The sequence below is a fragment of the Dermacentor albipictus genome, unplaced genomic scaffold (genome assembly GCF_038994185.2).
Source record: "Dermacentor albipictus isolate Rhodes 1998 colony unplaced genomic scaffold, USDA_Dalb.pri_finalv2 scaffold_14, whole genome shotgun sequence".
In the NCBI taxonomy this organism is placed as follows: Eukaryota; Metazoa; Arthropoda; class Arachnida; order Ixodida; family Ixodidae; genus Dermacentor; species Dermacentor albipictus.
In genome coordinates, this window is record NW_027225568.1 from 8,752,149 (window position 1) to 9,018,084 (window position 265,936).

Sequence of the window (265,936 nt, forward strand, 5' to 3'; positions counted from 1 at the left end):
CTATAGTATACACGTAAGTGTTCTACGATGTTGGGTGGCTCTCATAGTTACGTTCCTAAGCCTGCATGCAACTCACGCAACACTAGTGACCTGCATGGTGACATCGGGTGACGTGGTCAGAACCCCGTGAATCGAAGTTCACAAAGACATTTGCTGTTGTCATGCCCATTGCGTCGATATAATCCCGACAGCCGCGATGCGATGCTGCCGACAAATACTGAGTAAAATAAAATGAGCGTCACAAGGTGACCGATAGTGCTTGGCTGAACCTTGGGTATCGAAGGGGACCTGGACGTCTAATAAACGCGGAAAGATTATGAGATCGCTGTAGGCTTGCGGAGACGCCATGATATTAGGAACAACCGCCTAGCCCCCCTGCAGGCCAACTTGAAAGCAAAATAGGTTCAATACTCAGTTTCGGCAGCAGCTCATCACAACGCCCAATACATATTAGCGCTCTCTGTGACAGCACCTCTGGTGGCGCCGGTGTGTCTTTAGCGGAATAGTGTGGACAGCTTTTCAAGGATCTAGGCTTTGCGATTGCCCAATCCACCCTCCCCCTGGTCTCTCGAGATTCTCTGTGCTAAGTTAAAATTGAAATGACATTTAATTACGTGAACCCGTTTCAAGGGTCGCGTTCAAGTGCGGCTGGAAATTGTCTGAGTGAGGTTATTTATAATAAGTTTTGATTCGCATCTCTTTGACAAAAATAAACATCCACATACGCCGCACCAGCAGTAGGCGAACAGATGCCCGCCTTAGCAACACCGCCACCGAAGACGAGCAACTGGAAGCTGATATGCTGAGTGGACGCTGCATGCCACCTGCTGGTGCAGTATATGCACTGCCAAATGAACTTGAGTGCTTCCTAATGTACGCTAACAGAAATAAATAATAAATGTAAAAAAAGACATCAAGCAGCGTAACACTTTTTCTTAGTGTAAGACCGATATATGAGGTAACACACAAAGGAGCTGCAAGTCGATCTACGGAACACAGCTACAAGTAAATCCACCGAAAACGTGTAACCAAAACAAACTAACTAACAAGAAACGAGAACAAATAAACAAAGAAAATGATAAATTACAAGCCACGGCGCAGTAGAAGGCGTAATGCCCAGAATTTCTATATGCAGGGTATCCCACGCAACTTTATCCAAACTTTAAAAGTAAGCGAATGCCACATAGCTGGATAGAATGTTGTTTGCCGTCGCTTGGAGATGCTCAGATTATTTTTTCATTCTGCCTAATTACATTAGTCGTAATATAAATATACAACTTCTCATATATTATAATTAGATGAAAAGTGTCAATGAAAACATTGTAGAGCGACATGAAAAACTCCAGATGCAGCCTTCGGTTGCTCAAAACGCGCTACATAAAGGGGATTTTCTGAACTAGAAAGAAGTCCTTAAATGCACGCAATATTGCCACGCGACTGGCAGCTCGAGGCACTTTGCGTGTATTCGCGGGCTTCTTTCACGCTCCGAAAAACACTTTTATGTAGCGCGTATTGAGCAAAAGAAAGAGGTATCGCTAGTTTTGATGTCGCTCCACAATTTTCTCATTGGTTCTTTTCGTCTAGTTATAATATTTGAGAAGAATTTATTATCACTCTGGACTATTTAGGTAATTAGGCAGAATGAAAAACTCATTTGAGTATCTCCAAGCGAGGGCAAACAACATTAGCTCTGTTCTGTCAAGCCACGTGGCATTTGCATATTTTTAAAGTGTGGTTAAGGTTACGTGGGACACCCTGTATGTTTTAGTATGTAGTCAGGGGCAGAACATGGTCAAACCGCTCGTCCTTTCTGCCCTCGTCCGCCCGCGTGCGGACTGGGGCGGATGCCCAAAAGGCGGATCGTGTCGCAGGATTCGGTGCACGCTCAATCCACACGTGCGGATCGCACGCGCACTCCTATTGGACGACACGGTCTGCTGACAGCTGGCAACCATTCGGCAAAGCAAAGGTGTTCAAGGTTGGCTACTATCTTTGACAGCGGACAGCGCCTCCTTTATGTAGAGGAGGCGCTGCAGCAGACACCACTGGCATATTTTTTTTTCCAGATTTGATTCAAGTTTACGCGTAGCGGTTAAAGTGAGACTCTGTGGCGGCCACATTCTGTTCTGCAGCCGCATGTGTTGCATGGGCACCGTCATCTATGTTCGGAACGCTGCACAGTTATCTCATCTGCGCCACCTCTTGAAAATGTAATGCAATAGCATCATGTCGCAACGTGCGATGTATTCTCGGACGATTAGTTTCAGTGCGCGTTGCCTTGGCTGGTTGGCCAAAACCTCTAGAATTATCCAACGTGCCGTGTTCTACATCACACGAAAGCGAAAGTATCGCCGCAAGTGATTCATCCTAAATCCCCGTGTTCGGCGCGATGACACACTTTTCGCAGACCGCTTGCAAGAATACGGAACGCACGCACATCTGTCGCGGTATAAAGCTGCGTAGGTCGCCAAGACACCCCTCTTTACCATTGAGCACGTATGTGAGGCTCCGAGTACAACTTGCTAATATGCTTGCATTTGCTTGCTCGTGTTTTAAAGCGACAGCGTTAAGGAGCTCTGGCGCAGAAAAGCCGGTGTCATCGGCGTTGGCCATGAGCGAAAAATCCCGGAAGGCAATTCATTAATAAAAACAACTTGCAAAATGGGCTAGGTGGGAACCGAACCAGGGTCTCCGGAGTGTGAGACGGAGACGCTACCACTCAGCCATGAATTTTTTTTTCTTTATTGGCTCAGCCATGAGTTCGATGGTTCAAAGCGAGACAAAAGCGCCTCTAGTGAATGCGGTGTTGCCTTAGAAACGTGTCGTAGAAAGTTATACTGCATTGTATATCGGTAATTATGAGCCTGTAAATTACTGAAGTCGGAGTTAAACACGTAGCAAAGTACGTTTCCGCTACATTTCTTCGGCGCTTGCCGCACATGCCATCTTGCGGCAAACACAGAAGACCCCCTCCTCGCAATTTACCGCGCTGCCCTGACAAGTGGTGCGCCACTCGCCCGCTTCTCGCCTTCCTCTCATTTGAACGCATTGGGGCCGTGCGGGGACCGGTGCGAGGCGCGTCGCGGCCTGGTTGTCCGTGCCGATCACGTCGTTTGGCTCGCGTAGATTGTTTCTCCCTCCGAGACACCGAGTTCTTTGTTTCGTTCCACTTGCTCAGGCGCACGTTTCGTTGCCACGCCGAACGCTGCGTTGCTCGGCGCTCACCATGTGATTGATGGTTGCAAAGTCCGATGCGGGGCGCCTCGGCCTCGTAAGTGACCGCTGCGCCGTAGCGCATTGTCTTACCCCCCTTAGCGGGTCGACGGAAACGCTGTCACGTTCCACTCTTCGCTTAAGCGTCCTCCAATTTTTTTTCACTCTGCCAATTTTAACAGTGCGCTGAAAGCAGTTCGATGCAATGGAATGCCTATTCTTTCTTTAGATATATAGAAAGCCACCAAAGATGAAGCAAGGCATCAAACATGCATATAAGAAATTTAATACTTGCGACTTGTAAAATTTACAAACAAAATATAACCTTAAATGATTTGCTCAGTCATGGATGAAGTTTACACTGTGTGCAAAAAGATTGCGCCTAAGCGGTTAACTTAATGCAGCAAGGAATTGAAGGTTAAGCAGTGAGTGTGCAATTTATTATGATAGGCATGAAAGCAATATGCACGTATAGCAGTGGCCTCTTCGGCAGATATATACTCATGAGATGTTTTCAAGCAGAATATTTATCTGAAAGCAAATAATTTGTATTGCTGATAATAAACAACTTATTTAGAGTGAAGTCAAATATTTACATTCTTTCTTGCCGGCCTAGGTGACCAATCTGTTGCCCCCTTACTATTTAGATGTACCTAATTATGCACTTAAACAATGTAAAAAACATGACCAAAGTGCGCAAAATCAAACAGTACCATAACGGGCATGCTCCCTCTCTCAGTCATGGCAGCAAACATGGATCACGACTTCAGATCGTTTGATACCGTCAGCATCATGCATGCGTGTTCTATTTTCATTACATATAAAAAATGAGCTCACACAGGATGCACATGATAAGTGAATTACTGTAAGCTGTGCTCAGGTTATTTGAGTTCGATGGGCATGGGCTACTTGTTGTTTATGTATTTATGTAGTAACAACCTAGCTAGCTGATGCGCAGCCATATTTTAGGAAAATGCATAGCATAACATAAACATGTTTTCATCAGCAGCAGCAGCAGCCTATCTTATGTCCATCGCAGGACGAAGGCCTCTCCCTGCTATCTCCAATTACCCCTGTCCTGCGCCAACCGATTCCAACTAGCGCCCGCGAATTTCCTATTTTCGTCGCACCACCCAGTCTTCTGCCTTCCTCTGCTGCACTTACCTTCTATGGGGCCCATTCTGTAGCCATAATGGTCCGACGGTTACCTAATCTGCACATTGCATTACCCGCCCAGCGCCATTATTTTCTCTTAATGTCAATTAGAATATTGCTATAGCCGTTTGCTCTTTGATCTAAACCAATCTCTTTCTGTCTCTCAAGGTCATGCCTAGCATTCTCCGTTCCATCGCTCTTTGTGCGGTCCTTAACTTGTTCTCAAGCTTCTTTGTCAGTCTCCAAGTCTCTGCCCCATATGTCAGCACCGGTAAAATTCACTGATTGTACACCTTCCTTTTCAATGATAATTGTAAGCTTCCAGTCAAGAGCTGACAATGTCTGCCATATGCGATCCAATCTATTTTTATTCCGCTATGAATTTCCTTCTTATGATCAGGGTTCCCTGACATTAATTGACCTAAGTAAACGTACTCCTTCTGGAGATCCTGAACTTTTGTTCCCTTGCCCGGTTATTCACCATTATCTTTGTCTTCTGCATATAATCTTCAACCCCACTCTTACTCTCCCCACTCTCTGTTCCCCACTCTTCAACCCCACTCTCTGTTAAGGCCCTTAATAATTTGTTGTAACTCGTCTGCATAGTTGCTGAACAGAACAATGCCATCGGCAAACCGAAGGCAGCTGATGTATTCGCCGTCGATCCTTACTCCTCAGCCTTCCCAGTTTAATAGCTTGAATATTTCTTCAGGCACGCAGTGAATAGCATTGGAGAAATTGTGTCTCCTTGTCGGACTCCTTTCTTTATGGGTATCTTCCTACTTTTATTGTGGACAATTAGGGTAGCTATGGAATCTCTGTAGATACTGTAAATATGTAGATACCTGTATTTTATTTGAAAGCTGAGCAAGATTATCAGTTGACTTAGCTTAGCAGTCAGTTCAGTGACCTCTCGTGGTGTGAAAAGGTAGATGTAGTAAGTGGCTTTGTGTTTTTATTTCTTAAATAGTAGCTGCTTTAACACGCAAATGACAATGAAATGAACACTCATACGGCGGAAACCAGGCCCGCACAAAAAGTGAGGAAACGTTCATCAGCATTTTTTTATTTTCATGACAAACTAACGACTCGTTCCTTGGGTTCAGCTTTGTGAATAATGCACAACGTGTTCAGCGTAAAACTGTAAGATTGGTGTGCTCCATTATCCACATTTCGAGTAGACAAATGAATGATACCCCCATGAGCATTGTGAAAGGGAGTACAGAAATTTGCAGTCAAGAGGCCCCAGTGGCTCAGTCTCTGTGCCAAACGTAAAATTGTTCTATAAGAAAACACACACAGTGGTGAATTGAGTATGCATTCACAAAACATTCAAATCCGCACATCACAAGTAATCTTTCATTCCTTGCCGCATCGCTCACCATTGTACAGACTTTGTTGCAGCGCTGTGTGTGCCATAATATAACTTGACAAATCAAAGCTGTGATACTTCAGCACACCGAAAGGAACTTTGTGTGTGCCTTAGATAATCTAATGCTCCTGCATATGGGTCAGCTTAGTAGTATCAGCCACTTTGTTTACTAGCTGTCCACTGTTACGCCTGGAATATACGGTACCACTGAGCACGGCTACATTCCTGCAGGCACGCTAGAATAGCTTGGCTATGCACAAACGTCCCTTTACATCGCGCTTAAATTAAGGTGGTGCAGATTTGCTGTCAGAATGTGCTTATAAGCATACATGACCAGGAATGGTGGACATCTCTGAAAAGCGCCTCTAGCGGCCGCTTCTGCAAACATACGTGTTTTCTATGGGAGAGCGTCGTTTTTCGCTAATTACTAATCATAGATGCCACCTTTTAAAATATTCCCATGGAAATAGGCTCTACGCACCTAGCCCCACATCTCATGCAAGCATACCGTTATTTACGGCCGAAAACCCGTTCGCAATTGCGTGCGAAGTTTGAAGTATGAGAGTCGATGGAGACGTCCAAATTTTGGACGCTCCTTTGGCCAGTTAAAAAGCGATTTGCGATGGAACTATTGCATCGATTGGTATATTCCAGGGGATTTATCCAGTTAATCTTGCTCAGCTATCAGCAGATTGCAGCAGCAGTTCTTGAAATGGCAAAGAAGTAGTTCCAAAATCGCAGTTTTCTTAACAAGGTCGCGGAATTTACTACGGTCGATATATAAACCTGGTTTTTGCCTGCCGCAGCCGGTCGAATTGATACCAGAGCGTTCTGAACGGCGACAGATAAAAACCACTGATACCGCGAGCGCGAGTACCCGGCTGCACCTTACCTTCTTTTTTATCACTTGTCGCTGCTTAGTCTGGCAGTTCTCCGCCAGATGGCACATTACGATATGCAGGTCATTTAGTTAAGGTTCTTGTTTTGTTTCTGCCTATCTAGATCAACATTTTCGTACAAAATATAGCCGGCTAGTTTCGTGAACGTGTGAAGGTGCTTCCAAACTTCTTTTGAACTTTAGGTAGAACGTATTTTTGACAATAACTCCCGATAACGTGTTTTGAAAGTTCATTTATTTCTGAAGTCGAAGATATCACCAAAATATTTTTGCTTCTGCAGCTGTGTCAGGGGAAAGGCGTATTTGTGCGACTCTTGTGCTGCTTGAAACGTACCAGAAAAAAAGAAGAATTTGTTGCCTAGTGTGCACAAATAAAAGACACAATATTAGCAACGCCAGGAGCCGCGCACCTAGTATTCGTATAAAGGAATATAGTTGAAACTATTTGATCGAGTAGATTTGCATTACATCAAAGCAGGATTTTTCGCACCTTATCTTGGGTGCAAATGAAGGTTGTCAGAATTATTGCACGTTTGCTTGCTTAGTACAAACCGGTACTAAAGGCAGTACCTCGAAACCTAAAAATTTTATCCTCAATATGCAGCGCACGTGTCTTATCGTTTGAACCATTCCCATACAGCTTCACAAAATTTCAGAAATACTGAAGGACTTCGTATCTTTTTACCACGACACACACAGAGGAGCATTGGAAATTCTATGCAAAAAGACACCGGGCCGTGTTAGTGCAGCTTGTTGTGTAAAAAGAGAGAACGATTCCAACCGCAGACCCTTTTTGAGTTATGCCTACAAAGTTATGCACGAAGACCTTGTCCTCGGCTACAATGACCACAGATGCTATAGCATTCTGCTGCTCAGTTATTGACTCACTCTACTGATCAGTTACGTCACAGCACCATGATATAAGTACTGGTGCAATTCTTTCGTGATTCCGTGAGAATATTTTTCTACCCTGAATTTAACGTGTTTGAACAATTGAAGAAACATGAGAAACGATCGTGAGGGTTTACTAGAAGTGTTCCCTCATTAGAATCGTTTACGATCCATATCGGTACAGTGGTCTTGTCATGATCCTGCCAGCGCCTACTGAGCACCATGTAAAATATTCTCAAATGCCTCTAAATAAAACCCAAAAGTGTCGTTCGTTGCCCATGAGTAGCACAATGGCAGCTGGATCTTTCACGTGGTCCTACTAAGCCATACATTCCCAAACGTTCCCAATCCCAACCGTGAATAACATCCTCAGTAAGTACTACCCAATTCTCACCAGCAACCAGAAACTTAAGATTTTCCCCGACCCTCCTAGAGTAGCCTACAGACGCAACACTAATTTTAAAGATGTTCTTGTACACGCCAAACTAAAGACAAAGAGGAAGTTGGGAACCAATCCCTGTGGCCGCCCCAGGTGCTCTACATGCAAACATATTCAATCTACTACTACAGTAAAAAGTACAGCGTCGAATTATGCACACAAGGCAACTTCGGCTTTCACCTGCACATTAAGCAACGTAGTCTACTGTCTAGAATGCGCCGCTTGTAGCAAACAATACATAGGTGAAACTGGACAACGAATTCATACAAGACTCAACGGTCACCGCGCGGACACAAAAATCAATTTACCCAAAGCACTAGCCAGCCACTTTAATGAACATGGTCATATATTTGACAAAGCAAGGCTCTATATACTACAAATTTTCGTTCCCCTCGCGAAAGCAAGTATACGGAATCATACCTCATGCACAAGTTTAATTGCCTACACCCGACTGGAATTAATTTGGCACGTGGCAACTTAGAATCTTTGAAAGCGGTAACTTAAATCTGAAATTCTCATATCATCAACCAAGACACAAAACACATTATGCCACCAGCTAACCTTAATTCTTAACCTCACCTACTCATCCATTTCGATTTTTTTTCCTGCCTACTACTCGATTTAATATACTATTTCAGGTTTTTACGCCTATATCAACTGTACGAACCCCTCCTCCCATGTACACTTGCCCCGCCCGCTTCTGCGCAGGTCACTCTCCTGTTTGTTATTCCGGTTTTGGTCCCCCCTCTCCTTTCCCTTCTTTTTTCTTTATATATTTTTTTGAAACCCCCTCACCAAGACATTCCGAAGTCAATATGGCTTTTTCGGCGCCGCAACCCAGGGTATCGCCATTTCTGGATGCTGCCGTAACGACCCCTACGCTGAGCGACTGGGGCAATGCCCCTTGAAAGACCATACCGCTGTCTTCCAATCACCCCATACATTGCACCGCAAACTCCTCGTCGCCATCTTAACCACTTCAAAATTACTTGACGTATTGCTGCTATGCTACTCAAGTCACTCTTTCAACTCATGTTTTTTTTTAAATTTTTATTTTGTGTTACTCGCGCACTGACCGCCTGACCATCTCTTCTAATGCCACAAGAACATGTCACCAACGATAGCCCTAAATGCTTCCTAACCTCCCGCATCCCCAACGCGCTCCCAGGCCCCCGTCTTTCTTAATTAATTCACTTATTCGAAACCTAGGGGACGAACAGGCGGAACAACTCACCGCCTTCCTCAACAAACACTGGGCTGCGGAAACGGTACCAGAGGAATGGAAACACGCCGACATCGTAATGATTCCCAAACCAGGTAAAAAGCTACAGGTCACAAACTTACGACCAATCTCCCTCACATCGTGCTTAGACAAATTATATGAGAGGATAGTAGCAAAAAGACTGCAACATTGCATGGAGGAAAACGAGCTATGCCCCCATAGTATGTTCGGTTTTCGATCCAAGCTTTCGACACAGGATGTCCTTCTCCAAATTAAACATGAGGTTCTCAGCAACATACCATACAACGGAGAACACATTTTAATGGCACTAGACATAAAAGGAGCTTTTGACAATGTAAGCCACGCGGCAATCCTGGAAGGCCTTAACAGCGTAGACTGCGGGAAGAAAGCACACGGATACGTCAAAGCCTTCCTCTCCAATAGAACAGAAACAATGGGTTTGGGAGAGATTCGATCGCAAATATTCGCCACACCAAACAAGGGGACACCCCAAGGCTCAGTAATTTCCCCGATACTCTTTAACATCGCAATGATTGGCCTAGGGCATAAACTAAGCACAATCGAAGGCATAAAACACGCCATTTATGCAGATGACATCACCATCTGGGCCACTAAAGGCTCGCTGTGCCAAAAAGAAAGCTATCTGCAAGAAGCAGCCACTTGCCTGGAAGAATACGTCGGGAAAAGAGGCCTTGAGTGCTCCACGGAGAAATCCGAGCTTCTGAGAATTACACGGGGCACGAAAAGCAAAGAAAGCCTTAACATATGGCTAAAGGGGCAGCCGATACCGGAAAGCCAACAAATCAGGATCCTTGGAATGTGGGTGCAATCCAACCAGCGCTGCACCCACACGCTGAAAACACTCAAGCAGTCAACAACCCAAATAGCACGCATGATCACGCAGGTGTCACAAAAGAGATATGGGATGAAAGAAGGAGACACACTTAAGCTGGTTGGCAACCTGGTGGTCAGCAGGGTCGCATACTCACTCCCGTATTTCAACTGCACCAAACAGGAAATACAAGAAGCGTACACAATTTTACGCAAAGCGTACAAAACAGCACTTCACCTGCCGAACAATACATCGACAGAGAAACTAATGACACTTGGTTTAAGCAACACCTTCGAAGAACTAAAAGAAGCCCAAAGTATCGCACAGCTCATGAGACTCCAGCAGACCAAAACGGGAAGGGAACTGCTAATAAGGCTAGGCTTCGCGGAATCAATCAAAGCAACCCAAAGAACGGAGGGGATTACTGATGTATATCGGAAAACATACACTGTTAGCCCCCTACCCAAAAACATGGACCCAAACCTCCACACGGCGCGAAGGGACGCATGGGCGAAATACGTCGAAAAGTACCTGGCCACAAAACACACAACAGTATACACAGATGCTGCAGTATACGCCAAGCAAAGAGGCACAAGCATAGTAAAGACAGCTGCGATAGTAATAAGCCGGGACTACAAAGAGATCAGGGGACGTATTCTGAAACGTTCGCCGCGGCGAAGTTTTCGCACTGGCCACGCCTCCGCCGTTGCGGCGCGCTCTGAATGGCTGCTTTGACAAAACCGGAAATTCACTTGCGCCACATGAATTTCCGGTTTTGTCAAAGCAGCCATTCAGAGCGCGCCGCAACGGCGGAGGCGTGGCCAGTGCGAAAACTTCGCCGCGGCGAACGTTTCAGAATACGTCCCCAGCAGCGCGTCAATGAAGGACTGCTCGGTAACGGAAGCTGAGGAAATAGCCGTAGCTCTAGCGGCAGTGGAGGGCTACCGATCCGAAAGGTCTTTAACAATACTCACCGACTCGCAAACTACGTGCCGGAATTACATGAACGGCAGAATAGGACGCAGAGCGCTTCACATCCTCCGCTCCTGCAGGGCTAACAACAAAGTCAGGCATACAATTTTCTGAGTACCGGGACACGCTGGAATAGAAGGGAACCTAAGGGCGGACAAGGCAGCTCGAGAGCAGACAAACCGAGCGGCCACAAGCACTGACCCTGAGGAACCCATACCAGTCAACCCAAGCTGCTCAGACATGTTGAATTACTATAAGGGGTCTGAATCAAATACCCTCCACCCCACAACAGCCTGTTTGGATTTGTTCAGCTTGTTTGGTATGTTTGGTATGTTTGTATGTTTGGTAGCTTGTTTGTATGGTAGCTTGTTTGGTAGCTTGTTTGTATGTTTGGTAGCTTGTTTGGTATGTTTGGATATGTACAGCCTGTTTTTGGATATGTTCCTGTTTGCAGCCTCCTCTTGGAGGAGGCTGCAAACAGGAACATATCCAAGCCTAAACACACTAAGCAAGATGTTTCCCACCCAGTATAGAGACATTTGCCCCTGGTGCGGCGCCAAGCCCACCTTATATCACATTACATGGGAATGCGTTCAGAATCAACAATTCCTTCAAATAAAAGACCCGAGTGTGAAGCAGTGGGAGAGGGTGGTCTCCAGCAGCGACACGAAAGTCCAGCATGGACTAGTAAGGCACGCTCGCCGAGTAGCCACCCTCAGTGGTGCCCTGGAATAGGGGCGTCGACCCTGCGCAGATGGGGAAGAAGACCATGAAGATGGCCGACCACATCTGCCACCGCTAATTTCTACCTAATTAGAGCAAATAAAGTTTTTCCTCCTCCTCCTCCTCTCTTTTTTTTCTGTCTTGGTGCCGCCCCGGCTTTCCCCCCTTTTTTTCTTATCTTTTTTTTTCTCTCGTCTCTTTCTCTCTTTTCTTTTCTCCCCACGCTCCCACTCTTCCGCTCTTGTCCCCCCTCCCCCCCCCCTTTCCGTCGTGGGAACGAAGCTCACAGACGTCGGACGACAGCGCTCGTTTCCTCTGAAGTCTCTCCCTTTAAAACCAGCCGCGAGCGACAACACCCGCACGTGACGTCACTGCACTGACCCTTTAAAACTAACAATGCCGAGGATGACGAGGCCGCCTTCGACGAAGATAGGTCCTCCTATCGAAACGTTGGCCAGCCTTTCTGAGGCACCTTATCCCTGTTTACAAACTTTATACCACAATGTGCTATTCCATCTGTCAGCCCCTTTCTTGATTTTGGACGTTCCCTCTACTGACATGGTGCCGCAAGACCTGTCAATTTAGCTCTTGAATTTCGCCCTTTCAGTTTCCCAGACAGCTTATGGAGGTACACGAGATGATAGGTAAAGTTTTAAGTAGTCCTGACATTGCAGTGAAACTTTATGGACAATTTTATTATCCTTCATTTCTTTATACATTCATTATAGATAATTTGTGCAAATAATGATGTAATGCATGAGAGTTGAGTTGCTATACTTAAAATACATCCTGTTTACGATGGCTGTGCTGAAAATTAGCCAGGTGTAAACTTTGTATGACGTTGACTGGAAGGCCATTCATTTAAAGAACTGTGTGCAGAATAAAGAAAATACTGGCGCTCACTGGCACAGTAGCCGTCAAAAGTTTACGCAGCCGAAGTTCTTCGAATAAGTTCGTTTTCAACGCAGCTGGGCCCACAGCCAGTAAAAGTACGGAAAATTGTTGTTTACTCTAGACCAGTCGATACTATACATCCCAATACTATGGTGCGTACCTAGGTGGTAATAATATAAACCTTTTTTTCCTGAAAATTCCGCGAACCATAAGCTTTTAACGCTGACTATAGGTTCGGAAGGCGAGCGGAATTTTAGCTTATACGCCATTACAAGCGCCGAGCTCTTGATGATATAATTGTGGAAATTGTGCAAGGTCGGGCGACTTCATGACCCAAATCTAGTGATAGAAGCTCAGCTTGCTTTTCGTTTAGTAACATTCATGATGAAGGAACACGTAGAGTAAATGAATTTTACTATCTAATTCTGGATAGACTCGAATTATTGCAAAGGTCCTGTACCGCTGAGTATTCCATACTCATTTCGTACCACGCATTCCTATTCGAATTTTGGCTTGTCCTACGCCTACCGAGTGTTTAGAAATGAGAAGAGGTTAGTCAGGCAGTTGTTTCTTGGGACGTAGCCGAGGCCATGGTAGATGTCATTAGTAATGCTGTGTATGTGAGTAGGCTGACCGGAATTATTAAATGAAGTACCCCAAGGTACCTACGATAAGCCACGGTGGAAATTACAGATCCCCTTATTGTTAATATTACAGTCACCTGAGAGTGTCTCCAATAAAAAGTAATACGTTTATTATTATTAGGACATCTTGGCCTCCTGTTAAGGTATTGGTAAAAAGACTGTGTACGAAGTTCTGCTGTGTGTTACGTTATCATCGCTTCCAAAAGAAAGTGACTGTATAAGTAGATCTTTCTCGGGCATAGTTCATTTCGCCTGGGTACCACCGCTTGACCTTTATATCTTTTAATCTGCTCTGATTACGTAAGCCAAGTCGCGTATCAAAAATAAATACTGTTTATAAAGAATGAACAATCACAGCATCACGAGAAAGCCCAGTACGTTGGCGCCCGTCGTCATCTGTGATAATTATAAGAGCGGCAGCCCATCGTTCAAAAATGTCCTGTCACTACGTTTTTTTTTTTTCTGCAGCTTCGGCTCGTCCAACTGGCTGAAGAGGCTGCTGGGACCCAAGACCTCCCAGGCTGCATCTGAGGCGGCGGCACTCGCCCCCCGACCTGCGTGTCGGGGGTGGGTAGATCACCTTTTTCCGTTGGACAATAAAGTTTATTCTATCTATCTATCTCAAGGACGCAACTAACTCGTAGAAAGGCAATTCCAACCTTGAGATGATGCTTGCAACCTTTCAAGTGCCGGATGGGCGCGTTCAAAGTGGATATATCTGGCGCATGATACCGGATAAAAAATAGCGCAATGATTAAAGAGTACCCTTTTAATCCTACAATTTTAGACGATGGTAAAAGGAAAAAAAGTCAGTGCGTATCAGGAAGGCAGCTTTACAATTGTACAATGTTACCTGATATTGCAAAAATTATAAAAGAACATAGTCAGTAATAAACGAATTCAGATTACACAACGTGTGCCAGTTAAGGTATGAAAATTACGTTTATTAGTAGTCCTTAGGAGTTATTTGGGGAGGCGATTCTATTCAACAGAAGTGCGAAGCCAAAAAGATCTTAAGTAAATCATTGTGATTAGATTGGATATCTACTTTATATGGCTGATAAATACGGTGCGATATGTTGCGATGGAAATTTCTGTTTAAGAGTTTGAAATACAAGGTTATTTTTATGTGTGGTTAGAGTAGGCATTCGATCATAAGTTGAACAACTAAAACGAGTGGAACAATTTCTAGAATTTCTAATGAGGTAATACGCTTAATTGAATTTCAAGCGGTGGACGACTGGACTCAACACCATTCTCCGAGCCAAAGATATTCCGACCGTGGCCACACCCGTCACTGGCACGAAAAGTGATTCATGCACTAGTACAATACTTGAAGTGCACCGGCTTAAGAGACCGTTTATAGTGTCCCTGTGCATCCTCCCACACGCATTCAGTGTTTACTCTCTCCTTTTTTGTTCTTGCTATTCCAATTTCCTCCATCCCCAGCGTAGGGTAGCAAACCGGGTGCTCGCCTGGTTGACCTCCCTGCCTTTCCTGTCCTTGCTCTGTCCCTCTCAAACGGTGGATGCATACTCTAATTTTGTTTGTATTAGTATTTTCTATAGCACTACCGTGAGAGAGAATGGCGGCACTTTAAATGTAGCGCAGCAAATAACTCAAGGTTCGATTCGCATTGTTACGAATGTCCATATAAGTTGACCAGGGGAGGCTAGCGGTAATATGAACGCGTAATTATTTTTATGAATATACAGGCTCTAACATAGTCGTATTAATTAAGAACCTCGAAGAGCTGTTTTGAAGGGGTCTTGCTCATAATGTCGGTGCTACGTCTGGGTGCCGGAAGGCTGCATTTTGGGGCCGATTCTGTTTATTATATTTAATAATATTTGTGCTGCTTTCGAAACCGAGATACAGTTCTTGCGGATGATAGTGTAAGTGTGAAAGGGCATCTAACGAGATACTGTTTCCTATTGGCGGCCAGCCTGAAGCAAAATTAATTGAATTGAATTCTGGGGTTTTACGGGATAAAACCAGGATTTGCTTATGAGGCACGCCATAGTGGGGGACTACGGACTAATACTGACTAGTAGAAGACTTTAGCGTGCCCGCAATGCACGGGACACGGGCGTTCTTGTATTTCGTCCGCATCGAAACGCGACCGCCGTGGCCGGGATTTGATCCCGTGAGTTCGTGCATACCAGCGCAATACTATAGCCGCGAATTAAGCCACCGCGGCGGGTAACCTGATGCGCATAGAAAATTATTGTGCCACTAATAGCATGCCTTTGAACATAAATAAATCCGTACACAGTAGCGTTACTAGCAAAATCAAATGTAATACAAAATTAGATATAAGTATTTCTTAAGTGGTGAATAAATAAAAAAATATCACTCAAATATTTAGTTGTTATGGCGTCAGAGGATGGCTCTTGGTCATAACATGTTAATGCCGTAGCTAGAAGCGCAGGGCATATGCCCTTGGCTTCTTTCAACAACGCTTAAAACACGTAAGCATTAACGTAAAAGAAGCAGCGTATAAAACAAGTTTTTACCAATTGTGGAGTAGGCTTGTTTTGTGTGGGATGGGGAGGTACAACGGCCTAAACTTAGAAAAGTGAAAGAGCAAGGAAAAGAGAACTTGACTGGATCATTTTGCTTGAACAACGAAGTAGGATACGCCTTAAGCTGTTTTACTCAATCTTCCGTAATCATATGGGAACCTGATCATCAGGCTATCCGAAGTATAGCACTGCACGGGCCGGTTTTCCAGGCCCGGGCCTGGCCAGAGCTCGAAAGTACAATGCGTTGGCCCCCCGAGCCTGCCCGGTGCTTTTAAACGTGGCTCGTACCCGGCCCGGGCCCGATAGATCCCGTGCCGGCCCGAGCCGGCCAGGCCTGGTTCTGCTAGACCCATTGGCCCTTGAGCCTTTACGAAGCTAGGCTAAGTTCTCTGTTATTGTGACGATACTCTCATGTGATAAACGGTCGCTTCAAACCGCATCAAAGCAGATTTCTGCCCTGCGTCCCCTATTGCTGGCTATTTTATCTATGTGGGAAATAAGCGCTTCATTTCATTTCATTGCTAGCCGAACAAGCACGAAATATTATGTGAATTCTGGTATGAAAACGCGCATGTACAATGGACAGCTAGGAAAATAGGGAGGGATCAGGCGGGCAACAGCAATCTGGAGTGGCACAACGCCGGCTTACGTTTAGGGAACAAGGTATAATAACGTACGTCCATTGTTCACCATGCTCGTGCTTTAAAGTGTGGTATGAATGGCCGTACTACGTTTCCTAAGTAGTTGTGTGGCCATATACTATAGCGAAGGCATAGGTGAAAACACCCATACACGCCACCAGCCATTTCATCTCACTTTTGAATCTCATATAATATTCGGATGTACAGTGATGTAACTCGAGCCAATGAGTTTGGCACATCTGTAAATTTATATACGACGATCTATTGGCTTTCAGGAATACCGTAATGCACGGCCACCGGAAGCTTTTCTCATTAAACAAAAATCATGTTCCGCAGGGCTAACGCTCGCGTGCAATCACAATTTCACACGCGGCACACCGTTTTTAATTCTTTTCGACTTCATTATAATGATGTCATTTTTTTCAATCGACAATACGCATCCTTGTTTTGTTAAATGTGCAAATTTGGACTCTGCCTGTTTTTGCTTCAGTACAGTGTATGTGCAATGCACGCAACGTATTTCTTTTTTCCCGTCATATCAGAATATGATCTGTTTGTTTGACAATGACAATTATTTTTATCTTTCGCATCAGTACAGTGTAAGTACTGTGTAAGCAAGTGTAAGTGTTTGTTGACGGAAATTCGGAGGGAAGCCACTTAGTGCTATAAGTACATATACAAAGCTACGAACACGAGGGCTGAGCCATTTAACATGTGAAAATAGCGTCAAAAAAATGCACTGCGTTCTGCTTTTCTTTTAACATCCATCACTCCAATGTTGAGAAATTTTGCAGCATCCGAGCAGGTTTAAAGTATTTATCTAGAAACAATGGACGTTTGCAAGTGTAACGTTAATAAATATATAGTAGTTGGACTAATAGGGGTTAAACTATGGCGGAATATTCAACTGGCCTGAAAAATGATGAAGAAAAGTAATGGAAACGATGGTGTGTCTGACTCAACCCATGGCCCACAGTCCCCAGCAGCTGCAAGGCATCTGATCAAGGCGGTGGTCAGATCTGTAAGGCAGCAAATGGTGCTCAGAATCGCTCGACCCGGACAGGCCGACAATGGAAACTGACCCTGGCAACCTTTAACAGCCGACCTCTGTCGACTGAAGCTATAGCTTAGCAGGACCCTTTCAGGAACTATCAGATATTGTTTGGGTTATCATTGACCTTAGAGACATTCGAAGAGCTGGTAAGGCTTATACAGTGCTGAATAACGGCCATGTCCCCCTATATAGAGGTCTCCTAGATAAGAAGTAATACGGGGTAGGATTTCTAATCCATAAGGACATAGCGTGCAACATTCACGAATTCTACAGCGTTAATCAGAGGGTAGCAGTAGTCGTAATCAAACTTGTTAGGAGACACATATTAAAGGCATTACAAGCCTACGCTACAACATACAGTGACGATGATGATAAAGTAGATCAGGTTTATGCAGACGTTCAATTAGCGATGAGAAAACTGCAAACTCCGTATACTGTAGTAATGGGCGACTTCAATGCAAAAGTGGGGAAAAAGCAGGCTGGTGAACAAGCACTTGGCAACTATGGCGTCGACTCTAGAAACGCTAGAGGAGTGGTGCTGGTAGAATTCGCAGGAAGGAATAAGTTGAGAATAAGGAACACCTTTTTCAGGAAGCGTGGCAACAGATTGTGGACCTGGAAAGCCCTAATGGTGAAACAAGGAATTAAATTGACTTCATACTTTCTGCTGATCCCAGCATAGTGCAGGATGTATAAGTGATGGGTAGGTAAAGTGCAGTGATCCTAGTTTAGTGAGAGCTAGGATTCACCCCAATTTGAAGAGAGAAAGAGTAAAATTGGTCAAGAAAAAACAGGTCAATGTAGAGGCAGTAAAGATAAAAGCAAACAAATTCAGGCTGGTGCTTGCAAACAGATATGCAGCCTTAAAACAGAGAGATGAAGATGACATAGAAGTAATAAATGAAACCATAACTAGGCTGGCTTCAGCGGCAGCAACTGAAGTGGGAGGCAAGGCACCAAGGCCACCTCTTTCTGTCTGACCTCTTCTTTATAGGTATCTTCCTACTTTCTTGTGGAGAATTAAGGTAGCTGTGGAATCTCTGTAGATATTTTTCAGGATATTTAAGGAAGCAGTCTGTACTCCTTGCTTACGTAATGCCTCTATGACTACTGGTATCTCGACTGAATCAAATGCCTTTTCGTACTCTATGAAAGCCATATAATATAGAGAGGCTGATAGTACTCTGCGGATTTCTCGATTACATGATTGATGAAATGAATGTGATCCATTGTAGATTATCCCTTCCTGAAAACTGCCTGTTCCCTTGGTTGACTAAAGTCCAGTGTTGCCCTTATTTTATTGGGGATTATTTGGCGAACATTTTATATAATACTGGGACTAATATAATGGGCCGATAATTTTTCAATTCTTTGACATTTCCCTTTGGTGAATTACTATAATGTTTGAATTCTTCCAACTTTCTGGGACCCTTGCAGGCGATAGACACTTCGTATAGAAAGTCGCCACTTTTCAATGCATTATGTCTCCTCCAACTTTGATTGAATCGACTGTTACTCCATCTTCTCCTGCCTCATCCTCCTCCAGAAGTACTGCACACCCTACATGATGATTCAACCGCTGGGCACCTCGGATTCTCCCGGACGCTATTGATGATACATGAAAGGTATTAGTGGCCGTGCCTGACCACCGATGTCACCTGTTACGTCAAGACATGCCGAGACTGTCAGCGATGCAAGATAACATCGACAAAGCCAGTGGGATTACTACAGCCAATCAAGCCTCCTTGTCGACTATTTCAGAAGATCGGGATGGATTTGTTGGGACCTTTTCCAATGTCAACAACCAGAAATAAGGGGATTGTCGTGGCGACGGACTACTACAACAGTTCTGGCGAAATTTTTTGTCGAGTACATCCTGTTGCGACATGGTGCCCCAGAAGTCCTGATCACTGACAGCCGAATGGCCTTTATAACAGAGCTCGCCCAAGCCATCCGGCAACACAGCAAGACAAGCCACAAGAGGACAACTGCCTATCATCCGCAGACAAACGGTCTTACGGAGCGCCTGAACAAGACCCTCGCCGACATGCTAGCAATGTAGGTAGATGTCGAGGACAAGATGTGGGATGTGGTCATGCTGTACGTATACTCTTCACTTATAACATGGTAGTGCAAGAAACAACTCAAATGACGCCGTTCAAGCTGGTTTAGAGAAGGAACCTAACGATGACTCTCGACGCCACGCGGCTGCACGTTACCGACGAAGAGAATTTTGACATCGCTGCTTATCTCCAGCATGCCGAAGCCCGACAGCTCGCCCACCTGCGCATCAAGAATCAGCAGAGGACCTATAGCTGACACTACAATCTTCGACGACGATACGTGGAACAAGAGCCTGGTGACTTCGTTTGGGTTTAGACCCTAATACCCAGGTGAAAATATTCAACTGGAATCCAACTGGTTCCAACTGGTATTAACTGGGAACAACTGGTTCCAGTAGGAAACCAACCTGTCCCAGTTACAGGTCAACTGGTCCCAGTTAGAAACCAACTGGGATGAAACTGGTTCCAGTTGGGATCCAACTGGAACCATCTCCAGTTGTACTGGGAGCAAATGGTCCCAGTTGGTATGCAACTGGAACGCAACTGGAACCATTACCAGTTGTACTGGAAGCAAATGGTCCCAGTTGGGATCCAACTGGAACCTGAACCAGCTGTACTGGAAGCAACTGGTTCCATTTGGATTCCAAGTGGAACTTTGACCAGTTGTATAGTAGCAACTGGTTAGTAGTTGGGATCTGTACTCGTACAACTGTTAACATAAAAAAGTTGAGTTAAGCGATATGCTGCAACGAGTGCGACATTAGAGATGGGTTTTATCCGACACAAGATTTATTTATATGGATAACTGAATCATGCAGGATCCTCTTGCGTAAATGTGGAGCACATTGCCTTGACACGTACGCGTGCTTTAGTTTCAACGCACTAAATTTGTGAATGTTGGCCCTAGTCTTTAGTTGTCTAATGAGGCATTGGTTCGTCTCATGACGTTACCGTTGCGTGCCTGACCGACATCGCGGTGTTATGGTAATGTTGCACCAACTTTGTGCCGCTGACGTCGTTGCCTAGCTAAGCGCTAGTGAGCTGTATGGCATTTGGTGGAAACAACTGGTGTTTGCAGCACGGCGATATTACTTCCCTACGACAAAAAAAGAGAGAAAAAGGAAAAGAAAATGCTGAGCAGCGCATAGAGCTACACAACGCACGCTTACTACGCGTCCATGGCTAGTCTAGTACAGTCTTCCACACGGTGAAAGAATATTATGATGCTTACACCGACAGTGCTCTACCATGACTAGCCACTGTACCATGACCACAACAACCGCCATTTTGAAAAAAAAAGAAACATTAGTTGCGTATCTCCTCATGATCGGCTGAAACCTCTATGGCTCAAACAATAATAATGATATAGCAATAAATTTAAATTATGTCAAATAAAAGTGAAATAAAATTCTTACCTCACATAGATAGCGCAATATTTATTAATAGCGAGAAACTTCATCACAAATACGAAACTGTGTAAACGTGCGGCGTAGTTCGGCAGCCATATTAACAGCAAGCTATTCGAGCGAGACATGGAGCGAGGCGTGCGCAGCTGAAAAGATTTTTCTAGAGGAACCTGTGGTGTCATTGCCTGTGTAACCTCATTTAAGTAGTATTAGTGTTGGACATTTTCACCTTTGGAAGACGGCATGATTACAGGCCAACGGATGACACCTGTTTTAACACCGACTACGCGGCTTTGTGGACCCATCGTGTTTGGATTGACGTGCGCACTTTTCCCTGCTCTTGATTCTGCCATTTGGAGGTAATTATATATTGAACTTATTTATGTTTCGAGTGCAAGTGGTTCTTTATCACAAAGGTGTCAATACTGCAGCACATTGTCGTTGACTCGAGTGTTCTACTACGTGACGTTTGTACACATCAATGCTTGCGAGCTTGGTGCTTGTTTTTGAGCCCCATTATCTGCGAGTCAGACGCGTCGTTTTTTTTTTTGTTTTTTTTTTTCACGTAACTTGCCGTAGGTTCCGGCGTAAACGATGGTGCCCGCATTACTTCCAGAAAGTACTACACAGTTCGTGTCGCGCATACAATCTGATTACTCTAGGTTCAGCGATAACATATATACACAACAAATAGTCAACAATAGCATTCGAGTAAGCTACAGCCATGCAGGTGCGTCTTGTGCAGAGCGATAAACTTAAGTGGCCAGTGGGTGAGTGCAGTTACCGAGAAAAGTTCACGTGTCAATACGAACCAGTGTCGTGCAAGACTTGTGCTTTGAATAGCACACAGAAGTATCTGTAGCTCTGCATAATAACGTGTAGCAGAAGTGCATACACTACTGATACACATGTCTGTATGATGTATAAGTAGAATTGCTTGTACGAAGTGGTTGCCTTTTTACTGAATGCATATAAATATTTCTTTCAGATGGTGATGTGCAAGAGTTACGAAATGTGTAAACGTGTGCAAGGTCATCAAGGGAGCATTCAAGATGTTTCATCGCTAAACACAAGCTCAAGTGTCCCAATAAATGTCCAATTTCAACACCAAGCTGCTTCGGCTGCATAAAGTTCACTGAATCGGCTGGTTCTTTGCGACACGCGATGGCAACCACAAAAAGCATACAAGCTATGGCCAGCTTGAATCCCACTTGTGTGTAAACGTTTACCAGTGGTTCCTGCTGGCCATGGCTCACTACCTCTATTGCACAATCGATGCCAGTTGCAATAGGAACTGGAACCTGTTCCGATGTGGACCAACTGGGACCAGTTGCAAAGGGGCCAACTGGGACCAGTTGCAATGGGGACCAACTGGGACCAGTTGCAATGGGGACCAACTGGGACCAGTTGCAATGGGGATCAACTGGGACCAGTTGCAATGGGGACCAACTGGGAATTGTTCCATAAACCAGTTGAACTGGAACCAGTTGCATTCCCAGTTGGAAATTTTCACCTGGGTACGCTGACGAGGACTTAGCGAGAAGCTTTTACGCCGCTATTTCGAACCCTACAAGATCATCCGACGCATTGGTACACTGGACTAGGCGCTCGTGCTAGACGGCATTTCACAATCATAGTGCCGCCGCTCACAACCTGAAATACTGAATGTTGTGCAACTTAAGCCATTGTACGTGCGCTAACAAATTTTGGGACTTTGCATAGCTGAACTTTGGACTTTCTCTGAACTTTGTTTCTTTGTTGCTTTGTTACATTTTCTTTATTAAGTATACTTTTGTTTTTCGCTCTCCTTTTGTTTGCAGCATCGGGACGATGCTTTTCGAGAGGGGGGAATAGACACGTGTATTTGTTTATCTTTTTTGGGTGACCGCTTTTCATCATCTAACAAATGTTATTGCTCATCGCGCAACGCGCCCGCATGTATCAGAATTTTCTCAAATGTTATCAGTGTTGCCTGTTGTCACCGAGGCTTGTGTAATCTGATTGTATATGCGACGGGAATTGTGTAGAATTTTCTGGAAGACACGCGGGCACCAGTGATTACTCTGGAACCTTCGATGGCCCATGTATAAAAGCCAATGCACGTGACCGGCAGATCTGATTTTCGCCGATCACCAACGGCGTTCGCCACTATCGTTGTTTCTTGAGTGTAGCCTATATTTGAGGGCACAGGTTCACCCAATAAAACACTAGTTTAGTCATTCACACTGTTATGATATGTGGTATGCGGGAGCGCGAAACAAAAATACGAAGACAGTGCGCCGTGCGGGGGCGAAGAGGACGAATCTTGGCAAATACCCGCAAGAGAGTCATCATCATCATCGACGCCGACTTGGGAGCGTCGGCAGTGGCGCCTCAAAAAGCGTGGCGCGAGAGTGTGGCCGGCGGCGTGAGCAGTGCGCGAGGTTTGGCGGTCGACGGAAAACAGCTTCCTCGCTGGGCGTCTGGCCCATAGGAGCTATCGCCGCCCGCGCCAATACGCCACACCCGAAGCAACACTGTCGCCCGCTGAGAGGTTACCTCACCCCGCTCTTCCACTGGGCACTGGTCCAGGAGGGCTGGCGGTCCGGAACCGGGGCGGTCGAGCGTTTGAGTGAGCGGCCACAGGGCTACCCCGCCAGCTGTGGACGCGACCCGGTGACTGCGGCCGGCTACCTGAGCCCCACGAGGCGGTCCGACCCGGCTGTCCGTCGCGGCCGTCCGACCCAGCTGTCCGACCCAGCCGTCCTACATGGCTGGCCGACCCGCCGGCCGACACTGTTGTCCGACCCCGCTGGCCAGCATCGGTTCAACGAGGTCTCAGACACGGCGACACACGCTTCCGCCGGAACTGTAGGCCAATCATATTCCACCGATCCATAGATATAGTGCATGTCACCTATGAGGTATTTTGGAAAATTGTCACGTGTGTGTGCCGTTATCTGTGTCGTGTACGTTAATACAAGTCTGATGTGTGTTTGTGCTTTTGCGTGCTGCTTCTCCCTTTTCTGGAGTGATCCGGCCCCAATAACTTCGCAAACTGGCGAGCCTGCCAGGATTCACTCGTAAATACAGTGAAAGGGGGCAGTTTCGCTTGAGCGCAGACACACATTAGTAGACGGCACCATGGATTTAGAGAAAATCACGGCTATAGGACTCCAAATAGGATTGTCAGGCGCAGAACTTCGCAGATGGATTGAGGCCGAACAGGCAAAACAAAGGGACGAGAGAGCTGCTGAGCGAGAGGCAACCAAGGAAGCTGACGAGAGGCAGCGTGAGATCCTCCAACTAAAGCTTCAGCTTCAGGAAGGAGCTCGGAATGTGCCGGCAGCAGCTTCTGAAATTTTGACTGCGCCAAGCACCTCCTCGTCATCCCTCAATCCACAGAAGTTACTTCCTTTGTTCGACGAGAAACGCGATGACTTACACGCGTATTTACAGCGATTTGAGCGCGTAGCAACAGAGCAGGACTAGGCACAAGGAAAATGGGCTCTTGCTGTGAGCATGTGCCTAACTGGTGAAGTGTGAACTGTGATCGGTCGGATGACTGCCGCCGATTCATTAGATTACCCGAAGGTAAAGAAAGCTTTGCTACAGAGGTTTCAATTCACGGCTCAAGGCTACCAAGAGAAGTTTCGGAAGGCACGAGCAGTAGAGGGCGAAACTGGAAGACAGTTAGCAGCAAGAATTTCAACCTATTTTGACCATTGGATTGAGATGGCTAATGTGCCTAAAACATATGAAGGTCTACGAGATCACATGACCTCTGAACAGTTTCTGCGTTGTTGTGAGCCAAAGCTAGTCATTTTCTTGAAGGAGCGAGAGTGAAAATCCCTTGACGAACTTGCTAGCTTGACGGATCGCTTTCTTGAAGCGCAGAACTGGACAAACCTAGGAAAGGGTCCCGACAACACAAATGATTTCGGTGGGAAAAACAAAGAAGCTCCCAGGAAACCGCAACTGATGTGCACCCTCTGTGACCAGTTTGGACATTTGGCTCCTGACTGCCGTGCGCCACCTAAGCGTATGCTGAAGTGTGAGTTGTGCGACAGAACGGGACATACAGCTGAAAATTGCCGAACTCGGTACGGGGACAACAAACCAAGTTCTGCGTGTGCATTCATCGCATCTCGACCAGTCCGGACTCGTCCAGTGAAAGAATCAAAGCGTCCAGGAAAGAAGACTCCCCGATCAAGTGACAGCGAGGACAAGAACCTTGGGACTGCTGTAACTTTCCTCATCGACGGGATGCCAGTGGTTGAAGGCCGGCTGCTGGGAAGAAGTGCTCGTGTACTACAAGACACCGGTTGTAATACCGCAATTGTCAAACGAGAACTCGTTCTAGAGATGTACATGACGGGAAGAACGAACAACGTTGTTCTTCTGGACGGTTCAACAAGTTACCTGCCTGAAGCTGTCGTACAAGTGAACACGCCGTATTTTTCAGACAAGTTAGCAGTGACATGTATGGACGAGCCCCTCTACGACCTTGTTCTGGGAAATCTTCCAGGCGTCAGAGGGCCATATGATCCAGACTCTGACTGGAAACCCCCCGATGCTCCCAACGAGGAGTCGTCGTCGATAGGGATGAAGCGTAATAAGGCGCGTAGGAAGCCTCACCATGTATCGAGCGTGGCTGAAGTAAAAACTGAAGAACAAGAACAAGGCAAGATTCGTCCCTTGTGCGTTCCAACAATTGTCTTAGGTGACGTGACAAAAGACCAACTCATTGAAGAACAGTGCAAAGACCCGACGCTGAAACATAGTTTCGCCAAAGTGAGCAAGTCGTTTAACTCTGGAAAGGGTCACAGCTACGAATTCGTCGAAGAAAAAGGATTGCTATATCGCCTTTACCGCCTGGCCACTGGCAGAACCTTTAAGCAGGTGGTCATAACAAAAGCATTTAGATCTTGCATATTAGAAGTGGCACATGAGAGCATCATGGCAGGACACCAAGGTATCAAGAGAACAACCGATCGCGTCGTACAAGAATTGTATTGGCCAGATGTACACGGAGACGTCAAACACTTCGTGAAATCGTGCGACCAATGCCAAAGGACAACCCCTAAAGGGAAAGTAGGAGTCGCTTCTCTGGGCAACATGCCTTTCATCCATAGACCTTTTGAAAGGGTGGCTGTTGATTTAATTGGGCCATTTTCACCAAAGTCGGACCGTGGGAACCGATACGTTCTTACGTTGATCGACTTTGCGACTCGTTATCCAGATGCTGTGGCACTCCCTGCAATCGACGCAGTTCGTGTTGCAGAAGCGCTGATCGTGATCTTTTCTCGCGTCGGCTTGCCAAAAGAAATAGCCACGGACCAAGGAGCAAGCTTTACCTCAGAATTAATGAAAGAGGTTAGTCGATTACTCTCAGTGAAGCTACTCAAGACAACACCCTACCATGCGATGGCGAATGGTCTCATCGAGAAGTTTAACGGCACTCTAAAGATGATGCTAAAGAGAATGTGCCAAGAGAGACCGCGATCTTGGGACAGATACCTTGCTCCTCTGCTTTTTGCATATGGAGAGGTGCCGCAGGCAAGCCTCGGATTCTCTCCCATTCAGCTCATTTACGGCCAGCACGTTCGACGACCATTGATGGTATTACGAGAACTGTGGACGAACGAGGAATTGGATGGAGAAACGCGCACGACATACACTTACGTCTTTGATTTGCGTAGTCGCCTGGAGGAAACATGCAAGATTGCACATGATCAGCTAGAGAAAGCTCGCGACAAACAAAAAACTTACTATGACAGGAAAAGTCGCCCTAGGAAATTATATCCAGGCGACTAAGTGCTAATTTTATTGCCAACTGACTCGAACAAGCTTTTAATGCAATGGAAAGGACCGTTCCAGGTTAAGGAACGGAAAAATGACGTTGATTATGTAATTGAAGTTTCTAGAAAGAACAAGATATTTCATATAAATATGCTCAAGAAGTACGAGGAGTGGAAACCTGAACAACCACACCAAGTCTCTTTTGTTGCAGAGGTCAACGAAAGGTCATCCGAACTGAAGGCGACACCAGGGAAGAGCCCTAAGTGAAGCAAATGCCTGTCTTAAGCCTTCATCGAACACAGTTTTTTACTGACTTTAAGTTGGGCAACAAATCTTACGGATGAACAAATTCAGGAAATACAGGAGTTATTTGAAGTGTATGCAGACATTTTTCTCTGACATACCTGGGAAAACTGCGCTCTTCGAATGTTCGCTTCGTCTAACCACTGATAAACTAGTGCACGTTCCGCAGTACCCTATACCCCTTGCTTTGCAGGAAAGAGTCGAAAAAGAAGTACAAGAGATGTTGAAAATGGGTGTCATTGAGAGATCAAAGTCGCCGTACCACGCGCCAATTGTAGTCGTAAAGAAACCGGACAACACTACTCGGTTGTCCGTCGACTTCAGGGAACTAAATAAGATGCTCAGCCCGGATTGCGAGCCAATACCACGTATTGATGTAGTACTTGCGTTTGTGGGTCAAAAGAAGTTTTTCTCCAAGTTTGACTTCACTAAGGGATATTGGCAAGTACCCATGTCTACCGAAAGTCGAGAAAAAACTGCTTTCTCCAGCACGTCTGGTCTCTAGCATTTCATCTACATGCCGTTTGGAATTAAAACGGCCCCTGCAGTATTTGCGCGCCTCATGAGATCCGTACTGGGAGACTTGGCGAACATCCATCATTATTTCGATGACGTTGTCGTTGCCACCGATTCATGGCAAGAACACATAGATACCGCCAGACAAGTCTTTGAGAAAATCAAACAAGCCAACCTCACAATCAAGCCGAGTGAATGCGAAATAGGAGAGAGCAGCATAGCATTCCTGGGTCATCGGATTGGGAAGTCTAAAGTTGAACCACTTCTCAAAACACTAGAAAAGATTCTTGCTACTAAGCGTCCTGCCAACAAGAAAGCAGTGCAGTCATTTCTTGGCCTGACCGGCTACTACAGGAAGTTTATACCGAACTACGCCGAACTGACCAAGCCGTTGACGGACCTTACAAAGAAAGGACAAAGCAGTACTGTTGTGTGGGGCCCAAGTCAAGAAGAAGCGTTCACGACACTAAAGAGCAAGCTCAGTGAGGCTCCCATCCTCCTTGCTCCCAACCTTTTGAAAGAGTTCGTACTGCGCACGGACGCCTCCAACACAAGCCTGGGCGCAGTATTTCTCCAAATAGGAGACGACCAGGTGCTGCACCCTGTTGCTTACGCTAGTCGTAACTTATTACCCCGAGAAACCCGGTATTCGACAATTGAACGGAAATGTCTAGCACTCGTTTGGGCTGTACAAAAATTTCACATTTACCTATATGGCAAGCCTTTTGTTGTTCAGTCAGATCACGAACCCTTACAGTACTTAAATTCCGCCAAGCACGTCAACAAAAGAGTGTTGCGTTGGAGTCTCATTTTAGAGGAGTATTCCTTTACTGTTCACTACATAAAAGGTTGTGACAATGTCGGAGCTGACTACTTGAGTCACGCGTAATCACATGTTATATAACAAAATGCGATTGGACAATGCGACCACTCAAGTGCTTAGTCTTATTTGAAAGCGAACAGACCTCTGCTCTTTAACTGAGCGCAGTGCCCTGTGAACAATGTGTCATGTGCCCTTATGAACAATTGCACAAACGTACGTGACATTTTTCCTTTTCTGTTTCTCATCCCGCGTCCTTGTGTAGAATAGTTGCAATCAACTTTCTCGAAATGAGGGGTATTTATTTATTTATTTATTTCATACATACTGCTAGCCTCCATTTTGAGGCTGTTGCAGGACATGGGAAAATACAATGCATCAAAATAAGAATGACAAACTTATACACTTGTTAGTTTTGTAGTTTACAAGTAGACGTAGTTGAGTAATACAACAAAGGGTGTGACCTTCCTGAGTCAGGCCTTAAAGGTTAATGAACAGAAATACAGAAGCATAAGATAAACAACAAAAAAGTACATCAAAACCAAAAATGCGGGGTCTGCAGGCGATACTGGTAAATCAAGATGCGCATTCATAGACATATTTTTCCAGCATAGGAAGGAAATCGTCAGGTGAGCAAATTATGATATCACTAGGCAATGAATTCCAGTCTCTGATTGTCTGGGGAAAGAAAGAATACCTGAATGTGTCTGTGTGGAACCTGTATTCAATTAAATGTTTATGATGTTTAGTTCTAGTGTTTCGCTGTTCAGTGAAAGATACATATGCACCACTGTTTAATTTGTAGACTCCGTTAAGGAGGTGGAACAGAAACTTGAGACGTAAGTATTTCGCACGCTTGTAAATAGTCAGGAGACAAGCTTTATCAAGGAGTTCTGTCGGAGAATCATTACGGTTGTACCTATTATAAATGAATCTGATGGCTTTTCTCTGTATTGTTTCTAGGCGTTTTATGCACTGTTTGGTATGTGGAGACCAGCAGGTAATACCATATTCTAGTATAGGACGAACGAATGAGGTGTAGGCTAGCATCTTAGTGTCTGGTGAGGCAGATTTTAAAGAGCGTTTAAGCGAACAAAGTGTTGTAAATGCCTTAGAAGATATGTGTGACACATGCTTGTCCCATTTCATATCAGATGATAGGACAATGCCCAAATATTTATAATCATCGATTATCTTTAATTTTTGCTGTTCGATCGTGTAGGTGAATTCTAGTGGGGTTCTTTTTCGGCTTACTCTCATAAAAACAGTCTTGTCTAAATTAATCTTCATTTGCCATGCCTGACACCAATTTGCTACTTGCGCAAGCTCGTGATTTAGTATTACTTGATCATTATGGTTCCTAATCTCCCTATATATAATGCAATCATCTGCAAACATGCGCATCGTTGATTTTATGTTATCTGCCATGTCATTGATGTATAGTAAAAAAAGAATTGGTGCTAAGACTGTTCCTTGTGGTACTCCGGATGACACTTCTACCCAATCAGATTGCTGACTTTCGATTTCTACGTACTGTTGCCGACCTGCAAGATAAGCTTTTATCCAGTTTATTATGCTGCCAGATCCGAGAATGTGTTGTAGTTTGCCCAGGAGTTTAGGATGGGATACCCGGTCGAAGGCCTTCGATAGATCTAAGAATATTATGTCAGTCTGCCCGCGGTTATCAATTGTTAGAGCGAGATCATGCACAGTTTGTGTCAGTTGCGTAACAGTAGACAGTCCTTTTCTGAAACCATGTTGGTTGATGCTAAGCAAGTTATTATCTTCCGCAAAGGTTACGATGTGTTTTAGTATGATGTGTTCGAGAATTTTGCAAGATGTGCAGGTTAGCGAAATCGGTCTATAATTTGATGGGCTTGTTGCGTCACCAGATTTGAGAATCGGGACAATCTTTGCTATTTTCCAGTCTTTGGGCACGTCAGACGATTCTAGAGATTTTTTAAAGATAAGTAAGAGGTATTTAGAGACCCATTCTGCGTATCTCTTGAGGAAAGTATTGGGGATCCTATCTTGGCCACAAGATTTTTTAATGTCGATGTTAAGCAGCAGTGAAAGTATACCTGATTCTGTTATCTCTATATCACCAAGTATGTCGCCGGTTCCCCTCGGCTGATGGTTTAAGTCTGGTGAAATTCCGTTGTCTTGTGTAAAAACGGATTTAAAAAAGTTATTAAACTGATTTGCTCTTTGGAAAGCATCCTTCTGCGGCAAATTGCTTTGCTTATGCACGTTCGCGTTAAAATATCTCCAAAATTTTTGAGGAGCCGTCTTGATGAAGTTGCTAAGTGTGACGTTCATGTACGTGTGTTTTGCTTGCTTTATCACTACTTTCAACTCATGTGCCAATTTTCTAATTTTGTCAGAGAAACAGGGATTTGATGTCTTACCCTTAAGTTTCCTCAGCCTTGACATTTTACGTTTCATATGTATTATATTCCTTGTGATCCAAGGGTTTCTTTTGTGCACTTTCTTTTTTTTCATGGGTACGAAGTTTGATAAACATTCGTGTACATAGGTCTTAAATTTCGCCCATAATTCATCTACTGTCACAGAATTATCATGGAAAAGACAAGAAAAATTGGGGTAGTGATAATCAAAAAAGTCAAGAATGCCGACATCATCTGCGTTTTTCCAATCATATATTCGTGTGATCAATTTTTCTGAGCGTGCTGGCGACGGTAGTGATAGACAACATTTGGTTGCCTTGTGGTCCGAAATTCCGTCAATTATTTCCCATGATATGTCCTCTACAGGAATGTTTTTACTCACAAAAGTTAGATCAAGGATTGTGCTGCTCGACAAAGTGACACGTGTGGGTTGCTGAATGATTTGCTTTAAACCACTATTGAAGGCCATATCAAGTATCGCCTCAGCGCTGTCCTTATCGATAACACCAGCATCGTACGAATCCCATCTTATACCTGGTAGATTGTAATCCCCCGTAAGGACAACCTTTTTGTCCCCTTGAAGGTGACGCTGCATGTAGTCAGACAAGATATGTAATGGCTCCGGGCCAGAATTCGGTGCTCTGTACATTGTACCAACATAAAGGGAATATACGCCGATCGTGATCCTACAAAACAGTGCTTCTGCGCCGGTAATGTTAGGTAGCGGTGTGGTCTGAATGTCGTCTTTCACTAAAATCGCGACGCCACCGCCACGTGTACATCTATCCTGACGAAGAACTATATAACCTGGGGGAAATATATTGTTGGTCAAGATACATGATGACAGCCAAGTTTCACTAATGGTTATGATATCAGGTTCATGTTCAAGAGACAAGGCCTCAAGTTCTACCGTCTTATTAACTATACTCCTGGCGTTGATATTAAGAATAGTTAGTTTTTTCTTAACTTAGCAGGTTGCCGTTCGGCAATTCGAGGAGACACTTTTTTTACTGGTATTTTCTCGCCTAATTCTTCATCCCATGCAAAGAGTTCATCATTTACTTTGATCTTATCGTAAACGAGTCTGACCTTTTCGTGCTTTTCTCTATTAAGTTTGCAACTATCCCAAAGTTTTTTTCTTATATTGCGTACCGCCAGAGAAAAATCTTCGCTGACAGAAATTTTGGAACCCTTCAGTCTAAAACAGTTCTTAAGTATCTTGGCTTTGTCTCTGTAATCGAACAGCTTGAAGATCACGGGGCGCGTTTTGTTAGCCTTCTTCCCTCCCAAGCGGTGAATTCGCTCGAAACCGGAAAACGTTACACCAAGCACTTCTTTATAATTAGTTTAGTGCTAACCTCGTGTTCTAGGATTTCCGATGTTTCATCCTCGAGTTCGCTTAGTCCGTAAATAATTAGGTTCGACCGTCTGCTTCGGTTTTCTAGGTCGTCAATTTGACGCAGAAATGATTTCATGGTCTTTTCCAGTTGCATGAACTTTTGGCTGACATACGACTTTCAAGCTGTCCTAAAAGATATAGTTTGGAGTGAATACTTGCTAACGACTCACTTGAACCCTTATTTTCGTTTCTGATAGCGGTGATGTCGGCAGCCATTTTTCTAATTTCAGCAGCAAGTTCCTGCATGTTGGGACCAGGGTTGCTCTCTACATCCCCTCCCAGCAACAACAGGTATCTTAAAGACACTATGCAGTTTCGAAGCAAAGAACACATTTGCCTTGGGCACGGCAGCACAAGAAGAATCAAGCAATTACTACGGTAACATTTGCCAAAACGTTTGCTCACCTGGAGCATGAAGACAAAGGGGTTTGTCAGCCACATATTCATTCCGATGCGACCGTGCCCAATGCTGTACTCGTGGAAGCAGCTGCTATTTAAAGCGGTTGATGTCGATAAGGTTGCCGATGTCGCTGCAGCCATGAAGAAGTGGTGATCCAAACGGAACGGAACGGAAGCCTGAGCGTCGTTGCGCAGACGTTGTCGCGCAGCCCAGTTATCGTCCGTGAACGCGTGGTCACTGCTTTGAGGCTCGTCGATGTGGACTGGAGGGGAGACGACGAGGGCACTCGGTCCAGCCACCAAGAATACAGGAAGCGCCTGGAGCATGAAGACAAAGGGGTTTGTCAGCCACATATTCATTCCGATGCGACCGTGCCCAATGCTGTACTCGTGGAAGCAGCTGCTATTTAAAGCGGTTGATGTCGATAACGTTGCCGATGTCGCTGCAGCCATGAAGAAGTGGTGATCCAAACGGAACGGAACGGAAGCCTGAGCGTCGTTGCGCAGACGTTGTCGCGCAGCCCAGTTATCGTCCGTGAACGCGTGGTCACTGCTTTGAGGCTCGTCGATGTGGACTGGACGGAAGACGACGAGGGCACTCGGTCCAGCCACCAAGAATACAGGAAGCGCCTGGAGCATGAAGACAAAGGGGTTTGTCAGCCACATATTCATTCCGATGCGACCGTGTGGTAATATAATATGTGGTATGCGGGAGTGCGAAACATAAACATACGAAGACAGAGCGCCGTGCAGGGGCGAAGAGGACGAATCTTGGCAAATACCCGCAAGAGAGTCATCATCATCATCGACGCCGACTTGGGAGCGTCGGCAGTGGCGCCTCAAAAAGCGTGGCGCGAGACTGTGGCCGGCGGCGTGAGCAGTGCGCGAGGTTTGGCGGTCGACGGAAAACAGCTTCCTCGCTGGGCGTCTGGCCCATAGGAGCTATCGCCGCCCGCGCCAATACGCCACACCCGAAGCAACACTGTCGCCCGCTGAGAGGTTACCTCACCCCGCTCTTCCACTGGGCACTGGTCCAGGAGGGCTGGCGGTCCGGAACCGGGGCGGTCGAGCGTTTGAGTGAGCGGCCACAGGGCTACCCCGCCAGCTGTGGACGCGACCCGGTGACTGCGGCCGGCTACCTGAGCCCCACGAGGCGGTCCGACCCGGCCGTCCGTCCCGGCCGTCCGACCCAGCTGTCCGACCCAGCCGTCCTACACGGCTGGCCGACCCGCCGGCCGACACTGTTGTCCGACCCCGCTGGCCAGCATCGGTTCAACGAGGTCTCAGACACGGCGACACACGCTTCCGCCGGAACTGCAGGCCAATCATATTCCACCGATCCATAAATATAGTGCATGTCGCCTAAGAGGCATTTTGGAAAATTGTCACGTGCGTGAGCCATTATCTGTGTCGTGTACCTCAATACAAGTCTGATGTGTGTTTGTGCTTTCGCGTGCTGCTTCTCTATTTTCTGGAGTGATCCGGCCCCAATAACATCACACACACTTGTGCTGCCTTCTTTAACGTCACTACTACATGACAATATCGTTAATATTGGCAATTTCGCAGCAATAATGTAGCCATGTAAATTTTGAGGGGACAGAAACAGAGATAGGCGCGCTCAGCTGCCAGTGACATAGAAACACGTGGCGGGCATGCTGCAAAAACTGCGGCATTTGTCTTCCCCACAATCCTAATACGGCACTTTTCTGCTAAGGGTGGGCGAGTATCTTAGCTTTGTTACAAGCGCTGGCGTATGAATAGGGTACACTTCTAATGTATCAATGTAAACGTGGCTAATGTCATTGTCGCTCGCGATTTGTTTGAAGCCCACGAGTGCAGACGAGAGGAATCAAAAGGACCCTTTTTTGTTGTTGTTGTTGTTGACTACAGCCATTATAAAGCCTACAAATAATAAAGTTGAGGAAAGTCTGGTTATAGATTTTTTCTTCTTGGAAGTGCAGAAAGTGACGAAGGGAATGAAATGGGGCATCTGTTTAAGAATCTGTTTAGTGCGTGCAGACCGATTGGCAAGTCTTGAATAGTCGTTCGCGAAGCATTCGACAGGTGGTAAGCACGATCATCATCAGCTAGGCATATCGCTGTGGCAAGTTCGGGGTGCGATCATTACGTGGGAAAGAAAAAAAAAACAAATTTTGATGACAAAATTCAGGGGTGCAATCATTACGTAAGTGCGATGATTATGCCAGCAAATACGGTAATTGCATGCAAACGGGTGCTGTGAAATGTAGTGTTAAAATAAACAAATATTTGTTCTCGCAATAATAAAACCAGTCATATGAAATAGGTCATCACAAATTTGGAAATTATTTCACAAAGTACCTTGCTGATTGTCACAGTAGTGTCACGAACAAAATCTTTTGATGTTTAAGTGTCCTAGGTTTTCACTTCCCTCTAGGACATGGACTCTGGCCTTGAATCCTCAATGTGGGTGACTAACTCACAGTTGGAAGCGAATATTGAAAGCTGAAATAAATACATTCATCACACCACCACATGTCTGTGCTATGTCATCAGAAGAAGCATTTATTTATGGGCATATAGTCTGTTAAAGTATTGTTACATGAGCTGTACGATTACTTTTGCCCTGATAAATTCTGAAAACTAGAAAATATATTTGCCATTCGAAGCAGTGCTGTAAACCTTTGTGTGAGCCCTTACAAAAAAAATTGTTGAAAGGTTATTGAAATATCATTGGTCAACGTCAACAAATGACCTTGAAAGATCATTGGGGAATTGTTGAAACATCATTGAGGAAATTGTTGACAAGTGTTGATAATTGGCCCGCGACATTTTGTCGAAACATCATTGTGGCCTCTCAATTTGAAAGATCATTGGCATATCGTTGAAACGATGGTGTATTTCACTCTTGAAAGCCCATTGAAACAGTGTTGAAGATGTGTTGTTTGTCAATGTTGAAAGCCCATTGGGGTATTGTTGAAATGTGTTCTTTGTCAATGTTGAAAGCCCATTGAAGCATTGTTGAAGCTCAAAATTGAAAGCCCATTGAGGTATTGTTGAAATTTGTTGTTTGTCAATGTTGAAAGCCCATTGAAGCATTATTGAAGCTCAAAATTGAAAGCCCATTGGGGTATTGTTGAAATTTGTTGTTTGTCAATGTTGAAAGCCCATTGAAGCATTATTGAAGCTCAAAATTGAAAGCCCATTGGGGTATTGTTGAAATGTGTTGTTTGTCAATGTTGACAGCCCATTGAAGCATTGTTGCAGATGTGTTGAGTCGCAATTGAAAGCCCATGGAGGTATTGTTGAAATGTGTAGTTCGTCAATATTGAAACCCCATGGAAGAATTGTTGCAGATCTGTTGAACATCAACACAAATTACGTTGAAAGCCCTTTATGCCCCACTGGGTATTTAGCAGTTTAAACCTACACTTACCTTAAAATACTGCTGAGCTATGTTGCATATAATTACCTTTGATGTCACGGTGGTATGTCTGCTGTGAGAGGATAGGGATAAAATTTAAATACAGGCATTTTGTACCGCAGGCCTCTGTCACCCTGGGCTCAAAAGCATGCTCCTAGATTGCCTGTAATAAACCATATTGTAAAACTGCTAGCAGTACTGTTATGCCACTTTTTCAATTGTCAGAGTGAATGGTCCTCCGAAAAATCAAGAGTGCTGAACTGATGCAGACAAAAACCATTTTTCTAGGTGAACTGTTTATTTGTAACCACACATCTGTGTAAATGTACAACCATTTGTAGTTTGAGATCAGAAACTTCTTAAAAACTATCGCACAGTACAAACTTCCTGCAGCTTGACACCATAACAAAATTGAATACTGAAGATGTAGTCAGTGTGGCTCTCAAGTAAAACACATTTACCAAAAGAAATAAATTTTAAAAAATAACTGCCTAAATAAAAAAATGTACAAGCAGACTGACATGACTGTAAATAAGAACACTCAAAAAAGGTACTTGCTTTCTCTATTAGGTAGCCAGTGGTACTATAACCATGGCACAATTGCTTGTGCCCACAGCACTCAACTGAGACCTGATATGTAGGGTGGTTATCTTTAAGTTTCATGGAACTTATTGAAGACTGACTGTTGCAGCTAACATAATTCTAGATACAGAGTGCCAAACATTACTTGCATGAGAAACAAGACACCATAGTCAGCTGATTAACAAAAACTCAGTTCCTAATAAAGTTTTTACGAATTGTAGCCGGTAATTTTACAAGGTGAATGCACTTAGAATGAATTTCCAGAATGACACTAGTAACGAGACACATGCCATCAAACTGGCTGTAGAAATGCACTGCTGTAGCACTTACTTTTTTTAACAAAACGCACTGTTATGCATCGAAGCACAAAAGTAACCGGAATGCCCATGTATTTCTCTCACATTTATGGAAAAATTTCGAAATTGCTGTCATCTTGGAAATTAATTTCAAGTGAATGTCTTGAAAACTCACTGGCTACAATTTGCAAACTGAAATATGTGCTGTGATGTTATAAGTGAATTAATAAATTTATGACAATCAGTTTAATGTTTTCATTTCTTGTGTTAGTAATGTCCACCTCTGAACAATCCAGCTCAAGAACAAGAATTATGCTACCTGGCAGACAACTTAAATATCTGTAAAACTGAAAAAGGATCACTGTACAATCCTTATATGTTGGTTGAATGGTGTGCGCCAAGTTCAGTAAACCTTACATACTTTTGAAACATGGCAATCACAATAAGTGATGCTTATGGGAGCAGTTTATTATGCTGCATTGCTGTTGCATGATCCAGTTGTGTTTTCTGCCATGATAACGTTCCTGCACAGGTAATTCCATATCAAGCGACTTATTCATATTAACTGCTTCAGATTTTCATATGAAACAAAGACAGCTATTAGAGATGTGCTGGAATACAGCAAAGTTGCTCCTTGTGCGAGTTCCATTTCAATTTTATTCGCTGCCACAAAAAATAACGAAAGAATTCAGAAGATATGGTTTTATGTAAACATGAAAGGCACATCATCGCCATTACTGGAGATGTTTCGTTGCATATTAAATTTAAGCCGACTTATACCTATTAATTTTACTCATGTATTTTAGATAGCAATAAACCATTTTTACAAAGTTATGTAAAATGCCGTTTTTACTGAACTCTAAAAATGGCACAGATGCACTTGCAGGTATGCGATTCCATGCCGAATTGACAAGCATTTTTTTGACACCGCACATATATCTGAAACATTGCCATATGTTTACTAGAGTTCGAAGCTCGTTACCCACTTTTATTTATTTTTGCCAGATATTTTGTAGCATTTTAGGTGACAGTTTAGTTTTCCTGTTCAGCTGAGCTAGAGGACATCAAATGTCCTCTAGCTTTTCATTTTTTTTTTCAAATGCTTCAAATGCTTTTTTTTTCAAATGCACATTGTATTGATCGAGGCCTTCAAATGGTGTGCGTGGAAATACGGTGAAGTGATGAAACTGCCAAAATAGCCAATTTTTCAAATATTTGAATACTTCAATTGCTTTTGGCACCGGCAAAAATGAGTCAAATTGCAATCCGTTAGTTTTTTTTCGTCAGAAAAAATTCACAGGACAGAAATTAAATACAGAATGGTAGCCCAGGTGACATAGTATAGCAGAAAAATGTATGAAGCTCTGAAGGTTCAGCTGATCGCCTGTAAAAAAAAAATTCTAATCTTTTGCAAGAAGCTTCATGTTCAAGGAAAAAACAGCCTTCGTAGTTGGCGAAAAAATGTGATACATTATTGGATAGCTCTACATGTCTGCTATGCATGTGTGAAGTTAAAAAAGGCATTTTTAAATGCGAGAAATTCTTTTTTGAAATTTTGTCAGCACCGACTTTTCTCTGAGGTGCGCACAGCTTGCCGGCCGGGAATGAAAACGACAAAGCCGGCTTCGTATGCAACACAGATGACAAAGAAGCGGTGTTAGGGTCTGCATTTTATTGCCAAGGGACACATGCTCTAATGCAACGAGGCTTGTGTTTGGTGTGGGCCAGGTAAACCATACAGCCATTGCACATAAAATATCAATACGAGGTCTGTTAGAAGAGCATCCGACCTTTCGCTGAAGAAAAAAAACTGGCATAACTGAAGCGTTGGAAACTTAATCACCCTCAAAGTAGTCTCCTTGGGAATCCAGCCACTTCTCCTAGCGGTGCTGCCATTGTTAGAAGCATTCCGAGAAGGCCTCTTTCCAAATGGACTTTAGCTCAGCTGTCGTTGCAGCCATAATGTCTTCTCTTGTCTGAAATCACGCTTGTTTCAATGGCCCCTTGATTTTGGGAAACAGCCAGAAGTTGCAGGCCGCCATATCAGGAGAGCAAGGAGCCTGTCGAACTACAGGAGTCTGGTTTTTCGCCAAAAAGTCTGAATCAAGTGCGAGAAAAGCATTGTCGTGATGGATGTGCCAATTTCCTGTTGACAACTTCGGTATCTTGCTCCATACAGCATCACATAGGCCATGGAGGACATCCCTGTAGTAGTCTTTAGTGATTGTTTGACCCTGTGGTGTGTATCCGTGGTGTACCACACTGCGGGAGTCAAAGAAAGCAGTCAGCAACACTTTGACGTTGCTGCACACTTAGCGGTCTTTGGTTGGTGACGTGGAATGCTTCCACTGTAACGACTGGGATTTGGTTTCCGGGTCGTAAACATACACCCAAGACTTGTCACAAGTGATTATGGTGTGGAATGCTTCCACCGTAACGACTGGGATTTGGTTTCCGGGTCGTAAACATACACCCAAGACTTGTCACAAGTGATTATGGTGTTCATGAAGTTGGGGTCACTGTTTGTGGAATCCAGCATGTCTGTGAGACTTCAACACGAAGTTGCTTTTGCTCCACCATGAGCAGCTTGGGAACGAATTTCGGCGCAACTCTCTTCATGGCCAAATCTTCGGTGATAATGGAATGTGGATAAAATGTGCTGATGCCCACCTCTTCCGCAATTTCTTGGATAGTTACACTACGGTCCCGCATCACCACGGGGTTCACTTCGGCAATGACCTGGTCATTTCGGCATGTTGATGGCCGACTGGAGCGTGGCTCGCTCTCCACCGATGTGTGGCCGTCTTTATACTGGTTGTACCACTCCTTAATCTGTGTGCTGCTCATAGCATAGTCACCGAAAGCAGTCTGAATCTTCCGGATGGTTTCCACTTGGCTGTCGCCCAGTTTCTGGCAAAATTTGATGCAGTAGCACTGCTCCAGTCGCTCTGCCATTTTCCTTGCAATAAAAAACCGACGAGAGCACTGTACTACCTCATTCAAACGCTGCGTCTCAGCAATTCACGATATTGGCAGGTGGGAAAAAATTCGTGCATGCGCACAAAGGTTCAAAGGCGGCTGTTGAAAACGTGCTAGTTTCATATTCATCAGGTGTTCGCAAAAAAAGGTCGAATACTTTTCTAACAGACCTCCTACGTAATAAATATGTGAGGGAATCCTGCAGTGCTAAAAGATATGTTCCATGCAGTTTAGAAAAAGAAATATCAGCTATTATGTAGACAGTAAATCCAGAAAGAGCACTGATATTGTTCATACAAAGCATCTTAAAGGGCGTGTCGCATTGCAATGCAACATAGAGGGAGCAGGACACTTTGTGCCCTGCTCCCTGAAGCCCAATGATGATGCAAGTAGAAAACACCTTCATAATTCAGACTGAAAACCTACATAAGTATGAACAAATTCTTGTGGTGTTGTTTGCTGCCACTGTTTCAGAGCTGGAACATGCTCATCTATGAAAGTCATATGTGCTATGTTCAGTCTGATGTGGTCAGACACCATTGGCGACCACTTTTTGCGTTCATGTAAAAAAAATACGAGTTGAGACTGCAGCAGCAGCGCTTGACGTCACCTGCTTTCGTAATGATAAAAAAGGCAGTCAGGTTGTTGAGTAGTTCTTGTGGCTAATATATTAACAGCCTTTCCTTGCTAGATGACATGGCTTCATATATTCATGCTGTATGTGTGATCCACAAATGAACATTATAAAAAATAATTTATCGCACTTAAAGAATAATAACTTTTTGTTACTTGTCACATGCATAGCAGACATGTACGGCTGTGTAGTGATGGGTGACATATTTTTCTGCCAACCACCAAAGCTAATTTTTTACCTTCAACACGAAGCTTGCAAAAAATTTCAACTTTAGTTTTTTTAGCTGATCAACTGAACCTCCAAGGCTTGAAATATTTTGCAGTTATACCAAGTCAACCAGTGTGATTTTATATTCATTTTGTGCCTTCTGTATTTCCCTACGTCAGAAGAAAATTCAAACTTTGCAAATTTTGGCAGTCACCACTTCATTCTCTTGACATGAACACCATCTGAATATCTAGATCATACAATTTCCCTTTCAGAAGAAACGTGTATCAGTGGCTTCTAGCTTAGCTGGGCAAGAACAATAAATTTTTGCCAAAATTCAAAATTTTTGTGAAGGAAAATAAATGGGGAGCAAGAGTTCGGAGCTTCAACTATATCTGTGATGGCCAAAAAAACGCTGGTTGGTTGCCCTGGAATGACTTAAGAGTATGTATGAAAGCAAATTTTCTCGAACATTTTCTCGCTGTACCTACTCAAAATCAAGCAAACTTGAAATGGTTTGCCATAATGGAACAGTTCTTGAAAAAAGTGTTGGGTGGTTTGGCATGAAATGACTTAAGATACTTAAAAAATATATTAATAAGGAAACACTATCCTTACTGGAACCATATCAAAAACTAACATAAAAATGTAGTGAACTATAACAAAGCACAGCACTTGTATTCTGGATTGAGCAATCCAATGTGGGCTTCTCAGGAGACTGGCATAATTAACATAAATAATATTAACATAAAAATGTCAAGCCATAGAAAGGCACAACATTTGTATGCTCATTTGAGAAATCCAAATTGGGTCCTTCAAGAGACTAACATAAAACATAAGAATGTCGAGAGTTACAAGAGCACAACACTTGTGTTTTGGTTTGAGCTGTCCAACTTGGGCTCTTCAGAGATGAAGGGGCAGGGGCAGTTGCTTCAGGGGCAGGGTCCCATGCGAGAAGCGAGGCCAGAGTTCTTTAAATAGGGCATGTTGGTACCAGGAAATTTGCGACACGTGAAGCCTGCAAAAACAAGCCAGAACAAGTTTTAAAAAGCAACTTCCACATGCAAAAGAATGGCATGCAATATGCCCTCGTTATAATGAAATTTATTTATGTATTTGTGTTGCTTTATTCCAATTTTCCACGGGTACAGCTTTACAGCATGACCATTTAAATTTATTTAGTGTGGCACAGGACTCCACTAAGTGTCAAATGCAGGAAAGGGCAAAGAGGAACAAAACCCTATAGCAATATAACTTTATGAATATCTTCAATGTCAAAGATGTGAACTTTGGTTGCTGAGAAACAAAATGGTGAAAAAAATTCATGTTGTTCATAAATAAACCTGAACTGACAACAAAAATTATTTCTTGTAACTTCATAATTAAAATGTGCAGCACTTCACTGCTTTTCCATGCTACAAATACAATAGTGTCATGTCACTAGAATTGAGTGTAGCTTCATTTGATGTTAGGTTTCCTGCGTTCACATGCAATCGGAACGTACTTCTCGCCTTACAATGACTTAGGACTTTCTACATTAAAGAAGACACTGCTTACAGCGAAGTATGTTTTCTGCCTCAACGACTGAATTACTGTTATAATGAGGATACCGTGTAGTTGTGCACCAAGCTGCTTAGCATGACACATGCAGAATGTGACAGATACGAAGAAATGCTGTCTTTTAAGAGCCATATGCCATAGGACTGACTTCTTTAACCCTTTTAGAGTTCACTGCCATACATCTGTGGCTGTGATGGAACGTTCTGAAAAAATATGCCTTTTCAGAACAAAGTGTTGCCTAGCATCCCACTGGAGGTGCTGCAACCTTCTGAGACTTCTAGAAAATATTCTTATAGTGCTGTCGCTCCTTGGGTTTCTCCCAAACTGATTTTTCACTTAGCTCCTTGGTGTCTGTCATTGCACTAATTTGGGAGTGTTGCCACAAGTTTTTGTAAGTTTCATTACACAAAAAACTATGCTGCTTTATCCTGCATAAAAAATAAAACATGTAAAACTGCAAATACTGAAATGGTATTGCCACTTTATTGTTATTTAAAAACATTATTTACCAGTTTATTTTCTCGGAAAGTCGCCCTGAAGAACTTAAATCTGCAATAAAAATATTAGGGATGCGCGAAAAGTGATTTTTGAGACTGAACCGAAAATGCCAGAAGCAAATCAAATATTGGATAGCTTCTGAATAATGAATAGCTGATATCACAATTAATGTAAGATGAGGTTCACATACTAGTATTCTTAAAGTTAGCAAGTTTCTGTCATTGTTATGTTATGAAGAGCTGTTTATTAAAAGCACAAATGGAGCAGCAAAAAGTTTCTTCACATGCACAGGACTCTTCAGTAAGCATAAATGATTGCTGTACAGCCTCTAAAGTATAGCTACTTTAGTAACGTAGCCTGGTCTGCTATTCTTACAAGTTCTTACGTTTTATGTCTATACTATGTTACTGGAGGTGAAAATTTACGGTACTTTGGCTCAAATTTCATGTTTTATTGGTGTTTCAAAATATTAGAATAATACTCACATTTACAAATAGTGACCATTCAAAGACTAAATTGAATAGGACACTATTCAATTCGAAAGTTTTGAGTATGTGCACACCACAAAAGATATATAACTCCTAAATTAGAGGCATATTTCTCCCCAAAATGTGATCCTCAACGGGCTAAACAAGAGCGACAGAAAAGCCCATTCATCTTTTTGATAAATTTAAGCCCATAATCTACTTGGCAATGGTTCATAACCCTGTTATAACCCTGTTAACAGGTAGGTGAAGTAAGGAAGCAGGAAACAATTCTAATAATTTCAGAATGGGAGTAGTGGACATGTCCGACGGTCTGTAAGAAGCTTTATACATTAGGCCCCAAGAGCCTATTCTCCATTTATTGAAGTATATGGGGAAAAGCCACATAATATTTTTTTCATATCTTAGAATACAAAGTGATAAAGTGCATGTTAATAAATACGAGTCATAGGTTAGGTGCTTAGAATAAGTAAGCATCCACTAAACATAGTACTGTTGACAGTGAAGCTGGCAACTCTGTCCCTGTTGTTTCTTTGATTGAAACTACCAGAAGAAAATTGCCACACCACTCAGGTTCCCTCTGCTGAAAGGTTTCTGTGTCGGATCACATGGACCTCCTTCAAGATAGGAGCAACTTTGATTTGATGTGGTCTGTTAAAATAGGTGAAACTACTGTTTCACATCTCAGAACATGGAGAGCTGTTTTGATTTCTGCAATTTGGTGAACGTGCTCCTGCTCGAGCTGAGCAGTAACCACACTTGAGCATAGCTTCTCCACAATTCGTGTATTAGAATAACACTTTCAGGCTACTTAACCATGTCCTCCATGCCAAAAGATTTGGAGCGTGCTTCACAGACAACTATTCCTTGCAATGACAGCCAAGTAGCACTGCTAATGCACAAATGCAGCTCATTTTATTTGGTGGAGATGCTAAAAACTTTCGGCAGTGAAGGCAGCTGTTAAATTTTAGAAGCATTTGAGTATGGCGGCATTAGGCACTTAAGATCATATGAACAGTCATTCCAAATGGTAGGCTATTGTAGCACACAACTGCACACACGGGCTACATGAAAGGCGTTTGTTATGCCAATGGCAAGTTCATAATTTTAGAAAAAAAATGTGAATGTAAAAATGCAACCGGAAAGGATATATGGTACTTGCCTATAACAGCACTGACCCTGATGGGGTCAAGAGCCTCTGTTGCCCCTTGGTGTTATTTCCAAAGCCCAAATGGCCCATGAGCTCCTCCTCTGTGAACACATGGTGAAGCAAGGCCCTTGCAAACTTTCCTGGTCCACCATGGCAGGCCATAGTAAGCTGGGCCAGGATAACCTTCTGAATGTGCACTCTTACAGCCTATGTGAACCTGCATGTTTAAGTAAATGTTAGCAAAACAGTTTTAAGCCTTTCAAGTACATTCACACAACAGCCCTACTGCAAATAAATTACAAAAGTATCTGTTGCAAATCTAGAACGCTAAACTTGACTTCTTACAAGCTTCTGATGCTGTCTGGATGCCACATGTTTCAAAAAAACAATACAGCACAAACAAGAATAATAAACCAAAGTATCCAAACATCTAGTACTTGAAAAAGGGGAGTACCAGCGAAACACAAATGACACGCACACAAGGAAACGGCATTAGACATGGACGGACATTGGGACGGACCAGCGTTCGTCCCTGTCTAACGCCTTTTCCATGTGTGCGCGTCCTTTGTTTTGCTGGTACCCCCCCTTTTCAAGTTCATCATGCACCAACTGGCCCAAGAGCTTGCGTTAATGCACATCTAGTACTATTTATTGTGATTACCATACTTGGGATACTTCATATTTTCAGGTGTTTGTCTCGATTGTCCCATCCATTTGTGTGAATATGTAGCCCATGGTCTAATGGGGAGATTGGGCTGCTATGTTTAGGGAAGAGTTCAATATCAACCGTTGGAACAGCTTAGGTGACTGGGTATGCGACCCTGGGCATATGCCACTTTTCAATGAATCTCTTTCACGCTATCTTGAGCATATGCTGCTGCTTGTGTTGGCAAGCAGCATTAGGAGCTCGAAGTGGGACATGATTGTCGATCATTACTAAGATTACCACTACACATCACGTTCGCTTGCTGTGCTCCAGAAGTAATGCGAGATTCCACTCCACTGTATGAAATGTACATAAGCCGCAAGGACAGTAAATTAAATCTCAATAAAATTAATCTACTCGCAACGCACAGGCTGCACAAGATCACGGAGTGAACTCAGAAGTTTGTGGACAGTCAGTTGATGTCCATGTCAGGGACCTCTAGGGAGACTCGGTCATTTCCTCGATGTGCATCATCGTGCCGTCACACATTGTATTACAATTCTGTCTCGTTGTACCACTAATAGTCATCACGTATCACAGAATTCAAAATATAAATAGACACTTATATCTACTGTTTATTTAATCTTTAAGAAAAATACTTTAAGCATGAGTTTTTGCAGAGATCATGAATTCTACCGCTTAAAGGAGCACTAAAGTAAAATTAAATTAATTAAATTTCAGCGTTTTAAGTGCCAAAACGACAATCTGATGTTTAAGCTTGTTTCACATGCAAGCGATTCAGCGAATGGAGCGAACAGCGGCGCGGCGCTGCGAAGCTTTTCGTGAAGTTTCGTTTCACATGCATTGCCGCGGCGCATTTTCTGCTGCTGTGAATAGCAATGTTGCTGGCATAAAACGCAGGACTTTCAGCCAGTTTCGGTAGTTTGCGACTACCAACATAAGCATTGCTTTGTCCCTGCCTCTCAAATTTTTATTTTATAAATACATATCCTGCGCTTTGCAATTTAACAATTCGTTGAAAAGCTCTCTTGGCATGTTGCCTGTACCACGCGTAGCAAGTAAATAAACATCGTCATATGCGCAGGCTTTCCAGAACTAATCCTCCGCTGGTCAAGTGTCGAAGTGGGCCATTCGGAAGCAGTGCTGCCGCTCTGCCGCTGCGATGAAATTCCAACTTGCCCGAACCTTGCCGCTCCCGCCACCGCTTGAAACCGATTTCTGCGGCGCGGCGGCAGGATTTGCAAGAATTTCCGCTTGCATGTGAAACTGGCTTTAGGCACGCCATAGTGGGGAACTCTGGATTAATTTTTACCAAATCAGGCTGCAAGGTACATGGGCAGTTTTGGATTTCACCTCCATCAAAATGCGGTTGTTTGATCCTGTAACCTCGTGCTTAGCGGCGCTGTGCCAACACCCCTAAGCAACTATGGCAAGAAAGCACTAAAGAGAAAAATTATTTTAGATGTATCTGTAAATGACCTTTCTACAATTCGAGATTCACTCGTACCGTGACAAGAGGCTGAGTAAATTGTAAAAGCAGCTAGAGGAAAGATTGGTGGCAGAGCTGCCTTGAAGTTACCACACCCGCTTGCTATGACGTCATGGATTTTGATGATGTCTGTTCAGGTGCAGCAATTTTTCTTACACATAAATATGTTCTTCATCGTATTCCAAAAACTTAAAATAAAAACCGTCAGGAACTTTTACTGAAACAATACAACCCAAGTTTGTAAAAATACTTGAAATCCACGATGTGACAATGAGATGTCAGCACAAAGATTTTGGGGCGATACTCAGAAAATTGAACGTTGAGCTTTATTTTCTCTAATAATCAAGCAATTACCAAGAAATTTACAGAAATAGATATTTAAAATGATGCTTTATTTTAAATTCATTTAGGGTGTCATTAGTGTCCCCTTAATACAAAACAAGGAATGTACTTAGCTGCGTAATAGGTTAACATGCATCACTGGTTCTCATTAAGGTAGGATTATCAGTATAGCAATGGGCATGCACTGGCTGCTCCAGAGGGGAGCCCTGCCACTTCCCCTCAACCTCCCAATTTCCAATTTTTTTATGAGCAGTGATGCAATTTCTGTATCCTAACGAGGCATAATGCCAAGGAGATTCATGCTATGCTGGCTAAAGTATGTGGTGACCGGCACTTCACACCGTCCAGCTCGGCATCAATCGTTTTGGAATTTGGCCCTTGAAATGCAGAAAGCCCTGATCACTGCTCGTTCTTCACCCAACTTTCTCAAAGGGTGCTGCTGTTCTGGTTTGATACCTCTAGCAGTGCACTGCTGCATGACATAGGTTATACCTTCGTTCTGGTAAAACTAGAAAGATGTGCACTCACGTAGACCACTAATGTCCACACTAAGTTTCTGAACGCCCCTCTCATATCAGGCATATACCCTGAAGAAGGCACATTCTATCTTTAATATGTTCACAGGTGACATTGAAATTCACTCCCAGTCCCGGTGCAGTTGCAGTCTTTCAGCTGAGTGCTTAAAGGCACTGTCTCCTAATGAAGGCACTCTGCACCAATTGATCACTGGAGCAAATGCCTTGCAGTTGCATCAGCAATGTTGTTTTTTCTGCTTCCTGCAATACATTTTCACTGCATCACTGTATTTGATCATGGTGACGCTACAGAATGGATGGCCAAAAAATTCACCTTTAGCATTCCAGCTTGGGTGTCTCTCAGCTCATTTTGAATCTGAAAAAAGATGTCAGTATTAAAATGTGAAGCCACGATGCAGCAAAAGCAACAATCAAAAGAGCTACATGGACCATTAGGCTGACATAAATGGACGGATACAAATAACTAGTCATTGAATACACTAGTGTGTGGCCGCTCTTGCCAGTGGCAGTGTGAGCTTGTCAAATAATTTATTTCACATCCCTCTATTATTTTAAAAATTATTTCCATGCATCTACTGAACTGTTATGGCCACATATTCAAGGCAGCTCCTTCATATAAAACCACAGTGTTGCATTCTTTTACTCCCCGTCTACCTGATGCTACTGAAGTTTTGCTTACTCTCAAAGAAAGAATTTCACAGAACTGCTCTTTCGACAATGCCTTATTCCAAGCTTGTGGCAAAGCGTTGTCATTTAGTTCACAACTATGCGCTCCCCTTTCAATCTGTTCACTCTTTTGTGCTCGGATTCAAAGCAAAAATAGCTTTTCGACATAACTAGCTACTTCTATGGTCACAAGAAACAATGCTAATTATTGATGTTTATGTTGCCGATAACGTATACATGCCGCCTCGAAACCCAGTGGGACGACAAGGCAGATATGCCAGGCATCTCGTTCCTTTACTGATTTTAAAATTTTGTTAAATCAATCACTTACTGAAGTGCGAAAAGCTGCAATTTCACGAAATTACATTATTTTGAATGTTGTAGGACCTGGAGTGCCATGAAATCTGCCTTTCCGTGAATGCTAAGAGCGCCTACGCGAAGCCGTTTGGGGCGAAGCAGTCGATGGCGTCGAACGAAGATGAAAAAAGAAAGCTGAATGCGCGCGAACTGGTGGAAAACAAAACACACGCGGTTGACAAGGCGTATAACTCGATGATTTCGCAGCACTCTGTGGCATCCCCCTCTATTGTATCTCACGTATCGCATAGAATCACATGTACACCCTTCAAATTCTTTATTATTATTGCGCGACAGCCTCCTCTGTGTTTTCCGATTGCGCGAACATCGGCCGCACGGCGTGTCAGATAGCAGCCTTGAAGCACCGCGGAGGCACTCGTTCCTGAAGGGAACAGCGCAACAGAATACACTTTCGCCGATCCCACCGCCCCACGCCGCTACAAGCTCGCTCCCACGTCTTGTACTAGCGTGGCGCAAACGAAATATCTTCCGATTACAGTACAGATCGGATGGTTCCACGTCGCATTGTTTCGCGCTCATTAATAAGGCTAACTCAATCGGTGCTCGAACACCGTAACAGAAATCATGGCGTACAACATGCCCTGTTTTAGCTGGCAACACATAGCTGCCTTACGTCACCACAAGCGGAGTGCAAAGTTAAACCAGGACAAAGCTCCATGCTATATACCACGAATCTAGTGCTGTACAACCAATTCTGGCAACGGACGGATAGTACTAGGAATGAAAACTAGCGCGCGGAAGACACGCACAAGCGCTGAAATAATTCCCGCGCTTCCGTTCACCGCGTCGATCGCAATGCACGAACAAGGGAAATTCGAAACCACTCACCCTTAATGTCGCCGAGTCGGAGGCGATCATGGCGATCTTCGAGGCAACAAGCCCATAAAAAGCGAGCAACACGCAGGAATATTCCAAAGATGTCACAGCGAAGCACACAAAGAACGCAGAAACCGCAGGAAGCTCTCAAGCAAACAGCGTACACGCACTCGCCGAAATGTGCCAAGCAGCCACAGCCCAAACGCGCAATTATACGTGTACACTCATACAAATACACGCCTACATTATCATGAATTGTACCATTTGATAACACATTCTGTAATTTCATGTTAATACTGAACAATTGTTGCGATTTGCAAGTGTATGAAAGTTTTTTGCTTCGCTTCTTTGATGAACTACTTTCTTTGGCGCAGTAACGCAGTGTACCGGCCGGAGCTAATGGGATGCGCGGGAAAAGGCGCCAAATTCAAACGTCGCAAACGCCGTGCTAATTTTTGCGCGCACAGTTTTCGTCGTTTGGAATTTTTTAAAAAAGTAATGCGTGCCGCAACCATGCGAATTGAACTATTGACCACAAAAGTACAGAAACGTCGCTATTTGTGCTTCTTATTTCGACGTCATGGCCAACTGCAGGCGGTCTGTCGTCCCATTCTTTAAACATTTGTGCGTGTGCCTCTGCGCTGTGCGAGTTGTCACCGAGAACGTATAGCAGCGCAGATTGTGCTTGTTGGCCGAGCACATTCCCAACACATTCGCCAGCACTCCGTCTAGGTCACAGAAAAGAATTTGGCCTCCATGTGAAATATGAGCACCATGTTGTACATATCCGCCAAGCTTTTCGTTTCGTTCTGTAGCGCGCTAACAGGTAACATCTAAGCGAAACGCACTCTGTAAAAACGATGTTCACTGCTTTCTCCGCCGCACCCGCCGTGGTGGCGTAGTGGCTGAGGTGTTGCGCTACTAACCCGAGTGCTTGGGATCTAATGCCGACCGCGGCGGCTGCATTTCGATAGGGCTGAAATGCAAAAACGCCCTTGTGCTGTGCGTTTGGTGCAGGTTAAAGGACCCCAGATGGTCAAAATAAATATGGAGTTTCTTACTACAGTGCGGCTCATAATCAAAGCGTGGTTTTGGCCCGTCAAACCCCAGACTTGAATTTTGTTAACGTTCCCCGCCACCTTGACCATATTTAACATGGAGGCATGCAATGCCGTTTCCTAACACTCAGCCAGGGCACTGGCCCCTTATAATGACGCCGATAGAAATGCAGGATGCGTCCAATCATCGGTTGTTTATCACTGCTTGTAGCGACGTTTGTCTTCTCAAACTGTGTGTGTGTGTGTGTGTGTGTGTGTGTATATATATATATATATATATATATATATATATATATATATATATATATATATATATATATATATATATATATATATATATATATATATGTATATATATATATGTGCAGGGTGTTTCTGCTAACTTTAGGCCGAGTATAAACTCTATGCCCTCTATGACGACGCGACTAAATGCATGTTGCTCCCTTTGGTATGTAGCGTGTCGCGCTATTTCTATATATTGCTTAATTAGCTAATTAGTCAAGGATAATTAACCAACTTCTGAAGCAAGGAAGTTAGGAAAGAAATTCCAATTAGAAAGTTGCAGAGTAGTCGGCAACACGACCGAATAAGCAGTTTCTGTCTTTCTATCTGTTAAGTATTAGTGTTTTTCAGCTTACTGCGGATGCTCGCGAAATACAAAAAGCACCACGTGACATGCCCGCCTGCGAGTCATGATTGCACTGCTCCTAAGCCTTCTGCGCACAAACGAAAACATACCATTTAACCGGTGTGACACCCGTACCTGCTTATCGCCATCATGAACCGCAGTGAGGGAAGCACGTCGCTGGCGATCAATACCACAGCCAACGCCTTCGTCACTGCCCTGTCGCCTTTTAAGCGGCAATACACCCTGCTCGATGGTATGCTCGTTTGAGAGCGCTGCATGCAAGCACGGCGCGCAAGCGGGTATGTCAGGTGATATTTTTTGTATTTCTCGGGCATCCGCAGTAAGCTGAAAAACACTAACACTTAATAGATAGAAAGTTAGAAATTTCCTAATCGGACGTTTTGCAAAGTGCTCTAGAACTTTCTAATTGGAATTTTTCGCCTAACTTTGTTCATTCAGAATGGCTAATTTTCTTGACTAATTAGCTACTTAGGAAAAATACAAGAATAGCGTGACACGTACAAGATTGAGCAACATGCATTTGGTCGCATCGTCTTATGGTGCATCGGCATATTTTTAAACTCTGAGTAAAGTTAGCTGAAACACGTGTATATACGTCTATGGTTCAAGTAACGTGAAACAACACCCTGTATATATGCAATGGTGGTCAAGTGATCAGTAAAGCAACATATATGTGCAAAAGACGCACACATACATATGTGCGTGTGTTTTTCACATGTACTTCGAAACTCAATATTGCTCGTGACTCAGTGTTATTCAACAATAAGTTAACAGCATTTAGTCAACGACTTTATTGTTGGAAACTACTCAACAATGGTTCAATACTCAATACTTTTCAACAATATGTCAAGAGAATTTAGTCAACGACTTTATTGTTGAAAACTACTCAACATTAGCTCAATAACACTCAATACTATTCAACAATATATCAACAGAATATAGTCAACGACTTTATTGTTGGAAACTACTCAACAATGGCTCAATAATACTCAATACTATTCAACAATATATCAAGAGAATTTAGTCAACGACTTTATTGTTGAAAACTACTCAACAATGGCTCAATAATACTCAATACTATTCAACACTATAGCAACAGAATTTAGTCAACGACTTTTTTGTTGTGAACTGCCCAACAACTTTACTGTTGAATTAGTGCTCTGTGGTTTCAATAATTGTTGAGGTATTGTTGAAAGGCTATTGAGTCAACAGTTCGTCAACAATATGCCAACAACATTTCAACAGTCATTTTCATAAGGGAGAAATGCAGTACTCATAACGTTTAACGCTACCAATCTGCACATGAAACCTAGGATGCCTTTGGCATTCGTCAGTGTGGCAAACCTACAGTATAACCTCGTTACAACAGACCTTGAAAGTGAAGATTTCGCAAAAGTATGTAGTAAGAGTAATACTGTTGCAACAAACTTTTATGTAAACACTAAATGGAAACTTCTCAGCTTTGACTGCACTGTATGGTTAACAGCTTTGGACACTATGCATGTCTCCATCATTACAACGCTGTTCACTTCATCTGCTGCCATAGTATCTTGCTCAAAATAGTTGTTTAGGCCTTGGATGTAGTCCAAGGCTTGAGAAGTTACTTTCTCAGCTACAACCCCTCTGCTACTTTCCTCCTCTTCCTCTTCTACGTCTTGATCTACAGTAGGCACTCTGCAGACTTCAGCTACAATTTCTTCATCCGTCAACTGTTCTGTGTTGACCAGGTCATCATCCGCAGTCACATACTCCGAGAATTCCTAGCTCCCGAAGGCCTCTTCGACAGCTTCCCAGAGACAAGGATCTGGTTGGTCTTCCAATGGAAATATGGGGTCTGAGCAGTCGCTGTGACTGACTGAAAAACCAGCTTTCCTAAAGCCATTTTCTATGATAGTTGGCTGAATCTGCGCCCACACAGAAGAACCTGCACTGCAAATCTCAGGTCAATTACTGAGTCTCGCTTCGCTTGCACGGTGCCTGGACTTCACTGAGTGCACAATGGCCTGGTCGACAGGCTGCACTTTTGATGTTGTGCAGGGCAGAAAATACATCACCTTTGTGGCCTGAACCTGTGGAAGCTTCATGCAGCTCGAGCAAATGTCGAGGAATAGAAGCACATTCTTCTTCTGCTTCCGCATTTTGCTGTCAACCTCCAGCAGCCACCTATTGAAAATATCCTTCGTCATCCAGACGCTTTTGTTGGAATCACAGTTAATGGGAACGTGCACATTCCGCAGGCATAGCGATCTTCGTGACTTATCTATACCAGCAGCCTTGCTTTTTCCCTCCCTTCCATGTTGCAGCAGAAGAGAACACTTATACACTCCTTTGACTACTTGCCACCATGGCACCCGTCTTCGGGAAAACAGAACATCTTTTCTGGCCTCAACTTGTAGAAAATGCCATTTTCATCAGCACTGAAAACGTCGTGCGGTGCGTACATGTTGAGGCGCACTGGGAGAACCTCGGCTTTCCAATTGTCCGCAACAGTGTCATCAATGCTGGTCGACTCACCAGAAAGGCACTTGAAGGCGATTCCATGCCTCAATTTAAATAGATTGAGCCAACCTTCACTGCACTTGCACTCTTCTTGGTTCAGAATAACGGCAAGTTGATCCGCACGTTTCCGCAGAAGCAGATGGTTTACAGAGATGTTTCGCAAATGGGCGTCACGAAGACACACCAGTAGGGCCTCCTCAGCGTCGGCCGGGGAATAAAGCCTCGCGGAGTCGAAGCCTCCTAAGCTGCAAGTTGCCCGAGACTTTCTTTGCAAAGATTGCGTCCTCGGCACTGATGATAGTGTTCACAGTTTGCTTCGATAAGCCCACGCTACGGCAATATCTGCCTGCTTCTCGCCCTTCTCAACTTGTTTTATGATATCAAGCTCGTCCTTCAGAGTAACCTGCTTACGCTTTGTCATTTCTGGTGGTTTGCGATGCATGGCGTTGGCTGATCCATTCAGCTCCATCACACCGCTAACAGTACGCCCGACAGTACATCCGCACGCACAGGCTGACAGGATAAATGGGATAAACAAAGCACAAGCCATGCTGAACGTGAACTCCACAAAGCATTTTATTTCGAGAGGGGGCGCTACCATGTGACCACGTTTCTTTTTTCTTTTTAATTTTAATGCAAGTATAAGCGGTATGTAAATACAGCTTTCATACTCATTTTTTCTTGCGATTTGAGTCAATGGCCAACTGTTTGAAAATGCTCTGTCCGACCGCAAACAACTGATCATCGGTAGAACGGACATCAGCGACTTCCGTCTTTAACTATCGGTACTTCGATATTAACGAGTGACTGCTTATATGCAGTTGTGCACTCCAAATCTTTCATCTCTGTCTCTTTTTTTTCTATTCTGATGACGAGGGTGCTGAAGAAGAAGCAGAAGAAAGCGGATGTGCCCCGCATCGGCTCCGTCTTTTTGAATGATTCTGCAGGCACTTTTGGCAGGACCACGCATTGAAGCTTATCATCGGATTCGTGAGGCTAACCCGAATCGGTGGATACCTTTGGACAAGGCGGGCCAGCATTTTTTGGACTTCTACAGCCTCTTTTCTGTGCATCGCGCGTGGGCGCCACGCTGGGCCTAACGCCACGTAGGTCTCGCGAGCCCGCCAAGCCGGCATGTTCGATATGCGCATGGACGACGAACCCTCCTCGGAGACAGAAGACGGCGAGGAAAGAATGGGTTGGCAGGTGGTCACCAACCGAAGATCGCGATCTGCGAAAAAGACCTGGGCAGCTGGTGGAGCCGCCAATTCGTTCCGAGAATCACAAGGAAAGGAGATCGCCAACAAAGGTGCTGCCGGGGCCGACAAGCTCAAGCGCCGGATTGTGAAGGCGTCAAGAATGCCGCAACTGCCGGAGGAGCACAGGAAAATCATCGTTAGGCCTCGGGGAGGCCTCAACCTGAACAAGGTCAGCACAGCTATTGGAGAAGCGATCGTCGAGGCAGCCGGACTTACAGCAGATCAAGCGAGGGAAGACATCGTCTGCCCCAACTTCACACAGAATATTGTGGTGGTTAGTACACCGGACTCCTCTCATGCTGAAAGGTATGTGAGAATCAAGTCCATTACGATCATGGAGGCAGAATATGAAGTGAGCGCTTATGAAACAGCCCCCCACTCTACGTGCAAGGGGGTTATTAGAAGAGTGAACCTCAATGACAGTCAGAGTGTGATCACGAAAAAGATTGTGCATGAATACAACCCAACAGCGTTGGCTGCACAACGTATCAAAGCTACTGGATCGGTTATTGTCCTTTTCGACGGATTCAGGGTGCCCAACTTCATCAAATATGGGTCAACCCTCGTGAGGTGCTATCTGTACAGGAAGCAATTTGACGTATGTTACGCATGTGGAAGAATCGGACACAGATCAGACGTTTGTCCAACACCTGATGTTGTGCAGTGCAGGGGATGTGGTATGCAAGACCCAGGGGAGGCTCATATCTGCTCTCCCAAATGCAAGTTCTGCGGTGAAGATCACCCCACAGGTGACAGGGCGTGCAAGCAGCGGTACCAAATACCATATGTAGTAAGAGTAAGAAGAAGACAACGCTCCAAAGTGGAGACAGAGATGGAATCGGCCCAACCTACAAAGGAAACCCCTCCAGGCGCCGGAAGGCGCTCACGCTCGAGAAGCACATCAAGATCAAGACAGCGCTCAACATCGAGGGGAAGAAACCGTTCCAGGTCTCGGGAGGCGCAGGTGCGCTTCGAGGAGCAGGAGCTGAAGATAAACAAGAAAAAGGAGCCAGGAGCGACCTGGGCCGAGAAAGTCAAAGGTACTGTGAAAGTCACAGGTGCGCTAGCCTCGCAGGAACAGAGTAATGATGCCAGGGTAGAACAGCTGATCAGAGAGGTTATATCACTAAAGAAAGCAAATGAAGAACTTAAGCAGCAGATTCAGGAAATGAAAAAAGGGTTGAGGACAGAAAGCGACAGTGTGGCAATAGCTAAGCCGGTGTGTATAAGGAACAGCCAGGAAGAAGACACACCGGCGCCCAAAAAGAGAGCTGTAGTTCCGGAGGCAGAATCGATGTGCTCGGTTCTGGAGGAGATTAGGAATGCAATTAGGGACCTAAAGGACACGGTAGACAGCGTTAACCTTAAGGTGGATAAAACATGGAAGTGGAAGTTAATAGCCGAGAAAAGGTTGAAAAAGCTAGAGGCCCAAGGAGAAGATGAAGAATATATGCCCTTGGAAGCCGAAAGCGCAAGAACACCCCCAGGAGCGGCAGGTGGTACAGTCAAGCGAACAGTGACAGGGGGTAGCAAGTCAGGAGGCAACGACAATAATAATGGATAACAGAAATAGACTTAGTGTGTGGCAGTGGAACTGCAGAGGATTTCAGCAAAAAAGAGCGTCACTAGCACAAATAATCAAAACGGTTGAAAATAGGCCAAAATTAATAATGTTGCAGGAAACTCTAGCGGAGGAGATCGGGCTGTCCGGCTTCAACTCGGTCTGCAAAGGAAAAGAACCAGGCAGAGGAATTGCCACCCTAATTGACAAGAAAATTCCTTACATAGAGCACGATCTAAAATTAGGGGCGAGTAAAATTGAATACATATTTATAGAATTGGTCCTAAAACGGCACAGAGGTAAAGCGCAAAGCTTGTTCTGCCTCAACATATATAGCAGTCCCAGAGAGATGAGACAGAGCTTCAGAGCCATCTTTAATAAGACCATGAGGGTAGCCAGAACTGCGCCACTCATAATAGGAGGGGATTTCAACGCCCCACACCAATCTTGGGGTTACCGCTGGAGTAGTAAGAAAGGGGATGGAATCTGGCATCTCGCCACAGATTTAGGCCTTTCTCTTATCACGGACCCAGCCTTTCCTACCAGGTGTGGCAGTTCCACGTGTAGGGACACTACCCCGGACTTATCCTTTACTTATAACTTACCCAGGGCAGACTGGATAAACTCTGGCACGGACCTAGGAAGCGACCATTACATACTACACATAATGGTAGAAACGACGGGGGTGGATGTAAAGCATTTCACTTACATAGACTGGGATCACTTTAGAAAAATCAGAAAAGACAGAGCAGACACAGATAGAAAGGGGCGCATCAGACTACAAGAGTGGGTAGCTCAGCTTAGGGACGACTTGAATGCAGCAACTAAGGCTATAGAGACAGAGGAAGAGGTCGAACAAATTGATAGTAGATTGGCGCATTTGATCGAAGCCAAGCAATCGATTTTACAAAGATGGAAATCACAACGCTTAAACAGGAGACTTAGGAAGCGAATTGCTCAGCTCAATAAGAATATAGAGGAACACGCACGATACTTGCAGAAACAAAAATGGGATGAGGTTTGCAATTGTGTAGACGGAAGGATAAAACGTGGAGGCAATTGGAGTCTGCTCAGGCATCTGCTCAACGAAAAAGGCACTAAATCGAATAGACGCACGGCAGTGGCGAAACTGGTACACCAGGAAAGTCAGACTGCAAGCGCAGAGAGCATAATGGAGCGACTGGCTACTAAATACTTGCCTCTCAGGAAAGATCAGGATGTGAGTTATCCCGATTACTTAGGGTTAGAATGCAAATATATGGATCAAGAATTCACCGAAAGTGAGGTACGCACGGCACTGTATGATCTGAATAGTAGGTCAGCAGCTGGCCCGGATGGAATCTCTAACAGATTGCTTAAGAATTTGGACGACGAATCAATAAAATATCTGACCACATACATTAATGACCTATGGAAAGATGGGGTATATCCAGAAGAATGGAGGACGGCCAGTACTATCTTAATACCAAAGCCGGGCAAGCAACTCAACTTGGATAATCTGAGGCCAATTTCTTTAACATCATGTCTAGGGAAGACAATGGAGCATGTCATATTGAACAGGCTAACGAAATATGTGGAGGACAATGACATCCTACCGTACAATCTGATTGGTTTCAGATCAGGCTTGTCCACACAAGATGCCATGTTGTTAATCAAACATCAACTGCTATTGGCTAAACCAACAAACACTCGAGCTCTCTTGGGGTTGGATGTCGAAAAAGCTTTTGACAGAATTAAGCATAGAGCAATACTTGAAGTGATTTCCGAACTGGGATTGGGGAGAAAACTCTATGAAGTGATTAAAGCCTTTCTTGGCAATCGTTCAGCTCATCTTAGATTCGGGGATATTGTATCAAAGAAGATGGATCTCGGTGACAGAGGGACGCCACAAGGGTCGGTCTTGTCACCTATGCTTTTCAACCTGGCCATGTCAAAAGTGGCAAAGGGACTAAAAAGGATAGAGGGCATTCACTTTACCATTTATGCAGACGATGTGACGATATGGACCGCTGAAGGAAGTATGGGACATGCGGAAAGCAGACTTCAGAAGAGCATTTATGAGGTAGAGTCTATTTTAGAAGACATGGGACTCAAATGCTCTGCTAGTAAGTCTGAACTCCTTGTACTCAAGAACAGAAGAAGGGGTAGAAAACCGAGGGGATACGTTCCCGAAGAAGAACCCCGGTTAGTACTAACCACGAAGGCAGGCAAATCTATTAAGCAAGTAGAATCCATAAGAGTCTTAGGGTTATTCCTGGAGGCAAATGGGGCAAATGGAAGAACAATACGACACATCACAAGCAAGACTGTGGAGGTAATAAGACTGCTAAGGAGAATCACTAACAGACAAAGAGGGCTGGGAGAGGAGAGCGCCATGAGACTGGTCCACGCTTTCGCCTTGTGCCACTTCTCATATGTAGCTGGGATGCTCATTTGGACACAGACAGAGCTAAACAAGTTGAACAGATTAATTAAAAGGCTTGTCAAAACAACAGTGGGGCTACCGATTAACACCCCGGATAACAAATTAATGAAACTGGGGCTCCACAACACAATAGACGAGATAATTGAAGCTCAGCAAATTGCCCACAGAGAGAGGCTCTCTGGAACAAGGCCAGGTAGAGCAATACTAGAAGAGGTAGGATGGTGCCCAACCGAATCCAAAATTTCAGGTGAAGGCACAGTAGAACTAAAAGATAGCATAAGAGAGATAATCAAGACGACTCCTTTCCCCAGAAATATGCACCCAGTGCACAACCTGGAAAGACGAAAGGCAAGGGCCAAAGCTCTCCTGCAAGAGATAGAACACGACAGAGAACATGCGGCATTTGTAGATGCTGCGTGGGTCAGAGGAAAGAAAGCCTTTACGGCAGTAGTAGTAGATGCAGATGGTCTCACTCGGGATGCTATTACAATCATGACTAAAGACACGACAGTCGCGGAACAAGTAGCGATAGCATTGGCTTTAAGGAATAATAAGTGGACGAAGATTTACAGCGATTCTAAGATGGCTATTAGACACTTTACCAATGGCTTTGTAACCAAAAGGGCTGCCCAGCTGATCGGTGAGTTGGACAGCCAAGAGATCGAAATCCGCTGGTTTCCTGCGCACATGGGGTCTGTCGATCCATCTCGGAAGAATTTAAACGAGATGGCTAACGCAGCTGCACGAGGGCTTACTATCCGTGCACTACAAGACCAGGACCTTAATAATATACAGGTGGAGAACAGGGACCAATTACTTACATATAATGAAATCACAAGGCATTACTACATGAACAGAAGGGAATTCCCAGTGCCACACGCTAAGCTCAATAGAGCTCAAGCGGTGACTCTGAGATTGCTGCAAACAAGAACTTATCCAAGTCCAAACTTTATTAACAAGATATATCCTGAAAGAGAGATACCAATCAATTGCGAGAAGTGTAATGGCATCATTACTCTGGATCACATGCTTTGGCAGTGTCCTGTGACTTTCACAGACTGTGACAAGGAGAGAGACTGGTGGCAGCGAGTCCTACACAGTGGAGTTCTTTCCGATCAAGTACAGGCCGTCCAGAAGGCCCATGATACGGCGGTAAGGTTAAACCTTACTGTCCCGACGTGGGAGCCGCCTGCGTCAACCTAAGGGTTGATCTTCAGGACATTAATAAAGTTCATCATACCATACCATACCATACCATATTCTGATGACACTGCAATCACAGCAAATCATATGTCATATTAAATAAAAAAACAGGTCAAAGACAGCCCGATTTCAAACCAGTCGAGTCTAAGGCAAGTACGGCTGCCTCAGAATGGCCGCTACCTGTGTTGATTCTGCTGGTGTTGTTCCCGTTCGGAAAGTGTGATGATGATGATATGCGATGTTTTATGGCACAAGGGCCAGTCATGGCCAACGAGTGCCAAGCAATGTTATATTGCAGTCAGTGGTGCAAATAATGGCATCGTGGTTGGCTATAGCAATGCAACCTGCCTATATAGGGGCCTAAAAACAGTGGTAAAATAAATATATATCTACTAAAATTGTCACAATGACTTTTCAGATGTGCTGTGAATTTAAAAGATATGATCTGATGGAATGAGACAGTAAAATATGTAAATGCTAATAGCACTATTGCCCCAATGAGGCCCTTAAATGCAGGGGCTTGTGGGCACGCGCTCTACAAAATGCTACTATTGCAGCAGCCGCCTCTCGTAAGATACTGTGCTACGAATATCTTCGGCCTATAACTTGCAATGAATTAACATCTTGCAGAAAGTTAATAACTGATTTTCTGTGAAAAATTGGGTCAGCACCAAGCAACATTGGCAGATGAAAAGGAATATTCTGTTGGTAGGCTAGAGGGAAGTGTTTTTTCCTTTCAGCTTCCATTTTTCTACACTCCAGCAAGACATGGATGACGGTTAGTATCTCGTCACATCTACAGCATATGGGAGGTTCACTGCCGGTCAAGAGATAAGAGTGCGTGCCATACGTATGACCTATCCTAAGGCGGCAGAAAATGACCTCGATTCGCCATATTTTTGTTATCGGTGGCAAATTTCCTAACTGTGGCTCGATCAAACGGAGTTCATTAGAGGTTTCGATGTGGCATTTCTGTTGCCAATGCCTTCTAAGTTTTTTGCGCAAGAATTGCTTTAAGTCTGTAAGTCTGAGGCAGGGGTACCTACGGAACAGTTACCAGCTTTTCTTGCAATAAATGTGGCAATTTGATCTGCAAGCATGTTGCCCTTAATGCCTCTGTGCCCAGGTACTCAACATACTATAACGTGCTGATTAGATGTATATGCTGTGCACAGCAGTGAATATAGCTCATTGAGTACAGGATTGTTGCGTTTCTGGAGTGACAGAGATTTTATGACAATAAGAGAATCTGTGAATATAATGGCCCTTTGCAGTTTTGTTTTCTTGATATGTTTAACAGCTGTCAGTACAGCATATGCCTCAGCAGTGAGTATGCTTGTTTCTGGGTGCAGGACGTTAGAGTCTGAAAACGATGGGCCGGCGGCTGCAAACGAAACGCCGGCATGCGTCTTTGAGGCATCTGTGTAAAATTCTTGGCAAGAGTACTTCGACTGAAATTCAAGAAAGTGCGTTTCAATGTGTACCTCGGGAGCGTTCTTTTTTATTTCAACAAACGAAGTATTACACTCAACGAGCTGCCATTGCCATGGTGGACATAGCATGACAGAAGCCATTAGAGGATTTTCAAAATGTGGAACATCCATTTCTTGACAGTGACAGTGACAAGAACTTTATTAGAGTGTCCTGAGGAACTCGATTGGGGGGAACCGAAGGCTCCCTGATCAAGGTGGTGGCTCCACCCACGACGGGACAGGGAGGTGGTGACTCTCCGCGACGTCGCGGGCCCTCTGGACGGCCTGTAGTTGATTTGTGAAATCCGAGCTCTTCAGCAAGGCGTCCCAATTGGACTTATGAAAGTCGGAGCCCGCGTTGTACGGGCACAGCCAGAGCATGTGGTCGAAGGAGCAGCACGCGCGACCGCATTTGGAGCACGATTGCGGGAAGTTGGGGTCTATCCAATTAAGCGCTCTTGGGGTGAGGTAGGATCTCGTCTTTAAAAAGCTGAAAGTAACAGCCTGAGCCCTGTTCAGTTTCGGGCTGGGGGGGAGGGAATTTCTTCCTGCTGTATCTGTAAGGTGACGTAATTTCGTGAAAGGTCGTAAGATTATCTTTGAAGGGGCAATCCTGCGGGAAAGCCGGACCATTAGCTCGGGCGCGGTTCGTGAATTGACGCGCCAGGCAGTTGGCCCGCTCGTTAGGGTTGCAACCCGCTTGGTTAGTTACATCGTTCACGTGCTCCGGGAACCATGCTATGGTATGACCTCCAGTGTCTTGTCGCGTAGTAATACGAAAGGATCTGTTGACGATGTCGGCTGCGTGTTTACAAACTAGAGCGGACGAAAAGCCCTGACCGCCGTGCGCGAGTCGGAGAATATGGTCGCCGGGCCTTTTGTGGCTTGAAGAGCCAAGGCTATCGCGGTTTCCCCGCCTCGTTCACGTGTTTAGCGTAAATTGATGCGGCACTGATAAGTGTTCCGCACGCGTCAACGACCGTGATTGCAAACCTGTCTTCGCTGCCCTATTTGGCGGCGTCGACGAAGAGTGCATCTGCCCCGCAAGGATCGATTCGTCGAAGGATGGTTCTAGCCCGCGCTCTTCTGCGACCTCCGTTATATATTGGGTGGGTGTTCCTCGGCACGGGCTCAAACTTTATACCTTCACGGGCTAATTTAGGCAGGGGGTGTCTGTCAAGCGGCGCCTGTATAGGGAGTTGACCAGCTTCATCAAGAATTTTGATTCCTGGCTTAGTTGACGAAAGCCTGGAGATCTGTGCAATAAACTGTGCTTCAATTAATTCGTCCGAGGTATTGTGAATTCCGAGTTCAAGTAGTTTTACTGTGCTAGCGGATTGTGGAATACCGAGTATTCTTTTGATGCCGGACCTGATGAGCGTGTCAGTTTGTTCTTTTCAATTTTGCTCCATTTGAGGTACGGTGCCGTCTAAGTAATGTGACTGATGAAGAAAGCTTGGAAGACCCTGAGTAGGTTGTCCTCCTTGAGTCCCCCCTTTTGCTTGCGATTCTAGTTATGAGTCTTAATATGTTTTTCGCCTGCGCACCCAGATTGTCTAGAGCTTCTGCATTACAGCCTTCGGCGTTCATTAAAAGTCCTAAAATTTTGATGGAGTTCACCCTCGGAATGGAGTGCCCTTCTCGTGTTGTAATTTCGACTGGCAGCGTTTCCAGAGGCTCGAGGTTCCTAACGCCCTGTCTCGACTGTCTGTAGAGGAGAAGTTTGGATTTGGTCGGTGACAGCTTGAGACTCGTGCATGTAAGAAATTCTTCCGTTACATCTATGGCCGCCTGGAGAGATTGCTCTAGATCGGCCAGAGATCCCCCCTGGGACCAGATTGTGATATCATCTGCATAGATTGAGTGGCCTATTTTTGGGAGTGCGGCCAACCTTTCGGAGAGTTTATGCATGGCGATATTAAATAGCAGCGGGCATAGGACCGAGCCCTGAGGGGTTACGCAGTTGCCCAGTTCGTAAGGACCGCCCGAGACCATGCCCAGTCGAAGGAACGTTTTCCTTTCCGATAGGAACGAGAGTGAAATTAAAGAATTTCCGCCCTAGGTTGAGATTGGAAATTTCGTTCAAGATGTGTTCGTGAGCCACCTTATCAAAGGCCTTAGCGAGGTCGAGTGCAATGATAGCTCGTACATCCCGCGTCTCGTTATCGAATATAGATCTTTTCAGGAGGAGCATTGCGTCCTGTGTGGAGAGTCCCTTTCTAAAACCTATTATATTATGCCTGGATAGTTCGTGGTTTTCTACGTGTTCAACGATTCGATTGTGTACTGCATGTTCTGCCACTTTGCAAATGCATGATGTTAGAGAGATGGGACGCAGGTTATTTATGTGCGGAGGTTTCCCCAGTTTGGGGATGAGCACCACCTTGGCGGTGCGCCATTCCGACGGGACCTGTCCCGAGCTCCGCACCTCGTTTATCTCTGCCAATAGGATTTCGATGGCCTTGTCGTCCAGGTTCCGGAGGAGCTTGTTGGTGACCCCGTCTGGCCCCGGGGTCGTTCGTCCATTTAGGTTGAAGAGTACGTCTCTGATTTCTGAAATCGTAAAAGGTTCGTCTAATTCTGGCCTGTCTAGCCCCGTGTAAACCGCTCTCGCACTTGTGCCTTGCGAATCTTCTTCCTTGACGGGTAGGTAAGTTGGCGCCAGGTCGTTGACAATTGCATAGTTTGTGAGGCCCGAGGTGACCTGCTTATGCATGAGCCTATCGACGGCGAGATTTAGCGCATTCTGGGACTTTTTGTCGTTTAGGAGGCTTTTAAGCAGGTTCCACTTACTACCTCTTCTCACGCGACCGTCCGTTTCGTTGCACGTTCCGTCCCACTGTTGCAGGGCCAGTTGCTTGGAATAGCACTCTATTTCCTTGTTTAGTGACGTTAGTTTTGCTCGTAGTCGGCGATTTAATTTCTGTATCTCCCACCTCTCTCTAAGAGTGTGTTTAGCCTCCAGGAGATGCGCTAACCGCGAGTCCATTTTGGGGACTTCAAGTTCTGTGCTAATTTCATTGGTCGCGTTTTTGACGGCCTGTTTAAGATTGGTAATTAGTTCTTTGTAGGATTTGCTTGAGGGGGCCCTTATAGCTCGAATTTTTCGGAAAAGATCCCAATCGACGTATTCGTATTTGACCGGAGATTTGGGTTTGACCTGCACCGCGATATCGAGAATGTATGGTCACTACCCAAGTCCTTTTGGAGATTATCCCACGTGCCCTCGATATTTCGGAAGAATGTGAGGTCTGGCGTTGTGTCTTGACTGACCGAATTACCCCTTCTAGTGGGAAACCTAGGATCTTTAATAAGCGTAGGTTAAAATAGGCTGCACATCCGGTAAGTTAGTGCCCTTCTTGCTGTTAAACCCGTATCCCCATTCCGTGTTCGGAGCGTTGAAGCCTCCCGCAATTAAGAGGGGCGTGTCTCTGGCTGCCCTGATTGCGGAATGGAATGGTGCATTAAAGTCCCTGTTTTTATCTGCAGGCGAACTGTAGACGTTAAGAATAAAGACATTCGCGTTGCTCAATCTACTGGGCACGAGCTCGATCAGTTGTGCTTCTAGTCCGCTTCGATAATTTGGAACGGTGCGCTCCACAAAAGAGACGCTCTTTCTAACTAAGGCGGCGATGCCTCTCCCCGTTTCGCCTTTGTACGCTACTGCACGATACCCCTTCTCCGCGAGCGTCTCCTGCAGTAAAATGACTTGTGGCTTGTCTGTCACCGATCTGACGAGCTGACCTAACGCAGCCTTGCGCCTCTGAAAGCTAGCGCAGTTCCACTGCCAAATTTTAACGTTATTGTTATTTGTGATAGCCGTCTTGTTTACTGTGAAATTTTAGAAACCTTTAAAGCCCTCGTCGGGATTTGATCCGGTCGGGAGCGGTTCAGTATGTGCTGTTTGTCTACTTTTGGGCTGAGCCCTAGGTCTTTCTAATAGCGTTACTGTAGACTCTATGGCGGAGAGCATTTCCATAATCCTACTCTGGGTCTTTTCCAGTTTACCCTTGTTTTTGACAGGGGAAGCCGAGGCGGCGGACGGGGTCTCGTTGACCTCGGTTATGTCACCCTTTTCTTCCTCCTCTGTGTCGCTAAATGGTTCCGGGTTGAGCGCCTTGCGTTTCGACTGCCCGGCTAACGTGCCTGGTTTACTGTTGCTTACCTCATGCCGGTTTATAAGTTTTCCTTTCATGCTGTTAAAGGATTCCTTAAGCTCTGCGAGCTCGCGTCTAAGTTCCCTATTTTCCGCTTCGAGCGCTTAGATACGGGGAACGATCCTATGCTCTGGCTGTGCCTCACCTGTCGTTTCTTTGCTTGATGCATTCTTCTTCCCAGGAAGCTGCGTCGCTCCCTTGCCCTTGTCGGCCCACGTGGCCCGCTTGATGGACTGGGAGCGAGACCGGGATCTCGATCTGGAGGAGCCTTCCCCTTGCCTCGGTCTGGGTTCTCTCCTTCTCGAGCGTGAGCGCCCCGCGGATAGAGATAGGAAACCTAGGATGGAAGCACTCCGCGCAGCAGGTGCAGCCAACGAGATGTCGCCAATCGCGTCGGTGACGTCAGATTCTTCGTCCAGCTGTGCCTTCCGTGCTCTTTGTCGGCGTCTTCGGCGTCGGCATCGTACGATGTATGGGATTTGATAGCGCTTTTTGCACGTTCGGTCCCCGGAGACGTGGGGCCCGCCGCACGCCTCGCACTTGGGGGTGCACTGATGTTCTTCTTCGTTGTCCGATTTTGCTTTTCCGCAACCGCGACATTTTCTTCTCTCTTCGTCGCTGCTGATGCAAACGTCGGCACGGTGGTCTACGTAGCCGCAAGCATGGCAAACGTCGACTTGGCGTCGGTATAAAGGACATGGCAACAAGGCCGTGCCGCAGATCACGTGGCTGGGCACACGCATGCTTCTGAATAAAATCACGACTACATGCGAGCCCTTGATTCGTCTGGCTTCTAGTGCCGTGGGATTTCTTTCGTTCCCAATCATGTTTCTAAGCGTGCCTTCATCGTGAAAGGGGTCGATGTGCCTTATTACGCCTTTGCACGTATCTTCGGGGGCGGCGACGTACGTCGAGACTTAGTAGGCGCCGTACTTAGTATGGATTTAATTTAGTCTCGCATAGGCCATCGCATTAGAGGCGCGCGGAATGGCGATGATTAAAATATTCTGTACCTTGCTTGGGCAGACGGTGTCTTCCTTCGTTTGATGCTCAGGCAGGGCCGCCGCCATGGCCAGGGCTTGAACGAGCAGTACTACGTCGGCTTTTGATACGCCGAGGAATCCCATGGGGCGCACGATAACCTTGATCTGTTCCTTCGGGAGCTTCGGAAGTCGCGAAGCTGCCGTTACTTGCGACAACAATTTCTTGACAGTTTCCATACACGAAGCGAGAAAAGTTCTGTAACTGCCGGTCGATTCATAAATGAAGTTGCAGACGTCATGTTGTTTACACTTGCGTAAGAGGGATGTTCACGGTTTGCATTTACCTTCAGAAATACAGAAAACTTGAGCACGACCTCTGAAGATGAAGCGACCGCTCATTAGCTTCAACGTAAAGACTCTCCGCAGGACTTGTCCTGAAGGCACCGGTCGCCAGGCGGATACCTTGGTGATGAACAGGATCCAGCCTCTTCAATGCACTAAGGCTAGCTGATTGATAAACAATTGCCCTATAATCTAAGCGTGTTCGAATGAGGCTCTTGTAAAGGTTCATGATGCATTTCTTATCACTACCCCACGTTGTGTGTGACAAAACTGTAAGAATGTTCATGGTTTTTAGGCATTTGTTTCTGAGGCACTTCAGGTGTGAAATAAAGGTTAATTTCGTGTCTAAAAGTACGCTTAAAAATTTGTGTTCTGTGCTCACAGGTATGTCCTGCCCCTGAAGTTTCACTTCAGCGGCAACTATAAGACCTCTTTTTTGTGTGAAAAGAAGACAGGTGCTCTTGCTGACATTGAGAGTAAAGCCATTTTCATTGGCCGACTTAGACAGCTTCTTTAGACAAAGCTGCACTTGTCGCTCACAGATAGCGATTACATGACTTAAATCCAATCTGAACGTCATCAACATATACCGAATAAAGTATACTACGCGGTATTGACGAGCGCAAGGAATTCATTTTTATGATAAAAAATGTGAAGCTAAGCACGCCACCCTGCGGTATCCCAGTTTCCTGTAGAAATGTCATAGAGAACATTACCGATTCTAACACGGAATGTGCGATTTGATAAATAGCTTTTGATTACATTAAGCATTTTTCCGTGGATGCCCATTTCTGATAAGTCACGTGGAATTCCATACCGCCACATGGTATTGTAAGCCTTTGCCATGTCTAACACAGAAAGAAAGAACTGTTTGTGCATGAAAGTGTCACGAATATATGCTTCAATGCGAACGAGGTGGTCTGTCGTCGATCGGCCTTCCCTAAAACCACACATATATGGGTCAAAGAGGTTGTTTGATTCAAGGAAGTGTAAAAGCCTGAGATTTTTCATTTTATCAAAGAGTTTACATAGAGACAACTTGTGAGTGCTATTGGCCGGTAGCTTGCCACAGTGGACGGATCTTTACCTTGTTTCAAGACAGGGACTACTATCACCTCTTTCCATGCCAATGGAATGTCTCCTGTTTCCCACATAATGTTGAAAATAGACAACAGAGCTATCTGCTTGTCAGGGTGAAGAGGTTTTACCATTATGTACATGGCTCTGTCAGCTCCTGGTGCCTATTTGGCGCAGCCGCTCAAGGAAGCTCTAAACTCGGCAATGCTAAAAGGATGGTTGTACGGTTCAGTTACGCTACCTTTACGGCTCAGTGCCTTACTTTCAGCTGTTTATGTTTCGGAAATGACTGAGTAGTTCGCATAGCTAGAAACTCGCTCGAAGTGTTGTCCCAGAGTGTTCGCCTGGTCTTGAAGGCTGTAGCCTTGATCATCAACCAAAGGCATATTGTAGGTTTGTCAACTAATTAATTTTCTTAGCCTGTTCCAGACTTTTGCTTCTTGTGTTTAGGAATTTATGCTTGTGATATATTTTTCCCAGCTTTCTCTTTTAGCGATACAACGCATTTGTCTGCCCTTGGATTTCACGTGCTTAAAATTGACGCGGTTTTCTGCCATTGGAGACTGACACAGTAAATGCCAGGCTTTGTTTTGCTACTTACGCACATTCTTGAATTGATAATTTCATCACCGTACGTGCCTCTTTTTTGTAGTCCACTTCGTTTGTGGAATGCACTTTATTGCAGCGTCAATTATAGAAGTGGTAAAATAAGCAATAGCATCGTTCACACTAAAATATTTAAAAGCGTTTCGCTGGATCTGGGTGATTTCCTGAAATTTTTTTCCAATCTGCAGATGCAACTTTCCATTGAGGGGGGTGTGGAAGGAATTCATTTTGTTCTAAAGTTTTGAGGCAGGTGGGAAAATGATCACTCCCATATGGGTTTTTAACCACCTCACATTCTATGCATGGTACAAGTGTAGCAGAGCAGATATCTAAATCTATCGCAGAGTACGTGCCATGTGCTGTGCTATGGAATGTCAGCTCCTTTTTATTTAATAAGCACGCGCCTGAAGAAACAAGAAAATGTTCTATTAGGCGGTCTTTCACATCGCATCAAGAGTCTACCCAGAGAGTATGGTGCGCGTTGATATCCCCAAAGAGTACGTAGGGCGCGGGCAGCTCATCGATTAGACTAATAAATTCTGTTCTTTAGAAGTCGATAGTGGGGTGGTATGTACACAGAAGAGATTGTAACGAGTTTCCTAACAGTAAGGCTCGAACCGCAACTGCTTCGAGAGGCGTTTGGAGTTTCAAGGCCTGACATGCTACATGCTTATCAACTGAAATCGCGACACCACCGGACGAAGCGAAAGCATTGTCACGGTCATTGTGGAAAATGTTAACTTGTGGTAGAAAGCCTGTCTGTGTAAGTTTTAAATGGGTCTCTTGGACACACAGCACCTTTGGATTATATTTACGCAGGAGTTCCTTGACATCATCGAGGTTATGTAGGAGTCCCCTGATGTTTCATTGTAATATTTGTGTCTCCATGAGTGTGTGTATGCTGTGTGTTTAAAGAGGAAAGTTGATTTCAATTACAGGGCCTTCCCGGGCCCCGTAATGCGGAGTTTGTCTTTCTTGCCGCAGTCCTGAGACTGGCGGTGGCCCTTCGGCGCTTGCTGTGCCGTCTGGTTGGAGTAATGTCCATTGCCTCTTGAGAGGCACTGGATGTCCGCTCTCGTGAGCGGCGCGTTTGTCCTCAAGGCCTCACCTGAAAAGATGAAACCTTCGTGCCTACCAACCCTGAGGTCGATGGGTCCTCTTTCTGCGACGGCGAGGCAGCACTGGCTGCTACCGCTGAGGGGGCTGGTGGCACAACCGCGGCCACACTTTTTGTGGGCCGGGCAGATGCCGGAGTCTGCGGTGGCGTTGCCCCCTTATGCGCCGCACCAACACAGCCTGCGGTATGAATGAATAAAACACGTTTTCGCGCTTCTTGAAATGATATGTTCTCTTTAACTTTCAGTGTAATAATATCCTTTTCTTTTTCCCCGTCGGACATGATCGGGAATATGTGGCGTGATCACCATCGCAATTCACGCAGTGGGGCGCACCAATGGAGTTGTCGGAAGCGTGCTCTTTACCACATTTTACGCAAGTGAGACAGCCTCGGCCGCTTTGTGAGCCATGGCCACATCTTTGACATTTGAAACATCTACGTGGATTTGGAATGTATGGTCTTACTCGTGTTTTTGTGTATCCTGTATCGAGAGATTCTGGCAGTACACTTGTAGCAAAGGTGAGAATGAGATGTTTTGTATGAATTTCTTCGTTGTCGCGCTTGATCGTAATTCTTAGTACTTTGACAACATCCTGTTCCTTCAATCCTTCGAGTAGTTGTTCACTCAGATTCAAAAGATCAGCATCTGATACCACACCTCTGGATGCGTTCGTAGAGCGATGTGGCGTCACTGTGATTACGACGTCACCAAAAGCCAGAATATTTGAAATCTTTTCATGTTGGGGCTGGTTACGTATTTCAGTAGGTCGCCGCTAGCCATTCTAGCGATTTTGTATCCAGGACCTAGAACATCGGTGAGAACTCTTGCAACAGTGAATGGTGAAAGGGCTCTTACTGTCTTATCGCGGCACTGACTATGTATGACGTGGTAGCACGGGAAGGATTTCTTGAGTTGGGCAAAAAATTTAAAAGTTTTTTCGGTGCGCGCTCTTTTCGAAAGAGCGCGATCAGGAAGTCGGGGAAAGGTGCTTAAAGCCATCAATAACTTATTACATTTTGGCAGCTATGCCAGCCACCCACGACCGAGCCCAAGAAGACCCAAAGGCCCAAAGGAAACGCAGATTCCAGCTGTACATAGCTACTATAACCTACTATAATAGATCCAAGGTTGGATGAACTACACCAGGTTAACCCTTGCTGCCTGGATAATTGGGAGTAAATGAAGTGAGAAGAAGACAGGTCAGGTAGAAAGTGAGAGAGAAAGACGAAGGTTTGAGAGAGAGAAAGACAGGAAAAAGCAACTACCGATTTCCCCTGGGTGGGTCAGTCGAGGGTTGCCGTCTACGTGAAGCCGAGGTCAAAGAGGTGTGTTGCCTCCGCGAAGGGGCAGTAAAGGTCCAAACACCCGGCATCGGCTCCACCCCCAGGATCACCTTCTCCCCGCATACGGCTAAGCCGCGCACGGTTAGACGCGCAAGGATCCAACCCTCGCGTGCTCGGGTACGTGGTGTCGCAACACACCAAAAGTATGCCAAGCAATTTTTAAAATTGGAGGCTATTGAATTTAGGATGTCAGCGGTATAGAAGTCCGCTCTAGAGGGGTTCTGACTAGCTTGCTGTTCTTATAATTTGGTCAATTATGTCCAAATGTATGTTGTACCAGAATCCGTTGTATACAGTCAAACCTCATTATTATGTAGTTGGCCGGGAACGACGTTGAGCACCACGATACCACAACTGCAAACACACTGCCGAAGTGAAGAAAAAAATTCATGCAGGAATTTTTCTGGGAGTTGTCTAAGTATGCGTAAGCATTGTGCCGCTTGCTCATCTCAACACAGCCCTGTGTCATTATCAATGTTATAAAACTTGATCCAGCCAGTAAAAACAAACTACAACGCTGCGGCGACACGAACTGGTGCACACGGCGGTACAAGGTGCACTGATAATGCAAGCAAAGTACTGCAGGTGGCGGTGCCCGGTGCGCTAATGACGTTCCAATCATTATATATTTTATTTCGTTTCAATACTGCCAGTCCCATTAAGGACCATAGCAGGTGGACATACAAAAATGAAATACATGGTAATAAACGTGCACGTACAAACTGCGTGTCAATAAGCCAAACAAGGAACACGAAGGAACAAGGTAAGAATACATAAAAGTATATATAGATATCACATGTCTAGCAATACAGAGAACACATCATGAAAAGGACATACGGGAAAAAACAGTAAACATCTTCACAATAATCAGCACGGCTTACAATAGTTGCAAAGCATATTATGTGAATAAGACTGCGTTACTGATTGCTTGATATGGATTCTAACTGTGATGTGAACTGAGATAATGAGTCTGCAGAAATGACTGAAGGATCGAGGCGATTCCATTCCCTTATCACGAGGGGGAAATAAGAGTACATGAATGTGTCATTATGGCATGAATATTCTGTTAAAATGTGTACATGTTTATGTCTCAGTGATCGTGACTATGAAAAACATGCATTTTGTTAGGTCTATCTTATAATAGTTGTGAATCGAGTTAAATAAAAATTTGAGCCGTGCTTGCTTCGCTTTTGATAATAGCGTTGGTAAACCCGATATAGCCGCAAGGTTAGTGGGTGAATCTGCGCGCTTATACTTGTGACTAAACCGCAGCGCTTTTCGCTGTACTTTTTCCAATTTCGTTATAGTATTAGTTACTGAGTGGGGAAACCCAACTGTGTTAGTGTACCACAAAACAGGTCTAACGAAAGTAGTATACACGAGAAGCTTAGTCGACGTGGGTCTGAGGCGGAGACATTTGTGGAGATAAAATAGCTTGCGTAATGCCTTCGAGGTCACGTAGGCAATGTGCGCATCCCATCTCAGGTCAGAAGTTAGAGTGATGCCTAAGTATTTATGCTGGTGAACTTTTCATGCAAACTGATTTAGTTGTGTTTATTGTCATTTGCCGTTTTTTGCACCATTCATTTAGCAGGTCTAGTAAATTGCTAAGCGAAACATGATTTCGTAGGTGTTAATTGTTTAGCAGATGATGCAGTCATCAGCAAACAGTTTGATGTTACAGTCAATATTTCTGGCTATGTCGTTAATGAAAATTAAAAATAACAGTAGCCCCAACACGGATCCTTGGGGGACGCCTGATGTGACAGGCACTGTAGCAGATTCCACATGCTGAAATAGTACGAACTGAGTCCGGTTTGTTAAGAAATCTGTTGCCCAGTCTAAGATTTTCCCATTCCCAATAAAACCTCCCCATTTTGATAATAATTTACTGTAGCATACGTAATCAAATGCTTTCGAAAAGTCTAATAATATTATATCAGTCTTGCTACAGTTGTTGATGTTAAATGCGAGGTCATGCACAACTTCCGTAAGCTGCGTGACGGTTGACAATCTATCGCGGAATCCGTCCTGGTGTGGCGTTAAAAAGTTGTGTGTCAAGAAAGTTTGTTAGGTGTTTAAGGATGATATGCTTGAGCATCTTCTGAGCGGTGCTAGTGAGAGATATTGGTCGATAATTAGAGGGCAATGAGGTATCTCCTGTTTTGTGTATTGGGATGATTTTTGCATTTTTCCAGTCGTCTTGTAAGGATGATTGTGATAGGGATTTTCGAAATATCAGACCCAAGTATTGGCTGCACCACTCTGCGTATCTCTTCAGAAAATGATTTGGAATGTTATCTTGTCCACATGATCTTTTAGGGTCAAGGTTGAGCAACATGTAAGGAACAATAGCGCGACATACAAACAACAGAGTGAAACACCATACTTGACTCTGCAGCAGTGGCAACATGTGGACGCTTTTCTAAACGCAACACTACTTTTCGCAGCTCCGTTTCTCCCGCAATGCTGTTGCCTGGCCTGACGTGGGCGTCTACTTGGGCTTCAAGCATCGTAGCAGTGGCACGTGTTTGCGGAAACTAGCGACAAGCTGCAACAACGAGCGGCGCGGCAGGCTACCGGCTGCAAGGATAAAAGCAGGACTCGTGTACCACACGGCACTCGGCAGCAGTGGCAGCATGCGGACGCTTTTCTAAACGCAACACTACTTTTCGCAGCTCCGTTTCTCCCGCAATCCTGTTGCCTGGCCTGACGTGGGCGTCTACTTGGGCTTCAAGCATCGTAGCAGTGGCACGTGTTTGCGGAAACTAGCGACAAGCTGCAACAACGAGCGGCGCTGCAGGCTACCGGCTGCAAGAATAAAAGCAGGACTCGTGTACCACACGGCACTCGGCAGCAGTGGCAGCATGCGGACGCTTTTCTAAACGCAACACTGCTTTCCGCAGCTCCGTTTCTCCCGCAATCCTGTTGCCTGGCCTGACGTGGGCGTCTACTTGGGCTTCAATCATCGTAGCAGTGGCACGTGTTTGCAGGAACCAGCGACAAGCTGCAACAACGAGCGGCGCTGCAGGCTACCGGCTGCAAGGATAAAAGCAGGACTCGTGTACCACACGGCACTCGGCAGCAGTGGCAGCATGCGGACGCTTTTCTAAACGCAACACTACTTTTCGCAGCTCCGTTTCTCCCGCAATGCTGTTGCCTGGCCTGACGTGGGCGTCTACTTGGGCTTCAAGCATCGTAGCAGTGGCACGTGTTTGCGGAAACTAGCGACAAGCTGCAACAACGAGCGGCGCGGCAGGCTACCGGCTGCAAGGATAAAAGCAGGACTCGTGTACCACACGGCACTCGGCAGCAGTGGCAGCATGCGGACGCTTTTCTAAACGCAACACTACTTTTCGCAGCTCCGTTTCTCCCGCAATGCTGTTGCCTGGCCTGACGTGGGCGTCTACTTGGGCTTCAAGCATCGTAGCAGTGGCACGTGTTTGCGGGAACCAGCGGCAAGCTGCAACAACGAGCGGCGCTGCAGGCTACCGGCTGCAAGGATAAAAGCAGGACTCGTGTACCACACGGCACTCGGCAGCAGTGGCAGCATGCGGACGCTTTTCTAAACGCAACACTACTTTTCGCAGCTCCGTTTCTCCCGCAATGCTGTTGCCTGGCCTGACGTGGGCGTCTACATGGGCTTCAAGCATCGTAGCAGTGGCACGTGTTTGCGGAAACTAGCGACAAGCTGCAACAACGAGCGGCGCTGCAGGCTACCGGCTGCAAGGATAAAAGCAGGACTCGTGTACCACACGGCACTCGGCAGCAGTGGCAGCATGCGGACGCTTTTCTAAACGCAACACTACTTTTCGCAGCTCCGTTTCTCCCGCAATGCTGTTGCCTGGCCTGACGTGGGCGTCTACTTGGGCTTCAAGCATCGTAGCAGTGGCACGTGTTTGCGGGAACCAGCGACAAGCTGCAACAACGAGCGGCGCTGCAGGCTACCGGCTGCAAGGATAAAAGCAGGACTCGTGTACCACACGGCACTCGGCAGCAGTGGCAGCATGCGGACGCTTTTCTAAACGCAACACTACTTTTCGCAGCTCCGTTTCTCCCGCAATCCTGTTGCCTGGCCTGACGTGGGCGTCTACTTGGGCTTCAAGCATCGTAGCAGTGGCACGTGTTTGCGGAAACCAGCGACAAACTGCAACAACGAGCGGCGCTGCAGGCTACCGGCTGCAAGGATAAAAGCTGGACTCGTGAACCCCAAGGCAGTCGGCAGCAGTGGCAGCATGTGGACGCTTTTCTAAACGCAACACTGCTTTTCGCAGCTCCGTTTCTCCCGCAATCCTGTTGCCTGGCCTGACGTGGGCGTCTACTTGGGCTTCAAGCATCGTAGCAGTGGCACGTGTTTGCGGGAACCAGCGACAAGCTGCAACAACGAGCGGCGCGGCAGGCTACCGGCTACAAGGATAAAAGCTGGACTCGTGAACCACAGGGCACTCGGCAGCAGTGGAAGTATGTGGACGCTTTTCTAAAGGCAACACTGCTTTTCGCAGCTCCGTTTCTTCCGCAATCCTGTTGGCTGGCCTGACGTGGGCGTCTATTTGGGCTTCAATCATCCTAGCAGTGGCACGTGTTTGCGGGAACCAGCGACTAGCTGCAACAACGAGCGGCGCTGCAGGCTACCGGCTGCAAGGATAAACGCTGGACTCGTGAACCACACGGCACTCGGCAGCAGTGGCAGCATGTGGACGCTTTTCTAAACGCAACACTGCTTTTCGCAGCTCCGTTTCTTCCGCAATCCTGTTGGCTGGCCAGACGTGGGCGTCTACTTGGGCTTCAATCATCGTAGCAGTGGCACGTGTTTGCGGAAACTAGCGACAAGCTGCAACAACGAGCGGCGCTGCAGGCTACCGGCTGCAAGGATAAAAGCTGGACTCGTGAACCACACGGCACTCGGCAGCAGTGGCAGCATGTGGACGCTTTTCTAAACGCAACACTGCTTTTCGCAGCTCCGTTTCTCCCGCAATCCTGTTGCCTGGCCTGACGTGGGCGTCTATTTGGGCTTCAATGATCCTAGCAGTGGCACGTGTTTGCGGGAACCAGCGACAAGCTGCAACAACGAGCGGCGCTGCAGGCTACCGGCTGCAAGGATAAAAGCTGGACTCGTGAACCACACGGCACTCGGGGCAGCAGTGGCAGCATGTGGACGCTTTTCTAAACGCAACACTGCTTTTCGCAGCTCCGTTTCTCCCGCAATCCTGTTGCCTTGCCTGACGTGGGCGTCTATTTGGGCTTCAATCATCCTAGCAGTGGCACGTGTTTGCGGGAACCAGCGACAAGCTGCAACAACGAGCGGCGCTGCAGGCTACCGGCTGCAAGGATAAAACCTGGACTCGTGAACCACACGGCACTCGGCAGCAGTGGCAGCATGTGGACGCTTTTCTAAACGCAACACTGCTTTTCGCAGCACCGTTTCTCCCGCAATCCTGTTGCCTGGCCTGAAGTTGGCGTCTACATGGGCTTCAAGCATCGTAGCAGTGGCACGTGTTTGCGGAAACCAGCGACAAACTGCAACAACGAGCGGCGCGGCAGGCTACCAGCTGCAAGGATAAAAGCTGGACTCGTGAACCACAGGGCACTCGGCAGCAGTGGAAGTATGTGGACGCTTTTCTAAACGCAACACTGCCTTTTCGCAGCTCCGTTTCTTCCGCAATCCTGTTGCCTGGCCTGACGTGGGCGTCTACTTGGGCTTCAATCATCGTAGCAGTGGCACGTGTTTGCGGAAACTAGCGACAAGCAGCAACAACGAGCGGCGCTGCAGGCTACCGGCTGCAAGGATAAAAGCTGGACTCGTGAACCACACGGCAATCGGCAGCAGTGGCAGCATGTGGACGCTTTTCTAAACGCAACACTGCTTTTCGCAGCTCCGTTTCTCCCGCAATCCTGTTGCCTGGCCTGACGTGGGCGTCTATTTGGGCTTCAATCATCCTAGCAGTGGCACGTGTTTGCGGGAACCAGCGACAAGCTGCAACAACGAGCGGCGCGGCAGGCTACCGGCTGCAAGGATAAAAGCAGGACTCGTGTACCACACGGCACTCGGCAGCAGTGGCAGCATGCGGACGCTTTTTTAACGCAACACTGCTTTCCGCAGCTCCGTTTCTCCCGCAATCCTGTTGCCTGGCCTGACGTGGGCGTCTACTTGGGCTTCAAGCATCGTAGCAGTGGCACGTGTTTGCGGAAACTAGCGACAAGCTGCAACAACGAGCGGCGCTGCAGGCTACCGGCTGCAAGGATAAAAGCAGGACTCGTGTACCACACGGCACTCGGCAGCAGTGGCAGCATGCGGACGCTTTTCTAAACGCAACACTGCTTTCCGCAGCTCCGTTTCTCCCGCAATCCTGTTGCCTGGCCTGACGTGGGCGTCTACTTGGGCTTCAATCATCGTAGCAGTGGCACGTGTTTGCGGGAACCAGCGACAAGCTGCAACAACGAGCGGCGCTGCAGGCTACCGGCTGCAAGGATAAAAGCTGGACTCGTGAACCACAAGGCACTCGGCAGCAGTGGCAGCATGTGGACGCTTTTCTAAACGCAACACTGCTTTTCGCAGCTCCGTTTCTCCCGCAATCCTGTTGCCTGGCCTGACGTGGGCGTCTACTTGGGCTTCAAGCATCGTAGCAGTGGCACGTGTTTGCGGAAACAAGCGACAAACTGCAACAACGAGCGGCGCTGCAGGCTACCGGCTGCAAGGATAAAAGCTGGACTCGTGAACCCCAAGGCAGTAGGCAGCAGTGGCAGCATGTGGACGCTTTTCTAAACGCAACACTGCTTTTCGCAGCTCCGTTTCTCCCGCAATCCTGTTGCCTGGCCTGACGTGGGCGTCTACTTGGGCTTCAAGCATCGTAGCAGTGGCACGTGTTTGCGGGAACCAGCGAGAAGCTGCAACAACGAGCGGCGCGGCAGGCTACCGGCTACAAGGATAAAAGCTGGACTCGTGAACCACAGGGCACTCGGCAGCAGTGGAAGTATGTGGACGCTTTTCTAAACGCAACACTGCTTTTCGCAGCTCCGTTTCTCCCACAATCCTGTTGCCTGGCCTGACGTGGTCGTCTATTTGGGCTTCAATCATCCTAGCAGTGGCACGTGTTTGCGGGAACCAGCGACTAGCTGCAACAACGAGCGGCGCTGCAGGCTACCGGCTTCAAGGATAAACGCTGGACTCGTGAACCACACGGCACTCGGCAGCAGTGGCAGCATGTGGACGCTTTTCTAAACGCAACACTGCTTTTCGCAGCTCCGTTTCTTCCGCAATCCTGTTGGCTGGCCAGACGTGGGCGTCTACTTGGGCTTCAATCATCGTAGCAGTGGCACGTGTTTGCGGAAACTAGCGACTAGCTGCAACAACGAGCGGCGCTGCAGGCTACCGGCTTCAAGGATAAACGCTGGACTCGTGAACCACACGGCACTCGGCAGCAGTGGCAGCATGTGGACGCTTTTCTAAACGCAACACTGCTTTTCGCAGCTCCGTTTCTTCCGCAATCCTGTTGCCTGGCCTGACGTGGGCGTCTACTTGGGCTTCAATCATCGTAGCAGCGGCACGTGTTTGCGGAAACTAGCGACAAGCTGCAACAACGAGCGGCGCTGCAGGCTACCGGCTGCAAGGATAAAAGCTGGACTCGTGAACCACACGGCACTCGGCAGCAGTGGCAGCATGTGGACGCTTTTCTAAACGCAACACTGCTTTTCGCAGCTCCGTTTCTCCCGCAATCCTGTTGCCTGGCCTGACGTGGGCGTCTATTTGGGCTTCAATGATCCTAGCAGTGGCACGTGTTTGCGGGAACCAGCGACAAGCTGCAACAACGAGCGGCGCTGCAGGCTACCGGCTGCAAGGATAAAAGCTGGACTCGTGAACCACACGGCACTCGGGGCAGCAGTGGCAGCATGTGGACGCTTTTCTAAACGCAACACTGCTTTTCGCAGCTCCGTTTCTCCCGCAATCCTGTTGCCTTGCCTGACGTGGGCGTCTATTTGGGCTTCAATCATCCTAGCAGTGGCACGTGTTTGCGGGAACCAGCGACAAGCTGCAACAACGAGCGGCGCTGCAGGCTACCGGCTGCAAGGATAAAACCTGGACTCGTGAACCACACGGCACTCGGCAGCAGTGGCAGCATGTGGACGCTTTTCTAAACGCAACACTGCTTTTCGCAGCACCGTTTCTCCCGCAATCCTGTTGCCTGGCCTGACGTTGGCGTCTACATGGGCTTCAAGCATCGTAGCAGTGGCACGTGTTTGCGGAAACCAGCGACAAACTGCAACAACGAGCGGCGCGGCAGGCTACCGGCTGCAAGGATAAAAGCTGGACTCGTGAACCACAGGGCACTCGGCAGCAGTGGAAGTATGTGGACGCTTTTCTAAACGCAACACTGCTTTTTGCAGCTCCGTTTCTTCCGCAATCCTGTTGCCTGGCCTGACGTGGGCGTCTACTTGGGCTTCAATCATCGTAGCAGTGGCACGTGTTTGCGGAAACTAGCGACAAGCTGCAACAACGAGCGGCGCTGCAGGCTACCGGCTGCAAGGATAAAAGCTGGACTCGTGAACCACACGGCACTCGGCAGCAGTGGCAGCATGTGGACGCTTTTCTAAACGCAACACTGCTTTTCGTAGCTCCGTTTCTCCCGCAATCCTGTTGCCTGGCCTGACGTGGGCGTCTATTTGGGCTTCAATCATCCTAGCAGTGGCACGTGTTTGCGGGAACCAGCGACAAGCTGCAACAACGAGCGGCGCTGCAGGCTACCGGCTGCAAGGATAAAACCTGGACTCGTGAACCACACGGCACTCGGCAGCAGTGGCAGCATGTGGACGCTTTTCTAAACGCAACACTGCTTTTCGCAGCTCCGTTTCTCCCGCAATCCTGTTGCCTGGCCTGACGTGGGCGTCTACTTGGGCTTCAATCATCCTAGCAGTGGCACGTGTTTGCGGGAACCAGCGACAAGCTGCAACAACGAGCGGCGCTGCAGGCTACCGGCTGCAAGGATAAAAGCTGGACTCGTGAACCCCAAGGCAGTCGGCAGCAGTGGCAGCATGTGGACGCTTTTCTAAACGCAACACTGCTTTTCGCAGCTCCGTTTCTTCCGCAATGCTGTTGGCTGGCCTGACGTGGGCGTCTCCTTGGGCTTCAATCATCGTAGCAGTGGCACGTGTTTGCGGAAACCAGCGACAAGCTGCAACAACGAGCGGCGCGGCAGGCTACCGGCTGCAAGGATAAAAGCTGGACTCGTGTACCACACGGCACTCGGCAGCAGTGGCAGCATGTGGACGCTTTTCTAAACGCAACACTGCTTTTCGCAGCTCCGTTTCTCCCGCAATCCTGTTGCCTGGCCTGACGTGGGCGTCTATTTGGGCTTCAATCATCCTAGCAGTGGCACGTGTTTGCGGGAACCAGCGACAAGCTGCAACAACGAGCGGCGCTGCAGGCTACCGGCTGCAATGATAAAACCTGGACTCGTGAACCACACGGCACTCGGCAGCAGTGGCAGCATGTGGACGCTTTTCTAAACGCAACACTGCTTTTCGCAGCTCCGTTTCTCCTGCAATCCTGTTGCCTGGCCTGACGTGGGCGACTACTTGGGCTTCAATCATCGTAGCAGTGGCACGTGTTTCCGGAAACCAGCGACAAACTGCCACAACGAGCGGCACTGCAGGCTACCGGCTGCAAGGATAAAATCTGGACTCGTGAACCACACGGCCCTCGGCAGCAGTGGCAGCATGTGGACGCTTTTTTAAACGCAACACTGCTTTTCGCAGCTCCGTTTCTCCCGCAATCCTGTTGCCTGGCCTGACGTGGGCGTCTACATGGGCTTCAGTCATCGAAGCAGTGGCACGTGTTTGCGGAAACCAGCGAGAAGCTGCAACAACGAGCGGCGCTGCAGGCTACCGGCTGCAAGGATAAAAGCTGGACTCGTGAACCACACGGCACTCGGCAGCAGTGGCAGCATGCGGACGCTTTTCTAAACGCAACACTGCTTTTCGCAGCTCCGTTTCTCCCGCAATCCTGTTGCCTGGCCTGACGTGGGCGTCTATTTGGGCTTCAATCATCCTAGCAGTGGCACGTGTTTGCGGGAACCAGCGACAAGCTGCAACAACGAGCGGCGCTGCAGGCTACCGGCTGCAAGGATAAAAGCTGGACTCGTGAACCACACGGCACTCGGCAGCAGTGGCAGCATGTGGACGCTTTTCTAAACGCAACACTGCTTTTCGCAGCTCCGTTTCTCCCGCAATCCTGTTGCCTGGCCTGACGTTGGCGTCTACATGGGCTTCAATCATCCTAGCAGTGGCACGTGTTTGCGGGAACCAGCGACAAGCTGCAACAACGAGCGGCGCTGCAGGCTACCGGCTGCAAGGATAAAACCTGGACTCGTGAACCACAGGGCACTCGGCAGCAGTGGAAGTATGTGGACGCTTTTCTAAACGCAACACTGCTTTTCGCAGCTCCGTTTCTCCCGCAATCCTGTTGCCTGGCCTGACGTGGTCGTCTATTTGGGCTTCAATCATCCTAGCAGTGGCACGTGTTTGCGGGAACCAGCGACTAGCTGCAACAACGAGCGGCGCTGCAGGCTACCGGCTTCAAGGATAAACGCTGGACTCGTGAACCACACGGCACTCGGGGCAGCAGTGGCAGCATGTGGACGCTTTTCTAAACGCAACACTGCTTTTCGCAGCTCCGTTTCTCCCGCAATCCTGTTGCCTTGCCTGACGTGGGCGTCTACATGGGCTTCAATCATCCTAGCAGTGGCACGTGTTTGCGGGAACCAGCGACAAGCTGCAACAACGAGCGGCGCTGCAGGCTACCGGCTGCAAGGATAAAACCTGGACTCGTGAACCACAGGGCACTCGGCAGCAGTGGAAGTATGTGGACGCTTTTCTAAACGCAACACTGCTTTTCGCAGCTCCGTTTCTCCCGCAATCCTGTTGGCTGGCCAGACGTGGGCGTCTACTTGGGCTTCAATCATCGTAGCAGTGGCACGTGTTTGCGGAAACTAGCGACTAGCTGCAACAACGAGCGGCGCTGCAGGCTACCGGCTTCAAGGATAAACGCTGGACTCGTGAACCACACGGCACTCGGCAGCAGTGGCCGCATGTGGACGCTTTTCTAAACGCAACACTGCTTTTCGCAGCTCCGTTTCTTCCGCAATCCTGTTGCCTGGCCTGACGTGGGCGTCTACTTGGGCTTCAATCATCGTAGCAGCGGCACGTGTTTGCGGAAACTAGCGACAAGCTGCAACAACGAGCGGCGCTGCAGGCTACCGGCTGCAAGGATAAAAGCTGGACTCGTGAACCACACGGCACTCGGCAGCAGTGGCAGCATGTGGACGCTTTTCTAAACGCAACACTGCTTTTCGCAGCTCCGTTTCTCCCGCAATCCTGTTGCCTGGCCTGACGTGGGCGTCTATTTGGGCTTCAATGATCCTAGCAGTGGCACGTGTTTGCGGGAACCAGCGACAAGCTGCAACAACGAGCGGCGCTGCAGGCTACCGGCTGCAAGGATAAAAGCTGGACTCGTGAACCACACGGCACTCGGGGCAGCAGTGGCAGCATGTGGACGCTTTTCTAAACGCAACACTGCTTTTCGCAGCTCCGTTTCTCCCGCAATCCTGTTGCCTTGCCTGACGTGGGCGTCTATTTGGGCTTCAATCATCCTAGCAGTGGCACGTGTTTGCGGGAACCAGCGACAAGCTGCAACAACGAGCGGCGCTGCAGGCTACCGGCTGCAAGGATAAAACCTGGACTCGTGAACCACACGGCACTCGGCAGCAGTGGCAGCATGTGGACGCTTTTCTAAACGCAACACTGCTTTTCGCAGCACCGTTTCTCCCGCAATCCTGTTGCCTGGCCTGACGTTGGCGTCTACATGGGCTTCAAGCATCGTAGCAGTGGCACGTGTTTGCGGAAACCAGCGACAAACTGCAACAACGAGCGGCGCGGCAGGCTACCGGCTGCAAGGATAAAAGCTGGACTCGTGAACCACAGGGCACTCGGCAGCAGTGGAAGTATGTGGACGCTTTTCTAAACGCAACACTGCTTTTCGCAGCTCCGTTTCATCCGCAATCCTGTTGCCTGGCCTGACGTGGGCGTCTACTTGGGCTTCAATCATCGTAGCAGTGGCACGTGTTTGCGGAAACTAGCGACAAGCTGCAACAACGAGCGGCGCTGCAGGCTACCGGCTGCAAGGATAAAAGCTGGACTCGTGAACCACACGGCACTCGGCAGCAGTGGCAGCATGTGGACGCTTTTCTAAACGCAACACTGCTTTTCGTAGCTCCGTTTCTCCCGCAATCCTGTTGCCTGGCCTGACGTGGGCGTCTATTTGGGCTTCAATCATCCTAGCAGTGGCACGTGTTTGCGGGAACCAGCGACAAGCTGCAACAACGAGCGGCGCTGCAGGCTACCGGCTGCAAGGATAAAACCTGGACTCGTGAACCACACGGCACTCGGCAGCAGTGGCAGCATGTGGACGCTTTTCTAAACGCAACACTGCTTTTCGCAGCTCCGTTTCTCCCGCAATCCTGTTGCCTGGCCTGACGTGGGCGTCTACTTGGGCTTCAATCATCCTAGCAGTGGCACGTGTTTGCGGGAACCAGCGACAAGCTGCAACAACGAGCGGCGCTGCAGGCTACCGGCTGCAAGGATAAAAGCTGGACTCGTGAACCCCAAGGCGGTCGGCAGCAGTGGCAGCATGTGGACGATTTTCTAAACGCAACACTGCTTTTCGCAGCTCCGTTTCTTCCGCAATGCTATTGGCTGGCCTGACGTGGGCGTCTCCTTGGGCTTCAATCATCGTAGCAGTGGCACGTGTTTGCGGAAACCAGCGACAAGCTGCAACAACGAGCGGCGCGGCAGGCTACCGGCTGCAAGGATAAAAGCTGGACTCGTGTACCACACGGCACTCGGCAGCAGTGGCAGCATGTGGACGCTTTTCTAAACGCAACACTGCTTTTCGCAGCTCCGTTTCTCCCGCAATCCTGTTGCCTGGCCTGACGTGGGCGTCTATTTGGGCTTCAATCATCCTAGCAGTGGCACGTGTTTGCGGGAACCAGCGACAAGCTGCAACAACGAGCGGCGCTGCAGGCTACCGGCTGCAATGATAAAACCTGGACTCGTGAACCACACGGCACTCGGCAGCAGTGGCAGCATGTGGACGCTTTTCTAAACGCAACACTGCTTTTCGCAGCTCCGTTTCTCCTGCAATCCTGTTGCCTGGCCTGACGTGGGCGACTACTTGGGCTTCAATCATCGTAGCAGTGGCACGTGTTTCCGGAAACCAGCGACAAACTGCCACAACGAGCGGCACTGCAGGCTACCGGCTGCAAGGATAAAATCTGGACTCGTGAACCACACGGCCCTCGGCAGCAGTGGCAGCATGTGGACGCTTTTCTAAACGCAACACTGCTTTTCGCAGCTCCGTTTCTCCCGCAATCCTGTTGCCTGGCCTGACGTGGGCGTCTACATGGGCTTCAGTCATCGAAGCAGTGGCACGTGTTTGCGGAAACCAGCGAGAAGCTGCAACAACGAGCGGCGCTGCAGGCTACCGGCTGCAAGGATAAAAGCTGGACTCGTGAACCACACGGCACTCGGCAGCAGTGGCAGCATGCGGACGCTTTTCTAAACGCAACACTGCTTTTCGCAGCTCCGTTTCTCCCGCAATCCTGTTGCCTGGCCTGACGTGGGCGTCTATTTGGGCTTCAATCATCCTAGCAGTGGCACGTGTTTGCGGGAACCAGCGACAAGCTGCAACAACGAGCGGCGCTGCAGGCTACCGGCTGCAAGGATAAAAGCTGGACTCGTGAACCACACGGCACTCGGCAGCAGTGGCAGCATGTGGACGCTTTTCTAAACGCAACACTGCTTTTCGCAGCTCCGTTTCTCCCGCAATCCTGTTGCCTGGCCTGACGTGGGCGTCTACATGGGCTTCAGTCATCGAAGCAGTGGCACGTGTTTGCGGAAACCAGCGAGAAGCTGCAACAACGAGCGGCGCTGCAGGCTACCGGCTGCAAGGATAAAAGCTGGACTCGTGAACCACACGGCACTCGGCAGCAGTGGCAGCATGCGGACGCTTTTCTAAACGCAACACTGCTTTTCGCAGCTCCGTTTCTCCCGCAATCCTGTTGCCTGGCCTGACGTGGGCGTCTACATGGGCTTCAATCATTGTAGCACTGGCAGGTGTTTGCGGAAACTAGCGACAAGCTGCAACAACGAGCGGCGCTGCAGGCTACCGGCTGCAAGGATAAAAGCTGGACTCGTGAACCACACGGCACTCTGCAGCAGTGGCAGCATGTGGACGCTTTTCTAAACGTAACACTACTTTTCGCAGCTCCGTTTCTCCCGCAATCCTGTTGCCTGGCCTGACGTGGGCGTCTACATGGGCTTCAATCATTGTAGCAGTGGCACGTGTTTGCGGAAACTAGCGACAAGCTGCAACAACGAGCGGCGCTGCAGGCTACCGGCTGCAAGGATAAAACCTGGACTCGTGAACCACACGGCACTCGGCAGCAGTGGCAGCATGTGGACGCTTTTCTAAACGGAACACTGCTTTTCGCAGCTCCGTTTCTCCCGCAATCCTTTTGCCTGGCCTGACGTGGGCGTCTACATGGGCTTCAATCATTGTAGCAGTGGCAGGTGTTTGCGGAAACTAGCGACAAGCTGCAACAACGAGCGGCGCTGCAGGCTACCGGCTGCAAGGATAAAAGCTGGACTCGTGAACCACACGGCACTCTGCAGCAGTGGCAGCATGTGGACGCTTTTCTAAACGCAACACTGCTTTTCGCAGCTCCGTTTCTCCCGCAATCCTGTTGCCTGGCCTGACGTGGGCGACTACTCGGGCTTCAGTCATCGTAGCAGTGGCACGTGTTTGCGGAAACCAGCGACAAACTGCAACAACGAGCGGCGCTGCAGGCTACCTGCTGCAAGGATGAAAGCTGGACTCGTGAACCACACGGCACTCGGCAGCAGTGGCAGCATGTGGACGCTTTTCTAAACGCAACACTGCTACCCGATATTCACCAGTTGTGCATAGTGCTGTCTACGCCAACAAAGGAACAAAGTGGAAAGTGAATGAAATGTAGAAATTGCTGCATGCAGGTGCCTAAATACCATCCTGGCCATTCAACATAAGCTGAAGCCTCGAAAGTAGCGAGTCGACTCCTTGCGAGTAAAGCCATCATTGCCATGCTTAACTCACTACTCACTCCACCTATAGCTCTCGTCAACTAACGAGTTACTCTAGTTTACTTTAAGCACAGCATAATATGCGCGCAGGAACTTGAATTGCATCTCTTGCGGCAGTATTGACCAGCCTTTTAGGTGGCGCGGTAAGAGTAATTCCCTTCAAGCCAAAACAGCTACAAACTAAGACTGTCAAGAATTAAACTATCACACCGCTTTACGAAGTGAAAAATGAGTGAGACATTAATTAGCTGGAAATTTGTTTATTGGCGGCTTCAGTCCTCTGGGTTAGTACACGTATCTATGTGCGCTCTTCCGGGTACGGAGAATCGACGTGCTCAGTGGGACTTCCTGTGGACTGGTTCGCTTCATCCACACGCCCGGCGCCCGGCTTAGGCTCGCCGTCGGATGGGCTCGGCGAGTTGTTTGCGTCGAAGTCGAATAGTGGGCGTCGAACGTCGGATGTGTCGAATGTGGCATCGAATGGTGTGCGTCGAAGTCGCCTCGATACGTGAGGTGCCACCGGCACTGTGCGTGGCGGCCTACGGAATGGCGTCACCTCGCATGGCGCCTCGGAGCCAGCCGGCTGGGGTGGTTTTGACGCAGGTCCTTTTGGCTTTCGTTCGCGGTGGAGCCCCGAGGAGATTGGGTGGCACTTGGGGAGCTCCATCGTAGTTGGGTGCGCGGCGCCTACCTTCGCGCCATCGTCGTTGCCGAGATCTGAAGCGGAGGGTTCCATCGTCACCGAGCTGTACCCTTTTTCTTTTCGGATCAGCCAGAGGGGGCGAAAAAGTGCCACAATATATGATGATGACGATGACCTTGATGTGTTTGACGCATACCCACTGACGGGGATTGGCCAAGAGTCGGGCAAATTTTGCATATGTGTTAAGGTAACTAATGTAAAAATCTGTAATTTTGACGAATAAATTAAAGCGAGCAAAGTTCAAAACGATTAAGTAAATTCAATAAAAGATAAGGCATAATATAAATGAGGCAATAAAGGAGTAATGCAATGAATAATACGGTAAACAATCAAATCCGTTTGATTCAGTAATGAATTTTTCTACGGCGATGCACACATTCGTCTGTGAGTTCCCAAGCACAGACGCTGCGAAAGGCAGACGTACCAGAGTGTTCAATGGCAGGCCAAGCAGTTGCACTGTAATTTAGAATGTCAGTACATATTCTGAGGGAGAATAAATTCATAAGGCTGCTGTGCTCATCCTACAAATGGAGATGACTACTGCGCTGTGTAGATACTGTGCATGGGGGATTGGCCGAGAGTAAGTCCACCCAAGGAAGGTACGTTTAAACTATCTTTGAAAAGTTACTCGCCACTTTGAAAATTAGAGCAAAAGTTTTCAGCAGTCTCATAAGACTGGTACGGCAGAATGAAACAGTAGGGAAAAAAAAGGTATCACCATCAATAGAGCCAATGCCGTATATATCGATGTATTTTCAAGGACATTTTCTTTTCGCAGTACTAAGGCTCTTGCAACCTCGGCCCTAGTGTGAGAATTCATAAAAAAAAAGAACGACCGCTGCGTTGATGCAATTGTCGTACCGACATTCGAATTCGAGTATTTATTCTTGTGGTTTTACTCTTTGCCATAAGCCATTTTCGTTACCATCAGTTGGTCAACCCGACGACTACAACGCCGGATTTTCGCGTCATGGGGCTCATAATGTTTTCGCAGTAATAAGAACGCAACCATAGGGGTACATTTGGTCTGCTTCGTTGTACTTCAGTGACAAGAACACGGGCTAAAGTTCGGGCTAAAGCACAACGGAAAAAGAGACGCTACACAGGGCGCAGTTTCGCAGTCACACTTTACACCATGATAGCGCATGAGGCCGCTTTCCGCTTACCGCGAATCAAAGACCTCCGTTCTCTAGCGGCTTATTTTTCCGGGCTTCTGCTAGAGCAGCGAGATGCAAGACCACGCTCGCCTGATCGCTGCGCCATCACATCAATGAAAAGGCGGGCCACCGTGGAAAGTCGCCTTGTTCATTTGAAATCGTACCACCAAAGAAGCAATAGGTACCGATTGAAGAGCCACTCGTTTCTACAGAGGCCTCGAGCAATGTGTGGTTCGATCAAAACAGTGGGCCTATTCGATTATCTGTCCCTGACAGTCCCGGACTGCTTCGCACTGCTATGCCGAGTTCGATTTTGCTCGGAAAGCTTAGGAAGCTCGGCCCTGTTGCGCACTCCAGGGTAGCCTATCGTACTGATGCCGAGTTGTAGCGATGGTTGTTTATCGAAGCTCGACCGACGTTTTGGGTAGCGTGGCGTTGTCGGCGGGCTGCAGGCATCCGGATAGACCATAGCGACTAGGCAAGGACGAGACAATTTCTAGTGCGAAACTTGCTCGATTTACTCAAAGGTTGGTGAAAGATGACAAGAAGAGAAAGAAGTGATGAAAAGTACATTTCGGAGCCCCTTAAATTGGCTCTCTACAATCGTGGGAGGGATCTTGCTGCCGTCGACATCACGTGACAGGCACAGAGTCTGGATTGTGGATGGGCGTCCCGCCTCGGCATGTACCAAGCCGCAGGTCCATAGACGTTTTTCCCTTCTAGGCGACGTTAGTTCGCGGAAAGGGCGTCCCGCCACCGTAGATACCAAGCCTGCAGCAAGGAATAAGCGTCCCGCCTCCGGATATACCAAGCCGCAGGTCTGGGAATGTAGGCGCTTTTTCCGTTCCTATAGGCGACGTCGGTTCGCGAAAAGGGCGTCTAGTTGCGGAAGGGCAACTGATACTGATACGACTGATGGGACCATACGCTTATGCTAAATCACCTGTTGCTTATACTTAGGAGGCAACCCGCCGTGGTTGCTCAGTGGCTAAAAGTGTTGGGCCTTTAAGCACGAGGTCGTAGGATCGAATGCCGGCCACGGCGGCCGCATTTCAATGGGGGCGAAATGCAAAAACACCCGTGTGCTTAGATTTAAGTGCACGTTAATGAACCCCAGGTGGTCCAAATTTCCGAAGTCCTCCTCTAAGGCTTGCCTGATAACCAGATGGGGGTTTTGGCACGTAAAACTCCATAATGTAATTTTTACATGGTTGCTTCAGTTCCACTCCCGTTTAACCAAGTTTTACAGAAATGAGCGTTCTATTTAAACAGTTTTCTTATGGGTGGACAACAAAACTCTGTGCTGTCGTGCCTTTTATTCGGCATTTTCGTTTCATTGTGTATCGTTTACCCGGAGTTCATATTATTGGGTACAGCTGTGACGTGAATACATGCTAACGGAGAATGTGGGGCAATATTGTGTTAAATATACAACTGGCTCTCGCTTCATATAAGTGCAAGGCATGTAGTTTACAGCGCATACTAGACGGTGGGCGGGACAGTGGCGTTGATTGTCATGTAGCTTAACTGTGTTCATCTTGTTTGCGCCCGGGGCAAAATAGTCCATAAATTAAACTGGCCAGCCCGCCAGGGAGTGTCACTAATGAGCTTTTGCTGTTATTGTTTGCTGGCGCACTACTCGCAATATGTATACGAAATTCCATTTATTATCTCCCCCCCCCTTTCCCCCCATACACGACTTAACTTCCTGCTCATCTGCGCTTGCTGAAGTACATGACGTACACTGTACCGCTCACCGTAACAGTCCTCACCTGGAACTGCTTCTGCTTTAAGAGACTTGGATTTCATCTACGTGGTGGTGGCTTACGAGTTGGTTTCACCTCAAGTTGGTTTAAGCGCCTTTACAACGAGGACAGCCTAGTGAGCGGACGCAAGCGTTATAGCAACTTTCTTGTTTGTCCTCGTTGTCAGTGTGCTTAAAGGAATGCTATATGTGTTTCACGAACAAGGCTGACTATATTTCTCAAGTTGCTTTCACCGCTAATATAGTGAAATCAAGCGATATATATGTCTGGCATCAACAGTGTGAAATATAACATCTCTCTCACAATGCATTCCCATTTTTTTTTCCAGAAACGCCAATAATCGCCGAGCTGAACTGTTTTGCATTTGTGGCCGACGCGATAATCTTACGGGCCGTTTTAATGAGCATATCTGACGCGGCAGCATCGCCCCGCGATATCAATAGCACGTTGCCCATGTTCCTATAGGAATATGATGTCGATATACCTGAAGCATCGTCCAGTGCGCCGTTTTGGGCGACGAGTTTCAGGACGAATGATCCGGAGACCCTCAGCGTCCACCCGGGTGCTAATTGGCGCGGTGGGTGGCGAAGAACCTCGGACCTCCCGATCCAAACCTGGACCAGATTATTGCCTACCCCGCGCCTGCGCTGATCTGACGGGCTGTCCTTGGCGCCAGCCGGGATGAGCAGCAGTGGTGCACTGCCCCCATCCCGGCGAGTTGTTGGGAAATGGAATTGACTGTGCTCCGATGTTTATCGTGCCAAAAGCAAGATAAAGAGGCACGGCGGTGTGAGGAACTACGGATTGTTCTGACAACCTGTGATATTTGGACGCTCACCCAACGCAAACTGCACGAATGTTTCTTGTATTCGGCCCACATCGTAACGTGGTTGTTGCGGTCAGGATCTAACCCGCAACGTAGAGGTAAGCAGCGCTAGATCATAGCCACTACAGAGCTGTGAAGAATTGTCGGGAAAGCCACTGTACACTCTTAGCGATCATGACCGAAGCAAGAGAATCGCCGCAGTGGCATAGCCAGAACTTCGTTGCGCTGGTTTGTTTCTTCGTTCTGTTTATTTAAGGGGTGGATTCCGCTTGGCGTATACTTTCCCTAAGAGTTTATAGAGGAGTTAAGAAGTTCTGTGAGATGTTCAAGCAAAGAACGTGTCAGTGCAGAAACATTTGTTTCCAGAAGACAGCAAATAGCGACGTGCTTAAATCTCCTGAAGTTGTCAGTGCGAGGAACTCCTTTCGAAGCATCACCATTGTATGTTTTGCTTTTAGAACGAGGGTGTTCTTGAAACTTTTCCCTCGCGCTACGAAATGAAACATTGACACCGCGGCTGAGAAGATCAGAATTAAGCTTTGTGAAAAAAAGAATTCAATTACAGTCGGTGTCACTCTTGTGTAGAGCGCGGGAACGGCGGCCGTCGGGCCGCTCCGGAGACAGCCTGCGACGTCTAACGCTAAGTGCTGGGCTCGAGATAAGAAGTATCTGGGCACGCAGCGGACGGCGCATCTAATCTCGGGCACAGCCACTACCGTTAGACGCCGCTGGCTGGTTGCAGAGCCGCCCGGCCGCCGCCTATCCCACGCTCGCTACACAAGGGTCACGCCGACTGTGCATTCATAGAAGGTCCTTTAGGCAGAAGAAAATTGCATATCATCCACAGCAGAGCGTTGACCTGTTGAAGGGCACTGATCGTTACACTAGCATATCCCAGAATATGTATTTATCGTCATAAACTTCGACATTCGGTCATTACCATGTAATCAAAAAGGTCAAAATAATGGAGGTAAATTGTCCCATTCTTTCTATAGAACGGAGGAAGACACCTCGGTTGCACCTACTCCTTACTTCTCCCGGACACTAGAATCAACTAGTTTTTCCAAATGTCTTTTATAATAATTTACACTAGCAATGGTAATATCAACCACTTCAAGAATAAATTGAGCCTTTAAAGATAAATTTTGAAGCAATTAAACGAGATAACGCCTCCAAGACTGACCGAACCGCACCGTTGCCACTGAAGAGGAATCTATTTTCACAAGCGAATCACGACACAAAGCAATCTTAACACGAGTCATTGAAGCTATTGCATGATTGGAGAAGAATGCACTCAAGTGACACGTGTCGGTGAGATAGGTGAAATAGCTTTTAAGTAAAATATTTGACAGAGTGATTTTGGTGATATAAAGATTCAGGATTGCACGCAAACATCTATACGTATTTCGCCATTTCCCTAATACCTTACTTTCGTTGGATTAGCAGACAAGCTTTGATTTTGATATTCTTGCTTTGGCGGCATCTCTCTTTGCATTGGCGCACCTGAGGAGGTGGGGCAAACAGAGTGGGAATTTATTACCTCCATCTGACAAAGCCCCCAATTAAAGCTCGATGAAACACCTTAACAGATAAAGACCTGTAAATGAGATTGTATGGAGCGTGATATTAACAAAAGTGGCAAGGTATACCATGTCGTCATCTCGCATACAAGGTTAAGAAGCGTGCGCCAATAGCGCACCTGCGTAGCGGCGTCGGCAGTGCTTGGCGTCCAGCAGGAAGACTTGAGCGCCAGCGCATCCCGTAGGTGCGGCGACTCGAGACGCAACGGTTGGGAGCAGAGAGTTCAGCACACCTCGACTCGGGGCACTCGGTGTGGTTCCTTCCAGATGGCCGCGGACATCGGTGCGCTTGCGGGTTGTCGACGTAGGCCTGCAGCCGCGCTCCACGCCTGGCCTCCGGCTGCGTTCGCCATCTCTGTGTTGACGGTGGACCGGCCGGGCACGTGACCACTGCGCTACAGTAGAATACAGCGGATACAGTGGAAGGACCTGTGAGTGAATGGAGCAATCATAGCACTGTAAATCAGAAGCGGTATTTCTAGAGCTGACGCAGCAGGTACTCCTTTCGCCTGGGTGGTCGCGTGGGGCCAACGACTACAGTTGAGATGTCCTGTACAAGTGACTGGCTGAGCAGAATAGCACACCTGTGAACAAACAAACGCGACACTTGCCCCTCTGCTATCCAGAAAAGTCATTCTTGCGATAAGGTACAAGAGACAATATGATAAAAGCCTGCCATGAATTTCTCACTAGAGGCAAATGAATGTGATCAATAAGTCGGCTACGTATGTCTGTCCTAGAAGTTACCAATGACTGAAACATAAGAAAAGAAAAGCTTCGCAGTTTCTCCGGTTACTAATATTTCAAAGCTTATTATTTGGCGCTGTTTGGCATGTATGTATGCATGTATGTTTTCCATGCATGTGCACAAGGAAACATGACTAGCGCTATAATTCGGTGCTACACGAATACTGAGGCAGACCAAGCGGATCGCCGAGCGTGATCACGCGCTGGAGCACGGTAGAAAATGGCATAGTTTCGGTACCTGCGCACGTGGCCGTACGACCACGGGAACAAGCAGATGAAGCGTAAGTACATCTCTTTTGCTTCGCTGCGAAGTAAACGAAAAAAAACACGCAGATATTCCGTTTGTGTGTTTCATTATTTCCCTAAAGTTCAATTCCCCAATTCAAGCAACAGATCACACAGATAACAAATGTTGTCTGGAATAATTCTCGAAGTGACGTGTCACCACGAGCGACGTCACACTGCGGACACGACTACGTAGGTGCAGTGGCACGACTACGTCAGCGTCCGGCTTGGAGCGCGGCGGCCGCAAGGAGAAGGAAAAACGGTGTTCGATTTGAAGTTTCAGGTATTTCCGCGACGCATAACGATGTAATACTTTGCAGAGACGATGGTTATCGCTCAATGTATGCTCTCCGCTTGTCAGCTCAAAGTGGCCAGACCTGGTGTGGGTCCTTTTGAAACTGCATAAGGGTGTAAATCTGTCTACAACTCACACCCGTACACCCTTTGCAGATATAACGGTGCGACTTGTAGACCAATTTACACCTCGCTTGATATAGAGGGTGTCAAATATTTTACAGTGTAGGCCCGTTATATGTAGCTTGATGTGACGTAGTAGCCAAGGTAAAAAGAACACGGGATTGTGGCGGCTGTAAAGCTCCACAAGTCCATACACGCTTCCCACGAGCAGAATGCCACCCGAGACGGTTGTCTTCACAGATGCCGCCCTGGACTGAGACGGAGGCTCCATCTTTGTGGTAGTTGACGGGTGCGGAATAGAACAGGGCACAATATATACAAGCGGAAAAGACGCCATGGCAGCGAAGAAAACGGCGACCACCCTAGCGTGCTTCCGTACGGACGCGAGGGTTATCATTGGCGGCAGCAAATCGGCAGTAAGAAATTTCTGCAAATGCAAAATACTACCCCTAGGGCATAATATCGAAAGGCAACATAGACAGAGGGATTTCCCTAACCTGGGCCCCCGCTCACTGCAACATACCAGGAAACGAAGCCGCCAACGCCCTCGCCCGAGCGCTCATTACCCGGGGGGGGGGGGGGGGGCGGCGGCCTCGACCTAATATTAAGGTCGCGACGCTCGCTTCATAGAGGTCATAGAGGTCAAGGTCATAGAGCACTGTAGATTAGGACGCTGGAAAAATCCTCGCGTCCGCAGAGGTCCCTCGCGTTCGCAGAGGCAGTCACCTGGCACCCCCTGCATGCCAAGAACCACATGTCTCCCAGATGGAGATACCTCACGCAAACGGGAAATCCGGTGGACCAATTCTGCAGATTGTGCGATAAAATAGGAACTCTAAGACATGCCCTATGTGAGTGCAGCCAGTCCCCGGGATATAATTTATTCAAGGAGGAAGAAGCATGGGAGACCGTGCTTCACAGCGAAGACCCGGCGGCACAGGCCAACATTGTCCGTCTGGCAGCCGAGGCGGTAAACACACACACACACACAAACACACACACACACACACAAACACACACACACACACAAACACACGCACACATACACACACACACGCACACGCGCGCACATAGACACACACACACACACACACACACACACACACGCACACACACACACACACACACACACACACACACACACACACACACACACAGGGAGATACGAGAAGCAATCGCCGAACGATAGAGAGCATCCCGAGAGCACAGACAGGCAAAGAAGACGTAGTTACCGCAGGATGAAGGAGATATACCGCGAGAAAAAGTCTCTGGTTCAAATACTGGTACAAGCCAAGATAAAAAGTGAAAGTGAACGTTGTTTGCCAGAAATACGTGAGAAAAAGAAGGCCACACCTATAATATTTTGGAACAATATAAAATTATTAGGCATGGAATGAACAACACTACAACAACATGTGCTAGACGAAGATGGAAACAAACTGGAGAGGGAAGCGGCTTTAAACTACACCCATAATATAGAAGCCGAATCTTTCCAAAGCAATTACGAGGTTGTATTTGAAGGGAAAAAAAGCATGAAAGAAAACCAGGTGGAAAAGGAGCTGGTGCTGACAAAGTTCAACTGGAAGAAAGCGGAAGAGAAAATTCCTAAGCGCACAGCCACGGGGCTAGACGAGGTTCCCGTTAGGCTGGTTAATGAACTAGGACCAAAAAGTAAGGAAGCTCTTGAGAAAGCAGTGGAAAAAACTTTAAAATATAGAGGAATACCAGACAATTGGCGACAAAGTAAAATGAATTTAATTTATAAAGGTAAGGATGAGAAAGATAGAATTCACCCGTATAGAGCGTTGACCATTACATCGGTAATATAATACCTTGGACGCGCATGCGTGGTCCCCTTGGCCGAGCCCTGTCAACAATGGTATCGTCGATCTACCGCAGAACGAGGGAACGCCTACGTGGCATGCGGCACCAACACTGGCGGATGACGGAATCATCACCTGGCAACGCGGGCAATGCACCAGCACGAACATCGGATCCGGCGCGGGATATAAAAGCCCGCCACAACTGCTCTCTGCTGGGCACGACGCCGCTACGACAATGGGACGCTCACCGCTTCTGTTGTTACAGGTTAGTTACCTGGACAATACCAGTGGCTATAAGTGCAATAATCGCTGTCTAATAGCGGTGTCGTGCCCAATTGAGCTCTATGACAGTGTCAAACGCGCACTCTGCTGCTTTGTGCGACTTCATGCTTCTTTCTCTGTCTTGTTGCGATTGATGCTGTCTGGGGATGTCGAACTTAATCCTGGACCTGAAGATTCTGTTTGAGACATTGTACGCAGGATAGAAGCAGGCCAAACTGCAATTTTGGTGGAGCTTAAGGGGATAAAAGAGAAGCAGGACGCCACAGACGTTGAGGTGAAATGCCTTAAGGACAGAGTCGCCACTCTCGAGTCCACCCTTAGCCTACGTGAAACCTTTGGGACAGACACACCTGACGGCATCCAGTCATTTTCACGCCAGTTAAAACCATAACTTCAAGCTGCGAGGACGCCGAAAACAGATTACGTAGATCAAATTTATTGTTTTTTGGCATCAGCGATGAGTCCGGTGAAGATTGGACGACTTCAGAGCAAAAAGTCGTCAAACTCTGCGCTGAAAGGCTGGAGCTTACTTTATCAAGCGACCAGTTTGAACGAGTGCACAGAATTGGTCGATTCGCTCATGACAAATGCAGGCCAATAATCGCTAATCTTGTCACATTTAGAGACAAACAGAATATTTTGGCTTCTGCAAGGAAGCTAAAAAGCTCCCGCTTATCTGTCCGCGAGGCAAGCACTCGCTTAGCAAGAAAAAAGCTGCTAGAATATGCAAGAGCACAGGACAAACCGTGCAAACTTTCACTTGACGAGATGCGCATGAACAACAAGGAATACATGTACGATGTTGATAGAGACACCGTCGTAATATGTAACAGATAGCTAAAGAAATTTACGGGTGCTCAGGTCCCTAAACTTCCCTCTTCTACTGAATCATCTCGTTTGCTCACAATATCGTATACTAACATACGCAGCATACTAAATAAGCGCGATATATTTTGTTCCTTTATAGAAGATAGCAAACCCGACATTCTAGCTCTAACAGAAACGTGGCTACACCACGATGTTTCAGATAGCGAAATTTTTATAGAAAGTGACATATTCAGCATTTATCGGCATGACCGCAATGATAAAAAGGGCGGTGGTGTCTTGCAATAAAAAAAAGGATTTCTTCTTATGAAGTTGACACCTCCTCATCACTTGAGATTATCTGGGCTGCCTGTGGAAATGGGCTGCCATTTGTGGAAACATATTAGTTGGTGTCTGTTACCGCCCCCCTGAATTGTCCCTTCCATTTGTTGATAAACTACGCGAAAGCATTGTTACTGCCACGCAGAAATGTTCAACTAGTTATGTTTATCTCCTTGACGATTTCAATTTTCCCCAAATCAATTGGCCATGCTTGTCATCGTCGTGCAAGCACGCAACCGATTTCATTGAATTAACCTTGGACTTAAATCTTTCTCAGGTAATCAATCAACCCACCTGTGACAATAACCTTTTAGATTTGGCACTAACTACCGCACCTGAAACCATGTGTCCTGTATTAATTTCTGACGGTTTCAGTGACCATAAGCTGCTTCAGCTGACGCTCCGAATTCCCATGTTATTCACTGGGTTTCAACATAAAAAAATTCGGGATTACAACAAAGCTAACTACGTTTCCATCAACAGTGAACTTCAGTTATTTCTCAGTGACTCATTCTTGCCGTCTTTTTCCCAACGTTCCGTTAACGAAAACTGGATACTTTACAAAGACAAATTACTCGCTCTTGCAGACAAATATATTCCGTACGTTTCGGCAGCGAACGACAAATCTAAACCATGGTTCAATAAAAAACTTCGAACACTACACTCTTAGAAAAATTTACACCCTTTGTGGCTTATCTTGTCCCACAACAATAATCGTCATCCGTCTTGCCCGCGTTTCCTTTCTCTAACGCGGCGAGCCCGGTACTTCCCAGTCACGAACGGAATGCGCGTTATCAGTGTGACGCAGCATTCTCGACAGGAAAGTAGCGAGCGCCGAGTTTTCAGGAAAGGAAACGCAAGCAAGGCAGATGACGATTATTGTTGTGGGACAAATTTACACCCCAAAGGCTGCAACAGTTTTAAGAGTGTACGTAATAAAAAAACGCCTGTACCGCAACGCTATAAATCGGGCAAGCGAGTCCTCATGGAGCAAGTACAAAAATTTCCTTAGTGAGTACACTTTAGCCTTACGCACTTCTAAAGACAAGTACTTTGCTCACGAATTACCTTCTCTCCTGAAGACTAATCCGCGAAAATTTTGGCAAACGTTAACACCCGGTCACACTTCTGATATTTCTCTGCTAGACGACAAACAACAACCTCTTTCAGACGGGGAATGTTCATCACTATTTAACGCATATTTTTCTTCTGTTTTTACAAGGGAAGACCATTCCAATATTCCAGTGGTTCCGGATTACGATTACCCATTTATGGCACCCATAGATATCTCAACTGAAGGCATTGTTAGGCTCATTAACGGACTTGAAACCACATCTGCTTGTGGTATTGACAATATTAACACTAAGCTATTAAAAAACACAGTATCTACTTCAAGTGTCATCCTATATCATATCTTCAAGCAGTCCTTGTCGTCTGGTGTCTTGCCCGTTGACTGGAAGATTGCGAAGGTTGTCCCCATTTTTAAAACTGGAGATAGACATAGGCCTGAAAACTATCGCCCAATATCGCTAACATCTGTGTCATGCAAACTATTTGAACACATAATCGCCTCGCACATTTACACGCACCTGGAAAAAAATAACTTTTTCTTTCAGAAACAGCATGGCTTCAGGAAAGGTCTATCTTGTGAAACACAAATACTAGAATTTACCACCGATCTACATAGCAGTATGAACAACAGTCAACAAATAGACGCCATTTTCCTGGACTTTTCAAAAGCATTTGATCGCGTTGCCCATTGCCGGCTCATTTCTAAAATATCTCATCTAGGTATCGACTCACTAACCCTTTCTTGGCTTAGAAACTTTTTATCGCTTCGTCGCCAATTTACCGTTGTTAACAATTGTCCTTCTCCTGTCACTGAGGTCACGTCTGGTGTACCACAGGGGAGTGTGTTGGGGCCTCTGCTTTTCCTAATATTTATTAACGACCTACCTTCAAACATTTCCTCCTGCATGCGACTGTTCGCCGACGATTGCGTTGTTTACCGACAAATTAATTCTATTAACGATCATACCGCCTTGCAGCATGACCTTCACATTATTACCGACTGGTGTAATATATGGAAAATGTCTCTTAACCCTTACAAATGTAATAATATATCGTTCTCACGCAAGCGCACTAGCTCCATATTCACATACACCATAAATAACACGAACCTGTCACGTACCACTACTTACAAATACCTTGGTGTAAACCTCACTAGTAACCTTTCTTAGTCTCCGCATATCACTACAATTTGCGCAACTGCATCTAAAACCCTTGGCTTTCTGAGGCGCAACTTGCAAAATTCATCTGCTGACGTGCGTAAATTAGCATACCTGACATTCGTACGCCCGCAATTAGAATTTGCATCAGCTGCATGGTCACCACACCAAGAATATTTAATAACCATGCTGGAACGCATCCAGAACAGAGCTGCCCGATATATAACTAGGAATTTTGATCGAAAGTCAAGTATAACGCAGATCAAGCTCAATACTTCTTTACAGCCCCTAGACATCCGCCGGAAGATTGCTTCGCTCTGTCTATTTCACAAATATGTTCATTCCGATGAGCCATGCATATTACCCCTCGAAACCCCCGTCCGTACGTCCTCAAGATTACATAATCATTTTAGCTTCCAGCGCATTTTCGGTAAAACCACTGCTTTCAATTTATCTGCTGTACCTCGTGCCATATCCCACTGGAATGGTCTTCCCGATGATATCGTCACGATAACTGATCGTAAAATATTTCGTGAACGCCTGTGCGTGCTTTTTACATAATCTCCTTCCTTTTATATATCTGCTATGCTTGATCATGATGTGCTTCTTGTTTTTAGTTCAGCCCCTGTACAGTTGTCTTAGGTTTATTTTTGAGTTGTTTCCATAGCACTTAACAGTTCTTTGTTACATTGCTCCCCTTACTCAATGCCCGACAGGGCCTGTAAGGTGTTTTCTAAATAAATAAATAAATAAATACAGGGTAGCAATGCAGGCAATCAAATAAAAGCTTCAAGCATGGGCAGAGAATAATTGCATTTTGGGAGAACTTCAGAATGGCTTCAGAATAGGTAGGCGTTTAGATGATAACTTATTTGTTCTTACTCAGTGTATTGAAATATCAAAAGTAGAAAGCAGACCGTTATATGTGTCCTTTTTAGACATAGCAGAAGCTTATGACAACGTAGACCGCAATATTTTGTGGGATATTCTAGAAGGGGAAGGCTTAGGCGACGATTGTCTACAGCTTTTGAGAGAGATTTAACTAGAAAATACCGTTTGTGTTGAATGGTAAGGGATGACAAGTGAGGAGAAAGTTCATATCAACAAGGGACTGAGGAAGGAGTGCCCTTTATCCCCGCTGCTGTTTATGAAGTACATGGTGAGGTTGGAGAGGGCGCTAGAAGGAAGTAATATCGGGTTTAATCTCTCATACAAACAGGCGGGTACAGTAATAGTGCAGCTCCCAGGTTTATTTTATGTGGACCCCATTGTATTGCTATCTAACAAGCAAAGTGATTTGCAACGTCTGGCTAATATCTGGGGACAGGAAGGCAACAATTTAAGTTTGAAATTTGGTGTTAGAAACTCAGGTGTTATGGTATTCAATGAAAACAGTGAACAGACAGTGGCGATACAGGGCCAGGACATACCTCGGGTAAGAGAATGTAAATACCTTGGTATATGGATAAACGAGGACAATAGATACATGGAAACACAGGAAAAAACAATAACAGTGTAGGGGAAGAGAAATGCCGTCATAATGAAGCGCAGAGCGCTACAATAGGTACGCGTCATCGCGCCCGCGCCATCGCTCGTCTTACAAACTCATGTTCTCTCACCTGCACATGAAGTTGTCTTCCTTGGCGTCAAACTTGACCCCCAACTTAAATTTAACTTGCATGCTGACATGGTCTAAAAAACAATTGCCTTTGGAATAAGAGTACTAATCCTAACGCGTTCGTATTTTCCACAAAACATTAGAACTTCACTTTATTACGCATTTATTCACTGTCACTTGCAATACTGCATCTCAGTTTGGGGAAACACATATTGCTCGCACATAATGCATCTGCAACATTTACAAAATCAAGCCTTGAGGATTATTAATTTCTCTAGTTACATGTCACATGCAGTACCAATTTTCAGTTCCTTAAAAGTACTACCATTACGTTACATGCTCCAGCTCAAATTGGTTTTACTAATATACCGCACACTAAATCATGAAATAATTTTAGATGCATTTAATAACTCTGCGACCCGCCGTGGTTGCTCAGTGGCTATGGTGTTAGGCTGCTGAGCACAAGGTCGCGGGATCGAATCCCGGCCACGGCGGCCGCATTTCGATGGGGGCGAAATGCGAAAACACCCGTGTACTTAGATTTAGGTGCACGTTAAAGAACCCCAGGTGGTCGAAATTTCCGGAGTCCTCCACTACGGCGTGCCTCATAATCAGAAAGTGGTTTTGGCATGTAAAACCCCATAATTTAATTTTAACTCTGCTCTTACGAACACTAACAATACGAGATTTCCCTCTAACAACAATTGTTTACTCCCTCGAATAAACACTAATTATGGAATGTTTACTTCCCGTTTTACGGCCATTAAATACTGGAACAAACTACCACCCCATATTAAAGCCTGCCGCACAACATTAACATTCAGGAGAGAGACGAAGAAATATTTACTAACGACACTACTGGCTACTGATTCATTACTATATGTATACATTGTGTACAAATCTTTTTCCCAGTTTTCAATGATTGTGTACTTACCTATTGTATAAACAGCCTTTATTTATTGGTTTTCTATATCTTCCTCTGTCTTCTTTTTTATCCTTTCTTAGACATTTCAAATTTTTTGTCGCATAGTCTATATAACATTTGTACTTTGCGTATTGTAAGCATATATCTATTTCTAATTATCTGTTACATTAACCCCGTGTGCTTTGATATATGTCATTCCTATGCTTCCATAACGTGTCCATTACTACATATTTATTTATTCATACGCTGTATCGGTTTCATTTGCTTGTGTTTTGAACTTCAATTATTGTAAGCAACTTTTTGTATTTGTTTATTTTTCATTAACTTCGTGTTTTCTGATGTCTGTCGTTGCTATGTTGCCAAAATGTATTAATTCATGCAATGTTAAATTACTAATCGGAGGTCCCCTTGACAGTTCTTGTAACTCCGCGACGTCCTTCTGTACTAATGATGAATGATGAAATAAAGAGTACAAGCTTAATACTGTCGCAAGCAGCCTAAGGTGATCGTGGAAATTTCCGGCGAAGAAAACGGCGTTATCCAAATAAACAAGACACGTCTGCCACTTCAATCCTGCTAACACCGTGTTCATGACGCACTGAAACGTTGCAGGCGCCGAGCACAGTCCGAATGGCATGACCTTGAAATCGTAGAGGCCGTCTGGCGTGATGAAGGCGGTCTTTTCGCGATCTCTCTCGTCGACTTCTATTTGCCAGTAGCCAGACTTGAGGTCCATCGACGAGAAGTATTTAGCGCTGCAGAGCCGATCCAATGCGTCGTCTATCTGTGGAAGGGGGTACACGTCCTTCGTGATTTTGTTCAGTCGACGATAATCGACGCAGAAGCGTAGGGTTCCGTCCTTTTTCTTCACCAGGACTAGGAGATGCCCACGGGCTTTTTGATGGCTGAATGATGTCGTCGCGCAGCATTTCGTCGACTTGTTGCCTAATAGCTTCCAATCTCGCGTCGAAACTCGGTAAGGGCTCTGGCGGAGCGGTCGAGCGCACTCTTCGGTTATTATGCGATGATTTGCAACTGGTGTTTGTGGAATCCCCGATGAAGTCGAAAAGCAGTCTTTGTATCGTCGGAGAAAATTTCTGATCTGTTGCTGCTTACTCATAGGAAGACTTGGATTTACGTCGTAGTCTAGTTCGGGGACTATGCTCATCGGGGTAGAGCGGCATGATCCGAGAGAACAAAGGCATTGCTGATTTCCACAATTTCCTCGATGTACTCGATTGCCGTGCCCTTGTTGATGTGCTTGAACTCTTGGCTGAAGTTGGTTAGCATAACTTCCACTTTCCCTCCGTGGATCGAGCGATCCCCCTTGCGACGCAAATTTCACGGTCGAGCAGTAGATGTTGGTCGCCCTCGATGACGCCTTCTACGTCAGCGGGTGTCTCAGTGGCGACGGAAATAATGCTGGAGCGCGGCGGGATGCTCACTTGATCTTCGAGCACACTCAAGGCACGGTGACTACGAGAGCTCTCCGGCGGTATCGCTTGATCTTCCGACAGCGTTATCGATTTTGACTTCAGGTCTATGACTGCGCAGTGTTGGTTCAGGAAGTCCATGGCGAGAATGACGTCTTGTGAACACTGTTGGAGTATCCTGAAGGTGGCAGGGTAAGTGCGGTCATGAACGGTAATTCTTGCCGTGCAGATTCCAGTCGGCGTATTGAGGTGTCCTCCAGCGGTTCGAATTTGAGGGCCTTCCCATGCAGTTTTAACTTTCTTCAACTGGGCGGCGATGTGTCCACTAAGGCGGTAACTGCGTGGCCGTCGAGAAGCACGTCGAGGTCGGTGGTTCTGTGTCTGGCGTTGCAGTTAGGTCTCGGCGTCGGATCACGGCTGCGCCGCGTTGAACTGAAGTTGGAACGTCGCGTCGTCAAGTCATCTTTCGTCGGTATAGTCTCGGCTTCCTGACTTCGTCGGGACGGCGGCGTGTCATTATTATGTCGTCGAGATGGTCTCTTGGTCATCTTCGTCAGTTCGACTAACAGCAACCGCACCTCCATCGGTTGCTGCTTTTAGTTTTCCGGATATGGGCTCGCAGAGCGGCCCCAGGTTGGGCCGGTGTGTGGTCGGCGCTGCGGCGACAGGTAGCGGCCTGGTGACGGCGAACGGGACGGTCGTCGAGGGTTCCACTGAGTGGCGGCGAGGTAGTCTGCGATATCGCGAGGTCGTTCGCCAATCTGTGGTCGCGGCGCGTTAACGGCGAACCCTCGGAATCCCATCTCCCGGTGTGGGCATCGGCGGTAGATGCGCCCGGCTTCTCCGCAGTGATAGCAAAGCGGACGGTGGTCGGGGGTGCGCCAAACATCAGTCTTCCTGGGAATGCTGCGTAGGGCGATGGGTTGGCGTGGTATCGGCGGGGGTGGTGGCGGACGACGGAACTGTCATCACTGGGCCCTGCCGAGGGCGCGGAGGGGATACGTGACGGCGGGCTACAGCGGCGTATGTCATCGCTTGCGGCTGAGGCTGCGGCGATTCAGGGGCTACTCCGTGTTGTTGTTGGAGCTCCTCACGAACGGTGCCGGCAATCGAAGCCACTTGAGGCTGTGATGAAGGGAACAGCTTTTGTAGCTCCTTCCGCACGACAGCTCGGATAGTCTCACCCAGGTCGTCGGTGGCCAGTGACTCAACTCCGGCGTAGTTTGTCGAGTTAGTGCGTGCGGTTGAATTGCCGGTTCCGCATTTCCAGTGTCTTCTCGATGCTGGTGGCCTCGCGAAGAAACTCGTCGACGGCCTTCGGTGGGCTCCGTATCATTTAGGCGAAAAGTTCCTCATCACACCACGCATCAGTAGGCGGACTTTCTTTTCCTCAGACATTTCCGGGTCGGCGTGGCGGAATAGGCGGCTCATTTCTTCTGTAAAAATCGCGCTGGTCTCATTAGGCAGCTGCACTCGGGTTTCTAGAAGTGCTTGGGCTCGTTCTCGGCGTACGACGCTTGTGAATGTCTGCATGGAATCCGCTTCGGAAAAAGTCCCAGGTCGTTAAGGTAGCTTCTCGGTTCTCGAACCACGTCCTGGCAGCGTCTTCCAATGCGAAGAAGACATGTCGCAGTTTGGCGTCGCTATTCCAGCAGGTACATGCAGCGACCCTCTCATACGTCTCAAGCGAGGTTTCCGGGTCCTCGAATGTTGAACCGCGGAACGTCGGAGGCTTCCTGGGCTGCTGCAGCACGATGGGGGACGCAGGGGCTTCCATTGGGGCTGCCTTGGCCACAATCTTCTTGGTCTTCTCAGGTAGAAGTCCGTGCTTCGGGGGCAGCTGTTGAAGACGGCGGCTTGCTCGATGGTCCGGAACTACGTTGGTGTTCTCTTTGCGGTCCGGGCTTGGATCACGGCTTGTCGGGGGCGTCCGGTACATGAACGAAAAGCATCTCCACCAGATGTCACGAGGTGGTGCAGTCGAAGAACACAATAGCAATACTGTGAAAGTCAAAACTAACCTTTATTGGGCGAAGCTGTGCCCACAAAAACAGACTACACTTATAGCACAACGATAGCGGCGAACACGGTCGGCGATTGTCGAAAATCCGATTAGTGGGTCAAGCGCGTCGGCTTTTATACATCAGTCGTCGAACGTTCCCGAGTAATCACTGGGACCCGTGTGCCTTCCACAAAGTTCTACATTATTCACGTCGCGCACACATGCAATCAGATTACAGAAGGTTCGGTCACAGACAGCGGGTGGAGCCATCGATAACATTCCAGTAACTTCCGATACTGGCGCTTCCTGCGCTGTGCGTTAACATTTGTTAGGCGGTGAAACGTGACGCCCGATAAAGACAAGTACACGTGTCAATATTGAGATAATTTTTTTTTGCCTGTTCAGTTACTCACGTGCATTGCTGTGAAGATGGATGTTTCACGCACCCTCACAAAGATCGGAGACCGCTATTGGTGGCCGAAGATGACTGTTACTACGAAAGAGTATGTTGAAGCCTGTCAAGTTTGCCAGGTACACAACCGGCCTACCACACGTTCAGTTGGCACAATGTGTTACATGCCTACTACTGAGATTCCCTTCAGTGCCATAGCTCTTGACCACATCACAATGCCAGGAACAGAAGAGAAGTACATCCTCAACGTCATTGACTTCACAACCAGATACATTGTCCCAGCAGCGGTGCCCACAACCTGAACCAAAGATGTGCTGAAGCACTTGCATTCGTTGTTCTACAGATTTGGAGCTCCTGACGAATGTCTCTCTGACCATGCCAAGGCATTTGAGTCTCACCACTTCAAGAATTTCATGCGCATGCATGGTGTGAACATGCATTTTTCAGTAGCGTACCGTGCTGCCAGCAACGGACTTGTTGAGCGTGCCAATGGAACACTTGTGACAGTACTTCGGAAACTGTGCGATGGTGATCAGTCACTTTGGGTCACGAAACTAGAAGAAGCTGGTTTTGCTGTCAATACAACCCATCATCGAAGCACTGGCTTTTCGCCCTTTGAACTTTTGTTCGGGTTCATACCAAAGCTGCCACATCAAAAAGTCCGCCCACATCAAGCCTCTAACCTCAGCGAAAGGCTCCTGACACTGCCAGATTGGCGAAGCGAAGCAGTCAGTAACTCAAAACAAGCGCAAGAAACTCGGAAAACAATATATGACAGGACCCACTGCGATGCATCATTTAACATTGGCGACTTTGTATGGGTACGCCGGCAAGAGCCTATCCTACAGGGATCTGAAAAGCTTGCTCCCAAGTTCAAAGGCTTATACCAAGTTACACGCAAGAGAGCTCCAGTCACCTACAACGTTCGACAGGTAACAAACTCCACAATGACTAGACAAGATACCCGAGTTCACGTAATCCAGATGAAGAGGTATCGTCCACCATACTTCAACCCAATCCTGGCTCAGCCATCTGAGGGAGATGAACGCCCTACTCCAGACTCCGCTGAGTTGCCACCCGAGGACCATGTCCCTGTTCGCGCCACCACTGAACTATTAGACGCACATACCGCACCTTCACATGTAGATGAAGCCTCGGCCCACCCTGCAAGTCGACGCCCCCTACGTCATCGCACACGACCCCGACATCTACAAGACTATGTATGACCTGTTAATGCAAGAGTAGTTTTCTTTTCCAAGTGGACTTGGACTTCTAGATGGGGTGAGATGTGAGCTTCAGCTCTAAACATAGCTGTATTCAGGAACCAGGTCAGGCAACCCTGAGAGCCGTAGGACGTTTCGCGGAAGAAGAGCGGGGAGCCGGGGTTTTCTTCAGCCTTGTACAATGTGACCGTGCTTGTAAATCTGCCCAATTAAACGTTTTCCACCCTTTCCGCCCGCTTCCTCCGCTCACAGTGCCAAGGCTCACCCGACCATGTCTGAGGACGATAAGGTAAATCACGTCCTCAAAGGGATTGCTGACGACGCCTTCAATTTACTGGTGTTTACCAAAGTCACCAGCATCGATACGATCCTCGAGGAGTGCCGCCGTCTTGAGCATGCTAAAAGCCGCCGGGTATCCCAACACAGCTGCTACGTCATCCTGTGATGACCTCTTCCACCAACCGTCGCGATGTGACAACTTGACCCGCATCATTCGTCGTGAGGTCGAAGCGGCACAACCGGCGGCCCCTTCATTCCTGTCACCTGGTCATTCTCCGGTGACAATCTCCTTGATCCAGGCCGTCGTCCGTCAAGAGTTGTCCAATGTCGGCCTGCACTCCATTCGTTCCGTATGCTCGGAATCTCTCTCTCCACGCACGGCCCCACCGCGCCCTTCTTACTCTTATGGACAGCGCAACCCCTCCGAATGGCGAACCGTGGACGACAAGCCGATCTGTTTCAACTGCCGACGCATTGGACATGTGGCTCGCCACTGCCGCAGCCGCTGGACTTCCCCGACACGCTATTCTCCTAATTACTACCCTCACCCCTCTAGCGCGTCCTTTTCCTTCACCCCTTCTATGCCCACCCCATCATCTGACCCTGCGACGCCTTTGACACGACCCCGCTACTCCCGCCCGCCTTCTCCCTCCCGTCGTCAATCTCGCTCGCCCCCGTCTCGCCGTGTTCCTTCTCCGACCTACTCGCCGCCACCCCGACCGGAAAACTAGACAGTGCAGCTTCTGGAGGTGAAGCTGCATTGACGACATTAGCACGAAATCCTCGCTTCACCTTACCCACGAACAAGAATCTTTTGGACGTTCCCGTGGACAATGTTCCTGTTTGCGCGTTGATTGACACCGGGGCGCATGTGTCCAATATGAGTGCTGCTCTTCGCCGTCGACTAAAGAAAGTTCTGACGCCTGCCCCGAACCGAGTAGTACAAGTCGCCGACGGAGGGACTGTCGCTATTGTTGGCATGTGTTCTGCCCGACTCACCATTGCTGAGAGACACAGCGTCGTTCTCTTCACCGTCATCGAGCATTGCACTCACGAACTCATTCTCGGTCTGGATTTTCTTGCCCATCATTCTACCCTCATTGACTGTTCGGCCGGCTCACTTCGCCTCGACTTGCCTCTTCTTGCCGACCCTGTGGACTCGCCTCCCAGCCATCTGAGCTGCATAGATTTTATTCGCCTACCACCTCACTCTGTGACACACGTAGACTTGTCCTCACCAGCTGTACCTGACGGCAATTACGTGGCCGCACCAATTCCGGCCGTTATGCTTACACATGGTGTTATCGTGCCGCACACTGTGCTGAAAATTACTGGCAACCGCACCTACCTTCCACTTGTCAATTTCGCGCTAACCGCGCAAGTTCTGCCTCAGGGGTTCTCTTTGGCTATAATTCGCGCTTTGCAGGATGATGAGGTCGAGCCATTCACAGTGGAAGATCGTTACAGCTCAGCCCATACCGTGACGTCATCGCACGGTACTGACGTCGACATTAAGATGGTCTCCTCTGACCTTACACCTGCTGAAGCTGAAGTCCTTTGCTGCGTTATTGAAGGCTATCGCGAGATTTTTTACTTTGACAATCGACCCTTAGGTCAAACGTCCGTCGTGACCCATCGCATAAACACTGGCGATGAGAACCCTATTCACCGACGTCCATATCCTGTTTCTGCGTCGGAACGAGCTGTTATCCAACAGGAAGTCAAAAAGATGCTTACAAAGGACATTATCGAGCCTTCCTGTAGTCCCTGGGCTTCCCCCGTCGTACTTGTCAAAAAGTAGGATGGAACGTGGCGTTTTTGTGTAGATTATCGCCACCTGAACAAAATCAGAAAAAAGGACGTGTACCCTTTGCCACGTATTGATGACGCTCTAGACTGCCTGTACGGTGCCACCTATTTTTCTTCTATCGACTTACGGTTCGGATACTGGCAGATATCCGTCGACATGGACAGAGATAAGACTGCATTTGTTACCCCTGACGGCCTTTATCAGTTCAAGGTGATGCCTTTCGGTCTCTGTAACGCGCCCGCCACCTCCGAACGAATGATGGACTCTTTGCTTCAGGGGTTCAAGTGGTCCACCTGTTTGTGCTATCTGGACGACGTCATCGTTTATTCGCCCACATTTGACACGCATCTAGGCCGTCTTTCAGCGATACTTGACGTGTTCCGCCGCGCCGGTCTCCAGTTGAACTCGTCAAAATGTCCCTTCGCTCGCCGCCAAATCACCGTCCTTGGACACCTCGTGGACGCCAGAGGCGTGCGACCTGATGCGGACAAAATTCGCGCCGTTACGAACTTACCTGTTCCGAAGTATACCAAGGACGTTCGTAGTTTCGTAGGGCTGTGCTCTTATTTCCGACGCTTTGTGAAAGATTTTGCGACCATCCGCCCGTCCCCTTACCGACCTCTTGAAGAAAGACGCCCTATTTTCTTGGGGACCTGACCATGCCGCATCTTTTTCGCAGCTCACTACTCTCCTTACCACGCCTCCAATTCTGGCCCATTTTGACCCGTCTGCTTCAACGGAAGTTCGAACTGATGCCAGTGGTCACAGCATAGGAGCAGTATTAGCACAACACCAGCGTGGACATGATCGCGTTATAGCCTATGCCAGCCGACTTCTATCCCCCGCCGGGCGCAATTATTCAATCACAGAGCGCGAGTGCCTCGCTCTTGTGTGGGCTGTTGCCAAGTTTCGTCCATAATTGTACGGACGCCCCTTCTGTGTCATCACTGATCACCACGCGCTCTGCTGGCTATCCCCGCTCAAGGACCCCACGGGACGACTCGCTCGCTGAGCGTTACGCCTGCAAGAATATACCTTCTCCGTAGTATACAAGACGGGACGCTTGCACCAGGATGCCGATTGTTTGTCCCGCTACCCCGCCGACGACCCGGCTGATGCGGACACCATCGCTTGCGTTTTCTCTGTGTCCCAGTTGCTTGAAATCGGCAACGAGCAACGCCGCGATCCTTCATTACGAGCCTTCGACCATCTGAATTCAACGCCTGGCGACGCCTCTCTCCGGATGTTTCTCCTTAAGGAAGGGACAGTATATCGCCAAAATCTCGATCCACACGGCCATGACCTTCTGATCGTAATTCCTTCACACCTGCGTTCGACTGTCTTCTAACAACTTCACGACGCTCCCGTGGCTGGACATTTGGGCGTCTCGCGCACATACGACCGTGTACGCCGTCGATTCTTTTGGCCGGGTCTCGCCCGCTCCGTGCGGCGCTACGTTGCCGCTTGTGAGCCCTGTGAGCGCCGGAAGAAGCCCTCTACACCTCCAGCTGGATGTCTTCAGCCGATCGGCATCCCATCGGAACCATTTTTCCGTGTTGGTCTAGACCTTCTTGGACCGTTTCCTCTCTCGGGCTCCGGAAATAGATGAGTCGCCGTCGCTACTGATTATGCTACGCGGTACGCAATCACCAGAGCCCTCCCGAGAAGTTGTGCTACTGACGTTGCTGACTTTCTGCTCTATGACATCCTTTTAGTGCACGGTACCCCGCGCCAATTACTCACTGACCGTGGCCGCAGCTTTCTGTGGGCAGTCGTCGAGGACATCCTCCGCTCCTGCTCGACTAAGCACAAGTTCAGCACGTCCTACCACCCACAGACCAACGGCCTCACGGAGCGCCTCAACCGGACCATCACCGACATGCTATCCAAGTACGTCGCGACCGACCACCACGACTGGGATCTTCACTTACCATATGTGACGTTCCCGTATAATTCATCGCGTCACGACACCGCCGGCTATTCACCATTCTATCTCCTATATGGCCGAGAACCCGCGTTGCCCTTGGACACTTTGTTGCCCTCGGCCACACGTTCAACCACTGAATACGCCCGCGACGCGATCGCACACGCCGACCACGCGCGCCAGCTCGCCCGCACCCGTCTCGAGGCCTCGCAGGAGCATCAGAGACGCCTCTATGATTGTCACCATCGCGACGTACAATTTACTCCGGGTTCTCTGGTGCTTCTCTGGTCCCCCATTCGACGTGTGGGCCTTTCCGAAAAGCTGCTGTCGCGCTACACTGGCCCATACCGTGTGGTGCGACAAGTGACCGATGTCACGTATGAAGTCATCCCCGCCAACCTCTCAGCGTCATCGTCGGCTGCAAGTGACATCGTTCACGTGGCGAGACTAAAGCCATACCACATACCTTTCGCCACGGATGTGTAGATTAAGCACCGGGATGGTACTTCTACTGCCGGGGGTAATGCTACGGAACAGCCGCCACAGTGTGGCTGCACTGAGGAGAAAGAAGACGACGTGGCCACCGCTTGATGTAGCGTCACCATCCTTGCCACCGTTTGTCTACGTGTAAATATATTGTAAATAGACTTGTACGTCAGCTACACGTAACAATATTATTTGAAATACGTTTAAGAAAAATGATCGTCCAAAACATAAAAGACAACACCACCTGAGAGCGATGCAAACTATTAGCGCTAAGTAGGAACAAAATTTTGGACGATCATTTTTCTTAAACGTATTTCAAATAATATTGGTAGAACATTATAAATCTGCGACTTTTAGCACTTTCCACTATTACATTCGTATTGTAAATCAAGATTGATGACTTTTCACATCACCAGAGCACGACTACAGTGGCTTTTTTAATTTATAAAGAATAATATTCGCCAGGCGGTGCCTTGGAGTTTCGACTGATAGACAAGGTTCGCGTGAGGCTGACTAACGAACTAGGATCAAGAAGTAAGGAAGCTCTGGTGAAAGCAGTCGAGAAAAATTTAAAATATAGAAGAATACCAGACAGTTGGCGACAACGTAGAATGAATTTAATTTAAAAAGGTAAGGGGGGAGAAAGATAATATTCCCTCGTATAGACCGTTGACCATTACATCGGTAATATACAGGCCAGCAATGCAGGCAATGAAATTAAAGCTGCAAGCACGGGCAGAGAATAATGACATTTTGGGACAATTTCAGAATGGCTTCAGAATAGGTAGGCGTTTGGATGATAACTTATTTGTTCTTACTCAGTGTATTGAAATACCAAAAGTAGAAAGCCGACCGTTATATGTGGCCTTTTTAGACATTACAGGAGTGTATGACAACGTAAACCGCAACATCTTGTGGAATATTCTGGAAGGGGAAGGCTCGGGTGACAATTGGCTCCAGCTTTTGAAAGAGACTTACCTAGAATAGATCGTTTGCGTTGAATGGCAAGGGATGAGGAGCGAGGAGAAAGTTCATATCAACAAGGGACAGAGGCAGGGGTGCCCTTTATCTCTGCTGCTGTTTATGATGTACATGTTGATGATAGAGGGGGCGCTAGAAGGAAGTATTATCGGGTTTAATCTCTCATACAAACAGGCAGGTACAGTAATAGAGCAGCAACTCCCAGGTTTATTTTATGCGGACGACATTGTGTTGCTCGCAAACAAGCAAAGTGATTTGCAACGTCTGGCTAATATCTGTGGACAGGAAGGCAACAATTTAGGTTTGAAATTTAGTGTTAGAAAATCAGGTGTTATTGTATTCAATCAAAACAGTGAACAGACAGTGGAGATACAGGGCCAAGAAATACCTCGGGTAACAGAATATAAATACCTTGGTATATGGATAAACAAAGGCAACGGATATATGGAAACACAGGAAAAAAGAATAACAGTCAAGGGGAAGAGAATTGCAGCCATAATGAAGCACAGAGCGCTATGGGGATAGAATAGGTACGAGGTCCTCCGAGGTATGTGGAAAGGTGTAATGGTTCCAGGACTTACTTTTGGAAATGTGGTTGTTTGTTTGAAATCAGGGGTACAATCAGGATTCGACGAAAACCAAAGGTCAGTGGGTCGCCTTGCATTGGGCGCTCACAGAAGAATACAAATGAAGCTGTGCAGGGTGATATGGGCTGGACTAGTTTTGAAGTGAGGGAAGCTCGCAGTAAAATTGAGTATGAAGAACGGCTGAGGAATATGGAAGAAAGTAAATGGGCTGGGAGAGTGTTCAGGTATCTGTACAGGAAAAACATTGATTCACAGTGGAGGAAAAGAACTAGGAAGCTTAGCAGCAAGTATGCGCCCTGTAGGGTGGGCAACACAACAACAAAGAAGGTCAAGCGGAAAGTCAGGCTGAAATAATCTCATGGGTGGTGGCAATGGAAAAGAAACCTGCCATGAGTATCTACTTAAGAGGCAAAAACGAAATCAGGAGAGAAACACTTTATGATAACTCATAGGGAAGCGCATTACTTTTTGAAGCGAGATCGGGATGCCTTAGAACACGCACCTATAAAGTGAGATATAAGAAGGAAGAAGAAGCATGTGCTTGCGGCAGTAAAGCTAGGGAAACTACGGAGCATGTTTTGTTAGAATGTGAAGACGTCTACCCAGCGGTCGATTTAAGTCAAGTCAAGTCAATTTATTTCAGCATTTCTTTTGTACAAACAGAAGAATGCTAGGACAAGCACAAAAAGCTGCTAAGCTGTAGCTTGACTGGGTGCTTGCCCCATCACTTGGCAGAAACAAGAGACAGAAAATACATTTGAGTGAAAAAAAATATATATTTACAGATTTCAAATGGTCATGTAAAATCATGGGAAAAAAACACAAAGTACATCATATAAAATACTCAAAAATCTGTAGCGACTGCTCTGTTATAGTATTTATTTATTTATTTTTATTTATTTATTTATTTCAAGTACCCTCATGGCCCTGCGGGCATTATTGAGGGGAGTGGAACAAGACATACAATAATACAGATAACAAGATATGTAAATACATTCATGGGTCACAGCATTACATGTCATTGCATTATAGCATAGCATTGCATACATAACATTACAAAGCTCACTGCACTGAGTTTTACAGATTTCACAGATTTGAGGAATTGTGCACATTCATGGAAGGCTAAAAAAAAAACGAGAAAAGAAAACAACTAACAACGCAAACTTGAAAATCAGCAACACAGAGTTCATGAGGGACCACGAAACGAAAGGCACGCATGTCATGAAGAAGAAACGTAGACACTTGACTTATTCTTAAAGTGCTCGAGATCATCGGCGAGTGCCACATCTGCTGGCAAGTGATTCCACTCGGATGACGTAGTTGGAATGAAAGAAGTTAAGCGAGCGGTAGTGTGACAAAGTGGAACGCCCACTTTGCGTGGATGGTCAATGCGCGATGAAACATAGGCGGGTGAAAGGAGCAAAGCGTTTTTCAAAACAGGATTCAGATTGTAGATCTTAAAAAAAAGACAGAGTCGTGAAATTTTCCTGCGCAATGAAAGTAATGGTAGTGACAAAGTGTTTTTCATTAGTGTTACACTTGATGTGCGGTCATAGTTGTGGAGGATAAAACGAGCGGCACGGTTCTGAACAGCTTCCAACACAGATATAAGTGACTTAGCTTGAGGGTCCCATATCGACGCGGCGTATTCAAGCTTTGAACGAACCAGTGTTTTATAAAGTAGGAGTTTGACGGAAATGGGCGCATTAGAAAAGTTTCTTTTTATGTAACCGAGCATGCGGTTTGCGTTTCCAGTAATGTAGGTGATATGCTGATTCCAGGATAAATTTGATGTCAGATGTACACCGAGGTATTTATATGAGGTAACCGGGGCTAACGAAGCATTGTTGATGCTGTAAGAGGCTGGTGGTGACACACCTTGACGTGAAAAGCGCATGGATTTGCATTTTGATGTGTTTAAAACCATTTTCCATTTAGCACACCAATCAGTAACGCAGTTAAGATCTGCTTGCAATAAGTGGACATCATTAGTGTTTTTAATTTCACGGTATAGTATACAATCATCTGCAAAGAGTTTGATGGATGTCACTGAAAAATATATAATGAACAGTAGCGCACAGAACAGCAGAAAACAGAAAATGCTAAACACATGACGTAAAATAATTAGAAACCTTTCTACAAGAAAATTGAACAGAAGTACAACATAGATATTCCAATTCTATGTAGTAGTCTAATCATACAGTCAACGAACGGTCTATATCTTTTAAGAGCACCAGCGATTTAGTAGAAAAGTTTTCCATTTTTTTGCGGGTTAAGTTATCTATGTCGATATTGTTTTTTTCCAGGTCACCTAAAAGGGTAGCTATGCGCGATTTTAACCTGTTTGTTCCATGACATGTTCTTGAAAAGGGAGTCAGCCAAGTGCTTCGATTTCTGAGCGTATAGGGTATGTCGGATGGTTTTGTTAAGGTGCATAAAGTAAGAAAGGTGGTTTCGTTTTGCTTAAGACTGTTTTTGTATTTTAATAGTAGAGTAAAGTCATACAATAGCTGAAATGGAAGTATGCCATATTTTAGAAACAGATCCTTTGTATGCGCATCGTGTACTACATTCGCTATATGACGCAGTGCCCTTTTCTGTAGAGTACACATTTTCTGAATGTTCCTCCATGAAGTAGTTCCCCATATAAGAGTACAGTAGGCACCACTCGCCTCCTTGAAGCCCTTGGGTTCAGCGAGAGCAGTGGAAAAGTAAACATGTCCACAATAGGCATTAGTAAGAGGTGATTAGAGGATTAGTGGAAGAAAAGTAGGCAAACGACAAAAAACAGAGACTTGCAAAAGCACAGTTCGCAATAGGGTATCAGAAAATTTGGTTGTGGGAGTTCATAGTGTTTTTTTTTTATTGTTTAACCTAGGTAGGACATTAGGCAGTATAATAGCAAGAGCTTGGTGGCGCAACCCACTGACCCGTTCCAAAGGGGACACTCATAACATCCATCCATCCATCCATCCATGCATCGAAGGGCAAAGGAGAAATTCCGCAGCAGTACATGTCTCATACATAGCTTGTTTCGACAGTGGCAATACATTGTGTTGCTACATTGATTTAGTGCTATATGCATTATCGTCGACAGTGATCATGACATGAGTTACACTGCTTTTTGTTCTTTAGTTTAAAACCTGTATAAATTAATGAAAGGCATGCTGGGAATGCAGATTCAAGAACTAAATTGTACTATTTACCAAAATCAGGCACACTTTATTTTATAATGAATAAACCGTCATTAGGAGGAGAAGGTCAGAAAATTTCGTGTCCAATCTTTCTTGAAGTTGGCCTGATTGGTTTTAAGGGGTCCAACCATTCTTGAGCACAGGAGAAGGAAGCCAGCCCTTACTTGCGGACAATGAGTGTTGTCATTAGTCCTGCACATACAAAATAGTCAAATAGTACACTTAGCCTGCTGATCACTAAATGCCATACACCTGCAACACGCTAGATTTTTTAAAAGATATTTTTTGCATGAACAAATTTAAACACATCGTAGATAACACAACTCCGTCATTGAAAGGTACATTATACAGATTTTGCAGAATCTGCAGAACTGAAAGTGTCTGCCACTGTGAAAAGTTTTAAAAAGAACTTTTATATCCAAAAGATACCTTCACTATATGTACATGGATGTTTCCAATGCTACAAGTAAGAGTAATAAGAAATTGTATAGAAAGAATTTAGAGTTGGTCAAAAGGCTGAAAATAAAATGTGGCAACTTATAATAAAAATTCAGGATTCTAATAAGAAGGTATCTGTACTAAAGGCCTCTTATTAATTTATAACGGTGACCTTTCTGTATCTTAGTACTTCTAAGAATGAATTCAAGATGGGTATACAATTCAATTATGGCAAAGATCAATGGCTGAAAAGGCTAAAAGCGCAATACTTCAGTTCTCATATGTCAAGCTAACTAATGATTGAGCCGCGTACGGGTGGGATGAAACTAAATCCTCTCATTACCACATATTGATGAAATAGGCTACCTTGTTCCTTGCTGAAGGTGCTCAATCTTAATCATTGAAGCATAAACAAGGCTGTTTGAAGGACTTCTGCCGTCACATAAATCTGACATGCTCATTCTAAAAGAAACATGGTTGATTGATTACATTTATGACAGCTAAGCCATTCCACCTGGCTTCAAATGAATATAGAAAAGACGAACTCATTGGGGGAGTGATGTGTGCATTCTGTAAGGCGATAAGCTTGATAAAAATGCCAGACGTTTTCAATGCTGAATGCATTTTTTGCAAGAGTTACTGAAGTGACTGCATTACTTTACCTTGGCCTAATCAGTTCCTGATACTATGTGACAATGAGATGTACCTAACCAAAGTGGCAGTTGTGCTTTTTGGTGGCCCATTACGATGGCAACTCATCACAAGAATGCAGACAGCATGCCAGTTAGCCACACAAGCTACCAAGTTTGTATTTCATACGGGGTGGACTTACCGAGAATATATGCAGCGAAGAGCTTGTGCTCATGCCTCATAGGCAAGTGCGCAAGCAATGGATGGCTGTTGGTGTCACGTGCATCCTCAAGTGGTAGCATAAGCACGACAACACAGGCCAGCACCACAAACAGCACAAGTGGGTCTTGTCCAAATGCAGTCCTGCCTTTCTTCTGTTTCTGCTCCACCAATGGTTGCGACTGGGTAGAATCTGTGCAGCACACCAGTTATACACACAAGCAGGCAAGTTTGTATTTCGCAGGGAAGAATACTTGTAAGGCGGGTACTTTTCTGGCCCCTAAATTTTCTTGAATCTTTCAGGCAAAATGTCCCCCTCCTCTAAGAGGCTGCTACAGCAAAGAATGGACTGTATTACTGCTATGCTGTCTGACGAATGAGCAGAGAGATGATTTTTCAAGTTCAACCTCACTACAGCACTCTGATTATTAAGAAAACTGCAGACTAGTGCTAACAATGCATGCAAATGCATCAAAAGCCCAACTGATTTGGCGATTGGGCCTGATCATAAGGGAGCTAAGGAAACCTTAACGAGCTTGTTTCGACTCCAGATTTGTAAGTACCAGAGTGGCACTTGGTGGAAAAAATCTAATGTCTGCATGCTTTCTTACATGAATACCTTTTAGAGTTCTTGCATAGATGCATACATGCACAAATCTACACATCTATGTGACAGTACATGCTGCCTAGAGAAATCCCACAAGCACCTTCATGGCTGAACTTACCGTATTTATTCAAATCTAGGCCGATAGTTTTTTTCAAATAATCATATTCGGAACTCTAGGGTCGGCTTAGATTCGAGAATTTTAAAAACCGCGCCAGTTTTCATTTTTTCATTGAAACTGCTAAATATGGCACATAGCTGGCGCCATCTAGAAAAGTCAGTATCGCAGCTGCAATTAGCTGTGCCAGTAGCCAACCGTACACAAGCGAGGTCACCATTTTGGCCTGTGTCGTGTCGGTGTGCGGCATGGTATCGTGATGGCATCAAGCAGGAGATGCCACTATAGTGGCGCTTTCAAGCGAAAAGTTGTGATAGCCGCAGAGGCATCGTCGATCCTTCAAGCGAGGCGGGACTTCGGCATCGACGAGAAAAAGGTCTATCGTTGGAGGGGACAATGACAGCAGCTTTTTGCGTGCGCTGCAAAGAGGATGGCATTTAGCGGACCAAAGAAAGGCCGTCACCACGAAGTGGAGACAGTTTTGGCCGACTTTGTTCGGATGCAGAGAGCAGCTGCCCTTCCAGTGACAACAGAAGCGCTCTAAGCAAAAGCTAGGGAACTTTTGAGGGAGTGAGGCCTAACGCCAAAGGATTTCAAAGTCAGCCGGGGCTGGCTTCAGAAATTCATGAAGCGCTTCAGCTTCAGCCTCCGACGTCGCACTTCAATCACCCAGAAGCTGCCAAGCGATTTCGAAGAAAAGCTGATAGCTTTTCAGCGCTACATGCTGCGAAAGAGAGAAGCGGCAGGCTACCTTGGCCAAATCGGCAATGAATGTAGAGACAATCCTGGGAGTTGTGTATCTGAAAATGGGGAATGAGTCGAAAGAGGAGAATGCAAAACATTTCAAATGTATGGCCAAGGATATCAGGGAGTTAGCTATAAAACGGGAGATAATCATCCTAGGGGACATGAATGCACATTTGGAATACTTTGACGGGGCGACAGATGCAACAGGCCAGATGCTAGTAGATTTTTGTGAGGCCCATGATTTCATAATAGTTATAATACTAAAATAGTTAATACTGAAATTAAATGCGATGGAAAGATAACATGGCAAAGAAAGAACTCCCACTCAACAATCGACTACTGCCTAATGTCCCACAAACTGTATGAATGGTTGGGAGGTATGGAAATTGATGAGGAAGGTACAAAAAGCCTGGGGAGTGATCACAAACGAATCAAAATCAGTTTTGGAAAGACAGTACCACTGATAGAAACCAAAGAAAGGAAAGGTAAGAGCAAAGTGAAGGACAGGCAGCTACAAGAAGTGGGGAAAAACATTGAAAACATAGTATCCAAGCAAGCGCAAAAGGCATGGACATACGACGAGTTAATAGGTATGTTGAAATGAGGGCAAGAGAAGGGACAAATTAGGAAACTAGGAAGTAAGCAGGGAAAACATAAACTGAAAAGCTGGTGGGACCGAGAAGTTAAGGAGGCCATAGAGCAATGCAAAGAGGCGTGCAGAAAACACAGAGCAACAAAGAAAAGGGGAGCCCCACCAGAAGAGGTGGAGACAAAATGGGAGAATGACCTTGCAATGAAAAGAGAAGCATCGGCATTAATTCAAGCCAAGATAGCAAGGGTTGGGGTACAGTGGTTGTTAGAGATACGAAAGAAAAACAGAAATGCATGTAAGAAGTTTTGGGAACACATAAGGCAACAGAGTAAGAAGACAAAGGTGGTTCAGCACTCACTGACCACACCAGAAGGAACAAAGGTAGAGGGAGAGGAAGCTCAGGAATATATTAGGTTAACAATAGAGGCAGCATTTGCAGAGCCAGAGGGTAGCGAAACGGAGAACAACAACAAGAGCAGGACAGAATTAGAGGAGGAAAACAGAGGGATGACAAGTAAGGAATGGGGCAGAATTGAACACAAGGTCTTTGTGGGAACAGCGACAGGACCTAATGACACCCATGAAATTGATAACCATATTAGGCCAGAAAAGTAAATTAAAATTACGACAACTTATTGAACAGATAGTTGCAGGGGGAGATGTTCCACAGGACTGGAAATCAAGCAGAATGATATTAGTTTACTAAAGTAAGGGAAGCAAGGACAACATTAAGTCCTACAGGCCAATAACTGTCACATCAGTCATATACAGAGTAGCAACGCAGATGGTTAAAATGAGAATGGAGGAATGGGCAGAATGTGAAGAGATCTTGGGAGAGCTGAAGAATGGATTTCGAAGGAACAGAAGGCTAGATGATAATTTATTTGTTATGTACTGGAGAAGAATGAGCAGCAGGCACTGCTTCGAGAAAGACGACGACGACGTGTGATTGGAAGCCTTGTGTCTGCGTTACCGAAGCTTTGTGTCCTCTCGCTGCGTGCTCTGCTATCCGACCGTTTAATCAATTGAAATATAACACCTCCTGACATTTGGTGGACGTGCTGGGCTCTTCCCAAACCTGGAACTCCACAGCCGGACGCTCCCTACCGTTTCTGCCATGCCTCAGGACACCGCGCAGCCAGATCCTCCCCTGGCATCGCCTGTCGTCTGCTCTGGTGCTCTACGCCAACGAGATCCTCCGGTCTTCAGCAGCAACGACGACCATGACGTGGAGGATTGGCTCTTGTCATACGATCGTGTGAGTGCGCATAACAAGTGGGATGACAAAGCTAAACTGACTAACATCATCTTCTATCTTTCTGGAGTCGCTAATCTCTGGTTCCAGAATCATGAATCCAACCTTTCCACCTGGACAGCATTTACCCATTGTTTCAAAGAAGTCTTCGGTCGCCCTGCTTTGCGCAAGCTTCGCGCAGAACAACGCTTGCGTGGTCGCGCTCAGCAAAAGGGTGAAAACTTTACCAGCTACATTGAACACGTAATTGACCTTTGCCGGCGCATCAAACCCGCCATGCCCGACTCGGAAAAGATCAAGAATGTCATGAAGGGCATAGAGGATGACGTCTTCCAAATGCTCTTGGCGAAAAATCCTCAAACAATTGATGAGGTCATTACACTGTGCCAGAGCTACGATGAGCTCCGCTAACAATGCCTTACCATGCGCCGAGCTGCCGCGCCGGACGACATTGTTTCGGCTTTAACTGACAGTTCCAGCGCTGCTCCCACCCACTCTTCGTTCCTCGACCAAATCAAGCAATTCGTTCGCAAAGAAGTGGCGCGCCAACTGTCCCTGCTGCCTGCTACCCAGTCGTCTGAGTCTTCTTTGTCTCCGGAACTGCGACGCGTAATCCATTAACAAGTCAGCGACGCGCTACCTCTCGCTAATCAGCCACCTTCAGCGACGGTTCCGCTCACGTACGCTGCCGTCGTGGCCAGGCCAAGACCTCCGCCTGAAGTTGCGCATTACACGCCCACAAGCGGCTTCTACGCCTCGCCTTCTGCAGCTGCCAACTACTTGCCCAGAAGCGGCTTCTGCGCACCTCCACAGCCCCTACGGCCAGCTCCGACCAGTGCACCGCTACCTAGGCCCCCTGTTGATAATCCGTGCGTACCCAAGACAACCGGCCGATTTGCTTCGCGTGTGGCTTTGCTGGCCACGTGGCACGGTTCTGCCGCCGGCGAGGTTGGTATCCTCCCGATGCTGCGAGACTTCGAGGGCATGCTCCCGACTCCCAGTCCCACTATTCATGACCAGTTCTGCACTTCGCTTCTTCATCTCCTGCTACCCAAAGCTTCAACACTCGTCGGTCTCCATCTCCTCGTCGACGTTCCCTGTGCCCCATCATCTGCCGCCCTCCAGCTGTGAAGGAAAACTAAAAGGCGCAGTTCGGGAGTCAAGAACTGCGATCTCTTCAAACTGCTCAAGCCCTCGTTTATTCCCTACGAACGTCATTGAAGTTTTTGCCGAAGGTATCGCCGTTCACGTGCTTGTCGACACGGGTGCCGCAGTGTCCATGATTGCCGACCAGCTTCGCTGTACGCTCCGAAAAGCTGCGACGCCGTTTTCTGCCATTCCACTACGCACAGCAAGCGCTGAGCCACTTGAGCCCTTAGGAACATGTACCGTCCGTGTCGCCATACAAGACAGTTTATACCACATTGAATTTGTCGTTCTTCCCCGCTGCTCTCATGCCATCATTCTAGGACAGGTCTTCCTCTCATCTCATCACGCTATTTTTGATTGTGCCCGTGCAGAACTTGCGCTGACTCCATTTTGCGGCAGTCTTTCTGAAGATTTGCCTCCACCTTCTGCTCAAGTGTTCGTCGCCACCGCCACTGATATCCCTCCTTTCTCTTCCGCCCTTGTTCCCGTTTCCTGTGCTGCTTTCTACGATTCCACAGTTCTTTTCACGCCATCTCAACTTGCTGCACGCCGTCATCCCTTCTTGTTTCCCTTTGCCCTCCTTCCCTTTCACCAGAGTTCCAGCGCACTTTACGTTTCGAATCCGTTTTCGTGTCCATCAAGCTTACATCATGGCGAGTGCCTCGGTTTTGCAGATGAATTCGACACGAGCTCTGTCTACGATGTGCCTGATGACTCGACTTCTCTTCACGTTGACTCAATGACTCTCCCTGTCTCTGTGCCTCCGCCCGCATGTGACCGCGAGTTTGCTGCGTCTATCGATCCCAACGTCACTCCGAGTCAGTGCACGCAAATTCTCGACCTCCTTAACCAATTTCGAACTTCTTTCGACCTCCAGAAACAATGTTTAGGCCGTACCTCCACAGTCTTTCATCACATCGACACCGGCAGCCACGCGCCGCTGCGCCAACGTCCATACCGTGTGTCCGCGACGAAGCGCCGTGTCCTCGATGAGCACGTAGGAGACATGCTCCAACGCGGCATGATACAGCCATCACACAGTCCTTGGGCTTCTCCGGGAGTGCTGGTCAAAAAGAAAGATGGGACAATTCGTTTTTGTGTGGGCTATCGACGTCTCAACAAGATAACCCGGAAAGATGTCTACTCTCTTCTCCGTATCGACGACGCACTGGACTGCCTCCAAGGCGCTGCATTCTTTTCATCCTTAGACTTACGATCCGGTTATTGGCAGGTCCCGGTGGCTGATGCAGACCGTCCGAAAACGGCATTTGTTACGCCTGACGGCTTATATGAATTTACCGTGATGCCCTTTGGCTTCTGTAATGCGCCTGCAACTTTTGAAAGAATGATGGATAACATCCTCCGGGGCCTCAAATGGCAGACATGCCTTTGTTATCTCGATGACATTGTCACCTTTTCCCCGGACTTTTCTTCTCACCTGTTCCGACTCAAACGTGTGCTCACTTGCCTGGCCGTTGATGGACTCCAGCTCAACTTGAAGACCGCCCGACAGCTAGTCATCTTTGGCCACATTGTTTCGAAAAATGGTGTGCTACCAGATCCAACCAAACTCCAAGCCGTTGCCGAATTTCGACGACCTAAGAGCACAAAACAACTCCACAGCTTCATCGAATTATTCTCCTATTTTCGTCGTTTCATTCGCAACTTCGCCACCATAATAGCACCTTTGACACAGCTTCTCGCGGGTAACCACGACCTCTTGGCTTGGCCGCCAGTTTGCGATGCCGCACTCACGACGCTGCGCCGTCTTCTAACCTCACCCCCCATACTTCGACATTTTGACCCCAGTGCACCCACAGAAATACACACGGATGCCAGTGGCATCGGTATTGGCGCTGTTCTTGCACAACGAAAGACTGGCTTCGATGAATACGTTGTTGCCCTCGCTAGCCGTGCACTCATGAAAGCAGAAGCTAACTATAGCTTTTTTTACTAAGTTTCTAAGTTTCGTCCTAACCTCTACAGCTGCCCATTCAACGTCATCGCGGACCACCATGCACTCTGCTGGCTGTCGTCCTTGAAAGATCCTTCAGGTCGCCTCGCTCAATGGGCGCTTCACCTCCAAGAGTATGATATTCGAGTGCTGTACCGCTCAGGCCATAAACATTCGGGCGCGGATGCCTTGTCTCACTCCCCAGTGTCAGGCCAGCCCAATTATCAGAAAGTACGAATATGCGAGTCCGCCCTCACCGCCACGGATATGCTTTCGGAGCAGCTGAAGGATCCATGGATTGTTGATATGCTGGCTTTTCCGTCAGACCCATCAGCGTCTCACCCCCCATACTTCGACATTTTGACCCCAGCGCATTCTCAGTGGCCGTGCATTGCGTTGCCAAGCACACCACTTCGCTGTTCGTGACGGGCTCCTGTACCGCCGTAACTACCTCTCGGACGGGCGCAAATGGTTACTCGTGGTTCCTCGGCATCTACGTTCGGACATATGTGCAGCGTTTCACGATGACCCGCAATGCGCACATGCAGGAGTACTAAAAACATACGCGCGCCTGCGAATTCGTTATTACTGACGCGGTATGTACCGATTCGTCCGCCAATTGTCCGCTCCTGCCTCGCCTGCCAACGCTGCAAGAATACCCCTCATGCCTTAGCTGCTCCACTGCAACCATTGCCTTGTCCAGGACAGGCCTTTGACTGGGTCGGAGTTGATCTTTATGAGCCCCTTTCGAGTACTTCAGATGGCAACCGCTGGGTGATAGTGGCGATAGACCATCTCACATGCTACGCCGAAACTTCGCCTCTGCCCAACGCATCTGCGCGGGATGTTGCCGGGTTCCTTGTGCGTAGCATCATACTTCGCCATGGAGCCCCAAGAGAGTTGCTGAGCGACAAAGGCCGCGTCTTTCTGTCTGAAGTTATAGAAGCCCTGCTCAAGGAATGCAACGTAATTCACTGTACTACTACTGCATACCACCCGCAAACTAATGGCATGACTGAACACTTTAACCGCACTCTTGGCGATATATTAGCCATGTACGTCGCATCTGACCAAACAAATTGGGACCGAATTCTACCCTTCGTGACGTGCGCTTATAATACCGCCACGCAAACCACTACAGGATTTTCCCCGTTCTTTCTTCTTTACGGACGCGAGCCTTCCTGCACAATGGACACCATCCTTCCGTATCGCCCTGACACAACGGAGGCTACTACCCTGTCCGAAGCTGCTGCACACGCGGAAGAGTGCCGAAAGCTTGCCCGCACATTTACTTCGGAAGATCAGCAGCGACAGAAGCACCTTCGCGATATTCCCTCCTCTCCGGCACCCTATGCCCCTGACTCACCAGTCTGGCTTTGGGTTCCCGCTACCTGCCCTGGACTTTCACCCAAGCTTGTTTCCAAGTACCAGGGTTCCTACCGTGTCATCAGTCAAACGTCCCCTGTGAATTATTTGGTAGAACCCCTTGAGCCGCCTTCCGATAAGCGCCGCCGAGGGCGCGAAATCGTGCACATTCAGCAGCTCAAGCCGTACTTTGAGCCACCTGTGCTATCTTGCCCGTAGGTCGCCGAGACGGCTCCTCTTCTCCGGGGAGGTAATTGTACTAGAGAAGAACGAGGAGCAGGCACTGCTTCAAGAAAGACGACGACGACGTGTGATTGGAAGCCTTGTGCCTGCGTTACCGAAGCTCTGTGTCCTCTCACGAAGTACTCTGCTATCCGACCATTTAATCAATTGAACTATAACACCTCTTGACAGTTATAACACAGTGCATAGAGATAGCGGCAGCCAGGCAGAAACCACTACGGATAGCTTTTTTAGACATTAGAGAAGCCTATGATAATGTAAACCGAGAAAAGTCATGGAGCCAGTTGAAGGAATATGGTCTAGATAGAAAATTGATTGGATTCCTACAAGTTTATATAGATAATGAGGTAGAGATAACATGGGAGGGAGAAACTACAAAGCCAGCTAAAATAAGTGGTCTCGGGCAGGGCTGTCCATTGTCGCCCCTGCTTTTTATGATTTACACGAGCCAAGTGGAAAAGAGGCTAGAACAGAGCACAATAGGAACCGACATAAGCTATATGCTGGAAGGGCAGCAGGTAGCTCAAGTACTAGCTGGCCTGATATATGCAGATGATATTGTACTGCTTTCTCACACCCGAGTAGGGCTACAAGAACTAATGAGGATATGTGGAGAGGAGGGAGAAAAATTGGGACTGCAATTCAGTAGAGAGGAGTCTGGGACAATAGTATACAATGAAGAAAGGGGGGAACCATTGGAAATACAAGGCACTAAGATTGATCATGTTGAAAAATACAAGTTTTTGGGCATATGGCTAAACGAGGGCAAAAGGTACTTGGAAGAACATGAAAAAATTATGATTGAAAAAGTGAAAAGGAACTCAGCTGTAATGAAACAAAGGGCACCATGGAACTATAATAGGTACAAGGTTGTTAGAGGGGTATGGAAAGGGGTTATGGTACCTGGCCTCACATTCGGAAATTCAGTACTGTGCATGAAATCGGGAGTTCAAGCATGCATGGAAACGAGACAGAGAAGTGTAGGCAGGTTGGTCTTAGGAGCGCACGGGAACTCCCCTAATGAGGAAGTGCAGGGTGACGTGGGATGGACGTCATTCGAAGGCAAAGAAGCAATAAGGTAAAATATGAACAGGGACTCGCAGCACTGTGGGGAAAAGGTGGGCGGGAAAAGTGTACAAATATCTATACATGAAAAGTTTGAACACGAAGTGGACACTCAGAACGAGGAAGCTGAGGAATAGATACCTACAGCCGAGGGAGGGGGTCCAACATGGTTCTAGTCTGGGAAAGGAGGTGAAGGAGACGGAAAGAAAAAGGTGGGAAGAATGAATGCTCGGAAAGCCAGCGCTAGTTATGTATAGGACACAAAAACAGGAGATAAAGAAAGAACTCGTATTTGATAACTTGCGGGGCAGCTCGCTATTATTCGAAGCTAGGATGGGGGTTTTGAGAACGAAAACATACAGGGCTAAATTTGAAGACGTGGACCTTTTATGCACAGCTTGCGGAGCCGAAATTGAGACCACAGAGCATATAGCGCTGAGATGCACAGACCTTCGACCGACTCTGGCTGAGGGAACAGTGACAGATATGGAAGGGGCATTAGGTTTCCCCGGGGAATGAGGGCAAATAGACGAGAAAAGAGTGGCAGTAACGAAGGGGCGGCAAGAGGATTGGTGGAGGAAATCAAGGGAGAGATAATACCATAAATCGGGGAGCTAATGTTTTCTATACTATGTTAGATATTTATTTTGGGAGGAGGAGGGGTGTGAAAACTAGTTTAAGGAGACGGGGATATAAAGAAAAAAAATAGAGGGGGGAGCAAAAGGCTAGGTGGCGCCAGCCGCTGCCCATTACAAAGGGTGCAGCCGCCATCCATCCATTCAGCCGACCAGTACACTGTGAATGAAAATGGTGCCAAGGAGGTGAAGGTGCGCTCTGCGGGCTACGAGAAGCATCGCGCAACTGTGATGCTGTGCTGCACAGCTGATGGACATAAACTCCCTCCTTATATGATATTTAAAAGCAAGACACTGCCTGCTCGAGAAACTTTCCCAATAAATGTCATTGTGCAAGCAAATAAGAACGGGTGGATGACGGGTGCGATGGTGGAAGAGTGGGTTAAGATTGTGCGCCGACGGTGTCCAGGAGCCCTTTTGACAAAGAACTCGCTCCATGTCGTCGACTCGTACCGTGGGCACTTGACCAACGTGAAGGCTACGCTCGCCCAAGCGAACACGGACCTCGCTGTCATACCGAGCGGCATGACGGGCAAGTTGCAGTCACTCGATGTCTGCATCAACAAATCTTTCAAAGATTGTCCACGGAAATATTACATGGACTGGTTGACTGACGAAGACCAGATGCTAACGGCAACAGGCCGCATCAAACGTGCATCGCTATCGCAGCTGGCGGGCTGGGTAGCTGCAGCGTGGGACTACATCCCAGGTACTTGGATTGTGCGCGCCTTTAAAAAGTGCAGCATAATTAATGCGCTTGACGGTACTGAAGATAGTGCGCTGTTTGAAGGTGACAGCGACGACGACGTTGAATGAGCTCTGCACATTCAGATTCAATAAAGGATGTTTGCATTTTGTGAACGCTGTCCTCGTTTTTTCTGTTAAGCCTACATTCGAGGTAATATATTTTGTTTTGTTGGGGTCGGCCTAGATTCGAGTAAATACGGTAACTCTATGCTTGAGTGGCGTATGTGAGGTACTGGCAATGCTACATCCAAAGGAAATGCCTCATGAAACTACACAAGTGGTATGTAACAGACCAGTGTGGCTTTCTCTGGAAGAAGCACTGCGTCATCCTCGTGAGCTGGTAAAAGCAGAGTTCATTTGCTCAACTTCTACGGTGTCTCATTGCAGCATAGCATAGCTGTGAAATTGAGGAATGAGCTGAACAGAATGAGTTAGGTTGCATTGCAAGAAGAATAATCAGGTGGACAGCTTCCAGATGCTCAGCAATGAGCAAAAAACATGTGACTGGGTTAGTTGCACAAACTTGGGCTGTGCCCATCGGCTACTTTTGGACGAGAATGCCTCCGTACAGGACAGGCCTGTGAAATTCATTCTTAACCCCCACACAGCAAACACTTCAATGGCATGTATGCATATATCTTTGTGACTACTTTCACTGTTCCTGTAGCACTCGCTGTCATGTTGTGTGTGCTGTCCTTGATGCTGTGCGGTGCCATTAATGAAAGGACAACTAAGGCAGAGTGGAAGACACAGTGCTGCTGGTATGTGGTGGGCGGAAGAGAAAGAATTAAGGGACACGAAGCTGAGCACTAGAAATTACACTTAGCCCATCACACATGCAGTGGACTATACAAGGGGCATTAAAGATAAAGTTCATGATAATGACTGCATGAATGGCAAAGTAGGCCCAGCACAGTCTGGCCCCAGAGAACCATCAAGCAGGTGCCGTGCTGCAAGTGATGATGACCGCCAGGCAGGTGAAGTCGCGAGGCAGCAGTCCGGCTTCGAGCCCTGAACCTGACGAGCTCTTGCAGCCTAGAACCATTTGCTTCTGTGCTGCTGCATGAAGTCCTCCCAAAACTTTTTTTTTTCTCCTCCATGTGTAACTTTGCCATCGGTCCAATATGATTTTTTGTTATTTCCAGACTTTCTTTTTTTTTCTTCCTCCGCCCATCAAACACCAGCAGCAGTGTCTTCCACTCCTCATCGTCGTCATCGTTTTATTGGCACACCACACACACCACACACAACATGACACTCACTAACCACTGCTTCTGCAGTTACATAGTGTCTTTGACAAATAAAACAGCCCCAATATTTCCTTTCTGTTCCTGAGATCATCGTGCATCACTGAACTAATTGGCAAAGCAGTTAGTCAAGGCACAGATCAACATCCTATTCATGATGGCTGCTGAGTTCAAGAAATTTGTACTGTCAGATTAAGCGAGCAGCACAGATGAAATGTTGCATTCAATCGACAGTGATAGAGTTGCCAGAGACAATGATGGAGAATAAGCATGAATTCTTTCAAGGCAAACTTTGAATGTCTCACTTTATTGGTAACTGCAAAAATAAAAGGGATGCTACTTTTTTTCTTTTTTATTAAAACATGTTCATGTGCGATATTTACTGTACATTATTTTATTTTTACTACTAGAGTTCAGCCTCACAACAGATCACACATTTCCCTAGCAGTCTGTTGCAAAGCTTTAGAAAGGAAAATATTCCACCTATATCTCAAATTCCCATCTCACAAATGTTGCTCTGAATGTGCGCTACTGAGACGCATACTCTCAAGGGCCCACAAGTGTGCATGGAGGTGCAGCTGCAAAAACTGTTGTGGCACCTCAGAAAGGCAATCGTGACCAAGAAAAATAGCAGCAGTTTAAGCGACATTCAATTTGCATCACGCAGGTGTGAATAAACTGGAGTGCCAACATAAGAAACTGCGCCCCAATGAAGGTGCCTGCACATTCACCTTTCTTTTTTTTTTCAGAAAATGCTTATTTTCTTTCTATTACCAACTATCAAAAAGAGACACTAGCTTCCACTAAATGAAAGAAGTCCAAACAGCATTCCATCCCACATGTTGCATTCCTCACTTTTCTAATCACAGCTTTGCTTAAAGATTATTATGCTTTGTACCTAGTTACCAGAATGACACACTTTGATCACAGGAACTCCATAACTAGGTAACTGCCTTTCCTAGTATCGTTAATACGTAGAGGTAAAATGTTCATCAACCAGAGCCTCAATTTAAGCGCAAATGCTTCCATTTTGTTCACTGCACCCACAGGCTTTTTCAAACACTGGCATGTATCATGAGTATACAAAGGGCGATCATTTTTATAAGTTTTATGGAATTTTTAAGCATTGCCTATAGCAGACAGCATAATTTTTGTCCTTGAGCTGGACTATTTGAAGAGGCAGGCATTATTAGCATGAGAAATCAAAGCACATAATCATATAATTTAACTTCTTAATTACATATGCATATGTCATGTGCATTACATGTGCATATGTCAATTTACGAATTGTATGTTGAGCTTGCAAGATGTATCCCCTTGAAATGAATTTCCAGAAGAACACCAGTTTCGAGATACTGTTCCCCAAAGTATGGGAGGAAATATGTGGGCATTCCAGTTACTTTTATACTTCAATGCATAAAAGAACATTTTCTTTAAAAAGGTAAGTGGAACAACTGTGTGCACTTATGGCAAGGTTTACAATACATACCTCTAAACTGGTGTCATTCTGCAAATTTATTCCAACTGGATGCGCCTTGTAAACTCACTGGCAACAACTCTTAAAGTGCAATATGTACTGTAATGTAATTAAGAGGTTAGTTGGTGCATCTTTGTTAATTGGTTGAATATGTGTTTCAATTTCTCGTGCAGATGTCTGCCTCTCTGAATAATCCAGCTCAAAGGCTAGAATTGTGTTATCTGCAACAGGCATGTTTAAAAATTCAGTAAAACCTAAAAATGATCACTGCGTATCATGCACATTGAACCTGTATGCAGAATACACTTGTATTTCAATCAAACCAATTGAAAGAATTGCCTCAAATCACTGCCCAGTATCCAAGAAATATGCTGCACTGGAAGTAAAAAGCCTTCAGCTACTTTATTTTCAGTGTTTCAGAAGTGCTTGTGATGGCCTCCTCGACTACCATATACATTGAACAATTATTTTATAACTTTTTTTCCTGCTTGCATAGTACGTACTGAAGATAACTCACTTAATACAATCAGGCTGCAAATGTATCAGTATATTTTGCTTAGCATAGTTAGTCTCTATGGCAAGGCAAGCATTGAGATATATGCAAGGGGTGATCAGGTCGGCAAAACAGAGACATTCTTAGTGCAAAATAGTACCGTATGTGCCCTTTATGTATAAATATTGACACGTGGACTTGTTTATCTTTTTTGGGTGAGCACTTTTCACCGTCTAACAAATGCTATCGCTCAGTGTGGGACATGCCTGCACGTATCGGAAGTTTCTGAAATGTTATCGATGGTTCCATTCGCTGTCTCTTGTCACCGAACTTTGTGTAATTGCATTGCATGTATGTGTAACGCGAATGATGTAGAACTTTCTGGAAAGCACACAGGGACCAGCGATTACTCTGGAACGTTCGATGGCTCGTGTATAAAAGCCGACGCGCTTGACCAGCAGATCAGAGATTTTCGACGATCACTGACTGTGCTCGCCGCTATCATTGTTCTTTGAGTATTGCCTGCTTTTGAGGGCACAGGTTCACCCAATAAAACACCAGTTTCACCAATCCCAGTATTGCTGCCTTCTTCACTGTCCCTACTATGTGACGATATTTGGCATTACTTTGCATTAAAACTAGCACAACACCACAAACAGAAAACTGTAGCATGCATGCCATGCATGAAAGGAGGGTATGAATTTGCCTGAGCAGGTCAAACTGATTCTGAAATAACTTAGAGAAGACAGGGGCATTAGAGTGAAAGGCACACAGATTATAGAATTAGTACTGAGTGTTTTAGCTTTCAGTGCAGCAGGCTGCGACACAAGACGAGGCTGTTTGCTGCTGTTTCATAGGAAAAGCCAGGGCTTTCAATTTGCCTGTGCCAAGTGGAAAAAGCCAAGTGTGCAGCGAGCTGCTGTCACACTAAATGATTTCAATAACCAGAGGAAATCCGTAGGATATTTTTTCCAAAGACACCTTAATTTTGAAGTTTTGTTTCCAGCTCAGCTATTTGACAGGGTTATAGTAATTATGTGTATGCATAGTAATTATGCGTATAGAGAGACAAACGTGAAGAATCATTATGGCAAAATCTAACACAGCTCCATTCATGATGCCAGAATTTGCTTTTTTTCCTTTTTCATTCATCATAATCATCAGCCTATTTTATGTCCACTGCAGGACGAAGGCCTCTCCCTGCGATCTCCAATCACCCCTGTCCTGTGCCCACCGATTCCAGCTAGCACTTGCAAATTTCTTAATTTTATCACCCCACCTAGACTTCTGCTGTCCTCAACTGTGTTTTCCTTCTCTTGGCACCCATTCTGTGACCCTAATGGTCCAACGGTTATCTACTCTACGCATTACAAGACCTGCCCAGCACCATTTCTTTCTCTTAATGTCAATTAGAATATCAGCTAAGCCTGTTTGCTCTCTGATCCAAACCGCTCTCTTTTGTGTCTTAACGTTAGGCCTCGCATTCTTTGTTCCATCGCTCTTTGCGCAGTCCTTAGCTTATTCTCAAGCTTCTTTCTCACTCCCCATATGTAATCATCGGTAAAATGCATTGATAGTACACTTTTCTTTTCAATAATAACAGTAAGCTTCCAGTCAGGATCTGATAATGCCTACCGTATGCGTTACAACCCATTTTCAATCTTCTGAAGATTTCCTTCTCATGATCAGGGTCCCCTGTTAGTAATTGCCATAGGTAAATGTACTCCTTCACAGACTTGAGAGGCTGACTGGCAATCCTGAACTCTTGTTCACTTGCCAGGCTATTGACCAATAGCTTTGTATTCAGCATAATACCTAATCTTCAACCCAACTCTTACATTTTCTCTGTTAAGGTCCTCAATCATTTGTTGTAACTCGACCTAGTGTTGCTAAACAGGACAATGTCATATGCGAATTAAAGGTTGCCAAGATATTTGCCGTTGATCCTTACTCCTAAGCCTTCCCAATTTAACAGCTTGTGAATACGTCTTCCAAGCGCGCAGTGAATAGCACTGGAGAGATTGTCTCCTTGTCTGACCCCTTTCTTTATAAGTATCTTCCTACTTTTCTTGTGGAGAATTAAGGTAGCTGTGGAATCTATGTACATACTTTCAAAGATATTTACGTAAACGTCCTGTACTCCTTGATTACATATTCCCTCTATGACTGCTGGTATCGACTGAATCAAATGCCTTTTCGTAGTCTATGAAAGCCATATAGAGAGGCTGATTGTACTCTGCTGATTTTTCGATTACTTGATTGATGACATGGATGTGATCCATTGTAGAGTGTCCCTTCCTGAAGCCAGCCTGTTTCCTTGGTTGACTAAAGTCCAGTGCTGCCCTTACTCTATTGGAGGCTATCTTGGTGAATATTTGATATAATATTGGAAGTAAGCTAATAAGCCCATAATTTTTCAATTCTTTAACATCTCCCTTTTTGTGGATTAGCATAATGTTGGCATTCTTCCAGCTCTCTAGAACCCTTGAAATGGATAGACAGTTTGTATAAAGGGCCGCTAGTTTTTCAAGCATTGTGTCTCCACTGTCTTTGATTAAATCGACTGGTAGTCCATCTTCTGCCGCTTTCCCCCGTATCATGTCTTTCAATGCCCTTCTAACTTCATCGCTAGTTATTGAAGGAGCCTCTCTAACCTCTTCATTACTAATTTGAATGGAGGTATCGTGGCTGCTTTGGGTACCGTACAGGTCAGTATAGAATTATTCCGCAGCTTTTACTAGATCTTCGAGATTGCTGATGATATTACCCTGTCTATCTTTCAGTGCATACACCTTGGTTTGTCCTATGGCAAGTTTCCATTGCACTGCTTTCAGGCTGCATCCATTTTTACTGCTTCCTCAGTCTTTCTCACGTTATAATTTCGTATATCCCTTATTTTCTCCTTGCTGATTAGTTTTGACAGTTCCGCGAATTCTATCTGATCTCTTAAGTTGAACACCTTCATTCTTTGTTGTTTCTTTATTAGGTGCTTTGTTACTTGTGAGAGCTCACCGACTGGTTGCCTTAGCGCCTTACTTCCCACTTTAATTTCTAATTCTGAAACCAGCCTAGTTATGGTTTCATTCATTGTCTCTATGTCATCTTCATCTCTCTGTTCTAAGGCTGCATATTTGTTTGCAAGTTCGAACCTGAATTGGTCTGCTTTTACTTTTACTGCATCTAGGTTGACCTGTATCTTCTTGACCAATTTTGCTCTTTCTCACTTCAAATTGAGGTGAATCCTAGCCCTTACTAACAAATGATCACTGCACTTTACCCTATCTAACACTTCTATATCCTGCACTATGCTGGGATCGTCAGAAAGTATTAAATCAATTTCATTTCTTGTTTCACCATTAGGGCTTTTCCATGTCCACTTTTTGTTCGAACGCTTCCTGAAGACAGTGTTCATTACTCGCAGCTTATTTCTTTCTGCGAATTCTACCAACATCTCTCCTCGAGTGTTCCTAGAATCCATGCCGTAGTTGCCGATTGTTTGTTCACCAGCTTGCTTTTTGCCCACTTTTGCATTAAAGTCGCCATTGAATACAGTATACTGAGTTTGCACTTTTAGCATCGCTAATTCAACATCTTCCTAAAGCTGTTCTTTCTTCTTCATCATGACTGGAGGTTAGAGCGTAAGTTGGTACTACCTTTATACTGTACCTCCTATTCAGCTTTATTACGACTACTTCTCTACTGCTACCCTCTCATTAATGCTGTAGAATTTATCAATATTGCCTGCTATGTCCTTATGGATTAGGAATCCTACTCCAAACTGCTTATCTGGTAGCCCTCTATAACAGAGGATGTGGCCATTTGTCAGCACGGTATAAACCTGACTACTTCTTCTAACCTCACTAAGGCCAATGATATCCCAAACAATGCCCGATAGTTCCTCAAAAAGTCCTGCTAGGCTAGCTTCACTCGAGAGGGTTCGGGTGTTAACCGTTGCAAGGGTCAGTTTCCATTGGTGGCCTGTCCGGGTCCAGAGATTCTTAGCACCCTTTGCTGTGTTACAGGCCTGACCACTGCCTTGGTCAGGTGCTCCGAAGCTGCTGGGGACCATTGGGTTTTTGAATGAGTCATTAGGGAGGGTGTGGCCAAATACTGCACCAGGGAGGCTAATTCCTGTTCTCGTGAGGGAGTGTCTTGTTGGAGCTTAGTGGGTCTTCCTTATTTGGTTGTACCTGTGTTAGTATAGCCCCACTTGCTCTCAGCGTTTTTGTCAGTGTCAGGTGCCACTAGAAGCTTGGAGATGTAGTGTACTAGGGGAGGTGAATTTGAGTTTCCCGCCTTCAGGGAAAAAAAAAATATGCGCGAGGATTCGACCTTCTGACTGTGGCAACCAAGCATCCAGGCAAGCTCAGTCAGGTAACCCTGCGGGCTGTCAGGCCCCCTTATGCCGGAGAATTACAACCCAGACAATCCTACGTGCCTGACAACATGCTTGAATTAACCATGATATATGAGTTTTTCTGATGACGGCAGGTGGCATGACATAGTAATTCTCAATGGTTCTAACATCATGGTTTCGGAGTTTCTTGTACGCATACGGCCATGAATGCGACTAGATACACGGTATTCGGTGATTCCAGCGACTATAAACGGTGCGACGGTAGGTCGAAATGGCTGCCGAGATGGTGATAAGGCGATCTCGCAAGCGTGCGCACCTCGAGCAGCAAAGCATGTCAGGCCATCTGGTTTCGCTGCAGACCATACTTTCTCTCTCGCTAAAGAGACGCAAAGGTGTGTAAATGAAGACGAAGCTACGTTCAACATCGGTCACATCATATGCTGCGGCAGCAAGTCCATTAGAGACGACTTTTGTAAAGGGGACCACAGAAGCATTGCGGAAAAAGAAGATGTGGACAGAAAAGACGCTCACTGGTGACTAAGTTTATATTCAGAGACAAAACACCAGGAACGTTATTGTGCATGAGATGTAATCGAGAACTGTAAAAAAATGTGTACATTTTACATATTATATATATATATACACATATATAAGATTAGCTAAAAACGGGGCATACATGACTATCAATAATGACAGCTATAGTGTCATCATCATCGTCCTCTTTTATGTCCACTGCAGGACGAAGGCCTCTCCCTGCAAACTCCAATTACTCCTGTCCTGCACCAACCGATTCCAACTAGCGCCCGCAAATTTCCTAATTTCGTCGCACCACCTAGACTTCTGCAGTCTTTACTGCACTTCCCTTCTCTTGGTACCCATTCTGTCACCCTAATAGTCCAACGGTTATCTAATATACGCATTACATGACCTGCCCAGCGCCATTTCTTTCTCTTAATGTTTATTAGAATATCGTCTATGCAATCCAACACATTTTTATTCTTCTGTGAATTTCCTTCTCATGATCAGCGTTCCCTTCGATTAATTGACCTAAGTAAACTAGAGGCTGACTGGCGATCCTGAATTCTTGTTCCTTTGCCTGGCTATTTATCATTATATTTATCTCCTGCATATTAATCTTCAACCCCACTCTTACACTCTGTCTGTTGAGGTCTTCAATCATTTGTTGTAATTCGTCTGCATTGCTGTTCAATCAAACAATGTCATCGGCAAACCGAAGGTTGCCGAGATGTCACCGGCGATCTTTACTCCTAAGCCTTCCCAGTTTAATAGCTTGAATACTTCTATGCACGCAGTGAATAGCATTAGAGAGATTGTGTCTCCCTGTCTGACCCCTTTCTTTAGAGGTACCTTCCTGCTTTTCTTGTGTAGAATTGAGGTAGCTGTAGAACCTCCGTAGATATTTTCCAATGTATTTACGTAAGCCTTCTGTATTTTTTGATATTCTTGATTCTTGAATGGGCCTATAATTTTTCAGTTCTTTACTGTCTCCCTTTCTGTGGATTAGTATATTGTTTGCATTCTTCCAGTTTCCTGGGACCCTTGCAGTCGATAGAGACTTCGTACAGAGAGCCGCCAGTTTTCCTAGCATTGTCTCCTCCATCTTTGATTAAATGGACTGTTATTCCATCGTCTGCTGCTGCTTTTTCCTGTTTCATGCCTTCTGACCTCATCTCTAGTTACAGGAGGAGTTTCTGTATCCTGTTCATTATCGTTCTGAATGGAGTTCTCCTGAGTCCTCTGGGTACTGTACAGGTCAGTATAGAATTCTTCCACTGCATTTATTATACCTTCGAGATTGCTGATGATATTACCCTACTTATCTTTCAGTGCATACATCTTGATTTGTCCTATGCCAAGTTTCCTTCTCACTGATTTCAGGCTGCGTCCATTTTTTATGGCTTCTTCAGTCTTTCTCACGTTATATTTTCGAATATCACTTATTTTCGCTTTGTTGATCAGTTTTGACAGTTCCACGAATTCTATTTTATCTCTTGAGTTGGACACTTCCATTCTTTGTCGTTTCTTTATTAGGTGGTTTGTTACTTGGGAGAGCTTGCCTACTGGTTGCCTTGGTGCCTTGCCTCCCACTTCAATAGCTGCCTCTGAAGCTAGCTTCGTTATGGTTTCATTCATTACCTCTATGTCATCATCACCATATCTCTGTTCTAAGGCTGCATATTTGTTTGCAAGTACCAGCCTAAATTTGTCTGCTTTTACCCTCACGGCCTCTAAGTTGACCTGTTTTTTTCTTGACCAATTTTACTCTTTCTCTGTTCAATTGTAAAGGTCAGTGTGTCGTTACTAGCTTTGAAAATGCTCATGGGCATGAAGCCACATATTTGTGTTTTTGCAAACACTTAGTAAATGCAAGCGCATACCGATTGCTATAGTGTAGGTCATAGCAACAACGGCACGTGGAAGTGGCCTGACAATAGTCATTCCAAAATAACATTCGGGAGGAGAGTGACAGAGGAGGTGGCATAGAAACTTCAGCCAAGAGCGAGTAACATAAATTCCTTATCCATCAGATGCACTGACGGAGCATCAATACAAAGGTTAGCACGAGCGTGAATATGGCCTGCCTCGAGGATTTCCCTTTTGAGTCTGCCTCTGGATCTGCTTTTAATCTTGGTTTTATCGAAAGGGGGCTTACAGCCACAAACCCTGCAGTGCTCAGGAAGGTCCGCAGAGTTGCTCAGGGCCTTTAAAAATGAAGAATATTCTCTTAGCTTGTCATTTAAACAGCGCCCCGTCTGCCCAATGTAAACTATCCCGCAGTTGACTGGTATCTTATATACCACTTTGGTAGCACAGGAGGCGAGTGGTTTCATGTGTTTCTTTCCACAGGTCTTGTTCTTGTTGTGGCTGTTTTGCAAAGGCCCACAACCGAGAAAGCTTGAGAGGAGCTGTGAAAACGAGGCCAACGCTGTGGTTTTTCCTGATCTTTTAGGTAGTGTGAAATCGTTTTGTCTCTGAGTATATACTTAGTTGCAAGCGAACGTCTTTCCTGTCCACGTCTCCTTTCTTCGCAACGCTTCTGCGTTCCCCTTTGCAAAAATCATGGTAAACAAACTAGCATAACAGCTTACTATTCCATTAGAGACACAGAGATCAGCGTCGAATCGCTCTGCCTGCAGACGAGTGCAATGAAGGGCCCGCTGCACTGCGTTAACACTACAGTACGTGAAGGTACAGGCTCTGTAAACGTCAGTATGTCGTTACTAGCCTCGAAAATGCTTACAGGCATGAAGCCATATATTTGTGTTTTCTCAAACACTTAATAAACGAAAGCACATACCGGTAACAGATGTTAGTTGTTCTTGAAGTGCTCCTGTTTTCAACAAATTAATCCTGTGCAGTAAGAAACAAAGCTTAGTGCATTTCGAAATGTAAAAATTGAAAAGTGGCTGTATAATAGAACAATTTACAAAACTCGTAACGTACAGGGGTGATCAGGCTCATCTAGAGCCTTGAGCAGTGTACGGCGGAGCAAATGAAATGAAATTTAGCGTAGCTGTTTGACTAATAATAATAATATTTGGGGTTTTACGTGCCAAAACCACTTTCTGATTATGAGGCACGCCGTAGTGGAGGACTCCGGAAATTTTGACCACCTGGGGTTCTTTAACGTGCACCTAAATCTAAGCACACGGGTGTTTTCGCATTTCGCCCCCATCGAAATGCGGCCGCCGTGGCCGGGATTCGATCCCGCGACCTCGTGCTCAGCAGCCCAACACCATAGCTGTTTGACTAATGACAAAATGCTTGTGCCTGAACGGGTTTCATGGTTTTCCACTTGCATTTCGAGTTGTTTCTTCATAACTCGGTACCTCCTTTAAAATCTGTTTCTTCCTTGCGCAGAGCTCGGCTCAATCGCTTTAGACAAGTGGGATCACCTTTGTACGCAATTCAGTGTCATGCAATGTAGTGTGAGCTTCGTAACTGGTTCTAGCGCCTCAGGTCGTTACGCCTGTCTTGAAGTACATTTTAAAGACACGTTTGCAATGAACACTCGCTGCGGCATGGTTTGAGCACTGCGGCACGCTGCACATGCGATTACTATTCCCTTTCTTCCTCATCAGCACGCCCATGCATACTGCAGACCGAACCGCCAAACTGCGTCGCAGACTTCTATCACCGGGTGACTGCTTCGGAGGAAGGCCGCAGGGCACCGCCTGCATCGCTGGAATTACCGAATATCTTCGGCGAATTTGAACAGCACTTAAAGTAATGTGGAAAAAAAAAAGGAAAATGAGAAAAGGAAACTTCCAGCGCTTACTGGGAATTCACTAGTCGCGTATGGACGGAGCTACACCAAACCGCTCATTGTCTTGTCTTCCTGCCTCAGGCATCGGGGAAGTCTTTCCGAATGAGACGGAATTGATACTGAAGGACTGCCCAAGGCTGAGGTGTCGGATGTCAGGGGGGTGGATTGGCAGAGACTTTTGCTCAAAAGGCAAATCGCTACTAGAGTAGTGAGACGGGCCGCCAGAGCAATATGGCTCTGAGCCGTGCGTAAAATTGGCAACCTTGGAAACGGCCATGCTCTATGCTTGGAAAGCACTTACACCATGCCTCCTTTAAGCTACAGCGAATGCGTCCGTGATCAGTTAGACATTGTTTGTACACTTCGAGCGGGAAAGCTACCGACGTCCCTTTTGCAGCCGCACTTGCAATACTTGCAATTTAGCAGTTGTGAAGACATGCTAGTGATCTATGGGAGTACAAATGGAAACATGTGAAAATGAACATAAGTGCCAATTTAGAAGAAATAAATGAGCGCAAACTACGACCTTTTTTACTCAATGAAAATCTGCATGTGAACTTTGCAATTGCTGTAATGCAGTGATTTGGGCTTGTTGGTATGACATCGTGAGGCTTATAGCACGTGAAAAGACAAGGGCAAAAGGAAGACATGACACACACAGGCGCTAACTTGCAAATATCTTTATTTCGAGCAACGGACCCACACATATATACAATTTTTTCGCATACATCATGACAACCATTATCGTCCTTTGCTCGAAATAAAGATTGTTGCTGCAAGTTAGCGCCTGTGTGTGTCACGTCTTCCTTTCGTAATTGTCTTTTCATGCGCAACAAGCCTCACGTTGCAACTCGTGTTGCTACATGTTTTTTTTTCCTTATTGTTTGCGTGATATTGCAAACCTTCTCATCACTTTTCTGTCTTCCTTTTGGGCAAGAAGATTTTTTTTTGGGGGGGGGGGGGAGGGGGTCTCACTATTGTTAACGTTCAGTCTTCAGTGGCAGTGAGGGCCAAATTAGTTAGCCAAATCATTAATTTCACAATAAAAGTGAAAAATCTTTGGTAAATAGCTGCACATACAGGGTCTGTCCTGAAAGTAATGTCAGTAAATTTATTGTGACGCGAATGTATGTCAGAGTACGGTCTAAGCGGATGAAACTGGTAGTGGGGGAACCCAGCTAAGCAGCACTCCGTCGTTCAGTGTGCTCGAAGCATCGGAAAATGCAGGACGGGCTTGTCCGTGAGAGTTGTTTTTTGGTCTTGTGCATGTCAAAATGCAGCGCTCGTTAGAACAAAGATATGCAATCAAGTTTTGCGTGAAACTTGGTAAGACCGCTACGGAAACTGTTACTATGCTTAAGACTGCTTACAAAGAACATGCCCTGTCAGATCAGCAAGTGTTTCGGTGGCACAAGGCCTTTTCGGAAGGCTGGGAAGAGGTCAACGACAAGAACCGCGCCGGACGGCGATCCATGACCACCGCGGCTGACAATGTGATGCAAGTGAGGGAACTGTTGAACTCAGACCAACGATTAAGCGTTCGTTTAATGGCCGACATGGTAAACTTTCCGAAAACTCCAGTTCATAAAATTGTTACAAACGATATTGGCGTGCGGAAGGTGTGCGCAAAAATGGTTCCAAAAGTGCTCATTGATGACCAAAAGTCACGCTGCGTGGAAACGTGCCAAGAAAACCTCGGCATGTGCAAACGTGATAGGAAATATTTGGACAACGTCATTATAGTTGATGAGACTTGGGTACTTGAATATGACCCTGAAACCAAAAGGCAATCATCGTAGTGGCACACGCACTCGTTCCCTCACAAGAAGAAAACCAGGATGAGCAAACGAAAGCTCAAGATCATGTTCATCGCTTTTTTTTTTTTTGGACATCCACGGACTGGTTCATCCCGAGTCTGTAGAACCTGGAACCACTGTTAGCTCCAAATATTATGAGGAAGTTCTCAAAAGACTGAAACACAGGGTTCAACGCATGCGGCTGGACATCGCAGACAACTGGAAGTTGCACCACGATTATGCGCCGGCCCACAGTGCCTTCATTGTCACTGACTACCTGGTTAAAGCAGGGGTGCCAACGATCCCCCAGCCCCCTTTACAGTCCATATTTGGCACTCCCCCGACTTTTTCTGTTTCCACGCCTCGAGACACCCCTGAAAGGCAAGCATTTTGGGACAGTGGACGGGATCAAGCAGCTTGCACCACAGCATTAAAGGCTATTTCCGAGGAAGACTACCGCAACGCATTCGAGAGCTGGAAGTCTCGCTGGAGCTGATGTATCGATGCAAAAGGAGAGTATTTTGAAGATATTTAAACAGTTGTAATGATAAATTCAATAAATGATTTTTAACCGCCTTACTGACACTACTTTCAGGACAGACCCCGTATATGCTTGCTTACTTATCATGCAAGTTGTTGTGTACTAATATCACATGTCACACTGTCACTGCATTTTCATGAGTATCGCTTACCAGCCACGCAAGCAGCAGTTGGTGGATCACATGTTCATCACCCTATAAAAGGGCACTGCATCAATAAACGTTGTCTGTTCCACCCTGGCGTCCAGCTGATACACAACACAAGTAATAAAATATGGCAGCCTAAAACTTTATTGCTACATATTGTACTAGTACTACATATTGTGTCTATGAATAGAATCCAACCAGACAGGCACTAGCATGCTGAGCATGTGATGCGAGCGGTGGCCACAGTACTCTCCAAGGTAAGATGCTTGTGCTAATATGTGGCATGTTTGAGGAAAAAGTGGAAGAGTGTTTTGCCTTTCTAGCAATACACATCAACTCCTGAGCTTTGTTTAGATGTGATGTGCCTATACAGTGAAGAGAATACATTAACCAACTGAGGAACATGACTTCCCCTGCTTAGTGTACCATACTTTGTCATGGTGCACTGCTGCTCTTAGACCAGTGGTTTATTGCTTCGTTATGTAGGCACACTGCACATAAAGAAATCAGCGACAGGAGGCACAAGGGCTGAATTGTATTTCTGAGAGGGCAAAATCTTCTAGACTTCTTTTCAGTGTGTGACATGTCAGACAGTTCCTGTATACTGTGTAGATAGCACCATTCTTTAACCCTCTCAATGTCGTTGTTTTAGAGCACAGCTCTTAGGTCACACAGCTCTTAGGTCCCCGTTCCTGCATTTCACATCAGCATCCTCCCTTGGCATAACCGAGCAAATGAGCACAGCTAAGGATGAAAGAGCGAACGTGGAGCAAAGTGAGGAGACTGTGAGGAGGAAAGCAGAGGAGGGAGGGTATGATGAAAGCATGAGAATAAAGTGCAGTGCTACGCAAGACGAGCTTTGCGGCGACGACTGCTACAAGATGGTGCCAGAGTAGCGCGCCAACATCTGTTCACCAATGGCATGCGGCGAGCGCGTCCACCAATGCCATACATGAAAACAAAGCGCAGCACGAGCGGAGGTCCGTCTGTGGCGGCTGCTGTTGATCGCACCCTCACGTCCCCCCACGCGCTGCCTCTCATGATCTCCTGATTAGCGAGGCCGTCGCGCCACACTTCACTCAATTTGCTATGTGCCGCGCGAGACAGATTGTCCACGCAAGTCAATATATTGCGAAATGAAAACACATATCGAGCTGTGTTCAAATTTCACATCAGCGAGTACGATAATGATTGGTGAATCTTTTTTTTCTGATATTATAAAACAAACACAATGCATTATTTTTGGTTGTCCAGAAAAGAAAAAAAATGACACATGGCGAATGCTCTCCTGGTGCAATCCTCACATTCCTATATGATAAAAGAAATGTCGAAAGGTACATGGCAGGACAGAAATGTGAAAACATACCAGTACATGAGTGACATTGAAACGGTCAAACTTGCCACTATGCCACTCCATCTCATCGACGGCAGGTAGTAAAGGTACTAAAGTAAGAAACAAACAGGAAATGGGAAGTTGTACTAGCGGCAAATATATGGTGACTTTACTATAATATAATTGCCAGTGCGCCCCGTAGAGTTATCCAGCAACAGCGTGTATGCTGCAATATGTACTCATGTGAAAATACATGCCAGCGTACTCAAACTGTCAATTTTAACTTTTGTGTATTTACTCACTGGTACTCCGAGCCCAATCTGGATCCTTCCTTTCCATATAAAATCCAAATGTACTCACTTTTATGTCTTCATCAGTTTTTAAATTTATAAATGTCAGCCTAAACATGAATTTTCCCAGAATGTCCTCGTTTCTAAATCAGTCATCAGTAGTAAGGTGCCACAGGATATCAGCCACTGATACAAAAATGCTTTAAGCTCTCATGCTTCTGCTACCACTTTGGTACCTTTGTTGTCGGAAATTATTAGAAGCTCTCAAATAATAACAACTAACAATATCTCAATAACTAACAAAATTCACTGTATTGTATTTATTGTCTTTGTAACCTATATTACCCACTCCCCTCTGTAATGCCTTTGGCCCTGAGAGTATAATAAATAAATAAATAAATAAATAAATAAATAAATAAATAAATAAATAAATAAATAAATAAATATAACAGGTTAGAAGCAATAGTATAAGGGCTATATTGTCACTGCTATGAGCAGAATCTTGGCATTACTAAGGGTTGCATTGAAGAGTTCTTCTCCATGATGTGTTCCAAATTGTGTAGGGAAATTGCACAAAGTTCATATCCCTTTGATTCACCTAGAACCACGTAAAATCTTGCACTACTTTATTCTTTATTTAACAGAGAAATGGTGGTGTTTGCATAATGCTACTTCATACAAGGGCAAACTTCAGGCAGACCAAGTTTGTGGATTTCTCTGAACTTGGGGGGAGATATGCAGATCTAATGCATATTTAGGAATCTATGTGCAGCGGTTAATTAAATGCTATAAATTTACCCATTCCATTCCTGTGTCCTTGGTGTAAAGGAAACTGGCATGCATACATGTGCTCTTGTGCGCTCGTGCTACTCAATGTGACATGCAGCAATCATCGCAAAAGACCTAGCTGGCATAGGCACAATAAAAGTATGTGTGTGATTGTGGCCAAATGGTTAGAGCATTGGGTTGCTGTGCTGGGGGACAGGTTTGATTCCACCATCCCGCATGTAATTGATTTTTTTTCTTCTTTTCTTAAGTGAGCTATTCGGCAAGACAACAGCAGCACCCAGCAGCTATAGTCATGAAAGTCGGAGAGGATTTGCAAAGAAAGCTTCACTTTAATAGTGCAGGCTCCGTGCAGGAGGTTCCAGCTTATTCAGCACAGAAGTAGCACTGAACTGGTGTAAAACATGTAATGCAATGCCAGGCAAACCAAATAAAATAGTTTTTGTGAACTCTGTGCTCTCTTTTCTGTATTTGTTTAACATGGATAATCAAAGCAACACACACTTCACCTATGGTTTCAGTTGGAAGCTAGCGCTGCCTCCATTTTATTATAACTATTGCAGTGCTCTCAAGCTTCTCCAAAATAAATGGTGCATGGCTGACTGTGACTAAATGAGTGCTTGGCAGTTCAGGATAATGCATGTCTGCTATGAATGAATATGTCCAGGTTGTCTGTTCATCTTAATTAAGGGAAAATTAACAGGCTTTTATTTCAGCAGTAGGGCAAAGTAACTTGAGGGTCAGTTGTGAGAACGGAATTCATATCAATGTCTTAAAAATAATCTAACAATAGGATGCAGCGGTACAACACAACTCTTTAAAAAGCAGTACCCACCATTCTGGGAGGCATCGTCCTCATCCTCCTTTTCGTCCTCGTCGTCAGAGTTACTGCGTGTGGCCCACAGGACAGCAGGCACATCCCTAATGTTCCGAAGGCGGCTCCCTTGAATGGACATGACTATGCGCAAGTTGTCTTTGATGCCCACATTGGCTTCAGACAAATCACAGTGATTCACCACTCTGTTGGGAGACAGGGAATCTACTGCATTGTCTGGTTCTGCCAACAATTCTAATTTTGCACCAAGATGCAGGCATGACTATTGCTGGCAAATCAAACTGCAACACCCCCAATAAACTGATCACTGAACCTGGTCTTAACTAGACCAGAGGTGTTTTAACGAAGTGAATGCGACAGAGGAAGTTTGCTCTTTTGAAAAAGAGTTTTACTGATCTTCTGAAACGCTAGTAAATAACTGTGCAAAAGGAGGTTTTGTAATTAGCAACTCCAAATAGTAAACCAAGATAGAGCAAGATAAGTGTACTGAAAACAATTCAGCTTTATACAAGAAAGGTGCAAACATACTCACTGAAAAAATTGGGTTAAAGAGCACTTTCAAGACAACTTATGGTACTTAATAAAACAAATGTTTGGTTAGCATGACTAAAAACGGTACAACTTACAATCTGCATATTTTCAATGGCACTGAGTCACTGATGTAACAAGCATGTATGTACATAGCTAACGACCCTATTAGAAACATAGGAGCCGCCCTACCTCTAACACGACGAGCAACACTTTCCAATGCCTATATATTTTTCTCCTCACTTTCCCCTTGGTTTGAATCTCTTGCCAATTGGCATACTCTCAATGACATGCTGTGGCCTGTCTTTCTGTCAGGACAGGAGGTGGCAAGTTCAAAAGAGGTGATCAGAAGTTTTTGGTTCCCCAGCCTTTCCACCGCCCCCACATGTGAAAAGCCTCAATGCAAACAGTTAAAGGGCAAATCCACATATTTTTTTCAGGACCCCATATCTCAGTGAAGTTTGTGCTGTCCGGGACTCATTGGTTAAGTGTGCTAAACAAAGCAACTGCCATAGCCACGAGTGGCACTGGCTAAAACTCCCAATACCCAGGAAAGGTAACCTGAAGATGGGCACAGCAGTAGCAAACACATGATGCAGAAGATGCAAGTTACACTACCATCTGCAGAAAGTTGTGCTTTCGTTCACTTGCATTTTCCTTTACTTTATTATTTCTAGATTTCAATTAAAAATAAGTCAACTTCCTCTATGCTTTCTTGAGATTTATTGTCTATTTATTTTACAGTTAAACCTCGATATAACAAACCTCGATTTAAAGAAATTCGCACTGTAACAAACTATTTTCATTTACCGATTTCAGTTGCATTGAAAACCATGTATTTTTTGCAATTTAACAAAGTAACTTTGTGATGCAGTTTTGAGTTAATAAAGTTTTGGCCATTTCAATCATGTACTTGGAGCGAGCCTGCATGGCAAGTAACTCTAGCAAAATATTATGTTGGCCGAGGCAGAAGTTATTTCTAGAGACCTTTTAAATGAAAAGTTTGATCGACAAAAATGCTGTCAAAGCACGTGAGCCAGGACGCGATAGGCAGGAAATAACGCTGCGCCATTTGTTGCATTGGTGAACAACTCAGAGAAACACAAGAGCTGACAATTCCTTCAATTCCTTTTGCGCAAGAGGGATGGGAGGGGGGGGGGGGGAGAGTGAACGCTCACTAACATGATCAAGCACGCACTGGTAGGGAGGGGGTAGGAACGCACACTTATCTGCTTTCTCTTCACACTCGTCTGTGTGCTGGCCACGTGCCATATTGATCTTGAAGGTAATAAAGTTTTAGAATAGGGGACCCAAATGTTTGGAGCAGCAGAGAGCTTTGCAGGTGTTAGCATTGGAGCATGCAGGAGTGGAGAGTTTTAGAACAGGGCACTTTCCGGATAATGTCTTGTGCTTGCAGTGCCACTATGGTGTCAAAGAAAAGCTATTATAAATATTAAAATAAACTATTCCATTGTATGATAAGAAAAATAATTTTGAATTTTGTGTTTTTGCATTTAATTACAATTTAGATGTTATTCTATTAGTAGCGAGCAATTTGTTGTGCTTAGTTTTGAGTAACCAACTTCACGTGCCTTCACCAGCCAAGTTCAGCAGTGTCAGGCCTTTGAGCCATGAACTCGACAATCGAATTTGGTATCAGCAGTGTCTAATAAATCAATCTTCATTACACAAATTAACTGAAAGCCATAACTGCAATTACTTCTCCTAGCTTACAAACTCTTACAAACTTTATGCGTTACCACGAATCGAGCCGAATTTGGTGCTGGGTTAGAGCCATCGCTTCAATGAATGCTGCCCTGTTTGTCGATGCAAAGCCGGCTCCAACTAAATCAGTGAAATGGCATGTCCAATGCAAAACCCAAATGGAGCTTGCGTCTGGCATGGCACAGTGGCTTTGATGCTATTTCTTTGGGGCCCCAAAATGTTTGCAGCCTCTATTCTAAAGCTCTCTAATCTCTCCACAGCAAGCCGAAATGGATGGGGTCTGCATGCACATCTTGTTGTTCCCGCACGTCTAGAGTTGGCGGTTGCATAATCTGAAGTTTATGACATGCGGTACGAAGTGCTCCCTCACATTGTGATAGCGAGTTTGTGGTCATCGAGTCTGATCTGTTAAGTGCGTGTCACAGCGCTTAAAACTATGTACGTTACTTCATGTAGTCTCTTTGCTATGAACATCAATACTCCACCTTTCGGACAAAACTGACTTTTTCTTTTTTGTTCAGGACCAATATCTGCACCTCTTTACACTTGCGTTTTTGATTTGTGGGTGCCAACTGCGGGCACTAAGCGTGGTCATCTATGGCTTCCAAGATTTATGGTGTCACGCGATGCATCACATGCAAATCTCGGACGCCGTGAGCCACGTCAGTGCAATCTGCACTGCACGCGCTGGCACTCATAACCTCGCTATTATGACCTGACCTTGCGATTTGTTTGTAAATGCTTACTAAGAAGATATTGTCCACTCGGAATGCTTTGGGAACTTGAAGTTTTGGATGCTGAAACCTTCAAACCTCGAATTAATGCAGTTCGCAATTAACTAAGTTTTTCGCTGGAAGTACAGCTTCATTATATCAAGGTTCAACTGTATATGGTTATAACCAACATAATATCAAGCCCCTTGGTTTCCCCCATCTATTCCTTTAGTGAGGGGAGCATGCAGTTGGTCCATATACACCAACAGTATGGTTCCTTGTACAGGACTTAATTAAAATTTACCATGTGCAGCAAAAGCACATACTGCATGAAATGTGTGACCTTACTTACACCTCAGTGTAGCAGTGTGGCGTGATTATCCCTGTACGCCCCGAGACACCAAACCGTCGTGGTGCGTTTGACATCACTGTAAACAAAGATAAGATCTCAGCTCAGTACAGCTCTAGCAACAAGAGAAATCTTGAAAACATTGTACTTGCTGAAATGTTAAAGGCTGCAATGTGTCAAACATAATACTTCATTTACCCGCATTGCTTGTTTCCATTCTATACTGCACACTGCACTAGAGTGCAGAGTTGATATCTCCAGTGTGAAACCACACTCGCAATGCAAATTTTGGACTTCAACACACACATATACAAGTTCACAACAGTAATCTCAATGATGTCTACTAAGGTGACATTTAGAGGTAGTCTTAAAGTATACATGTGATTCTTGGGGAAAAATTTATCAAGGCACTCAAACCTACTCCAATGCTAAAGCCATAGTTGTGTTTACTACATCTGGTATTTTGTTCCGAAGAGATTTATTTTTTTGCTGTAACCGTTACTGTGTTGTTCAGTTAATTCTGCAGTAGTGTGCCATAGAATAGGCATAACAGCTGCACACAGATCAAGAACAAATATAAAATAGCTGCAAACTTGTGCTATGCTACAAAAACTGCTGCATGTGCAATAAAGAGGCTGAGGCCTGCAACCTTGGCATTGCTTAGGAAGCAGCAAGATCTAAGCGTGGATGGAAGCTGTGAAATTAAGCGCATGAACTTAAAGGGGTCCTGAACCACCCTTCGAACTTGGTTAGAAAACATAGTCTGCAGATAGCATACGCTGCTGTGAACATCTCAGCCAAGTCTTGCAGTTGTGCACAGCACGTCGAGCTCGCAAACGGATTGAGAGGTCACCTAGCTCTCAGTCACTCTCTTTTCAATAGAAGCCTACTCCTCACTCTTTTCTGGATGTTTTATTTCATAATATAGCAGATTCCCACGTGCGACTGCTATTGGCCAATAGCTGAGGCCAGTCAACAAAGGTGCTTCGATCAGCATGCTTCTTCCTACTGTTACTGTGTATATTTACTGATGAATTTTAATAAACAGGCTGACGTAAGCGAAAATCTGCTTTCAGATTTTAGCAATGATTACATACTTCCAGAAGAAGCCAACTATTGTCTGCTCACACTCACCCACGGCCGCCTTCGTAAGAATTAAACTTTGGTCACCCTGCTTATCAGCGTCGTAACTGCTGGGTCTCACTAATTTCGACTAGATTTAGACACTCAGCTAGCCCCAAACCACACGAAATTTAAGGTCAGACCACACACGCACACTTGCCAGCACACATTCACTCCTCGGTTAGACACCTTGGCAGACTTCACTTCGTATTGAGCTATTAATAACTCTTCAAAATGAGCAAGTTGGATGTGGTTACTATCTGACTGTCAAGCTGGTACAGGACAGAGCTGGGCTGTACCACATAGCATGGCCAGACTGAAGCATATGAGCTCAAGCACGTGCACAAAGCAAACACTGTGCAAAAGTACTACAGTTGCATATAGCTGAATTCTGCTAGGAGCATAGATATTGCAGGCGCTGCAACGAGTTCGCTGGATGAGCGCACTGCAACTTGCTGAGGACAACCATGTTTGGCTTCATGTCTGGCACATCGTAGGCAGCAAAATCGGAAGTAGTGGCATCTTCGTTAACATCCAAAATCAAATTTGAACTGTGTGCCACAGTGACGTTCAGTAGGAGGAGCGTTGTAAGCACACCCCGCTCTACCCTAGCCTCCACAGTGCAAGACATTGAACAAGGAGCGGAAGCACCGCAAGGGGGTGTTTGATTGCCAATAACTCCGCTTTTGCAGAACACATTGAAGTACGTTTTGTGGCAAGTATTTCTGAAATAGCCTATTTTAACTTCAAATGCATTTTGCACTTCGATAAAAAGTGGTTCAGGGCCTAAGAGGAAGCTTTAGCTTGACAGCTCCTATATAAATACATAAAAATAGAGTCATCTTTCTCAGCATTCATTTGCTACATTAAAAAAAAAATAAAATCTAATAACTGTAGAAAGCAGGTTCTTTTTTAAGCTGTAGAATGTTTAACAAAAGTTGATGAAAATTGCAAATTTGAATAGCAAAAAAATGAAGTACCAAGTTTTAAACTTTACCTTATTAATAAATCAAAATATCACAATTACAGTGGTGGAACAGGCATTTCACCTTACAGCGCAGGTCCTGGCGCAAGCAAAAACCTGATTTGGTGCAGCAGCAAGCACCTTTGGCGCAGGATTTGGCCAATGCACGTGTGCTTAATTTATACCATGTAAGCTTCAACTGAATATAGTCAATATGTTGGGGAGAAGGGTTTGTGCAAGGCTTACCCTGCAAATGCAGTCAGGAAAGGATGCGATGCTCCGCACCGTGACGCACAAAGGGCGCTGCGGCCGGGCACGTCAATATGGCGTAGAGAAGGTACCACAGGAAAATCATCAAAAAACGCGTGTTTGTTAACCAAGGATGCAGCACAGTGAGACAGTCATGCCTTGTGGCCAAAGGCTCACCGCAAAACCGATCGAGTATGTGCGTCTGCACTGAACATGACATCATGCAATATACTAATGTCATGCCATGCACATTAGGAAGTTTTCGAATAGGGGCCGTAAAAAATAAAGCGTCAGTGCCACTGCACATGCACAAGAAGCAAATATGGTTTTTCATTTGCGTCAGCGACGCCATTTCACCGAAATAGTGCAGCAACCCAAGCTCGACGCAAGACTTCGTGTCACCGAACATGGCGGCACCCATCAAAGTGCCGGCTCTTGTGGTGTACCACATTCGACCTCATTCGCTAATACAATTCTTAACTATGCACCACGTGCAATTCTTATCACAGAAACTCTATTGCAAAGCCCCACTATCACCCATAAGCATAGAAAAAGTTTTCTTTAAATCTATAAATATGACCTCCTACTTCGGCAAACTGCGCGGTACCACACTGGCGGGTTCGATGAACACCGAAATAAAGCGCCAGCAAGATGGTACAGCAGCACTACATTATACAGTCCATCAGAGAAAAATGCACGAATGACAAACCAGACGACTCTGACAAGCCCATAGAGTTTCTCACTATGTAGTGAGAAACCCTATAAACACAGGCCTCTGCTTCATTCTATGATGATGATAGCGTGCCGTTGGTTTTGATTTTAGTTTTGCTAGCTGTGAAGCGTCGACGGAAGGAGGGTTTCACTCTTATACATGCTTTGGCGCATGCTCGACGCAATTTTCTTCTCAAATGCCGTTTTGGCGCATGGTGACACAAAGGACCGCTCCAGGCACAGTTTAACGCAATTGACGTAGCTGTTCCACCACCCAATAAAGGGAGCCTGAAACGATTTTGACGATTTTGTACAAACGCTGTGGGCTGCAAACGTAGCGACTGGCAATATGTCAAAATGCAACACCATGTCCCTCTGCAAGGCAGCAAACAAGTGGAGTGGCTGCAGCACAATATTGCACTGTTGGCATCCGATCGGTGCCAGGATTTGTGCATTTGCGGCCATCACTTCACGCCGCAGGGTTACTGCCACAATAGTGTTGTGCATGTCCAGTATTCGAGTAAACGCAAGCTTGAGCGCAACTGGGCCTGGCTGTTTCACCGTGCCATATCATGGGATGAGCAGAGGTGCAAACGTGAACATGTGTGAACGGTCTGCACGGTTCAGCCACCTGGTGGCACAGAGCTCCACCAAACACACAGTAGCAGTAACGAAATGTATTCTGCTTTGGCTGCTGGTGTAAATTTTTGGCAGGAGCGTAATCATGAACACACTGTTTTTCTAAATGTTTATAAGTGTTTTAAACTTCGTTAGAGCAATATTAGCTCTTTGTTCGTCTGGTTAAGCTCTGCGCCACCAGGTAACTGGACTGTGAAGACGGATCAAGGCGATCATGTACTCTCACCCACAATATTTTGGGTGCACGGGCGCATGGCGAAACGACCCTCCTGGATGGATGGATGTTATGAGTGTCCCCTTTGGAACGAGGCAGTAGGTTGCACCACAAAACTCTTGCTATTATACTGCCTAATGTCCTACCTAGGTTAAACAATAAAAAAAGAAAAAAAAAAACAGGATGAACTCCCACAACCAAATTTTCTGATCACCTATTGTGAACTGTGCTTTTGTATGTCTCCATTTTTTGTCGTTTCTCTACTTTTCTTCCACCAATTGTCCAATCGCCTTTTACTGAACCCTACTGCGGACATGTCTACTTTTCCACTGCTTTCGCTGAACCCAAGGACTTCAAGGAGGCCAGTGGTGCCTAAATCGACCGCTGGGTGGACGTCTTCACATTCTAATAAAACATGCTCCATAGTTTCCCTGGCTTTACCGCAGCAAGCACATGCTTCTTCTTCTTCCTTATATCTCGCTTTATAGGTGCATGTTCTAAGGCATCCCGATCTCACTTCGAAAAATAATGAGCTTCCCTTTGAGTTATCCATAAATTGTTTCTTTCCTGATTTCGTTTTTTCCTCTTAAGTATACTTAAGAGGAAACCTGCCATGAGTACCTATAGGTACTCATGGCAGGTTTCTTTTCCACTGCCGCCACCCATGAGATTATTTCAGCCTTTCGGACTTTCCACTTGACGTTCTTTGTTGCTGTGTCGCCCACCCTACAGGCCGCATACTTGCTGGTAAGCTTTGTAGTTCTCTTCCTCCATTGTGAATCAATGTGTTTCGTTACAGATACCTCAACACTCTCCCAGCCCATTTACTTTCTTCCAAATTCCTCAGCCGTTCTTCACACTCAATTTTACTGCGAGCTTCCCTCACTTCAAAACTAGTCCAGCCCATATCACCCTGCACAGCTTCATCTGTAGTCTTCCGGTGAGCGCCCAATGCGAGGCGACCCACTAACCTTTGGTTCCCATTGAGTCCTGATTGTACCCCTGATTTAAAGCAAACAACCGCATTTCCAAAAGTAAGTCATGGAACCATTACACCTTTCCACATACCTCGGAGCACCTCGTACCTATTGTATCTCCATAGCACTCTGTGCTTCATTATGGCTGCATTTCTCTTCCCCTTTACTGTTATGGTTTTTCCTGTGTTTCCATATATCCATTGCCTTCGTTTATCCATATACCAAGGTATTAATATTCTGTTACCCGAGGTATTCCCTGGCCCTGCATTGGCACTCTCTGTTCACTGTTTTCATTGAATACCATAACACCCGATTTTCTAACACTAAATTTCAAACCTAGATTGTTGCCTTCCTGTCCACAGATATTAGCCAGACGTTGAAAATCAATTTCCTTGTTAGTTAGCAACACAATGTCGTCCGCATAAAATAAACCTGGGAGTTGCTGCTCTATTACTGCAGCCACCTGTTTGTATGAGAGATTAAACCCGATATTGCTTCCCTAGCGCCCTCTCCATCCTCATTATGTACATCATAAACAGCAATGGGGATAAAGGGCACCCCTGCCTCAGCCCCTTGTTGATATTTACTGTCTCCTCGCTCCTCATCCCTTCCCATTCAACGCAAACGGTATTTTCTAGGTAAATATGTCAAAAGCTGTAGACAATGATCACCTATAGCCTAACCCTTCCAGAATATCCCATAAAATGTTGCTATCTACGTTGTCATAGGCTCTGTAATGTCTCGTCCCCTTCTAGCGGCGCACCCCTGGTGTCCAGACCGACGCCTGCGCGCATGCCCGTCCCTCCGAGACTGCAAGTGTGCGTGTTTCCGCGCTTGCGCCTTGCGCGCCGGCGATATCCGAATGTAGCCGCGAGGTGCCCCTTTCGCGATATGCACTGCGGTGGCTTCGACGGGCAAAACTGTGTGAAGCGTGAGCAGTTGCGCGGCTGCGGCCGCTTTTTGTCGAGTCACGAGCGCTGACGCATCGGGCCCGGTGGAAAACGCAATATTTTTTTTTTCTTTTTCTGCGCTGTGCCTTTTCGTAGCCAATCTTCGTAGTTTGTTTCTTTTTACGAACGGGGTGTTCTCCCGCAGAAGAGCGTGGCAGAAAACGCGCTCTGTTGAAGGAGACATGCAAGATGAAATGAACTCTTGATTTCCTTTGCATAAACGCAGTTTTGCCCGAGGAGGAAGCGCACAAACACGCACGCTTGCAGTCTCGGAGGGACGCGTGTGCGCGCAGGCGTCGGTCTCAATACCAGGGGTGCGCCGCTAAAAGGGCAGGAGGGCCGTTTCACCACGCGCTCGCGCGCCCCGTAATATTTTGTGGGCGAGTGTAGTACGTCTATGCTAATGCTCCATCATAGCGATAGCACGGAGGGGCTTTAAAGCTTACACCTCCACTCGTCCGTCGAAATGCCCAATTCGCCTGAGGTTACCGAAATATCGGACACGCTTAGTGCGATGACAGAATGCTCGCAACGCACGCTGCTTCGATAGCCCTTGCTTGGTATTGACTGCCAGGCGGCCGGAGAGGTTGGAAAGGCTTCGTGCACGTGCTCCTAGACAACCGGAAGCAGATGTTGCGACGTCCCATCATGACGCAAAGCCAGTGAAGGCAGAGCTTAGCACCGATCACTCGGCGAACAAGTTGATGAGAAAATGCATGGGCTATGGAGGAGGGTAACTTGTTAGCTCTCTTAATATGAGATGCTTCATACAAACTGTGATGCGAATGATTTGCAGTAGCTGTACCCTGCACGTCTACAAAATTTGTCTGAACCGTTTAAAGGCCCTTTCAGACATCTAAAGCAGACAGAATTTATGTATTATACATTGCACTCAAATATACAACCTGCGAGGAGGATTTTCGCGAAACCTTCGTAAGCATTGCAACAGTCTCATGTAACCTGTAAATTAGATGTGACAACTTGATATGCTCTAACAGAAGCAGTTTATAATGCCACAGTGTGCATAATTCTGCATTTTATACATAAAGTTGTAGCTGGAGCATGTGTTAGCCCAAATGCATTACAACCGCAAGTCTAGTCAGTGGTCAGATTGAAGTGCTCAAGACATAAGCCTATACACTCATGAACAAACGTATATGAACCACAGGCTCACTGAAGAAGCAGAATTTATTCCTAATTCGGATGCAACACTAAGTGAAATTGAACGGTGCATTAGCAGGTTCATAATGCCAAGTTTGGACTGCAGTCTGCAATTTCAAATTATTCACGGATGGAAAAGAAAATATGCTTTATCGTGGAATCCCTGGTTCATATACTTTTGCCTATGAGAGTACACTTTTGCTGACTGCCCCTGCTTTTGTATTTTTGCTTTTCTTTGGTATGCAGGTCATGTTACAGCTCATGATAGTACACAATGTATAGGACCAGGTACTTCTAGAAAAAAAAAAAAACACTGCCTCATTTATGGTAAATAAAATTTACTGTCAATGTTCTTTAACTTTTGGGGAATAAAGTGGATGATACGACAAAGAGTGCTAATATCATTGGTAGAAGACTAACATGTACACCATTCTATATTTAACCCACCATGAGCATTTGGATACTAATGAGCGGCTATTCATAAGGATGAACATCAAGTTGGAAAATCCTTATTTTGTCCCTCGTCCTTTACTCTGTGTTTATTTGCACTGTTGCAATCAGGTGGATGAACATGTACGACGACCTGTACCCTGTTTCCCATTCATAGCCCTCCCTGTAATGTGCACTATTAGCCGCAAGTCTGCTACAGCTATGAAAAAAAAAAAAAATGGGGGGAATGACCACATGCAAGTGTAATGCTAGCGACTCAAAGAAGAGTGTTTGCTATAGTAGTATACATACCAGTACCATCACCATATGACACAATATACTCATTATGTAAATGCAATGCATTATTTGCACATGCCTTTTGGTTGTTGAACCTTTTATATTTTCTGTTTAGGTGAGAAGAATAAGGGGAACTGAGGGGCTCGATGTTTAGTAACAACCATAGGAGGCCAATAAACAATGAAGTTAGGAAAAGCTTAGGGTGCCTTCAAATCTGTTTTTATTCAACTCTGTACTCGCTACTACTGTTACTACTGTACTATTGAACTCTGCAACACTGCTGTATTGTATAATTCTGTTTGGGCACTGGATGAATCATTCAGAGGAAATGTTCGTTTTCCACTGAAAGCAAAGTTGTCTTTTCTTCCCCTTTCATTTCCCCCTTTTCTGTATAACAAATATGCAGTGGTCAGATATCCAACCCTTATACTGAGTCATGGCCAGCCTGGACACGTGCACGCACATGCTCTCTCCTTATGGCCTGAGCAGGCGTCGAGGATGCAGCGCAGTTTTTTTTCTCCGCTGCCACACCGCTGATTTCCACAAGAAGACGCTGCAAGCCAGCACTTGCTGCAGCAGCACCGGAGTCTGTTTTCAACAAGTCGGCGCGCACACGGGTGCATTTTTCCATGGACTGATTATTTTCACTGTGTTGAATTGCATGAATAAATGATGTGCCACATGAAGTAATTATTCACAACACAACAAACAAGGGGAGTGATTGCAAAATGCCCGTCTTCAGGGAAAATTATGACTGACTACTGTGGCTGCAAAATGAATTTTGTGACTAGATTAAGGGGGGACACGGGTCTTTAGACCCAAAATATCATAAAAAAACGAATTTTGGAAAATAGCATTTCTCTAATCTACATCTATTATTCTCCCTATCTGCCAAGTTTCCAATCTCGTAAGGTCATATTTCAGCCATAGGAACAATTTAAAAACAGATAGGGCACCTGATTTTTCGCGTGTGTCGACGCGAAAACGACACACATTCAATGACGCCGCGCTCGCGTACTAGTGCCTTGAGGGCGGCCATCTTGGTCTCGTTTGAAAGAACGCGGTTTCGGCTTCAAATATCGCGCGCTGCCGCTTCGTTAGGCTTGCTGGTTCAATACAAAAACCGGCGGCAAAAATAGGTGAAACGCGCGTTCTCATTCGCTGTCGCATGCACGTGACGAGATAACGCCACGTGATTGGCTGGGCGCACTCCCGAGCTGTCTGCTAGCCGCAGCAGAGGCGCAGGCGAGACGCCATGTTCGATACGATCGTTGTGTGAGTACGCGCGACGATGCCTCCTCCGCTCCGAAAGTTTGACTCCAAGCACAAGTATGGAAAGAAAAGGAAGAAGTCCATGCTCAACAACTTCAAAAAACGCCCCACCGCGTCGCAAGTGGTTGAGGACGAGCCACCAACGGCGTCAAGCGACGGAACTGATGGAGCCGACCGAGTGCTAGGCCTAGGTGGTGCGACAACGAGTAGCTGCGACGAAAACGCCAGCCGCGTCCGTCGTGACACCGTTATGCTGACGCCTTCAGATTTGGAGGTAATCGACATGAGATCCGACGAGAAACTACAAGAGCTCGCATCAACCGCAGCAGTGAGCCGTAAGTCGGAGATCTTGTCCGCTGGCGATGTCGCGGCCGGCCCGATTGACGACACAGTTTTCACCGTGGTGTGCCTGGAATCGGTGAACGCACTTCTGGAGCATATGAACTGTAATACATGCGGCGGTAGCGCGAAAATCAGCCGGAAGGAGCGCGAATATGGCCTTGCAGTAAGTCTGGTGCTCATATGCTCGAAATGCGGCGACAAAGCGTCAGCGTGGAGCTCGCCGCGTGTGAATGGGACTCAGAAAGTGAATCCGTTTACCGTCAACATTCTGGCTGCGCGCGCGATGCAAAGCACCGGCAATCGGCAAACTGCGTTCAATGATATTTTCGCAACAATGAATATATCGCACCGCGGGCTGCATACGAAAACGTGGCAGGGGTACGTCAAAACGAAGTTGACGCCCGCCGCGACCCGGGCAGCTGAGACGCTTACAACAGAATGCGCGAAGTCGGTCCGGCAGCTTTACAGCCAATTAAACTTCGGCAACCCGGGCAACGTTGCTGTATCGTACGACGGGTCTTGGATGACTCGCGGGCTCAGTTCGCACATCGGTGTCGGCGCCGTCATTGAACTTTTCACGGGACTTGTCCTGGACTACGTTGTGCTGAGCAACTTTTGTGCCGGTTGTCAGCGTGGACCAAAAGTTGGTGACCCTTCATACGAAGAATGAAGGAGCTGCAGGAGAACCTCGGCAAGCATTTTGCAAGAACTCTCGATGAATCCTGGCGAAAAGTGTATGCAGCGCATGGCGGAAAAAGATCGGCGCCGATCAGCCGCATCTGAACACAAGCATGCATCGGCAGAAAATGTGCAGTGCTTCTTCAAAAAGCGCCACAGAGACACAAATGCCCAAACTGACTATGCCCCAGGAGCCTACTAATGTTTTGGGAATGTGTATGTGCACACATTTGTGACCCTTCACAATTAAATGTGACATTTATTTGTTTTCTTGATTTTCTCGAAATACTAATTTTACCCACCCAGCAAGACATTTACTGTGATATATCAGTAGCTATCATAGTTATAGTATTAATTTTTTTTGCATCATGAAGCTAGATGTTTGGAGCACCAAACATAGGAAGCAGTTTTTCAAGTTTCTTTGTTTAAAGTTTTTAAAATTTGTCTTTTGTCTGACTAATGCAAGGCCATGTTCAGAACAATGGAGTTCAGTGCACTATAAAGTAGGAAATACTGATCCAATCATAAAAGTTCTTCCTATGTTGTGAAGCTTGTGCTTTCTTCTATTGGACCATATGTCATTTGTCTATTTTTGTGCAGCGGTTATTTGTCTATTGTAGTAAGAAAAAAGGCATTGTAAAATACATTGTTTTCTTAATTATGTAATGAAATAATGAACCTACAAAAAAAATAACTGCATTTTTAGAATCAGGAGAAGGAACTAAATAAGCATGCCAATTTTTATCAAGTTTGGTTCATAAATAAATAATGATAACTTTTAATCGCCATGTCCCCCCTTAAGAAGATGAAACACTGTTCCATCACAAGTGGTGTTAGGAGCTTCACAGAGGAAACACACAATGCCCTACATTTTAGCACAGTCTACATTGGAGGTAGCCCAATTTCTGCTGATAAGAGGGGTCAATTACCTTCCAACTAGGAAACTCAACAGTTATCCTATAGAGGCATTATTCGGAAAACGTCGGTTTATGTGCGGAGGCAACGACACGCTGGACAAAAGAGCTGTTGCAGCAGCTCTGGATCACATAATAAAGAAAAAAGCACTGCCATCAAAAGAATTCCTCATACAAAGTGAAGATGCAGAAGAAGCGGCAACCTTCGTTTCTCAAGATCTAGTTCAAGAACTGAAAGCTCTGCGAGCACATCCTCCAGCTCTGCCTCTGTCTCCTGCTTACTTAGGCTTGGTGTATGTAGGTGGCTATATTGCCAAGCTTATCAGTGATCTTGGGTGTGATGCTTCAGTCATGCTTGTGATAATGAGCAAGACTAGCAGTCCTCTGTATAAACTCCTGCATGCACAAAAGCAAGGCGAACTTTACTATCCAAGGCTGGAGTTTCTTGTTCTCCTGGCGTTTCTTGAAAAGGCAGTCAAAGAACTCCTGCAATCAAAGATTCTCAAAGCCTTAATGCTAATTGTTGAGACGCGCCTGGAAGATTCACCCCTCCTGTGCTGCCCGGAAGGTGTTGACAGGAGTAACGCCAGATGCTTACAACATCTGATTTCTGAAAAGTTTCTTAGAATTCTTCTTGTCAACTATACAAAGAAATTAACAGACTGAAATGACAAGCCCTCTGGTTTCATCTACAAATGAACACGAAAGCATTTCAAGTTGTAAACGACATGCCTCGGAAGTGTAAGTCACACGAGAATGTTGTATAGTTTATTACAAGCAGTGCCTATTACTGCTTTCAGTTCTTTTAAGTATGTGCAACATTGTCGGAGTTTCAAAGGGAAAAGCATCTGTCTAATTAGTGTGTTCCATGCAATTAGAACAGATTCAACAGATATATTTGAATATTTTCAAGTGGCAAATGCTTTTATTGTTACAATACATTTTCAAGTAGGTAGTATTGCCAGAGACTGCACTGGCCTTTAAGATGAAAATAAGTGTTTTCTAACTTTGGTTTCTTACCGAAGTATCTTGCTTTACTGTTATATGTGGCAGTCACAAATGACCATCCATGCATGCTAATAATATGTGCAATCACTTTTGCATGTCAACCTCAATGTATTGAGCTCCATCTACTAGTTTCCGGCTATGCATGTTTATAGTGGGGGCTGAACAAGACATGGTTCTTTTGCAGCCTCCTCTAGCTCTTGTTCAACGCTGGGAGCAGCTGTTCAGAAACCTGTGCAAGGTACCCGAACCAGCACGCACTGTGACTGACCATGCTCGAGCGAACATTTCTGCAGTTCTGCTAGAGTGGAGAGTGTTAGCTCACGGTGCCTCCGAATAGTTGCGGTGGTAGGCAGCCGTGGCCCCTCTTGCACAGGCCCAAAGAAAATGTGCGCGTCCTGACTGGCCATTATTTAGCTAACTATATATTTCAATAAGAGCTGTTCATTTCACCCATGCTTTCCTTGGCTTTACTATCTTTTTGCTTCTCATGGTCGTAATTAAAGGTCCAGCCTTTCAGTTTCCTTTACTCTTCTAGATGCAGACATTAATGAAAGGCTGAAAATATTAGTCTGGCTGGTCACCTGGCATGCTACTCCAGATGCTGGGTGATAATTATGTTGTACACAGTGAACAATGGCACAAAGAACACACACAAAAAATCTACAATCTTTTCATAGCAGATTCTGGCAGCCTTGATGCCTTCCATTGCATGAGGGGTTATTAGTTAGCTGCTTGCTCCTAAGATCACATACTATGTTATGCCTGTGGTAATGGTGTTTCAGATCCACCGCTATGTCTGCAACTGGTGCCCACAAATATATGTGTGCAGTAAATACATGTATGCAATGTCCAAAAGTGAAAATTGAGGGACAGCCATTGTTGCAGCTCAATCGATTGAGGTTTGCATACGTCATGCAGAGGTTGTGGGTTTAGCTCTACATTAACTCTGTTTAATTACAGATATAGATATAAAAGCTTAACTTTCCCAATGCTTTCCCTGGTTTTATTGTCTATTGTAGTCTTATGGCCATTTAGTGTGTGTCACCCTTCCTTTCACTCATTACATGCCCCATCTGCTATGGTCTTAAAAGGAGACTGCTGCTGTTATAAATACTATGCTGAAGAAAAAATGTACCAGAACATGATGCCTACCAGTGGATAAATGCGCTAGACTAGTTTGCACTAAGACAAACTGGGGCAGAAATAAATGCACCGTTAACACCTGCAACACAACGAAATCAGTAAAGACAGACAGCCATCCCATTTGCATGAAAGGTTTCTCATGCCCCCTGAGGTTTGTGCAGCGAAATTAGTACGAATATACCAAATCAAACTTTCTTGTCAAAATAGTTGCTACATCCAACCATTTTACTGGTCTAAGCACAAAGTGCCTGTCAACCATCAGGCTGTAGATGAAATGTCCACAACTAACACGTGAACAATACAACACATCATACAAAGAAAAAACGAGAAGAATTACGAGCTTAATAATACATGAAAAACGCTGGGATCATTCTCCAAGTAAAAGAAATTGCAGAAAGTGAGAGGCAAGAAATACTCACACAGAAAGTGTACCGGGTGGTCGTTGATGTTGTACAAAGTGAGCACCTGCGTGTGACCCTCTTTCTTATCTAGATAGAAGTCTAGCTGTGGCGGGGACACAACCACGGGCAAACAAGAAACTGCGGCCTGCAGAATGTCCTTCTTGGCCTCGGGAAGGCCTTCATGAAGAGCTCCACTTCGATGCCTACGGCAAGACACCAGCACTTCTTTCAAACGATTGGAATCGCTAATTAAACACAAATTGATAACTGGAGAAACACTAACTGCAAAATAAGCTTTTTATTTCCACTACTTTCGGCCAATGTACCCTGATGCGTATGACGAATAAACAAATTTACAAATAAAAAAGCAGAAATGGAATGCTGGTACTCCTTCCTGCAATGGCTTCCTGACATCAGAGATAGCTTTCATGTGATGTTCAAATAATTTTATAACACTGTTTTGTCTCGACAAGAGAACCTAGTTATTCTTCTTAGTGGATGTTCTGTAATGATACAAATTTGCCCAACTATGCCCTATTTGTATAATATAATTGGACTGGTTATCCTGACAAGCTACTCCAAAAAGCTTTCTTTAATAGTTTGACATTACGAAATAAAGCTAGATCTTAAGCTAAATTATTGCTTGCATTCAAGGAGGACACAAGGTTTTTCACTTCTCATTTTTTACAGCATGTTTCAGCTCACTTGAACCAGACCTTAGAAAAACTCTAGAAGAATTAATTGCTGGACTATCATCGATAACTTCAAGGCCCAGTTTGCTGTGCGACTAATTACATGCTCCACAATGAGATGCAAAGTACAGCTGCACGTAATCACGGCTTCACCAGTGGTCTGTTCACAATATACACCACAAGGTGTTTGAACCCGCCACCTCCCAGCTTCGAAGAAGAAGCATTCATCGCATCTTGTCACGGAGCTGGTTTAGTTGATCTTGGATTGCTGTTAAGGAAAATTAGTGCAAACAAAAAGACAACTCACAAAGGAAGAGAGAAAAGCACTACACTTTACTACACTTACAAATGTTTATTAGTGGGAAGGGTTTCATATATATATGAATTTGCCATGCATGCACAGAATCAAAATGCAGAAACAATGCAGGCAGAACAAGTGTCGGTCAACAGCGGTTGCACAAGAAGTCGAACTCTAAGTGTGACTGACGGTTCACGTGTACTGCAATCTCTATTCTTTTTGACAAAAAAAGGCTTCCAATGCAAGTCTAGAAGAAGCATTACCACTCTTGCCTTGAACGGTAGAGCCTCACAACCACACGCAGTAATGCGGGCCACCATAAATGCACCCTTGTCCTTTTTCTTGCTTACATTTCGTGCATGCTTCCTTCATGCAACATTCAGCTTGGCAGATGTAGACTTTACCGCAAGAAATCAAGATGACATAAACCACACCTTTTGAGCACTTGACGAAGGGCTTCTTATGCCTTGCACAGCAACCTCATATGATTTCACTGAATTTCAAGGGCACAGCTTAGAAAGCTTGTTGAGGGAAAAAATAGAGCAGAAGCTCACTGCAATGGATGCCAACCTTTTTAAAGTTGTGTGACACTTTGTGCACACACAGTATAGCCTCTGACCAAAACTTAGGACTTCGAGTCTATGCCCTTACCCTTCGTGCTCCGTGTTTCTGTGTTTTTACTGTGTGCACGCTTTACACGTTAATATATAGGGTGTCCCAGCTAAATTTAGCCAGAGTTTAAAAATATGCAAATGCCACATAACTGGACAGAACAAAGGTGATGTTGTTTGCCGTTGCTTGGAGATAAACTATTTTTCATTCCGCCTAATTAGATAACTAGTCCTAATTAATCACCTTCTCAAATATTATAATTAGATGAAAAGTGTCAATGAGAAAGTTGTAGAGCAACACGAAAAACTCCCAATAGAGCAACACGGAAAGCTCCTGATACACCTTTCTGTTGCTCAATACGTGCTACATAAAAGTGTTTTGCCGAAGGGGAAAGAAGCCCATGAATACACGCAAAGTGCCTCGAGCAGCCAGCCACGTGGCAATTTTGCGTGCATTTGCGAGCTTATTTCACGCTCGAAAAAACACTTTCATGTAGCACGTACTGGGCAACGGAAAGCTGTATCGGGAGTTTTTCATGCTGCTCTACAACTTTCTCATCGACACATTTAATGTAATTATAATATTTGAGAAGTTGATTAAGTAATGAAGACTAATTTTCTAATTAGGTGGGATAAAAAAACTTTGAGTGTCTCCAAGCAACAGCAAACGTTACTTTTGTTCTGTCCAGCTGGCATTTGCATATTTCTAAACTTTGGCTAAAGTTAGCTGGGACACCTCGTATAAGTAAAACCCTTTAGGCTAATAAACAGTTGAGTGTAGCGCTTGTCTTTTTCTTTTCTCCCTGTGTGAGTTTTCTTTTTGTTTGTACTAAGTTTCCTCGTCAGCTTAGAAAAACTATCTGTGTGCTGCAATGCAAAGAATGTTTAATGCGATTGGCACTCCGGAAACTTTACCCCTCTAGCAATATGTATCAAACTACTTCATTCAGTGACCAAAGTTGCCTACTATGGCTTGGGCCACTGGGTATGTGCCTGGAAAGACAGCTTCCGTACCGCATATGTTATATTGGTATGTACCCATTCCTGGCCAATTCCCCAGAATGAATGTGCCAAGGCGACACTAGTGGTATTTAGCCTTAAATACATTACAGTGATAGCGCCCCATCCTAAACATGCACCTCCTCACAGGGCATGGCTGCTTGATGGTGAGCCATTTCAATGAAGTTGTAGTCACAATACTAGGGAGTTTCAACCGGGGTGCAGTGATTACAAGATATATCGTGTCCTGGCATCATTTGGCATTGTGTTTGGCAGCGAGATTGCCACTTTGTGCATCTGCAGTGGCAATACGATGTGTCACTACATTGCTTTATTGCAAATTAAATTAACAGCGACATTCATCGCAAGATGAGCTTGTCGGATTTTTTTTTACTAATAGCTTGTCATTTAATGAATAAATTAACCAACTTTTAAAATATGTGGCTATTAAATATTTTAAAAGCCTTAAATGTTATTTGCATATACTTGCACTTCTTCCCGTAACAATACTGACTTAACAGCATAGCTTCTGAGGGAGAAGTTGCAGAGTGTACTGAAAATAGCAAACCGTCTTCTTTCAAAGTAGACAGTTGTAGTCTTGGTAGCGGCTGTCTTTTCAAGGCTTCATGACATTCGCACAAGATCTGAAAAGCGCCATGCGACTATTGCGCTTGGTGTCATTAGCACCCTCAAACGTGCTTCGAAAGAATGATCAATACTGTACGCAGTCATAAGTGAAAGTGAATTTCTGAGTCAAGTGCCTTGAAAAAGACCTGCATTCTGGCAGCAAGAATGCTTAGAATGCGTGCACAATCACGACGTCAAATCGAGAAATGCTGCTAACGCATGCTGCACCATCTAAATTCGCAAGTGCGGACAAATCGACTAGGGTTACGGGCACGTGGCTGTGGATAGTCGGCGCATTTACAAAATCCGCGCACGCGCAGTGACCCATTCTTGCTCTACAGGCGATCAATCAATGTCAACAACATACCAAATAGTAGCCGCGACAGAACACGGAACACGCGTTCGATCTCATCTGCACTGATAAGAAATGCCTCTCTACGGCAGCAGCGATCGCAACATCGGTTCTTGAATGCAAGGTACCGATGGAACGCACACAGCCGCGTCTGATCTCGCTTTTCTGTGGCGAGAACTGGTCATTACCTATAGAAATGAACTAATGCAAACTTTTAGGACTTCTTCGCTGGTGATCTTTCAGGCCACGCATCCGCTCGTGCGTTGTTAACAGATGTCTGCGCAATCGATCGACATCACTTTTGAAATAGCAGTCTCACCGTGATTCGTGGTAGCCCGTTCGCGGGTTCTGTTCGCTGGATGATTCACGTCCGTGTAACATTGTCAAAGGGACAGCGTGCATCTGAGTTGGTTTTATGGAAGACCATGCGTCTTCACGGACCTCAGTCTGCGAGCACACCTGGCACACCTCGCTGGGCCAGCCGTAAGTCTGGGGTGCGCGGTTTGAATAAGTTCGAACGACGCCTCGTTCGAACCGCTTTCCAACTAAGGCTCTAGGCATGTCTAGGCTGGCTACGGTACTACCGGTACTACGGTGCTAGGGTGGCCAACACACACTTTAACTTAGAGAATTTTTTTCATTGTGACATTACGATCGCCACGTTACCAAGCCAGTGCCTAACCAAGCCAAAGCTATTTGGTGCATTGTGGAACCACCGGACCACCGTTTGACTGTACCGTAACGTAGCGACGTCTTCTGCAGTCGGTTGCTAAAGCTCAGTTGTTAACCTATGGTGGTGATTTTCTACTATTCATTTGAATATTTTTAAATTTAAGAAAGTTTTTGTGGACGGTAGCGCTCCATCTGGTTCACCATGACCAGCGAATCGCAGAAGGCCACGGCATTTGCATCGCTGACTGAGGCATACACCGATTCAGAGGACGAGCAAGACCCAGGAACCACAGGGTTCCCTGCGTCTGCCGAACGCAAGGAGCCGATCAGCAATTAAGGGCATTCCGAAGTCGCTGAGTGCCGGACCGCTCGTCTCGTACCGCGCCGACGAGGATGATGAAGACACGGAAGTTGGAGACGATGAGGCGTCTGTAGCAGGTCCATCCGGCAGCAAGTCAGGCTCAGTGCGGCCAGCGTCCCCAGTTTCCTTTCATCGTACTCTGCTGAACTTAGGGCCAGATGACGTCGTGCCCCTGCCGCCTGAGCCGCGAGGTCGCTGTGCCCCGGCACTTCAAGAGAAGAGCACACGCCTCTACCAACGAAAGCTTCGCGGCCACTGTGACATCATCGCGTCAGTCCAAATGCGCAAGGACTTCCGAAACCCAAGCATTTACGAAAAGCTGATTGCATACCGCGGCATCGATGAGCTGGGCAATAACTACCCGCCGGAGGCGTACGACCCGCAGAAGTGGGGACCGGAATCCTACTACGACAAGCTGTCACGGCGACAGGCGGGGGAGGTGTGCAAGCGCGGCAAGAAGGCCAAGGCAGATTTCCTCACGGGAACTGCCAAGAAACCCGACTCACGTAAGGGCATGTGGGACATCGGCGGTGTGCAGCCCGTGCTGGGCATTGGCAACCCCGGCTTCGCGGCGCCAGCTGCGCTCTCAACCAAACCTACCGTGATCCCGGCATTCGGCGCGTTGCCCAAGAAGCCGTCCACCTCGAAGCGGCTTGGTCGCCGCCTCCGCCACCACACGGGCGTGTTGGTATATATCCCAGTACCGTTTGCCGCGTAGGCACCTACCAAGCTTCCTCTCCCAGAGAAAACATTTGCGAGCTACGAGAGAGGGTAGCACTTACAGTGTTCCAGTTTTCAGGAGATCCAAATGCCTACAGCGAAGTTGGCTGAAAGTGCAGTGGACCATTTGCCTCAAAAGTTATGCAACATGTATGTATAAATGAAATCGGATGGTGTGTTGGCTTCAAAACCGGTGGCCGTGTTTAATTTGTGCTAAATTCGTGCTAAAACTTGAGTAAAGCAAGTTGCTTGGTGTAGTGGCTAGTTCCTAATCAGTTTCTTTTGGTGAATACTTTAGCTCCTAACCTCCTTCGTATGTAGCACATTAATTGCAGCATGGTCCACCATTAATAAAATTCAATGCTTTCAGTTGTAGAAGTCTTCAAAGCATAGGATTCCGAGTGTGTCTTAATTGAGCGCTGATGTTGGACATGTGTAGATATGTCATTCAAGTATTATGAGCATTGCATGCAACTATTTTAATAGTTGATCTCTGAGAAACTTTAGAACAAAATCAAAGCAGTGGCCATACCATGGATCAACCTAAAAAAAAAAAATATGTACTATACAACCAATTCAGTGATCAATGAGCAGGACACCTTAGTGGGAACAGGTGTGTTAGAATACAGGAGCAAGAAACAAGAAAGTAGAACCCTGGGGTGGAGGGGGGGCTATGTCCTTATATTAAAGCTTTAGTGCTTACCATGATTTTCTTTTTAAGGAGGCTCTTGCATTCATGGAGCCTCCCTTTTTTTTGTTTTTCAAGTATTGACCGATGTGTGAACTGTGAGATGTCAAGCTGATTTTAAATAGTGGCCCAATGTAAGTTAACAGTATGTCATGTTCATGCCTCATTGTTTTGTCTGCTGCATTTGTCATGGACGACTTGAGAATGGTGCTGCATGCATTGTGCAACGAAAAGTTGAAATTGTGTTGACCATTACCCCACAGTGATAGCCAGTGGTGTTTAACCGTTAAAGGCGGAAAGAGGGGCCTATGCCCTCCCCCCCCCCCCCCTGTATGGAATGCAAAGCTTCATGAGACTTGGAAGTGTATCAAGACCACATGGACAAGCATTGCAAATATATGAAGGAGAGGGAAAGGTTAAACAGGAAACTACATAGCTGCATAATAAAAAGCGTGCGGAGATAAGGAGACCAAGAGGTCAAAAGCAAATATATATTGCGAGCACAGCACATGCCTCACTTTCATCATCATCATCTCTAAATATCATCCATTGCACATCCTCCTCATCTGCATATATCATCGTCAGGTGTACAGCTTGATCTTCGTGGTGGCAGCACTAGCTTGGCTGTGTGAGCGCAGCACAATACGGAGAACGGGAGAACTCTGTGACAAGATGCAGTCTGCTTGTCCTTGGCATACCATCACCCCCATTTTCCTAACTTGCCATATGAGAACTTCTGTGCTGGACAGTAATAGCTGTGCCCTAAGTTCCTTTGGTCATATTCATGTGTAGGGTGGAGAGATAGCAAAAAAAACTATTTAGGATTTATTCATGCATTGTTGTCCAGATGTTGTTCAGCTGGCTCGCAACTGGTGGGATCCCCAGTCCAGAATCCCTGCAGCCCGGGCTGGCTCTCATGCCTGCTGCACCAGCTGTGGCTGGCTATACAGGTAAGAGCTTAACAGCATGGCTTCCCACTCATTTTGAGTAGGGTGTAGTACAGAGAGAAGGGTCAGTGTGTGGGAGCACAAGTGTTGTTTGCTTGTTTGTTGATACAGTTAACCCCCAAAGGGTCATTACAGGAATGGAGATGCAGTCAACATTTACAATACAATCAAGAATCACATGCGCAACAATAAAGATAATGATAATAATACAAATACAGGCACTGCTTTTTCACGTATAATCACAGAAGTAATAATCCGAGCACAATTCCACTCGTTGCAATCGCAGCACAGTGCTATTGTTCTAGCGGATCGGAACAATTCTTGAACCTGAACAAACGGGAGTCAGCAGCTCGTCTAGAAATGTACTTAAAAAAGAAGACGAAACCAGCGAATTGGGCCACATGTTCCATTCTTTAATTACTCTAGGAAAATATAGCCATATTTAAAAGTGTCTTGTTGTGTTAATGGGGGCTCAGTATACATGCTATGTCTATGTCGGAAGCGTGCGTTCGGCGATAATTTGAAGAAGTCGGACCCATTTATTTTAAGTTTATTATGAATGATGAGGAAAAGAAATTCTAATCTGTCCACTGCTGTCTAACTTCTAAAGCAGGAAGATTGGCATCATCATCATCATCAGCCTATTTTATGTCCACTGCAGGACGGAGACCTCTTCCTGCGATCTCCAATTACCCCTGTCTTGTGCCAACTGATTCCAGCACTCGCAAATTTCCCAATTTCGTCGTACCACCTAGTCTTCTGTCGTCCTCTACTGCACTTCCCTTCTCTTGGTACCCATTCTGTCGCCCTAATGGTCCAACGGTTATCTAATCTGCGCATTACATGACCTGCCCAGCGCCATTTTTTTCTCTTCATGTCAACTAGAATGTCGTCTATACCCGTTTGCTCTCTGATCCAAACCGCTCTCTTTATGTCTCTTAAAGTTATGCCTAGCATTCTTCGTTCCATCGCTCTTTGTGCAGTCCTTATCTTGTTCTCAAGCTTTTTTGTCAGTCTCCAAGTCTCTGCCCCTTATGTCAGCATCGGTAAATTGCACTGAATGCACTGGTATACCTTCCTTTTCAATGATAACGCTAAGCTTCCATTCAGGAGCTCATGATGTCTGCTGTATGCGATTCATCCCATTTTTATTCTGTGAATTTCCTTCTCATGGTCAGTGTTCCCTGGGATTAGTTGACCTAGGTAAACATACTCCTTCACAGACTCAAGAGGCTGAATGGCGATCCTGAATTCTTGTTCCCTTGCCCGGCTATTCATCATTATCTTTGTCTTCTGCATATTGATCTTCAACCCCACTCTTACACTCTGTTTAAGTCCTCAATCATTTGTTGTAACTTGTCTGCAGTGTTGCTGAATAGAACAATGTCATCGGCAAACCAAAGGCTGCTGAGGTATTCGCCATCGATCCTTGCTCCTAAACCTTCCCAGTTTAATAGCTTGAATATTTCTTCCAAGCATGCAGTGAATAGCATTGGAGATATTGTGTCTCCTTGTCTGACTCCTTTCTTTATAGGTATCTTCCTATTTGTGTAGAATTAAGGTGGCTGTAGAATCTCTGTAGATATTTACCAAGGTATTTACGTAAGTGGTCTGGTACTCCTTGATTAAGTAATGCTTCTATGACTGCTGGCATCTCTACTGAATCAAATGCTTTTTCGTAATCTATGAAAGCCATATAGAGAGGCCTATTGTAGTCTGTGGATTTCTCGATAACCTGATTAATGACATGAATGTGGTCCATTGTAGAGTAGCCCTTCCTGAAGGCAGCTTGTTCCCTTGGTTGACTAAATTCCAGTGTTGACCTTATTCTCTTGGAGATGATTTTGGTAAATATTTTATATAATACTAAAAGTAAGCTAATGGGTCAATAGTATTTCACTTCTTTAACGTCTCCCTTTCTGTAGATTAGTATAATGTTTGCATTCTTCCAGTTTTCTGAGAGCCTTGTGGTCGATAGACAGTTTGTATAATGAGCTGCCAGTTTTCCAAGCATTATGCCTCCTCCATCTTTGAATAAATCGACTGTTATTCCATCTTCTCCTGCCGCTCTTCCTCGTTTCATGTATTGCAAGGCCCTTTTGACCTCATCGCCAAATATATGAGGAGTTTCTGTATCCTGTTCATTACTGTTTCTAATTGAGGTATCCTGACTCCTCTGGGTACTGTACAGGTCAGTATAAAATTCTTCCACTGCTTTTGCTATATCTTCGAGATTCCTGATGATATTACCCCGCTTATCTTTCAGTGCATACATCTTGGTTTGTCCTATGCCAAGTTTCCTTCTCACTGATTTCAGGCTGCGTGCATTTCTTACGGCTTCTTAAGTCTTTCTCACGTTATAATTTTGAATATCACTTATTTTCGCCTTGATCAGTTTTAACAGTTCCGCAAATTCTATCTTATCTCTTGAGCTGGACACTTTCATTTTTTTTTCGTTTCTTTATTAGGTGCTTTGTTACTTGGGAGAGCTTGCCTACTTGTTGCCTTGGTGCCTTGCCTCCCGCTTCAAGTGCTGCCACTGAAGCCAACCTTGTTATGGTTTCATTCATTACCTCTATGTCATCATCATCTCTCTGTTCTAAGGCTGCAAATTTGTTTGAAAGTACCAGCCTAATTTTTTCTGCTTTACCCTTACTGCCTCTAAGTTGACCTGTTTCTTCTTGACCAATTTTACTCTTTCTCTGTTCATATTCAGGTGAATGCTAGCCCTCATTAACCTGTATCACTGCACTTTACTTTACCTATCACTTCTACATCCTGCGCTATGCTGGGATCGGCAGAAAGTATGAAATCAATTTCATTTCTTTTTCACCATTACGGCTTTTTCAGGTCCACTTTCTGTTGCTACGTTTCCTGAAAGAGGTGTTCATTATTCGTAGCTTATTCTTTTCTGCGAATTCTACCAGCATCTCTTTTTGAGTGTTCCTAGAATCCACGCCGTAGTTGCCAATTGCTTCTTCACCAGCCTGCTTTTTTCCCACTTTTCCATTGAAGTCACCCATTACTACTGTATACCGAGTTTGCACTTTTCTCATCGCTAATTCAACATCTTCATAAAACTGATCTACACCCTCATTGTCGTGACTGGATGTTGGAGCGTAGTCTTGTACTACTTTTAATTTATACCTCTTAAGTTTTATTATGACTTCAGCTACCCTCTCATTAACGCTGTAGAATTCGTCAATGTTGCCCGCGATGTCCTTAGGGATTAGGAATCCTACCCCGTATTGCTTCTTATCTGGGAGACCTCTATAGCAGAGGGCATGTTCGTTATTGAGCAATGTATAAGTATAACGAGTTCTTCTATTCTCACTAAGGGCGATTATATCCCAAACAATGTGTGATTGTTCCTTGAAGAGACCTGCTAAGCCAGCTTCACTCGACAGAGTTCGGCACTTAAAGGTTGACAGGGTCAGTTTCCATTGGCGGCCTGTCCGGACCCAGAGATTCTTTGTGCCCTCTGCTGCATTACAGGTCTGACTGCCGTCTTGGTCAGGTGCTCCGCAGCTGCTGGGGATTGAGGGATTTCGGTGAATTGTAGGGATCATTTGGGAGGTGGTGGCCGAATACTGCACCAGGGAGGCCAATTCCTGTTCTGGTGAGGGAGTGTCTTTGTAGAAGCTTAGTGAGCCTTCTTAATTTGGTTGTACCTGGATTAGTATAGCCCCATTCACTCTCGGCATCTATTGCCGGTGTCAGGCGCCACTCCAAGCCTGCAGATGTAGTACATTACATCTGCAGGAAGATTTGCATTTCGGCACAATTCGCTAGGGGAGTGAGAGTAGCAGTATTTGTTAAATATGAATCTAGCAGCTAAATACTGTACTCGATCTAATTTGTGACAATTTATTGCCGTGTGTAGGTCCCACACTATTTTTGCATATTCAATAATGGGTATTCTTTTTTTTATTGTACCCTCAGGACCGAAGACCGAAGTATTACAGAGGGGAGTGGTTAAAAAAACATACACAAGTAAATATCAAAGCAGCAAGAAATGGTTAGTTATAACAGGAAAACTAATTAGTTAATTGTGTCCAGGAGTGATGATGTCTGATAAGGTCGAAAGAAACATTGAGTTGTCCTTGACTGCAACAACTGCGCCGGAAAGGTGGTTCCATTCCTGAGAGGTCCTTGTAATAAATGATTTGTTACAGCTTCTGGTGCAGTATTGAATGATTCCAACCTTATGACTATGATCAATGCGAGAGGAAATGTAGGTAGGTGATGATATAAGACAATGGTGTAGGTAGGAATTGTGCAAGTATGCTAGTTTCTGAAATAAAGCAAGGCGAAAGCACTTATGCCAGGCTGAGAAAGGAGCAAGTAGCAAAGAGTTTTTCATGGCAGTTACGCTTTATGTGCGGTTGTAATTGCTATGAATGAAACGTGCGACATTGTTTTGGATTAGTTCAAGTGATTGAATAAGGGTTTTGAGGTGGGGGTCCCAGATAGATAAGGCATACTCCATTTTACTCCTAATAAGCGTTTTGCGTAGGATTAATTTTAATGATGAAGCAGCAGAAGAAAAATTTTGGCAAAGATAACCCAGCATGCGGTTAGTATTGTTAATTACCTTATCAATGTGCAATGACCAGGAAAGTGACTCTAGGGAAGTATCATTAAGGTAATAGTTCGGCGGAGGAATATTATAGAATGTGAGTTACACGCATACCTTTACATTTAGTTACGTTAAGTTGTATTAACCATACATCAACCAGTTAGAGATGTTATTTATATCGTCTTGTAAGAATTTATCATATTTGTCCGAAATTTCACAGAGGATAACAGTCATCTGCAGAAAGGTAAATATTAAAAAAACATCATTGGGTAAATCGTTAATGTAAATTAAGAAAAGAAGAGGGCCTATAGCTTATCCTTGGGGAGCACCAATGGGGACATATGATTGTTTGACACAGCATACTGTGACCGATTAAGGAGAAAATGGTCAAGCCACGCAAACAGGTTGGATGAAGATTAAGTTTACTAAGTTTAAATAGAACTAATTTATGACACACTCTGTTGAAGGCCTTGGCAAAATCAAAGAAAACACAGTCTGCAAATGAACCTTTGTCGAGAATTAGGTGAAGGCTGTGAGTAAAAGAAAGAAGTTGAGTTTCACAAGAAAAGTTTTTTCGGAAAACATGTTGTGCTTTTGTGAAAAATGAATTATTGTCTAAGTGCTTTGCTAAATGTGAGTACAAAATATGTTCAAGAACCTTGCAAGGAATGCTGGTGAGGGAAATAGGGCAGTAGTTGAGGGGCGAATGTTTGCTTCCGGACTTGTGAAGTGGGACCACCTTCCTGACCTCCCAATCTGCAGGTAGCAGGTGGGTATCTAAGGATTGCTGAAAAATTTTTGAAAGCAGAACAGATGAATAAACAACAGTATTTTTCAGGAATTTCGCATTAACGAAATCAGCACCAGGACTTGATGATAGCTTCAGATATTTACCTAATTACATTTTCGACCCCAAGAGGTTAAATGATAATAAAGTCCATAGGTGGATAATTGCAACACTCGAGAGTTGGAAGCACAGGGTTACTACATACGACAAAGTTGTTACAGAACACAGAATTAAGGATATGGATACATACATCTTTGGGTACCGGTGAACCACTGGAATCAATCAACGTGACTGAATTATCTTTGGAAGGGTTAATAACACGCCAAAACTTCTTAGGGTCATTTGCAAGCATTGTGGGCAAAGTGTGTACTTGGAATGCCTTTTTCACAAGTTTTATAGCTTCCGTGTAAGTAATGTTCGTCTCCTTATCAGCGTCCCATTTTGATGCCAGTGAACTTTTATTCGCTATTCGATACAGTCCTTTTTTTCAGTTGGAAAGCCTTTTGAACTTGGAGGTTGAACCGGGGTTTCTTAACATTGTAGGATATTACCCTTGACGGAATAAACTTGTCGGTATGGTATGGTATGAAGAACTTTATTTAGGTCCTGAGGGATCAGTCTGGGACTGATGCGGGCCGCTCCCACGTCGGGACAGAGAGGCCGAGCCCCTCTGCCGTCACACGGGCCCTCTGGACAGCCCTGAGTTAGTCCGCCAGCACTTCACTGTGCAGCATCCGCTGCCACCACTGTTCACCTCGAGAACCATCACCGGCCAACGCCAAGCAGCGCCACAGTGTGTGTTGTAAATCGAGCAAACCCCCACACTTAGTACAGTAGACTGAAACCCCGCAGTCTGGATTAATATGACTCATGATGACCGAGTTAGGGTACATTCGTGTGTGCAGAAGCCTTAATGTAACTGCCTATGGCCTATTTAATTTAGAATGTGGCAGGGGGAATGCCCTACGCCCTGCACCCTAAGTAATAGTGCTAGGTGATTTCATTGTAGGTTAACAGTTGGTCCCTGTACTCAGGAGCAGGAAATCCAGTCCCTTCAGGGAGTACATGGCACACTAACCCTCTTGCTTCCCTGTGCGCCACTTCGTTGAGGTTACGCGGGGCTCCCTCCAAATTCTCCTTATGTGCCGGGAACCAAGTAACTGTATGCGAAGTGATATCCCTACCCTGCAGCAGTCTGTTAGCCGGTTCCGCAACAAGTCCTCTCGAGAGGGCTTTAATCGCAGATTGCGAGTCACTAAACGCCAAAACTCTTCTTGAATCAATTAGAGCTAGAGCAATAGCCACCTGTTCATCAACCCTTGGATCTTTGGTATCAATGGAAGCGGCATTTCTAACGCTCCCTTTGCCATCTACCACCACCACCGAATAAGCATTTTCACCATTAATCCACGCGGCATCAACAAACACACACTCTTCCTCCTGATCCTTTGCCTCTCGCAACAAAGCCCTAGCTCTCACGACCCGCCTCCCTACATTGTGCACGGGATGCACATTCCGTGGAAACGGACGACACATGATATTTGCCCTAAGGTTCACATTCAACTCGTACAGGGGCGCCCGATCATGTTACACAGCCACCGATTCTTCAATTGACTCTAAAATATACCTACCTGCTGGTGTACCAGCAACCACTCCCTCTGTGCAGTACGCTGAGCCTCTGCAATTTCATCTAAACTATTATGCAAACCCAGTCGTAACAACATATAGTTTGACGTAGTCATAGGCAGACCAAGCGCAGCCTTGATGGCTTTTCTGAATAATGCTTCCAATTTATTTTTATCCCCCCTATTCCAATTTAGCATAGCTGCCACATACGAGAAATGACACATAATAAATGCGTGAACTAAGCGCATCACACCTTCTCCTAAACCCCTATGCCTATTAGATATCCTTATACGTCTTATGGCCTCCTCCGTCTTCTTGGTAATACGCTGAATGGTTCTAATGTTCGATCCGTTCACTTCAAGTACAAAACCCAGTACCCTGATTGCTTCAACTTAGGGTATCACCGACCCTTCCCTAGTATGAATTCTAATGCAAGGCTCAACTTCCGGTACCCAACCCTTCGGCCTACGACCTAGCTTCTTAGATTTGAAGATCAACAACTCCGACTTTTTAGTGGAGCACTTGAGCCCCATGAGACCCAGATACTCCTCCGTAAGCGTTACCACCTTCTGCGGCCTATCCTCAAGCTCTCCATCACTACCACTGACACTCCATATAGTAATGTCATCTACATAGATAGAATAGCCAATATCCTGGACAGTGTCCAGTGTATTAGCCAACTTCGACATCGCCAGATTGAATAACATAGGGGAGAGTACGGATCCCTGTGAAGTACCACAGCAACCCAATTTAAAGACTTCCGACTTTATCTCCCTAAACCTGAGACGTCCTTCTATCCACAAGGAAAGCCTCGACAAAGTGGAAAAGCCGCTGCCCCATATTCAAGTCCGATAGCACCCGTAGAATGAAATAATGTTGGATTTTATCGAAACCTTTTTCCACATCAAGTCCAATTAGTGCCTTAGTATCCCTTGTCCACCGGTCAAGGAGCTGATGCTTAATCCTGATCATAGCATCCCGAGTCGAGAGGCCGGGCCGAAATCCTATCAGCAAGTGCGGAAAGACCTCATCGCTCTAAACATAACGCGTTAGCCAATTTAAAATGACATGCTCAGCGACTTTCCCCAATCACGATGTCAAGGAAATGGGTCTGAGATTTTCAAGCCCTATGGCCTTCCCCGGTTTGGGTATCAGAACAGTAGTTGCAAGTTTCCACTCTTCCGGGAAAGAGCCTTCCTTCCATCGGCAATTGATCTCTTGCGTAAAGAACTCAATTGACCCTTCGTCTAAATTATGTAACATTTTATTCGTAATGCCATCCGGCGCTGATGCCGATCGACCATTAAGATTCTGCAGCGCCATCCTTATATCGCTTTCAGTAAATTCCTCATCCATAGCTGCATTTTCGTCCCCACTATATTCCAAAATCACGTCAGGTGTATCGTGCCAGGTCTCCAACGGAATGTACCTCTCAGCCAAATCCTTCAGCAACTCCTGCTCCGTAGTGTTCCAACATGCCTGATGGACCAGCTTACCTATCACAGTCCTCTGATTAGATTTAGTGTTTGTCTCATCTAGTAAACATCTGAGCAAACTCCAGGCACCTCCCCTCTTAATGCGACCATCAATAGAATTGCATACTTCATCCCATTGCTGCTTGTACAGTACCTGACAATGGTCTTCAGTTTCCTGATTACCGTATTTACTCGCATAATGATCGCACTCGCGTAATGATCGCACCCCTAAAATTTGTCGTCAAAATTCGATTTTTTTTATTTCCCGCGTAATGATCGCACCCCGAACTTGCCGCAGCGATATGTCGTATGCTAAGTCTAGCGAATAATGATCGCGCTTACCACCTGTCGAATGCTACGCGAACGACTCTTCAAGACAAGCCAAGCGGCCTGCACGCACTAAACATTCTTAAGTAGATGCCTCATTTCATTACTTTCATCACTTTCCGCACTTCCATGACAAAATGAGGTACAACCAAACTTGCCTTTATTATGGGTTGGCTTTATAATGGCTGATGTCAACAAAAACAATAAAGGCGCATTTCGATTCTTTTCATCTGCTTTTGCACTCGTGAGCACGCAACAAATCGCGCGCGGCAATGATAGTAGCCACGTTTACTCTGATACGTTAAAAGTGTGCCCTATTCATACGCCGACGCTTGTAACACAGCTAAGATATTCGCCCACCCTTAGCGGAAAGTAGTGAAGACAGATGCCGCAGTTTCCGCAGCATGCCCGTCATGTGTTTCTGTCACTGGCAGCTAAGCGCGCCCACCTATTACTGTCCCCTCAAAGTGGACATGGCTACGTTATTGCCGCAAACTTGCCGATATTAACGATATTATTCATCACTAATACGGAAGAAACTGTTTCAATGCACGTAATGTACTCACGAGAAGAAAAAAAAAAAATCGCGTTCGGCGCGTTCGGCTCGCTCCGCTAGCCGCCATTTTTGTTTTGGTGTCCCGCACCCGCAATCTCGCATCCCGCAGCAAACGCGGACGAAAAAAAAAAATTTTTTTTTTCCCGGGAAATTTAACCCGCGTAATGATCGCACCCCTGAATTTGCTTCAATTTTTCTGACAAAAAAAATGCGATCATTATGCGAGTAAATACGGTAACCACTGCTATACGCTTTCTAAGCCTTCTATTCAATCTCTGACCCTTCCATCTCGCTAACATCGACTGCTTCGCTTCCAACAAATGTGCCAGGTGACTATCCGTGTGTTCTGTGTCAATATCGGTCTGAACCTCTTTAGTGGACACCTCAACGTCACTTTTAAGCTGACTAGTCCACTGTTCCAAGGTCAACTCATTTCCCTCATCTTCGATTCTCTGCGCTCTTCGTTTCCTAAATGCATCCCAGTCAACCATCCTGAATGTGCACTCCTTTTTATTAGCCACTACCAAAGTAATCATAAGTATGTAATGATCGCTACCAAAATCTATATTAGAATTGGACCAGGGCGAATCCACCACCCCCCGAACAAAAGTGAGATCACGTGTCGAATCTCTACATGTCGACGTGCCACATCTGGTGGGATACGAAGGGTCTGTAATCAGAGTTAAATTCAAGTCTAGTGCCTGCTGCCATAATCTCTCCCCCTTAATAGTGCTATAAACATACTTCCACACAATATGGTGCATTGACGCCCCCTCCAATAAGCAGCGGTGCATCCTTAGCCAGATTGGTTGCCTTGGTCAAGAGAGATTTGAAACTCTGCTTCGTGTCCCGGGGGCTACTGTACAGGTTAAGCAGGTAAACTCTCCTCTGACATGACCTTTGCCGAGCTAAAATTTCCTCCACCATAATATATTCAATCTTGCAATTCGCCATGTGAAGGTCATGTGTAATATACGCCAACCTCCTATTAATGAGAGTAGCGAGTCCTCTGCCCTGTTCATTATCCTTAACTTCCGCTTTTAAATCCATTAAGGTCACGTTAGATGCCAGTGTTTCCTGTGACATGATAACATGTCGGTGAGCTCATGTATATTATTTTTGAAATCGGTCCAGTTCTCATCAACTGTGCAATCATCAAATTCAAGAAAATTAGCTAGTTTAATATTAATATCGTCAAAGTTTGCCCTATCATAATGGAAAATTTTTTTTCAACAATTGGTTTTATCACAGGAGATGATATGTTGAAAGAAAGACCCAGGGGATTGCTTAAGCCCGATAAGCATGAAACATTGGTAACTATGTCAGGATGAGAGCATAAGATTAAGTCAAGGAGGTTAGCAGCGCTTTCCGAGATCCTAGTTGGTTCTAATACTAATTGTGTTAGGGAAAACACAGAGCATAGATCAAGAAAGTTGTTACTTCGTGAAGAGTATGGATAACAGTGCAGAGGTTCAGTAATCCAGCATATGTTGGGGAAGTTGAAATCCTCCAATAATATAATGGGGTTCAAAGGATGCCGCAAAGTAAGGGTGTTAAGCACATAGTGAATCTCAGCGGTGAAACTCTTATTAAGCGGTCTTATTAAGGTCTTATGTGCGAGGATTTTTAATTCAGGTGTACCACTGTGTAAGTTGCGCTTAAAATTCCATAGCACTCTACTGGCTTTATTGCATACCATATCTATGTGTGCATTCCACCTGAGGTCTTCGGTAAATAGTACACCTAAGTATTTATGTTGAAAAACCTTTTTCAGTTCAGTGTCGCGAATTTTGTAGCTGCTAGCATGAATAACCTTTTTTCTCGTTATGGACATTGACACAGATTTATTTGGGTTCAGCATCATTTGCCATTGGCCACACCATTCCGTAATTTTTTGTGAACTAGCCTGTAATTCTAGTTGATCGTCTAGTGATGTTGTTGTATAACACACAATCTTCTGCAAATAATCGTGGCGGAACAGTTGTACAATTTGCAAGATCATTAATGAATATTAGGAATAGGAGGGACCCTAGTACACTGCCGTGAGGTACCCCTGACAGTACTTGTAGGAGACTTAATTCACAGCCACCTATTTCGACTTATTGTTCTCGTGACTGAAGATAAGATTTGAACCAGTTAGTGATATTAGAATTTTTAAAGAAACCATCAATTTTCAACAACAATTTTTGGTGGGATACTTTATCAAATGCTTTGGAGCAATCTAAAAAATAGATCTGTCTGTCCACGGTCATTGATTGTTTCAGAGATGTTATCAACTAATTCAACAAGTTGCGTTATTGTAGATAGACACTTACAGAACCGATGTTGAGTTGGTGACAATAAATTGTGTTTTGAGATCATTTGAAAGGTGTTCACTAATAATATGCTTCAGTAACTTAGAGCAGGTGCTCATAAGAGAAATGGGCCTGCAGTTTCCTATGTCTGTTGTGATGCCACCCTTATGAATAGGTACAATTTTGGCCTCATTTGTTAATGCATTGTTGTCCAGATGTTGTTCAGCTGGCTCGCAACTAGTGGGATCCCCAGTCCAGAATCCCTGCAGCCCGGGCTAGCTCTCATGCCTGCTGCACCAGCTGTGGCTGGCTATACAGGTAAGAGCTTAACAGCATGGCTTCCCACTCATTTTGAGTAGGGTGTAGTACAGAGAGAAAGGTCAGTGTGTGGGATCACAAGTGGTATGGAAGCCTGAATGGAGCAGGGTGAAGCACATTGGAGGCATTCAGACTCTCCAGTGGTAGATTGTGCAATTCGATCACATTAGTTTAATTATTCGAAGTGTGCATTACTTACATGGGAAATCACTGTGTTTTCTAATTAACAAAGTTTTTCTAAATTTGTAATTATTAACATTAGGGCATATGTTCCACTTGCAAAGTTGAAGCCAAAAAGCAGTGAAGTCATATTCATTTAACAGAAGTCCTGTGCTTAGCACTAGGTGTGAGAAATAGTTTCTCAAATTTTGTAGCAAACTGAATTGATGTTCTAGCTAACATTGATAAAGTTGGCATGGCTTAACTGCACGGCTACAATTCTGCAGTTGAGACTTGTGTCCATGTGAGCCAGACATTGATGGTGATTATGCCTTGAATGCGCTACGTGTGTGGTACGTTTATAGATGAAAACTGTCCCTCCGGTCATGGTGCTCCAGGTGTTCTGGCATGTTCAATTTTTCAAAACATTAGCGTTTGAAGTATACAAGTCATGGGATTGCCCTTACTTTGGTTTGTTTCATGAACAGAATTTTGAGCATCTTATTCTCTCTTGTGCAATGAAATGGTGCAATTCAAATGTTAACAGGGTGTAGTGTGCCATGTGAAAATCGGTTCTGGTGCAGCTGTTTCTTGCATTTTCAGCCCTTATTTGTTCATATTATGATAAAAGGCATACAGCTTGTACTGCGTGGCACATAAAAAGTTTTGGCCATGCCTCTCTCTTCAATTTTGGCAGACTCGAGGATCATGGTTATGCGGCCAAGTTCTTGTATGGCCGTGGCTACTTGAACAGGGAAATTCAAATGCATCATTGCAGCTTCTGTGCTTGGTAAGGTTGCAGTGAAGGAGCCAACTGGCATCTGCAGGCACGTTGAGTGCTTTGTTGAAGAGGTTACACCGTTACTTTCTGCTTCTGAAATCCAGCGGACAGATATCGAAAGGCCAGTCCTTCATTAAAGTGGTTAGCAGAAGTGCTTTGCTAAAACCTACTGATTTCCTTCACAGTGCCAGTGTTAAAATGTGTACCTGCGGTGATGGCCTAATGGCTTTGGCGTGGCACTGTTAAGCCCTTCTAAGCCGAAGGGCGTGGGATCCAACTGTGGCTGTGAAATGCAAAAACGCCCATGTGCCATGCATTGGGCACACATCAAAGAACCCTAGGTGGTCAGGAATAAGTTGCAGTCTCCCTACGATGTGCCCCATAATCGTATCATGGCTTTGACATGTAACGCACCAGTTTATTTATTTATTTTTTTTGAAGGCGTGTGAATTGTTTGCTGGCTTTTCTTTCGCCCTCTTCCCTTTGAGTTCTGCTTTTAATGCCATGTATACTAAGTTCAGGTTGTGTATTTGTTGGCTGTTGTCAGAACTGATTTCCATTTCTTTTAAATTAGACTGCATGTTTATTGTAACTTTGATAAGCATGGCCCATATTTCGGCATGGCTACATGTATTTGCAAAGACTGCATTGCACCAATTCATTTATTTTATATAGTCTTCAACATTTCCCATTATCTTAACTTAGTAGCTAGCTGACAAAATCCTTCTCTTGTTTATCAGGGACATATAAACAGATGCAGTTCCTTTCCCACTTTTTGGAAAACCAACACAAATATGGAGCATGCACAAACTAAACCTGGTGTTAAGAGCCACTAAGAGCGACGTCGCAGCAGTACTTTATACATAATTGCACTTGCATGATATAGGTCAACTCTCCAGCTGGGAGCATGGCACCCATGAGGAAAAGAGCAAATGGCATTTGGTTTGAAATTTCAGCTCATTGCGTGGTGCGGAGAGATGTAATACCTAGCAGGCACTGATCATCAGCGAGCATCGTATGCACTGCGCTGGTCAGCTCAATATGGCTAGACATGGTGGGGGCCCTTTAAAGGAAAAAGGGAGATGTATAATAATTATAATTTTGTCTTGCAATTCTAAACACAGTGCTCAGCATCATAAATATGCTCAACAGCTGACTCTAGAGGTTGCATACTTATTGGTGCCCAATGATTTTCTGAATTAATCTCTGCAAGTACTTACCCCCCTTCTGGGCTTTGGACAAGCTAGGCTCATCCACATGTTTATGGTAAAAATTATCAAGGAAGAGCTGAGCTAATCAGGGGTACGTTGCATTTTCTAGCAATGCCATTGATGAGCCTTGGCATCAGTGCTTAGTCATGCTTTTGGTATGTGGTAGCACGCAATGAGGATACCACAAGCAGAAGAATATTTATTCTTTCTGAGGAGGTAAAACCTGTTGGCAACTGGATACCTTAAAAATAAATTGGCCATTTTCGTCATGATTCGGAACAATTGTGTGGCACGGAAGGAGTTAAAGTTGAGGACAATCATCATGTTGAGATTAAATTATCTAGGTGGCATCAAATTTTATACCAAATGTATTGCTTGCACTGGGCCAAGCAAGCAGTACTCCCATCATTACAATATTCAAGTGATCAAATGACAAATTAAATATGTATTGCTTTTATGTTCCAGTAAATGGTTAAAAAGTTGGTGATACCTTGGTGATTAACATATATTCATCATCATCGTCAGCCTTTTTTATGTCCACTGCAGGATAAAGGCCTCTCCCTGCGATCTCCAATTACCCCTGTCCTGCACCAACTGATTCCAACTAGCACCCGCAAATTTCCTAATTTCATCGCTCCACCTAGTCTTCTGCCGTCCTTGAGTGCATTTCCCTTCTCTTTGAACCCATTCTATAACCCTCATGGTCCAACGGTTATTTAACCGGCACATTACATCACCTGCCCAGCTCCATTTTTTACTCTTGATGTCAATCAGAATATTGTCTATACCCGTTTGCTCACTGATCCAAACCGCTCTTTTCTGTCTCTTAACGTTATGCCTAGCAGTCTGCACTCCATCGCTCTTTGCGCAGTCCTTAACTTGTTCTCAAGCTTCTTTGTCAGTCTCCAAGTCTCTGCCCCATATATCAGCACTGATAAAATGCACTGATTCTGCACCTTCCTCTTCAGCGATAATGGTAAGTTTCCATTGAGGAACTGACGATGTCTGCCATATGCGATCCAACCCATCTTTATACTTTTCTATGAATTTCCTTCTCATGATCAGAGTTCCCTGTGATTAGTTAACCTAGGTAAACATACTGCTTCACAGACTCTAGAGGCTGACTGGCGGTCCTGAACTCTTGTTCCCTTGCCCGGCTATTCATCATTATCTTTGTCTTCTGCATATTGATCTTCAACCCCACTCTTACACTCTTTCTGCTTAAGTCCTCAGTCATTTGTTGTAACTCATCTGCATTGTTGCTGAATAGGACAATGTCACTGGCAAATTGAAGGTTGCTGAGATATTCGCTGTCGATCCTCACTCCTAAGCCTTCCCAGTTTAATAGCTTGAATACCTCTTCCAAGCATGGAGTCAATAACATTGGAGAGATTGCGTCTCCCTGTGTGACCTCTTTCTTTATAGGTATCCTCCTGCTTTTCTTGTGTAGAATTAAGGTAGCTATGGGACCTCTGTAGATATTTTCCAAAGTATTTACGTAAGCATTCTGTACTGTAATGCCTCTATGGCTGCTGGTATCTCAACTGAATGAAATGCTTTTTCGTAATCTATGAAAGCCATATAGAGAGGCTTATTGTAGTCTGTGGATTTCTCGATAACCTGAATAATGACATGGATGTGGTCCATTGTAGAATAGCCCTTCCTGAAGCCAGCTTGTTCCCTTGGTTGACTAAATTCCAGTGTTGACCTTATTCTCTTGGAAATGATTTTGGTAAATATTTTATGCATAGAGTTTCATATTAGTATACCTAGAGAGAAATCTGGCTCTGTGGTCGTTCAACCATCACGGGAATGATTGGAAGTACAGGCTTCGGATTGGCATTCTATAGACTGGTGAACTAGTCTACAGGTATATTTTTGGCAGTTTTTGTTTCGCTCCAACCGCAACTGCTGTAACCTGGGGCTCTATAACATAAAAGTATTCCAATATGTTTTTATTCCAATCTCCTGACGTCAAATTTATGTAACCGCTGACGGAAGCACCAGGCGGTCACCCGGAGGGTTGTCTCAACGGACCAATCAAATGCTCTCCTCTTTCATAGGAGGTCACTTTTGTTTGCTTGAAAAACGAATAACATTGCCTACACTGAGCGGCTTTTCTTATCTAATTGGCTCACAAGAGGCAAGGAGCACGCTCAAGTGGAGAGGGATTCGGTGGGGCTCAGTCACGGCACTGAAAATCAATAACCGGATGACGAAGGGTGGTCTGGCGTCTGCGATTGGTCCGCTTTCCCTTACATAGCTTACGGTGGCTCGTCGAAAATCGAGGCGGCATGCAACGGAAGCTTAAGAATGTTGCTAAAACGGATCCTCAGCAAAGAAGAGTTGGCAGAACGAGGTCGTAAACGTGCCGAAAGTGCTCGAAAACGTTACACGGCCACGCAAGAAGTTTTATTACACGCAAATGAACCCATGCCCTCCGGCAGGTGCAAGTAGCCAGTGCCTGAGCGATCGGCGGCAGCCATCTTTTATTCCTTTCGGAATGGGGCAGCCCGCGGCTAGTCAGAAGAAAATTTCTCGTTTATGTGCTCATTGAAATGCGTGTTTTAGGACTTTGAGAACACAAACTTACTTGTGGTAGGCTGTAGACTAGTGTCGCAAAATGGGTAAGTGCAAAGCCTCGCCATAATGCTTCCGAAGCGGTACGTCAATATAATATATGATGACGAAATACTCGTAGGAGGCCACTAGCGTCCTAGCTAGCACTGCAGCAGATGTGCTTAAACGTACTTGAAGACGTTCAGCAATCGTGACAGCTGAGGCAGCCTTTCGAAAGAGCGAGAGAGTTCGCAAGTGCCTGTCGTCTGCGAGAAAAGTCTTGTGTTTGCAGGGAGCAGGCATCATAGCAGACGACACTTGTAGCACTCCGCTCAGGGCCGCAACACTTTCTCAGAATACGAAATTTTGATTTCCATAAATACTTCAGGAGTATTACTGTATACGTACTTGCGCGGTTGTTGCTGCTGTTGCAAAAATAAATAACTAATTATGCTTTGGCGTCAAATCGGGCACAGTATCGCACAAGTATGCATACCCTGGTGTGTCCTGGTGACAAACCATAGTAAACCATGCTTCCATCTCAAAGTCATACAAAGTTTATGTAGCGTGTTGTACATTATATAACATACTGCAGAAGTAAAATAAATCTTACGCGATAATATTTGAGTATAGCTTTGTTTACTGCGCTGCAAGGAAACGCCACTAGTCTAAAGATTGAAGTCAATCTGAAGCCTGTACTTCCCATCATTCCCATGTAGATTGAGGCAACGCTCATGAGAATCCCCGTAGACAATAGTGCCATATTTCCCTCTAGGGTATTTATTTAGAAACTCTGTAATTTTATATAATACTCGGAGTAAGCTAATAGGTCTATATATTTTCACTTCTTTAACGTCTCCCTTTCTGTAGATTAGTATAATGTTTGCATTCTCCCAGTTTTCTGGGACCCTTGCGGTCGATAAACACTTTGTATAATGAGCCGGCAGTTGTCCCAGCATTATGTCTCCTCCATCTTTGATTAAGTCGACTGTTATTCTATCTTCTCCTGCCGCTCTTCCTCGTTTCATGTATTGCAAGGCCCTTTTGACCTCATCGCTAAATATATGAGGAGTTTCTGTATCCTGTACATTACTGTTTCTAACTGAGGTAGCCTGACTCCTCTGGGTACTGTACAGGTCAGTATAGAATTCTTCCACTGCTTTTTCTATATCTTCGAGATAGCTCATGAAATTACCCTGCTTATATTTCAGTGCGTATATCTTGGTTTGTCCTATGCCATGTTTCTTTCTCACTGATTTGAGGCTGCATCCATATTTTACGGCTTCATCAGTCGTTCCCACGTTAGAGTTTCGAATATCACTTATTTTTGCTTTTTTGATCAGTTTTGACAGTTCTGCGACTTCTATCTTGTCTCTTGAGTTGGACACTTGCATTCTTTGCAGTTTCTTTATTCGGTGCTTTGTTACTTGGGAGAGCTTTCCTACTGGTTGCCTTGGTGCCTTGCCTCCCACTTCAATTGCTGCCTCTGAAGCCAGCCTCGTTACGATTTCACTCATTACCTCCATGTCATCACCATCATCTCTCTGTTCTAAGGCTGCACATTTCTTTGCAAGTACCAGCCTGAATTTATCTGCTTTTATTCTCACTGCTTCTAGGTTGACCTGTTTCTTCTTGACCAATTTTACTCTTTCTCGCTTCAAATTGAGGAGAATCCTAGCCCTCACTAACCTATGATCAGTGCACTTCATCTTACCTATGACTTCTACATCCTGCACTATGCTGGGATCAGCAGAAAGTGTGAAATCAATTTAATTTCTTGTTTCACCATCAGGGCTCTTCCAAGTCCACTTTCTTTGCCACGCTTCCTGAAAAGAGTGTTCATTATTCAAAGCTTATTCCTTTCTGCGAATTCTACCAGCATATCTCCTCTAGCCTTACTAGAGTCAATGCCGTAGTTTCCAATTGCTTTTTCACCAGCCTGCTTTTTCCCCACTTTTGCATTGAAGTCACCCATTGCTTCAGTATACTGAGTTTGCACTTTTCTCATCGCTAATTCAACATCTTCATAAGACTGATCTACTTCATCATGATCGTGACTGTGTGTTGGAGCGTAGGCTTGTACTACTTTTATTCTTTGCTTCTTGTTAAGTTTGATCATGAATACCGCTACCCTCTCATTAACGCGGTAGAATTTGTCAATGTTGCCCGCTATGTCCTTATGGATTACGAATCCTACCCCGTATTGCTTCTTATCTGGGAGACCTCTATAGCAGAGGACACGTCCGTTATTGAGCAATGTGTAAGCCTCGCCAGTTCTATTCTCACTAAGGGCGATTATATCCCAAACAATGTGTGATAGTTCCTCAAAGAGACCTGCTCAGCTAGCCTCACTCGACAGAGTTCGGCAGTTAAAGGTTGACAGGGTCAGTTTCCATTGGCGGCCTGTCCGGACCCAGAGATTCTTAGCACCCTCTGCTGCATTACAGGTCTGACCGCCGTCTTGGTCAGGTGCTCCACAGCTGCTGGGGATTGAGGGCCGTTGGTGAATTGTAGGGATCAGTTGGGAGGTGGTGGCCGAATACTGCACCAGGGAGGCCAATTCCTGTTCTGGTGAGGGAATGTCTTTGTAGAAGCATAGTGAGCCTTCCTTATTTGGTTGTACCTGGATTAGTATAGCGCCACTCACTCTCGGCATCTATTGCCAGTGTCAGGTGCCACTCCAAGCCTGCAGTTGTTGTGCACTGGAAGAGGTGAATTTCAAGCTCACCATCTTTAAAAAGAAACCTTATACTTGGATTATAACTTCCGACTATGGCAACCGGTTGCAGAGGTTGCAGCGGTGGCGTAGAGGTAGAACACCCGCCTCGCGTGCAAGAGGTCCGTGGTTTGAATTCCGGTGCCGACAATTTTCCACCGGATTTTTAAAAAAAATCGCGTGTGATAAAATTACACAAACAGGCCTGGAGTGTGGCCTGATCCCGGTGACCAGAACCGGTAACGCACTCCCTCACCAGAGCAGGATTGGCCACCCTGGTGCAGTACTTGGCCACAACCTCCTATATGAACACGACAATCACACCCCGGCCCTCAGTCCCCAGCAGCTGCGAAGCAACTGACCAAGGCGGCGGTCAGAACTGCGACGCAGCAGAGGGTGCTAGGAATCACTGGCTCCGGACAGGCCGCCATTGGAATATGAACCTGGCAACGTTTAACGCTAGAACGTTATTTAGTGAGGCGAGTCTAGCAGTGCTATTGGAGGAATTAGAGGGGTGTAAATGGGATATAATGGGGCTCAGTGAAGTTCGGAGGCCAAAAGAAGCATATACAGTGTTAAAAAGCGGGCATGTCCTTTGCTACCGGGGCTTAGCGGAGAGAAGAGAACTAGGAGTCGGATTCCTGATAATTAAGAATATAGCTGGTAACATACAGGAATTCTATAGCATTAACGACAGGGTGGCAGGTCTTGTTGTGAAACTTAATAAGAGGTACAAAATGAAGATTGTACAGGTCTACGCCCCTACATCCAGTCATGATGACCAGGAAGTCAAAAGCTTCTATGAAGGCGTGGAATCGGCGATGGGTAGAGTGAAAACTAAATACACTATACTAATGGGCGACTTTAATGCCAAGGTAGGCAAGAAGCAGGCTGGAGACAAGGCAGTGGGGGAGTATGGCATAGGCACTAGAAATAGCAGGGGAGAGTTATTAGTAGAGTTTGCGGAACATAGTAATATGAGGATAATGAATACCTTCTTTCGCAAGCGGGATAGCCGAAAGTGGACGTGGAGGAGCCCGAACGGCGAGACTAGAAATGAAATAGACTTCATACTCTGCGCTAACCCTGGCATCATACAAGATGTGGACGTATTTGGCAAGGTGCACTGCAGTGACCTCAGGAAGGTAAGAACTCGAATTAGCCTAGACCTGAGGAGGGAACGAACGAAACTGGTACATCAGAAGCCGATTAATGAGTTGGCGGTAAGAAGGAAAATAGAGGAATTCCAGATGAAGCTACAGAACAGGTATTGGGCTCTAACTCAGGAAGAGGAGCTTAGTGCTGAAGCAATGAACGACAATCTTGTGGGCATCATTAAGGAGTGTGCAATGGAAGTCGGTGGTAACTCCGTTAGGCAGGATACCAGCAAATTATCGCAGGAGACGAAAGATCTGATCAAGAAACGCCAATGTATGAAAGCTTCTAACCCTACAGCTAGAATAGAACTGGCAGAACTTTCGAAGTTAATCAACAAGTGTAAGACCGCTGACTTAAGGAAGTATAATATGGATAGAATTGAACATGCTCTCAGGAACGGGGGAAGCCTAAAAGCAGTGAAGAAGATACTAGGAATTGGCAAGAATCAGATGTATGCTTTAAGAGACAAAGTCGGCAATATCATTACTAATATGGATGAGATAGTTCAAGTGGCTGAGGAGTTCTATAGAGATTTATACAGTACCAGTGGCACCCACGACGTTAATGAAAGAGAAAATAGTCTAGAGGAATTCGAAATCCCAAAGGTAACGCCGGAAGAAGTAAAGAAAGCCTTGGGAGATAAGCAAAGGGGGAAGGCAGCTGGGGATGATCAGGTAACAGCAGATTTGTTGAAGGATGGTGGACAGATTGTTCTAGAGAAACTGGCTACCCTGTATACGCAATGCCTCATGACCTCGAGCGTACCGGAATCTTGGAAGAACGCTTACATAATCCTAATCCATAAGAAAGGGGACGCCAAAAACTTGAGAAATTATAGACCGATCAGCTTACTGTCCGTTGCCTACAAACTATTTACTAACGTAATCGCAAGTAGAATCAGGAACACCTTAGACTTCAGTCAAGCAAAGGACCAGGCAGGATTCCGTAAAGGCTACTCAACAATAGATCATATTCACACTATCAATCAGGTGATAGAGAAATGTGCGGAATATAACCAACCCTTATATGTAGCTTTCATTGATTACGAGAAAGCGTTTGATTCTGTCAAAACCTCAGCAGTCATGGAGGCATTACGGAATCAGGGTGTAGACGAGCCGTATGTAAAAATACTGAGAGAGATTTATAGCGGCTCCACAGCCACCGTAGTCCTCCATAAAGCAAGCAACAAAATCCCAATAAAGAAAGGCGTCAGGCAGGGAGATACGATCTCTCCAATGCTATTCACAGCGTGTTTACAGGAGGTATTCAGAGACCTGGATTGGGAAGAAATGGGGATAAAAGTTAATGGAGAATACCTTAGTAACTTGCAATTCGCTGATGATGTTGCCTTGCTTAGTAACTCAGGGGACCAACTGCAATGCATGCTCACTGACCTGGAGAGGCAAAGCAGAAGAGTGGGTCTAAAATTTAATGTGCAGAAAACTAACGTAATGTTTAACCGTCTCGGAAGAGAACAGCAATTTACAACAGGCAGCGAGGCACTGGAAGTCGTAAGGGAATAGATCTACTTAGGGCAGGTAGTGACTGCGGATCCGGATCATTAGACGGAAATAATCAGAAGAATAAGAATGGGCTGGGGTGCGTTTGGCAGGCATTCTCAGATCATGAACAGCAGGTTGCCATTATCCCTAAAGAGAAAAGTGTATAATACCTGTGTCTTACCAGTACTCACTTAAGGGGCAGATACCTGGAGGCTTACGAAAAAGGTTCTACTCAAACTGAGGACGACGCAATGAGCTATGGAAAGAATGATAGGTGTAACGTTAAGGGATAAGAAAAGAGCAGATTGGGTGAGGGAACAAATGCGAGGTAATGCCATCTTAGTTGAAATCAAGAAAAAGAAATGGGCATGGGCAGGACATGTAATGAGGAGGGAAGATAACCGATGGTCATTAAGAGTTACGGACTCGATTCCAAGGGAAGGGAAGCGTAGCAGGGGGCGGCAGAAAGTTAGGTGGGTGGATGAGATTAAGAAGTGTTCAGGGACGGCATGGCCACAACTAGTACATGACCGGGGCTGTTGGAGAAATATGGGAGAGTCCTTTGCCCTGGAGTGGGCGTAACCAGGCTGATGATGATGATGATGGCAACCGAGCAGTCGACCTTGCTCAGGCAGGTAATACCATAGGAGGCGAGGCTAAATTATCGCCGACAAGTACAGCCCAGAGGGCCCTACATGCCTAAAAATTTCCTTGATTTGTTCGCGATAGATGCCTTTAGTTGATCGCAATGGGTTACACCGCAGCGAATTATTTCTCAACAGTTCTGACGTCATAGTTACGAAATCTCATGTACGCAGTCGGCTGTGAACCTGGCTATGTATAAGGCGTCTCAGCTGCCTTTGACAGCGCTTAGAACGTGGAGGGGTAAGATAAAGGTGATAAACTGGTTGCTTCTCTCACCAGAAAGGTGACTAGACACGGGGCAGCTCCATATTGCGCTCCTTTGACGGTCGAGCCGAGGAGAATGGATAAGCTGCTCAGTCGTATGTTACAGTTGTATATAGTACATCGCATTTTATCCTGAATGAAATTTCTATTTAAAGTACTAGTAATTCAGCAAATGTGACAAATGTGTATATATATATATATATATATATATATATATATATATATATATATATATATATATTGTAAGCATTTATGCGGACTTCATCTTCATCTGTACAAAGTCATCATCAATCATCGGCTCGTGTTCGTTTTTGCGTCGGCGCCATTTTTCCTTCTTGGAATAAAGCGTCGTCTCAACCGTAGTATTTCAAGTGGTGGAGGCGCTTTAAGATCCCTTCGACCTCAATCCACTTCAAGACGAACGTCGTGGTTACGCGGCCTTTGAACGCGATGAGCCACCTCCTCGCGTTTACCGCACTTATGACGATAATCCTCCCGTTCGCCGATCTCCATCTCCGGCCGACTTCTCCAACACCGCACTCAACACACGTGCCTTGAGACGCCGCTCCCCATCGCCGCTCCGACGTTCTGTTTCGCCACTTCGCCCTGTCTCCCAACTCCATGTCCAGCGACCGGAAAACTAACCAGTGCAGTTTTTGGAGGGAAAACTGCATCGCCGCGAGGTGCTCCAAGTCCTCCTGAACGTCCTTCGAACATGTTATTGGTGTCTGTGGAGGGTGGGCCTTTGTTAGCTCTGATTGACACGGGAGCTACTATATCTGTTATGCGTGCCTACCTGTGCTCTCGTCTGCGGAAAGTGAAGACGCCTTATACTGGATCATCCCTGATTGGGGCTAATGGAGCAATAATTCGACCATCAGCCCAATGTACAGCACGCGTCTTCATTGATGGTATCTGTCATCACATTAAGTTCGCGATTTTATTCCCGTGCGCTCATGAACTAATTTTGGGTTGGGACTTTCTCTCGTCAGCGTCCGCTTTAATCTCTTGCCGTCAACGTGTAGTCCATATGAGCGAGACAGTTCATTGCGGCGGGAGTACCGATGAGCCACGACTGCGCTTTCTCACTGCTGCCGATTCTGTACTGCCTCCCGGCCACGAGCAAGTCATAAGTATCTCTTCTACGGACATCACCAATGGCGACGTGTTCATCACTCCTTACGGTCGCTGTCTTGCCCGTGGGATAGTCTTCGCTTCCTGCATGGTGCGGTTCAAAGAAAGCTCTGCCTTAATCATCGCTTTAAATGCGACCTCTGAGACAATCCTCCTACCTCAAGGCTCCGCAGTGACCTGTTATGTGGATACCCAACCAGTCTCCCTGCTTCCTCTTGCCGCCTCGCCAGCTCTTCCTCAACAGGACAAATCTGCTTCATCTGCCCTTACTTCCGTGATAAGCCCTGACCTTACTGCTGCTCAACATGAAGCGTTGCTAAAATTGCTTACGAAGCACCAGGCCTCCTTCGATATGGATACTTCGTCCCTCGGACAAACTTCCGTTGCCTTCCATCGTATCGACACCGAGGGCCAGACTATTGTACGCCGTCGTCCCTACCGAGTCTCTTTGGCCGAACGCAAAATCATCGAGGAGAACGTCGCCGATATGCTGAAAAGAAACGTCATACGTCCCTCCGCCAGTGCTTGGTCATCACCCGTCGTTTTGGTGCAGAAGAAGGATGGATCGGTACGATTTTGTGTTGACTACCGTGCGCTAAACAAGATCACCCGTAAGGATGTATATCCGATGCCCCGTATCGATGACGCCCTTGATTCGTTGCAAGGCGCGCAATATTTCTCCAGCCTTGATCTTCGCTCCGGATATTGGCAAATCCCAATGCACGAAGCGGACAAAGAAAAGACCGCCTTTTCTACTCCGGATGGTCTTTATGAGTTTAATGTCATGCCTTTCGGTCTATGCAATGCTCCCGCCACATTTGAAAGAATGATCGACACGGTTCTTCGCGGCCTCAAGTGGAAAACTTGTCTATGTTACCTCGACGACATCGTCGTGTTTTCCTCGACTTTCACTGACCATCTGCAACGCTTAGATGAAGTGCTCACATGCCTTTCTAATGCCGGACTTCAACTAAACACGAGGAAGTGCCGTTTCGCTAGCACAACGATTAAAGTCCTGGGTCATCTCGTTAGCAAAGCCGGCATCCAGCCCGATCCGGATAAAATTTCCGCGGTGCTCAACTTTCCACGTCCACTTCGTGCAAAAGAACTGCGCAGCTTCATTGGACTCGCCTCATACTTTCGACGTTTTATCCGGAACTTTGCCAGCATTGCCTCGCCCCTCCACAAGCTCCTTGCTAGTTCCAGTTCCTTCGATTGGAACGATCAGTGTGAAGCCGCGTTCCAAGAACTCAAGCGCGCACTAACATCCCCACCTGTTCTTTGTCATTTTGATGACAAGGCGCCCACATTAGTGCATACTGACGCCAGCGGTCACGGAATTGGTGCCGTACTGCTGCAGCGCGACCACGAATTTTGCGAAAAGGTTGTTGCATATGCAAGCCGCACTCTCACTTCCGCGGAAAAGAAGTACTCGATAACCGAACAAGAGTGTTTGGCTGTTGTCTGGTCCATTCAGAAATTTCGTCCATACCTCCACGGTCGACATTTCACGGTTGTGACCGACCACCATGCCCTATGTTGGTTGTCGACGATCAAAAACTTGTCCGGGCGCCTTGGCCGCTGGATACTCCGATTGCAAGCATATGATTTCAATGTCATATATAAGTCCGGACGGAAGCACCAAGATGCCGATGCTCTTTCACGATGCCCATTACCACCATCATCGGGGCACATCACATCACCTTGTCAAATTGGCCGCACGGAGGACGCTTCGTCTCTTACACCGATTTCTTCCTTGACTTCACCAAACCGCCTTTCAGTGCTTTCCACTCACCAGCGCGCCGATTCCTATTGCCATAGTATCATCAATTGCCTTAGCGGTGTTTCATCTCCTCCCAATGCCAGGCTACGGAAACAACTCAAACTGTTCAAGTTTGAAGACGACGTGCTCTACCGGTACATTTTTCACCCAGAAGGCCATCGATGGGTTCCCGTTCTACCGCGCTCTCTTCGCGCTGCAGTTCTGCAGGCCTCGCACGATGACCCGACGTCAGGCCACTTGGGTTACAACAAAACACACGAGCGCATACGCAGCCGATTCTATTGGCCAGGCCTTTCGACGAGCATAGCTAAATATGTTGCCTCGTGCACGCTTTGCCAACACCGTAAGCGACCTACTACTGCTCCGGTCGGGACCCTACAACCACTTCCTTGTCCAGCACAACCCTTCTCTGTCGTCGGCATTGACCTTTTCGGGCCACTCCCACCTACTCCAGACGGCAACCGATGGATCGTCACTGCTGTTGACCATTTGACCCGGTACGCTGAAACAGCCTCAATACGCTCAGGAGCTGCCTCAGAAGTAGCGGCCTTCTTCTTGCAGGCTGTCTACTTACGTCACGGGGCGCCTCACGTTCTTTTGAGCGACCGAGGCAAGGCATTCCTTTCAAGCACTCTTAATCAAGTTCTGCAAGCGTCCAACACCGTGCACAAGACAACGTCTAGCTACCACCCTCAAACCAACGGCCTAACAGAGCGATTTCATCGCACGCTGTGTGACATGCTATCCATGTATATTCAACCTGATCATCGTAACTGGGATGCGATTCTCCCATTTGTAACATTTGCGTACAACACGTCTGTTCAACGGACCACCGGATACTCTCCGTTTTTCTTAGTATACGGCCGCCACCCAACCTCATCACTCGACGTTTCTTTCTTCTCTGGCCCCGTCAATGCTTCACCATTCATTTGCGACCAGTTTGTGTCTCGTCTTGCCCAATGTCGTCGTCGCGCCCGTATGAACACTGCAGCCAGCCAAGACGATCGCAAACATCGGTACGATGCCTCTCATCGCGCCGTTTCCTACCGCCCTGGTGACGATGTGCTCCTATGGACCCCTGCGCGAACACCCGGTTTATGTGAGAAGCTTGAGTCTCGATATCTTGGCCCCTACAAAGTCATCGAGCAGACCTCGCCGGTGAACTATCGCGTTACACCTGTTGAGTCCCCAACCGACCGACGCTGCCGCGGAACAGAGATCGTGCACGTTTCTCGCCTGAAGCCCTTTCATATCCGTTCCACTGTCTAATGTGCGGCCAGGCTGGCCGCTTCCGTCCACGGGGGAAATTAGTGTAAGCATTTATGCGGACTTCATCTTCATCTGTACAAAGTCATCATCAATCATCGGCTCGTGTTCGTTTTTGCGTCGGCGCCATTTTTCCTTCTTGGAATAAAGCGTCGTCTCAACCGTAGTATTTCAATATATATATTGGCAAGGAATGAGAGAAAGGGGAAAGCAAAAGGTGTGGTTGATCATGGAAAGTGTCGTCACAGGTGGCAGAGATGTTTCCCTGAGAAATAAATTTCTGGCTACATCCACTGGTGGCTGAATGCTTTACAACTGTAGTACATGTAACTTCTGGAGATGGCATTAAAGAAACAAACAATGAAAAGAAATGCTCAGCTGCCAACTGGTTGAACCACATCAACACAGTGAAGGTGTGCAATGTGCTACCTCACACGCATGCTCTCTGTGTATAGAAATAGAGCATTACTTAATCCATATTCCAAGTAGAGATGAACATCATGGAATGTATGACCAACAATTTAATGGCAAGCGTCATTCTACATGGATCATGCAGTGGCACTCAACTTGATGGTATTTATGATTGATTGATTTATGATTGACCTTGTTTTCAAAGTGTTCTGCATTGTCAAATGGTTTTATACATTCATAGGAGACATGCTACAAAAGTGTAGAACTGATGTTTATGGTACTGGTCTATTTTAGTGCAATTTAGTCTACAGTTTGAGGTGTTCAATGAGCAGTTGTGTGGACAATGTCGAACATTTCTTCTAAGAAATATTCCATCCATAGTAACAATCATGTTTATGTAGCCCCAATCTGCAAACAGTGATTGGTGAGTGTGATAGCAAAAGTACATTAGCATGTCATATAAACCAACAATGTACTTTTTGTTTATCAAGGTGGTTGTCATGTGGCTTATGCTTTCAGAACTGTTGAATTATTTGTGTTGTACTATATACCTTTAAGGTGGTTCCAGCCAGCCCAGCTCAGCCCAGCCCAGCCCAGTCCAGCCAGCCAGCCAGCCAAGCGCCAGCCAGCCAAGCGCCAGCCAGCCAAGCGCCAGCCAGCCAGCCAAGCGCCAGCCAGCCAGCCAGCCAGAAGTCGGAAGTTCAAATCCAAACATATAAGGTTTTTTTTTATGATGGTGAGCTTGAAATTCACCACTTACAGTGCACAACATCTGCAGGCTTGGAGTGGCACCTGACACTGGCAATAGATGCCGAGAGTGAGTGGGGCTATACTAATCCAGGTACAACCAAATTAGGAAGGCTCACTAAGCTTCTACAAAGACACTCCCACACCAGAACAGGAATTGGCCTCCCTGGTGCAGTATTCGGCCACCACCTCCCAAATCATCCCTACAATTCACCGACGGCCCTCAATCCCCAGCAGCTGTGGAGCACCTGACCAAGACGGCGGTCAGACCTGTAATGCAGCAGAGGGCGCTAAGAATCTCTAGGTCCGGACCGGCCGCCAATGGAAACTGACCCTGTCAACCTTTAATTGCCGAACTCTGTCGAGTGAGGCTAGCTTAGCAGGTCTTTTTGAGGAACTATCACACATTGTTTGGGATATAATCGCCGTTAGTGGGAATAGAAGAACTGGTTAGGATTACACATTGCTCTATAACGGACGTGTCCTCTGCTATACAGGTCTCCCAGATAAGAAGCAACATGGGGTAGGATTGCTAATCCATAAGGACATAGCGGGCAACATTGATGAATTCTACAGCGTTTAATGAGAGGGTAGCGGTAGTCGTAATCAAAGTTAACAAGAGGCAAAGATTAAAAGTACATAGTACAACTTTACGCTCCAGCATACAGTCACGATCATGATGTAGATCAGTCTTATGAAGATGTTGAATTAGCGATGAGAAAAGTGCAAACTCAGTATACTGTAGCGATTGGTGATTTCAATGCAAAAGTGGGGAAAAGCAGGCTGGTGAAAAAGCAATTGGAAACTACGGCATTGACTCTAGTAAGGCTAGAGGAGATATGACGGTAGAATTCGCAGAAAGGAATAAGCTTCGAATAATGAACACCTTTTTCAGGAATCGTAGCAACAGAAAGTGGACCTGTAAGAGCCCTAAGGGGGAAAAAAGAAAATTAACTTGATTTCATACTTTCTGCTGATCCCAGCATAGTGCAGGATGTAGAAGGTATAGGTAGGATGAAGTGCACTGATCATAGGTTAGTGAGGGCTAGGATTCTCCTCAATTTGAAGCGAGAAAGAGTAAAATTGGTCAAGAAGAAACAGGTCAACCTAGAAGCAGTGAGAATAAAAGCAGATAAATTCAGGCTGGTACTTGCAAAGAAATGTGCAGCCTTAGAACAGAGAGATGATGGTGATGACATGGAGGTAATGAGTGAAATCGTAACAAGGTTGGCTTCAGAGGCAGCAATTGAAGTGGGAGGCAAGGCACCAAGGCAACCAGTAGGAAAGCTCTCCCAAGTAACAAAGCACCGAATAAAGAAACTGCAAAGAATGCAAGTGTCCAACTCAAGAGACAAGATAGAAGTCGCAGAACTGTCAAAACTGATCAAAAAGGTAAAAATAAGTGATATTCGACACTATAACGTGAGAAAGACTGATGAAGCCGTAAAATATGGATGCAGCCTCAAATCAGTGAGAAAGAAACATGGCATAGGACAAACCAAGATATACGCACTGAAAGATAAGCAGGGTAATTTCATGAGCTATCTCGAAGAAATAGAAAAAGCAGTGGAAGAATTCTATACTGACCCACACAGTATTCAGAGGAGTCAGGATACCTCAATTAGAAACAGTAATGAACACGATACAGAAACTCCTCGTATATTTAGTGATGAGGTCAAAAAGGCCTTGCGATACATCAAACGAGGAAGAGCGGCACGAGAAGATAGAATAACGGTCGATTTAATCAAAGATGGAGTAGGCATAATGCTTGGAAAACTGGCAGCGCATTATACATACTGTCTGTCGACCGCAAGGCTCCCAGAAAACTGGAAGAATGCAAACATTATACTAATCTACAGAAAGGGAGATGTTAAAGAAGTGAAATACTATAGACCCATTAGCTTACTCCCAGTATTATATAAAATCATGGCTGGCTGGCTGCCTGGCAGCCAGCCAGAGAAGCTCCAGCCAACCAAGCGCCACGCAGCCAGCCAGCCAAGCGCCAGCGATGCAGACAGCCAACGAGGCAGCCAGCCAGGTAGACAGCCAACCAGGCAGCCAGCCAGCCAAGCGCGAGCCAGCCAGCCAGCCCAAAAAGTGGATAAGGTTTTGTTGATGATCGTGAGCTTAAAATTCCCCTCTTCCAATGCACATGTGCAGGCTTGGAGTGGCATCTGACACTGGCAATAGATGCCGAGAGTGAGTGGGGCTCTACTAATCCAGGTACAACCAAATTAGGAAGGCTCACTAACCTTCTACAAAGACACTCCCTTACGAGAACAGGAATTGGCCTCCCTGGTGCAGTATTCGGCCACCGCCTCCCAAATGATCCCTGCAATTCACGGACGGCCCTCAATCCCCAGCAGTTGAGGAGCACCTGACCAAAACGGCTTTCAGACCTCTAATGCAGAAGAGGGCGCTAAGAATCTCTGGGTCCGGACAGGCCGCTAATGGAAACTGACCCTGTCAACCTTTAATTGCCGAACTCTGTCGAGTGAGGCTAGCTTAGCAGGTCTTTTTGAGGAACTATCACACATTGTTTGGGATATAATCGCCCTTAGTGGGAATAGAAGAACTGGTTAGGATTACACATTGCTCAATAACGGACGTGTCCTGTGCTATACAGGTCTCCCAGATAAGAAGCAACGTGGGGTAGGATTCCTTATCTATAAGGACATAGCGGGCAACATTGACGAATTCTACAGCGTTAATGAGAGGGTAGCGGTAGTCATAATCAAACTTAACAAGAGGCAAAGAATAAAGGTAGTACAAGCCTACGCTCCAACATACAGTCACGATGATGATGTAGATCAGTATTATGAAGATGTTAATTAGCGATGAGGAAAGTGCAAACTCAGTATTCTGTAGCGATGGGTGGCTTCAATGCAAAAGTGGGGATAAGTTGGCTGGTGAAAAAGCGATTGGAAACTATGGCATTGACTCTAGTAAGGCTAGAGGAGATATGCCGGTAGAATTCGCAGAAAGGAATAAGCTTCGAATAATGAACACCTTTTCCAGGAATCGTAGCAACAGAAAGTGGACCTGTAAGAGCCCTAAGGGGGAAAAAAGAAAATTAACTTGATTTCATACTTTCTGCTGATCCCAGCATAGTGCAGGATGTAGAAGTTATAGGTAGGATTAGGTGCACTGATCAAAGGTTAGTGAGGGTTAGGATTCTCCTCAGTTTGAAGAGAGAAAGAGTAAAATTGGTCAAGAAGAAACAGGTCAACCTAGAAACAGTGAGAATAAAAGCAAATTCAGGCTGGTACTTGCAAAGATATGTGCAGCCTTAGAACAGAGAGATGATGGTGATGACATAGAGGTAATGAGTGAAATCATAACGAGGCTGGCTTCAGAGGCAGCAATTGAAGTGGCAGGCCAGGCACCAAGGCAACCAGTAGGAAAGCTCTCCCAAGTGACAAAGCACCGAATAAAGAAACTGCAAAGAATGCAAGTGTCCAACTCAAGAGATAAGATAGAAGTCGCGGAACTGTCAAAACTGATCAAAAAGGTAAAAACAAGTGATATTCGAAACTATAACGTGAGAAAGACTGATGAAGCCGTAAAATATGAATGCAGCCTCAAATCAGTGAAAAAGAAACATGGCATAGGACAAACCAAGATGCATGCACTCAAAGATAAGCAGGATAATTTCATCAGCAATCTCGAAGATATAGCGAAAGCAGTGGAAGAATTCAATACTGACCGGTACAGTATTCAGAGGAGTCAGGATACCTCAGTTAGAAACAGTAATGAGCTGGATACAGAAACTCCTCATATACTTAGCGATGAGGTCAAAAAGGCCTTCCAATACATCAAACGAGAAAAAGCGGCACGATAAGATAGAATAACAGTCGATTTAATCAGAGGGAGGAGGCATAATGCTTGGAAAACTGGCAGCTCATTATACAAACTGTCTATCGACTGCAAGGGTCCCAGAAAACTGGAACAATGCAAACATTATACTAATCTACAGAAAGGGAGACGTTAAAGAAGTGAAATACTATAGACCCATTAGCTTACTCCCAGTAATATATAACATCATGGCTGGCTGGCAGCCTGACAGGCAGCCACAGAAGCTCCAGCCAAGCGCCAGCGAGGCAGACAGCCAACCAGGCAGCCAGCCAGGTAGGCAGCCAGCCAGGCATACAGCCAGGCAGCCAGCCAGCCAAGCGCCAGCCAGCCAAGCCCAAGGCAGCCAGCCAAGCGCCAGCTAGGCAGCCATCCATCCAGGCAGGCAGCCAGCCAAGCGCCAGCAAGCCAGCCAAGCGCCAGGTAGGCAGGGAGCCAGGCAGGCAGCCAGCCAGCCAAGTGCCAGGCAGCCAGCCAGCCAAGCGCCAGCCAACCAAGCGCCAGGAAGGCAGCCAGACAAGCGCCAGCCAGCCTAGCGCAAGGCAGGCAGCCAGCCGGCCAAGCACCAGCCAGCCAAGCGCCTGGCAGGCAGCCAGCCAGCGAAGCTCCATCCAGACAAGCGCCAGGCAGGCAGCCAGCCTAGCGCAAGGCAGGCAGCCAGCCAGCCAAGTGCCGGGCATGCAGCCAAGCCAGCGAAGTGCCAGCCAGCCAAGTACTAGGCAGGCAGCCAGCCGGCTAAGCACCAGCCAGCCAAGTGCCAGCCAAGCAGCCAGCCAGGCAGCCAACCAGGCAGCCAAGCGGCGGGCAGGTAGCCAGCCAGCGAAGCTCCTGCCAGACAAGCGCCAGGCAGCCAGCCAAGCGCCAGGTAGCCAGCCAGCCTAGCGCAAGGCAGGCAGCCAGCCAGCCAAGTGCCAGGCAGCCAGCCTAGCAGGCAGCCAAGGGCCAGCAGGCCTAGCGCAAGGCAGGCTATCAGGTAGCCAGCCAAGTGCCAGCCAGGGAAGCAGCCAGCCAAGCAGCCTGCCAGGCAGCCAACCAGGCAGCCAGCCAGCTAGCCAAGTGCCAGGCAGGCAGCGAGGTAGCCAGCCAGACAAGCGCCGGCCAGCCTAGCGCAAGGCAGGCAGCCAGCCAAGCGCCATCCAGACAAGCGCCAGGCAGGCAGCCAGCCAGCCAAGTGCCGGGCAGGCAGCCAAGCCAGCCAAGCACCAGCCAGCCAAGTGCCAGGCAGGCAGCCAGCCGGCCAAGTGCCAGCCAGCCAAGCAGCCAGCCAGCCAAGCACCAGGCAGCCAGCCAGACAAGCACCAGGTAGGCAGGGAGCCATGCAGGCAGCCAGCCAGGCAGCCAGCCAGCCAAGCAGCAAACCAGGCACCCAGCCAGCCAGGCAGTCAAGCGCAAGCCAGCCAAGCGCCAGGCAGGCAGCCAGCCTAGCGCAAGGCAGGCAGCCATCCAGCCAAGCGCCAGGTAGGCAGGGAGCCATGCAGGCAGCCAGCCAGGCAACCAGCCAGCCAAGCAGCAAACCAGGCACCCAGCCAGCCAGGCAGTCAAGCGCAATCCAGCCAAGCACCAGGCAGGCAGCCAGCCTAGCGCAAGGCAGGCAGCCAGCCAGCCAAGCGCCTGGTAGGCAGGGAGCCAGGCAGGCAGCCAGCCAGGCAGCCAGCCAGCCAAGTGCCAGCCAGCCAGCCAGGGAGCCCAGCGCCAGCCAGCCACGCGCCAGGAAGGCAGCCAGCTAAGCGCCAGGTAGCCAGCCAGACAAGCGCCAGCAGGCCTAGCGCAAGGCAGGCAGCCAGCCAGCCAAGCAGCCAGCCAGGCAGCCAACCAGGCAGCCAGCCAGCCAGCCAAGCGCCAGGCAGGCAACCAGCCAAGCGCCAGGTAGCCAGCCAGCCTAGCACAAGGCAGGCAGCCAGCCAGCCAAGCGCCAGGCAGGCAGCCATCCATGCAAACAGCCAGCCAGCCAGCCAGCCAAGGCACACAGTCAGCCTAGCGCCAGCCAGCCAGACAGACAAGCGCCAGCCAGCCAGCCAGCGAAGCTCCAGCCAGACAAGTGCCAGGCAGGCAACCAGCCAGCCAAGCTCCAGGCAGGCAACCAGCCAAGTGCCAGCCAGCCAAGCAGCCAGCCAACCAAGCGCCAGGCAGCCAGCCAGACGCGCCAGCCAGCAAAGTGCAAGGCAGGCAGCCAGCCAGCCAAGTACCAGCCAGGCAGGAAGCCAGCCAGCGAGGCAGCCAGCCAGGCTGCCAAGCGCCAGCCAGCCAAGCGCCAGGCAGGCAGGCAGCAGAGTGCCAAGCAGCCAGCCAGCCATGTGCTAGGTAGGCAGCCAGCCAGCCAAGAGCCAGGCAGGCAGCCAGCTAGCCAAGCGCCAGGCAGGCAGCCAGCCAAGCGCCAGCCAGGCAGGCAGCCAGCCAGCCAGGCAGCCAACCAGGCAGCCAGCTAGGTAGGCATCCAGCCAGGCAGCCAGCCAAGCGCCAGCCAGCCAGGCAGCCAGCCAGGCAGCCAGCCAGCCAGGCATGCAGCCAGCCAGCCAGGCAGCCAGCCAGCCAGCCATGATTTATATAATACTGGGAGTAAGCTAATGCGTCTATAGTATTTCACTTCTTTAACATCTCCCTTTCTGTAGATTAGTATAATGTTTGCATTGTTCCAGTTTTCTGGGAGCCTTGCGGTCGATAGACAGTTTGTATAATGAGCTGCCAGTTTTCCAAGCATTATGCCTCATCCATCTTTGATTAAATCGTCTGTTATTCTATCTTCTCGTGCCACTCTTCCTCGTTTGTTGTATTGCAAGGTCTTTTTGACCTCATCGGTAATTATATGAGGAGTTTCTGTATCCTCTTCATTACTGTTTCTAACTGAGGTATCCTGACTCCTCTGAATACTGTACAGGTCAGTATAGAATTTTTCACTGCTTTTGCTATATCTTCGAGATCGCTGATGATATTACCCTGCTTATCTTTCTGTGCATGCATCTTGGTTTGTCCTATGCCATGTTTCTTTCTCACTGATTTGAGGCTGCATTCATATTTTACGGCTTCATCAGTCTTTCTCACGTTATAGTGTCGAATATCACTTATTTTTACCTTTTTGATCAGTTTTGACAGTTCCGCGACTTCTGTCTTATCTCTTGAGTTGGAAACTTGCATTCTTTGCAGTTTCTTCATTCGGTGCTTTGTTACTTGGGATAGCTTTCCTACTGGTTGTCTTGTTGCCTTGCCTCCCACTTCAATTGCTGCCTCTGAAGCCAGCCTCGTTACGATTTCACTCATTACCCCTCTGTCATCACCATCATCTCTCTGTTCTAAGGCTGCATATTTGTGTGGAAGTACCGGCCTGAATTTGTCTGCTTTTATCCTCACTGCTTCTAGGTTGACCTGTTTCTTCTTGACCAATTTTACTCTTTCTCTCTTCCAATTGAGGTGAATCCTAGCCCTCACTAACCTATGACCAGTGCACTTCATCCTACCTATAATTTCTAGATCCTTCACTATGCTGGGATCAGCAGAAAGTATGAAATCAAGTTAATTTCTTGTTTCACCATTAGGACTCTTCCAGGTCCACTTTTTGTTGCTACGCTTCCAGAAAAAGGTGTTCATTATTCGAAGCTTATTCCTTTCTGCGAATTCTACCGGCATATCTCCTCTAGCCTTACTAACGTCAATGCCGTAGTTTCCAATTGCTCTTTCACCAGCCTGCTTTCCCCACTTTTGCATTGAAATCACCCATCGGTTCAGTATACTGAGTTTGCACTTTTCTCATCGCTAATTCAACATCTTCATAAGACTGATCTACTTCATCATGATCGTGACTCTATGTTGGAGCGTAGGACTGCTTTTAATGTTTACCTCTTGTTAAGTTTGATTATGACTACCGCTACCCTCTTATAACGCTGTAGAATTCGTCAATGTTGCCCGCTATGTCCTTATGGATTAGGAATCCTGCCCTGTGTTGCTTCTTATCTGGGAGACCTGTATAGCAGAGGACACTTCCGTTATTGAATATTGTGTAACCTCATCAGTTCTATTATCACTAAGGGCGATTATATCCCAAACAATGTGTGACACATCCTCAAAGAGACCTGCTAAGCTAGCTTCACTTGAGAGAGTTCGGCAATTAAAGGTTGACAGGGTAAGTTTCCATGGGCGGCCTGTCCGGACCCAGATATTCTTAGCGCCCTCTGCTGCATTACAGGTCTGACCGCCGTTTTTTTCAGGTGCTCCGCAGCTGCTGGGGATTGAGGACCGTCGGTGAATTGCAGGGATAATTCGGGAGATGGTGGCCGAATACTGCACCAGGGAGGCCAATTCCTGTTCTGGTTAGGATTGTGTCTTTGTAGAAAGTTAGTGAGCCTTCCTAATTTGGTTGTACCTGGATTAGTATAGCGCCACTTACTCTCGGCATCTATTGCCAGTGTCAGGTTCCACTCCAAGCCTGCACATGTTGTGCACTGGAAGAGGTGAATTTCAAGCTCACCATCATCAAAAAAACCTTATCCATTTTTTGGCTGGCGTGCTGCCTGCTTGGTAGGCTGGCTGCCTGGCACTTGGCTGACTGGCTGGCGGGCGCTTGGCTGGCTGGCTGGCGCTTGACTCCTGCCTGCCTGCCTGCGCCTCTGCCTGCCTGCGCCTTTGCCTCTGCCTGCTTGCACCTGTGCCTCTGCCTGCGCCTGTCTCTGCCTGCCTCTGCCTGCGCCTGCCTCTGCCTGTCTCTGCCTGCGCCTGCCTGCCTCTGCCTGCCATCCGCCCTGCCTGCCTCTGCCTGCCGGCCTGCCTGCCTCTTTCTGCCTGCCTGCCTCTGCCTGCCTGCGTCTGCCTCTGCCTGCCTCCCTCTGCTTCTGCCTGCCTCTGCCTGCCTGCCTGTGCAGAGGCAGAGGCAGGCCTCCCTCTGCCTGCCTCAGCCTCTGCCTGCCTCCAGCCAGTCAGCCAAGCGCCAGCCTGCCAGCCAAGCGCCAGCCAGCCAGCCAGTCAAGCACCAGCCAGATAGCCAAGCGCCAGCCAGCCAGCCAAGTGACAGCCAGCTAAGTGCCAGCCAGCCAGCGAAGCTCCAGCCAGACAAGCGCCATGCAGGCAAGCAGCCAGCAAAGCGCAAGGCAGGCAGCCAGCCAGCCACGCGCCAGCCAGCCCGCCCGCCTACCAGCCAGCCCACCAGCCAGCCAGCCCACCAGACAACCAGCCAGCGAGCCCGCCCGCCTGCCAGCCCGCCAGCCAGCCTACCAGCAATCAAGCCTGCCAGCCAGCCTGCCTTCCTGCCTCAGCCTGCGCCTGCCTCTGCCTGCGCCTGCCTCTGCCTCCCTGCCTCTGCCTGCCTGCCTCTGCCTTTGCCTGCCTCTGCCTGCCCGCCTCTGCCTGCCTGCCTCTGCCTGCCTGCCAGCCTCTGCCTGCCTGCCTCTGCCTGCCTGCCTCTGCCTGCCTGCCTCTACCTGCCTGCCTGCCTCTGCCTTTTCTGCCTGCCTGGCTCTGCCTGCCTGCCTCTGCCTGCCTGCCAGCCTCTGCCTGCCTGCCTCTTGCTCTGCCTACCTCTGCCTGCCTGTGCCTGCCTCTGCCTGCCTCTACCTGCCTCTGCCTGCCTGCCTCTGCTTGCCTGCCTCTGCCTGCCTCGTTCTCCCTGCCTGCTTGCGTCTGCCTGCCTGCCTGCCTCGGCTGCCCGCCTCTGCCTGCCTGCCTCTGCCTGCCTGCCTCTGCCTGCCAGCCTCTGCCTGCCTGCCTCTGCCTGCCTGCCTCTGCCTGCGGGCCTCTGCCTGCCTCCCTGTGCCTGCCTCTACCTGCCTCTGGCTCTGCCTGCCTCTGCTTGCCTGCCTATGCCTGCCTGCCAGCCTCTGCCTCTGCCTGCCTGCTTCTGCCTGCCTGCATTTGCCTCGGCCTGCCTGTCTCTGCCTGCCTACCTCTGCCTTCCTGCCTCTGCTTCTGCCTGCCTCTGCCTGTACCTGCGTCAGCCTCTGCCTGCCTCCAGCCAGTCAGCCAAGCGCCAGCCAAGTGACAGCCAGCCAAGTCATCATCATCATCATCAACCTGGTTACGCCCACTGCAGGGCAAATGCCTCTCCCATATTTCTCCAACAACCCCGGTCATGTACTAATTGTGGTCACGCCGTCCCTGCAAACTTCTCAATCTCATCCGCCCACCTAACTTTCTGCCGCCCCCTGCTACGCTTCCCTTCCTTTGGGATCCAGTCCGCAACCCTTAATAACCATCGGTTATCTTCCCTCCTCATTACATGTCCTGCCCATGCCCATTTCTTTTTCTTGATTTCAACTAAGATGTCATACACTCGCGTTTGTTCTCTCACCCAATCTGCTCTTTTCTTATCCCTTAACGTTACACCTATCATTCTTTCCATAGCTCATTGCGTCGTCCTCAGTTTGGGTAGAACCTTTTTCGTAAGCCTCCAGGTTTCTGCCCCTTAAGTGAGTACTGGTAAGACACAGGTATTATACACTTTTCTCTTTAGGGATAATGGCAACCTGCTGTTCATGATCTGAGAATGCCTGCCAAACGCACCCCAGCCCATTCTTATTCTTCTGATTATTTCCGTCTAATGATCCGGATCCGCAGTCACTACCTGCCCTAAGTAGATCTATTCCCTTACGACTTCCAGTGCCTCGCTGCCTATTGTAAATTGCTGTTCTCTTCCGAGACGGTTAAACATTACGTTAGTTTTCTGCACATTAATTTTTAGACCCACTCTTCTGCTTTGCCTCTCCAGGTCAGTGAGCATGCATTGCAGTTGGTCCCCTGTTACTAAGCAAGGCAACATCATCAGCAAATCGCAAGTTACTAAGGTATTCTCCATTAACTTTTATCCCCATTTCTTCCCAATCCAGGTCTCTGAATACCTCCTGTAAACACGCTGTGAATAGCATTGGAGAGATCGTATCTCCCTGCCTGACGCCTTTCTTTATTGGGATATTGTTGCTTGCTTTATGGAGGACTACGGTGGCTGTGGAGCTGCTATAGATATAGATATCTCTCAGTATTTTTACATACGGCTCCTCTACACCCTGATTTCGTAATGCCTGCATGATTGCTGAGGTTTCGACAGAATCAAACGCTTTCTCGTAATCAATGAAAGCTATATATAAGGGTTGGTTATATTCCGCACATTTCTCTATCACCTGATTGATAGTGTGAATATGATCAATTGTTGAGCAGCCTTTACGGAATCCTGCCTGGTCTTTTGCTTGACAGAAGTCTAAGGTGTTCCTGATTCTATTTGCGATTACCTTAGTAAATAGTTTGTAGGCAATGGACAGTAAGCTGATCGGTCTATAATTTTTCAAGTCTTTGGCGTCTCCTTTCTTATGAATTAGGATTATGTTAGCGTTCTTCTACGATTCGGGTACGCTCGAGGTCATGAGGCATTGCGTATACAGGGTGGCCAGTTTCTCTAGAACAATCTGTCCACCATCCTTCAACAAATCTGGTGTTACCTGATCATCCCCAGCTGCCTGCCCCCTTTGCATATCTCCCAAGGCTTTCTTTACTTCTTCCGGCGTTACCTTTGGGATTTCGAATTCCTCTAGACTATTTTCTCTTCCATTATCGTCGTGGGTGCCACTGGTACTGTATAAATCTCTATAGAACTCCTCAGCCACTTGAACTATCTCATCCATATTAGTAATGATATTGCCCACTTTGTCTCTTAAAGCATACATCTGATTCTTGCCAATTCCTAGTATCTTCTTCACTGCTTTTAGGCTTCCCCCGTTCCTGAGAGCATGTTCAATTCTATCCATATTATACTTCCTTAAGTCAGCTGTCTTACACTTGTTGATTAACTTCGAAAGTTCTGCCAGTTCTATTCTAGCTGTAGGGTTAGAAGCTTTCATACATTGGCGTTTCTTGATCAGATCTTTCGTCTCCTGCGATAGTTTGCTGGTATCCTGCCTAATGGAGTTACCACCGACTTCCATTGCACACTCCTTAATGATGCCCACAAGATTGTCGTTCATTGTTTAAACAATAAGGTCCTTTTCCTGAGTTAAAGCTGAATACCTGTTCTATAGCTTGATCTGGAATTCTTCTATTTTCCCTCTTACCGCTAACTGATTAATCGGCTTCTTATGTACTAGTTTCTTCCATTCCCTCTTCAGGTCTAGGCTAATTCGAGTTCTTACCAGCCAAGTGCCAGGCAGCTGAGTGCCAGCCAGCCAGCAAAGCTCCAACCAGCCAAGCACCAGCCAGTTAAGCAGTCAGCCAAGTGCCAGGCAGCCAGCGAGACAAGCGTCAGCCAGCAAAGCGCAAGGCAGCCAGCCAGCCAAGCAGCAGCGAGCCAGCCAGCCAGACCGCCAGCCAGCCAGACCGCCAGCCAGCCAGTACGCCCGCCGGCCAGCCCGCCAGACAACAGCTAGCCAGCCAGCCAGCCAGCCTACCAGCCAGCAAGCCTGCCAGCCAGCCAGCCTGCCTGCCTGCCTGCGCCTGTCTCTGCCTGCCTCTACCTGCGCCTGCCTCTGCCTGCCTGCCTCTGCCTCTTTCTGCCTGCCCCCTCTGCCTGCCTGGCTCTGCCTGCCCGCCTCTGCCTGCCTGCCTCTGCTTGCCTGCCTCTGCCTGCCTGCCTCTACCCGCCTGCCTGCCTCTGCCTCTTTCTGCCTGCCTGCCTCTGCATCGCCCTGCCTGCCTGCCTCTGCCTGCCAGCATCTCCCTGCCTCTGGCTCTGCGTGCCTGTGCCTGCCTCTACCTGCCTCTGCCTGCCGGCCTCTGCCTACCTGCGTCTGCCTGCCTGCCTCTCCCTGCCTGCTTGCCTCTGCCTGCCTCTGCCTGCCTGCCTGTCTCTACCTGCCTGCCTCTATCTCTGCCAGCCTGCCTCTGCCTGCGGGCCTCTGCCTGTGCCTGCCTCTGCCTCTACCTGCCTCTCGTTCTGCCTGCCTCTGCTTCCCTGCCTATGCCTGCCTGCCAGCCTCTGCCTGCCTGCCTCTGCCTGCCTGCATCTGCCTCCCTGCCTCTGCCTGCCTCTGTCTCGTCCTGCCTGCCTCTGCCTTCCTACCTCTGCTTCTGCCTGCCTCTGCATAGGCAGAGGCAAAGGCAGGCCTGCCTCTGCCTGTACCTGCCTCAGCCTCTGCTTGCCTCCAGCCATTCAGCCAAGCACCAGCCAGCCAAGCGCCAGCCAGCCAAGCACCAGCCAGACAGCCAAGTGCCAGCCAGCCAGCCAATTGACAGCCAGCCAAGTGCCAGCCAGCTAAGTTCCAGCCAGCCAGCAAAGCTCCAGCCAGCCAAACACCAGCCAGCCAAGCAACCAGCCAGGCAGCCAGCGAGACAAGCGCCAGCCAGCAAAGCGCAAGGCAGGCAGCCAGCCAGCCAAGCGGCAGCCAGCCAAGCAGCAGCCCGCCAGCCAGCCAACCAGCCAGCCAGCCAGCCAGCCAGCCTACCAGCCAGCAAGCCTGCCAGCCAGCCAGCCAGCCTGCCTGCCTGCCTCTGCCTGCGTATGTCTCTGCCTGCCTCTGCCTGCCTGCCTCTGGCTCTGCTTGCCTGCCTGCCTCTGGCAACCTCTGCCTGCCTGCCTCTGCCTGCTTGCCTCTGCTCCCTGCCTCTACCTCTACCTGCCTGCCTCTGCCTGCCTGCGTCTGTCTCTGGCTGCCTGCGTCTGTCTCTGCCTGCCTGCGTCTGCCTGCCTGCCTGCCTCTATCTGCCTGCCCCTGCCTGCCTGCCTCTGCATGCCTGCCCCTATCTCTGCCAGCCTGCCTGTGCCTGCCTCTGCCTCTACCTGGCTCTGCCTGCCTCTGCCTGCCTATGCCTGCCTGCCTCTGCCTACCAGCCTCTGCATCTGCCTGCCTCTGCCTGCCTGCGTCTGCCTCTGCCTGCCTGCCTCTGCCTGCCTCTGTCTCTGCCTTCCTGCCTCTGCCTCCCTGCCTCTGCCTGCCTGCCTCTGCTTCTGCCTGCCTCAGCCTCTGCCTGCCTCCAGCCAAGCGCCAGCCAGCCAGCCAAGCACCAGACAGCCAAGTGCCAGCCAGGAAGCCAAATGATAGCCAGCCAAGCGCCAGCCAGCGAAGCTTCAGCCAGACAAGCGCCAGGCAGGCAACCAGCCAAGTACCAGCCAGCCAAACAGCCAGCCAGCCAGGCAAGCGCCAGGCAGCCAGCGAGACAAGCGCCAGCCAGCAAAGCATAACGCAGGCAGCCAGCCAGCCAGCCAAGCGGCAGCCAGCAAGCCCGCCAGCCAGCCAGGCAGCCAGCCCGCCATCCATCTAGCCCACCAGCAAGCCCGCCAGACAGCGAGCCCGCCAGCCAGCCCACCAGCCAGCCAGTCCGCCCGCCTGCCAGCCCGCCAGACAACAGCCAGCCCGCCAGCTAGCCCGCCAGCTAGCCCGCCAGCCAGCTTGCCTGCCTGCCTCTGCCTGCACCTGCCTCTGCCTCCCTGCCTCTGCCTGCCTGCCTCTGTCTTTGCCTGCCTCTGCCTGCCTGCCTCTGCCTGCTTGCCTCTGCCTACCTGCCTCTGCCTGCCTCTGGCTCTGCCTGCCTGTGCCTGCCTCTACCTGCCTCTGCCTGCCTGCCTCTGCCTGCCTGCCTGTGCCTGCCTCTACCTGCCTGCTTGCCTCTGCCTCTTTCTGCCAGCCTGCCTCTGCCTGGGTCTGCCTGCCTCTGCCTGCCTGCCTCTGGCTCTGCCTACCTCTGCCTGCCTCTACCTGCCTCTGCCTGCCTGCCTCTACCTGTCTGCCTCTGCCTGCCTGCCTCTGCTTGCCTGCCTCAGCCTGCCGGCCTCTGCCTGCCTGCCTGCCTCTGCCAGCCTCTGCCTGCCTGCCTGCCTCTCCCTGCCTGCTTGCCTCTGCCTGCCTGCCTGCCTCTGCCTGTTCCTGCCTGCCTCTGTGCCTGCCTCTTCCTGTCTGCATCTGTCTCTGCCTGCCTCTGCCCGCCGGCGTCTGCCTCTGCCTGCCTTCCTAGATAGAGGCATGCCTGCCTCTATCTCTGCCAGCCTGCCTCTGCCTGCGGGCCTCTGCCTTCCTGCCTCTGCCTGCCTCTGCCTCTACCTGCCTCTGGCTCTGCCTGCCTGTGCCTGCCTGCCTGCCTCTGCTTCTGCCTGCCTCTGCCTGTACCTGCCTCAGCTTGTGCCTGCCTCTGGCTCTGCCTGCCTATGCCTGCCTGCCTCTGCCTGCCAGCATCTGCATCTACCTGCCTCTACCTGCCTGCGTCTTCCTCTGCTTGCCTGCCTCTCCCTGCCTCTGTCTCTGCCTTCCTGCCTCTGCCTCCCTGCCTCTGCCTGCCTGCCTCTGCTTCTGCCTGCCTCAGCCTCTGCCTGCCTCCAGCCAAGCGCCAGCCAGCCAGCCAAGCACCAGACAGCCTTGTGCCAGCCAGCAAGCCAAGCGCCAGGCAGCTAGCGAGACAAGCGCCAGCCAGCAAAGCGCAAGGCAGGCAGCCAGCCACCAAGCGCCAGCCACCAAGCGCCAGCCAGCCAAGCGGCAGCCAGCCAGCCCGCCAGCCAGCCCACCAGCAAGCCCGCCAGACAGTGAGCCCGCCAGCCAGCCCACCAGCCAGCCAGTCCGCCCGCCTGCCAGCCCGCAGCCAGCCCGCTAGCCAGCCTGCCTGCCTACCTCTGCCTGCGCCTGCCTCTGCCTGCGCCTGCCTCTGCCTGCCTGCCTCTGCCTCTTTCTGCCTGCCTGTTTCTGCCTGCCTCTGCCTGGCCCTGCCTGCCAACCCCTGCCTCTGCCTGCGCCTGCCTCTACCTGCGCCTGCCTCTGCCTGCCTGCCTCTTGACTGCCTACCTCCCTGCCTCTGCCTGCCTGCCTCTACCTGCCTGCCTGCCTCTGTCTCTGCCTGCTTGCCTCTGCCTGCCAGCCTCTTCCTCTGCCTGCCTGCCTCTGCCTGCCGGCCTCTACCTGCCTGCCTGCCTCTGTCTCTGCCTGTCTGCCTCTGCCTGCCCGCCTCTGCCTGCCTGCCCGCCTCTGTCTGCCGGCCTCTACCTGCCTGCCTCTGCATGCCTGCCTCTATCTCTGCCAGCCTGCCTCTGCCTGCCAGCCTCTGCCTGCCTGCCTCTGCCTGCCTATGCCTGCCTGCCTCTGCCTGCCTCTGTCTCTGCCTGCCTGCCTCTGCCTGCCTCTGCCTGCCTGCCTCTTCAGAGGAAGGCCTCCCTCTGCCTGTGCCTGCCTCTGCCTGCCTCAGCCTCTGCCTGCCTCCAGCCAGTCAGCCAAGCGCCAGTCAGCCAGCCAAATAACAGCGAGCCAAGCGCCAGCCAGCCAAGTGCCAGCCAGCCAGCGAGACAAGTGCCTGCCAACAAAGCGCAAGGCAGGCAGCCAGCCAGCCAAGCGCCAGCCAGCCATCTGCCTGCGGGCCTCTGCCTGCCTGCCTGTGCCTGCCTCTGCCTCTACCTGCCTCTGGTTCTGCCTGCCTCTGCTCGCCTGCCTATGCCTGCCTGCCAGCCTCTGCCTCTGCCTGCCTGCTTCTGCCTGCCTACATCTGCCTCTGCCTGCCTGCCTACCTCTGCCTTCCTGCCTCTGCTTCTGCCTGCCTCTGCAGAGGCAGAGGCAGGCCTGCCTCTGCCTGTACCTGCCTCAGCCTCTCCCCCCTCCAGCCAGTCAGCCAAGTGCCAGCCAGCCAAGCACCAGCCAGCCAGCCAGCCCGCCAGCCAACCAGCCCGCCAGTCCGCCCGCCTGCCAGCCCGCCAGACAACAGCCAGCCAGCCCGTGAGCCAGCCGCCAGTCAACCAGCCGGCCTACCAGCCAGCAAGCCTGCCAGCCAGCCAGTCAAACTGCCTGCCTGCCTCTGCCTGCGCCTGCCTCTGCCTGCCTGCCTCTGCCTTTGCCTGCCTCTGCGTGCCTCCCTCTGCCTGCTTGTCTCTGCCTGCCTACCTCTGCCTGCCAGCCTCTGCCTACCTGTGCCTGCCTCTACGTGCCTCTGCCTGCCTGCCTCTGCTTGCCTGCCTCTGCCTTCCTGCCTCTGCCTGCCTGCCTCTGCGTCTTTCTGCCTGCCTGCCTCTGCCTGGCTCTGCCTGCCTACGTCTGCCTGCCTGCCAGCTTCTGCCTGCCTGGCTCTCGCTCTGCCTACCTCTGCCTGCCTGTGCCTGCCTCTGCCTGCCTGCTTCTGCCTCTGCCTGCCTGCCTGCCTCTACCTCTACCTGCCTGCCTCTGCCTGTGCCTGCCTCTGCCCGCCGGCGTCTGCCTCTGCCTGCCATCTGCTGCTGCCCTCCTGCCTCTGCCTGCCTGCCTCTATCTCTGCCAGCCTACCTCTGCCTGCGGGCCTCTGCCTGCCTGCCTGTGCCTGCCTCTGCCTCTACCTGCCTCTGGCTCTGCCTGCCTCTGATTGCCTGCCTATGCCTGCCTCCCAGCCTCTGCCTATGCCTGCCTGCTTCTGCCTGCCTGCTTCTGCCTGCCTGCCTCTGCCTGCCTGCCTGCCTGCCTCTGTCTCTGCCTGCCTGCCTCTGCCTTCCTGCTTCTGCTTCTGCCTGCCTCTGCAGAGGCAGAGGCAGGCCTGCCTCTGCCTGTACCTGCCTCAGCCTCTGCCTGCCTCCAGCCAGTCAGCCAAGCGCCAGCCAGCCAAGCGCCAGCCAGCCAAGCGCCAGCCAGCCGAGCGCCAGCCAGCCAGTCAAGCGCCAGCCAGCCAAGAACCAGCTAGCCAGACAGCTAAGCGCCAACCATCAAGCCAAGTGACAGCCAGCCAAGTGCCAGCCAGCTAAGAGCCAGCCAGCCAGCAAAGCTCCAGCCAGCCAAGCACCAGCCAGTCAAGCAGCCAGCCAAGTGCCAGGCAGCCAGCGAGCAAAGCGCAAGGCAAGCAGCCAGCCAGCCAAGCGCCAGCCAAGCGGCAGCCCGCCAGCCAGCCAGCGAGCCAGCCAGCCAGCCATCCAGACCGCCAGCCTACCAGCCAGCAAACCTGCCAGCCAGCCAACTAGCCAGCCTGCCTGCTTGCCACTGCCTGCGCCTGTCTCTGCCTGCGCCTGCCTCTACCTCCGCCTGCCTCTGCCTACCTGCCTCTGACTCTTTCTGCGTGCCCCCTCTGCCTACCTGGCTCTGCCTGCCTGCCTCTGCCTGCCTGCCTCTACCTGCCTGCCTCTGCTTGCCTGCCTCTGCCTGCCTGCCTCTGCCTCTTTCTGCCTGCCTGCCTGCCTCTGGCTCTGCCTACCTCTGCCTGCCTGTGCCTGCCTGTGCCTGCCTCTACCTGCCTCTGCCAGCCTCTGCCTGCCTGCCTCTGCCTACCTGCCTCTGCCAGCCGGCCTCTCCCTGCCTGCTTGCCTCTGCCTGCCTACCTGCCTCTGCCTGCCTGCCTGCCTCTACCTCTGCCTGCCTGCCTCTGTCTCTGCTGCCTCTGCCTGTCTGCATATGTCTCTGCCTGCCTCTGCCCGCCGGCGTCTGCCTCTGCCTGCCTCTTCCTGCCAGCCTCTGCCTGCCAGCCTATGCCTGCCTGCCTCTGCCTGCCTACCTCCTCCTGCCTGCCTCTATCTCTGCCAGCCTGCCTCTGCCTGCGGGCCTCTGCCTGCCTGCCTGTGCCTGCCTCTGCCTCTACCTGCCTCTCGCTCTGCCTGCCTCTGCTTGCCTGCCTATGCCTGCCTGCCAGCCTGTGCCTCTGCCTGCCTGCTTCTGCCTGCCTACATCTGCCTCTGCCTTCCTGCCTGTCTCAGCCTACCTGCCTCTGCTTCTGCCTGCCTCTGCCTGTACCTGCCTCAGCCTTTGCCTGCCTCGAGCCCGTCAGCCAAGTGGCAGCCAGCCAGTGAGTCAAGCGCCAGCCAGCCAGCCTACCTGCCTTCCTCTGCCTCCCAGCCTCTGCCTGCCTGCCTCTGCCGGCCTCTGCCTGCTTACCTGCCTCTGCCTGCCTGCCTCTGCCTGCCTGCCTCTGCCTACCTGCCTCTGCCTGCCTGCCTGCCTCTACCTCTACCTGCCTGCCTCTGTCTCTGGCTGCCTCGGCCTGTCTGCATCTGTCTCTGCCTGCCTCTGCCTGCCAGCCCGCCAGCGAGCCTGCCAGCCAGCCAGCCTACCAGCCAGCAAGCCTGCCAGCCAGCCAGCCAGCCAGCCAGCCTGCCTGCATGCCTCAGCCTGCGCCTGTCTCTGCTTGCCTCTGCTTGCCTGCCTCTGCCTTCCTGCCTCTGCCTGCCTGCCTCTGTCTGCCTCTACCTGCCTCTGCCTGCCTGCCTCTACCTGCCTGCCTGCCTCTGCCTCTTTCTGCCTGCCTGCCTCTGCCTGGCTCTGCCTGCCTGCCTCTGCCTGCCTGCCTCTGCCTGCCAGCCTCTGCCTGCCTGTGCCTGCCTCTGCCTGCCTCTACCTGCCTCTGCCTGCCTGCCTCAGCCTGTCTGTCTCTGCCTGCCTGCCTCTGCTTGCCTGCCTCTGCTCGCCTGCCAATGCCTGCCTGCCGGCCTCTGCCTACCTGCCTATGCCTGCCTGCTTGCCTCTGCCTGCCTGCCTGCCTCTGCCTGCCCCTGCCTGTCTGAATCTGCCTCTGCCTGCCTGCCTCTGTCTTCCAGCCTCTGCCTCTGCCCTCCTGCCTCTGCCTACCAGCCTCTGCCTGCCTGCCTCTGCATGCCTGCCTCTATCTCTGCCAGCCTGCATCTGCCTGTGGGCTTCTGCCTGCTTGCCTGTGCCTGCCTCTGCCTCTACCTGCCTCTGGCTCTGCCTGCCTGTGCCTGCCTGCCTCTGCCTGCCTATGCCTGCCTGCCAGCCTCTGCCTCAGCCTGCCTGCTTCTGCCTGCCTGCATCTGCCTCTGCCTGCCTGCCTCTGCCTGTCTCTTTCTCTGCCTGCTTGCTTCTGCCTGCCTGCCTCTGCTTCCGCCTGCCTCTGCCTGTACCTGCCTCAGCCTGTGCCTGCCTCAGTCAACCTGCCTCAGCCTGTGCCAGCCAGCCAGTCAAGCGCCAGCCAGCCAAGCACCAGACAACCAAGTACCAGCCAGCAAGCCAAGTGATAGCCAGCCAAGCGCCAGCCAGCAAAGCGCAACGCAGCCAGCCAGCGAGCCCGCCTTCCAGCCAGCCAGCCAGCCCGACAGCCAACCAGCGAGCCAGCCAGCCAGCCCGCCAGGCAGCCCGGCTGCGAGCCAGCCCGCCCGCGAGCCAACCAGCCCGCCTGCCAGCCAGCCAGCCTGCCAGCCAGCAAGCCTGCCAGCAAGCCTGCCAGCCAGCCTGCCTGCCTGCCTCTGCCTGCGCCTGCCTCTGCCTTTGCCTGCCTCTGCCTTTCCTGCCTCTGCCTACCTGCCCCTGCCTACTTGTCTCTGCCTGCCTGCCTGGGCCTGCCAGCCTCTGCCTATGCCTGTCTACCTCTGGCTCTGCCTACCTGTGCCTGCCTGTGCCTGCCTCTACCAGCCTCTGCCTGCCTGCCTGCCTCTGCTTGCCTGCCTCTGCCTTCCTGCCTCTGGCTGCCTGCCTGCCTCTGCCTCTTTCTGTCTGCCTGCCTCTGCCTGGCTCTGCCTGCCTGCCAGCTTCTGCCTCTACCTGCCTGCCTCTGTCTCTGCCTGCCTCTGCCCGCCGGCGTCTGCCTCTGCCTTCCTGCCGCTGCTGCCTGCCTCTGCCCGCCTGCCTCTGCCTGCCTGCCTCTGCCTGCCAGCCTCTGCCTGCCTGCCTCTGTCTTCCTGCCTCTATCTCTGCCAGCCTACCTCTGCCTGCGGGCCTCTGCCTGCCTGCCTGTGCCTGCCTCTGCCTCTACCCTCCTCTGGCTCTGCCTGCCTCTGCTTGCCTGCCTATGCCTGCCTGCCAGCCTCTGCCTCTGCCTGCTTGCTTCTGCCTGCCTGCATCTGCCTCTGCCGGCCTGCCTGCCTCTGCCTTCCTGCATCTGCCTGTACCTGCCTCAGCCTCTGCCTGCCTCCAGCCAGTCAGCCAAGCGCCAGCCAGCTAAGCGCCTGCCAGCCAGCCAGTCAAGTGCCAGCCAGCCAAGCACCAGCCAGCCAGGCTGCCCGGCTGCCAGCCCGCCCGCCAGCCCGCCCGCCAGCCAGCCCACCAGCCAGCCAGTCCGCCCGCCTGCCAGCCCGCCAGACAACAGCCAGCCAGCCCGTAAGCCAGCCTGCCAGCCAGCCAGCCTACGAGCCAGCAAGCCTGCCAGCCAGCTAGCCAACGTGCCTGCCTGCCTCTGCCTGCGCCTGCCTCCCTGCCTCTGCCTGCCTGCCTCTGCCTTTCCCTGCCTCTGCGTGCCTGCCTCTGCCTGCTTGTCTCTGCCTGCCTGCCTCTGCCTGCCAGCCTCTGCCTCTGCCTGCCTGCCTCTGCCTGCGGGCCTCTGCCTGCCTGCCTGTGCCTGCCTTTGCCTCTACCTGCCTCTCGCTCTGCCTGCCTCTGCTTGCCTGCCTATGCCTGCCTGCCAGCCTCTGCCTCTGCCTGCCTGCTTCTGCCTGCCTACATCTGCCTCTGCCTTCCTGCCTCTGTCTCAGCCTACCTGCCTCTGCTTCTGCCTGCCTCTGCAGAGGCAGAGGCAGGCCTGCTTCTGCCTGTACCTGCCTCAGCCTCTGCCTGCCTCCAGCCAGTCAGCCAAGCGCCAGCCAGCCATGCACCAGCAAGCCAGACAGCCAAGCGCCAGCCAGCCAGCCAGCCAGACCGCCAGCCAGCCAGTACGCCCGCCTGCTAGCCCGCCAGACAACAGCCAGCCAGTCAGCAAGCTAGCCAGCCCGCCAGCCGGCCCGCCAGCCAGCCAGCAAGCCTGCCAGCCAGCCAGCCTGCCTGCCTGCCTCTGCCAGCGCCTGCCTCTACCTGCGCCTGCCTCTGCCTTCCTGCCTCTGCCTGCCTCTGCCCGCCTGCCTCTGCCTCCCTCTGCCTGCCCCCTCTGCCTGCCTGGCTCTGCCTGCCTGCCTCTGGCTCTGCCTGCCTGTGCCTGCATCTGCCTCTTTCTGCCTGCCTGCCTCTGCCTGGCTCGGCCTGCCAGCCTCTGCCTCTGCCTGCCTGGGAGCCTCTGCCTGCCTGCCTCTGCCTGTGCCAGCCTCTGCCTCTACCTGCCTCTGCCTGCCAGCCTGCCTCTGCCTGCTGGCCTCTGCATGCCTGCCTCTGCCTGCCTGCCTCTGCCTGCCGGCCTCTGCCTGCCTGCCTCTGCCTATCTACCTCTGCCTGCCTGCCTCTGTCTCTGCCTGCCTGCCAGCCTCTTCCTCTGCCTGCCTGCCGACCTCTACCTGCCTGCCTGCCTTTGTCTCTGCCTGCCTGGCTCTGCCTGCCAGCTTCTGCATGCCTGCCCGCCTCTGCCTGCTTGTTTCTACCTGCCTTCCTCTCCATGCCTGCCTCTATCTCTGCCAGCCTGCTTCTGCCTGCCAGCCTCTGCCTGCCTGCCTATGCCTGCCTGCCTCTCTCTTCCTGCGTCTGCCTCTGCCTCCCTGCATCTGCCTACCTCCCTCTGCCTGTACCTGCCTCTGCCTGCCTCAGGCCCTGCCTGCCTCCAAGCAGTCAGCCAAGCGCCAGCCAGCCAGCCAAGCGCCAGCCAGCCAGTCAAGTGCCAGCCAGGCAGCCAAGCGCCAGACAGCCAGCCAAATGACAACAAGCCAAGTGCCAGCCAGCCAAGCACCAGCCAGCCAAGCAGCCAGCCAAGCGCTAGGCAGCCAGCGAGACAAGCGCCAGCCAGCAAAGCGCAAGGCAGGCAGCCAGCCAGCCAAGTGGAAGCCAGCCAGCCCGCCAGCCAGCCAGCCCTCCAACCAGCCAGTCAGCCTACCAGCCAGCAAGCCTGCCAGCCAGCCAGCCAGCCAGCCAGCCTACATGCCTGCCTCTGCCTGCGCCTGTCTCTGCTTGCCTCTGCCTGCGCCTGCCTCTGCCTTCCTGCCTCTGCCTGCCTGCCTCTGCCTGCTTGCCTCTTCCTGCCTGGGTCTGCCTGCCAGCTTGTGCCTCTGCCTGCCTGCGTCTGCCTGCCTCTGGCTCTGCCTGCGTCTGCCTGTGCCTGCCTCTCCCTGCCTGCCTCTCCCTGCCTGCCTCTGCCTGCCTGCCTCTGCTTGCCTGCCTCTGCCTGCCTGCCTTTGCCAGCCTCTACCTGCCTGCCTGCCCCTGCCTCTCTGCCTGCCTGCCTGGCTCTGCCTATCTGCCTCTGCCTGCCAGCCTCTGCCTGCCTGCCTCAGCCTGCCTCTGGCTGCCTGTGCCTGCCTCTGCCTGGCTCTGCCTGCCTCTGCCTGCCTGCCTGCCTCTACCTCTACCTGCCTGCCTCTGCCTGTGCCTGCCTCTGCCCGCCGGCGTCTGCCTCTGCCTGCCATCTGCTGCTGCCTGCCTGCCTCTATCTCTGCCAGCCTACCTCTGCCTGCGGGCCTCTGCCTGCCTGCCTGTGCCTGCCTGTGCCTGCCTCTGCCTCTACCTGCCTCTGGCTCTGCCTGCCTCTGATTGCCTGCCTATGCCTGCCTCCCAGCCTCTGCCTCTGCCTGCCTGCTTCTGCCTGCCTGCATCTGCCTCTGCCTGCCTGCCTGCCTCTGTCTCTGCCTGCCTGCCTCTGCCTTCCTGCTTCTGCTTCTGCCTGCCTCTGCCTGTACCTGCCTCAGCCTCTGCCTGCCTCCAGCCAGTCAGCCAAGCGCCAGCCAGCCAAGCGCCAGCCAGCCAAGCGCCAGCCAGCCAGTCAAGCGCCAGCCAGCCAAGAACCAGCTAGCCAGACAGCTAAGCGCCAGCCATCAAGCCAAGTGACAGCCAGCCAAGTGCCAGCCAGCCAAGTGCCAGCCAGCTAAGAGCCAGCCAGCCAGCAAAGCTCCAGCCAAGCACCAGCCTGTCAAGCAGCCAGCCAGCAAGGCAAGCAGCCGGCAAGGCAGGCAGCCAGCCAGCCAAGCGCCAGCCAAGCGGCAGCCCGCCAGCCAGCCAGCCAGCGAGCCAGCCAGCCAGCCATCCAGACCGCCAGCCTACCAGCCAGCAAACCTGCCAGCCAGCCAACTAGCCAGCCTGCCTGCTTGCCACTGCCTGCGCCTGTCTCTGCCTGCGCCTGCCTCTACCTACGCCTGCGTCTGCCTACCTGCCTCTGACTCTTTCTGCGTGCCCCCTCTGCCTGCCTGGCTCTGCCTGCCTGCCTCTACCTGCCTCTGCCTGCCAGCCTGCCTCTGCCTGCTGGCCTCTGCATGCCTGCCTCTTCCTGCCTGCCTCTGCCTGCCGGCCTCTGCCTGCCTGCCTATCTACCTCTGCCTGCCTGCCTCTGTCTCTGCCTGCCTGCCGACCTCTACCTGCCTGCCTGCCTTTGTCTCTGCCTGCCTGGCTCTGTCTGGCAGCTTCTGCATGCCTGCCCGCCTCTGCGTGCCTGCCCGCCTCTGCCTGCTTGCTTCTACCTGCCTTCCTCTCCATGCCTGCCTCTATCTCTGCCAGCCTGCTTCTGCCTGCCAGCCTCTGGCTGCCTGCCTATGCCTGCCTGCCTCTCCCTTCCTGCGTCTGCCTCTGCCTCCCTGCATCTGCCTGCCTGCCTCTGCCTGTCTCTGTCTCTGCCTACCTCCCTCTGCCTGTACCTGCCTCTGCCTGCCTCAGGCCCTGCCTGCCTCCAAGCAGTCAGCCAAGCGCCAGCCAGCCAGTCAAATGCCAGCCAGGCAGCCAAGCGCCAGACAGCCAGCCAAATGACAACCAGCCAAGTGCCAGCCAGCCAAGCACCAGCCAGCCAAGCAGCCAGCCAAGCGCTAGGCAACCAGCGAGACAAGCGCCAGCCAGCAAAGCGCAAGGCAGGCAGCCAGCCAGCCAAGTGCCAACCAGCCAAGCACCAGCCAGCCAAGTGGAAGCCAGCCAGCCCGCCAGCCAGCCAGCCAATCAGCCAGCCTGCCAGCCAGCCAGCCTACCAGCCAGCAAGCCTGCCAGCCAGCCGGCCAGCCAGCCAGCCAACCAGCCAGCCTGCCTGCCTGCCTCTGCCTGCACCTCTCTCTGCCTGTCTGCCTCTGCCTCTTTCTGCCTGCCTGCCTCTGCCTGCCTGCCTCTGCCTCTGCCTGGCTCTGCCTGCGTGCCTCTGCCTGCCTGCCTCTGGCTCTGTCTGCCTGTGCTGGCCTCTGCCTGCCTGCCTCTGCATGCCTGCCTCTGCCTGCCTGCCTGTGATTGCCTGCCTGCCTCTGCCAGCCTGTGCTTGCCTGCCTCTGCCTGCTTGCCTCTGCCTGCCTGCGCCTGCCTGCCTCTACCTCTACCTGCCTGTCTCTGCCTCCCTGCCAGGCAGAGGCAGGCAGTCAGCCAAGTGCCAGCCAGCCAGTCAAGCGCCAGCCAGCCAGCCAAGCACCAGACAGCCAAGTGCCAGCCAGCCAGCCAAGTGATAGCCAGCCAAGCGCCAGCCAGCTAAGTGCCAGCCAGCCAGCGAAGCTCCAGCCAGACAAGCACCGGGCAGGCAACCAGCCAAGTGCCAGCCAGCCAAGCAGCCAGCCAGCCAAGCGCCAGGCAGCCTGCGAGACAAGCGCCAGCCAGCAAAGCGCAAGGCAGGCAGCCAGCCAGCCAAGCGCCAGCCAGCCAAGCGCCAGCCAGCCAATCGGCAGCCAGCCAGCCCGCCTGCCAGCCAGCCCGCCAGCCAGCCCGCCAGCGAGCCAGCCCGCCAGCCAGCCAGCCTTCCTGCCAGCCAGCCCACCAGCCATCCAGCCAGCCCACCAGCCAGCCAGCCAGCCCGCCTGCCAGCCCCCCAGACAACAGCCAGCAAGCCAGCTAGCCAGCCCGCTAGCCAGCCTGCCAGCCAGCCTGCCTCCCTGCCTCTGCCTGCGCCTGTCTCTGCCTGCCTCTGCCTGCGCCTGCCTCTGCTTGCCTGCCTCTGCTAGCCTCCCTCTGCCTGCCTGCCTCTGCCTGCCTGCCTCTGCCTGCCTGCCTCTACCTGCCTGCCTCTGCCTACCTGCCACTGCCTGCCTGCCTCTGCGTGGCTCTGTCTGCCTGCCTGCCTCTGCCTCTGCCTGCCTGCCTCTGCCTGCCTCTGCCTGCCTGCCTGCCTGCCTCTGCCTGCTTTCCTCTGCCTGCCTGCCTGCCTGCCTCTGCCTGCCTTCCTCTGCCTGCCTGCCTCTGCCAGCCTCTGCCTCTGCCTGCCTCCAGCCAGTCAGCCAAGCGCCAGCCAGCCAGGCAAGCGCCAGCCATCTACGTGCCAGCCAGCCCGCCAAGCACCAGCCAGCCAAGCAGCCAGCTAGGCAAGCGCCAGGCAGCCATCCAGACAAGCGCCAGCCAGCAAAGCACAAGGCAGGCAGCCAGCCAGCCAAGCGCCAGCCAGCCAAGTGGCAGGCAGGCAGGCAGCCAGCCAGCCAGCCAGCCAGCCAAGTACCAGCCAGGCAGGAAGCCAGCCAGCCAAGCAGCCAGCCAGCCAGCGAGGCAGCCAGCCAGCCAGCCTGGCAGCCAGCCAGCCAGCCATGAGCCAGGCAGGTAGGCAGCCAGCTAGGCAGGCAGGCAGCCAGCCAGGTAGGCATCCAGCCAGGCAGCCGGCCAAGCTCAAGGCAGGCAGCCAGCCAGCCAAGCGCCAGCCAGCCAGGCGCCGGTCAGCCAGCCAGCCAAGCACCAGCCAGCCAGCCAAGCCCCAGCCAGCCAGCCAAGCGCCAGCCAGCCAGCCAAGCGCCAGCCAGGCAGGCAGCCAGCCAGGCAGGCAGCCAGCCAGGCATGCAGCTAGCCAGGCAGCCAGGCAGCCAGCCAAGCGCCAGCCAGCCAAGCTTAAGGCAGCCAGCCAAGCGCCAGGCAGCTAAGCGGCAGCCAGGCAGGCAGCCAGCCAGCCAAGCGCCAAGCAGCCAAGTGCCAGGCAGGCAGCCAGCCAGGCAGGTAGGCAGCCAGCCAACTAGCCAAGCGCCAGCCAGTCAACCAGCCAGCCAAGCACCAGCCAGCCATGCGCCAGGTGGCCAACCAGCCAATCGCCAGCCAGGCAGCGAAGGACCAGCCAGCCAAGTGCCAGCCAGCCAGCCAAGCGCGAGCCAGCCAGCCAGTCAAGGTGCCAGCCAGCCAGCCAGCCAGCCAAAAAATGGATAAGGTTTTTTTGATGATGGTGAGCTTGAAATTCACCTCTTCCTGTGCACAAGATGTGCAGGCTTGGAGTGGCGCCTGACACTGGCAATAGATGCCGAGAGTGAGTGGGGCTATACTAATCCAGGTACAACCAAATTAGGGAGGCTCACTAACCTTGTACAATGACACTCCCTTGGCCTCCCTGGTGCAGTATTCGGCCACCACCTCCCAAATGATCCCTGCAATTCCCCGACGGCCCTCAATTCCCAGCAGCGCGGAGCACCTGACCAAAAGGGCGGTCAGACCTGTAATGCAGCAGAATGCGCTAAGAATCTATGGGTCCGGACAGGCCGCTAATGGAAACTGACCCTGTCCACCTTTAATTGCCGAACTCTGTCGAGTGAAGCTGGCCTAGCAGGTCTTTTCGAGGAACAATCACACATTGATTGGGATATAATCGCCCTTAGTGATAATAGAACTGGTGAGGTTACGCAATATTCAATAACGAACGTGTCCTCTGCTATAGAGGTGTCCCAGATAAGAAGCAACACGGGGTAGGATTCCTAATCCATAAGGACACAGCGGACAACATTGACGAATTCTACAGCGTTAATGAGAGAGTAGCGGTAGTCATAATCAAACTTAACAAGAGGCAAACATTAAAAGTAGTACAAGCCTACGCTCCAACAAACAGTCACGATCATGATGAAGTAGATGAGTCTTATGAAGATGTTGAATTAGCGATGAGAAAAGTGTAAACTCAGTATACTGTAGCGATCGGTGACTTCAATGCAAAAGTGGGGAAAGCAGGCTGGTGAAAACGCAATTGGAAACTACGGCATTGACTCTAGTAAGGCTAGAGGAGATATGCCGGTAGAATTCGCAGAAAGGAATAAGCTTCGAATAATGCACACCTTTTTCAGGAAGCGTAGCAACAGAAAGTGGACCTTGAAGAGCCCTAATGGTGAAACAAGAAATTAACTTTATTTCATACGTTCTGCGGATTCCAGCATAGTGCAGGATGTAGAAAATATAGGTAGGATGAAGTGCACTGGTCATAGGTTAGTGAGGGCTAGGATTCACCTCAATTTGAAGAGAGAAAGAGTAAAATTGGTCAAGAAGAAGCAGGTCAACCTAGAAGCAGTGAGGATAAAAGCAGACAAATTCAGGCTGGTACTTGCACACAAATATGCAGCCTGAGAACAGAGAGATGATGGTGATGACATAGAGGTAATGGGTGAAATCGTAACGAGGCTGGCTGGTTACCTGCCTCTGCCTGTCTATGCCTGCAGCTGCCTGTGCCTGCCTCTGCCTGCCTCCAGCCACTCAGCCAAGCGCCAGCCAACCAGCCAAGCGCTAGCCATCCAGCCACGCGCCAGACAGCCAAGCGCCAGCCAGCCAGCCAGCTAAGTGCCAGCCAGCCAGCCAACTGAGAGGCAGGCAGCCAGCCAAGCGGCAGCCAGCCAGCCAGCCAGCCTACCTGCCTGCCTCTGCCTGCGCCTGTCTCTGCTTGCCTCTGCCTGCGCCTGCCTCTGCCTCCCTGCCTCTGCCTGCCTGCCTCTGCCTGCCTGCCCCTGCCTGCTTGCCTCTGCCTGCCTGCTTCTGCCTGCCAGCTTCTGCCTCTGCCTGCCTGCGTCTGCCTGCTTCTGCCTGTGCCTGCCTCTACCTGCCTCTCCCTGCCTGCCTGCCTCTGCTTGCCTGCCTCTGCCTGCCTGCCTCTGCCTGCCTACCTCAGCCTGCCTCTGGCTATCTCTGCCTGCCTGTGCCTGCCTGTGCCTGCCTCTACCTGCCTCTGCCGGCCTGCCTGCCTCTGCCTGCCTGCCTCTACCTCTACCTGCCTGCCTCTGTCTCTGCCTGCCTCCCCCTGTCTGCATCTGTCTCTGCCTGCCGGCGTCTGCCTCTGCCTGCCTGCCTCTGCCTGCCTCTGCCTGCTTGCCTCTGCCTGCCAGCCTCTGCCCTCCTGCCTCTGCCTGCCAGCCTCTGCATGCCTGCCTCTATCTCTGCCAGCCTGCCTCTGCCTGCGGGCCTCTGCCTGCCTGCCTCTGCCTCTGCCTGCCTCTGGCTCTGCCTGCCTCTGCCTGCCTGCCTCTGCCTGCCTAAGCCTGCGTGCCAGCCTCTGCCTCTGCCTGCCTGCTTCTGCCTGCCTGCATCTGCCTCTGCCTGCCTGCCTGTGTCTCTGCCTGCCTGCTTCTGCCTGCCCGCCTCTGGTTCTGCCTGCCTGCATCTGCAGAGGCAGGCCTGCCTCAGCCTGTGCCTGCCTCAAGCCAGTCAGCCAAGCGCCAGCCAGCCAGCCAAGTGACAGCCAGCCAAGCGCCAGCCAGCCTAATGCCACCCAGCCAGCAAAGCTACAGCCAGCCAAGCACCAGCCAGCCAAGCAGCCAGCCAAGCGCCAGGCAGCCAGCGAGACAAGCGCCAGCCAGCAAAGTGCAAGGCAGGCAGCCAACCAAGCGCCAGCCAGCCAATCGGCAGCCAGCCAGCCCGCCTGCCAGCCAGCCAGCCCGTCAGCCAGGCAGCCTTCCTGCCAGCCAGCCCACCAGCCATCCAGCCAGCCCACCAGCCAGCCAGCCCGCCCGCCAGCAAGCCAGCTAGCCAGCCCGCCAGCCAGCCCCCCCGCCCGCCAGCCAGCCCACCAGCCAGCCAGCCCACCAGCCAGCCAGCCAGCCTGCCAGCCAGCCAGCCTACCAGCCAGCAAGCCTGCCTGCCTGCCTCTGCCTGCGCCTGTCTCTGCCTGCCTCTGCCTGCGCCTGCCTCTGCCTGCCTGCCTCTGCCTCTGCCTGCCTGCCTCTGCCTGCCTGCCTCTGCCTCTGCGTGCCTCTGTCTGCCTGCCTCTGCCTGCCTTCCTCTGCCTGCCTGCCTCTGCCAGCCTCTGCCTCTGCCTGCATCTGCCTGCCTCTGCCTGTCATCGCCTCTGCCTGCCTCCAGCCAGTCAGCCAAGCGCCAGCCATCTACGTGCCAGCCAGCCAGCCAAGCACCAGCCAGCCAAGCAGCCAGCTTGGCAAGCGCCAGGCAGCTAGCCAGACAAGCGCCAGGCAGCAAAGCGCAAGGCAGGCAGCCAGCCAGCCACCCAAGTACCAGCCAGGCAGGAAGCCAGCCAGCCAAGCAGCCAGCCACCCAGCGAGGCAGCCAGCCAGCCAGCCATGAGCCAGGCAGGCAGCCAGCTAGCCAGGGAGGCAGCCAGCCAGCCAGGCAGCCAACCAGGCAGGCAGCCAGGTAGGCATCCAGCCAGGCAGCCGGCCAACCAGCCAGCCAGGCAGGCAGCCAGCCAAGCGCCAGGCAGCCAGCCAGCCAAGAAGGCAGTCAGCCAAGCACCAGGCAGCCAGCGAAGCGCCAGCCAGGCAGGCAGCCAGCCAGGCAGGCAGCCAGCCAGGCATGCAGCTAGCCAGGCAGCCAGCCAGCCAGGCAGCCAGCCACGCGCCAGCCAGCCAAGCTTAAGGCAACCAGCCAAGCGCCAGGCAGCTAAGCGGCAGCCAGGCAGGCAGCCAGCCAGCCGAGCGCCAAGCAGCCAAGTGCCAGGCAGGCAGCCAGCCAGGCAGGTAGGCAGCCAGCCACCTAGCCAAGCACCAGCCAGTCAACCAGCCAGCCAAGCACCAGCCAGCCGTGCGCCAGGTGGCCACCCAACCAACCAGCCAAGTGCCAGGTGGCCAGCCAGCCAACCAGCCAATCGCCAGCCAGGCAGCGAAGGGCCAGCCAGCCAAGTGCCAGCCAACCAGCCAAGCGCGAGCCAGCCAGCCAGTCAAGCGCCAGGCAGCCAGCCAGCCAGCCAGCCAGCCAAAAAATGGATAAGGTTTTTTTGATGATGGTGAGCTTGAAATTCACCTCTTCCTGTGCAGAAGATGTGCAGGCTTGGAGTGGCGCCTGACACTGGCAATAGATGCCGAGAGTGAGTGGGGCTATCCTAATCCAGGTACAACCAAATTAGGAAGGCTCACTAACCTTCTACAAAGACACTCCCTTGGCCTCCCTGGTGCAGTATTCGGCCACCACCTCCCAAATGATCCCTGCAATTCCCCGACGGCCCTCAATCCCCAGCAGCGCGGAGCACCTGACCAAAAGGGCGGTCAGACCCGTAATGCAGCAGAATGCGCTAAGAATCTCTGGGTCCGGACAGGCCGCCAATGGAAACTGACCCTGTCAACATTTAATTGCCGAACTCTGTCGAGTGAAGCTGGCCTAGCAGGTCTCTTCGATGAACAATCACACATTGTTTGGGATATAATCGCCCTTAGTGATAATAGAACTGGTGAGGTTACACAATATTCAATAACGGATGTGTCCTGTGCTATAGAGGTCTCCCAGATAAGAAGCAACACGGGGTAGGATTCCTAATCCATAAGGACACAGTGGGCAACATTGACGAATTCTACAGCGTTAATGAGAGAGTAGCGGTAGTCATAATCAAACTTAACAAGAGGCAAACATTAAAAGTAGTACAAGCCTACGCTCCAACAAACAGTCACGATCATGATGAAGTAGATCAGTCTTATGAAGATGTTGAATTAGCGATGAGAAAAGTGCAAACTCAGTATACTGTAGCGATCGGTGACTTCAATGCAAAAGTGGGGAAAAGCAGGCTTGTGAAAAAGCAATTGGAAACTACGGCATTGACTCTAGTAAGGCTAGAGGAGATATGCCGGTAGAATTCGCAGAAAGGAATAAGCTTCGAATAATGAGCACCTTTTTCAGGAAGCGTAGCAACAGAAAGTGGACCTGGAAGAGCCCTAATGGTGAAACAAGAAATTAACTTTATTTCATACTTTCTGCGGATTCCAGCATAGTGCAGGATGTAGAAATTATAGGTAGGATGAAGTGCACTGCCTGTGCCTGCCTCAGCCTCTGCCTGCCTCCAGCCAGTCAGACAAGTGCCAGCCAGCCAGTCAAGCGCCAGTCAGCCAGCCAAGCACCAGACAGCCAAGTGCCAGCCTGCCAAAACACATTTGCTGCCCACTTGTAACAAAATGCCTTTCCCGAGTACTTTTCAACAACAAACCACAAACTTCAAGACCACTGCTCCTGCGATTTGAAGAGATAATGCGGAATCTTAGCATATTGGACACTTTACCTGGCATTACCCACAGACAAAATCTACTACCCCCATGGTTCAGCTTTCCGACAGCGTCCGACCTTACTTTTACACGGTTCCGTAAAGCACGAACTCCGCCACAAGAGATTATTCAGGAATTCCTAGCACTAAAGGAAAAATACAGAAGTTTCACAGATTTTTATACAGATAATTCGAAAACAAAGGACCATGTTGGAAGTGCAGTCGTCCAAGGGAACTGGGAAGAAACAGTAAGACTTCTGCAGTGCACATCCATTTTCACTGCTGAATGTTACGCCATTTCTATAGCAATCGAGAAAATGGTAAAGGAGAACCTCGCAAATAGTATCATATACACAGACTCCCTAAGTGCACTCACAGCTCTTCATCCCAAAAATGCAGTCAGACTATTATTAGAAGGCATTATACACAATTTAATAAAAGCCACCACACAAGGACTGAACATTAAATTATGCTGGGTTCCGAGCCACGTCGGAATTAGTGGCAATGAGAGAGGAGACACAGGTTAGAGCGGCTCTTCTAGTTTCTAGTGGGGGTTCGTTTGTTTCTACGTAAAGGCTGGTTATAGGAGACGTTCGGTATGCACCACATGAAATACGCAAGCCTGAGTTATGTACTGCGTCTAATTTTTTAAGGTATGTCGGTCTTGCTGAGCCATACACTATGCAGCCATAATCTAAGGAGGAACGCACTAAGTAACGATACATGTGTAGAAGACATGTTCTGTCAGAACATGTCAAGACAGTACTTTGAGTATATTTAGTGACTGGGAAGCTTTCTTTTTCAGGGTGGTTATGTGTGGTAGGAATGTGAGCTTTTTGTCAAAAATTATGCCTAAAAATTTGTGTTCATTCTTTACTGGAAGTACGGTTTCATTTAGGTGTAGAGTGGGGTCAACCTGTAGGCCTCTTTTGAGTGAAAAAAGGACAGCAACTGTTTTTTGGGGTGAAAATTTGAACCCGTTTTTGTCTGCCCAAATCGCGAGTTTGTTCAGTGTGAGTTGTATCTTTCTCTCGCATGTTGGTAAGCTGGAGGATGTGCATGCTATTTGAAGGTCATCAACATATACAGAATACATAATGGACCTAGGAATTATTTTTGCTATGGAGTTCATTTTTACTATGAAAAGTGTCGTACTTAAAATACAGCCCTGCGGCACTCCATTCTCCTGGACGAATTTCTTCGATAGAGTTGCACCAAGGCGTACATGAAATGAACGGTCGGAGATGAAATCTTTCAAGCAGTTCAGCATCCTACCACGAATACCAAGTTCTGCTAGGTCGCGAAGAATACCAAACCTCCAGGCGGTATCGTAAGCCTTATCGATATCGAAAAAGACTGCTAACCAGTGTTGCTTGTGTACGAATGCTTCTCGCACTGTATTTTGTAGGCGGACGAGATGATCAGTCGTTGAACACGTTTTTTTAAATCCGCACTGGTGGATGTCAAGGAGTTCACGTGATTGAAGAGTGAACGTCAGCCTAACGTTCAGGATACTTTCGAATGATTTTGCCAGGCAACTTGTGAGGGCTATAGGCCTATAACTACTAGGGGTGGTTGGTCGTTTTGCAGGTTTCAGGAACGGTACAATCACGGCTTTTTTCCAAGCCTCCGGAATTTTACCCGATACCCATATTTTATTTAAGAATTGCAGAAGTGCGTTTACAGCAGCGTCTGAGAGGTGAGCGAGCATTTCATAATGTATTTCATCAGGGCCGGGTGCCGTCTGTTTACCTGCCGACAGTACTTTTTGAATTTCGTGGTGTGATTAATGCATTATAGGGCTCATTTGTAGAGCCACTTGCAGGAAGTTTTTGTTTTTCGGTTGTATGTTTGTGCGTCAGGAATGATTGAGTGTAGTGTGAGGAACTTGAAACATTAGAAAAATGTTCCCCTAGCACGTCTGCATGTTCCCCTATACTTGTTTGTGTGCCAGGAGCTGTTAAAAACGAAATTGTGAAAGGGGAGAAGCTGCCATTTAATTTATGGACTTGTTCCCACATTTTTTTGGATGTGGTTGAGCTGTTAATAGACGATATGTAGTTCTTCCAGGAAGTTTTCTCAGCGTCTCGACGGATGCGGCGTGCGTTGGCTTTCGCCTTTTTAAAATTTACAAGATTATCATGGGTTGGGTATCTACGGAATATGCCGCACGCTTTGTTTTGTTTCTGTTGTGCTTCCCTACACTCTTGCGTGTACCAGATTTTATGATGTCGAACCACTCCTGAGGACTGAGGAATAGCTAGCCGCGCTGCAATAATAATACAGGTTGTGAACAATTTGTTTTGATCGTCGACATTTAAATCTTTTGAAAAAACTTTTTCCAGGCTGGCCTGTTCTTGAAACAGTGCCCAGTTTGCTAAGTGTAGCTTCCAACGACGTGGTTTGCTTGGGATGACTTGAGTCATGGTGAAACCGTGATTAGGTGTCGCTGTACTTCGCGCCTCTGCGCAGAGTGCCTAATTAGCCGCACAGCGAACTAGCCTTGGAGGAAGAATGCCAAGAGCGCGAGCGAAAACGCCAAGAGCGTGAGCAAAAACGGCAGGAGGTTGAAAACGAAATGGCAGCAGTGAAGAAACAGATACAGGATTTGCAGCAGTTAGACGCACGAGGAGAACAGCGGCTTGTGAAATCTGTAGACTGGATGCAGCGTAAGTGTGAAGAAGTAGCAGATTTTGCGCAAAAGCCGAGGAAAGTAGTAGTACCTGTGAGGATAGCAGCACGTTCATAAGTGAACTCGAAGTGCTAGCAGCTAACGGAGCCTTAGTGGCAACAGAGGCCGTTAAAGGCCAGAGTGATAGCGACGCGGTGCTGTGCCAACAGAGGACTGTAGACACCTAGGCCAGCTGCGAACAAATTGGCACAGTTACCGCGCGTGTCCGTCGCATCTCATGGTAGCGAGGTCGTTAGGGAGGTACAGAATACTACGGACTTGATAGACGCGAGCACCCATGTCGAGTCAGATCTGCGTGCAGAAGTAATGTGCCAGCTGGACGATGCAGTTGAGAGTAGTTCTCGGGATGGCGAGCTCCGTAGTTCACGAGAGAACAACTGCATTGTCCAGGGATCGGTGCGGCTCTCCGCCAGTCTAGGTAGCCTAGAGAGGGATGATTTAATTAGGAATCATTCGGACTGTGCGCGTGAGACAGCGATCGAGACCGACGGACTGTGTGTCGATGCACAGCGTGAGCTGGGCAATGCAGTAGAGGGCAGTTCGCAAGAGAGCGAGTTGCATAACTCGAGTAAAGCCTGCTGCATTGTGCCAGAGTCGGTTGAGCTGTCCGCCAGTCGAGGCAGAGAGAATGTTGATTTAAATGAAAATCAATCAGACTGTGTGGGTAAGAGACCGATCTGGGCCGACGAGATGTGTAACGGCCAGCACGAGGCGCGAGATGACGGCATGAAAGAGAAGTCAAAGAGTAAGCGCCGGAAAGATAGGAATGCGGTGACTAATGTAGCGCCGCCAAAGACGGCGAGAGACCCAGAAGGGCAGGGCGCGGAGAAGACAGGTGCGGTCATCACGGACGATGTTGACGCATCAAACACGTTCGAGCCACCGGTCAAAAGGGGACCGAGAAGCATGTTCTGCACGGACGCGGACAAAGGGCACGGGGCAGTCTAATTCCTCGTCGTTCCGTCGTTCTCTTCGAAGCTCAGCGTGCAGTGCAAAGAAGCGCAAGGTGGCAAGACGAGGCCAGGTGGGGAGTAGCGACGCGGTCAGTCGAGGTCATGTTGAAAGCGGGGCGCGAGGATGCAAATTGGCAGGAGACCGTAACGTCTTGAGGGAGCTGATAGTGAGTCAGCCCTTTTGTTGTTCCTCCGTAGCCAGAGTAGCTTTTGAACCGCGACCACCTCGGGTGCGGCTGAAAGTCTGAGTGAGTCGTAAGCAATCGGGAATGGGAGGCCAAGAGAGCTTCCGTAGTAGGAAAACGTGTTCTGTTTTATTTTTGAACATTAGCAAATTTTCGTGATTTGAGACTAGGATTTCTTTCAATATGTAAGGTATGAGCTCTGTTTATGATTTGTTTGAGAAGCTCGAGAATTGAAAGACGCGTTTAAAGTAAACCTGTAGTCTCGCGAGGTGTTCATTAATAAGTATATAGGCTTTCTTTTTTGTGTACGTGAGTAACCTGAACGTCAAGGTTATCGTTGAGAGGCCTATCGTAACGCGCGTGTGTGTTATTTAACCTTCTTTCTTTCTAAGTGTTCTTTGAATTTTAAGGTTAAGCGCGTAGATTTTCAGTAAGTGCGTGATTTGCACTGAGAAGAGCTCTTAGGTCCATTAGCGCGTGTCCTGCGCGGACGGAAGGAAGCAGAACGTTGATGACTGGGTTGCTCGTGTGTGTCGAGGGCAGCCGTATTCTGAATTCTCTAGTACGCGTGCGAAGAGCTAGTTAGTAAAAGACACATTTGTTTAAAGGTTCCTCTGTGTTGCGTAAGTTACGCAAGTGTGGTTGTTTGTTTAACGAACGTGTCCTGTGTGGATTAAAGGAACAAATGTGAGTCAGCGTGATGAAAACTTGGTATGATTCAAGCACGTGTTCGGAATAGAGACCACAAAGCTAGCGCGATTGTATTGACGTACCTGTGGAGTTGGCCAGACGGTTCAGTGGCAGCAATACATGTAAATAAGTACGCCTTTGCTATAGGGCAAGAACAGGCTGTTCGTGAAGTTAAGTTGCTTAAGTTATGTTTGGGTATTGGTGTTTGAAAGGCTTCGGTTTAATTCTGCGTAAACCTTCACTCTTGTGCAGCGCGACGGTCGGGTTTGGTCGAACTCAGGAGGAACGTGAACGCTCGCTTTGGCGGCACAAAATTTTGGGGCAAAATTTGGGATTCCCAGTTGAGCGACTTGCATGGAAATTGTGATAGGAGACCTGGTGGGTTGGCAGCTAATTCCGGGCGTTTGAACGCTGAGCGGTATTCTGCTGCCGGGTCGACTCTTCTATGCCAGTTGTTGTAAGATGGTTGAAGGCATTCCAAGTACGCAGGGGCTACAGAGAGCAAAGCCGTCATCTTGCTCGCCAGCCATTCTCTTCCTGCCCAGCGGTTGCCAGCACTGGCCAGACTAGATTTTCCGGGCCGTGGAGGAGCTTTGCCATTTGTTGGGCGTGTTGGTAAATTGAAAGCATATTTAGCGCCAGCAAACAAGGACGTAAGGGAAGTTAAGACAAGCACGTTAAGACAAGACATACATCGGCTAGACTGCCAATGTATGTCTTGTCTTAAAATATGTTAATATGTAGCTGTTAGGAGTGGCCGTACGGGGTGGCAACGTGCCAGGTCTCGGCCCGCTGCATGTGTTCCAAGCCCACCAGACGAGGCGCCTGCGGATGACCGGCAGCCACGTGGCGCGTGGTCAGCTCAGGAATGTGGTACTCTGCCGCGCCACCCGAGACGGAGCACAGTTCTACGAAGCCCTCGGTCGTCGACTCCGGAGCCTTTGTGTGTGGGCACTCGAACTTGTGTGCATTAGTGTGTGTGCGCCGTACTGCGGGGCGGCGGCAAGTTTACAATGATTGGACGAACATTCCCGACCACTCGTGCTCCGTCCACGCCGAACGATGACGTCGAACTATGACGTCAAGCGGAGAGCTTATAAGCAGCGTTTGCCGGCTGCTAGAGCGTGCTCGTGTCGTGCTCGTCGTTGGGAGCTGAGTGCTCGTTGTTATGCTCAAAATGTAGTAGTGAGCTGTGTGCTCGAATGCAGTTTGCTGAATGTTAATCTTGCGGGCTCCATATGGGGGTCGCGCTAGACTGCCGATGTATGTCTTGTCTTAAAATATGTTAATATGTAAATAAATCCTGTTCACCGAATTCATCTCTACGACCTTCGACTCCTTCAAATGGTGGCAGCGGCGAGGTAGTCCGACGACTCCTACATCTGCTTGACAGCCGTAGGATCGTCCGACGAATCTAATACCAGCCAAGCGCACGCCAGCCAGCCAAGCGCCAGCCAGCCAGACAGCCAAGCGCCAGCCAGCCAGCCAAGCGCCAGCCAGCTAAGTGCCAGCCAGCCAGCCAAGCACCAGCCAGCCAAGCAGCCAGCCAGCCAAGCGCCAGGCAGCCAGCCAGACAAGTGCCAGCCAGCAAAGCGTAAGGCAGGCAGCCAGCCAGCCACGCGATAGCCAGCCAAGTGGCAGGCAGGCAGGCAGCCAGCCAGCCAGCCAGCCAAGTACCAGCCAGGCAGGAAGCCAGCCAGCCAGCGAGGCAGCCAGCCAGCCTGGCAGCCAGCCAGGCAGCCAAGCGCCAGCCAGCCAAGCACCAGGCAGGCAGCCAGCCGGCCAAGTGCTAGGCAGGCAGGCAGCCAGCTAGCCAGCCAAGCGCCAGCCAGCTAAGTGCCAGCCAGCCAGCCAAGTGCCAGGCAGGCAACCAGCAGCCAGGCAGCCAAGTGCCAGCCAGCCAAGCACCAGCCAGCTAAGTGCCAGCCAGCCAGCCAAGTGCCAGGCGGGCAACCAGCAGCCAGGCAGCCAAGTGCCAGCCAGCCAAGCACCAGCCAGCCAAGCACAAGCCAGCCAAGCAGCCAGCCAGCCAAGCGCCAGGCAGCCAGCCAGCGAGGCAGGCAGACTGGCAGCCAGCCAGGCAGCCAAGCGCCAGGAAGCCAGCCAGACAAGCGCCAGCCAGCCAAGTGCTAGGCAGGCAGGCAGCCAGCCAGCCAAGCCCCAGCCAGGCGGCCAGCCAGCCAGGCAGCCGGCCAGCCAGCCAGCCAGCCAGGCAGCCAGCCAAGCGCCAGCCAGCCAAGCCCAAGGCAGGCAGCCAGCCAGCCAACTCAAGAGATAAGATAGAAGTCGCGGAACTGTCAAAACTGATCAAAAAGGCAAAAATAAGTGATATTCGAAACTATAACGTGAGAAAGACTGTGATGAAGCCGGAAAATATGGATGCAGCCTAATCAGTGAGAAAGAAACATGGCATAGGACAAACCAAGATGCATGCACTGAAAGATAAGCGAGGAAGATCAAACGAGGAAGAGCGGCACGAGAAGATAGAATAACAGTCGATTTAATCAAAGATGGAGGAGGCATAATGCTTGGAAAACTGGCAGCTCATTATAAGAACTGTCTATCGACCGCAAGGGTCCAAGAAATCTGGAACAATGCAAACATTATGCTAATCTACAGAAAGGGAGACGTTAAAGAAGTGAAATACTATAGACCGATTAGCTTACTCCCAGCCAGCCAGCCAGAGAAGCTCCAGCCAGCCAAGCAGCCAGCCAGCTAAGCGCCAGCCAGCCAAGGGCCAGGCAGCGAGCCAGCCAAGCGCCAGCCAGGCAGGCAGTTAGGCAGGCAGCCAGCCAGGCAGCCAGCCAGCCAGCCAGCCAAGCGCCAGGCAGGCAGCCAGCCAGCCAAGCGCCAGGCAGCCAGCCAGCCAGGCAGGCAGGCAGTCAGCCACCTACCCAAGCGCCAGGTGGCCAACAAGCCAAGCGCCAGCCAGCCAGCCAAGTGCCAGCCAGCCAAGCGCCAGCCAGCCAGCCAGCCAGTCAGGCGCCAGCAAGCCAAGCGCCAGCCAGCCAGCCAATTGCCATGCTGCCAGCCAGCCAACCAGGCAGCCAAGCGCCAGCCAGCCAGCCAGCGAAGCGCCAGCCAGCCAAGTGCCAGCCAAGCACCAGCCAGCCAAGCGCCAGCCAGCCAGCCAGCCAAGCGCCAACCAGCCAGCCAAGCGCCAACCAGCCAGCCAGCCAAGCGCCAACCAGCCAGCCAGTCAAGCGCCAGCCAGCCAGCCAAGCGCCAGCCAGCCTGCCAAGTGACAGCCAGCCACGCGCCAGCCAGCCAAGTGCCAGCCAGGCAGCCAAGCGCCAGACAGGCAGCCAGCCAGCGAAGCTCCTGCCAGACAAGCGCCAGGCAGGCAACGAGCCAAGCACCAGCCAGCCAAGTGCCAGCCAGCAAAGCCCACGGCAGGCAGCCAGCCAGCCAAGCACCAGCCAGCCCAGCACAAAGCCAAGCGGCAGGCAGGCAGTCAGCCAGGCAGGCAGGCAGGCAGCCACCCAGCCAGCCATCCAGCGAGCCAGCCAGGCAGCAACGTGCCAGCCAGGCAGGAAGCCAGCCAGCCAAGCAGCCAGCCAAGCAGCCAGCCAGGCAGCCAACCAGGCATCCAGCCAGGCAGCCAGCCAGACAGGTAGGCAGGCAGGCAGCCAGCCAACCAGGCAGCCAGCCAAGCGCCAGCCAGCCAAGTCCAAGGCAGCCAGCCAGCCAAGCGCAAGGCAGACAGCCAGCCTGGCAGGCAGCCAGCAAACCAGGCAGCCAGCCAACCAGGTAGGCAGGCAGGCAGCCAGCCAAACAGGCAGCCAGCCAAGCGCCAGCCAGCCAAGCCCAAGGCAGCCAGCCAGCCAAGCGCCAGGCAGCCAGCCAGACAGGCAGCCAGGCAGGCAGCCAGCCAGGCATGGAGCCAGGCAGCCAGCCAGCCAAGCGCCAGCCAGCCAAGCCCAATGCAGCCAAGCGGCAGCCGACCAGGCAGCCACCCAGGCACTTAGGCAGCCAGCTACCTAGCCAAGTGCCAGCAAGCCAAGCGTCAGCCAGGCAGCCAGCCAGCCAAGCATCAGCCAGCCAAGCGCCAGGTGGCCAGCCAGCCAACCAGCCATGTGCCAGCCAGCCAAGCGCGAGGAAGCCAGCCAGCCAGGCAGGCTGCCAGCCAGGCATGCAGCCAGGCAGCCAGCCAGCCAGGCAGCCAGCCAGGCAGCCAGCTAAGCGCCAGCCAGCCAAGCCCAAGGCAGCCGGCCAAGCACCAGCCAGGCAGGCAGCCAGCCAGCCAAGCGCCACGCAGCCAAGCGCCAGGTAGGCAGCTAGCCAGCCAGCCAGCCAAGCAGCCAGTCAGCCAGCCAAGCCCCAGGCATCTAGCCAGACAAGCTGCAGCCAGCCAAGCGCCAAGGAGGCAGCCAGCCAAGCGCCAGCCATGCAGGCAGCCAGTCACCTAGCCAAGCGCCAGCAAGCCAAGCGCCAGCCAGGCTGCGAGCCAGCCAAGCGTCAGCCAGTCAAGCGCCAGGCGGCCAGCCAGCGAACCAGCCAGCGAGCCAGTCAAGCAAGAGCAAGCCAAGCGCCAGTCAGCCAAGTGCCATGCTGTGAGCCAGCCAGCCAAGCAGGCAGCCAAGCGCCAGCCAGCCAAGCGCCAGCCAGCCATCCAGCCAAGCGCCAGCCAGCCAAGTGCCAGACAGCCAGCCAGCCAAGCGCCAGCCAAGCGCCGGCCAGCCAAGCGCCAGCCAGCCAGCCAGCCAAGTGGCAGCCAGCCAAGCGCCAGCCAGTCAGCCAAGTGCCAACCAGCCAGCCAGTCAAGCGCCAGCCAACCAGCCAAGCGCCTGCCAAGTGCCAGCCAGCCAGCCAAGCGCCAGGCAGGCAACCAGCCAAGCGCCAGCCAGCCAAGCAGCCAGCCAACCAAGCGCCCGGCAGCCAGACAGACAAGCGCCAGCCAGCAAAGCCCACGGCAGGCAGCCAGCCAGCCAAGCGCCAGCATACAAGCTGCAGTCAGGAAGCCAGCCAGGCAGCCAGCCAGCGAGGCAGCCAGGCAACGACAATTGTGGGCAGCCAGCCAGGCAGCCAGCCAGCGAGGCAGCCAGCCAGCCAGCCAAGCACAAGGCAGGCAGCCAGCCAGCCAAGAGCCAGGCAGCCAAACAGGTAGCCAGCCAAGCAGCCGGTCAGCCAGGGAGCCAGCCAGCCAGCCAGGCAGGCAGCCAGCCAGCCAGGCAGCCAGCCGAGCGCCAGCCAGCCAAGCCCAAGGCAGCCAGCCAGCCAAGCGCGAGCCAGCCAGGCAGCCAGCCAGGCATGAAGCCAGCCAGCCAGGCATGAAGCCAGCCAGCCAGTCAGGCAGCCAGCCAGCCAGCCAGCCAAGCGCCTGCCAGCCAAGCCCAAGGCAGCCAGCCAGGCAGCCAAGCCCCAGACAGGCAGCCAGCCAGCCAAGTGCCAGGCAGGCAGCCAGCCAAGCGCCAGCCAGCCAAGCACCAGGCAGGCAGCCAGCCAGCCAAGCGCCATCCAGCCAAGTGCCAGGTAGGCAGCCAGCCGGCCAAGTGCCATCCAGCCAAGCAGCCAGCCAGCAAAGCGCAAGGCAGGCAGCCAGCCAGCCAGCCAAGCGCCAGGCAGGTAGGCAGCCAGCCAGCCAGGAGGCAGCCAGCCAGGCAGGCAGCGAGCCAGGTAGACTGGCAGCCAGCCAAGCAGGCAGGCAGCCAGCCAAGCGCCAGCCAGGCAGCCAGCCAGGCAGGCAGACAGGCAGCCAGCCAACCAGGCAGCCAACGAGGCAGCCAGCCAGGCAGCCAGCCAGCCAGCCAGCCAGCCAGCCAGCCAAGCAGGCAGCCAGCCAGGCCGGCAGCCAGCCAGCCAGCCAGCCAGCCATGCAGGCAGCCAGCCAGCCAAACGCCAGCCAGCCAAGCGCGGGCCAGCCAAGTTCCAGCCAAGCGCCAGGCAGGCAGCCAGCCAGCCAAGTGCCAGGCAGGCAGCCAGCCGGCCAAGCGCCAGCCGGCCAAGCACCAGCCAGCCAAGTGGCCAGCCAGCCAAATGCCAGGCAGCCAGCCAGACAAGCGTCAGCCAGCCAAGCGCAAGGCAGCCAGGCAGCCAGCCAGCCAAGCGCCAGCCTGCGAGCCAGCCAGCCCAGCCCAGCCTAGCCGCAATGAGCTGAAATTTTAACCAAATGCCGTTTGCTCTTCTCTTCATAGGCGCCACGTTCCCAGCTGGAGAGTCGACCTATATCGCGCAAGTGCGTGTATGTATAAAGTGCTGCTGCGACATCGCTGTTAGTGACTCGTGACTTCGAGAATTATTCAACGCAACACCTAATATTTTTCTAATCTGTTGCTTCTATAGATGAATTAAGGTTCAGAGAAATAACAGAACACACAAACTGAATGTCTACGTGTATTTGTTCTACTTCACACTGCAGCGAGAGAGATGTACTTCTGTTTCATCTGTTTGTTCCCATGTACTGCAGTCGTGCATGTTGACACCAATACTATGCCATTTTCTACAGTGTTCCAGCGCTTGATCATGCTCTGTGATCCACTTGTGTCTGCCTCAGTGTTCGTGCAGCACTGACTTATACCACTAGTCAGGTGTTCTCGTGCACCACGCGCAAAATCATGTGTTGCCTGAAACAAGACAAGCAAAATAGCTTGCGCATGATGCCGTCAGTGTACGTGTGCCGCGCACCAACAAAATAAAAAAACCTACTGCCCAAACACTCTGTACAAATCGTTAACTAGCGAAGCTGAAACTGAAGGAGAGAATGGCTTCAGTGACGGTATTCCCGCAGTCAGCCGTTGTCACTTGTGTACAATGTCTCGAGTTTTATTCTTCAACTGTGAGGGGCTCATAACCCCTTACTTGAGCAATGACCCATACCCCCATAAAGGCAGCCTCGCCATGGCATTACGACGACGACAGCTGGCTGGATGGCCGGCCGGTAACATCCGTCTCTTGTCATGCTGCCTTAAACACGCCCTCTATGCAGATGTGCTTGCCCAAGTTGTCTAATAGAATGGGCCTTTCAGTATTTGCTTGTGGTCGTGAGGGCGTTGTCATTGCATCATCATCATCCAAGCTTTGTCATCCGACTGTCCTCATGGTGTGGTCATAACGTCTACGTTGTCCCACTGTCGTGCATTAATTGTCATACTGTCGTCGGAAGCCTTCGTGGTCATTTCGTTGAGCTTCGTCATTTGACTTTCATCATGCTGTCGTCTTCACGCATTCTTCGTGACACACTCGTCATGCCGTTGTCGTAATACACTCGTGAGCAATCCTATTGTGCTCACACTGTTGTCCTGAAATCATCGACATTGGCTTGTCGTCGTAGAGCTGTCATGATGCATTCGTTGTCGTACCACCTTAGTTGTCGTAATACACTCGTAAGCCTGTCCGAAGCAGCCTGTCCGAAGAATCCCTGGCTCCGGACAGGCTGCCATTGGAATATGAACCTGGCAACGTTTAACGCTAGAACGTTATCTGGTGAGGCGAGTCTAGCAGTGCTATTGGAGGAATTAGAGGGCAGTAAATGGGATATAATAGGGCTCAGTGAAGTTAGGAGCCCAAAAGAAGCATATACAGTGCTAAAAAGCGGGCACGCCCTGTGCTAGCGGGGCTTAGCAGAGAGACGAGAACTAGGAGTCGGATTCCTGATTAATATGAATATAGCTGGTAACATGCAGGAATTCTATAGCATTAACGAGAGGGTGGCAGGTCTTGTTGTGAAACGTAATAAGAGGTACAAAATGAAGGTTGTACAGGTCTACGACCCTACATCCAGTCATGATGACCAGGAAGTCGAAAGCTTCTATGAAGACGCGGAATCGGTGATGGGCAGATTGAAAACAAAATACACTATACTAATGGGTGACTTTAATGCCAAGGTAGGCAAGAAGCAGGCTGGAGACAATGCAGTGGGGGAATATGGCATAGACACTAGGAATAGCAGGGGAGAGTTATTAGTAGAGTTTGCGGAACAGATTAATATGCGGATAATGAATACCTTCTTCCGCAAGCGGGATAGCCAAAAGTGGACGTGGAGGAGCCCGAACGGCGAGACTAAAAATGAAATAGACCTGTGTGCTCAGCAAGGTGCGCTGCAGTGACCATAGGATGGTAAGAACTCGAATTAACCTAGACATGAGGAGGGAACAGAAGAAACTGGCACATAAGAACCCGATTAATGAGGTAGCGGTAAGAGGGAAAATAGAGGAATTCCAGATCAAGCTACAGAACAGGTATTCGGCTTTAACTCAGGAAGAGGACCTTAGTGTTGAAGCAATGAACGACAATCTTGTGGGCATCATTAAGGAGTGTGCAATGGAAAGCGGTGGTAACTCCGTTAGGCAGGATACCAGTAAATTATCGCAGAAGACGAAAGATCTGATCAAGAAACGCCAATGTGTGAAAGCCTCTAATCCTACAGCTAGAATAAAACTGGCGGAACTTTGGAAGTTAATCAACAAGCGTAAGACAGCTGACATAAGGAAGTATAATATCGATAGAATTGAGCATGCTCTCAGGAATGGAGGAAGCCTAAAAGCAGTGAAGAAGAAACTAGGAATTGGCAAGAATCAGATGTATGCATTAAGAGACAAAGCCGGTAATATCATTACTAATATGGATGAGCTAGTTCAAGTGGCTGAGGAGTTCTATAGAGATTTATGCAGTACGAGTGGCAGCCACGACGGTAATGGAAGAGAAAACAGTCTAGAGGAATTCGAAATCCCAAGGTAACGCCGGAAGAAGTAAGGAAAGCCTTGGGAGATATGCAAAGGGGGAAGGCAGCTGGGGAGGATCAGGTAACAGCAGATTTGTTGAAGGATGGTGGGCAGATTGTTATAGAGAAACTGGCCACCCTGTATACGGAATGCCGCATGACTTCGAGCGTACCGGAATCTTGGAAGAACGCTAACATAATCCCAATCCATAAGAAAGGGCGTTTGTGTTGTCTAGTTCTCTTGTGTTTGTGTCTCCATACCTTACCTTCTCTCACGAAGGTATATGCCTTTACTTTCCCCTCATTGAGAGTTAATTTTCACATTCTAATACTCATTTTTACTTTTTCGTTCTTTAATATTTAAGGATTGTATTTCAATTCATTTTCTAGTCATCTTTAGTCAGTTACACTTTATTATCCATTTTTGCATTGCTGTAGCAGGCAGAGAATGTTTTGCACATTAAGAGTGTATTCATGTTTTTTTATAATAAATTTTATACTTAAGCTTTTGCGAGCCTTTTTTTTTGCAAAGTATGTTACACATTGCATTCTGATGTGTACATGAGATATTTAAAGAGTAGGTCAGCAGTGACATTAACACAAATGATTCCATGGTACAACACCACCATATAATCACATTCATGGATTATCTAGATGTGGACGTGAGCACGTCCTGGAAACATGCCTTAGTGGTCCACAGATGGTCCGGACAGAATGTCGAAAGAATGTTCAAAGTACGTGATTTGGAGAAAGAAATGGATTTGGGTCAGCAGTGGCATTTACACATGTAATTCCATTGTACAACTCCAGTATGTAATCACATTCACGGCTTATTTAAATGGGCATAGACACATCCTGGAAAGGTAATGAAATGGTCCAGAGATGATCCTGTCATTATGTCCAAAGAGTGCTCACAGTATGTTCTTCGGGCGGACAAATGGATCCAAGTAGGATCAGTTGACATATTAGAATGGCCCGGGATGTTGAAATATCCGCGATTCCACATCCTGCGGAAAACCTCAGGATGTCTTTGCGTTATCTGGGTATGTACAAAGTACTGCTGCGACGTCGCTCTTAGTGACTCGCGACTTTTAAAATTATTCAAGGCAACATATGTTATTTGTCTTATCTGTTGCATCGATAGACGAATAAAGGTTTAGAGAAATAACAGAATACACAAACCGAATGTCTGCGTGTATGTTTTACTTCGCACTGCAGCAAGAGAGATGTACTTCTGTTTCATCTGTTTGTTCCCATGTACTGCAGTCTCGCATACTGACACCAAAACTATGTCATTTTCTACAGTGTTTCAGCGCTTGTTCATGCTCTGTGACCCACTTGTGTATGCCTCAGTGTTCGTGCAGCGTTGACTTATACCGCTAGTCAGGTGTTCTCGTGCACCACGCGCAAAATCATGGGTTGCGTGAAACGAGACAAGCAAAACAGCTTGCGCTGATGCCGTCAGCGTACGTGCGCCGCGCAGCACGAACGCGAGGAGAAAAAAAACTCACCGCCCAAGCACCTTGTACAGATGGTTAACCAGCGAAGTTGAACGTGCAGCCCAGTGTCAACAGTGCAGCCAAAGACATGTGACATGTCACCCTAATCGTCACTTGAAGCTAGTGCATCAGGTGCATGGCAAAACGATCACAAGTGCCGCTACAAAGCTGGTGTGATAACTACACCCACCATCGAAGGGGAAAACATGCATTTAAAAAATAAAATTGAAGGTGTCGTTTTTCATGACTTCTCTGCGGAAGAATATATTAAACGGCTCCAAGAAGACCCCAGGGAGTTTGCCTGCAGAAAATCACGGATAAAGTTGCCCCGTTTACGTTGCAACCATTATCTTGCCTATAATGAAATAAGATTGCAACCTATCTTATGTTGCCTTAGCATTTAGAGAAGAAAATCATGAGCCATTCCACTCAGTGAAGGTGGATGACCAGCGATGCTGTGAAGCACATGACAAAGAGGCGACAGAATTTTGAACAAAGGTACGGACACATTTATTGTCTTGATTGGTGGCCATTGTGACGAAAGATTCGCACACACATATTTTTATACATCCGCATTCATTTATGTTATACATTCGTTAAATAGTGTTTTCATTTCGCAATATCTTTAGGCAAAAAGTTTGAGTACGAAATCACCGCTCTGGCTGGTACTGGGCGAATGCCGTCAGCGCCCTCACAGAGGGCGGGGGCAGTATGGGAACGCTAGCATGATGAGTGGCATTGGAGCCAGCTGTCGAAGATGACAAGCCAGATAACCAGATACATCCATTAGATGTGCATAATATGGTACAGATTTATCCAGAAAACGTTGTATGGATGTATTATGGGTAATCGCAAATGGATCCAAGGAGATGCAAGTTTTACGTTGTGGGGACGTTGGGGCTGGATATATGTAGCATCTCAACATCCTGTAGATATTATTACACCTAATAGATATCCATAATAACCACACTTACGTCCGGAGGACATCCATCGTACTCTATGTCTGTATCCACAACACCTAATAGATATCCACACCGGCGTCCACTGGATGTGCTTTGTACTATTTTTGGCTGTTATATTCATCATGCATGCATGCACTGGGCCTCTTCAGTTTGTTGTTGTAGACTGCCCCAGGCTGCTTGAGACGCTATTACAGCAGTGAGCGCTGGCATACGCAACTTTTTGGACAGTCCTGGACTGCTTGGGAGAACAAATCAAAGTGCCACTATTACCAAACCAAGAAAAACTCAAGTTGTCACCACCAGAATCTTTAATGTAAAACCTCTCACCTCTCACAGATATCAACCGTTTTGACAAGTATTTAATGGTGTACGCAATATATGCAGTGAAATACAATGGCAGACTGCAGACATTACCGGCAAACTAAATTGCTGCACATAATGATAAACGCCTCTGTCACATGAAAATAAAGTGGACACTAAAAATACAGCATAATGACATCTTTTGATTGCTGAAAGGCACAACGAGCACTTAAAGGGCAACTCCGGCGTTTTTTAACCATATTAGGATGTTGTCATCTTCAAATGGCATTGACAGCATTGTCACTGGTAGGGTGATTCGAATCGCTTAGAAATTCATCAATTATCCTAAATAACCAATAATCAAGATGCCGATGCCGAAACCGAAATGGGTAGTTGCTTTGTGTGATGTCACGATGAGTCAATAACATCAGATGCTACACTACCATAACGTAAACACGCAGTACACGTGGCGCTAAGGCTAAATAAGCGAAGCTGATGATGTTTCCTGACAACATAGGGAGCTTTTACAGAGTTTCCGAACTAGACAGCGGCGATTTAAGTGACGATTTCATTTCAGCGACAGTGGCGGTGTAGCCTCTGATGTCACAAACACAGAGTGGCCAGTAGAAAGTCGTGGGTCGGGAACGCAGCCAATCTTTAAAATTCACTTTCAGGAAAACTAAATATCTTACAGCCATATAATATCAAAAGATCTTTTTCGAACCCTTCCCAAATCAGAGTGCAAAAGAGCATATACATTCAAAATTTTATTAAGATCAGTGGACATCGAAAAATCGCCAGAGTTGCCCTTTAATGCCGAACCAATTCAATAATACCAGATATGCATAACAGCTAAGCATAAACATACTAAAGCATAAATAGAATTGGGTCAGCGAAAGTGACGCTTGAAATGGAACAGTTCTCGCATAAGAAAAGAGGCAAATTCTTCTTAGGTGAGCAACAGCGCAGTGTTAGCTGCACTCTCTCCAGTAAAATAAAACACAAAGGGCACCTTATGACTTAGTTCTCATGAACAAAAACAAAAGCAGACCTCAAATATGGAAACACCAAAGCACTATTTGACTAACGTTGTATTCAGCAAAAGAAAAGACAAATAATAGAAATAACGAAGTGAAACGTAAAGGAGAGCAGCAGCAGAAGGCCCAAGAACAGCAATATCCTATAGAAAAAATCTGAGAACTACCACTACGTTAGTACAATGATAAATTGTATAAGAGAAGCAGGTAACTTGGTGCAGCAAAAGGGTGCCACATTAGCTTCTCTATAAAGTAGAAAAATTAGGGGCACAGCTGCTACGTAAAAAAAAAATAGTTTTACCATATCGTTCTCACTCTTAGAAATGAACTCTTGTAAATGGCCCAAAGCTTTTATAATTAGCAAGTATCCTAATTTTGCCTCATTTTCCTTGAATTAGTAAGCATGCAGTCAAAGTGCAACCATGGTATGCTCTATGAATTATTCGAGTAGAATAATTATACCATATTTCCATGTGAGTGAGACTACAGCCAATTCATGTGTAGATTCGTGGATCACAAGGAATGTCAATGCAATTGCAGTTAGTGGTTACCTGATACCACAGCAAACTTGGCATGCACTAGTCAACCAAGTACAGTGACACCAGGCCACACCATGCTGGTAAGTGTTGAGCCACTCATAGCGGTACCAAATTAGCCCTTTATTTTAAACTGTATCGATGCTTTTTATACACTCAGCCTGATACCAGGTAACGTGATTCTACATTTGTCACTTTTTTGAAAACATACAGTACTCCTTATAACGCAATCAGGCACCACAAAAGGCCAAAGTACTGATTCAATTGATGCTGGAGACGAGCTGCATCATTTATGCCTCCGTAGTGTTATCTCATTTGAGTTCATGCACTGCACTCAATATAACATCAGTGATTACCGGCATTGGCCCCCACCGCAGTACTACCAAGGAAACATGTTGCAGTGAGTGCTCATCTTAAGGTGGACACTTCAAAGGGAAAATTTTTCTGGCGTGCCAAAGACAGTGAGGTTTAGCCTTGTATTCATTACTATGATTGCGAGTTAGATCACTACCTGTTTCAAAAGAGGAAGAAAATTTGTCAGCACTCCTATAGGCAGATGGGACGATGCTGTGTGGGACTTGAAGGCGAATCGTACTTGAAAGATTACTCTTTCTGGCTGGCTTGAGCATCCTAAACATGAAATAGAGGACAGATTCTTTACAACTATACAAACACATCGCTTATTACTTACTCCGCATTCAGATATTCACCCTTACTTGAAGCCCATGCGTGACTTTGTCACTATAACGACAGGCGTGATCGTGCCCAAGACACTCACTGTCTCTCCTTGGGTGCATTCGCGCTGCGCTTTATCTTGACTGAATCAAGCACGGGCTTCAAGGCACATTCCTGAATGCATTGATAAGACATACAAAGTTGCTTAACACACCTAAAGTAACCGGTTTTCAGCTTCTCTAAATTGAGTGATTAGGTTAAAAGCCCAGAGTAGAAATCCACAGCTTGTAGTGAACACAAAAATGCCGCGGATAAGTCGCGGTGCTGCCAGCGCGGAACAGAGCCGACCGCAGTCGACCGTAGCCAGCCGGCCGCCGATAGAGGGCCGGCGCACAAAGAATAAATATCAGTTGGCACCGAGACTCCAAGCCCCACGCCTCGTCTCCGCTTTCCTCGCGCGTGCCAATAATTGATGACCCGGCCGTGATCGCCATGTATCAGCCAAGCGACGCCGACAGCCCCATGGTAGCCGTACTTGATGTCAAGCTACCTCCGTTTTGGACTGGCGACCCGGAACTTTGGTTCGTGCAAGTTGAGTCGCAGTTCGCTTTACGCCGCATCACTGCTGACAGCACCAAATACCACCACGTGGTGGACAACCTCCCGCCTGCGACGGCCAGTGAGGTGCGGGACCAACTGCTAACGCCACCCGCAGAGAACGCCTACCAGACGCTAAAGGAGACATTGATTCGCCGTGTCACACCGACAGAGCCCGAGTGTCTCCAACAGCTACTGCGGGAGGCCGAACTTGGCGACCGCCGACCCAGCCAGTTGCTACGCCACATGCAACAACTGGCCGGCGACGCGACATCAAGCGACCGTCATTTGGTGCGGGAACTGTTCCTGCAAAGGCTTCCCACAAGTGTACGGATAGGCCTCGCGGCGTCGGGCGAGACAGACCTTGCCAAGATGGCCGAGCTCGCCGACAAACTCATGGCTGTCACCGTGCCCACAGTCGTGTCGGTGCACGCAGACGCACCGTCCGGCAATTCCTTGCAAGAGATGCGAGAGGAAATCTCTCGCCTCGCAGACACCGTCGCAACGCTGCACTCGAGCGGAAACCAGCGACCACGACAGCGTACCGCATCACAACCACAACAACGTAGGGTGTGCTGGTACCACCGCAAATTCGGCAACGCTGCACGGAACTGCGTGTCGCCCTGTGAAAATTCGGGAAACGCCCCGGGTCAGCACTGAGGGTGACCAGGGCCCCCGCCCCGCCGGACAGTCGCCCATCGGTTTTCTTCCTGACCGATCGGGAAAGAGGTGCTCGTTTCCTAGTCGACACAGGGGCGAAAGTTAGTGTCGTGCCGGCGTCGCCAGCCGACCGCAAACGACCGTGCGCAGCACCATTGCAAGCTGTCAACAATACGACGATACCAACGTACGGGCAATGCTCCCTCTCGCTGGACCTGGGCCTCAAGAGGACGTTTCGGTGGATTTTCGTCGTGGCTGACGTAAAATTTGCCATCCTGGGAGCGGACTTTTTGCGCAATTTTGGACTGCTTGTCGATGTCCGCAACTGGCGTTTACAGGACCCCATGTCACAAACAGAAGTGCGCGGGAAGCCATCCGGGCATCCACCCCTCAGCCCCACGTTCGTAGCACCGCCTGGCGCTACACGATTCACCGGCATCCTCGGCGATTTCCCTGAACTGACGCGGCCACCACAGGCCAGCGCGGCCGTCAAACACAATGTATGCCACCACATTGTCACCACAGGCCCACCAGTTTACGCACACCCACGTAGCCTGTCCCCGCAGAAGCTGCAAGCAGCTCGAGAGGAATTCGACCACATGCTCGAGCTCGGCATAATCCGCCCGTCCGCTAGTCCGTGGGCGTCTCCACTGCACATGGTGCCGAAGTCCACACCAGGAGACTGGTGACCCTGCGGCGACTATCGAGCCCTCAATCAAGCAACCGTGCCCGACCGCTATCCGGTACCTCACATTCATGATGTCACGTCCAGCCTACATGGTGCTGCGATTTTCTCCAAGGTCGACCTCGTGCGGGCTTACCATCAGATCCCCGTGGCTCCAGAGGATGTAGCGAAGACGGCGATAACCACGCCCTTCGGCCTGTTCTAGTTCCTACGCATACCGTTCGGCCTGCGAAACTCCGGACAGACATTCCAGCGTTTTATCAACGGCGTTTTGCATGACCTCGACTTCTGCCATGCATACCTCGACGACCTACTTATCGCAAGCACTTCATCGGACGAGCATGAAGCGCATCTGCGATCCGTGTTTCAGCGCCTGGCGGAGCATGGCATCCTGGTGAACACGGACAAGTGTGAGCTGGGCGCCGAGAAGCTGACTTTTCTTGGCCATGTTGTTTCAAGCTCTGGCATTCAACCTCATCGAGACAAGGTTAAAGCTGTCGAGAAGTTTACACGACCCACCATTAAGCGCCAGCTCCGCGAGTTCCTTGGCCTTGTAAATTACTACCGACGTTTCGTACCTCGGTGCGCGGCCGTTCTACACCCTCTCCACCTCCTGCTGTCGACACACGAAGGTGCTGCTAGGGAGCTGCTTTGGACGGACGACGCCGAAGCGGCTTTTCAAGAGATCAAGAGACACCTCGCAGACGCCACACTTCTCGCCTACCCGCAACCGGGAGTCCCACAGTGCGTCATGGTCAACGCCTCGGACGCAGCTGTGGGTGCTGTCCTTCAGCAACTCAACAAAGGAGTATGGCAACCGATCGCTTTCTTTTCTCGGAAATTGACACCCACCGAGCAGAGTTACAGCACTTTCGGACGCGAGCTGTTGGCCGTCTACGCAGCAATCCGGCACTTTCGTCATTACTTAGAAGGGACGGAATTCTTTGTAATGACTGATCACAAGCCTCTCACCTACGCCTTACGCTCCCTCAAATCTGATGGCGGCACGCACACAGCCCGCGAGCTGCGGCAGATGTCCTACATATCGGAATTCACCACGGACATTCGCCACATAAAAGGAGTAGACAACGCTGTCGCCGATGCTCTGTCGCGCAACCCAGTAAATGCCATCACTCACACGGGAATAGACCTCGCAAAAGTGGCGGCCTCTCAACGCGACGATGACGAACTGCACCGTTTGCAGAAAACATCGACGTCACTCATCCTACAGTGGTTTCCTTTGCCCGGAGCAGGAGACATTTGTTGCGATACATCTACAAGTAGCCCTCAACCATTCGTGCCTGCTTGCCTCCGTCGGGAGGTATACGCTTCGTTACACGAGCTTTCACACCCAGGAATCCGGGCGACCCAGAAGCTGGTCACGGCACGTTTCGTATGGCCTGGAATCAACCGCGATTCCCGACAGTGAACTCGCGAGTGTCTTAGGTGTCAACGGTCCAAGGTTCAGCGTCACACGGTGACACGGTTTGAGACTTTTCCAGGGCCAGATGCTCGATTCGACCACATCCATATGGACATAGTCGTACCATTGACACCTTGCCAGGGCCAAACGTACTTGCTCACTTTGGTCGACCGTTTCACGCGGTGGGCAGAAGCTATCCCGATTCTCGACATGACAGCTGACATGACGAAAATGTTGCTCGCGCTTTTGTCAACCACTGGCGATGTCGCTTTGGTGCACCTTCCTCCATTACAACGGACAGAGGAAGCCAATTTGAGTCTGCGTTGTTCGCCAGTCTGACGAAACTCATCGGCGCCTCACGCATCAGGACTCAGCCTACCACCCGATGAGCAATGGAATAGTCGAGAGGTTTCACCGGCAGCTGAAAGCAGCACTTATGGCAAGTGAACATGACTCTTGGGTGGAAGCATTGCCTATCGTGCTCTTGGGCATACGCACCGCGTGCAAGGCAGATATCGGCTGCAGCGCTGCGGAACTTGTCTACGGCACGACGCTACGTCTGCCCGGTGATTTCTTCGCATCTGGCCAACAGCAAGCTCGCATTTCCGCCAGTGACTACGCATCTCGCCTACGTGACATCATGAACAAGCTTCGAGCTACACCTCCGCGACAGCCCACAGAGAGGAGGACACACGTGAGCAACGAGCTTGAGTCATGTAGTCACGTCTTTCTGCGGAACGACGCTGTACGACGACCACTACAAGCACCGTACGATGGGCCATTCGAGGTTCTCCGTCGTGGGCGGAAGACGTTCACTATCGAAATGCGGGGGCGGCGGGAAGTTGTCTCGTTGGACAGACTTAAACCTGCGTACATGGAAACGCAGTCCATGACACCCACATCCACCCCGTCACCTGGAACCCATACAAAAGTGCCTCGTTCCAGGGCAGCGGTTTCCACCAGGGCGGAAAACGCAGCCACGCCTGATACTCGCACCTACCACACGCGCAGTAGCAGACGTCTAAATGCGCCAAATCACCTCAACCTGTAATCACACGAGTGTTTTGTCGTGTTGGTTCCGTTCGTGTTCTCACTAGGGGGGGGGGGGGTGCTGTAGTGAACACAAAAATGCCGCGGATAAGCCGCGGTGCTGCCAGCGCGGAACAGAGCCGACCGCAGTCGACCGTAGCCAGCCGGCCGCCGATAGAGGGCCGGCGCACAAAGAATAAAGATCAGTTGGCACCGAGACTCCAAGCCCCACGCCTCGTCTCTGCTTTCCTCGCGCGTGCCAATAAGCTGTAGCATCTCCTTTATCATGGAACGAGATCTAAGGCATTGGCTTAAATAGTAGCACTGGCAATGACATTTGTCTTTGCAAGCAGTAGAGCAAAGCGAAGCTTTATATAATGTGCAAATAGATTGACTGTTCAAGAACACGTGAAGGTACAGCCGTACAGCCGTCAGCGTGCTTAACACCAACGCTCCGCAGCGTGGCCTGGACCGGCTTGAACTGACGCCAGCGCTGCGAAGTGTTGTGCTCGGTTATCTCGGTATGTTTGCAGCGGCTTACGATAGCTGGAGCGCAGCTCGATTTAACTGCTCGTCTTGTCTTTCGCTCGTGCCTGACCGGCGGCGAGAGTGCGCTCACTTGACATGTCCGTTTCGCTCGTGGCTGCGCTCTCACGCGCGTCCAGAGAACACGTTGCGGTTTGCTTACCTCGGCAAAACAAAATGGCGGGCGAAAGCTCGTGCGCCTTTCGGGTTTAGCCTCACAGCTGGCGCTTTAAGAAAATGAGAAATAGGAAAAGGAGAGCAAAATGCAGGTTTGTGGCGTTTGTAAAGGTAGGACGAAAAATAAATCTGCAAATCCGGTGGCATTGTTGTTCATGTTCTTCATTTCTTATCCTCTGACAACGCTCATCGGAGCGCTCTCGCGGAGTGCTCTCGCACGTGCCATTCGCACCAAAATTGTGACGCAACCTTTCGTCGTACAACGTTCCGGGTGATGTCGTACACACCTGTCTGTGTGTGTGCGTAGGGTTTCAAATTAAAAAAAGACTGACCGCCTGAAAAAGCAGGCAGATAGCATGCTCTGTGGGAATCGATGTTATGCGAAGCAGTGCGCCTACCTAGTTAACGAAACGACCATGAGAGCATCAAGACGGAAGCGGCTAGATAGATAGATACTGTCAAAGCGGCAAATGTTCGCGAAGAAATGCATCGCATTTATTAAACTAAATTCGCAAACCGCAACCAAACCTCTATGTCTTCCCTAGATGACATTTTCGCCTTCCCATACGTAAGCAGTCTTGAGTGTCTCTGTCGGATCTTTTTCCATAGGAACATACAGCCATTTATAATATTACCCGCAGTTTGCCTTTTTAGAAAACGCGAAAAAAGGAAACGCACATTGCAAAGTGTCAAGCATGACACTCTGAATAAGGTAGGGAACCTGCTGTGTAATTTACCAAGATGCGATGGGGGCGGCGAGTTACCTTATGCGCACTTATAAGATATAAGATGCTACCTTTCGGTACATTGCATCTATGGCCAGAGTCTTTCCAGTTACCCAAAAAGCCAGTTTCTTATCCGAAAAGATGCCACTTAGCGCTTTTTGTCAATAACTAGACATTAAAAGTGGTTTGAATTGCATCCACGCGTCTTTCTTGCTCACGACACGCGCAGCTCTTACGCCCCGACCATGGGTCTTCAGTGCATCGTGGACTAAACAGGAAGCCAGACACTAACCTGCGAGAGCACTCCGATGCGCGCTGTCAGAGAATATAAGAAATGAACGACATGAACAACTATGCCACCAGATTTGCAGATTTATTTGTTGTCCAAACTTTACAAACGCCACAAACCTGCATTTTGCTCTCCTTTTCCTATTTATCATTTCCTTAAAGCGCCAGCTTTGAGGCCAAACCCGAAAGGCACGCGAGCTTTCGCCCGCCATTTTGTTTCGCCGAGATAAGCAAACCACAACGTGTTTTCTGGACGCGCGTGAGACCGCAGCCACGAGCGAAATGTGGCGGAACGGACATGTCAAGTGAGCGCACTCTCGCCGCCGGTCAGGCACAAGCGAAATACAAGACAAGCAGTCAAATCGAGCTGCGCTCCAGCTATCGTAAGCCGCTGCAAACACACCGAGATAACCGAGCACAACACTACGCGGCGCTGGCGTCGGTTCAAGCCGGTTCAGGCCACGCTGCAGAGCGTTCGTGTTAAGCACGCTGACGTCTGTACTTTCACGTGTTCTGAACTCAGGATAATGATTGATGACGTCAAAAAAAAGTTAAACCGTCCTAGAACAAACTGTGTCTGACATCGTAGAGGACCACTTAAATAATTTAGATGAGTGCCAAACTAATGGCCTACAACAAGTAGTTGCGGACACAGTTCGCGCAGAAAGTGCCGAGCTTCAGAGCAGGCTAGAGGATCTTGAAGACCGTGCACGTAGGGAGAACCTAAGTTTTTACGGTCTTGCTGACTCGTCAAGTGAATCCTGGGCTCAATCGGAAGAAAACGTTAAAGCTCTTGTATGCAGTAGCTTAGGTACGCGGTTATCTGACAGCATATCTCGAGCCCGTAGATTTGGAGCATACATAGCTGCTAAGTGTCAACCATAATTGTAAAATTTACAAGCGTTAAAACAAAAGATGCTATGCTTTCTAATAAGGGCAAACTTAAAGGATCAGGTGCGAGTATTTCTGCAAACTTTTGCAAGGCAACACATAATTGCCAAAAGAAACTTACCGAGTACGGCAAGGCAAGCAGACAGCCGTTTTCCTTGCGACACAACAGGATGTTCATAAACAAAAAATGCTTCATGTACTCGCAAACCGATACTCTGTACGAAATTCCCCAGATTGCAGATCGTTCTCCACTTTCGTCAATTGCTTCTACGTCACGGCAGGATAATCCGCCAAAGAGATAGCACAAGTCTTCTAAGATGGGCGTGTCTATCGTGGGCAACATATCTTTTTTCTTTACAAACATTAGAAGTGTCATTCACAAACGAGATGATTTGTCTTCTATCGTTGATGATTGTGCCACAGATGTGGTTGTACTGAAAGAAACTTGGCTTTGAAGTAAAATCGCTGACAATGAAATTTTACACTGTCACAATGATTATAAATTCTTTAGATCTGATCCAAGCGGAAGAACAGGTGGTGGTGTGCTTATTGCAATATCAACACATCATTTCTGTCAAGTTATTCCAGTCATATCTCCACTAGAAATTGTGTGCGTATGCATTTGTTTCGGACGTGACGAAGTAATTATTTGTGCCTGTTACCACACACCTCAGTTTGGTTCTACGTTCTGTGATTCTTTATATGACGCTTTGAATCAAATTCTAGTACGATACCTAAATTCTCCCGTTCTAGTTTTAGGTGATTTTAATTTCCCAGCTATCTTGTGGGATACAAGCATTGCTTTAATTGTACGCATACTAACGAAACTGTAATTTTGTTAATCTCTGTCATGATTTCAATTTAACCCAATTAGTAAAAGAAACTGTGCCAGTTACTACTACCTCGTCAAACGTGCTAGATTTAGTCCTTACTTCATTCCAGATGTGTTTTCAGCATTTACATATTTGCCTGGGCTAAGCGACCGTTGCATCCTTCACTTCTTTGCAACTTTCCTTGCGAGCGAGCACCACAGTACAGCAAAATCATAAGAGATATAATTTATTTATTTATTTATTTAAAGGTACATCACAGGCTCCGGTCGGAGCATTGAGTGATGGGGGATTATACAATAAAATACGTGATTAGCATGAACAAGAACAAAGAAAAATAACATTAAGCAGAACAAAAGAATGCATGATTATACAGTCTCAGTTTGTAAAATGTGTATATAAGCGCTCACGGAAATGTTCGCCGTTAGTGATTGAAACAATGGCATCTGGAAGATTGTTCCAAAGTGTGATGGCTTGTGGCAAAGCCGAGGAATTGAAAGCTTCAGTTTTACCAAATATGCGTTTGATGCTTAGGTGATTAAGAAGGCACCTGGATGTACAGTCGCGGACAGAATAAAATGGACCACGGGATCTCCGAAAACGTTCAATTCCCGAGCAGCCTGCAGCAGTAACCAGTAAAACTGCCCACGACAACGTTGTTAGCATATTCTAGTCAAGGTCCAAAATGCAAATACCAGATAGCGTTGTGAGGTTGCGGAGATATTCAGCTTTTTCTTAGATTTCATGGTCCATAATACTCTGTCCACGACTGTACGTAATCGTTTTTCAAGTGGCAGTAGGGATGGCGTTACGCTGTGAATATATTTGTATATTAAGCATAAAAGAGCAACAGAACGACGAATACTTTACGTCTGGAGTGGAATGCCTAGCTTAATTTTTGTTATACTGGAATGGCGGCTATAATTACGCAAAATGAATCAAGCGGCTCTATTATGTACGGCTTCCAGCACTGAGATTAAATACTCTTGATGAGGCAACCAGATGGATGAAGCAAATTGAAGCTCTGGGCGGACGAAGGTTAAACATGCCAATTTGCGTGTATGAGCTGAGCAATGACGCAAATTTTGACGTAAGTGACCCAGCGTTTGTGACGTTTTAGCACATATGTTGGTGATATGCAATTCCCATGAAAGGTCGGATGTAAGATGCAAGCCCAAGTACTTATATGACACCGCACGGGGCAGTGAAACGTTGTCTATAGACTACGTGAAGTTAGAAAGTGACTGTTTACGAGTAAAGGAAATTGTTCTGCACTTATTCGAGTTCAACATCATAAGCCAGTTACCACACCAGGCATAAAAGCGGCTAAGGTCCTTTTGAAGGTTCAAATGGTCATCATGATTTTCAATAGTGCAGTATACGATGCAGTCGTCACAGTGTATACGATGCAGTCGTCAGCAAATAGTTGCATGCAAGAGGAAAGCTTAGAAGGTAGGTAATTAATATAAATTTAAAAAAAGCAAAGGGCCTAGCACGCTGCCCGGCGGAACAGCGGATGTGACATCAGTCAAGCACACGGCGCGAATTTTGAAGCGGTTGGCTCCGTCGTTCAGTCGAGCACTGGAAGCCATGGCACTAAACGGGGCAGCACCGATGAAGGGGCCGCGTATGTCGGAGGCACAGAGGGAGACGGTGGTCGCCTTTATGAAGCAGCATCCCCAGCTGGCTATAAGATCCAGTGAGCTGGGGCCGCGCTTCACTGTTAGCGACCGCCGACGGCTCTGGCAGCAGCTGGCCGACACGCTGAACAGGCCCTGTCGTCACAACCACTGAGCAGTGACAGGAGTGGTGGCGGAGGCAAGTTTTTGAGGCCCACCACGACGCTGCCGCAATTGCCCAAGAGCAAAGGTGAGTGACCGTCCAATGGTCTGGGCGATTTGTCCTTCGACATTTGCGTGTATTTTCAGAAGCACAGGAGGGGGGCGGCTACTCTGTTTTCGTGGCCGAGTCCTCCAGCTGACCGGGACGGTCCGTCTCCACTGCGTGACCGACCTCCCCTACCAAGAGGTAAGCACACTGCCGCCGTAATATCATGGGTTCCTGAACGGTGCCGGTTTAGAGCTTGCCATTATCTGTAAGTGGTACCTTTAGCGGAATGTGACACCGTTGGTGAACTGGAAAATAACGTAGGAGAGAATGGAAAAGCAGGTAGGTTAATCAACTAGACTCTCAGTTGGCTGCGCTTTCGGGAAAAGGGGCTTTAAGTGATCAACACAGAATTAAAATGCCTTCAGGGAAGTGCACGAGGACGGTAATACATGGGATCATTAAGCACTCATTAATTGCAGAATATTTCCGCAAATGTATAGTACGAAAACTTGTAACATAGGCATTGTAACGAATAGCCACGTAGTGAAGCGACACGCTTGTGACACTTTCCAGCAGGTTGAAGTCCCCACTGCGGCGACGGAAGTGGAAGGAAGAGACGAGGCTGCGGGCGTGCAGAGCACAGCGACACGTAAGCATCAGGGGAATGCGTGTTTTCATAATGCCAAATGTGTGTGCAGTTCGTAAACTTTAATGTGTTTTCTCTACGGCGGCAGATGATCCACCGCGCGGTGCGTCACCTACCGAAAAGGTGGCCGCTGCACCTGGTAAGTTATTGATCCTCAAGCTGTTAAAGAAAATGAGCTCTCGTACTTTATTGAAGTAGCCCAATAAGCCATAACTTGGCCATAGCCACTTTTATTTGTACCATAAAATGCAGTGCAACTGTAGAAAATGCTGCATGCTTTCAGTGTTGCAGCGCCCTGTTCGGCCACCACGTCGACAGCGACCGCGACGGGTGGATACCTTGACGACGATGTCGTCGCAGTGCGCCCGCAGCGTGGAACAGGGCGACGAGATGCTGCAGGTTGGTAGGTCCTTTGGTGCCATTTTACATGAAGGACATAAATATTCTTGATGCTTTGTTAAAAGTAAATCATGAATCTGAAAAACAAATCAGCTTGGGATGTAAACAAGAAATATGCGTTGTATAGAGGGCTCGGTATCGCGTCTTGCCAACGATCAGCCGCCGGGCAAAAGGTTGGTTAGCCCTGACAAGGGCTGTTTGGTGGGGAGAGATGCATTTGAGTAGATGACGGAAGAGTAGTTCCAGCAGGTCTTTGTCTGTCCAAACAAAGAGGGCATAGCTTGTACGCGACGCTTGACACTGCCAAAGGATGCCATCAGGCCAGTGGCTCTTCAACAGAGAGGGAATCGTTGTGCACGTTGCAATGCTTGACAACAGCAGCTTCCAGCCGTAAGCTGGTTGTGAGTAATCAGCTACTCATGCGAACAGTTTCACCATGATTATACATTCCAGGTGCTGCAGAGAATCGAAGCCTCCACCACCCGCCTCGCTGTCGCGGCAGAGCGGACGGCAGCAGCTCAGGAAGGGATCCTGGAGCAGGTGCGCGCCATAGCGCAAGACATCGCTGCGCACCTGCAGCAAGACAGAAATTAATTTATCGTTTTCAATATCATTTTATTTATTTTTGTTGCATCAGTTCCGTTTGTTTTATTTATTTATTTTTTCAGTTTCCTTTATGAGTAATACAGGAGGATTTTTTGGTTTAAAGGTGTAATGCGTGCACCCATTCTTGTTCTGTGGTATTTGCCTCTTTCTATTTATGCTTATCCAGCTGCAATGCCAGCGTGCTTTCTTTATCTACACATTTCGAAGGCGCCTAGTCATTCACACTGGAATCATTACAAATAGTTGTCGATTTCTGTGTATGGGTTTAGTACTGTGATATTTATATTGCCTCACTTTGTTGTAGCTTACTGAACTCATTACGAAGCGTTACCGCATAGTGTTTGCACTGTGATAAATTTCATTTCGGCACAATGAGGCTAAGCTGCAACAACTACAATGCGCCCTTTTATCAGAGCAGCCAACTAGTCACTTTTTAAGTTGCATAGTTTCACAAATCAAAATGACCATCATCATTGCACCACGCCAGTGATTGGTTTCCTCTAGTCTTCGTTCCAAGGGAGTCATTGCAAGAATAACCTTCACGTGTGACACTGATTGTAGAGCCAATTATTCATGTTTTATGTAACATGTTTCATCACAGCTGGCAAGTGCACTCACCTTTTTACAATTATGATTAAGCTGTTGTTTAGCATCGCACTACAATTGCTGCCGAGAAATGAATGCTTCTAGTCAGTGACTCATAACACTGACAAGGGAACGGACATACCTGTGAAAGTCATACTTTCTTGCAAGGTCACGTAAATGTAACTGCAAAATTTATGTGCCGCGGTGAAAACGAATTGTGTGACGCTGATGTTGCAATGTTGTCACATGCTTTGCTACCTGAAGCATGTTGTACTACAAGGTTTGTGACGTACTTGTCATCATAAAGTGCGATAAAGTTGACCTATCTATTTTTTGCGCTTTTACGTTAATTTACGTCTACCCAATTGGACATGATGTGACGAGTGTAATGTTGTCAGTACACTCAGCGTTACGTATTGTGACGGCTCACTGGAGACAAAGGCGGAGATCGATATTTATAGAGATAATTAGGGCAAGCGCTCAGTCCAGACTTCTTCTGTAGCGCCTCGCTTGCACACACGAGGTAGTCGTCTTCATCGTCAACGTTGTTGGGCACAGATGGCGTCGTAGCATTTGCCCCCCTCCAGAAGGAGCATCGTCCCGATGCTCGGCGGGTAGCATCCGGTGTCCAGCAAACCAGAGGGTGCCATTGTCATTCAGAAAAATAAGCTTTCATGCGCACCACGTGCACAGTCTCAGGCAGGTCCTGACGGCGCCTCGAGCAGGATGGGCTGTCAGGAACGACTTCATAGTTGAAGTCGCTATGGCGTCGTAGAACCCTGTATGGTCCGAAGTATCGGCGCAGAAGTTTCTCCGCGAGGCCTCGGCGGCGTACTGGAGCCCAAACCCAGACTCTTTGGCCGGGCTGGTAGACGACGCATCGATGGTGTTGATTGTAACGACGGGCATCACGATCTTGCTGACTAGCTATGCGAACGCGCGCGAGCCGTCTTGCTTCTTCGGCGCACTCTTAAAATCTGCGGTGTCAGTCTCGCAATCGCTGTAATCATGAGGAAGCATAGCATCCAGCATTGTAGTCACTTCTCGACCGTGAAGGAGACTGAATGGCGCCATTCTTGTTGTTTTTTGCCGAGCCGTATTATAAGCAAACGTTACGTAGGGTAATATTTGGTCCCAGTTCTTGTGTTCCACATCGACATACGTACACAACCTGTGTGCGAGAGTCTTGTTGAGGCGCTCCGTAAGTCCATTGCTTTGCGGGTGATACGCTGTCGTCCATTTGTGTGCCGTGCCACTGAGGGTGAGTACAGTTCGCAAAAGTTCAGCCGTGAACGCGGTTCCTCTGTCGGTTACGATGATCGCTGGAGCACCGTGCCTCAGGACGATGTTTTGGATGAAGAACTGTGCGGCCTCGGCTGCTGTGCTGCTAGGAAGTGCCTTGGTTTCAGCATATCGCGTGAGGTAATCTGTCGCGACTATGATCCACTTATTTCCGGCAGCAGATATTGGGAATGGGCCCAAAAGGTCCATCCCAATTTGTGCAAGCGGTGTTTCCGGCACTGGAACTGGATGTAATAGACCGGCAGGTTTCGTAGGTGGCACTTTTCGTCGCTGACAGTCAAGGCACGTTCGAACGTAGTGCTTCGCCTGTGCTGCGAGCCGTGGCCAGTAATACTTTTCTTTGATCCGTGCTAATGTTCTTGTGTGGCCTAAGTGACCTGAGGTAGCTTCATCGTGACAGGCCTGCAAAATTTCATTGCGGATAGGTTTAGGGACGACAAGTAGATTTCTCTTCCCTGTTGAAGACAAGTTCTTCCTAAAAAGAACACTGTTGCGTAGGCAGAATGATGACAGGTGCCTTGAGAACAATCTGGGCTTGTTTGTGGTGCGGCCTTCTAAGAAATCAATTAGTGACGCGAGCTCCTGGTCTTCTTGCTGTTGTTGAGAGATGGTGGCCGCCTCAACAACTCCTAAAATGCCTGCGGATTCGTCATCATCTCCGCTTGACGACTCGATCGGCGATCTGGAAAGGCAGTCAGCGTCTAAGTGCAGCCTTCCCGATTTATAGACCACTGTCATGTCGTACTCTTGAAGCCGTAGGCTCCAGCGTGCCAAACGTGCAGATGTATCTTTCGTGTTGGTCAACCAACACAGAGAATGGTGGTCACTTATAACTTGAAATGGGCGGCCGTATATGTATGGGCGGAACTTGGTAACTGCCCATACTACAGCCAAGCATTCCTTCTTTGTGGTGGAGTAGTTCGACTCGGCACGTGACAATGTTCTACTCGCGTAAGCGATGACTCGCTCAGCGCCGTCTTGCTGCTGAACAAGGACCTCGCCAAGACGCCAAGATCGGTGTGGATTATTGCCGGCGCATCCGTGTCAAAGTGGGCAAGAACAGGCGGAGTTTGTAGACGGTGCTGCAACTCGTTAAATGCTGCCTCCTGCTTCTCGCCCCACACAAACGTGACATGTTCTCTGGTTAAGCAGGTGAGCGGTGAGGCGATGCGTGCAAAACCCGCAATAAATCGCCGGTAATATGCGCATAGGCCCACGAAGCGTCTGACTGCCTTTTTGTCTGTAGGCCTTGAAAACTTTGCGACGGCTGCGATTTTCTCAGGATCAGGTCTGACACCTGTGTGACTTACTACGTGGCCCCAAAAACTGTAGTTCTTCATAGCCAAAGTGGCACTTTTCAGGTTTTAAGATAAGCCCAGCGGACCGTATGGCTTGAAGAACCGACCGTAGCCGTCTGAGGTGTTCATGAATTGTGGCAGAATAAACAATGACATCGTCTAGGTAGACTAAGCAAGTCGTCCACTTAAGGTCTGAGAGAACAGTATCCATTAGTCTTTGGAACGTGGCTGGGGCTGAACACGAACCAAAAGGGAGAACTTTGAATTCATAGAGCCCATCAGGCGTTATAAAAGCAGTCTTTTCGCGATCCCGTTCATCGACCTCTATTTGCCAGTATCCACTTTTTATGTCCATCGATGAGAAGTACCGTGCATGCCGTAACCTGTCGAGGGAATCGTCGATGCGTGGTAAGGGATACACATCCTTTTTTGTAACCCGATTGAGCTTGCGATAATTGATACAAAACCGCAGGCTACCATCCTTCTTCTTAACGAGTACCACGGGCGATGCCCAAGTGCTTTTTGACCGCTGAATGACATCTTCTAGCATTTTCTTGACTTGCTGCTGTATTGCTTCACGCTCTTTCTCAGCCACGCCATACAGATGCTGTCGGATGGGTATTGCTGTTTCCTCCGTAATAATGCGGTGTTTCGTCAGTGGTGTTTGACGCACTCGGGACGTTGTAGAGAAGCAGTCCTTAAAATCGTCAAGCAGTTCTCTGAAACTTTGTTGCTGTTGCGGCGCTAAACCTGGGTCAACGTCGACGACGGGTGCATGTGGCATCGTATCGGTGGTCGATTCCTCTTTTACAGCAAAGCAGTGTTGGACGTGGTCAATTTCATCAAATTATGCCACAGCGGTGCCTTTACTAATCTGCCGGCGTTCATTGGTGAAATTTGTCAGAAGTACCTCTGTGCGACCACCGATTAGGCTGACGATACCGCGAGCGATGGTAACACCTTGATGGAACAGAAGTGCAGTTAGTTGTTCGGCTACACCGTCCTTGTTAAACTGTTCTCCGCAACTGACGGAGACAAGACTGCATGATAGTGGTGGTATGCAGACGTCGTCGTCGGCAACACGTAAGGATGTACGTTGGCGCTCTTCGCCGTGGCTCGTCTCTGTATAGTTGACAAGGTTATCTCGCCGTCCCGTATGTTAACCACGGCGCCGTACTCCCGCAAGAAGTCCATTCCAAGGATGAGTGATCTGCAGCACTCTTTTAAAATCATAAAAGTGGCGACAAAAGCTGTATTTCCTATCTGGAGTCGTGCAGTACATTTTCCTGTAGGTGTAATTATCTGGCCCCCGGCATTTCAAATATAAGGGCCCGTCCATTGCATTTGGACTTTCTTAAGCCGGTCTGCCAAGTGCTCACTCATTATCAAAAAGTCTGCGCCAGTATCAACTAAAGCTGTCACGTCGTGCCCATCAATCGTTAACAGTAGGTCGGCACTCACAAATTCGTCGGCGTCCCGTTTCTCCGGTTTGCTCTGCTCACTTCTCTGTAATGTTGGGGGACTTTCGGCGGTTCGATGACTTGCACCCTTCTCCCTGGAGGTCACCGATTTCAGTTTCCCCGTCGTGGGCTTGGAGAGCGGCCTTTCACCACGTCGGTTAAACGGCGACGGTTCGGCGAAGAATAACGCAACGGAGACGGTGAGCGCGACCGGAGGTTAGCTGGGCTACCTTGTTCCGAAGTGACACTATCGTCGAAGCGTCGATGTCTCTCTGGAAACTGTCGCGGAGTGGCAGGTGACATTTCCTGGATACCACCCTGGCGATGAGAGCAAAAACGATAAATGTGCCTGGTTCGCCACATTGAAAACACAATGGTCGGCGATCAGCATTGCGCTATACGTCGGTCCTGCGAAGCTGGGGTCGCCTGAAATGCTCCCTCTGTATCCAGGCAGCAATAGGTGGCCGCTGGTGGTACTGCTGTACTGGTCCGGTAGAAAGCGGGCGACGAACAGCGTGTGCGTAGCTGTATGCGCGTGGCTCGAAGCGTGGCTCGGGACACGGTTCAGGGAGTGGTTCAGATGATGCTAATGCTTGCTGGATTTCTTGGCGGACAACTTCAGCGACCGAAGCAACAGTGAACCCCCTTCGGTGTCGCAGTTTGTTCGCAATCTCCTCGCGCACAATGTCTCTTATTATTTCACGCACCGAAGCCTCGTCTGTCACTGTTATTACTGCGGCTCCTGCAGGCGCATCGTTATTCAGGCGTTCGTATTGCCGGCAACGCTGCTGCAGCGCCCGCTCGATTGCTGTGGCTTCCTTAATGAACTCTTCTAATTTTTAGGCGGGTTACGCACGAGACCAGCGAATAGCTGTTCTTTGATGGTGCGCATGAAATGGCTCAGCTTCTTCGAATCAAGCATGTTGGGATCCGCGCAGCGAAACAAACGAGACATGTCCTCGGCAAACATCGAAACACTTTCGTTGGGCTTCTGAATGCGCAACTCGAGAAGGCGTTGTGCATTATCTCGGCAATCAGTGCTTCCGAAGGTGTCAAGTAGCCGACGGTAAAATTCGTCCCACATTGCCAAATGTGCCTCGCGATTTTGGAACCACGTCCTTGCGCTACCTTCAAGAGCGAAGTACACATCGGAAAGCTTCTGGTCCGGACGCCACTGATTGACCTTAGCTACGCGTTCGTACTGGTCTAGCCAGTCTTCGGCGTCTTCATACGTGTCACCGTGGAAGCTAGTGGGGACTAGATTGTTTTGAACAGTCACCTGTGTAGGACTTGCAAGCGCCATTTCCTGAGTTGGTGAGGTGGCTAACAATGTTCCTTAGAAGAAGCCGAATTCCGGGCACAGACCTTGCAGGTGGCGGCTTGCGCGGTGGACAGGTGTCTCGACGCGTGGATGATGTCTTGAAGGGCTGGATTCAGGGCTACTCGCAGGAGTTGTCCCTATCATTAGGTGATGATGCGATACCCCGCACCTCCACCAGTGTCACGGATCACTGGAGACAAAGACGGAGACCGCTAGTTAATAGCGATAATTGGGGCAAGCGCTCAGTCCAGACTTCTTCTGTAGCGCCTCGCTTGCACACACGAGGTCGTCGTCTTCATCGTCAACGTTGTTGGGCACAGATGGCGTCGCGGCAATATTGTTTGTGTTTGAATCCGCATTCATTACACTTTACTTGCTTGCCTCGCCTGCGTATTTATGCTTGCACAGAAGTTTTGATACACCTAGCACAAGAGATGGCTAGCAAGCATATTTCCTCGCTCCTACCAATGTACACTGAGCGTCCGAATGCACAGGATGCAGCGGTTGCGTTCATTCTGGTGTGTTTTATGAAAATTTTGCGAACCTTTGTCTGATGGTGACCATAAGAACAGAGTGCCAATCATATGTACTGCTTCCATCAAGTCTGTCATGACTATGATGGGTCAAGGGATAATTCCATTTCATATTTCATGTGACATTTAAGGAAAAGGCTGCACTTTCACGTTGCTACCGTGTTTCATGTTGCACTAGGAAAGAAGTACTTTGTGCCAGTTGCCCATTACTGTAACCACCAACTATGGCAAAACAAACGCATGTTTGGACATGAGTAGAAAGTAACAACTGCTGCATCTACAGAAAGTGGCATATCACAGGATGCACACAACACATACAAGCCGTTGTAGCGTCGTATTTCTAATGTTACACGAGGAAAGAAGCACTTTGTGATGTGCATATTGCACAAAACAATGCTAGCTTGGGAGCAGCAGCAAATGCAGTTCTTCACAGATGAAGGCGCATGAAGCATTGCCTTAAGATCGACTCCTTCGCGAGTACTACTGTTAATAACTGGCAGCCTTGGAAACTCTTGCATAGTGACGAGGGTACAATTGTTTCCGAGTCCGCGGCTGTGGCATTCTATTTAAAGGATTCTTTGTATAAGTGTACTTCGTTTGTGTTTATATCATAATCTGTCGGATGTGTGGATTTGAAACATTGACCATCCGTATGGAGGTGCACTTGTGTAAACAAATTTCTTTATGTATTTTCCGCTGTACAAACACAGCCCTGTGATAGCCTAAGGGCACTGCAATTAGTATAAATAAATTAGGAATTTTGAAAACTCACCATTCCTGTGTCCTTCAGAAAAGGTTGACAACGGCGCTGCGCTGCTGCCTTCCTCTGAGGAACACGTCGTGCAGTGCCAGCCCCTGGATGTCTTCTGGCTCCTCTGGATCCTCAGCTGGTGGCACTCCCACACCATAATCGTCCAATGTCCAGTCGCCCGCGTCCAAGGC

General features: G+C 48.1%; 8 protein-coding genes and 2 long non-coding RNA genes across 11 annotated transcripts in view; 8 read left to right on the plus strand and 2 right to left on the minus strand.

The window, feature by feature from the left end:
• The window catches only part of Loxl2 (Lysyl oxidase-like 2), a 158,625-nt gene extending 157,725 nt beyond the window's left edge, over positions 1-900 (plus strand). The window contains exon 9 of the mRNA XM_065438715.2: positions 1-900. This exon is cut by the window's left edge and continues 523 nt beyond it. The gene's annotated coding sequence lies outside the window, so the exon portion shown is untranslated.
• A 20,129-nt stretch (positions 901-21,029) lies between these two features.
• LOC135907065 (uncharacterized) lies at positions 21,030-22,076 on the plus strand. Its single transcript, XR_010565882.1, has 2 exons — positions 21,030-21,324; positions 21,954-22,076. It is a non-coding gene; the product is annotated as an uncharacterized lncRNA (long non-coding RNA).
• Positions 22,077-36,271: 14,195 nt separating this feature from the next.
• LOC135907039 (uncharacterized) lies at positions 36,272-49,461 on the minus strand. Its single transcript, XR_010565871.2, has 4 exons — positions 49,295-49,461; positions 47,736-47,777; positions 44,401-44,605; positions 36,272-41,713 (listed from the first exon to the last, which is right to left on the minus strand). It is a non-coding gene; the product is annotated as an uncharacterized lncRNA (long non-coding RNA).
• A 66,357-nt stretch (positions 49,462-115,818) lies between these two features.
• LOC135913494 (motile sperm domain-containing protein 1-like) lies at positions 115,819-166,680 on the minus strand. Of its 2 annotated transcripts, none has more exons than XM_065446061.1 (6): positions 166,070-166,680; positions 162,190-162,374; positions 148,704-148,779; positions 145,386-145,570; positions 117,307-117,516; positions 115,819-116,228 (listed from the first exon to the last, which is right to left on the minus strand). In XM_065446061.1, exons 1-6 carry the CDS (start codon positions 166,309-166,311, stop codon positions 116,197-116,199), a joined length of 930 nt encoding a protein of 309 aa, XP_065302133.1. In that variant the 5' UTR covers positions 166,312-166,680; the 3' UTR covers positions 115,819-116,196. The 2 variants fall into 2 exon arrangements, with proteins under 2 accessions (XP_065302133.1, XP_065302134.1); XM_065446062.1 differs by lacking the exons at positions 115,819-116,228; positions 117,307-117,516 and adding exons at positions 138,723-138,743; positions 143,508-143,584.
• On the plus strand, positions 166,310-197,768 carry LOC135913454 (uncharacterized). The gene is made up of 7 exons (XM_070528792.1): positions 166,310-166,344; positions 166,673-167,471; positions 169,039-169,141; positions 173,081-173,156; positions 197,248-197,381; positions 197,452-197,506; positions 197,612-197,768. Exons 1-7 carry the CDS (start codon positions 166,310-166,312, stop codon positions 197,766-197,768), a joined length of 1,359 nt encoding a protein of 452 aa, XP_070384893.1.
• Positions 197,769-199,362: 1,594 nt separating this feature from the next.
• On the plus strand, positions 199,363-223,702 carry LOC135913453 (pneumococcal serine-rich repeat protein-like). Its single transcript, XM_070528793.1, has 21 exons — positions 199,363-199,474; positions 199,597-199,635; positions 201,503-201,711; positions 201,755-201,914; positions 202,429-203,003; positions 203,229-203,674; positions 205,802-206,621; positions 206,760-207,246; positions 209,463-211,277; positions 211,378-212,250; positions 212,304-213,142; positions 213,196-213,723; positions 213,767-214,852; positions 214,894-216,360; positions 216,408-217,704; positions 217,758-220,759; positions 220,824-221,231; positions 221,303-222,100; positions 222,216-222,905; positions 222,997-223,388; positions 223,441-223,702. Exons 1-21 carry the CDS (start codon positions 199,363-199,365, stop codon positions 223,700-223,702), a joined length of 16,305 nt encoding a protein of 5,434 aa, XP_070384894.1.
• Positions 223,703-223,839: 137 nt separating this feature from the next.
• LOC139051801 (proline-rich protein 36-like) lies at positions 223,840-226,969 on the plus strand. The gene is made up of 2 exons (XM_070528794.1): positions 223,840-223,995; positions 225,569-226,969. Exons 1-2 carry the CDS (start codon positions 223,840-223,842, stop codon positions 226,967-226,969), a joined length of 1,557 nt encoding a protein of 518 aa, XP_070384895.1.
• On the plus strand, positions 226,761-227,811 carry LOC135913469 (transcriptional regulatory protein AlgP-like). Its single transcript, XM_065446028.1, has one exon. It carries the CDS (start codon positions 227,093-227,095, stop codon positions 227,747-227,749), a length of 657 nt encoding a protein of 218 aa, XP_065302100.1. The 5' UTR covers positions 226,761-227,092; the 3' UTR covers positions 227,750-227,811.
• A 4,567-nt stretch (positions 227,812-232,378) lies between these two features.
• On the plus strand, positions 232,379-237,789 carry LOC135913451 (nucleolar protein dao-5-like). The gene is made up of 5 exons (XM_070528795.1): positions 232,379-232,433; positions 234,916-235,110; positions 235,391-235,766; positions 236,189-237,266; positions 237,337-237,789. Exons 1-5 carry the CDS (start codon positions 232,379-232,381, stop codon positions 237,787-237,789), a joined length of 2,157 nt encoding a protein of 718 aa, XP_070384896.1.
• A 9,887-nt stretch (positions 237,790-247,676) lies between these two features.
• Positions 247,677-248,441, plus strand: LOC135913450 (uncharacterized). Its single transcript, XM_065446018.1, has one exon. It carries the CDS (start codon positions 247,677-247,679, stop codon positions 248,439-248,441), a length of 765 nt encoding a protein of 254 aa, XP_065302090.1.
• The last annotated feature ends 17,495 nt before the right edge of the window (positions 248,442-265,936 follow it).

Excerpts from the sequence above, each read along its gene's own strand:
- LOC135913454 (XM_070528792.1), top strand. The coding sequence starts at position 166,310 with ATGTCTAGGCTGGCTACGGTACTACCGGTACTACG. Across the intron at positions 197,382-197,451 it reads AGCCAGCCAGCCAGCCAGAA|TGCACAACATCTGCAGGCTT; the intron begins GTCGGAAGTTCA and ends CACCACTTACAG. Across the intron at positions 197,507-197,611 it reads ACTGGCAATAGATGCCGAGA|TATTCGGCCACCACCTCCCA; the intron begins GTGAGTGGGGCT and ends TCCCTGGTGCAG.
- LOC135913494 (XM_065446061.1), bottom strand. The coding sequence starts at position 166,311 with ATGCCTAGAGCCTTAGTTGGAAAGCGGTTCGAACGAGGCGTCGTTCGA. Across the intron at positions 162,375-166,069 it reads ACGGGCTACCACGAATCACG|GCATCGAAGTGGAGCTCTTC; the intron begins GTGAGACTGCTA and ends GTCTTGCCGTAG. Across the intron at positions 145,571-148,703 it reads CCACACTGCTACACTGAGGT|AGTGGTGAATCACTGTGATT; the intron begins GTAAGTAAGGTC and ends GTCTCCCAACAG.
- LOC135913453 (XM_070528793.1), top strand. The coding sequence starts at position 199,363 with ATGGCTGGCTGGCTGCCTGGCAGCCAGCCAGAGAAGCTCCAGCCAACC. Across the intron at positions 203,004-203,228 it reads GCCAGCCACGCGCCAGGAAG|CCAGCCAGCCAGCCAGCCAA; the intron begins GCAGCCAGCTAA and ends CCATGCAAACAG. Across the intron at positions 211,278-211,377 it reads TTCAGCCAGACAAGCGCCAG|GCAGCCAGCCAGCCAGCCAA; the intron begins GCAGGCAACCAG and ends AGCATAACGCAG.
- LOC139051801 (XM_070528794.1), top strand. The coding sequence starts at position 223,840 with ATGCGCCAGGTGGCCAACCAGCCAATCGCCAGCCAGGCAGCGAAGGAC. Across the intron at positions 223,996-225,568 it reads ATAAGGTTTTTTTGATGATG|CTTCTGCCTCTGCCTGCCTG; the intron begins GTGAGCTTGAAA and ends TCTGCCTGCCAG.
- LOC135913469 (XM_065446028.1), top strand. The coding sequence starts at position 227,093 with ATGAGCCAGGCAGGCAGCCAGCTAGCCAGGGAGGCAGCCAGCCAGCCA.
- LOC135913451 (XM_070528795.1), top strand. The coding sequence starts at position 232,379 with ATGTGTAACGGCCAGCACGAGGCGCGAGATGACGGCATGAAAGAGAAG. Across the intron at positions 235,111-235,390 it reads CAAGTGCCAGCCAGCAAAGC|CAGCCAGGCAGCCAAGTGCC; the intron begins GTAAGGCAGGCA and ends GCAGGCAACCAG. Across the intron at positions 237,267-237,336 it reads CCAGGCAGCCAGCCAACCAG|CCAGCCAAGCGCCAGGCAGC; the intron begins GTAGGCAGGCAG and ends CAAGGCAGCCAG.
- LOC135913450 (XM_065446018.1), top strand. The coding sequence starts at position 247,677 with ATGTATCAGCCAAGCGACGCCGACAGCCCCATGGTAGCCGTACTTGAT.